General features: G+C 40.1%; 5 protein-coding genes, 1 long non-coding RNA gene and 1 other non-coding gene across 13 annotated transcripts; 4 read left to right on the forward strand and 3 right to left on the reverse strand.

Moving 5' to 3' along the window:
- Positions 1–45,663: 45,663 nt before the first annotated feature.
- chordc1a (cysteine and histidine-rich domain (CHORD) containing 1a) lies at positions 45,664–62,811 on the forward strand. Of its 3 annotated transcripts, XM_042334454.1 has the most exons (11): positions 45,664–45,762; positions 50,595–50,644; positions 51,676–51,732; positions 52,355–52,515; positions 53,015–53,118; positions 53,454–53,512; positions 54,515–54,585; positions 57,324–57,429; positions 59,537–59,656; positions 61,362–61,424; positions 62,209–62,811. In XM_042334454.1, exons 1-11 carry the CDS (start codon positions 45,699–45,701, stop codon positions 62,374–62,376), a joined length of 1,023 nt encoding a protein of 340 aa, XP_042190388.1. In that variant the 5' UTR covers positions 45,664–45,698; the 3' UTR covers positions 62,377–62,811. The 3 variants fall into 3 exon arrangements, with proteins under 3 accessions (XP_042190388.1, XP_042190389.1, XP_042190390.1); XM_042334455.1 differs by lacking the exon at positions 62,209–62,811 and having other exon boundaries at positions 59,822–61,385; XM_042334456.1 differs by lacking the exons at positions 61,362–61,424; positions 62,209–62,811 and adding an exon at positions 58,630–58,699 and having other exon boundaries at positions 59,537–59,638.
- A 2,770-nt stretch (positions 62,812–65,581) lies between these two features.
- On the reverse strand, positions 65,582–96,837 carry naalad2 (N-acetylated alpha-linked acidic dipeptidase 2). Its single transcript, XM_007902240.2, has 19 exons — positions 96,628–96,837; positions 95,791–95,893; positions 94,755–94,941; positions 92,857–92,958; positions 92,450–92,575; positions 90,515–90,701; positions 89,391–89,478; positions 88,324–88,419; positions 87,772–87,857; positions 87,395–87,514; positions 85,796–85,878; positions 84,309–84,372; positions 82,600–82,667; positions 82,382–82,473; positions 77,786–77,876; positions 74,663–74,927; positions 69,275–69,356; positions 68,870–68,962; positions 65,582–66,026 (listed from the first exon to the last, which is right to left on the reverse strand). Exons 1-19 carry the CDS (start codon positions 96,707–96,709, stop codon positions 65,837–65,839), a joined length of 2,205 nt encoding a protein of 734 aa, XP_007900431.1. The 5' UTR covers positions 96,710–96,837; the 3' UTR covers positions 65,582–65,836.
- Positions 96,838–97,217: 380 nt separating this feature from the next.
- Positions 97,218–116,611, forward strand: LOC103184315. Of its 3 annotated transcripts, XR_488508.2 has the most exons (5): positions 105,351–105,433; positions 105,516–105,590; positions 106,404–106,497; positions 106,709–106,767; positions 113,052–113,466. It is a non-coding gene; the product is annotated as an uncharacterized LOC103184315 (long non-coding RNA). The 3 variants fall into 3 exon arrangements; XR_006085063.1 differs by lacking the exons at positions 105,351–105,433; positions 106,404–106,497; positions 106,709–106,767; positions 113,052–113,466 and adding an exon at positions 97,218–97,299 and having other exon boundaries at positions 105,516–105,572; XR_006085062.1 differs by lacking the exons at positions 105,351–105,433; positions 105,516–105,590; positions 106,709–106,767; positions 113,052–113,466 and adding an exon at positions 116,541–116,611 and having other exon boundaries at positions 106,417–106,497.
- Positions 116,612–120,691: 4,080 nt separating this feature from the next.
- Positions 120,692–139,141, reverse strand: LOC103184325 (beta-1,4-galactosyltransferase 3-like). 2 transcript variants are annotated; one of them, XM_042334325.1, is made up of 6 exons: positions 139,089–139,141; positions 129,077–129,312; positions 126,825–127,015; positions 125,593–125,715; positions 123,703–123,807; positions 120,692–123,194 (listed from the first exon to the last, which is right to left on the reverse strand). In XM_042334325.1, the coding sequence occupies exons 2-6, from the start codon at positions 129,272–129,274 to the stop codon at positions 123,032–123,034; spliced, it is 780 nt and encodes a 259-aa protein (XP_042190259.1). In that variant the 5' UTR covers positions 129,275–129,312; positions 139,089–139,141; the 3' UTR covers positions 120,692–123,031. The 2 variants fall into 2 exon arrangements, with proteins under 2 accessions (XP_042190259.1, XP_007900455.1); XM_007902264.2 differs by lacking the exon at positions 139,089–139,141 and adding an exon at positions 138,370–138,901.
- Positions 139,142–150,321: 11,180 nt separating this feature from the next.
- On the forward strand, positions 150,322–219,726 carry LOC103184334 (NADPH oxidase 4). Of its 2 annotated transcripts, XM_007902276.2 has the most exons (18): positions 150,322–150,414; positions 150,646–150,741; positions 162,092–162,202; positions 165,039–165,123; positions 165,958–166,055; positions 170,940–170,967; positions 171,536–171,608; positions 171,730–171,810; positions 177,837–178,041; positions 179,860–180,024; positions 181,714–181,776; positions 196,404–196,464; positions 199,449–199,530; positions 209,166–209,285; positions 212,434–212,542; positions 215,474–215,542; positions 218,745–218,845; positions 219,306–219,726. In XM_007902276.2, the coding sequence occupies exons 1-18, from the start codon at positions 150,358–150,360 to the stop codon at positions 219,424–219,426; spliced, it is 1,725 nt and encodes a 574-aa protein (XP_007900467.1). In that variant the 5' UTR covers positions 150,322–150,357; the 3' UTR covers positions 219,427–219,726. The 2 variants fall into 2 exon arrangements, with proteins under 2 accessions (XP_007900467.1, XP_007900474.1); XM_007902283.2 differs by lacking the exon at positions 209,166–209,285.
- Positions 216,187–216,258, forward strand: trnae-cuc. Its single transcript has one exon. It is a non-coding gene; the product is annotated as a tRNA-Glu (tRNA).
- A 10,241-nt stretch (positions 219,727–229,967) lies between the features above and the next one.
- On the reverse strand, positions 229,968–240,520 carry tyr (tyrosinase). The gene is made up of 5 exons (XM_007903579.1): positions 239,705–240,520; positions 234,810–235,026; positions 233,859–234,006; positions 231,272–231,453; positions 229,968–230,185 (listed from the first exon to the last, which is right to left on the reverse strand). Exons 1-5 carry the CDS (start codon positions 240,518–240,520, stop codon positions 229,968–229,970), a joined length of 1,581 nt encoding a protein of 526 aa, XP_007901770.1.
- Between the last annotated feature and the right edge of the window lie 25,179 nt (positions 240,521–265,699).

Raw genomic sequence — 265,699 nt, forward strand, 5'->3', positions numbered from 1 at the left:
ATTGTTCCATTAACTTTAGCAACCAAGCAGAGATCTTATTACACAATCTTATTTTGATCTTATTACATAATAATAAAAAAAAACTTCCACTTGATATAGTACCTTTCATATCAGGAAGGTGCCTCAAAGTACTTCACAAGATATAATGTTCAGTGTAATGTTTGTGTATTTTGTAGGTGAATGTGTCAGCTAATTTGCTCACAGCAAATCACACAAACAGCCATGAAGTGAATGATCAATTTTATTTGGAGAATTGTTGGCCAGCCCACCATAAGAAACTCTCTTCTCTTTTTGACTTGTGCCATGGGATCTTTAACGTGCACCTGAACAGGCACATAGAATCTTGATTTAACATTAAAGATATATATAATGTGATCTAAATGTGATTATGTGAGATTCACATTAATATTTTAACAATTTAGAGTTGCATCTGTATCTATATCTGAATGAGAGAACTTGCTGTTGAAGGTGGACACCAAAAATGGGAAAGTATTGTATTTCTCTACCTTGATAAATAAAGTAATGAAAAAAAGTAGTAGAAAAATAAACGGAGGAAGTCAGAATAAATATAAAGAGCAATGTCTTTACATTTTGTTCTTTTGATTACAAACTAGCCCAAAATAGTACAGGACTGCCTCCAGGGACTGATTGTGGTAATCACAATACTCAAGTGCTCTGTACAGCTTGAATGTAACATGCTGAGCTTTGGTTGTCAGTCAGCTCATCGAATTCGATTTGATTTGGGTCTGTTGCAGTAGAAGACAGCTATCCTCTGTGGGATCTTCTTGTCTGTCTTTTCTTGGCTCATCGCCCAGTCTTTTCCCTCTTTAGGCTGAGCGTTATAATATTCAAAGTGCTCATATACTATGTTTGTCATTGCTGATAGCCTTGGATGATAAATAAAGTGCAGGAGTCCTATATGACTAATGATGACTTTAAATAGGGTATTGTGAAAATCTACTTAGAATTCTCAATAATTGTAAAGGACAACCTGAGGAAATGGGAATAGCTGCTTCAATAGGATTTTACCCTTAATGAATTAAGGAAAATTCATGTGTATTGCCACCCATAACTTGCCTCCATATTCAGTGTTCCAAGTTAAATATTGGTACGATTAGAAACAGTTAAAGAGAAGATAACTATTTCTAGGGATCATGTCATAGTCTCCTGTCTGATATTCATTTTGATAACCAAGCTCTAAGCCATGTTGCTTTTGTGTCTTGCTAGATACACAAGATCAGAAACTAGCGTTAGAAATTACAATTGTACTGTTGACGCCATTCTAGATATGACATCTCCCACTCACCCCCACTCTAGAGGTGAAGGCTCTCTGCCTTTTCAAAAGCACTGTTACCCACTTTTGAACCGAATAAAAATCCTGAATTACAGAGCCTTGCTTCCCTTTGTCTATTAGGAGAATTAATGACAAATTTTACAAGTGGAAATTGCCAGAGCAATTAATGGAGCAAATGGAGCCACTGTCAGTGCTTGCTGATAATTGGAAAAGGTTTATACAATTTTCTCAAGGATTGAAAGTTATAAAAGCAGATGAGAAATCTCTTTCAAAAATTTAAAAAGCTACACAAGTTTTTAAAAAGGCCAGTGGTTTCATAGAACTATTGTGCTCACTGGCTCTTTTGGGAATTCACCAATTTGGAATGTGTGATTCACGATTTACAAATCTTGCCACAGATCTCCCAATCTGACATCCTTAAACCAGAAGTCAAAATTAACAACTCGGTTTCAGTTTGTTACTTTGGATTTTAGATCCCATTGTATCATAAGTGACGTGTTGAACCAGCTGCTGAATTATGTTTTGTAAAGATTGCAATGGCTTCTCTGAGAAAAGGGAATGATGTTCATGCATCTGTTTTTTTTTAATCAAAGTTTGTGTTACACCAGCAAATAAAAATGTCCAATAATACATTGGATTCTAAATAACTACTTGAAGACAAAGTTCCCCTGGCAACAGACTTCCTGGACTGGACTGTCTGCAGTGGGGAAAGAAATTGTATTGAGAACTACAAAAGACAAAGAAACCCCCAAAGATTACATTATTTTTTATTATACAGAGATTCAGGCTTTATACTGCCATGGATAATATAAAAAATGTCTTCAGTGCACATTTCAAAGTTTAATTTCTGTATTTATCTAAAGGACGCTCAATACAAGCTTAGAAAGAAAAGCTTCCCTAAAGGTACAACATTTATTCAGGGTATCAATTGAATTAAATAATTGTTTGCAGAGTTTGTTAATAATTTGGGTCTTTGTCATCTTAACATTGAGAATACATTTTCTCAAAGATTGTATATGTTTGCTGAAATGCATTTCAAAGAATCATTTCAGAGAAGCAATGTTGTATTATTCTATGTATGATTTAGTCATCCTTGAAACAAACATTCATTCTTATAACTTGGACAAATTGCTATTAGTTCTTATTGCATTTTGTCCTTTATTCCATGTGGTCCCTTTTGTAAGTTAAATACATTTTCCCCAGTTGTTTCCTTCCCTGGAGCTAACCCATATTGCTGGCAGCTTTTGTGACAAACAAGATTTAGATTTTATATTATCATACCATTACTGAATCAGCTAAAATTACATCATATTTGTAGACTTCAGGCTGTGAGGTCTAATTTATCGGTTGGGTTAACAATTTATGTCTAAAATTTGGGGGATTGTGCTAACTATATTTTAATCCTTGTATACGAGGGAATTATAAATGTCCTTAATTATGTAATTAACCACCAATGAAAAGATTTACGGGTCACCCTATAATTCCTTACATTGGTTGTTAAATGCATAATTAAGGATGCATGTATGCATTTGCACATGTTTAACCCAACGTGCAAATGGAACGATCTGCCTGTGACCATGACTGTTAGTTAATAAGCACTCTGAGATGCTATCCCGCATGAGGGGCGCTATATAAATGCAAGCTGTTTTGTAATAATCGTCTGTGCATTTGATATGGCTCTGTATCACATTGTCGAAACATCTCGATGCGCTTCACAGAATTTTACTGTAAAGTGCAGTGACTGTGTATTTGTATGCAAACACAGTAGCCAGCAATGAGTAAAACATGAATTGAGGAATCTTTTGAATTATCACTGCCAGTATAAGCTCATGACTACAGTAAGGTAAGTTTATATCATAAATTATATACCTTGCAGACCTTCTTAACATTTTTTTGCTTCATATCTTTTGGAGTTGATCTGCAGAGAAGGGACACAAGATCTATCTTTTTATGACACCCAGAATGTGTCCCTGTCAATCTCTTTCAGATGTGATTGTTTCCACATACTGTGTATTTCCTGAGTTGAATTTCAAAGTTCCAACAGAATATTTGTGTTGTGTCTAAATCTACTTCTCTTTTGGTTTCATCCCTTCACAAATCTAATTTCTCTATTTTTTACATACTGTATTAATTTTCTTTGATCACATTTACATCCTGATCTACCCATGTGGGAAATTACTTTTTAACTCAAAGCAAAAAAATGAGCAAAGTAACATTACAAATATGGTGATCCTTGGCTGGTGTGCTGCAATAAATAATGCTTTGAATATTAATAATTATCTTTGCATACACTATAGCACCTTTCACATTAGGAGGATATATCAAACGCTTCACAGGATTTGCTATAAAGTGTAGTGATTGTGAATTTTTTTTGTGGGCAAATGTGGCAGCCAATATGCGACAGCAATGTCCTACAAACAATAATGATAATAATAACAATAATAATCCTTGCAATTGATATAGAGCCTTATCACATCTTCAAGATGTCTCAAAGCACTTCACAGAAAAAGGCATCATACTGTAAAGTGAATTGACTGTATATTTTGTGGGCGAAACGAGACAGGCAATTATGCACAGCAGTATCCCATAAACAGTCACGGATTGAGTGATTGAATTATTAACCCTGTTATTATAGCCATGACCAAGTGATTGTTGGTCAGAATACAATATTTTCTTTTGGAATAGTGCCATGGGATTTTTAACGTGCACCTGAACAGACAGATGGGACCTAATTTTAATGCCTCATTCGATCGACAGCATCTCTGACAATGTAGCATACCCCAACACTGTACTGAAGTGTTATCCTAGACTGAGTTCAAAGTCTCAAAAGTGGGGGTTGAACCCACAGCCTTGTAAATCAAAGGCTGAGTTCCACGGTTGAGCCAGGCTGATATCTAATGATCCATTTGCTAAATGCACTGTCCCTTTGTTGAGTGGAACTGAACATTTGGAGCAGAAGTTTCGATAACAACAAGTTACACTTATATAGCACCTTTCACATAATATCTCAAAGCGTTTCACATGGCAGGATGGGAAATGGGTGGGGTGGGGGTTGGTGGGGGGCAAAGAAGGAGGTGACTGAAGGCGCAACAAAGCAATAAGTTTTTGGAAGGGTTTAAAAAATGGAAAAGAAGGGTGGAACGCAGAGAGATTCTGGAGAGCAGAGGAAAAAAGGCTGTCGGTCTGCCAATTGATGGGGGATGTGAAGCAGGCATGAGTTAGCAGAGTGGAGTGGAGGCAAGGGCACAGGACCACAGAAGATCACAGAGGCGAAGTGGAGCAACGGAGGCACTTGAAAGCCAGACCATGGAAAAAAGGTAAATTTCTGAATAAACACCAGGAAGTATTTCATCACTCACAGGATGAATTCCCCATTAGAATGGGTTACCAGGAAATGTAGTAGATGCCAGGACTCTGGATTAATTTAAGAAACAATTTGGTGCAGTTTCAATCCTCAGTTTGTGCTAAAGTAGATAATCCTAACTAAGTGGTAGGGTATACTAGATATTGCTTCAATTACTCCAGGTAACAGTGGGGGGAAGGGGGGGGAATCTGCAATAGTATTTAGATGAAGATAGGGTTAGATAAATCCCAAATGCTACTGCCTTGTTTGAAAAAATACCTCAGCAGTTACAAATAAAGGTTACTTCACAAGATCACCCTATTTGTTTTTTTCTGACACGTAATTCACTCGCTGTGTGAATTAATATATAATAATACATTAATATACAAATCACTTTATGCTCTTGGACCTACCTATGTCTCCAACTTGATCACATTCCACTCCTCTACTCGTCCCCTTCAATTGACTGATTTAGTCCTTCTCCACATCCTCCAACCCCTCCACTCCTCCATTGGCAGGAGTGCCTTCAGCTATGATGGCTTGACCCTCTGCCTCAATCCCTCTGCCTCGCCCCCTCTTTACCCGCCTTTAAATCACACCTGATGACTTTTCTCTTGGACCTTGCTTACAGCCACTTCCCCTTTCTGCCTGACTGGGCGTGAAACTCCATCACTGTTCAGCACTCCAAAACACAACCTGTGTAAAGGGTGTTATATAAATGCAAATTGTCAATGTTGTGTGAAGAAATATTTTCTGGTGTCTGTTCAGAGATTGCTCTTTATAACCCTGTGCCCTCTTGTTCTGCAGATTGGTGTATTTGAAATATTGACTTTCGCATCCCCATTTAGCCTCTTATGATGAAATTAATAATAATCGTTGCATTTGATATAGCGCCTTTCTCATCAGGAGGATGTCTCTAAGTGCTTCCCAGGATTCAATGTAAAGTTCATTGACTGTGTATTTTAGTAGGAAAGCATAAATTAAACAAGCGGGTATTTCCAATAACAAATATAAAAAGAATCAAAATTAAATTGACTTTGCAATTCATATTTTACACTGTAGTTCTGTTTATTTGTCTTTTGTATCATTTCAAATAATATTATTATATCTGTTAAGAAATACTGTGACTTTATATAATATGAATAATAATAATCCTTGCATTTGATATAGCTAGCACCTTATCATGTCTTCGAGACATCTCAAAGTGCTTCACAGAATATACTGTAAAGTAAATTGACTGTGTATTTTGTGGCTGAAATATAAAGTATCAAGTACAGAGGAGAGAAATAAGTTGTAACTCAAAGTCAAAGTTTCTTGTAGAATGTACCTCCACTTCATTCTCACCATTTGTAACATTGTCAAAGTCTGTGTCCCTTCTGCCCCTCTCCCGAGATTACAGCCTGTCAACACCCATCAAGATACCTATTATTCTTTACTTGCTTTGTGTTCTGTGTCTGCCTTCAATTGAACAGTATCTAATTTTTACAATTGTATTATTGGGAATCATGAAGAAATAGAATGACTGTCAAATTATCCTTCATAAGCAAAAGGAAAGATTTTCCTACATTTCACTCTCATATAATGAGAACATTAGTGCTTTTTACTCCTGGGAAGTAGAATCAAATTATGCGTTTTTGTTCATTTTGAAAGTACTTGGTACCACTATCCAATTATTTTCTGCTTTAATGGCCCTGTTGCATTAGGGATTTCCTGCCTGTGAAATTCTGCGTTAAGAGAACTTCATCAGAATCATTGTAGTCACTATATCTTAATGATGAAGTGATACCTTAGTCAATTGTTTATTTCTTTTGAATGTGAGTTGCAGGAAAACAACATTCATAATAGAATAACACCCTCTAGTGTTATGAACGAGAGACAAAAATTCTCATTATTTTGGATAGAAATGCTATTCCAAATATTTTACATGCAAGATAAATGTATGGATAAAGTACATCTATTGTTTTTAAATATTGCATTTACAACTTTGACTGATACTTCAATAAAATATTGGGGGCCTTGTCAGAGTTGTTTGCTTTCGGATGAGACTCTAAACCAAGATTTCACCTGGCTGTTTAGATGGACATTAAAGATTCCATGGTGCTACTCTAGAAGGTAAGGGAGTTTCTCCTGTTGGTTTTTGTTTGACATTGCTGTACGTAAATTGACTGCTGCTTTTGCCTCCAAATACACAGTCACTATGTTACAGTAAAGTTGTGAAATTCCTGAGATTTTCAGTAAAATTGTGAGATATTATTTCATTTACTGATGAGTCAAATGTTCATTTGTTAACACATGACAGTTGAAGCGTTTACCATGGTTGGTCTGATATATCTTCTGACCACAGTTGTGGAAGCCTCACTAATGTTAACAAATGAACATTTGATTTTTCAGTGAATGAAATGTTACAGAAAGTTTATGGTGAATAAAATATTAATTTTCATAATGGGTTATTTATTTGTTGATAATGCTAACAGGCGTCAAGGCAAGTTCATCAATATGATAAAATGATCACTTTTTCACGAAATCCCTGACTCCTGATTTCGGTGATTTCAAGAATTTCAAGAATTTCATGAAATCCCCGGTTTCACAACTTTACTGTGAACAGCTACACTTTACAGAATCACTGTGACGTTCTCGACATTATAGGCACTATATCAAATGCAAGGATAATTATCATTATTATTCAATACTTCTATACACATTAAGTTTGAACAATTAATTTTGAAAATGGCATTACTGACATCAAATGCTCAACCAAACATTGCTGTAAACTCTTGTGGAGTCCTGTACCTTAGTGTTTAGAGCACTTGCCCCACAAGCAAGAGGACCTGGGTTTGATTCTCGGCAGGGCAAAATGTTGGGCAAGTTTCCTTGCTCCGCATGCCCCTGTTTACCTAGCAGTTATTAGGAACCCGGTTGTTAGTCGATTGACGGATCGCTTTTCCGGGGGTAATAATCCCTTCAAAAAAATGCATAGTAATTTGGTCATTCAATCTACGACTGTTTGTGAGACACTGCTGTGTGCAATTGGCTGCAAAATTTCACTCTCAAAAATATACAGTCAATCCACTTTATAGTATATTCTGTGAAGCGCTTTGAGACATCTCGAAGACAGGATAAGGTGTTATATCAAATGCAAGGATTATTATTATTATAACACAAATTTAAAACAAGAAAGGGATAGAAAAACACCATATTCAAGCCATAACTCTTACATGACCAGGTAAAAGCACGCAAGCTGACTGTATATTACCTATAGGGTACCATGTAGATGTGAAATCAGGTTTGTTATATTTTTCTTTATTGACTTCGGTATTGGGAACATCAGATTGTTAAATGTGCTGTTGGTGATTCCTAAATCGGCAAATGTGTCAAAATGCCAGCCGTTTACCTTGAGTTCTATCATATCTGTGGAGTAGATGTACCTTGTATTTACTTTCAGTATTCTGCACCAAGCATTTACCTGCGTTTCATTTTGTTCATTGCACACTGCCTGAGCCTCTGATCACACTGCACGTCTGGCACTGAATTTCTGCCAAAATCATTTTGATTCACCATCAAACAGGCCGTCTAAACATAATATCAATTGTGCTTTCTGCTTCACATCCTTACACTGCCAGAAACAAAATGGTTTTGCTTCTAGCAGTACAAATGCAGCAAAAAGATAATTCATTTGCAATATTCTACCATTTGCAGGTGATTATCTACAGTGAAATCAGTCCTATTTATAGATTCATAGATTCATAGAATGTTACAGCACAGAAGGAGGCCATTCGGCCCATCGAGTCTGCGCCGGCTCTTTGACAGAGCAAGTCACTTTCACTAACCCCAATCACCAGCTTTCTCCCCATAACCCTGCAAACCCGTCTTCCCCAGATACCTAACCAGTTCTCTCTTAAAAGCTGTTATCAAATCGGACTTCACTACCCTTTCAGGCAGATCATTCCAAATTCGAACAACTCGCTGAGTGAAAAAATTTCTTCTAACCTCCCCTCTACTTCTTTTGGTAGATATCTTAAGACTGTGACCACGAGTCACAGACACACCTACCAGCGGAAACAGCTTTTCCTTATCTAGCCTGTCGAAAACTTTCATGATCTTGAAGACCTCTATCAGGTCCCTGTGTAACCTGCTCTGCTCTAATGGGAAAAGTCCTAACTTCTCCAGCCTGTCCTCATAGCTAAGGTTCCCCATTCCTGGTATCATTCTCGTGAATCTCCTCTGCACCCTTTCCAGTGCCTTAATGTCCTTCCAGAAGTAAGATGCCCAGAACTGGACGCAGTACCCCAGCTGAAGCCTAACCAGTGTTTTGTATAAATTAACCATAACCTCCCTACTCTTATACTCTATGCCCCTACTAATAAAGCTCAGTACACCAAATGCCTTTTTTACTGCCTTATCTACCTGCCCCGCTACCTTTAATGATTCACTTACTTGGACACCCAGATCTCTCTGTACGTTCACCCCCTTAAGATTGAGCTACCAAGTCTATATTGCCTCCTATCATTTTTCCTACCTAAGTGTATCACCTCACACTTATCCACATTGAAATCCATCTGCCACATGTCAGCCCATTCCACCATTCTGTGTATGTCTGCTTGCAGTTGGTTACAGTCCTCCTCACTATTTACTACCCTACCTAACTTTGTATCATCTGCAAACTTGGAAATAGTGCTCTCTATGCCCAAGTCCAGATCATTAATATATATTAGAAAGAGCAGTGGTCCCAATACCGATCCTTGGGGGACACCCCTGCACACCCCCTTCCATTTCGAGAAACACCCATTAACCACCACCTTCTGCTTTCTGTCACTCAGCCAGTTCTTAATCCAAACTGCCACTGTCCCCTTAATACCGTGGGCCTCTAATTTTTTTATTAATCTCTTATGCAGTACTGTGTCAAAAGCGTTTTTGAAATCCATGTAAATAACGGCGACCACATTTCCCTCATCAACCCTCGCAGTCACCTCTTCAAAAGATTCTATTAGATTTGTTAGGCAAGATTTGCCTTTAACAAATCCATGTTGGCTGTCTCTAATTAACTCATGTTCCTCTAAGTAGAGATTTATTCTGTCCCGGATTATGGTCTCCAGTAGTTTTCCTATTACCGAAGTTAGGCTGACTGGCCTGTAATTTCCGGGTTTGTCTTTCTGCCCCTTTTTGTAGAGGGGGTAACATTAGCCACTCTCCAGTCTCTTGGCACCACTCCTGTGTCCAATGAAGATTGAAATATAATGGCCAAAGCCTCCGCTATTTGAACCCGTATCTCCCACAGCAACCTTGGGTGAAACCCATCTGGTCCTGGTCACTTATCAATTTTGAGCCCAGTCAATCTTTTCAGAACTTCCTCTCTGTCTATAGTAATCTGATCTATTTCCTCTAACCTCTCATCCAATACTGCGGCATTTGGGGCATCCATTTCCGTTGTGAAGACAGATGCAAAGTATTCGTTCAGTACATCAGCCTCCACAACAAGATTGCCGTCATTGTTTTTGATTGGCCCCACCCTACCTTTAACTAACCTTTTTTCCTTTATGTGCTTGTAAAATATTTTAGGATTCCCCTTTATGTTACCCGCTAACCTCTTCTCATGTGATCTTTTTGCCTGTCTTATCACTCTTTTAAGATCACTCCTGCATTCTTTATAATGTGCTTTGCTATCCTCAGTATCTTGCGTCTTCCAATTGTCGTACGCCATCTTCTTCTTTTCCATCCTAGACAGAATATCCCTGGTCATCCAGGCTGGCTTGGTTGTCGCACATTTCCCTTTTGTGGGAATATATCTATTTAGACCTTGAGCTATCATATCTTTGAAGATCTCCCATTGCTCATGAGTTGTTTTACCTGCTAGTCTTACTTGCCAGTCCACCAACTCTAGGTCCCTTTTTAGCCCATCAAAATTAGCCCTTTTCCAGTCAAGCATTTTCACCCTTGACTGTACTTTGTCCCTGTTCATGAGTAATCTAAATCTAATAATATTATGGTCACTGTTACCTAGATGCTCCCCTACCGAAACCTGTTCAACCTGACCTATTTCATTCCCCAGGACTAGATCCAGCAATGCTTCCTTCCTCGTAGGACTGGAGACATACTGCAAAAGAAAAATTTTCTGTACACAGTTTATGAATCTTTCTCCTGCCTTGCCTTTAGCACTGCTATTTTGCCAGTCTATATTGGGATAATTGAAATCCCCCATTACACACCAGGCTGCACAGTCCTGTTAGAGCTGAATTTCCTCTGTAGCTTGCATTGCGGCAACGTAATTTCTCACCTCTAAAAAATCACCACAGATATTGTATAAAGGAAAAGTTATTGCAGCTAGACCAATTACAACATCTCATAATCGCTTGTATTCCCAAAGGCACTAATTATGCCATATATTTATGTTCTGCCGAAATCTTAGTGCAAGCTTTGATTGAAAGCGCAGCGCAGCTGGTTGTGAAAATCTTTTGTTCAGTAATATTTTCCAAAAATTTAATTGTTTAACTGGGTTAATGTCCCAACTTTCTTCGTGCCCAAAATAATAACAAAAATAATTTCTAACAAGCTATAGAACTCAAATCATCAAACAATCTTGAGCATTTACTACTAAATTATATGGAAGAGATTTGCAGCAGTTGGAACTTTCGAGTACATGTTGAGTCCCTAGAGACATTTTGTGGGTGGTATTCAGTACTGATTATTACCAAGCTTATCAAAGGAGACAGCAATAGTATCAGATGAAAGTACTTTTTTCTTTGTTCGAACAATAGAAATCAACACAATCTTATTGAAGTGGAAATATGAAACACTGGTCTTCCAATCAATATTAAGTTGAACTATTAACATTGTGGGCCAGCAAGAAACACTGAAAGTTGTAAAAGATGCATTCGCCTCTCTTTCTCTCAGTCTAATTTGATCAGCCTTTAATTGTCCAGTAACTCAAATTGAGAACGTCAGTAATGCCAAAAGCAAACCCAGTGCAAATATTCCAACCTTCCAAAATCATCTGAGCCGTTAGTCCAGTTTTTTAATGCTCTTTGTACTTCATCAGGGATCTGTTAATCATTAAGTAACACACCATTTGAAATGCACTAGATCAATGCCATGGTTTATTGGCTGTGCCCCTCCCCCAACTCTATCACAAATCGAACTGGTCATGGTGTGCAGTGATAGTTAGTAAAATGTGGCATTACATGCTGGTTACTTGGGTATAGCTAAACTCAACAAAAGACAAAGTGAAGCCAAGAACTTGCTAACTGGCACTCCAATGATGCATCAATGATATTAATTGCAAATCCCATTAAAACTGCCAAACTAAACACTCACTGTATGTGAACAATGCATGTTGCATTCAATGTTTCCCAGTACGCATGGAAATCAACCATGTTACATTTGTTAACGTTAGCAGACACTGAACTGAAATTATAGTGGAATTTTCCATAAAGGCATAGATCAAGGTTTGACAGATTTAGTAAAAAGCCATGTTGAAGTTAACTCACCCGCTCAAAAAATAGCAACCTAAATCAAATATTAGAACACAAGTGAAACCTTGCACCATATTTGCTCATGTTAAACCTCAGTGCAGTCTGTCCTGTATGTAATAGTTGCACAGTTTACCAGTATTATCCACTTCAAATTTTGCAAGGCAACAGCATTATCCACATGGATTTGTCTCATTGTTGGCATGACTCTTCCATAATGAGTGCAACTGTCACGTGGAAAAGAAATTTAGAATAGCAGAGATTTTAGACTATAAAACTATTACATACAAATATTGTTAACGAAAATGAAGGAGCACATAGTCCACAGTATTTGGGCTGCGTCCTGCTCTTTATCTCTTGGGTCTTTAGGAAATTGGCTGGAAAATGGCATTCCTAAATTTTGATGTTCAATGCATTTTCGATAACCTGGGGCCATTCTTTATCTATGATAGCAGTAATAATAATAATCCTTGCATTTGACATAGCGCCCTATCAGGTCATTAAGACATCTGGGTGTTTGGTGGGTGAAATGCGGCAGACAATTGCCCACATTAGTGTCCCACAAACAGTCGTAGATAGAGTGACCAAATGTGTTTATTTTTCAGGGATAATTAGCCCCTGGAAAGTGAACCGCCAATCGACTAACAACCAGGTTCCTACTTACTACTAGGTAAACAGAGGCATGTGGAGCAAGGAAACCTGCTTAAAGTTTTGCCTTGCCCTGGAATCAAACCCGAGTCCTCTCACTTGTGAAGAGGGAGCACTAACCCTAGAGGACTCCACATGGCGTGATGGTATATTTGGTTGTAAAATTCAAAGCTTGCCACAAGGTTTCGCAAACCCAAGCAGGAAACATCTGAAAAACCCACCAACAAACAAAATGGTCAGCTATTTTACTCCCGGCTTTTTTTCTTAACTTTGCTGGTTTGGGAATTATGATTTGTGAATTTTGCAAGTGAGTACAATAGAACACTGAAATACCTCATCCCAACTATCACTGCATCTTATCTCCAGGGTTCCAATCTGGATGCAAAGTCGGGTTCCCGTAGTAGCAAAAAAACTTCAAATTTTTCAAACTGAGGTACAAGGTGGAGAGAGAGGCAGCTGCACACATATAAAGTTAGAGAGAAAGGCATACATAGACTTACACATTAATTGCATGCTAAAATGTGCATTTATGACTCAGGGAATGATCCAAGGATTTAGATTATAGCTGTTATGGAAAAAAGGATATCAATAGTAAACACAACAGTCAAATGCAGTACACTGGGACCTCAGGAGAATTCACCTGCTGGACACATCTTTAATTTCAAAACATCTTAAGGGACAGGAGCCTGAGAAATTGTAATGCATATCTGCGATGATAAGGCAGAATTGTATACTGCCAGCATAACTCATTGAATAAAAGCTGTTCCTATTTCTGGGAAAGACTTTACTGAGTGAAAATGATTGTAAAGGTATGTTATTACAGTCAGTGGTTTCTGGAGCATTGGGGATTTCATTGATGGCAAAGAACTTCTATTTTGTATTCAAATGCTTCTGTTAGGCAAAATTTTTGATTCTTGAAAGATAGTGGTAATTTGAAAAATGTACCATGACATCTACTAACTAATCAGGACACATACTGATTCCTGTGGGATCTGAAAGGTTTCTGTAGCACTGAACTTGATTGCTGTGGTTACTATCATTGACACCTGGTGCATCACACATTAAAATTCTTTTAAATCATCACACAGTTGATAGAGCACTTATTTGTTGAATGTGAATGTACTGCAATAGTATGGAGACCCACAGGCAGGAATACACATCTCATTACTCCATGTCTATAATTCTTACTTTTGATTAAGTATCTTATCACATTAGGCAGCCGACTCAAAGCACTTTACAGGATTTACCGTAAAATGACTGCGTATTTGTAGGCAAACGTGGCAGCCATTTTCTGCAAGGTGTCGTGCAGTTGCAGTTTGTGATGTAATGTTGGATTGTTATTTGGAGTTGGGACTATTATACAGATTCGGATGTCACCACAAAAAAACATATACTATCCATATTTTGACATTAACTCCACAAATGTTAATTTCAGGCCCTAAAACTGTGCCGCCAATGTTACATTAGACATTGTCATAACAAGAATACCAGATTCCATAATTATCACTCATATACAATCACTTCTGAGAGCAATTGCTGAAACAGTATCAATTTGTGTTGAACCTGAAGGCAGTATTATTCCATAGGCCAGAGTTTGCTGACCATTGAATTGAAGTTTCAATCCGAGTGCTACAAGATGGTACCCTATGTGAAGTTGTTGCAATTTAAATGCATTTTGTTGTTGCTGTGGTTGAGGTTCCCTAAACTCAATTCATCTCCAACCCTTAGCAACAGTTATTCTTGAATTTATTTCAAATGATCCTGACACACAATGGTTTCTGGAGGAACAGGAGCGAAGAAACTTACAGTTGCATAAATCATTATTCTTTTTGCTGTTATCATCTTGAAAACATTAAATATTTGCAGAACTGCTCAGAGGGAGAGGAGCGTGAGTCAGACTCAAGGGAGGTTTCATGTAATGCATTCCAGATAAATTTGACATTTATTTAAAATTTATAACCAGCTGAAAGTCACCTAAATGAAATAATTCACACACTAAAGGGCCCTGAGTGCGAGATAACAACTCAATACCAACATAATACAATACAGAACAATAATACAACAATAAATAATTAAAAACAGACCAAAACCGAGTCAACTAGGAAGGAGATGAACTATAGATGATCACAAACCCATGTACAATCAGAAATCAGATGCAGATCAAATGAAGCCTGATAAAAACATCACCTTTAAATATTCCAACAAAAGATTTAATCTCGGCAAATAAATGAAGCTAGAGGCTAGGCTTACACATGAGGTGAGTAATAATTCATAAATGATAGCAACTAGTTTCTGCAGAAACAATCGCCAAATTGTATGTTTTTTATGCATGAGAAATAATTGCCATACATCCCAGGACTATTAAGAGCAAGTCCACTGTTCACAACAATTTAGTTGTATAAAACATTTCACTTTGGGAGAATGTTTCCAAGTGACTGACCGAAAGATTGACTGAGAGCTAAAGAATGGAAAATATATGGGGTGGGTGGTCACTGCAAATGGAGTCAGAAGCAGGGTTTGAAAGCAGAGGGAAGGAAGGCGCAAGGCGGAGAGATTTCGGGAGAAAGTTCCAGAGGGATGGGTCATTGTAATAATGTAAGAACCCATGCATTTAATATACAACAACAACAGCAACAAGATTACATTTGTATAGTGCCTTTCATGTCGGGAGGACGTCCCAAGGCGCTGGACAGTGTACAGCAATTCAGACCCGAGCTAGGTCAGGGAGGAAGAAGGGAGGGGAGGGGAAAGGGCGTGACTGATGGCATGGTCGAAGAGGAGGGTTTTGAGGTGGTACTTGAAGGAGGCTAAGGAGGGGGCGAGGCGGAGTGATTGGGGGCAGAGTGGCTGTTGGCTCTCCCACCAATGATGGGGTGGGTGGGTCGGGGGACGTGGAGCAGGCCGGAGCCGGCTGAGCGGAGGGAACGGGCGGGTTGGTAGGGGATTAGGAAGTCGCAGAGATAGGGTGGGGCGAGGCCATGAAGGGCTTTGTAGGTGAGGACCAGGATCTTGAACTGGATCCTCTGAAGGATAGGGAGCAAATGGAGTCTTCGAGACGTCTCAAATCGCTTCACAGAATATAATGTACAGTGAATTGACTATATTTTGTGGGCGAAGCGCGGCAGCCAATTGTGCAAGCAGCGTCCCACAAACAGTCATGGATTGAAGTGAACAATTTATTATTATTTTTTGAAGCAATTATTACCCCCGAAAAAAGGATCCGCCAATCGACTAACAACCGGGTTGCTACTTACTGCTAGCTACACGGAGGCGTGTGGAGTAAGAAAACTTGCCAACATTTCGCCCTGCCGGGAATCAAACCCAGATCTTTTGTTTGCGAGGCGAGTGCTACACTGAGCTACAGGACTCCACAATGTGGCAGATTATGCGCAGATTACGTGAACATATTTATGAACATTTTGATGAATAGCATGTTGTTATCAGGTCAAGAATGAAATTTAACAAATAGATAGTTTGTGCATGATTTTTCTTTGATTTGGTCCATTATATCATATCTGCCAATCATCATCATTCTGTTTATTTTAACCCTTAATAATACACCTTTACATCATATTGACATGATGCTTGTGATAAACATATATCAGTTACATTCAGATTTATTGAAACATATTGCAACATCCAGGGTCACTTAAAATGATTAATGTACCAAGAAAGATTTGAAAGCATTCCAGTTAATATAGTCTTGAAAGTTCTGCTGTAATGTCTCTTCAGCAGGAAAAGGTTGCACCTAAGGTACAAAAAAAGTAAATAAACAGTGGAAGCTGAAATTGTGGATGACAGATAACACTAACAGTTAACAATGAATGCAAAGCAGCTCTCAGAGCAACACACCAAGCAGATCAATTCAGCTATGGCAGAGATCAGCAAATCAAAAAATAACATTAAATCTGACATTTTCTTAGTTTTAGGAAACAGATCCAAACAATATTGACCTAACGACAATAAAGTGCCATCCTGAAGCCAATCTGGTTTGCTTAAAGGAGAATTTACTTAACAGATTTACCAAACTTTCTCATGTTTCTCAGCTCTTGAACGGTCAGTAGTTATCCACTCAGTTGCTGTTAACCTTGCAAGCCAAAGCCCTAACAGGTAGGGTGGCCTTAGCTGGACAAGCAGTGGGAAAGCTTGTCAGACAGCAATATCAGGCAAGCAAGCTCTGTGGTTTTAGCTGGTTAGACTCCAGACAGGCAAGCTATCTGGTTTTAGTTGATTAGACTCCAGCAGTACCCCAATGCACACTCTGGGGTCCCCAAGCCTTGGCTCTTGTCAACCTGCATCTAATAGTTTCCAGAATTAGGTAAGTAGGACGTGTCTCTCCGGGAAGAGAGTGCGCATTCCATTCCAACAATCTATCTCTGGGATTTTCATGTGTAGGTGGGATGCATAGTTTGGATACTTTTAAGCATGCTGGTGGGTTTCTGCATGCGTCAGACACCGGGCTGACTCCAAAAATATTGTTAGCCCTTGTGTCGGGGAGGGCATCTAGGTCAATGATATCTGCTGAATGCTTTTACTCACTGGAATAATTGTGACTGCTGATAAAATCACATGCTATATTTTCCTCCTCATTGATTCACTAAAATATTTACTTATGGCATGCCAGTGATTATTGAACAACATTACCTCAGAAGCAAACAGTTCATGGATTCTGGTTGTGAAATTAATGTGGATGGAACACTGGTACATGTTCAGCTCCAGGTCGTATTTGCTCCCTGCAGCTTCCTTAATACCAGGATTTAAGTTTGCTCATTGACAAACAGTTAAATCTACCAGTTCCATACCCAACAAGTTTTAATAGTTCTCAGCTAGACTGCTGTGGAAAATGTCTTCTGTGACAATACAAAGATTAAGCCCACAGCTTAATGGGGCAGCCTTTTAGTAGCAGTGAGAGAGAATACCAACTCTTTGAAATGTATAATTCAGTGCTTATCTTTTAAGGAATGAAACGTGTTCCATTTAAAAAAAATGTTTTAAAATGGGAAAGAAAAGTTTACAATTCTATTTACAGTTCTAGATATGTAATAAAAATAACACTTTTATAATGACTATATTGCCTTTTTCCTTTCTCTCAGTAAGCAGATGCAGGTTCAATGTAGTTATTGATCTATAATCATGTTACATTGTTGCAGAATGTGATACCACTAGATATGTCAAGAAACCTGATGGAAATTAAATTGATATAACACAATCTCTCTACTGTAACAATTGTGAACTTATTTTTTAATAAGAACAAATTGTGCTCCAATAATGTGAATTAAAGAGATGTACGTTAATTCCTTGGTTGGAGTGAAAACTGCACTGTGGCAATTTTCAACCCACATTTGCAAATATCATGAATTCTTACATGTGGAAGATAACTAGCAGCATCCTCAATCCAGAAAGAGAAAACTTGTGTCTCACTATTTAATATAGAATATAGCCAAAATGAAGCTTAGGGGAAAATAGGTTTTCACCTATTTGCCATTCATCATGCTCCAAAGATGGAACTGTCAGAAGCTGCCAAATATTTTCTTGCTCACCAAGAAGTTTTCTCTGGAATATTGACAGCATTTGTTTGACGTCCTCATTATTTTTGATTTATTTATTAAAACAAAACCTGCAATTTGATACTGTCTTATCATGTTAAAACATCTTAAAGTAAATCACTGCCAAGGTAGTGATTATTTTTGTAGGCACAGAGAAAAGTTATTGGCACAATACAATTCTTAAAAAAAAATGAAATTAATCTGAAAGGTTGTTAGCCAGGAAACCGGAAGAAATGTCTTCTTTACCATTCACTTCAAAAGCAGACAGGACTTCAGCTGAAAAACTCTTGCAATGCAGCACACTACACACTGTATATCTGACAGACATCAAGTCCGAGATGAGAGCTAACTTTCTACAGTTGAATGTCAACAAGAACGAGGCTCTCCTGAGTGACTCAGGCACTTCCATAGATGCACATTCCACCTCGCAGAGCCAGTCCAGAATCTTGACGTCTTGTTTGACCCTCAACTGGCCTTTCTATCCCACATCTGTGCCGTGACCCCCTCTGCCTTCACAACATCGCACAATCAGCGGTCGGGCCTTCAGCCTCTCTGCCCCCACCCTTTGGAACTCCATACCACATTTCCTTCACCTCACGGCGCATCTCAAGACCCTCCTCTTCCACAGCACCTTTGGCCACCCTCCTACCATCCCCGCACTTAACCCCTCCTGACACCAACACCCCTCCCCCACTGCTTGCACTTTGGGACGTCCTCCCAACATGAAAGGCTCCATAGAAATGTTATTTTGTATACGAGTATCACCTTAGGTTATGAATTTAAATCCAAATTGTAGGTCCCAAATTGCACCTCATCTTAACCAGTAAGATAATTTTGCCTTAACATTTAAAACTGCAGAATAGTGAAACATTCTTCAATTCAGTCTCAATTTGAAAGCCACTAATTTTTAACAACTTCAGAACCTTATCTTCAGATTTAAATTTATTTTTCAGATTTATTTTTATTCCTTTTGAGCTTTTACTGGCATTCGGTTGCCCACCCTTAGTAAATTACCCAAGTGGGTGTTACTTGTCTGTTTATCTTGAAAATAAGCATTACCAGACCATGTGGACAATAGAGTATCACTGCCTAAGTCTGATCCTGTGCTTACTCAATACTCACGCCTACTTATCCTCGAGAATGTTACTGGATAAAAAACAGAAAGGAAATTCTGACTGCTTTCACCTCCCGAACCACAGGGGAAGCTAAGGCTAATTGAAGTGTCCCAATGCCATGCCAGCTGAGATCAGTGAATTCAGCACAAAGATAGGATAAAATAAAGTTGAATTTTTACCTTATCTTCATGAAATGCAATTGACCTGCTGTAGATTTACAGCATTTGTGTTTTATTGTAGGACAAATGTATTTCTCAATGTACATAAAGTATCTAGGGATAGGATTTTAAGTTGACTATCTGTAAATTATTTCTTTATAAATTTGCAGTACGATACTACAATTGTAAATCCTCTCAGAATGCATCAATAGCATACAGCATTGTAACAGCTGATGTCAGCAGTGAAAGATGCAAGAAATACAAAAGGGCACAAATCTGAATAAAATCCCATATAAAATTAAACAGTATGCATTCAAATAATGCAATAAGAAAGCTATTCAAGGCATTTGAATTCCAAAGATAAGTTGAGGTTTGCTTTTGTGTTTTATTAGATACGATTTGTTACATTTCTTCTTCGAGATCACAATCAGATAAATACACTATCTTCTATACCAAACTCTCCCCTTTTCCTCTCTTAAAGATTTTGGGTACATTTCTACAGCTGATAGCCATTATCCAAGCTGCCATTTTTCATGTGTAAATCCAGACAGACTGACAGCAGGGTATTTGACTATGGAGAGTATCACAGTCCAATAGAATTAAATTTACATAGATATTGCACCTGTAACACCGGCAAATGTCTCAAAACACTTTACACAACCAAGCCTGATCTTGTCCTCACCTAATGTTCACACGTTCATACTTTCAACATGGACTACTAGATACCAATCAGAAATGAAAACCCTGGCTGATTATTCCAACCCTAGCATAGAGTTGCTGTTGAAATGCCCATATAACTGCTCAGCTCATAATATAACAGGGATTGAACCTGTGACCCTTTTGGTCATCCTGGGTTAGTGCAGTAAACCTCACATAAGTTGTATCAGTTGGGACCATGCATTTAATATGACTTGTGCAAAGTATGATTTATGTCAAACTTGCATAGAAAATAAACTCTGGAATGGGACTTGGGCAAATGTTCAACTTAGTTGACTATACAATTTATACAGATCAGACTTATTCAAGTCTTATTGTATTACTCAGTTTCATACTGCGCCATGACTTTACTAACTAAGTTATAATAATAATTATCCTTGCATTTGATATAGCGGCTTATCATGTCTTCGAGACGTCTCAAAGCGCTTCACAGCATATACTGTACATGAATTGACTGTATATTTTGTGGGCAAGGTTATGAGGGGATTCGTGAAGACAAACATCTTTACTTAGAAAAATAGATGTTGACAAAACTCAGTTGCAAGCCTAACTAATTGAATAACTAATAGTGAAATATGAAGAATCATTTAAACATAACTACTCTATGTGGTTAATTCTCTGTCCTTAGCCTTCTAGATGCAGTAAACCTCAGTGAATAAACACTTAGCGGGAAAAGGAGGATGCATTATCAAACAAATACTATATATCCTAGCTGATAAAGTATGCTTCATGCTAAAAGCTTCACTCCAGTACACACGGTGATGCTAAATAAAAATATCTCCGAAAAAGTCTGCATCAAAGATGGATTTCATTTGGCCAGCATGGTGTCTCACACATCAGGAAGCCCATCACTGTCTTTAAGAATATCCAAACCTGACAGAGCTTCACATGGAAATATCCATGTTTGGGATGGACTATGCACTCTCTGCCTGGAGGGACACACCCTGCATACATAATTCTGGAGAAGATTTGGTGCAAGTTGGCTTGAGGACCCTGGAGTATGCGTTGAGGTACTGCTGCAGTTTAATCAACTAAATCCACATACCCTACTATTGAGAGCACTGTCTGGCAAACTTCCTACAGTTTGTCCAGCTAGGGTTACCTACTCTAAACATCAGGACAATTCTACTTCCCTAAGTCCTGCCAATGAGCCAGGCTAGCTGGTCTGTCACAAGCAGTACCTTGAAATACTACCGCCAGATTGTTTTCATTTCCAGTTGAAAGCAACACAGTAAGTCTATCTTTCCCATGGTAATAGCTGAGAAAGCAATAGATATACGTAAAATGCACATTTTGTGAAAATGTGGTAGCAACAGGGTTAACAGCAGTGAAGAAAGATGTGCATTTGTAGCAGTAAATACTTCCATATTTATTAAGACCTGTAATTGTCTTTGGTATTTTCTTTACTCAGAGTAGATAAATGACACAGGGCTTCACTATTGGTGATTCATGGGAATTCTATCCTGACTGCAAATCTAGGAAATTAATTTAAAAAGAGGTTTTACTGGGTACTGCTAAGTGGTAATCTTCAACAACAACAACAAGATTCCATTTATTGAGCGCCTTTCAAGTCGGGAGGACGTCCCAAGGCGCTGTACAGTTGGGGATTTGCTTCAACTTTATAATGAAAAGTTCAGCCATTCCAATTGCAATTTCCTTTTTCACCCACAAAATACATAGCCTATTGAGTTTTCAGTATATTCTGTGAAGCACTTTGAGATTCCTCAACAACATTTTAGAGTGCTATGTCAAATGCAAGGATTATTATTATTTTAAAGTACTTAATAGTCATTATTTAAACTACTGCTAATTATCAAAGATTTAGCCATAGAAGCTTAACAACTGTGCATTGAGAACCAGAGTTAAACTTGTTGGAAGGTTTGTAAGAAGGGTTTCATGAACACAAGATTGGTTCTATAAAGAAAAATTCCATTCTTGGTGAAGTTGTGTGAGGTGCCTGTTGCTGGAAGAGAGAAAGTTACCACTTTGATTCCCAACAGCCATTATTTCAATGAATCCATGATAATAATGGTACAACTGATAAAATCAGAATAAATATTCTCAGAGTTCAATACTGTAGATACCTTTCTAGAATGGCACTACAGCAGCATGTCTCTGAATCCCTGTAGGTCAAGTCATACATGTTACCTGTTTGCCTGCAGTGTGACCCAAGCCGAGAAGACCTATATGCTTTTAACTGAGGCAGCTATTAGACAAAGAGAATAAAGTAAATTGCTATTGAGTACAATTTCTGAGTGCATTGAAACTAATTACCTATACGATAAAAAAAACTTGAAAATTGGAAACAGCAATTTAAGTGCAATTTTACATTTCACAAAATGCTTGAGAAACACCAAAATACGGTAAATTGCATCACCTTTGAAGTCTATTCAACTTACTGCTCTTTTTGCTCAATTTTTAAAAATGTTTTGTTCTTAAATTTTTTTAAAGTGTTCTCCTCTATGCATGCATGAAGGAATTTCCGCACAAGCTTTTGAGTATGGCTTTTGTGATTCATGAGAATGTTTACAGGATCACAGAAGCCAACAAAGGTGTCACATAACTAGCTCTTCCTTGCAGAGGCACTTATACAGCTTTCCATTATTTCTTCAAGTTTCCAATGTAAACAAAGTTCTCCTGTGACAACATTAAAACTGCATAAACGTCAGGAAGTATGTGTGATGTACAAAAAGTTGAGATTAACATGGCCAAGTCCTAGAAACCAGGTGCCAGAGCATTCCAAGCTCCATACTGGGTAATCCATATAATTTGGAAGACCTCATTTTTATTTTCAAAGTAAAATACTACAAAAAAATCTGTTTTCTATTGCATTGATGAAGACATATTAGGGTATAATTTGTGATATCTGCAAACCTGATTTGCCCAATCAATTGCAACTTTAAATTTTTAATATTTGCTTCTGAATTTGAAGCTCGCAAATCCCAAATCGGTAGCCTGGAGAAAAAAAACATGCAAGAAATGTGGCCAATGAAGAAAATTTTCATAGCTTATGACTATGGTCTATCAGGCTACGAGACATACAGTACATAATTGTTTATTCTTTAGCCTAATCGTGTATCCTGCTATTGCTTTTAACCTCAAAATGATTGCTGCTAGAAATAAATAGTTCAACACCATTAATTGGCAATGCTACAATCAGTAATGTAATAAACATTATACTGTAATTATAAGTCCCTTTCTCTTTTTGCAAGAATATGTTCTGGAATATTACACAGTATATATCATTAAACTTATTTTGTTCTTTACCTTCTTACTGCATGGTATGCACACAGATCTATATATGAACAATTAAATGTTTGTGAGGTTGAAAACATTATAATTTCTTTTTTGTTGCTATAACTGTTATAACTGTAAAGAACTTGTGATTGTTTAAACTGCCAAAAGCCAATTGTTGTGGGCCAGGTTGACATCGCACAGTTTATAGAATCATAGAATATTACAAGCCAGAAACACTTAATTCTGCCCTTCAAGTCTGTACGGTGTTTTTCTCCATATGATCCAACAAATCTAGTCTCAATTTCCTGCTCACTCCTCAGACTCTTCAATGTTATTATTGCAAGGATGTACCCCATTCACTTTCACAATAATTTATGGACTCTGCTTTAACAGTGGTTCATGTCAGTGAATTTCATATCACAAACACTCTCTCTGTAAAGACTTAATATAGTCATGAATTCTTTATTTTTGGCATTATATTTAACTTTTTTTCTCATTACTGCCTGAACAGTGAACAGAATATTTTTTATTCTATCATAACCCTTCATATCTATATCAGATCATATCTTAACCTTCTCAACTCAAACAAAAAAAGTTCCAATCTCTCATGATAATTGATCATCTCTGGAATTTACATTCCACATTTTCCTTTACTTTATATGCTTCCTATATACACAGGTGATCAAAACTGTGGCTGATAACCCCATTGTGGATTAATCAATGTTAACAAGCTCAACATTCTTAAACTTTAAATCTTACAACTGAACGTGTATTTCCATTCCTTACTTTTACTTCCAAAATGTACCAGTTCACACTTTTTTATATTGAACTGGATCTTCTACCTATCTGCTCATCCTGTTAGTCTATGTCCTCCTACAATTTTATGCGACAGCCTGGCTCAGTTGGTAGCACTGTCTCTGAATCAGAAGGTTGTGGGTTCAATTTCCCACGTCAAGACTTTGAATTCGAATAGTCTAGGCTGACACTCAAATGCAGTGTTTTTGGTGCATTGCATTGTTGGAAGTGGCATTTGGGTGGCAAATGATGGAAGTTGGGTGAACCACTCTAAGCAAAACAGCATTCTATGAATGGCGCTATAACAGCATTCCTCTGTATTATGAGAAAGAGATAGAATCCTACACAGTGCCAAAGGAATACAGGGTATATTTCTACATTAAGGCTACAAAGCTAAGAAAGAAAACAATAATGATAGTACCATTCTATAAACTTTTGATATATAGCAGAGGAATAATGGCACATTGTGGAATGTGAAAGCCAAGCCATAATAATAATAATAATCCTTGCATTTGATATAGTGATTTTCACATCTTCTAGACATTTCAAAGCGCTTCACAAAATAGACTGTAAAGTGAATTCACTGTATATTTGTGAGCGAAATGCAGCAGCCAATTGCACACATCAGTGTCCCACAAACAGTCGTGGATTGAGTGACCAAATTGTTATTGCTTTTTTTCTTGAAGGATTATTATCAGGCGTGTAGAGTAAGGAAACTTGCCCAAGGTTTCATCCTGCTGGGAATCGAACTCAGGTCTCTCACTTGCAAAGCGAGTGCTCTAACCACTGAGCTACAGGACTCCACATTACACGTGTTAAACCGAGATTCTGCAAGTGAGAAAGGTGATCCACAGTTTCACATACCAAATAATATAACATGAATTCAGCAGGTCAGCATTTCAAGCGTTTGTGTCTTTTAAATCCACCTAAACTTAGAAGGTCTTATTGTCACAAAATGAATTAAAGTCCACATGAGATGTAAGGCAGAGCTGGGGGTTATTTGAGGTAGCTTGAAATGTGGTTTTGATTACTTAAAGAGAGGATTGGTGGAATGCCTTCAAAGCTATATATTTTGGTATTTGCATTCTTCATCTGAGAATGCAGCTACATATGCCCTTGCTTCCAATGTGCTTGGTGATTTTCCAAAATGCTTGATAGTATCCTCATTGTGAGAGAATGGTAAGTGGGATAGTCTGGATACTGAGCTCGATCCAAGATACTGTGCTTGGCAATGGAATGATGGAACCACATCTCCTTTCTGTGGCAGTCTTGGTAATTCAATTCCTGAATCAGCTGGTTCGCAGGTACTCCTAATGACGGACCAGCCAGCCTGGGAAGGGCAGACCGGTAGGTTATTGGAGTCCCTGAAAGCTGTATAATTCTCTGAATTAGCACTTTCTTCAGCCAGGAGATGTTGGGTTGCATTGAAAAGAATGTCACAATTAGAACAAAAAGCCAGAATTGGAATACAAAACAGAACAGCAACATATCCAAAGGATGCCAAAATATCACAGATCTCTTGAAGATATTGCACTAGTGTCTCTTCTTATCTAAGTCGTTTTGAACAGTTTCAGTCAATTCTGATCCTTAAAGAGTAACTTTGATGTTTCCTCTCCAAACATTTTGAATCCTGCTGCAGCTCTAAAGTTATTTTCAAAAATGTCATAATTATTGCACTTTTCCCAAACGTAGAGGAATTAACGTAACCTTTGTTCCTCTTTAAAATGCATTTTTTGTTCTATCATACTCCCAATTATTAGTTCTTTAACAGTATACAGTTCTGGAGGAGAGTTTATATGCCTAATATGTAATTACACGCAAATTTGTCCATGGTGGAGTGGGGGTAGGGCTTGGCTGTACTCTCCTTTTCAAGGACAATTCTTCTGGTGCTTATCAACTCTCTCAGGCATGAGATAAGGTTGCAGCATACCAGCCTAATAATGTTATTTCAAGAGTTGTTCTTTCGAAAAGATGTTTTACTTCTCAGATTATACATCAATTTGACAGACTTGAGCAGCTGAAAGCTCTTGCTATTTTCAGGTCTATGCAGCACAATAGAATTCAGACTCAACTTTTGCTTCCTCTTACCTAACCCATTAATGAGGTCCAATTAGGTGTTGAATGGCACAGGCATATTTCTTTTGTCCTTATTAATAAAAACACAGTGGAATTTCACAACCATTTTACTATGGCCAGTGAAAAAATACTCTCCAAATTCCATCAACTATGTTGCACTGTTATGCCAAAATTTTGGCAGCATGGATTCCTACTAACAGCTTTCTCTGATTGTCCTGATTGTTGCTAGGTAATGTACACTAGATTCACATATTATGCACTTAAAATCTGCATCAGCCCTCTCTCACACAGTGAAAATTTTCTTGTTTCCTGATAAATTAGCAATGTGCGAGTTTTATTCAGCAACAACTTAAAATAGTGCCCTTCACGCAGGACAGCATCTTATAGTGCAAGATGCTACTATTCGGTAAAACTGTTTTGTATTTGAAGCAAAGCTTTCTTCTCGCAGCATCATAACTTACACAATGTAGGCAGTCGAAATTATCCGATCCACAATGCTACAAAATCAATGACAATTCTAGCTTGAATGTAGCATTACACCCACCGTTCTGAATGACTTGTGATGATATAAGACGTCAATGTGTTTAGCAAAGAATTCCTTTGAAATCAGAATGCACTTAGTTCCATCTGAGGTTAGTATCATATTGATTGTGTCTTCAAAGACTAAGTAAACCAGTCCCTATGAGAGAAAATAACAAGAATTTAGGTATTTAAGGATAACCCCTTCAGAAATGCAGATGTCTGGGTCCGATATCTCAGGCCTTGCATTATATATAAAAATAAGAAAAACAATAAAAAGGTACAAGAAGCACCACTGACATCACTTCCTTTGCAAAGTGCCTTCAGTGACACTTCCTGCATAGCATGCTGGTGCAAGGTACATTAAGTTACATTATCGTCAACCTGACGACATCAAAGTCAGCTATTTTCTCGCGATTATGGAATTTCATTGACACGATTTTAATTTTCCAATAAGAAAATTGCATTACAAGCAAACCCATAGTAGATGCTTTATAATCTATTTATTTCAAAATCTCCCTATTAACCTCTCATAATCTTCTTATAGATAAAACAGCATTTATTCTGTTTCATAAGTGCTGCAGCATGAGGCTTTGAATATCTATGCCTGAGATTGACTGTTAAATACAAATCTGTAGTTATATCACACCTCTAAAAGAAAAAAAGCTACTACTCACAAATACATCCCCAGCTTTGAGTGTCTGGATGTGAATGTATATCTTCTTGGACACATCTTCATTATATTTGACTTCAGCATTTTTATCTCTCTCAGTCTTTACATTCTTGCTTACAGATGATACTGCCTGTTGTTTGTGTCTTGTATATTTCATTTCTGAATTCAGAATTGGTAAAAGGTATCCCACATCATAAGAAACCTGTCTTGAAGGAAGACCACTTTTGCTTTCAAATTCTAACTGTGGAATAACTGTTGGACAACATGCATAAAAGGAATGCATTATTTTCTCTGTGTCAACACTATTGTATCACTGTTGCATGTTGCTCCTAATGCAAAAACAGGGAAACATGGATAATCTAATGCATTGTTTTGGAAATCCCACAAATAGCTCCATTGCTTTGCAGCTTCACATCAGGAGAATCAATTTATCCAATACCTCTTATATCCTTTCACAATCAATAGTTTATGTTCATGGAAAGTTTGAACAATATGGCTTTACAAATTAGTTGCATTATTGTATATCAAAATGGGTTATCAAGTCTGCTTTTCGAATTCAGATGCACTTGTCTATAGTTACAGAACATCACATAATAATAAATAATAATCCTTGCATTTAATATAGCGCCTTATCACACCATGGGAAAGTCTCAAAGTGCTTCACAGGATTCACTGTGAAGTGCAGTGACTGTGTGTTTCATTGACAACTCGGCAGCCAATTTGCACACAGCAAAATCCCTGCAAACGACAGTGAGGTGAATGAACAATTTTATCTGGGGGATAATATAAGGCAAAAATTATATGGGTGTAAAAATACCAGAGCTACAAACATTGTGCCATAGTGGAAATGTTTCTTTGTGCCTGCGTTTTTGTGGAGTTTCAAAGCTCTTTCTCACTTCATTCCAAATTAACATCAGTAATTCTAAGGCTTCTCTTCTCGGTTCTTGACTTTTCACTGATTAATTTACAATGAATTGAAATAAACTACAGAGGAGCATGTACCCTGGGGGGACTTTAAAGTATTTCTTGAATTGATATGCATCCCAATTAAACTGAAAACATTCCAGCTGAACCTGACAGCCCATTTCCCACTTAACATACTTTCTCAAGTCAGGGAGTTTAGAGGCTAGATAGAGTCTCTAGGAATTCTTGAAACGTATAAGAAGTGGAGTTGGACAGGAGAAACATGTAATATGGCAAATGTTAAAAAAAAACAATTGAAGCCAGAAGGGGTTTTTTTTAAATGAAAAAAGATTTTGTAGTGTGGAAGAAAATAAATCAGTGTATTTAATATTATCATATACCAAATGCAATAATGCAGAACACATATTTATGAATAAATCACTGTTTTGGATCTGAACATCAGAGAATCAGATTTTTATAGCAAATTTAATTGCTGCAACATATCCTTTTCTGAGCAGATCTGTTTAACAAATTACACAGAACAGAAAATGGTTGCTCAGGGAAATAAAAACAGATGCAATTGTGGAGCTCTCTCATCTTTGACTTAATTTATTCAAAACAAGTCTGGTGTTGCATTGTGTTGGTAAGGCCTAACAATTCTGTAGCTGTATTGCTGATTCAATTAAACTGCTGGAAGTACCAACTGCTTGCATAATATGTGTAGTCCTTTAGAAACAGATTGATCTTATACTAATACATTCAAGTAGGATAGACAACTTTCAAACCATTCAAAAAATGAACGAAGCATGGAGATCACAAACAAATATATGTGCTCATTATAAAACAAAGACAAGAACAAAATATACAATATAAAATAAAACCAGAAGTCACTGGGAATACTCAGCAGGTCAGGCAGCATCTATGGAGAGATCCAGATCGATGACCTTTTTTCAGAACTGATGAAGCAGAATATTAAAAAATATATAATATTCTGCTATTCCTTGAGGTCTCAGAACCACTTCTGTCTGCTGCTAATCCCCTAGCTCTGGAAAAAGGGTCCTCAGACCCAAGACTAGTGACCCAAGGGATGGCTGATATTTTTTTGTCGTTCTCTAATTGTTTTACTGAGATTATGCCAATTGTAGGCCTGCATTCTCAGGGCAGTATGTAGAAATTACTAAAGTGACTATGGATAGATGTTGAGAGTTACATAAAAATTGCTAGATGAAAGAAGATCAAGTTCCATCCAGTTCGCCTTCCACTATCCTGCAGTCGCTTGCACATGATATGTCCCAAACTATATACTTTATAAGAACGTAGGAATTGCATTATCTGACACTTTTGCAATGTAAAATAAAACAATATTTTAATAGATCACAATTGAAAAACGTTTGAAGTTTGTGGCTCATTTCAGTAATAGTGCAATTTAAAGAAGAAGGTAATCCAAGTAACTACTTTGTTGTTGTAGAAGGAAGAGCATATATCACATTACAAAAGTTTAGGGCAAGCCACACTCAATTGCAGATACTGACGAGTACTAAAAATGTGCTCATCCACCAAGGCCAACAATTTATATAAAATATATCTATAATCCTTGCCTTGATATAGTGCTTTTCATATCTTCTAGATGTCTCAAATTAACAACAAAGAGAGAATTGATGCCTTGATGTAGTTAGTTGGGGAAAGAACATAGAAGTCCATGACTGACTTAGAAAAAGATCAAACATGCTGAGACCAATGATGAAACATGGGCATTAGTCAGATGGATGTTGAAGATCCTATAGCCCTACACTTTTCGCAGTGTCCTGGCCAACAATCCCCCAAATAAAATTGGTCATTAACTTCATGGCTGTTTGCGGGACACTGTTGTATGCACATTGGCTACTTGGTCACTCACAAAACACACAATCGCATAATTTTACAGTATATCCTGTGAAGCTCTTTGACACAGCCTGTTGATCTGAAATGTGCTATACCAAATGCAAGGATTATTATTCTTATATTATGTTGATGATTATTAAATTATTCTTGTATTATGAGTTGCTCAGCTAATGTAAATCATCATGCTAAAAGGATCATCATCATGCAAAATGTAGCTTATGCTGAGAAAGTGTATGAAACACTTCAAATGGATGAGAGGTGGGAGGTAGAAGCGTGGGCACAAAATGGAATTTATCACATTCAAACAGAAAGGGTAGGCGTACATTATAACAAAACAATTCATTAAATGATTTCTCTGTGCGAAGGCAAGCGCCCAGAAAAAAACAACTATTAAACTGAATGGTGTGATTTTCAGCAAGTTCCAACCTTGTTATTAATCTCAAGATAAATAATAGATGCACTTAAGAAATAGCTCAGTGAAAGGATTCAGTCTTTCTTGGTGTTGACCTACTTTACTTTGAAGTTCACCAGCTCTCTTCTGTTCAATTCCAAGATGCCATTTGAAAGCTGTTTTCAAAGTAACACAGACTATAATAATATTTGGTTAGTACTTAGCATTTTTGGTTAACTGGAGCACAAATAAACATCTAACAAATTAAATTAACACAAAATGATTACTATATCATTTGAAAGTTATCATCTTCATTCAAGATATTCTATTTAAGATTTGTAAGTTAAGTGCACTATGTAGCCTTTTTAGACTGATGGCTAATGGGAACTTTGTTCAATTTTCAGAAATGCAGGGCAAAGAAACAGAAAATAAATTAAGGACAACTGATGTCTGTAAATACTATCAATGCACTTTTAAAAAAATATGACACAGCTGCTCCTTTCGGCCAGTGAGCACCGGCCTGCTTCATGTCCCCCACACGACCTGCCCCACCTATGGCAAGTGGGCTTTCAGCCACTTTGCGTCCGCCCTCTGGAATTCCATTCTGGAGTCTCTCCGACTCGCTCCCTTGGTCCCCTCTTTCAAGATACATTCAAAATGTACCTCTTTGACCATGTTTTTGGTCATCTTTCCACTCCCCACCCCTCCGCCTTCAGCCCTTAGCTCCTCCCAACCCCATCCCCAGCTCAGGTACCCATCCAGCTCTGTGAAGTGCTTTAAGACATTCTCCTGATATAAAAATTGCTATATAAATGTAAATTGCAATAATAATAATAATCCTTGCATTTGATATAGTGCCTTATCACGTCTTCGAGACGTCTCAAAGCTCTTCACAGAATATACTGTGTGTTTTGTGGGCAAAACGCAGCAGCCAATTACACACAGCAATCGTGGATTGAGTGACCAAATTATTATTATTTTTTTGAAGGGATTATTACATCTGGAATGCGATCTGCCAATTGACTAACATCCTGGGTTCCTACTTACTGCTAGGTAAACAGAGGGGCATGTGTGTGCGTGTGTGAGTGAGTGAGAGAGAGAGAGAGAGAGAGAGAGATTGTGTGTGTGTGTAAGGAAACTTGCCTGTAGTGTATACTGTATGTAGGTTGCACAGAGTTATCGAGTTCATCCTAAAGATATCTATTTAGTACTCAGACGATAAATCTGTTTGAATTATTCAGGACCTATATAGCTAAATTGTATACAATAACGATGTGTACAATAGGATTTATTGGACGCCCACCATGACAAAACAACATGAAACACCAATGAATAAGGCTCAATATCACTCAATCAGATATCGCTATATGGCTAAATCAGATGAACGAACAAGCCTAATTTTAAACTGCTCTTGTCTTACAATTGATGATTGTACAAATTGGAAAAGTATTTAATTGGGAAATCAATTTTCTGCAAAAATAAACAAAAGAAATTGAGAAGTTGTTTAAAAAAAATCTCCACAATCTTGCGTTTAAGGCATTGGTTTTAAAAGAGCATTGTTTAGCTAAGACCATCTATGTTACTCTTCATCTCTTGAAAGCTGAAGGTCTTCACATCCAGCTTCATAGCTTCTCTTTAGAGGCATTTTTCAGCACAACTCTGCTGATACCTCGCAGTTCAAAAACCTCCAGAAAACATAAGGATGCAAGAACTAATTGTACATTTTTATTGTGCTGTAAATAAATGTTCAATATTGCATAAAACATAAAGCCTCTTAGACATTGAGAAACAAACAGTAACTTAATTATTTACTCCTTTGGGATATAGGGTAAATAAGCATTGTTTGATGGTGAGACCATATCTAGTGACTGTGTAAGTACTTTGTACCGAACGTAATTGTTACTAAATGTTGGGGTACATACATGATTTTTCTAGCTTGAAAAATGTGTTATTACTCACAAGGTTTAGATGTTTTCCTTCTCGGACAGGGTTTTGTGGGCAATAGTCCTTTCCGCAGTCGAACAGTTCCCTTGGAACACATGAAATGTATGAGATTCTAGTAGTTTTTTTTGAAAGAGAACATTGCCATCTAGTGGTTGTAATTCTTATTGTTGCTTTTTAGTTTCTTGAGATTACTAAATAATAATAATCCTTGCATTTGATATAGCGCTTTTCACGTCTTCTAGATGTCTCAAAGCTCTTCACAGAATATGATATAACTATTTTGTCTTTTATGTTCAGGACCAGTTGGTTTGCGGATATAAGATGGGGAGGGGGTGCGGGGGGAAAAGTAATAATCATTAAATCTCTCATCGCATTCTCATGCTCATTGCATTTCTAATTTCTACAGACATGCTGGTAGTACATAAAGGAAACCACCAGCCAAAAAATGATCAAAATGAATTGGGTGTCCATCATTGATATGCTCTTTTCCTTGAGTCTTGCTATCAGTAAAGTGAGCCCGATCACTATCTCTGCAAGCCTGATACTTGCAGAGGTGGTGGATATAAATGATAATATCCCTTGCAGTGGATAATAATAATCCTTGCATTTGATAAAGCGCTTTATCACGTCTTCAAGACATAGGGCTTCATGGAATATGCTGTGAAGTGGATTGCACGTGTATTCTGTGGGCAGTATCATCCAAACATGCTTCACAGAGTTCTCTGACAAGTGGCTGTTTGTAGATGAATACTGTGGCATCCAGCAATGTCCCACAATCAGCCATGAAGTGAATTACCAATTTTATCTGGAGGATTGTTGGTCTGGACACCCTTTTCTTTTCAAATATTGTTATGGAACCTTTAACATCCACATGAATGGACAGGCAGCATCTTGGTTTAACTTCCCATTTGAAGAATGGTATCTAACAATGCAACACATACCCTCCTCCCCCCAACCCCCACCCACACACAGTACTGCATTGGAGGTTCATAAAACAATGTTGTTATTCCTTAGTCAAATGCAATACTTGTTAGACATGAGCATGGTATTTTATATGCAAAAAGTACCGATATAACTAGCCTCTATATATTGGCCAGTGATCTATACAGCCTCTGTAATACATAAAAACAACAATCCCAAAAGCCTAATTAATAATGGTTTATTTGATTTTTTTTAAAAAAGCCCAGATTTTTACAAAGAGATATTAAAAAGGATACCCAAAAAGGGTAGGAAAATGGCATTCAAGTAGTCGCAAAGGGGAGCTAACACAAGAGAGCCCCCACTGATCAAATAGCTCCCTTCTTATAATATAATCCTTGCATTTGATATAGCGCTTTTCACGTCTTCTCAACATCTCAAACGCTTCACAGAATATGCTGTAAAGTGAATTGACCCTATATTTGTGGGTGAAACACGGCAGCCAAATGCGCAGAGTAGTGTCCCACAGACAGTCGTGGATTGAAAATGACCAATTTATTATCGTTTTGTTTTGGAGGGATTATTATTAGGCGTGTGGAGTAAGGAAACTTGCCCAAGGTTTCGCCCTGCCTGGAGTTGAACCCGGTGTCTTGCTTGCAAGGCGAGTGCTCTAACCACTGAGCTACAGGTCTCCACTTCTTTGCTGGCATTTCCATGATTCTGTGGCACAGCTTGACATCTTGGTAGTTAGTATTTACTTTAAGCATCTGTAATGATGATCTTAACTTATGTGCTTAAAAGCACTCATGACAAACCTGTCTTGAAACTGCAAGGAGGGATACACTACGGTGGCAGTTCTTCTCACTCCAGTCATTATGGCAACATCCCACAGTATATAGACAGTATACAATTAATTATCCTGGATGTAAACCATAAACAATTAAATCAGTAACTAGATTCATAATTTTCTTAATTTCTTAACAGTGCTCTGAGACACGAACCCATGTAAAGGGGGTTACATAAATGCAGACTGTTGTTCTTGTTTATTTTCAGAATACTATGTAAGTTAGTAGAAAATGACTCACGGGAAATTGAAATAAGAAGGTAATTTCTTCTGGTGTCCTGGCCAATAATCTCCCAAATAAAATTATTCATTCTCTTCATGGTTGTGCATGGGACATTGCTGTGCCCAAAATGGCTGCCATGTTCACCCGCAAAATAGAGTCCCTAACTTCTTGAAATGCTTTGAAAGTCCCCCAGAAGTGAACAGTGCTATACCAAACGCAAAAGCAAGGAGTATTATTATATAATAATAATATTATTATATAATAATTATTATAATAATATACTAATAATAACAATCCTTTCATTTGATATAGCACCTTATCATGGCTTCGAAATGTGTCAAAGCACTTCACAGAATATTGGCAGCCAATTGTATACAGCAGTGTCCCAGAAACAGCTGTGGATTGGGTGACTGCATTTTTAAAATTATGATTATCATGTAGTCCTTTCTCTTTTAAATATACTGTATTGTTGCTATATTATTGTTATACTACTCTCCTCCCTTTTAAAAATCGGTTTAATGTCTCATATGAAAGACAAAAACGTAGTGCTCCCCCAGCTCTGATCTGGTGTGTCAGCCTAGTCTCTGATTTTAAAACTGTGAACTTAGAGAAACTACTAGCCCAACACTGCTCAGGTTTACAAAACCCTGTTTTACAACTTGCAGTGTCTAGGTGGAAAGCAGGCAAATCAAAGCAGGAGAGATGAAAGTCAGACCTTGATAACTACAACCTACCTCTAGTCCTATAATCTGGAATATTATTTTAATTTAGTTTCTCCACTGTGGGTCCTGTCAAAAGTTGTGCAACCCACAGAGTGTGAAAAGGTGTTGCAGTACCTCAGTCACAACAATCTGCCAATCTAATTAATAACAATAATAAATAATTCTTGCATTTGATATAGCACCTTATCATATTGCCAAAACATCTCAATGGACTTCACAGGGTTTACTGTAAAGTAAATTGGAGTCCTGTAGCTCAGTGGTTAGAGCACTCGCTTTGCAAGTGAGAGACCTGAGTTCAATTCCAGGCAGGGCGAAACCTTGGGCAAGTTTCCTTACTCCACACGCCTAATAATAATCCCTCCAAAAACCCAAAACAATAATAAATTGGTCATTTTCAATCTACGACTGTTTGTGGGACATTGCTGTGCGCAATTGGCTGCCGCGTTCGCCCACAAATATACAGTCAATTCACCTTACAGTGTGTTCTGTGAAGCGCTTTGGGACGTCCTCCCGATGTGAAAAGCGCTATATCAAATGCAATGATTATTATTATTATTATTATTAAAGTGTAGTGACTGTGTATTTTGTAGGTGAAATTGATATTTCTAAAGCCTTTGTTAGGCATCTTTATCTTACTGCGAACAGGAATATTTCGATCTACATAATTGGCTGTTGAGTTGGAAAGAGTACCTTCTGAGAGGATCCAAACTTATGGTCATAATGAATGACCACTTATTCATTCATCACCATGCCTAGACATGCATCCCTCAGGGGAGCAGATTTGTTCCCAACTGCGCTCCTTACCTTCAAAATATACATTCACCACACTTTATAATAAATCTTGTTGCACACTTTGAGATATCCTCTCAACGATGTGATAAGGTGCTATATCAAATAGATTATTACAAATGACATCTGTCCTTGTTAAAGTAGAACATACCCCTTCTCTATAAATAGAATTTTTTTTACTAATTTACTAATTCAATATATATTTCTCCCTTCCTTTATCAAGTATCCCCCAAGTCAAATACCATCTTTAGGCCTCTATCTATGTTAATGGTAACCAGTTGTTAGGAAATATAAACGTGCCCTGATAATGACACTGCGTTCATCATCCCCACCTTCCAGACTCTCCTTGTAGGGTATGGCTTCTTATTGAGACATCCTCTCAACATGAAAAGAGCTATATGAAGTGCAAGGATTATTAAAGATTATTATTAGGCCCTCCACACACTAGCAACTTGGTACAGTGAAGACAGATGACAAATGGCCAGAATCCAATGTGATGCCACATGCTGTATTTCCACTTGTTAGAATTTACACTTTTTGTATAATGTTAGAATCATAATAGATGTTGCGAACGGGTTAACTTTTAAGTTAAGTGTGTTGTGGGCAGCTGGACTGAAACTCCCTACACGTGTCTCAAGGACAGTGTGTTTGTGTGCTGAGGCACGTACACCCCATGAGATGTTCACGTGAACCCAGCATGATTTTGGGCAGGTGACCTAATGTCCGCACCATGATTGGATGGACACAAGCTTAAGACACCGTGCCAGACCAAGATCGGCGCGCGCCCAGGACAGTACCTACCTTGGATGGAAGACTGACACCTAGAAGACAGAAGTAGACGACCACGAAGAGGAATTACGCGGCAGTATTGTTCTGTTAGTAAATTGATTGATTGTGCTTACTTGCCCACGCCCATCGGGAACTTGGACGGATCCTGGAGTTTAATAAATACTACTCTGGTTGCAAACAGTGGTTGTGTTTGATTGGAACTCGAAAAGAAGATTTTATTTTCCAACACACTGCACTGTGTAAATCTCTAATTATAAATGTAAAAAAGTGAAAATAGACAGAAATAATTTTTTGGTCGGTTGCTTTGACAACAGCATTAATCTGCAGACAGTGTAGAATTTATATTAAAAAGTGCAGTGACGATAACCCGCAATGATGGTTTTATTTTGGTGTGCAGGATATTACAGTTGTTTAGTAACGACTATTTCTTCCTTTGCTTTAATAAATAACATTTGACCAAATAAGGGGGAAATATATATAAATTAAATTGGCAATATCAATTCTTTGGCTTTTATTTTTATCAATATTGATTAATTCTGATCAGTACAGCAATACCTAAAAATACAATTTTGCTTTAAAGGTTACTACATATGTTGAACAAGTATAGCGTTCCAGTGTTACAGGGACAGTTATCTAGAAAAAGAATAATTTATCAAAGCTATTGGGTAAAAGGAAAAAAAATCACTATTGTGAGTACACCCAACTAACAAATAACCACTCATATTTTTGTGAAATCCCTAATTCATGTGGGAGAGACAGAGCTGCTAGAGTGTACAATTGTGATTTCAGGCTTTCCGCTTTTCAACTGACTAAGGAGGAGAATGGCCCCAATGGGAAAAAATTAGATTTACATAAGAAAAACCTTCTAAATAAATTAAATCTCATCAAAGGAATCAGTAAATATTCCTTTGGGTCATTTACATAGATTTACATAGATTGTAGAGCGCAAAAGCAGGCTATTCAGCCCAACTGGTCTTTGGTTGTGTTTATACTCTACATGAATCTCCATACCCTACTACCTCTCATACCCTTCTTCCTCATGTGTATATTTAGCTTCTTCTTAAATGTATCTATACTATCCAATTCAACCACCACTTCAAGCAGCGAGTTCCACAATCTCACAACCCACAATGCCTGAACTAGGTTCTCCTAAATTTTCTTTTAGATCCTTAGTCGCTATTTTATACTTGTGTCCCCTGGTTATAGACTCCCAAACAGCTAATTTATGCTAACCTTATCAAACAGTTTTAAAATTTTAAACACTTCTATTGGGTCCCCTCTTAAACATCTCTTCTCTAGTGATAAAAACTACCCAGTCTATCCTGATAGTAGTAAACTTCCAGCCCTGGTATCATCCGAGTAAACGACAACAACTTACACTTATTTAGCGCCCTCCACTCCTGCTCAGGAACCTGACTACCAAGACTACCACAGAGATTGATTTAATTCCAATATTCCATGGACAGACATGTCACTTTGGAGTTAGCTCAATCCCAAAGAAACATTGTTTAACTCCCACCCACCGCCCCAGAAAATAGTTATTAATGGATGAAAGTACATTTTCAAAACACATCTACAGAAGAACCTCTTAATAATCTGATATTTGAGGTCTATAAACCTGCTGATGTCATTTCCCCCAAAAATGCTACTGCAGAAGTCACTTCCTGCATTTGCACGTATGCGCCATCTTATCATGCTAAACATGTTTCATTCCAGGTCAGCAAGTCACTACAATGTCATTTTCTGAATGCTGTGCATGCATTCTAAACACAAGTGCTTCCGGCATACATCAAAGATGTACAATGAGCAGGAGTGGACATTGGCAGTAACCCAACAACCCAGAAATTGACCACTTTTAACATATGAAAAGCCAGCCAGTTCATGTAACAAAACCAAATATGGGTCCACAGGATATCCATATTATATGTTGTCAGATGTGTCAGCACTGCAATAGTTAATGACAGTAAGGTACAGAAAGAAGACCATGCCAATTACTGACCAGCTGCAATATGCAATCTTGGACATCCACGTGCAAGACTGTATGCTATTTAGTAACAGTAAAGGCGAAGATAACATTGATGGATAGTCCAAATGCTCATTAATAATAATAATAATAATCCTTGCATTTGATATAACACTTTTCACGTCTTCTAAACGTCTCAAAGCGCTTCACAGAATATGCTGTAAAATGAATTGACCGTATATTTGTGGACAAAACGCGGCAGCCAATTGCGCACAGCAATGTCCCACAAACAGTCGTGGTTTGAAAATCACCAATTTATTATTGTTTTGTTTTGAAGGGGTTATTAGTAGGTGTGCAGAGTAAGGAAACTTGCCCAAGGTTTCGCCCTGCCTGGAATTGAACCTAGGTGTCTCGCTTGCAAGGCGAGTGCTCTAACCACTGCACTCTAACCACTCCACTCCCTTGGTTGGTATCTTGGTACCAATGACTTTAGAGGGAGGACATCTAGATTAGGGATGAGATCATTTTGTTCTCAGAATTCTGCAATGGCCAAAAATAGTATATAACATGGGAGTGGGCTCTTACGACGTCTTGAGCTCATAGCACTCCAGTGCAGGACTGGTTAAGTGCTGCATTGTGGAAGTGTTCTTTTCTGGTTAAGTTCAAGATCCTGTCTATCTATTCAGGTGGACATTAAAAATCCAATGGTGTTATTTAAAAATAATGCCATCCCTCAATTCTCCAGATTAATTGATCATTCACTCCAAAGTGTCTTATGGGACATTGTGGCATAAATGACTTGCCTGCAAAAAAATTTGTTGCACTTGATAGATGTTTTGACAAGTTCTTTCTTTCTATCTGTTAAGCACCTCCATTCTACGCATGTGATCTTGGACACAGTGTCTCTTTTACAGACATTCATGGTAAAAGCTAATGTAAGCTTATGACATGTACTAAACTAGACTGGAGTTCATAAATAGAACCTACATAATTAAGAACACACTAATTACAGTACTCCTAATCACACACTTATAAAACTAGCTCTCCCCCCAACCCTCAAAGCTATGCTTCCATCCAAATGTCTGAACAAAGGCACTATCAAAAGAATACAGAGAAATCATAAAATCATAAAAGATACAGCATAGGAGAAGGCCAATTAGCTTATTAAGCCCTAACGCGGTGCTAATTCATCTACAGAATCTAACTACTTTAATACCGTATATTTTCCCTATATCCTTCTATATTCTTTCTCTTCAGATGTTTATCCAATTCCCTTTTGAATGATGTTAAGTTCTCAACCTAAATAGCCACTTATGGTAAAGTATTCCGTTTTCTAATAAATAATACATCAAGTGCAAGGATTATTATTCTAATAAGCCCCTATTCCTATTTCTCTTCCCCTTAAATATCCTGAGTTCATACCACCTTGTTATCCGTATACCAAACAACCAGATTAATCTTCCAATATCCATGATGTCAGCCTTTATGTGCATGTTTGACATTGACTATAGCACCCAGTTAGCATGTTGCCACCAACAGCAAAAGCTAAACTGATTGTTTAACATAGTGGTAAGGATGTGTGAGATTCTCTCACCCACCTCCATGGATCCACACTATCCTCATACCAATCCTACTTATCCCATTGCCTCCATTCTATCTTCTCAAATAGTTTCTGCTCCCATCCTCACACAGTCACCTGAGAAGTACCTAGTCACTTTGTTTACTTTGCAACACTGTTGTCAATGACAGCTCTTAAAATTCTCCCTGCAGTTGAACATAGACACATTTAGTTTTGCCAAGACATCCTAAGGCGCTGAAATTTATAAGAAAAGCACACATCCAAATTCCTCCCTTATTGTGCTTAGAAAAGTCAATGTTGTGAATCAAATCAGTTTGAAACGTTCCACAGAAACACTGTCAAACATACAGAATAATCAGACCTTCAAGTGCTGCTCAACATTCAAGTCCAAAATTTTTGCTTAATATTTTACAGCAGGAACAAAAACATACTTGCTTTCTTCAAACGTTCCTGTAATATAGAGTCCTTCCATTGCTCCTAGCAGGCTTAAAGTGCTCAGTTAATTATGCTTTGGAAAGTAAATGAGACTTTACACAAGACAAAAAAAAGAGAACTACTGCATCTTCGGGCAATTGCCGACTGTGTCCTCAAATAGCCTGGCAACAGCATGCAAATTTAAAACCACCCAAACAAAGTATTGATTCAAACAAGTCAAATAGTGGGAAAGATGCATTACAATGCAACATGCAATAATTCGCTAGTCACTTATCCGTCACAAATTACTGTTGCTATGTTTCAATTGTGTTTGTTTGATTTATACTATACCTATTTACCATCACATTTCACTGAATTTTGGAAACTTCAATCAACATTCGCTGACATATAATAATAATAATAATAATCCTTGCATTTGATATAGCGCTTTTCACGTCGGGAGGACGTCCCAAAGCGCTTCACAGAATAGACTGTAAAGTGAATTGACTGTATATTTGTGGGCGAACGCGGCAGCCAATTGCGCACAGCAATGTCCCACAAACAGTCGTAGATTGAAAATGACCAATTTATTATTGTTTTTTGTTTTGGAGGGATTATTATTAGGCGTGTGGAGTAAGGAAACTTGCCCAAGGTTTCGCCCTGCCTGGAATTGAACTCAGGTCTCTCACTCGCAAAGCGAGTGCTCTAACCACTGAGCTACAGGACTCCATATAAATAGGCTTGTGCACAATTAACAATGATCACTTTGATCCAAGCAAGGATGTTTGAAGAGTTGGGCACTTGAATTCTTAAACTTTAATCTTCTATTGTTTGTGCTTTCCCTTGGGGATCTAAAAGTACTTGTGACATTTTTTTGGCTTGAAGATCCTACTGTCATGGAAATATATTGTTGCCACCAAGGGTTAAGCAGGAGAAGGTAATTTCTCTCAGTATCCTGGCCAACAAATCTCCCGAATATAAGTTGGTTTCTCACTCCATGGCTGTTTGTGGGACATTGCTGTGTGAAAAGTGTTCATTCAAAAATAAAATTTATGTCCAAAAGAAGCAGGAAGATTGGATTCACAAAACAGGATTCATTGGTGGTGCAGGGCGTAACCAGCCAGTCCATAATACTGTATTTATCACTGGCATCAATCGCTTAACCCACCAACCAAGAAAGCCCAGAGAGAAGTTACATAATGATTTCATGCAGTCTTCAAGAATAAAATAATTCAGTAAGACATTAGAAAACAAATTAATGGTGAGAACAAATGTATCAGTAAGATGGGCAACCACTGAGCCAGGAAAGCAGCTGAGAGACTTCTTTGAAATTGGGAGAAGGGTATCACAACTCTTCAGTTTGGCATGTTGGGGGAAACTGCTGTGCATAAATTGTACTGCGGTGTTTGCCTACAAATAGTCCCTTTACTTTACAGTAAACCCTGTGAAGTGTTTTGAAATGTAAACTGTTTCATAAATTGTATTGTATTTTGATGATGTGATATGACACTATATCATATGCAAGGATTATGATTGTTATTAAATTTAACTGGGCTATCTCAGCCCAAATTACAAAACGTTGTTCTATTATTCTAAGATAAAAAAGAAATTTCAGACACTTATTGAAACGTCACCATTTTATACGAAAAGCCAAAGCACTGTCTGCAATTCTGCAAGATTATAAATGTGTGCCACAAACTATATCATCTCTAGTACAACCATTAAGGGATATGGAAAATGGATTCAATAAAAAAAGCATGACATAAAAACATAGCTGGCAGTACTACAAACACAATGGGGATAATGGTTTCCTTCTGTGATGAAAATGTTTCCTGTTCCACAAATATATGTATTGTTAGTGTTCTGCTCTGCCACTGTCTCACCCCGCAGGCTGCCAAAACCCTCATACACAATTTCATTACATCAAGGCTTGACTATACAAACTCCTTGCTTGTCAGCCTCCCCAACTCTTCCCTCCACAGGCTCCATGAACCTATCACCCCCACCCTCGCCCGATTCCACGAGCTCCCCATCACACAAAGGATACAGTTCAAGATCTTGGTCCTCGCCTTCAAAGCCCTCCATGGCCTTGCTCCCCACTACCTCTGTGAACTCCTAACCCCATACCATCCCATTCGCTCTCTCACTCATCAGGCTCTGGACTACTTCACGTTCCCCGCCTCGCTCGACCCACCATTGGGATTTGGGAGGGTAGAGGGCAGGAATGGAAGAAGCAGGATGATCGAAAGCAAGGTCGAAGAGGAGGGTCTTGAGATGCGTCTTAAAGGAGGCAAGGAAGGGGGCGAGGTGGAGGGACTGTGGAATGGAGTTCCAGTGGGTGGGGGCTGAGTGGCAGAAGGCTCACCTGCCAATGGTGGGGCTGGTGTGGCGGGGGACGTGAAGCAGGCCAGAGCCTGCCGAGCATGGGCAGGATGGTAATGGGTTCGGAGGTCGCAGAGGTAGAGGGGAGCAAGGCCATAGAGGACTTTGAAGGTGAGGACCAGGATGTTGAACAGTATTCTCTTATGATGGGAAGCCAGTGGAGTCGGGCGAGGATGGGAGTAATAGGGACACGGAGCCTGGTGTGGGAGAGGACATGGGCTTCAAAGTTCCGGATGATCTGCAGCCTATGGAGGGAGGTGTTGGAGAGGCCGACAAGCAGGGAGTTTGCATAGTCATAATAATAATAAATAATCCTTGCATTTAATATAGCGCTTTTCACATCTTCTAGACGTCTCAAAGCGCTTCACAGAATAGACTGTAAAGTGAATTGACTGTGCATTTGTGTGTCAAGCCTCGACATTATGAATACATGTATAAGGGTTTCGATGGCCTGGGGTGTGAGACAGTAACGGAGCCGGGCGATGTTGCGGAGGTGGGGGAAGGCAGAGCGGGTCATGGATGTGGGATAGAAAGGATAGGTGACGCCATGGATCCGGACTGGCTTAGTAAGGTGGATTGTGCATCCATGGATGGTGATGCTGTCAGCGCCTGAGGTGAGGAGGCGCCGACAGGAGCCAATCAGGAGGGTCTCGGTCTTGTTGATGTTCAACTGAAGAAAGTTTGCTCTCATCCAGGACTTGATGTCCGACAGACATTCTGCCACGACAGCAGTGATCCTGGAGTCAAGGGTGGAGGCAGAGAGGTAGAGTTGGGTGTCATCCACATACATGTGGAAGTTGACCCCATGTCTGCAGATGATGTCACCAAGAGGGAGCATATAGATATTGAAGAGGAGAGGACCAAGAACAGAGCCCTGAGGAACATCACACGAGACGGTGCGGGGGCTAGAGGAGAAGCCATTTTTTGGAGATGTATTGGAGGCGGTGTGAGAGGTAGGATCTGAACCATTCAAGGACAGAGCCATGAAGGTTGAGATGAGAGGTGGATGAGGATAGAGTGGTCAATGATGTCGAAGGCAGCACAGAGGTCAAGGAGGACAAGGAGGCAGAGGGAGCCCTGGTCGCAGATGGACAGAATGTCATTTGTCACTTTGACCAGGGCTGTTCCTGTGCTGTGGATGGCACGGAAACCCGATTGGAGGGGCTTGTGAAGGGAGTGGCAGGAGAGGAAGGAGCGAAGCTGGGAAGCAACAACTCGTTCCAGGACCTTGGAGAGGAGAGGGAGGTTGGAGATGTTGTGGTAGTTTGAAAGCAGGAATGGGTCCAGGGAGGGTTTTTTTAAGGATAGGAGTGATGGCGGACGTTTTTAAAGGAGTAGGAACGGTGCGGGTGGGCAGGGAGAGGTTTATGATGTCTGTGAGTAGAGGGGCAAGGAGGTGGAGCTGGGAGGTAAGGAGAGGGTTAGGGATGGGGTCGAGGCAGCAGGTGGTTGGTTTCACTGTGGGTTACAACGGTCCACCAATCGACTAACAAACGGGTTCCTACTTACTGTTAGGTAAACAGAGGTGTGGGAAAAAGGAAACTTGCCTAAGGTGAGGACCCGCCCGGGAATCGAACCCGGGTCCTTTCGCTTGCGAGGCGAGCGCCGTAACCACTACGGTACGGGACTCAAATAGCAAGAACGTTCCCCCGAGCGTGTTCAACAGTGCCCTCACACAGGTTTCCCTACACAGAGACTAAAGTACATCAGTCGCCAGCAAACAGCAACCCAAAAGGAGCCCAATATTATGCAGTGTCTCCTATGGGTAGCAGAGTGGCCAATTTAGGTTAGTGCTTTTGAAATTGTGTAAGGTCATCAAAGGGACACACACACACACACACGCTTTGCAGGTTTAACATTTTTTTAAAAAAATTAGTCGTTCCCCCCCCCTCGACAGTGTAACAACAAAAACACGCCTGATTGGGCGTGAAACCCGCCCAACTGGGCGTGAAACCCGCCCAAATGGGCGTGAAACTCGCCCAACTGGGCGTGAAACCCGCCCAACTGGGCGTGAAACCCGCCCAAATGGGCGTGAAACTCGCCCAACTGGGCGTGAAACCCGCCCAACCCCCCCCCCCCCCCCCCCCCTCAGACCGAGCAGGCGCAAACGGGCGGATGGGAGCGAAAGTTCGCGAAGGTTCTGGCAGTCGCCTCCCCCCTCCCCTCCCCTCCCCCCCCACCGTGTGCACTCTGCTCCCTGACGCGCCGCCACTTCTCTTTCCAACCCCATCTTGTGCGGGTTTTTAAACATTTATTGTTGTGTCTTGATCTGTATCTGTACCAGTTTGTGATTCTCAGCCTCTGTACCCCCCCCCCCCTCCACACCCCCCTCACCCCCCACACACCCCCCTCCTCCTCCTCTCCCAACCGCAATGTCTCTACTGTGTTATAACAAAGGTTGCGGACAGCGCTTCGATGCGGATGCAAACAGCGATGGTAAGTGAAGGAAGGAGGGGGGTAGAGAGAGAGAGGGAAGGAGGGGGGGAGAGAGAGAGAGAGAAGGAAGGAGGGGAGGAGAGAGAGAGAGGGAGGAGAGAAGCCTCGGTTGCTCCGGGTTGTGTTTGGACGCGAGGCGGGAGGGGCCGCCCAGAGCTCCCGGGCCGGTACCCCATGTCCCGCCGGTTGGACTCGAAACCTTCACCGCCAGAGGCAGCTGAGCCGGACGTGATTCCAGAAAGGTCACAGCCGCCCCCCCCCCCCCCCCCCCCGCACTATCCCCCATCCCCGCCCCGCACTATCCCCCATCCCCCCCCCACACTATCCCCCCATCCCCCCCCCCCCGCACTATCCCCCCATCCCCGCCCCCGCACTATCCCCCCCACTATCCCCCCCATCCCCGCCCCCCACAATCCCCTCCCACTATTCCCCGCCCCCGCACTATCCCCCATCCCCGCCCCCGCACTATCCCCCCCCACTATCCCCCCATCCCCGCCCCCGCACTATCCCCCCATCTCCCCCACACTATCCCCTGCCCTCCGCACTATCCCCGCCCCCCGCACTATCCCCCCCATCCCCGCCCTCCCACTATCCCCCCCACTATCCCCACTGCCCCCGGACTATCCCCGCCCCCCACTATCCCCCCCCCACTATCCCCTGCCCCCCCACTATTCCCCCCATCCCCGCCCCCCCACTATCCCCCACCCCCCACTATACCCCCATCCCCGCCCCCCACTATCCCCCCATCCCCGCCCCCCCACTATCCCCCCCCATCCCGCCCCCCCACTATCCCCCCATCCCCGCCCCCCTACTATCCCCTCCCATCCCCGCATCTGGAGTCCTTAAAGCTGCCAGTGAAGTGACTGCAGTTCTAATGTTAATGTTTGTGGCTGTGTATGTGTTGTTGTGTGACCGCTCGCGGGTGGTAGCGCTCTCGCCTTTGAGTCAGATAGTTGTGGGCTTAAGACCCGGATCATTTGTGAGCACACATTCGTACATCCAGCGCCTGGAATCCACCTCGATTGGTCTACGACCTACAGAGAGGCGAGCAACTGCTGCTTTAACTTCACACCTCGCATAGGTGGAACCGTCGCTCAATGGGAAGGGACGTGTGGCCGAGCTGCAGACAGGAAGATGGTGTCAATGCTCTCGCCCATTTCATGCTTAGCTGCGGTCCACCGGGATCCTCGCAGGGAGGTCTTGTTACCTACTATCCACCTAGTGAGGCTTAAACACGCGCTTGTCGGATGTTGAACTCGTGACTTGTCACCTTGGAACTAAACTGTTTTGCCCACAAAATATACAGTCAATTCACTTTATAGTATATTCTGTGAAGCGCTTTGAGACGTCTAGAAGACGTGAAAAGCAGTATATCAAATGCAAGGATTATTATTATTAAACTGCCTCCAAGGTGATGTACTTGGCAACGGAATGTCGGAATTGAGCGAGTCCACAATATTCCAGGGAATTGCTGATGACAGCGCAGCCAGCCTGGCTCATTGGCAGGACTTGGAAGGGCAGCCTGATCACTGGGGACAGGAAATCATCCCACTCAGCTCCTGTTAAACCTGCAAGCCAACGCCTGAACAGGCAGGGTGGTCATTGCTGGACAAGCAGCAGGAAAGCTTGCCAGACAGCGATAGCAATGGCAAGCTATGTGGGTTTAGCTGGTCAGATTCCAGCAGTACCCCAACACACACTCTGGGATCCCCAACTCTTGGCTCTTGCCAACCTGTGCCTAATATTTTCTGGAATTAGGTAAACAGGATGCATCCCTCCAGGGAGAGAGTGCAGATTCCATTCCAACAATCTATCTGGAATTTCATGTGTAGGTGGATGCATGGAATTCTAAGTTGGTTTGTATACTCTTAACCATGGTGATCGGTTTCCGCATGTGTCAGACACCCAGCTGACCAAAAAAAAGCCCGACATTGGGACTTGGAATCGCATAGTCTGACATTCGAGTGCAGTGCTTAGGGGGAGAGGGGTTTGCATTGTTGGAGGTGCCGACCTTCAGATGAGAAGTTAAACCAAGGTTCTGTTTGTTTGTTCAGGTGGGTGTAGGATATCCCATTGCATTATTTGAAAAGAGAAGGGCATTTCTACCAGTGTCCTGATAAACAATCCCTCAAATAAAAATAGTCACTCAATTCATAGGACGTTATTGTATAATAATAATCCTTGCATTTGATATAGCGCTTTTCACGTCAGGAGGACGTCCCAAAGCGCTTCACAGAATACACTGTAAAGTGAATTGACTGTATATTTGTGGGCGAACGCGGCAGCCAATTGCACACAGCAATGTCCCACAAACAGTCGTAGATTGAAAATGACCAATTTATTATTGTTTTTGGTTTTGGAGGGATTATTATTGGACGTGTGGAGTGAGGAAACTTGCCCAAGGTTTCGCCCTGCCTGGAATTGAACTCAGGTCGCTCACTTGCAAAGCGAGTGCTCTAACCACTGAGCTACAGGACTCCACAAATGCAAACTGGCTGCCTAGTTTCACCCACAAATACACAGTTAATCCACTTTATCGGATACCCTGTAAAGTGGATTGAGATGGCTTGCTGATGTGATAAGGCGTTATATTAAATGTAGGTATTTTTATTATAGTCTAGCCTCAAATTGAACAAAAGTCTCACTTACAGCCTGCCTTCCCCCAAAAATTTCCAAGATGTTCTAAACATAAAGAATCTGTCAAGGCCTAGAAACCTTGAGCCATCTCTAGCAGATGCCCAATGTCAGTAGTTAATGTGTGTGTTTTAAGTGACCTGCTTAAATCTGCCTTGTTTTAATACGATTACTGAACACACCACACCAAGTCTAAATGGTTATACAGTTTCTTGATTTGTTTATTGGTTACAAATGCCACTCCCAGTATTCACCTTGCATGTTGGAGCAGTTATCAGTAATATCTTCAAGTGATATTTGAGAATTACTTGTATGAGTGATTCACTGTATAATAAATGAGAGAATGCAGCCTAAAGGCAAGTTGAATACTGAAAGTAAAAAAATTCTACATTTTCTAATTAACCAACACTGACATAGTAACCTCAAAACTGATTGTGTCAGAATTATTAGTTTCAGGAATTCTGTCTTGTTACATACCAGTGGTATGGGTAACATCTGTCAATATTGGGAATAGTATTTGTGGTTGGTGAGGCACATATAAATCACAAATTTATTTAAATAATGAGCTGTATTAATATTTAAAGATCATGTACCTTAAAATAAAACATATTCATTTTTAAATGAAAAGTTATTTTCATTTCTAATGGTATTATAAACTTATACATTATGAACCTTACCTTTAAAATTTGTGAAGCCAAACTAGATTTATATTATATTAGATGATATGATCTGGCTGTAGTCATCTCAACTGTAACTAAACTTTTTTTGTACCATAGAAATGTGTAATTAAAATATAAAACTAGCAGGTCCTATTTATCTGTAACGTTCACTTTTACTCTTATTTTTCTTCTCATGGCGAAGGATTTGCTTTTATTTTCCAGTGAACTATTTGACATTTTTTTATTTTTTGCTCTCCCAGTGCCTCTGACTCTTGCTCCATTATATTCACATGAATTGAGGCAGGTTAAATTATATTTTGCGTTGAGACCATTGGGTGAAGCAAAAATTGCACATTTTTGTTTGTATTAAAATAAATGAATAGAAGGGATTTTAACTGGGAGAATTATGCTTCTTATGCATAATTGTAATTATTTTGTTAAATGTATGTATATTTGCTTTTTAAATACATGATCACGAAGAGTTTTTTTTTAGGCTGAGCAGATATTTCAGTTATGAGCTTGTTTTCAGAACAACTTGCATTACAGTGCTCTTCATCCAGGGTAGCGTCCCAGAGTGCTTGACAGTGGCGGAGCCTGACAACGAGCCAGTGGGTGGGGGTGGGGGGGAGAGGTGACCGGTGCACGATCAAAAAGGAAGGTCTTGAGGTGGGATTTGAAGCTGCGGAGGGAGGGGGCAAGGTGGAGGGTTTGAAGGAGAGAGTTCCAGAGTTTCAGGGTGTAATAGCTGAAGGCACGGCCATCGATGGTGGAATGGAGGGCATGAGGGACAAATAGGAGGCTGGAGGCAGTGGGTGGTGGAGTGGGGAGTAAGCAGGTCGATAGGTAGGGAGGTGCAAGGGAATGTAGTGATTTGAAAATGAACATTGAGGGAAGAAATTGCATCTGGTGTAGATTTGCTCTAAAGCGTTTTAAAGCATGCAAAATTTGGCAAATTGATTAATTCAGTTTGAAATTTGAAGTTGTTTGTCTGTAATTTGTAAAAAGACTTCAAAATTCAAAAGGCTGCTGCCCCTTAAGAGTATTATAATTGTTTTCCCCTTCTGTATGTGAGTCCCACATATTAGAATCAGCATTGGCCAATTTGTGAACTGGGGTCTTGAAGTTGTTGATAGTAGAGTTGTTTGCTATAGAGCAAAATGAAATCCAAAAGTGAAACGTGTATATATAAGATAAATGTTTCTTTTTCGACGGTGCTCACAGTCACCTCCTCTCCCCCGACTCGGAGTGTTAGGCTTTGCCACTATTAAGCGCTCTGAGACACTACCCTGGGTGAGGGTGCTGTATAAGTGCAAGTTGTTGTTGTAGTGTTACTAGCTAGCTGAAAGGACTTTTACTTGTACTTTTTTGTCCTCTCTAAACATTTAAATGAGAAGAACAAATTCTATAACTGCTGAGCCTGGAAATTATCTGTTGTGTCAGCATTTTATTAAAATCATAATCCTAGTGGTCTATCCTATTCCTTGCAATGTAAAACTTAGTTTAGAGATCAGCAATTAACATTTTCCTCTTTTTTACAAGATGCTTGCACATACCATCCTGGTGTACCTGTGTTTCATGATGCGTTGAAGGTAGGCTCATTGTTTTCTTAAAATAGAAATCACAAATAGAAAACTATTTCCCAAATGCACTTAGATCAAACTTCTTCCAAGGGAACTGAAATCACTAATATAACAGAAATCCATACTTGGATAATTGGTTATCCTGTAGAGGGGAAGGGTATACACAGCTCTAGTTTAACCTGAGTGTAACCTGCAGAAACATTGGTCTGGCAAGCAGGAGTGCTTCATCTAACTTAATTTCGTGAATATTCATTTATATTTGACAATTTTTTGATGGTAACAACAACAAATAACAAATTGCAATTATAAAGCGCCTTTCACATTGGAAAGACATCCCAAAGCGCTGGAACATTACACAGTTTGCCAAATAATATATAGAACTCTTAATTATGAGATCTAATTACAACAACAACAAATTACATTCGTATAGCGCCTTTCACATCAGGAGTATATCCCAATGCTCTGATTTTTTGAAACGAGTGAAATACCAATAAACAAACCTCTAAGCATGTTGACCAGCTTCCAGATAGTTTATTTTACAACATTCAGGACCATAGTTATATGATTACATTTTATGTGTTCTTTAAAATCTTTTCTACTTTATAAGTAAAATTATTTTCAGTCTGAGACATCAGAAACAGCATGTTTGTGTACCATATCCATTATTTCTTTGTTTTGTTTCCAAGTCAAATCAATATTTTGCACATATTTTTAAATCTGGATGATATTAATCTTATAGTCAGAGGAATTTGTGGTACAAAAGCAATTTTGCTATGTCAGAAGTAGAATTGTGAAAAAAATAAATTTTAATTGGTGACCAAGTCATTTCACCCAAGAGGTATTTGTTTTATGGGACAGTAAAGTTGTGAGCCTTTCTCCCCACTTTTCCATACATTGACTATGAATTTTGGAGTTAAATGTAATTAAGTTTCAATAATAAATCTAAACTTAATATAATATAATTTTCTGATCTAAGTGAAAATAGATAGTTTTAAGAGATCAAATGCTGTTGCCTAAATACTGTTTGTTATCTACCATAGGGATGGTCTTGTTGTAAGAGACGAACTACGGATTTTTCAGATTTCTTAAATATTGCGGTAAGGTTCTTCCTGTGTTCTCTGTATTTGAATTGCTCCTTTGATGGGTAAAACATTGTTTTCTAATGTTATCAGAAATTTCAAGTTGGTCAATTTAATAGTATTTTAATAATTTCATGCAGAAGTACACAATCAGGACATCTAGTCTACTCAATATCCCACAACATGTTTGAAGATATGTACTGTATCTCTAAATCTAATAATCCTGAATACTTTTAGCTAACAGGAACTTGTCCAGTTCCTTCTTGGACAACTTTGTAGTTTCTTGTTCCCATCCTAGCAAGTAGTTTATTCCAGCAGATCATTTTACAAGGGTTTCCCTGCATTCCCTATTCTCATCTGTTGTCCTTATTTTGAAGATATGACCTCTTGTTCTTCAATTTTGCACATGTAATCCATTTTTATGGGTAAAACATCCCGGGATCCGTTACTGTAAAGCGCTCTGAGATGCCGTCCTATATAAGTCCAAGTTGTTGGTGTTGTTGTTTTACAGTATTGTTTGTTCACCTAAAGATTGATTGTGGAACCTGTCACTAAGTTACAGAATTAATCGAGTATCTTGCATTATATTAAATTGTGTTTAGAGCCTAAAATGTTAACTTGAAACTCCCACTTTTTTCAGGGTTGCACTAAAGGCCAGCACAGCAATGAAAAGCCTCCAGAGCCAGTCAAACCTGAAGTGAAGACTTCATCGGAAAAGGAGATAGAACTAGAACTAAAACCAAAATGTAATGAGTATGTTATCCAAGGACCAAAGCCAATTGAAGCTATTGTGAGGCCAAGGTAAGAGAGAGGGAAATGGTGATGCTGCAGTGCAGTTACTTGCATATCATTTCTGTTAGATAGGAATAGGATGTTCATTTTTTTAAATTCTTACATTTGATATAGCACTTTTGTTGTCAGGAGGACAACTCAAAGCCCTCCACAAAATATGAAAGTAACAGGCATATGAAAGAGAAGGGCTTGAAGGGGTATGTGGATAAGGCAGGGGAGTGGAATTGAATTGATTTTCTTGCTCTGAGCCAATGCAGACTCAAATCGGCTGAATGGCCTCCTTCTCTGTAGATTTCTGTGTTTCTATGTACTGTAAAGTGTAGTGCCTGTGTGAATGATCAGTTTTCTGATTAATTTTTGTTTGGGGGTGGGGGAGAGTTTGTTGGTTAGGACACCGGGCGAAACTCCTTCCTTTTTAATTCCCTAAAACACTATACCAAGTCTTTGAACATACACAAAACATACATCTGCAAAAGAAACCAATATTATACACATTTTGTTTTTTTAGTCAAGATGAACCTTTGGTAAAATTGGAACAAAAGGTCTCTCCTTCATTGAGACGGACACTGGAAAAACTGAAATTATCTACTGAGAATGGACCAGAACGCAAAGGTAAGTTATATAGTACTACATTACTTTTTTTGTGGCCAGATCCATGTACTGAATTATCTGGGTGGACATTCTTTCTAACATTCTGTGGTTCAGTCGTATGTCAAAAAGAATGAAGGGCTAAATGGATCCATTAGTATTCAGTCCCAAGTCTAATCCTCAACAGACAAGCTAGTCAGTGTGTTGCAGAATATTGAAGCAGCTCAGGATGTAAAATTATAAAAATGTAATATGTTCTTTTCTCCCCCCAAAAAACATACACTCATAATGTATGTACATACACACACATATGCACAAATAATGAAATAAAAACTTTCTGTATTTTTTTTTATTTACAGAAGAAGAGGGAGATGAAGTAAAGATTGGGGTCCTATGTAAAAATACAGGTTGCAACAAGGTAAGTTGAATAAAACAAAAATAATGTTTCAGAACTGCTCCTTTTGTAAAATTAATAGGTGGGTCTGTTAACTTTTTTTTACAGTGGAGCCTCTTTATAACGTGGTGGTTGAGATCCACTAGGAGCAAAATCCAGGCTCACTGCATGTGCACACGGCCAACCAACTTGTTCCCTCCACACCAGCTGACTCTTGCACCCAAAATAGGCAAACTTCGGGTCATGAGGTCGCTACTGATATCACTTCCTTTTTGATATGTGAAGCAGGAAGTGACATTGGCAGTGATCTGATGGACCCAGAAGTTTTCCATTTTCACGTAAAAGCCAGTTAGAGCACGGAGTGCAAGCAGGTTACATGCACAATGAATGCGAATCCACCCTTCAACAAATTTATAACGATCTCCACTATAAAGAAATGTTTTGTATCGGGCTGCACTGTATGAATGTTTTTTCTGTTGCTGGGTACTCTTGATCAGACCCATCAGCAACCTTCATGAAGCTAAGTAATATTTTAAGCAGTCCAACTTCCTTTCACCAACCTATAACTTATATTGGAATCTAAGATAGTTTACTGTTAACTAAACAAAGAGATTGGGATGATTACTTCACTGTCTAGTTTTCGATCTTGAAGTTCAAGAAAACAGAATGAATCTAATCATTTGAATACAATATGCATAATCTCATGTAGTTATCTAATCTATGTGGAAAACTTTGACACAAGGACTACTAGAAATCTGTAAAATAATCCACGGGTTTAAAACCGCATGGCATTACACAGCCATCAATTTGTATTAATTATATAATTGCAGTTCTATTGTTAAAGTTTTTCATGTTTCTATGTGATTACATTATCAATTTACCATACATTCACAATAAGGACATTTAGATTGCATTTAAAAGGGCAGATGAAATTTGGAGGAAAAAATGCTAAGGTCAGAAGAATTTTGAATTTACTAATTCAGTGCAAAGCCAAATTCAATTATACTCTTTATCCATCCTTTCCAGCCTTTTGAAGGTCCAGACAGCAATCAAGAGGTATGTGATAGTCACTCAGGAGTACCTATTTTCCATGAAGGGTAAGTATTGTTTTTGTGTTAGGATCTAGAATGGTTCATTTGAAATTGTTAGGTCAGGCATACAGTTACCTATCCTGAAAGGCCCCAGGGAAACACTTGTTTTTGTTTTAGAAGATGAGCTCAATATGTAGAGGAGGAAAGAATTGCAAAGCATTGATCTAATCAAGAAATTTGATTTTTCAAACTATAATAATATAGTTCGATCTATTTATTCATTTCATCTCTTTCCCCTCGTACGGATGGCTTGCATCCCAGGGTTTTAAAAAAAGGTAGCTTATGAGTTAGTGGAGGCCTTATGTCTCATCTTCCAAAATTCCTTGGATTCTGGAATAGTCCCCATGGATTGGAAGATCGCAAATGTCACACCACTGTTTAAAAAAGATGGAAAGGAAAAAATGGGGAACTATAGGCCAGTTAGTCTCACATCAGCGATAGGAAAAATTTTAGAATCGTTGATTAAGGATGTGGCAGTGCGGTATTTAGAGGAGCACAATATAATTAGGCCAAGTCAACTTGGCTTTACAAAAGGGAAGTCATGTTTGACAAATCTCATAGAGTTTTTTGAGGACATTTCCAGTAAACGAGATAAGGGTGAATCAGTGGATATGGTCTATTTGGGCTTCCAGAAGGCATTCGATAAGGTGCCGCATAAAAGGTTAGTCCAAACGATAAGGGCCCATGGAATTGTAGATCTCAGCCAGTATATGTAGATCTGGTGTCAGCCAAGCAAAGCAACACGTTTTAACCTCTGTAAGAGTTGATTGGTATATGTGAAGCTGCCCGAGCACTTGTTGGGAGCTGAAACAATTGTTATTCAGACCATTGTTGCTCGAGCTCAAAAAAAAACTTCCACAGAGCTCCATTCTGGCCTACCTGCTTATACTGTGGAGTCCTGTAGCTCAGTGGTTAGAGCACTCGCTTTGCAAGTGAGAGACCTGAGTTCAATTCCAGGCAGAGGGTGAAACCTCGTACAAGTTTCCTTACTCCACACAGAGCCTAATAATAATCCCTCCAAAACCAAAAACAATAATAAATTGGTCATTTTCAATCCATGACTGTTTGTGGGACATTGCTGTGCGCAATTGGCTGCCGCGTTCGCCCACAAATATACAGTCAATTCACTTTACAGTGTGTTCTGTGAAGCGCTTTGGGACGTCCTCCCGACGTGAAAAGCGCTATATCAAATGCAAAGATTATTATTATAATTGGGGGGAGCATATTAACGTGGAATGGGGAATAGTTAACGGGTAGGAACCGAGGAGTAGGGATAAACGGGTCCTTTTCGGATTGGCGGGATGTGACTAGTGGAGTGCCATAAGGATCAGTCCTTGGACCTCAGCTATTTACCATGTACATCAACGATCTAGATGAGGACACCGAAGTTAATATATCTAAATTCGCGGATGACACAAAACTAGGAGAAAGTGTCAACACAGGGGACGATATTAAAAAAATGTAGCGAGACATAGATAGGTTAGGTGATTGGGCAGGTAGGTGGCAGATGAAGTATAATGTAGGGAAGTGCGAAGTCATCCACCTAGGTAGCAAAAACAGTAGAGCAGGTTATTTTTTAGAAGGGGAGAGATTAGAATGTGTTAGTGTCCAGAGGGACTTGGGAGTCCTTGTACACCAATGACAGAAAGTTAGTCTGCAGGTGCAGCAGCAATTAGGAAGGCAAACGGTGTGTTAGCATTCATTATGAAAGGATTAGAGTATAAGAGTAGGGAAGTCTTGCTGCAACTGTATAGGGCCCTGGTGAGACCACACCTGGAATACTGTGTGCAGTTTTGGTCTCCTTATTTAATAAGGAAGGACGTACTTGCCTTGGAGGAGGTGCAGCGTGGATTTACTAGGTTAGTGCCAGGGATGAAGGGGATGAGTTACGAGGATAGGCTGACCAATTTGGGCCTATATTCTCTAGAATATAGAAGAATTAGAGGGGATCTTATAGAAACCTATAAGATCATCAAAGGGCATGGTAGAGTAGATAGTGGGAGATTGTTTCCCCTGGTTGGAGAAACTAAAACCAGGGGTCACAACCTTAAAATCAGAGGCCAGCCCTTTCGCACTGAGTTGAGGAAGAACTTCTTCACTCAAAGGGTGGTGAATGTATGGAACTCACTACCCCAAAGGGCTGTTGACGTTCTGTCCTTGAACATATTCGAGACTGAGATAGATAGATTTCTTATTGCAAAAGGATTAAGGGATATGGGGATAAGGCAGGGTCAGGTTATTAGCTGGAGTTAGATTAGAAGATCAACCATGATTGAATGACGGGGCAGGCTCGAAGGGCCGAATGGCCTATTCCTGCTCCTACATGTTATGTTATAATAATCCATACATTTGATATTAAAATAATCATCATCCTTGCATTTGATATAGCACCTTATTTAATCAAAACTTCAAATTTATAGCAAATGTGTCAACTGATCTATGCACAGCACTATTCCACTGTCAGAAAGAGAATTCCCAATTCAACTGGATCTTAGAGAGAGGTATAGATATGAACACTAAGAATTTGAATATGGCCTCTTTACTGTTCTTTCTATGAATATTTGTAGAAAAGTTTACATTTGAGTTCAAGATGCCACCTTGACAATGATAGTTTTTTACATAGAATGACATGCAGTGGAAGTAGACCATTTAGTCTTAACTAATGTATAGTTTTTGCTTCAGTATTTTCTTCCATTTTTTGTGAACCATTATTTAAAGTATCTGCAATTATTATTGTCTTTCAGAATGAAATACTGGAGTTGTTGCAAACGAAAAACCTCTGACTTCAATTCTTTCCTGTCTCAAGTGGGCTGCATAAAGGGCAAGCACATGTGGATCAAAACAGACACAGTAAGTCTGCCTGTGTTTTTCATTTGTAACTGATTTTACATGTAAGCCAATACAGTAAATCTTAGTGATCTAATTTACATAGTAAAGATATGGTAGCCATGCAGCTTGACTTCATAAAGTGCAGTTTTTCATTTTAAGCTCTTTGTAGAAAAAGCGTGAAGCGTACACAGGGATTGGCTTCAAGGAAAAAATAGTTAATGAAACCGAACTGAGCCAACAATTGCATACTTTAGTGCTTTGTAGTAGAAACTTCATTTTCCATGAGGATTCTCAAGTGTATTATTCATACCTGGGATGCTATCCTTTTGGTCCATCGATTTATGTGTGACATGTAAATTTATAGCAACAACAACAACAAAATTACATTTATAGAGCGCCTTTCACGTTGGGAGGACATCCCAAAGCGCTGAACAGTCAGGTGTCGGTGCCCAAGCATGGGGGAGGGAAGGCAGAGAGGTGGGGGGGAGACCAAAGGCATAGGAAGGAAGTTTTAAGTGGTACAGTATGTTACAACAATTGCATGGCGATATGGGATAGAGTTTGCATTCAAGAGTCTCAATTCATTGAACTTCTAATCTTAGCTTGCTGTGCAGCTATAGAGAATCCTGGGTTGTTCCTACTTCTTGATATTCTGCTTCACAACAACAATTTTAGAAGCTTGGGAGGAGGCTATGAATTTCAGTTAGGGAAGCTATGATGGGATAGGGTTTGTATTCACAAGTCTCAGGACATTAAACTTTCAATGTCACATCATGTGCAGATGCACACTTCATTATAGCATGAACTCACAATGAATGGAATTACATTGTGGATCCCATCCATTGCAAATGCACGCCGCCTGCCTGCTGGCTTCCTGGGCCCCCATCGGCTATTTGCACAAAAGATTAACTTTTGACAGCTGTTGACATCACTTTCCTTATATGCATGTGCAAAGCAGAAAGTTGACATAAATGAAAATTTCGTTATCTGAAAGTCTACCATTGTTAGTTTCCTTGCTTAAAAAAAGTCACTTTGGGGTCTCATCATGGTACAGACAACGTCCAGGAGCACTAGCAGAGAATAGGAAGTGATGGAAGTGGGCATCTGCCCACGTCAAGCTGCATCAGAGTAGCAATCATAGAGTTTAGCTGAAATTAATAAATGGCTCAAACTATATTATTACAGTTTGAAATATCAGTCCCAAATCTCTGCCTTCTACAGCAGTGGTGGGAAACCCGTGGCCCGAGTGGCCATCAAGAAGGGACCTGCCAAACATTCGCAATAGTCTTAAGTGAGTCTGTTTTAAATTAATGTTTTGTTTCCATTTTTTTTCTTTGTTGAATATTTCTTGATTTTGTGGCATAAATCAATAAATATTCAATCAAGAAAATGTATTTTGTTGGTCACCGCTGTGTTACAGTATAGCATGAACAACGTCAGCTTCCTCTCCTCCTCACCCCTCCCCTCACTTCCCAGATAGGTCAGTTGGTCATGTGTAAGTGAGGACGCATCTTATTGGTGGAAGAGAGCGTTTCCAGTTGGAGGTCATGCAGCTCAAGCTCCGGGGAATATTTATCCAGTTATATGAATAGTTTGGTTAATTGAATAATATTCACTATCAAATTGAGTACAGTAAAGCCCTGGGTTACTGGATTGTGGGTATCCAGAATTCATATTAGCCAGACCCAAAACAGATTTTTTTAAAAAAACTTCTGCAGGTCCCTCCATTACACTCTGTCAGCCACTCCCTTGTCGTGTGCCCCAGCTTCCTGGACCTTGCTGGCCTTCAGTGGCCAGGGATATCGATTTTGCTCAGTTTGAATCAGATAGCTTACCTTCTGTTCACATGTTTCAAACAATGCCGGTACCGGCTCACCAGACCGGATCTTCCTGGCCCCACCGCACCCTGGCTAGCCAGGGTTCAAATGTATTCAGTCAACAGCATTTCACTGTATGATGATTGTCTATTTGTTTCATGTTGTGAATATAGAGCTCTAGATCTACGCTAAATACAATTTACATGAAATATTGTACACATCGTTTACAAAAACGTTAAAAGAAAACCATTAACATTGAGTTATATAAACTTGTTTTGATTTTTTAAAGTTTTTCATGAATATTTTTGCAGGGCAAGGAAGTTATTCCATGCAGACATGATTGGCACCAAACTGGAGGACAAGTTATTATTACTATTTATGCCAAGAACTCGATCCCAGAGCTTTCTTTTGTTGAAGCTAACAGCACAGTGGTATGTGTTGTTCTATATATTTTTGTAAGATCTTATTTAGGTAAAAAAAAGGCTATTTAAAAATTAAAGCTATTGCCTTTAATATATTCACAATACTTTTATTTAGGAAAACAGTAATTTCTTCTATACTGTTGTCAAATTCTTTGAGATGTTGTCATCACACAGAGGATGGACCTATCTTACCCAATTCTGAAGAGTATTAGGCACAGACTGGGAAGACCCAAGGCTTGGGAACCCAAGTATGTGATTTGGAGTTTTGCTGGATTTAACCACATTAAACTGCAAAGCTTGCCATTGAGAGCACTGCCTGACCAGCTTACCACTGCTTATCCAGCAAGACATTATGGTTTTGGCTTGCAGGATTAATCAGTTGAGCAGGAATAATCTGCTCCCAGAGACCAGTGCTGCCAATGAGCCGAGATGACTGATCTGTCATCAGCAGTACCCTGGAGTAAGTGGACATGCCAAATTTAGGAACCGGATTACCGAGACCGCTACAGAGGGTTAACTTGATTCCAACATTCTGTTTCCAAACACATCATCTTGGAGCCAGCTCAACTCCAAGGAGACACTACTTCCCTTCCCCCCCCCACCACAGGACCTGTTAATACTGTGCCAGAATAATACATACCTGTGAGACCTTCCTCGTCCTATTTCATTGTGTTTTTAAAAGTTCACCACTTAGAAGAAGTAATGTGAAGCTGCTGGAAACCACTAATGCACGATCTTAGAAACATTTCTATTTGGTTTCTTTATACACTCTTTTTAGTGTGCTATCCTAATGAAAGCTTTGCTCTTAAGTGTTTCATCTTTCACTAATTAATTTGGCAACCTGCTTGTAAGATTTGATTCCAAAAGGGTGAAGTGAGGGTTTACTCCCCAGTTCACTGCCAATGTTGACGTCAAAGAGGCAGTAATTATTTTATTTTCCTAGCCCCTTTGGGTAAATGTGTCATTAGCCAAAGTAAACACTTTCCTGGTAAGTTATCTCAAAACAACTTAATTTAAGTATATGTAGTTACAACCGAGCTTGAGCTAAGCATGAGACAGCCAAGTCTGTCAGTGATTATGGTTTTGCTGTCACTTTCCTCCTATTTCAGAAATGAGAATCCCTTGTTTCAAATATTAACCGCAGAAAGGCTAAAGCACAAATTGTCACTTTTTTGAAAAAATTGATGTGAACCTGATCTTATTTTGCTCCAAGATGCTACCCTGCATGAGGGGCTCTATGTAAATGCAAGTTGTTGTTGAGATATCTCAAATTTTATTCGTGATATTTCAAGCCTCGTACTGTTTTCAAATCTTTGTGTGAACTGTTGAAAATCAGATAGCTTCTCATTGCAAAATACTCTTCAGTTTGGAAATTTTCAAATAAAGAATTTTGAAACTTCAAACTCTTCATAAGAAATGCAAATTACTTCCATTGTACATGGATACTTTTCTTAACCTCAAAGTGCCGTAGTTAAATAATATTTTCCAGGCGCACTATATCCAACTTCTCATGTTTAGTGATCGGACACTACAAAAAATATCTATCTAGCAGTCCTTCTGACAGATTTCTATAATCGAGTAATGACTTGAATAATAATTATTTGATGAATCAAACTGGCTTCTGAAATTTGCAATTTTTTTGCATCATATGCATATTCTATTGCAGAAATAGTTAAATGAATGAATGCAACTCATTATATTTTTATTGTCCCAGCTCAATATCCACATTGTGTTTGAAGGAAAAAAGGAGTTCCAGCACAAAGTGAACTTGTGGGGTGTAAGTATAGCAGCTTCTCCAGTTAGAAATGTCTGATTTCTGAAATCCACTTTGATTGAAACTTTAAACCAAGGTCACCATTTGCCTCCTTAAGATGGGTATTAAAGTTCTCATGGTACCAATTGAAAAGAGAAGGGAATTTCTTCTGATATTCTGGCAAACAATATTTCAAATGGAATTGGTCATTTGATGCAATCTAAACATTGTGTGCAGCCTGGTAGCACTTTCGCCTCTGAGTTAAGGTTGTGAGTACAAGACCCACGATGGGACTTGGAATCACACAGTCCAAGCAGACACTCCAATGCAGTGCTGTATGGTACTGCATTATTGGAGGTGTCTTTTGTATGATACGTAAAACAAAGTTCCCATCTGCCTATACAGGTGGGTGTTTAAAGGTCCCATGCCACTATTCAAAAAGAGAAGGGAGTTTCTCCCAGTGTCCCTGCCAACAGTCACCCAAATAAAATAGGTCACTTGTCTGCTGTTTGTGGGACACTAGTGGTTGCTGCGTTTTGCCTACAAAGACAGTCAATCCACTTTTAAGTATATTCTGTGAAGCACTTTGAGACGTCTCAATGATGCGATAAAGCGCTATATCAAATTCAAGGATTCTAATTATTATTATTAAACATAGCCGGTAACCTGAAAATTCAGTCTTTATGCCATGAAGTATCCAAATTTCCAAAATGTCTGTTAACTTGTTCAGAAATTAATTCATGTTTTTAATTATTAAAAACATGAAAATAATGTATTCTGTTTTTCTTTTCTTTCTCCACTGTCAAAGGTCATTGATGTTACTAAGAGTCATATGAATATGATGCCTACTAAGGTTGAGGTCACTATGAGGAAAGCAGAGCCAATGTTGTGGGCTAGACTTGAACTACCTCCACTGCAGCCTCAGAAAATAGCACAAGAACAAGACTTGAATGATGATGACGACAATCAAAGTTGAAAAAAAATAGGGCCAGTTTAGGAGGGGCTTTGTGGGGAAGGGGAGAAAACATTTACTGTTAAACAGTAAATCTTCCTTACTGCTGATGAATCTGAATTCCATGATGTCATTTTGAAAATATTTTGTTTCTATTTTGCAGAATTCCTTTATATCTTGTATTTTGGTGCATAGCATGAGAAGATACTTGGAAGCAAAGTGGATTTTAGCTTTCAGCTATACAGTTGCTCTATGTGTAACCTGTATAACTTCATTATCTAAAACATCTATAATATGTAAAAAACTACTGTATGAAAACATTTTTTCAACCTATTTGAAATTAAATAAAACTGCACCTTCTTCAATGTCTGAAATGCTGCTGCCGACTATATTCTTCATGCTCTTAAAAGCACATTTTTATGGAACTTTGGAAAACAAGCAAATGAGTTTCCCTATTCTGACGAAGGGTCGTGGACCCGAAACGTCGACTCATTTTCCTTTCTCCATAGATGCTGCCTGACCTGCTGAGTGTTCCCAGCGACTTCTGTTTTTGTTTTGAGTTTTCCTATTGATCACTTTCATAATTGGGCTAACTAAATTTATTTCAGTAGGAAATTTTAATTTCCATTCAAGTTAGAGGAGGAAAATTATGTAACATAATTCGAATACCTGTTAGTACCGTGCCTCTCTTACTTAGTTCTGCTATTATGAAATTAAAAGTAAATGCTTATAAAATAATTTAGTCTAATTTATTCTTTGTTGTATTTTGAAAAATCATCTTAACCACTTCCAAAACAGCAATGTTCGCATAATAATATTTGAATTTGATATAGCACCAACCTGGCAGCCAAATTGCCCACAGAAATGTCCCCCACACACACCTATGATGTTGCTTACTGGTTAGAGCACTTGCCTTGCAAGACCTGGGTTTGATTCCCAGCAGGGCGAAATGTTGGGCAAGTTTCCTTACTCCACATGCCTCTGTTTACTTAGCAATAAGTAGGAATCCGGTTGTCAGTTGATTGGTGGACTGCTTTTCCAGGGATAATAATCCCTTCAAAACAATACAAAAGTTTTTTTTTAAATAATAATAATTTGGTCACTCAATTCACAGCTGTCTATGAGACTCATGCTGTTGTGCGCAATTGGCTGCCATGTTTCTTCCACAAAATATTGTCAATTCACTTTACAGCATATTCTGTGAAGTGCTTTGAGACATCTCAAAGATGTGATCAGGGGCTATGTCAAATCCAAGAATTATTACTTATGAATGATCAATTTTTATCTGGAGTATTGCTGGCCGGTTTAGCTAGAAGAAAGTTCTCTATTCAAATAGTGCAACGGGCTCTTTAATATCCACCTGAACAGGTAACCAAAGCAGCTGAAACCGTCGTCCACGCCTTCATCACTTCTTGGCTGTAGTATTCCAATGTCCTCTTTGCTGGTCTCCCTAGCTCCACCACACATGATTAAATTAATCCAAAACTCCGTCACCTGGATACTCACCCACACAAAACTCTGTACCCCCATCACACCAGTCCTTGCCACGCTCCACTGAAGCATGAGACATTTAAAAAAAACACCAGCATGGACTGATTGGGATTTAAGACTTGTTGGTGCAGCATTTTAAGAACTGCTTTGTGTTGAAATAAAGTAATAATCTTTGCATTTGACATATTGCCTCTGCACATTGTTGAGATGGCTCAAAGCACTTCACAGGCTTTTACTGTATTGGTCTATTTGTGGAATCAGAGGAGCTGCTGTTCTCTCAATCTGGCGATTCTTAAAAAGGCTTCTTTGGAAGTTTTTGAGTAAAATATAGATGGAAGAGTAACAACAGTGCCCTCCACCCTAAAATATCAGGTAAATGTAAACCAGCTTGAGTGTGTTGTAAATTTGATTTTTTTTTTGGAAATCAGGAGGGCAATGTATTGCTACTAATAACAACTCCATGTGCACAAAGGTTTCTCAAGGCCATGATTGGGAGGTAGACAGTCTCAAAGATAAGAAGCTGCACTTCATTGCAGTCTACATCAATGACTTAGAGCTTAATAGAGCAGACGATACAAAACTAGGTGAGAAAGTAAGCTGTGAGGAGGACACAAGGGGTTATAGACAGGTTAAGTGAGTGGGCAAGAAGGTGGCAGATGAACTATAATGCGGGGAAGTGTGAAGTTATTCACCTAGGTAGAAAATATAGAAAATCAGATTATTTTCTAGAGGGGGAGAGACTAGGCAGTGTTAGTATTCAGAGGGATTTAGATGTCCTTGTACACCAATCACAGAAAGTCAGTATGCAGGTACAGCAAGCAATTAGGAAGGCTAATAGCATGTTAGCATTTATTACAAAGGGGTTAGAGTACAAGAGTAGGGAAGTCTTGTTGCAATTGTATAGGGCCTCGATGAGCACCTAGAATATTGTGTGCAGTTTTGGACTCCTTATCTAAGAAAGGACAAAGTTGCCTTAGAGGGGGTGCAACCTAGGTTCACTAGGTTGGTTCCTGGGATGAGGGGGTTGACCTACGAGGAGAGGTTGAGTAGACTAGGCCTATATTCTCTAGAATATAGAAGAATTAGAGGTGATCTTATAGAAACCTGTAAGATTCTTAAGGGAATGACCGGATAGATATTGTGAGACTGTTTCCCCTGGTTGGAGAATCCAAAACTGGGGGTCATAGTCTCAGGATTAAAGGTCAGCCTTTTAGAACTGAGATGAGAAAACATTTCTTCACTCAGAAGGTAGTGAATTTATGGAATTCTCTACCCCAGAAGGCTGTGGATGCTCAATCATTGAACATATTGAAGACTCAGATCGATAGATTTTTAAAAACTAAAGGGATTAAGGGATATGGGAATAGGGCGGGTAAATGGAATTAGGTTAGAATATCAATCATGATCTTATTAAATGGTGGGGCCGAATGGCCTACTCCTGCTCCTATTTCTTATTTCTTATGTTCATTGCACATAAAACTAACTTTTGTCTAAGGAACAGATTATGGCTGATGGTTACAAATAGCAAAGAAAAGTAAAGTTTCCCTTGAAGGAACATGTACTCGATTTATCTGCTGTCCAATCCATCAACTGTAAACAGCACTGGTCTTAAAGCAGACTAAAACAGAAATAGCAAATCGAAGAGTGGTTTGAACCCCACATGTTAATGAGGTCAATTTTAGCTTTTACGGTGATTATGTCAAACACCACAAAAACACCAATAGAATTTCACTAGGATTTAAGACTAGGTACTTTATTTTACTCTAAAATTCTATCATTCATGCTACTAACGTTATGACAGAATTTCAGGTGCTAAATGATAACTGCTATTAATCTACTAATCAACAGATGACGACTGTCACATAATAAGATTATATCACATATAAAGATCTTGAGTACTTTATACTGGCAGAACTTTGCTGAAAGTTACATTGGCTTCTGGCTTCCACTACTCATTAAAACTTATTATTGAAAACCTTAAAAGGGAATAAAACTATGCCACTTCTTCTAATGTTCCTGCAGCAGCCTGTACTGTAAAGGATGCAACAGCAATCTGCCTCTTCACTTCCTGCCAGGCTTTGTCCTGATCTTGAACATTGGCTATGTCGAACAGGGCATCATAGATTCCTGGAAAAGATTCGCCTGCATACTTGTTATGAGAGCTGGGAGCAAAAATGATGTGTCTAGAGGAGTGGATAAAACAAGAAAATTAAAAACATCCAAAGCTCACAATGGACATGTGTACATTTAATATCCACCACACACCAGTGGGTTAACATCTTGCAAGACTAGAACACAACCTGAATCAGCAAAGCTTTTTTTCTTAGTGCAATGCTGTAATTTTACCGCAATGCGTTTACAAGTACAGATATTAGCTTTGTTATGGAGTTGAAGTATAACATGCAATACATCTAAATGATAAGGTGAGCAATATAATATGTAAGTTGGAATTATAACAACGATAACAACAAATGACATTTTTACAGCACCTTTCACATTCGGAGGAGGTTCATAGGCACTCGACAGTCAAGGATTTGCACTCGAAATGGGAATTGGGATCAAGAGGGTTGGCGGGCAGGGAGGGTGAGGATCAGAGGATGACTGAAGAGGAGAGGAGATTGAAGAGGAGGGCCTTGAAGGAGGCAAGGGAGAGGGTGAGGCAAAACGACTATGGGATGCAGTTCCAAAGGGTGGGGACAAAAAGCCTTGGTTTAATGTCTCATCCAAACCAGGGCACCTCCAACAATGCAACATGCCCCATCGCATATTGCACTTGAGAGTCCTAGACTATATGAGTTGAAAGTCCCAACGGCTTGAACCCGCGACCCAAGCAAAAGTGCTACCAGGCTGACACATGACAGATTAAAATCAAGAGGACAAACACTATTGAGAATATCAGGAATTTTCAGTAAACATAAGCAACCTCCCTTAGAAATTCCATAAATATTTCTGTCTGAATTTTTCACAATCTGAACATTCTGGGGTGAGGTATTTGTACTGGATTATTAGCAACTTGCTACATCAACAACTTCAAATTATTGTTTCCTGCTACAAGCTAATAAAGTTGAATATATTTTCTGTGTCAGATAAACTTTCCACAACCTGAAGAAAGAATGCGTTTAACTGTTTGTCTGGAAACTACAGAAGCAAACATTCAACTAATAAAGAATTTTCAGTTTTATAGCACCTTAACATTTCAAAGTACTTCATAGAATACTCCTGTTGAGTGCAGTGTCCATTTTGGTAGGCAAATATGACAGGGAAGGGAGGGAGCGAGGAGGGGGTAGAGAGTCGAGAGGGGAGCTGAAGGCTCGGTCAAAGAGAAAGGTTTTGAGACCGGCCTTGAAGGAGGAGAGGGAGGAAGCAAGGCGAAGGCACTGGGGGATAGAGTTCCAGAGCTTAGGGGCTGAGAGGCTGAAGGCCCGGCCACCGATGGTAGGGCGGTTGGGGCGGGGGATGTGGAGCAGACCGGAAGTTCTACTGACGTAAAAGATGCTATATTAAATTCAAGGATTACATCACATAAACATGAGGTGAATGACCAATTAATTTGGAGGAAAATCCCTTCTCTTTATAAATATTTGTAACCTCCATCTGAATGTGAAAATGGTACCTTTGGCTTAGTGTTTCATCCGAAGGATAGCACCTTTGACAAGGCATTGTATCTGTACTATTATATTGGCTTGTCAGTCTAGACCAGGGATGGTCAATTTGACTATTGAACACAAGAACAACTTGTACTTATATAGCACACTGATTATAGCGGAGCCTGACTCCGAGCCGAGGGGAGGTGGGAAGTGACCGTAAGCATAGTTGAAAAGGAAAGTTTTCAGGCGGGACTTGAAAAACGGGGAGAGAGGGGGCAAGGTGGAGGGATTGAGGAAGAGTGTTCCACAGTTTTGGGGTGTAGTAGCTAAAAGTGCAACTTTCAATGGTGGAGCAGAGGATGCAAGGGATAAGTAGGAGGCTGGTGCCAGTCGAGCAGAGGTGCCGGGTGGTGGATTGGGGAGTGAGGAGGATGGAGAAGTAGGGAGGTGCCAGGGAGTGAATGGATTTGAACACGAGTGTGAGGATCATGAAGTTGATCGGTTCGGTAATGGGGAGCCAGTGGAGCCTGGCTAGAACTGGTGAAATGTGGGTAAGAAGGTTGGTCCAGGTAAGTATGCGGGCAGCAGAGTTGTGAATGAGCTGGATTTTTGGAATAATGGAACTGGGTAGACCGGCGAGGAGTGCATTTGAGTAATCCAGACAGGAGATGCCAAACACATGAATGAGGGTTTCAGCTGAATTTGGGGTAAGGTATGATCGGAGGTGGGCAATGTATCGGAGGTGGAAGAAGGCAGTCCTGGTCAGGGACCGGATGTGGGGGAGGAAGGACAGCTGGGGGTCTGCAGATGACATCGCCCAGAGGTAGCATATAGATAAGGCAACGAAGAGCGCCAAGGATGAAGCCCTGGGGAACCCGGCAGCTGACCGGGTGGGGGCGGGAGGAAATTAAGTTTGCCAAAATTAAATGGAGGTACTTGGTTAAATAGGACTCGCACTTTGCGAGTGTGGTTCCCCTAAGGTGGATGAGGGAGGAGAGGTGGTGGAGGAGGGTGGCATGGTTGACTGTTTTGAACGTGGGAGAGATTCAGGAGGACAAGGAGGCAGAAGTAGCCCTGGTCACAGATAGAGAGGATGTCATTCGTGACTTAGACAAACGTTGTCGCTGTGCTGTGGGCAGGGCGAAAACCAGACTGCAGAGGCTCGAGGAGGAAGTGGAGGGAGAGGTGTGACCGAAGTTGACCTGCAACAATGCCTTCCAGGACTTTAGCAAGGAAGGGTAGCTTCCTTGCTACCCATGTGTAATGCAACCCGCATGAGGCCTGAGGCCATCCTTGGTCTAGATCATGAGCTCAAGATTTGACATGGGGCTTGAAAGCACAACCTTCTGACCCAGAGGTGAGAATGCTACCAACTAAGCCAAACTTGTCACCCTAGTTATAACACCTAGACAGTGTTACAAATCTAGATGAGTGCCTACCGGTAAAATGGTCTCCCAGGCAGTCCCAGGGGATCAATGAAAGATCTTTCCAGCAGCATTATCTGATCATTCATTATTCGCACAGTTAGTGGACTGAAAAAAATCATGACAATATTTTTAAAGTTACATTTGGGGAGGAAGAACATTGGACTAAACATTTGACATTTACTACAAGTGAAAATTGAAACTTGAGAAGTGATCCACTCCTCCTCCCATAGTTGAATAGTACCAATACACATAGCCATAGGTTACAAGACCAGTTGGTGAAGTACAGACAGACTAACATGTGGAAACCTACCCTAGCAAGAGTCGCACATAGAATTCTCTGTCTTTGAAACAGGGCTATTGCTGCTACTATCAACTAACTAAAATTGATATTCCCAGTCCAAAAGATTTCAAGCTTACTTTGTGATGTCAATTGTTTCTAGGCGTTTATGGAAATCTTTGGCAACACGTGTGAAGTTCTCGACAGCAGAGAATAGAGAGGCTGAAACAGAAGAGTGAATGTCAGTCAGACAGACCCTCAATTTTCAATAAAATTGAACCACAATACTGTTTTTTTTTGTTGTTTAAAAAAATTGGGTTTCTCCCCTGGTATGAATTTAGTCCACAAGAAAAAAATCTCCTAGCAGAACGTACAACATCTTAACCCAACTCCCCAAAGTATATCAAATACACTCAAGTCCATAAACAAATTATAAACCTCACAAAACTGCCAAAATAGGCACCTGTTCTGATCTTAATGATGTTATGACCATCTCTATATGATCAGGCACCTGTTCTGATCTTAATGATGTTATGACCATCTCTATATGATCAGAAGACACTGGTTTTCACATGTATTACGAAGACACTGGTTTTCACATGTATTACTAAGTGCAGTTAAAATGCCAAAGGACCACAGTACTGTAAGTGATTACTTTAGTGATTCACCTACCAATAGTTAATAGATAATATGTTTAAGTTGGCTTCCAAGTATAAATGCTCCTCAGACACCCACCTCAGTCTAAAGAGGTTTAAAGAATTAGGGGGATAGGGCAGAGAAATGGAATTGAAAGTATAGCTTGCTCTGAGAGCCGGTGCGGACTAGATTGGTCAAATGGCTTCCTTCTGTGCTGTAAATTTCTATGATTCTATAAAAGATTAACCGACATATTGCATTGTATAACCAGTATTTTTCATATCTTTGTAGTCCATCTCCCTGATATTCTGATTATCTTTGTACTCCAATATTTTGACACAAAAAATCTAAATGACATGAAGTGAATTTTGTTTCAAAAACTTGAGAACTGGCATAATGTTATTAAAATAGGCAGGTCAAGCATAATTCTTAAAAGGTCACCTCAAATAATACAATTCATAAATGTTAATCAGAATCAAAAGAAAAACATCAATTGATATGCAACAATTGGAAGCAGGCTAAAGTCCCAACATTTACATATTTACAAACTGCATTTACAATCCTGCTCAATTTATTAACTTGGTCAGTTCCCCAATGAATTCCAGCAACCTCAAATGACCCAGTTTTTAAATCTACATTGCATTTTACGTTATTGAAAATGTTAAGTATCCACAAAGCATGCAGTGGAGTCAATATGCCTGCTCTCATATCTACTTTGATACTTTCCAACCCACTTTCCAGCTAGATTTGAGACTTAAACCTTTTTTGCAAGTCATCTGGATGCCTGAAACATGTGGAAACCCATCACTATGCTTAAGAGTATCCAAACCAGACAGTTCCACATATGTATTATAATAAAAATAATCCTTGCATTTTATATAGTGCCTTATCACTTCTTTGAGTCGTCTCAAAGCGCTTCTCGGAATATACTGTAAAAATGAGGGTGAAATGCAGCAGCCAATTATACACAGCAATGTATAATAGTCGTGGATTGAAGTGACCAATTCATTATTTCTATTTTTTTAAGGAATTATTGCCCCCAGAAAAGCAATCCGTCAATCACTAACAACCAGGTTCCTACTTACTGCTAAGGTAAACATGAATGTGTGTGTAATAACGCAATTTACTGGGAATCGAACCCAGGTCTCTCGCTTGCAAGGCGAGTGGTCTAACCACTGAGCTACTGGGCTTCTATGCCACTTATGTTTGCAAATTTCTCTGCTTTCAGGAATGGAATGTCTTCCTTGCATTTACCTTATACCTTGAACCTTGTCAGTGTAATAGGCATTGAAAGCTGCATTCAACTCTATCTTGAATTGCTTACCCAAGCACTACACTTTATAGTGAAATGCTCCGAGATGTTTTGTCGAAGTGATAAGGCAATGTATGAAATGCAAGGATTATTACTTTATTGTTGTTGATTTTGAGGTCGAGAGGTTGCAATTGGTCAGTACAGGACCAAGGATAGAAACCATTTATATGTTATTGTTTCAATTTATGTATCAGTTATGGCACACAATGGCCTGCAAAAATATCAAAAACATACAATACGGTTTGTTTCACATGTATCAGTGCCTTCTCCTTTGCTAATCTGCCACATTCTGTTTCCACATAGGGAACAATAGACTTTGTCAACGTAGCACACCATGTTTTTTGTATTGCACCAAAATGGTTATCTGTCTGTGTGATACACATCCCAATCTGGGAGATGTTGGAGATTATGGTGTAGCATTGCTTTATTCGAAGTGGAACCCAAGCAATGTTGTAATCTCATGTTTATCGTCAAGGGCAATAATATCAATTTTCTCAACACCATTTATAGCCAAAATCCAGTTTCCATGGGGAGAATTTTTTTACTTCCTGCAATTTATTACTTATTAGCGTTTCCGATATTTGTTTGGCTTCGTTGCATCTCGAACAATTTCTATAAACTTTTTCAAAATCTTCCCATGTTTTCCTTGCTGCTTGTGTATCTTTTTGTTTGGTATAAACTATTTCATTTAGTGGTAAAACAAATTCATTTAGGATAAATTGTTGTTGTAGAGCCAATTCTGCATACAAATAATTCTATTCATTTCTTATCAACAGTGAACAAATTGCATTAATATAATGCCTTTCGCATGGGGTAGCATCTTGGAGTGCTGAAAAATGTATTTATATTAATATTAATGGCTGCACCATATTCTGCTAGTAGAGGCACAAGGGGTCATCAATTGCTTTGGCTGTAGCACAGATGACAGAAATGTTTATGATCCCTCCAACTCAATACATGAGCATAGTCATACATGTCAAGTTAAGCTAACCCAGCAGTAGCAGATGGATTCTTCGCTTAGATTGCATCATTTCAAAAATTGTTTTGGTCAGCAGGTGTCTGAGACATACTGAACCCATACTGCTGACTGTTGCATTAGCAGTATCAGTCTTATAAGCTTCAATATCATTGGAACAGATTCATATCTGGCAGTGAAGACTGCAAGTTTCTCATTTCCTGTGCATTCAGCCACTTGTACATTTTGAGCTCACCAGGTACGAACTTTCTGTCTCTAATAATAATCTTTGCATTTGGTATAGTGTCTTACCACATCGGAAGAATGTTTCAAACTGTTTTGCAGCATTTTCTACTGTGTACTACCAGAAAGAGCAAAAGAGTGAAATGGTTGTTACCAGATTTCTGTCATGAGACCCTCGTGGGTACTAAACATCTCTCAGTCACCTAATTATTCAACAAAGAGGTTGGTCATTGCGCTTACAAATGCTGGCCCAAAATTAGGTCTGCACAACATAATCCACAAGCTCTCCAGTCCTAGTCTAATACTTTTCTACAGCAGAAAACCCAGTCAATGACAGCATCACAACGCACACTTTGAGGTCCCCAAGCCTTGACACTTGCCAACCTGTGCCAAATACTCTCCGGAATTAGGTAAGCAGGGTGTGTCCCTTCAGGGAGATACTGTGTATTCCAGTCCAGTTAGGATACTCTTAAGCACGGTGATGGGATTTTAAATATGTCTAACCCGCAAAAAATCCTCCGGAGACTTCATTAGGGTGAAATTTTTAACCTGTTAATTATTGATTGTTGTTGAGAAGTCTGGTCAATGAATATAGTCAATAACAGGACTGGCATCAAATGGCATTACTTTCCCCTCCCCAATTCTCTCAGTACTCACTCCTAGCACAGTACCAGCCAGCACTGTTAAACAATTTGGGATATCCTTCTGTTATGAAACGTGCTGTATAAATGTAAATTTGTATTGTATTGTCCTTCATAGAATGCTTTCCTTGACATAAGATTTCTGAGGTTGGGACAGATAAGGAGCCATTAAGTTCCACACAGCACCTGCTAATCTTCTCGTCTGTACTTATCCTTATAATTCTGTTCTTAAGCAGTGAATTATACAGCTCATTTTAAGAGAATTAATATGTACAAGATTAAATGCTTCAGGTAAGAGTTTATTCAATTTATATGTAATGCCAGGGAGAAAAAAGTCTTGCTCAAGTCTTATCTGAGCCTTGACTCATATAAGACTTGAGAATTTACATTTATATAGCGCCTTTCAGGTTGGGAGGATGTCCCAAAGTGTAGACGCTCAAGGATTTACACACAATATCCACCAATTTCTAGCATCTACCTGGTTTAATTGTTAGCACTTTCACTGCTGGGTTAAAAGATTATGTCTTTAGCCCCACACTGGGATATGAGCTCAGTTCACATTTCTTTTGGTCTGGCACATACAGAGTCCCATCACCATATTTAACAGTATCAAAAACCAATCTGAGATTTCTATGCATCCCACGTGTATATTGAAATTCCAGAGATGTTTATTGGAATAGAATGTGCTTTGCTCCCTGGACGGTCATCTTGCTAAGCTAATTCCTGTGGAGTATTAGGTGCAGGCTGGCAAGAGCCAAGGCTTGGGAACTCCAGAGTGTGCATTAGGGTACTGTTGGGGTCGAACCAGCTAAAACTGTACAGTTTGCCATTGGATGCACTGAGTGGCAAGCTTTCTCTCCGTTTGCCCAGCTAGTTTGCCCACCCTACCCGTTAGCAGTGTTAACAGGAACTGAGTGGAAAGTCCCTGAACCCAGTTTTCTTTTTTTGCTGACATTCCGTTACAATATATGGGGGAGAAGGGAGTTTCTTCTGGTGTCCTGGCCAATAATCCCTCAGTTTAATTGGTCATTAACCCCATGCCTGTTTGTGGAATCTCTCTTGTTTCATGTTTATCTGGATAAACTTGCTAGCCTTGATAGTAATTACCTGTGACAATTTGAAGTGATTCAAAGTGATAAAATGCTATAAAAATTCAAAGTTCTTTCTCTTCTTATTCTGCTTTTCTACAATAAAAATAAATACAGTTGTATGAACCCTTCATAATTCGAAGCCACAATTTATAGATAGAGCTTTGTGAATTGTCTCCAAGACATGAATAGTCTCCAGGTGGTCAGATACTGAGAATTGCATGCAATTGGGTGAAAAATTGCAGTAATTTTCAGGGACAATCATAATAACAGACAATCTACAAGTATTGCAATTTTGCGAAGTCCAATTAAATCTAAAGCTCAGGACACTGGAAGAAACTTTCTCTCTATTCAAACAGGATCTTTAGCATCCATCTGAAGAACAGTCACCCTGGACCTCAATTAAGCATCTTACGCAAAAGACGGTACCTTCAATTTTGTAGAAATGAATGAGTTACACTGGTTCAGTGGGTTAAGTTTCTAAGATAGTATTTCAAAGCTTGGAGGAAGTTTTACCCTCTAACCAGTACATCTTACCCTGCCTTTGGTAGTGCTGGATGCAAAAGTTGGATGGTCTTTTTCATTCACTGGCCCAAATTTTATCAAATAAAAAAGAATGACTCACTCATCCATAGTAATAGAATGATACTTACCAAAAGATACCTGATGTTTATCAAGATGTAGTTGATATTTCTGTGCTTGGTCATAAATAACGTCTGCATAGTGTTTCAAAGCTTTAGCATAGTCTCTGCAATCGAAAGGTATTATTGTAGAATCCGCAATCTCGTAAACCAAGCCTCCTCGTATCTGAGCCACGGTGAGCAGTTTCCTAAAGGAAGGGTCATAGAACCGTTCAACCAGTTCAAACGTCTCATAAATGCTGTGATACACTGGATAACTACTGTATGTGGCAGTATTCTGAAAAATATAAACAAATTGCAGATTGTTAGACAATACCACGTAATTTTCCTCCTCTAGTATCAACTCCAGATCCGCCGATATTCTATTATCTTGTCTGGCAGACATCAGGGCCTGGATGAGTGTAAACTTCCTGCAGCTGAATATGAACAAGACGGAAACCATACTCCTTGGCTCCCATCAATGTCTTCACTCCTACAGATCTGAACTCCTCAACCTCCCTGGACTCTCCCTCAGACTCACCGAACCAGTACACAATCTAGGCATTCGATTCAACCCCCAGCTGTCTTCCTCCCCCACATCTGGTTCCTGACCAGGGCCGCCTTCTTCCACCTCTGCTATATTGCCCGTCTCCAACCGTACCTTACCCCAAATGCAGCCAAAACTCTTGTGCATGCGTTTGTCACCTCCCGACTGGATTCCTCAAATGCACTCCTCGCCGGTAACCCCAGCTCCACCATTCAAAAGATCCAACTCATTTAGAACTCTGCCGCCCACATACTGACCCGAACCAAACTCCGTATCCACATCTCACCAGTTCTGGCCAGGCTCCACTGGCTCCCCATCACCGAACAGATCGACTTCAAGATCCTCACACTCGTGTTCAAATCCCTTCACTCTCTGGCACCTCTCTACCTCTCCGACCTCCTCACTCCCGAATCCACCATCCAGCCCCTCCGCTCGACTGGCACTGGCCTCCTACTCGTCCCTCGCACTCTCTGTCCCACCATCGGTCACGCTTTCGTCCACTGTGCCACAAAACTCTGGAAAGCTCTCCCTCAATCCCTCCACCTGGCCTCTCTCTATTCTTTTTCAAGTCCCGCCTGAAAACCTTCCTATTCAACGTGCTTATGGCCACCTCCCACAACCAGGCTCGGAGTCAGCCTCTACCAATGTTAAGCGCTCTAAAACACTACCCTGCTTGGAGGGTACTATAGAAGTGCAAGTTGTTGTTGTTGTAATACAGTGTTGATCAATTGCACAGTTCATCAGGGAGCCCTATTCCATCAATTCACACTTGTGTCACCTGAAGCATCTCACCTCTTGAGTGCTGAAAAGGCTTCTTGGTTTTCAAGCGCACACTTAACATTGTAAACAGATTCTCAGTATAACTACAAATGATGACAATTCATCTGTGGAACTAAGGAATCTATCAGAATTACATAGAGTAATACAGCATGAAATTAGGCTATCTGGCCCAACTGATCCATGCTGGAATCAGAAAAGTGTTACAAAAATACTGTACACAGGGAGTTGTAAATGTATGACATGAACTATTCAGGGATTCAGTGAAGGCAGATTATGTCAGGAAATTCAAAAAGGAATTAGAAAGCTGTTTGGCAAACAATTTATTATTTATAAAAATAATAATTCTTTCATTTTATATAGCACTTTATCACATCTCAATGTCTCAAACTACTTCAGTTTTTCTTTTGGTGGAGGTAAACAGGATCTCATTGGAGTTGAACTGGCTCCAAGGTGACATGCCTGGCAACAGAATGTCGGAATTGAGCCAGCCCTCTGTGGTGATCTTGGTAGTCCAGTTCCTGAGCCAGGCAGGTCCGCATTATTCCAGGGCACTGCTGATGACTGCACAGCTAGCCTGACTCATCGTCAGGACCTGGACGGGCAGACTAGAAACTGGGGGCAGGGAGTCATCCCACTCAGCTCCTGTTAACCCTGCAAGCCAAAACCCTAATGGGTAGGGTGGTCCTGGCTGGACAAGCAGAAGGAAAGCTTGCCAAACAGCAATATCAATGGCAAGTGATGTGGTTTTAGCTGGTTAGACTCCAGCAGTACCCCAAAGCACACTCTGGGGACCCGAAGTCTTGGCTTTTGCCAATCTGCGCCTAATACTTTCCAGAATTAGGTAAGCGGGATGCATCCCTCCAGGCCGAGAGTGTACATTCCATTCCAAAAAAAAATCTCTGGGATTTCCATGTGTAAGTGGGATGCATGGAAATATCAGCTTAGTTTGGATACTCTTAAGCATAGTGATGGATTTCTGCATGTGTCAGACACCCGGCTGAACAAAATAACTAAATAAACAATTTCTGTTAAGTGTAGTGATTACTTGTAGGCAAATATGGCCCCTAATTTGCACACAATGTCCCACAAACTGTCATTAAGGTACTAACCATTTTGTTTAAATCTGGGGTATTGTTGGACAAGGCACTGGGAGAAATTCCCTTCTATTTTTGAATAGTGCTATGGGTTCTTTAACATCTAAATGAACAGACCAATAAGATCTTGGTTTAACATCTCATCTGAAGGAGATCTCGTTGTGGAGCTTGAACACAAATCTTCTGACTCAGAGTCGAAAGTGCTACCAACTAAGCCAGGCTGATCTCCTCTTGTGTCTAACACCATTTGGATTGATAGTGCCATTGTTCATTTTCCTTCCAATTTCATTAGTCTGCAAGTACACCACTTTCACCACTCTCACTGGGTGAACAGCTTATTTCTTGTCTCACCCCCTCAAAATAATTTCTTCTCATTTGTGTGGATCACATTGCAAGACATATAATTATACTAATCTAGATAGTCACACATAGATTGAGAATGACAGAACCTCAGTGTGGTCCATATTCAATGTATTTTCCTTGAGCATAATACATTCATTCTATGCTTTCACTAGCAGTGGGAATATAACAGATTCTGTTTTTCTTTCCTATTAATAGTAAGTTAATCAATTTACCATGGAGCTGATCCACATATCAGTAAATTTTATATTTTTCATTAAAAACTATTTTAGATTTAATTTTTTTGAAGAATATTTGTAATATCCTGAAATATAAATAACTCGGCATATAAAAGAAGGAATGTAATCTGCTGAACTCCAGTTTTGATACACATACCTTATTTTTTGTGTATCGTACACGGCCTGAGGCAATGCCAAGTCGCTGAAAGTAAGCTTCAAAGTCACTGCCAGATCCCAGTTTTCTTATCCTAAGCAAATTAATAAACAATATTAGGTTACATTAAAAACATTATTTGAAAGTATTTTTATATTTGCAATATTTTAAACATCCAGTTGAAACATAAACCAACATCTAAAAGTAATAATAATATTAATAAAGTATCTCCTTTGAATTTGACATAGTATAATAATAACCCTTGCATTTGATACAATACTTTATCATGTCTTTGATATGTCTCAAAGCATGTCCCAGGATTTACTGTGCAGGGTAGTGACTGTGTATTTGTAGGCGAACATGGCAGCTATTAGGTGAAAGACCAATTATTATCTGGGGGATTGTTGGCCAGGACACTGGAAGAAACTTCTCTTTTCAAATAGTACCATGGGATCTTTAATTTTTACCTGAACAGACAGACAGAACCTTGATTTAGCATCTCATCCAAAGGCCAGCATCTCTGACAATACAACTCTCATTAACAACGACAACAAAATTACATTTATAGAGCGCCTTTCACAACAGGAGGACGTCCCAAGGCACTGGAGAATCAAGGGTCAGGACCTGAGCATTGGGGAGGGCTGGGTCAGGGGTGAGGGAAGACAGAGAGGTGGGAGGGCGTGATCGAAGAGGACTGTCTTGAGACCGGCCTTGAAGGAGGCAAGGGAGGAAGGGAGGCGGAGGGACTGTGGGATGGAGTTCTAGAGTGTGGGGGCAGAGAGGCTGAAAGCCCGGTCACCGATGGTAGGGCGGGTCGGGCAGGAGACACGGAGCAGGCCGGAGCCCGCTGAACGGAGGGAGCGGGCAGGTTGGTAGGGAGTCAGCAGGTCAGAGAGGTAGGAGGTGGCAAGGCCATGGATGGCCTTGAAACTGAGGATGAGGATCCTGAATTCGATTCTCTGAGCAATGGGGAGCCAGTAGAGTCGGGCGAGGGTGGAAGTGATGGGGTCACGGAGCCTGGTGCGTGAGAGTACACGAGCTGCAGAGTTTTGGATGATCTGCAGCTTGTGAATGGAAGAGTTGGGAAGGCCGATGAGGAGGGAGTTTCCATAATCGAGCCTTGATGTGACGAATGCGAGGGTGAGGGTTTCGGCAGCCTGAGTGGTGAGGCAGTGGCGGAGTCTGGCAATGTTGCGGAGGTGTTGGTAGGCAGTGCCGGTCACGGCGCAGATGTGGGGGAGAAAGAACAGTTCAGGGTTAAACAAGATACCCAGGTTCCTGACTGGCATAGGGTGGTTGAATGTGCAGCCATGGAGGCTGATGCTGCCAGCGCCAGAGGTGCGGAGTCGCTGGTGCGAGCCAATCAAGAGGGCCTCGGTCTTGCTGACGTTCAGTTGGAGAAAGTTGTCCCTCGTCCAGGACTTGAAGTTGGACAGGCAGTCGACAGTAGTCCTGGAGTTGAGCGTGGAGTCAGAGAGATAGAGTTGGGTGTCATCCGCATACATGTGGAAATTTACCCCATGTCTGCGGATGATGTCACCAAGGGGGAGCATGTAGAGGGTGAAGAGGAGGGGACTGAGGACAGAGCCCTGAGGAACACTGCACAAGATGTTGCGGGGGCTGGAGGAGAAACCGTTTGTCGCGACGAAGTGGAGGCAATGTGAAAGGTAGGACCTGAACTAGTCAAGGACAGAACCTTGAAGGTTGAGGTTGGAGGATAGGCGGTGGAGAAGAATTGAGTGGTCCACAGTACCAAAGGTGGCGGAGAGGTTGAGGAGGACGAGGAGGCAGAAGGAGCCCTGGTCAAACATGGTCAAGATGTCATTTGTGACCTTGACCAGAGCAGTTTCCACGCTGTGGGCAGCACGAAAACCCGATTGGAGGGGCTCATAGAGGGAGTGGGAGGATAGGAAAGAGCAAAGCTGGGAGGCAACAGCTCTCTCAAGGACCTTAGACAGATAAAGGAGGTGGGAGATGGGCCGGTAGCTGGATAGCTGTGATGGGTCAAGGGAAGGTTTCTTCAAGGTGGGATGATAGTCGCTGCTTTGAGGGGGTTAGGAACAGTGCCAGATGACAGGGAGAGGTTGATGATGTTGGCAAGTAGTGGGGCAGTAGCAGGTGGAGTTGAGATTTAAGGAGAGCGGTGGGGATGGGGTCCAGGGAGCAGATGGTGAGCTTCATGGTAGTAATGAGAGGAGGGGATGATAGATTCAATGGTGTGGAAGGAGGGATGGGTAGTGGTCGGAATGTGGTGGGGGGATAGAGAGAGGGTGGTAGTTGGGAGGGCAGTGGCAGCTGAGCAGATTCCCTTGATTTTGGACTCAAGGCAATCCATCATTTCCTCGCAGTGGTTGTCAGAGGAAAGAATCTATGAGCATGGCGGGGAGGGCGGAGGAACCGGTTGGTGGTGGAAAGCACGAGCCTGGGGTTGCCTTTCGCCTCCAGGATTAACCTGAAGTAGAAGGACGATTTGGCCGAGACGAGAGCAGAGCGGTAGGTTTTGATGTGGTCCAGCAAGATGTGGCGATGGACTGTTAGGCCGGATTTGAGCCAAGTGCACTCGGCAGCCCGCACCTGATCCTTGAGCGAGTGGAGGATCAGGAATAGGAGGCAGTTCGGGAGGTGAGAGGGGCAAGGGCGTTGAGTGTGGTGAAGAGGGTGCTGTGGAGGAGAGTAAATGTAGAGGATGGGTGGGTGCAGGAGATGGGCCAGAGGGGGAGGAATTCAGAGGACTTCAGGGCAGCGGAGAGGGATTGCGGGGAGATCTTCTTCCACGGGCAGTAGAAGATGGTGGTAGGTTTGGAGGCAGTGGGGAGAGGGATATAGGAGTTGAGGGAGATGAAATGGTGGTCAGAGATGGCCTTGTCGGTGATGGTGACATCTGAGATGCTGAGGCCCTGGGTGATCACCAGGTCGAGGGCATGACCGTGAACGTGGGTAGCAGAGTGGATGTGGAGGGAGTGGTTGAGAGAGGAGGGGAGAGAGGAGGAGTCTGAGGAGGTGGAGCAAGAGAGGGTGAAGTGGAGGTTGAAGTCGACTAGAATGATGAGGCGGTCGGAGCAGAGGCAGATGGAAGCTAGAAGGATAGAGATGTCAGAGATGAAGGTGGGGGAGGATTGTGGGGAGCGTAAATTAAGAAATTTTTTTAGTGAGAGATGGGAGGGATGGCAGAAGGTAAGATTTTCAAAGAGGGGAATGAGCCAGCGGAGTAAGGGGATAAGTAGAGTCCTGTAGCTCAGTGGTTAGAGCACTCGCCTTGCAAGCGAGACACCTGGGGTCAATTCCAGGCAGGGCGAAACCTTGGGTAAGTTTCCTTGCTCCACACGCCTAATAATAATCCCTCAAAAAAAAAATAAGTTGGTCATTTTCAATCCATGACTGTTTGTGGGACATTGCTGTGCGCAATTGGCTGTTGCGATTCGCCCACAAATATACGGTCAACTCACTTTACAGTGTATTCTGTGAAGTGCTTTGAGACGTCTAAAAAACGTGTAAAGCCCTTTATCAAATGCAAGGATTATTATTATTGTTATTTATATTATTATTATAAGACAAGTGACGCCCTGGAGATGAGGGCCACACCACTGTGTTGGGGCATGGGGCATAGTGGTAGGTATAGCTGAGTGGTGCGACCTCAGTGAAGGGGAAGGTGTCACTTGGGGTGATCCAGGTTTCCATGAGGGCCATCCTATACTCTTGAGTTCAAAGTCCTGACATGGGACTGGAACCTATAATCTTCTCACTTAGATAGCAACTGAGGTGAGAGTGTCACCAACTGAGCCAGGCTAACATTGAAGGAATCATTTCTATAGGCACGAGAAGTAAACCAGAGCTTAAATATTACGTTATTTCAGGCTCAAATAAATTTTAAAGGGGAGCTCTGCCATTGCAAAACGTTTTTTCCATTTAACAGCACAAGGCAGGTCACCTATTGGTGGCGTATGTTTCACTAAAAAAAACATACAGCTTCTTTTATGATTATTTTCCCCAATGCAGTAATTCTCCTCCCTTAATATGGAGGCATGGCACTTCTCCAAAGGAAGGGAGTCATTTGTGTTACACCCCAAATGTGTCATTCAGCATTGAAAACTATAACTCAACCCTTCATAAGGTTAAATTCTTTTTTTGGCCAGGTCCCAGTTCTTCATCTGCTCCACTCCATGTAAACACACTTCTTATCAATTCAATCAAGGAGCAGAATTCAGAGCAAGTTCACCTGCTTGCACAGCTTAGGAAAGACATAAAGATAAGTGATCATGGATTGACTAGCTTTCTTTCATTTTGTAATATTTCAACATTAAGTGCCAACTTCTCAAATATACTGCAGGTTGAGGATAGCACCAAATCGTCTAAATAATCGCCCCTCCCAAAATAAATGATTAAATTGAACCCACAATTTTCTGAGTCAGAGGTGGGAGTGCAAGCAACTGAGCCATGCTGACACTTTGTCTGACACTAGACTTTGTTCCAATAGCTGTTGGTTCTAAACTCACCAACAACTGAAGCTTTAATAGTTGCTCTTACAGAATATGTCTGATAAATCTGTGAAATGTTACCATTACTCTGAAGGTAAATAAAACAATTAATTACTGGCCATACCTGGGAGCATCGCTGTGTACTAGCCAGGGATCTTTTTCATACCAGCTCTGGTACAGAGATTTTTTTTCATAACCATCATCGGGGCTTGGGATCTAAAATGGTGAAAGTAGGAAACACAGAGGTGATAAGGAGTTTACTTCACTAATCTGCTAAATAAATAACCAGTGTTGATAGCACTGTTTGGACAACCATTGCAGGATACTTATCTGCTTACTTACCTCTTTGGTTATGTTATAAACCAACTGGTAGAGCAAAGGGGTGCAGTCAACCCTCAGTGTGTAGTTACCTGGAGAGAAAGAGAGAACAAATCAGCGTTGAGTGATTTGACCTATGAACAAAGATTGGAGGAACTGGGCATATATACGTTGGAACAGAAAAGTTTGAGGGGAGATATAATAGATTAGCCTGGGAGAAATTATTTCCACTGCTCAAAGAACAGTGACATGAACACATCACTTTAATATCAATAGCAAAGGACCAATTCACAGAGGTGTGGAGAAAAACAACCAGATTACATTTGTATAGCACCTTTTTTTAAAAAAAGCAGGTAATTGGAACTGACTGAATTGTTCTTTCAAAGAGCCAGAAAAGACATGCTGGGCCACATGATCTTCTTCTGTGCTGTAAATTTCTTTGGGCTTTATAGCATAATGTGAGGTTTCATAATATTTGTGATATCTGTTATATAATACTTAGCACTGTAAAAATCATGAACAGCAGAAGACAAAAGTGAATGTGGTTGCAATAGGTATCCTAAATAGTGAACTAAGCAATTTGTCTTGTTACTTAAAAACAAAACCTGAATTAGACTGCAACAAGTTCTAAACACCAGACCAATGACTCACTAATTCATAAATGAGTAATTCTTAAAGAGGAACTATCTGTACTCTTCCCCCCTTCTTATAGTGTTTTATAGAATTCACTGTATAATGTGAAATTGTGCAGTTGTTCTCTAGTGATATGTGAGTGTCCAGGAAGCTATTTATTGCTCTCTGTTACCATAGCAGAAGTTTCATGTTGCTTCAGAGAGTTCAAAAGAAAAAATGTGCCACATGGTGCCTAACTGTTCTAAAGCAAAATACATTAACAGAATGCATGGAAACAATATGGGTAAGTGAGTAACGCAAACCAAATTCTGGGTTGCATTGAAAGGACAATATTGAGCTAAAAGGACTGGACTATGAGGAGTGATTAAGTAAACTGAGCATGTTCAGGCTGGAAAAGAGAAGGTTGAGAGGTGATATGACTGTAGTTTTTAAGATTCTAAAGAGACTGGATAATGTAGACCTGTTTCATCTTGTCCAGAACAGTAGGCCTGTGATTGAAGGGGGCAAATTCAAAACAAATCTGCAGAAACACTCTTTCAGTGAGTGCAGAGTAAATGTATGAAACAGGTTCGCTGGGGAGACGGTGGAAGCACAAAGTGTTGATTCTTTCAAAAACAAATTAGATAGATTTATTTTAGGAAATAATATCTTGCGATACAGTATATAGTTTGAAATATGACATGTGCATGCGGTTGCCAGGATAGTGAAAGGTGAACTGGATGGCCTTGATCTTCTTTCGTCTAGCAATTCTTATGTTCTTATGTATAAGTGTACAGATGTACCTCCTATTATATATTTAATTGTAACAAATTGTAGCAACTGTCACAGTGTAGCACTGTGAAATGTTGAAATGTAGCACCTTTGCCAGAAAAAATGCATTGTCACATGAAATGTTCCTCCTCTATGGAACCCTATGTGTGACATGTTACACCCAAGAACATTCACTTACGAGATTTTCCAAGGTGTCAGCCTGGCTCAGTTGAAAACACTCTCGCCTCTTGAATTAGAAGGTTGTAAGTTCAAGCCCACATCAGGCCATTTTTAAACCCAAAAAGTGAGAAGTCAAAATGTAAAAACAAAAGTCCAGTTGATCAAGTTACCTTCTATAGCTGAATCTGCATTGATGTATGCCACACCACGTTCTTGAAGTAGTTTAACGTTGTCCTTAATATAAAAAAGATAAAATGTTACATGTAATCTCTATTATTTATTCATTTATGTGATAAATATACATTAAATCCTCATCCTCACCCTCACCTACAAGGCCATTCACGGCCTTCCTCCCTCCTACCTCTCCGACCTACTATCCCCCTACTTACCTGCCCGTACCCTCCGTTCCTCTGGCTCCGGTCTGCTCCACATCCCCCGCCCTAACCGCCCTACCATCGGTGGCCGGGCTTTCAGCCTCTCAGCCCCTAGGCTCTGGAACTCCATCCCCCAGTGCCTTCACCGCCTCCTCCCTTTCCTCCTTCAAGGCCGGTCTCAAGACCTTTCTGTTTGACCGTGCCTTCAGCTCCCCTCTCTACTCTCTACCCCCTCCTCGCTCCCTCCCTTCCCTCCCCTCACCCTGACCATTTCCCCCCTGCTCAGGTCCTGACCCAACTGTCCAGCGCCTTGGGAGTTTCTCCCGACGTGAAAGGCGCTCTATAAATGAAAACTTATTGTTGTTGTTGTAAATGTACATGTTCCTGGGACCTGCTGTTCACCCAGTGAGACCTCACACCTGCACTTGTCAGATGGCAATTACCAATAGAGACTCCTCGGGAGGAGGGGCAGGTGGTGGGATCTCTTTGGGCTGAAGAGGCTCCAAAATGACGTGTCTGGCAATGGAATATCAGCATCGAGTTAATCCGCTGTGGCATCTTGGTAGTCCAGTTCCTTAGCCCAATGGGATCTCCGTACTCGCAGCATTGGTGATAACAGAGCAGCCAGCCTATCTTGTGAGAAGGACTTGGAGGGACAGACCAGTCACTGAGGCAGAGATTCTTTCCATTCAGTTTCTGTTAACCCGACAGACCAAAGACCTAATAGATATTTGCAGTCCTTGCTGTACAAGCTATGGGAAGCTTGTAAGACCGTATTTGAAAATTACATGGCTTTATCTGGTTAAACTCCAGCAGTACTCCAATGGAGAGACTGGGGTTCCCAAGCCTTGAATCTTGCCAAGCAGAACCTAATACTTTCTGAGATGAGGTAAGCAAAGTGCAACCACGCCAGGAGAAAGTGTGCATTCCATCAGATGAGAAAAATTTACATGTGTAGGTGACATACACGTGTGGGACTCTTAGTCTAGTTTGGATACTCTTAAGCATGGTGATGGGTTTCCACAAATCTATGAAACCCGGCCAAGCAAAATAATGGCTATAACTTTGAAGTGAAGCTATCAAAGATTTCCCAGCTATTGGTTAGAATTGGGAGAGGTATCAAGAAATTGGTTCTCAAGAAATGGGAAAGAAAATAATCTCATTGCCCCTTCAAATAACATGAAGAACACAAAAGTGCAGTCTATGCAAGATAAAGGAGATCAATGAATCTATTTGGAATCTACAACTTTGTATGATATTTATGTGGATTTGAAACAACTCACCTCTGCCCATTCAGTGGAGCCCAACAAACCATACTCCTCTGCATCCCAGCTGGCAAACACCATTGTTCTTCTCGGCCTCCAACCTATATGGAATCACATAAGAGGAAAAATATTAAAGCTACAGGGAAAGAGCAGAGCAATAATAATTATAATAATCCTTGCATTTGATATAGTGCCTTATCATGTCATTGAGACGTCTCAAAGCGCTTCTCGGAATATATTGTAAAGTGAATTGACTGTGTATTTTGTGGACGAAAAGTAGTGTAAGATGTTGTGACCTTGTATTTTTTAGACAAACACGGGAATAAATTTGACACTAATATTTTATAAACAGCCATGAAGTGAGTGACCATTTCCATCTGGAGGATCGTTGGCCAGAATACCAGGAGAAATTCCCTAGAGGCGGTGCAGAGGTGAGCAATCAGCATGATTCCCAGGTTTAGTGGAATCAGCTATGGGTAGGGCTTCTGATTTTCGGAACCCAGACGCACTTGCGCACACGGAGGGAAGAGAAGCTCCCGCACACAAGCTTAGTTCCTCCCTCCATTCACAACTCATCTTCAGGCGTGCCTGAACACATGGAGAGAAGACAGGTGCTCTCACGCATGTACAGTGCATGCTTGAAGCATTTCTCTCCCCTCCTTATGTGCAGGCATGTCTGAATCTTCCATTAAAAATAAATGAAAAACACTGAAATCTCCCAATTTGTAGAACTCAAAAAATGCTAATATTAAACTAAAAGTAAAGCCTGAAAAATTATTTTTGAAACCCCCAAAACACAGAATCCCTAACTATGGGCAACAACTAGACAATATAGGGCTCTTTAGTCTTTAGAGAAGATGACTCAGAGGGGATCTCATAGACGTTTACAAAATTTTAAATGGGATTTGAAAAGTAAACCTAGATCAATACTTTAGAATGTATCCTGATAATAGAACCAAAAGAACATAGGTTTAAAGTTGTAAAGGGCAATTTCAGAACAGATATCAGGAAGATTTTCTTGACTCAGAGGCTAATCAGTGACTAGAACAGGTTGACAGGAATGTTGGTAGAGACCAGGACACTGGAGTTATTTAAAAAGCAGCTTGATGCAATGATGGGAGTTAGGTGTTCTGGAGGGATGAGATCTGATAGGCTGAAGTTTTGTCATCTAGAATAATCTTATGATCATGTGAACATCTCATCTGCATGATCACACCTCTGACAATACAACACTCCTCCACTGCAAGTTTAAAGTCACAAAGCAGGGCTTGAATTCCACCTCTCTGACTCGGAAGTGAGGATGCTACCAACTGAGCCAGGTTGACACCTGAATGATTTGAATCACCTCATTCTGAGTTGTAAGCATTCTGCAATTCAGGGTTTTGTGAAATTCTTGAACAAATAGTCTCAATACAGTTAGCACCAATTATTACTCTGGTTGTGCTCTATCAACAATAGCTGTCAGCCGAATAAGTGAAAGAGGAGGCATTATACAGATGTAGGTATAGAGTAAGTACTTTGGTCTATTTTAACCAAATGGGGGTAAAAATTCTTTTAAAATCAATCATGTGCTTAGCTTCATTTGAAACACTACTGTGTTCACTGAGAAATTCGTACCTTCCTTCATGAGCTTTCCTGCACTTCTCACCACCTCGTGCACCCCAGCTGCTCCAGTCATTGGGTCAATCCCACCAAACACCCATGAATCACGATGTCCTCCTAGTATGACGTACCGATCTGTCACAGAAACCAGAATCCTTATTCATTTTGTTAGTAATTTAAAACGCTGATTTGAGTAACCTCTTCATTGCCATAATACGCATCATTGACTTGAATAGTTTGGCAGGAAGGGTGGTAAAAGTTACGACTCGTTTGTTTAAAAACAGATTGGGGATAGGGGTTAGGTGCCCTGGAGGGAGGAGGTTGGATGGGCCAAAGAGCTTTCTTCATCCAGGCCAATCTTGTGATATTATCATACTCAGAAACCATCTCACCTGGTTCTACTGCTCCTCGAATTTTTCCAATGACATTGTAAATTCTTTTCACCTCATTTCTGGTGTGAATATTCATTCTCACTTTCCTGCACAAAAATGAATCCAATTTCAAGTAAACCTTTTTAGAATAAATGCAAAGTTTACTCTTCTTTCACCCATAACAATACAAATTACGGATGCTTTCAATTAACCTATTGGTACAAAACCATGCCATAAAATTTCCGAACTAAAGGATTTAAAAAAGAAGATGGGTATGCTGAATGTTAAGCATTAAACTGTTTTTACTAGTACAAAGCTGAGTCTTCCAGGTGCTTTTCCTAACAGTGCACTTAGCAATGTACATTTTATATAATGCACAGCAATGACCATTTTAGATTGCACATGTGCCTGAAGGGCATTCCATCAACACTAATGGAGCAGTGTAAAAGCAACATGATGATGGAAAATGGCATTGTACAAGCATTGGGTGGCTTGCAGAAATATAGATTTAAGAAGTGGTTTAGTACAGTAGAGCACTTTATAATGAGTTTCATTACAGTATTGGTAACTTACTGGGAGGAATGAATACCTCTGAAGCCAGGTCCAATGTTGTAGGAAACATTTAGCTGTCCTTTCCACTGAATTGGAGCCAGAATTCCTCCCATGTGCCTATTTGAAAAAGCAGAATGTTAATACTACTAACGAGATCTAAAATTAATTTTGGGCTAATATGTTTGCGCAAGACCTAACCACGTTGAAATTATATAGTTGTTCTGAATTATGTAATTAACTATCAGATGATTAAAGGTGATTCTATAATCCTTTTTATTAGTTAATTGCACGATAAAAGACATTAGGATGCATTTGAACATAGCAAGTTAATGGGCTATTTACCCATTTAGCCCAATCTGTGTTTTTGATGTCAATCAGTAGTCTTTTAAGAACTGCAGAAAACAACCGACTGAATTTAAGAATCTCCGAAAATTATGCACTATCTCAAATTAAAAAAAAATATCAAGTATAGGATATCCCTGACATGATGAGGAGTGGAAAGCAGAGCTACAGAAGAGAAAGAAACAGCAGAACAGAGCCCAAAGTGGAAGATTTGGATGCAGATAAAGACAAAACAATAACCAATGGAAACAGAGAGAAGTGTTTAGGAAAAGATGGAAGATTTAAAACATTTTTGAAAAGGAGATCGCCATAGAAAAAAGATATGTATGGCTGGATTGTTGTGAGCAGAAAATAAAAGAATTACTTATTACACAATTGTTCTTGTTGGAGAATCATTACATTAAGAATAAGACTATGAAAAATATCAGATTTCAGATTTTTCTTCCTTCATTCCATTTGATTTAAGTTTGCGCTCAGAAGTTGCAATTCTTTCTGAGCAGAAAGGAAGCTGTTGGAAGTACACAGCGCCCAGAACTTAGGGGATATAAGAAACCATTAGCCCTGTGTATTCAGTGCATTATAAAGTAAGTTTACAGCAATGACTTGAATTGTAGAATACTTGCTCCTCAAAGGCAGTAAATCGTTGCAATTTTATTCTCATCAAAACAATGTTAGTCAGGTGGGTCCTGAGTGAGTCAAACCACTGGACGAATTATTTGCAAAAATTTACATAATATACAACTTACCGTAGCAACCTTTCTGCATCACGATAACTGATGGGGTGAACAGGAATTTTTGGAAGACCAACGCCTTCATCTAACCTGAAAGCATATTCTGGCAAAAGAACAGCAGGAGATAAACTGAATATCTCAGAAGCCCCTGCCCCATTCCCTGAGTTTTAAGGATAATACTTGCCAATGGGTAATTGAAAAGGACTGGATGTACTAATTTACTTGCTCACCATGTTATTCACCATGTCCAAAAGGTGTAAGATAGGAATAGAGGGACAAGCTAAATGATATGTTACTTTGACAAATCAGTTAAGTTCAACCTTCCAAAGGTCAGTCACTATATTATGGTATCTCATTGGGTTCTTACCTGGAATACTGTGTACAGTCTGATTACCAATTACCAATGACAACAACAAAACATTCCTTAGTGGCAATATAGAGAAGCACAACAAAGTTTAGAGAGATGAACTTTGAAGAAAGACTGAAAAGGTTAAGGTTCAGCTTCGAAAATAGACACCCCAAGGGGTCTTTATAAAAGTACATAAATGTTGAATGGGATGGAGGAAATAAATTCAGAATAATATTTTAGAAACACTAAGGAATCACATATTTAAGATTATGATGGGGAATTTTAGGATAGACACCATGAACTATGCATTATCCAGAGAATAAGCAATAGCTGGAACAATTGCCCAGAAACTGCAGTAGAGATCTGGACAATGGAGTCATTGAAGAAACAACTCGAAGATGCAATGAAAGTTAGTGTTAATATTATGGATGGATGAAACACATGGACCAAAGGGCCTTTTTCATCTAAACCTCTCTTGTAATCTTGTCCATGACCATAAATGCGATCTGAGCCCAAAAATCATGTAAAGCATCATATCAATCCTTAGTGTCTGATTTTGATATTCCAGGTGTTTTACAGTAAGTAGAGCGCTTTTGGAAATTATGCCTTGAGATACTCAATTTAATCTTTGTGTTGGAAATGCTGAAAGCTCCTGTAAATAAACAGTAATTTAAACTGAATGAAATGCAATCTGGAACAAGTCAACAAGACACAGTCCAAATATTGTATCAACAAACCTTGCTTTGTGGAGGACTGAGAAACGGTGTCTTTAGCTTCTACAGAAACCTACCATTAGCAGGGTATCCTGGGGTTAGAGGATCTCCAGCTCCATTTAGGTTCAATACATTCCCACGCTGAACACCATCTTCAGGTAGGTTCCAGCCATTTGGGTAAGAGCGCACTCCAGGTGCACAGTAATCCATAGGGTCTGAGAAAAGGATTATTCCTTTAGCACCAGCCTTCATAGAATTCAAAACCTGGAAGATAAACCAAATTAAAAGAAACAACCACAATTTGAACTTATAAGTTCCCTTTCACGTAGGGAGAACATCTCAAAGTACTTCACACAGACAGAGTGGGAGCTGAAGGTGCAGTCAAAGAGATAGGTCTTTTATATGGGTCTTGAAAGCAGAGAGAGAGAGGATGCAAGGTGGAGCGATGTCACGAGAGAGTTCCAGAGAGATGGAATAAAGTGTCTCAAAGCTCATCCATCGAAGATAGGGACATGAAGCAGACCGCAGTGGGTGAGAAACTGGGAACAACTGGGGCCTTAGGTAGCAGGATATCACAGAGGTATTATGGGGAAAGGCCTTTGAAGGTAACAATAAGAATCTTAAAGTCAATCCAGTGGGGGCATAGGAAATGAGTGGAGCTGGGTGAGGATGAAGGTGATGGAATTCCAGAGACTGGTGCAGGAGAGGGCCTGAGAGTTCTGGATGGTATGGAGTTTGTGAGAGTTGAAAGGCCAGCAAGTAGAGCTTGAAGAAGTTAAGTCTGAAGGTGATTCAGACATGGATGAAGGTATTGGTTGCATTGGGAGTGAGGTAGTGAAGTTTGGGTAATGTGTCTATTGAAGAATGTGTATTGTTGGCAGTCATTTGCTACTAAAGATGCAGTACAAATAGGTCGCTAACAATATGAACATTGAAAGAATCCTGCTCCTGACATCACCTGGAGGAGATGCATTGGGGTTCTAAGGATTTTCACGCAACCAAGTTTGTAGCCGTCCTTGAAGTTTTCCCTGCAGTAGCATTTCTGTACTACCGCATCAACTTGCATTCATATATCGTCTTTCACATAAAGGAATGACTCAAAGTCCTTGAAAAATAACGTGGTGGACACTGAGCAAGGAAATAAGAGATTCAGAAAGCTGGACTGAAGGCAAAATGAAAGAGGAACTACCTACAGAGGACTTGAAATTCCGTTAGACATACAACAGTTGAGTAAAGCTGCCTGGACGGTGGTCGCATGTTTTTTGTCAGGAAAGTTGTATCATTTAAGTATCAATCTTGAGCAGAGTCAAGAACTGATGGCATGATGTAGCTAATCAGAAACTGTTTCAGGAGCAAAGCTCTAACACTGGTTGAACAAGCAGAATGAGATCATAATTGCTGGCTGGATATGGTGCCTGAATTTAAATGTCACTTTCAACAAGCAATGGAAGTGCAAACTTCATGACAAGCAGAAGAGTATGGTGAGGCTAGAGGAGGAGCTACCTGAGTTCCAGGGGTCAACTTGCCCTTGCCCATTCCTTCATGAGCTACAAAAGGATTCTTTTTGTTGCCATTGACAATCTTGCCTGGTGCAGATAAAGGAGGGATGGATAGAAGTTAATAGTCAAAGGAATTATGTCAGCGCTTCCAGTCTCACATGGGTACGAATGCAGATGGCATAACAGGATCTGAAGGCTAGTGTGAAGGTAAGAGACATACAAACCTGATGCTGGACTGTGTATCCATTTGCAACATGTCTACATGTTGCATGTGTCCTCACTAATAGGGGCCAACATAATGGAGACCTTTCTTCCCATTGGAGATTCTGAGATGGATTCAAAAGCCATAGGAGGAAGCATGTGAAGTTTTAGAGACATAGTGAAATTGCTAGGGAGTTATTTTCTCCAGGAGTAGAAAGAAAAGGCAGTGAGGTTTGAGACGGGCAAAAAGATATGAATGGTGAAGGAGATGAAGAGTGATTGAAAACAGCCTTTTCTGAATGAAATCTGTACCTTGTTTCCTCTGAAGATTTTTCCATATCTGGCAATCACAATTTTTCCTGTACAGTTTATGTCCAGTTCTCTTTCCAGCTGGAAGAAATCCTGAGTTCGAGCATAGTTAACGTAGACCAAGTCCCCCTGAATATGAATACACAGCGCCAAAATAATAGTAATAAAAATAATAATTCTTACATTGAACTAAATCTTGTCTTCTCCCTTGCAGTTTTCTGCCTTAAGATACATTTTACACTTCCTTGCTTTCCATTGTGAACAGTACAAGGAATAATAAAATAATTTTAAAATGGGAAGGGGCAAGCATTTTGGCATTTCATTTTTTAAATATCCTCTTCTTGAAACATTTTCTTACCACTTCGACCTTTTATAATCCCTTAAATTATTATAATATTAGTGTTCCTTACCATAGGGGTTCCTTGTGGAGAATAGGCATTGAATGGTGCTACCAGCCCTTTTATATTTTCATATCCAGGGGGCACTGGCTCAGCTAGAGATGTGTTGAAAATCTGCAAATAATGTAACAAGTCTATTAATCACATATATTCAATGCTAAGCAGCAAAAAAATCAACAACATGTAGACATAGACATTGTGGGACAGATGTTTTAAAATCATAAAAGTTATTTTCACGCCTTCATCGCATCCAGGCTTGATTACTGGACTGCCCAGATCCTCCCAAAACAAGCTGAGACAATCCAGAGCTCTACAATCTGTGTCCTCTCCCGCAGCTGGCTCCGTGAGCCCATCATCCCTATTCTCGTTCGTGCATGTTACATTGGAGCCAGTGCAGTTCCATGGAGAACCACGTCCCAAACCCTGGGTTTTGGCAACAACATTTACAGTTGTATATTGTACAGTTCACTTTACAATATATTCTGTGAAGTGCTTTGAAACGTCTCAAAGTTGTGGTAAAGCGCTATATCAAATAAAGGATTATTATTATTATTTTCCAGCAATGTACAGGGTGACCAAAGAATCGTGATAACTACCCTATTATCTACATTAAAAAAATCTAATTTCTTTAAGACTTATTAGACATTGTAACGGTATCACGACTTTTGGTCACCTTGTGCATCTTTTTACGATGACTCATTTACAAATGGCCTCCTGCTGCCAAAAAAAATAATATTATGAAGAAGGTAGATACATTGGAGCAATTTCCAGGCTGTTACTTGCTCTCAAGGGTAAAAATAACTATTACAAGAATAAACTGACTTTAATTGCATGCTTATTTCCTGAAATAACCTAATACCTCAGTGAAAGCTCCCACATAATCACATGACCTAGTTTCAGCCAGTACAATCTAGACCAAAGTTCACAGAGTACAGCAAACCTACATATGTCATATCAGTTGGGACCATACATGACTTATGCAAAGTATGATTCATATCAAACTTACATAGAATATAAAATCTTGAACAAGACTTGGTCAGATGTGTGACTTAGGCGATTATACGATTTATACAGATTAGACTTGGGCGAGTTTTATTCTACTCTTAGAACTTTTATTACCAATTTCTCTTGCCATATTTACTTAGATCTAAGGCTCACTTTATTTCATTTAAATGTTCAATGGAACTGGTATAAATCCATAAAATTCAAACTCATGTTTAAAATAATAATAATAAACATAATAATATTCATTTGGCATGGTGTCTTTCTTGTCGGGAGGACATCCTTCACGGAATTTAATGTGAAGTGCAGTGACTGTGTATTTGTAGGAAAAATCTTATAGTGAGAGGGCATAGCGGGTTTGACTCCAAATGCGGACAGCTGGTCAGCCCACTCCATATGTATCAACCAGTTCCTGCATTAAAGAAAAAATCAGGATGTGACATTAGAAGTGACCTGATGACCTAGGTTTTGGCCTTTTTTTAGTGCAGAAAACTAAAATGGCCGATGTCCAGGTCAATAGATAATCGGTTGCATCACATCCTGTTTTGCTCATGTACAGCAAAGCATGAAGTGACGTTGATAGCAACATAATGACCTGGAGGTGTGAAAAGCTGGCTGACTTGCGGGAAGTGAGCAGGCTGACTGCCTGCATGAGCATGGAATGGGGTCCTCAATTGTGTTATAAGCAAAAGTGAAATGCGTTATAATAGAGTTGATCCTCCGAAATTAGTGTGCGCCTTCGAATCAATGACAACTTAGAATTGTAGGAAAGTTCCCTTTTTTCTCTAAATCTTCTCAAATCTGCCTGTGCCTTAGATTCGGGGATGCCTTAGGTTTGAGGCACTTCAGATTAACAAATGTAGAGATGGAATTAAATATATAGATGTAATGAAAGGGTAACACTTCACCTCATTCTCATGTTCATCCATAATAGAGATGTAATTAGGACTGCTTTCATTGGGATAAGACAGCAGAACATCATAGTGGACCAGTTCAACTGAATCCAGTCCCCAATTCTTCCATTGGCTGTGAATCTGTTGGGCTAACTGGAGATTCATTTCAGTCCCCGCCAAATGAGGATGCAGAGTCCAGTTTCTGGATGAAACAAAACAAGAATTAACTGAATAATGTTAATAATCCTTGCCTTTGATATCGTGCCTTATCACATCTTTGAGACGTCTCAAAATGCTTGACAGAATATACTGTAAAGTGAATTGACTTTATTTTTGTGGGTGAAATACAATGCATCATCAAAATAGGAATTAGATTTGTATGTAGAATAACCATTGACAAAGAGTCAACATTATTTAATTTCTTATGTGGTCCAGCTGGACTGTCACATAATAAATTGGAAAACATAAAAGTGGTGAGATTGTTCACAAGGTCACGAGATCCGGCTGGATGAAGAAGGCCCATCTGATATCCAGAACACCCACCCCACTATACCTCCATCACAGCATCAAGCTGTTTTTTTAAATGAGTCCAGTGCCCTGGCCTCGACCACTTTTCCTGGTAAAAATCGCTGATTACCCTCTGCATAAAGAAAAATTTCCTGGTAACTGTCCTTAACAACTCTAAATCTATGTTCTCTACCATCAGGATACAATTTGAAGTATTGTATTGATCTGCGTTTACTTTTTCAATTCCATTCAAAATGTTGTGCTCCTCTATGTGTTCCCCTCTGAGTTGTCTTCTCCCAAGATTTCAGAGCCCTAGCTTGTCTAATCATTGATATTAATTTATATTAATTGTTGATATTAATTCAGCAACAATTTAGGTTTACATAGCATTTGTACAGCCAGACACACATCCCTAGAGTTTCAGTAACAGCTGTTTATCTCTATTTCTGCATACCAATCAAGGTACATTCAAGCCCTAGATTTATGAACAACTTAACCATAATTTGCTGTTCAGACTTTAGAGGAAAAATATATTGCTTCTTACTGTAGATATGTTCTGATATTTCCAGCTTTCATTTCATTGAGCAGTTTCATCCTCACATTTTGTAGGTTTGCAGAAGAGTGGGAGGAGGGTCGTCCAAACCAACCTAAAAGAGAAGATTTTGAGTTGCAGTGTGGAACAACAGAAGTAATTGAAACACTTTTATTGAAAAGAAAGCAGTAACTACTCTTACTAAATACTCTGAAATGCCACCTTACATGAAGGGCATTATATAAATGCACAGTCACTACATTTTACAGTAAATCATATGAAGGGTTTTGAGACACCCTCTTGAAGTGAAAGGCACGATAATAACTTATTATTATTACTAGTTTTAACCATATGGTTATCCATCTGTATGGGTTCTTAAATACCTGTATTACTTCAAATTTGACCACATTGTGATTTAGACACTGATAATAGCAGAATTCCCCAAGACAGAAAGAATCCCTTTGCCCCATCGAGTCCCGCACTGGCTCACAGAGCAAGAAGGTCAATTTAATCACACCGTACCCGCCCAATTCCTGCCCCCCTTCAAGCCCTTCTCTTTCATATCCTGATACCCATTCATCAAGAGCTTGTCCAATGCAACTCAACAGCCAGAACTTGCATTTATATGGCAGCCCTCATGCAGGGTAGTGTGCCAAGGTACAATCAGTCAGGAGGTCGCTAGTTGCGCAATCTAAAAACTCAATCCAAATTAAATCCAAAATCTAATTTCAAATTCATTTGAAATCTGTTTTATGCTCGTCAAAAAGCCTAGCCTCTGAAGACGAGAGCGATAGCTACAAAAAGCTGTCCTTTCACTTCATTTCACAAAGTGAAATGCTACATACTTACCGATGATAAAACCAAGGAAGAACACTCCAGTTAGTATAAGCAAGATGCACAACCATCTGTAAGAACTGTTGCCCGATCTCATATTTTCACTACTTTTTGTGGTTTACAGTAATCCTGATTTATCCCTTCCTTGTTGTTATTATATTCTTTCTCTCTCTCTCTGTTACTGATGCTGATCTCACTTGCTCTGTTTTTCTCTTTGCTACCAAAGTATAAATAACAAATTGCAACCTTGGAGATTTGCATCTCATTGCCAAATTTGTGCAGGAATGTGAACATTTTTCCTGGAGTGTAAAACATTAACCCATTCACACATTGTGTGTCAGCCTGGTTCAGTTGGTAGCACTTTTGCTTCTGAATCAGAAGGTTATGGGTCCAACAATAACAACAAATTACATTTGTAACAACTTGGATTTATATAGCGCCCTCCATGCCGGACGGTGTCTCAGAGCGCTTCACAGTAACGGATCCCTGGCCCGAGCCAGGGGGAGGGGGAGGAAGGTGACCAAAGGTGCAGTCGAAAAGAAAGGTCTTCAGCCGAGACCTGAAAATAGGAAGAGAGGGGACGAGGCGAAAGGAGTGCGGAAGGGAATTCCAGAGCCTCGGGGCGTAGTGGCTGAAGGCACGGCCGCCGTTGGTGGAGCCGAGGATTCAGGAGACAAGGAGTAGCTGGTGAGGGATCGGATGTGGGGGAAGAATAATAATTGGGGGTCGAACCTGACGCCTAGGTTGCGTACGGGTTCGCAGAGTTTTAGTGGGAGGTCGGGTAGGTGGAGGAGGTGAAAACCATGTGATTTTAGATGTTGACAGGAGCTAAAGAGTATTCAATCTTGTCAAAATACAGCTGAAGGAAATTTGAGTTCATCCAGCTCCTGAGATCTGACAGAGCATCAGGGGACTAGGGTGTCGCAATGTGAGGTGGAAAAATAGAGCTGGGTGTCATCTGCATACATGTGGAAGTGTACCCCATGTCTGCGTATGACATCCCCAGGATGGAACATGTCGATCAGAAAGAGGAGGGGGCCAAGGATGGATCTTTGGGGTACCCTGCAGGTAACTGGGTGTACAGCGCCTTTCGCATTGGGAGGACGTCCCAAGAGGCTGGATAGTCAGAGATTTGTACCTGAGCAGAGGGTTGGGATCAGGCAGGGTGGAGAGCAGTGAGGGTCGGGGTAGGAGGTTGGAACCCAAATGCGCGGTCGAAGAGGATGTTGAGTCCAAGCCCAAAGTTGAGACTCGGAACCCATATACTCTATCAGTTGGGACCATACATTTAATATGACTTATATAACGTATGAGTTAAGTGAAACTTATAAATAATAGGAAATTCAACAGGATTTGGGCAGATGTACGACTTACTCGAGTTTTACTGTTGCTGTAGTGATTCTAATATTTCAATCCTTTTGACATTCTGTTAATTGGATTATTATGCTCTTTTTGTATGTATTTTGTGCATAGTAGATTTTGACTAATTTATACTGTTTTTCCTTTCTAAATGTTAGTCTGCTAAAACTATCTGAAAACCTTTGAGATAAAACAGAGTCTCTCGTTGGATCTTGCTGTGCCTAGGATTGATAATTTTAGGTCATTATTGAAGAAAGTTGGGTCCCCTTATTTCAACTTCTTATTTCTACAGATGCGCTCAAGCAAAGAAGAATGTTTTAATGAGATGTTCTACGTTACGTGAACAGAAGGGGAGTTTGGCATATTGTGATGTGATTGGAAAGTAATGATTGACTGGAAAGAGGAAGAGTAAGAACTAGATCAAGGAAAAAATGTTGTATAAGTATTGGTACTGAATAACTGAAAGTTGAAACAGTCTCCATAAGAAATAAAGGCAAGTGTTTCCCGGTTTGGTAAATAAACCTTTCCGTACGTGCACTGGCTATATAAAGGTCTTTTTAATAAAATCGGTTGTTGAAGGGGCATCTGTATCTGTGAGCTTGATTATCTTGGTGTTTGAAATCTTAAATTATGAATAGTTAAACTTCAAGGAATTTATCTGTAGTAGATATAATATACGATTGACCCACCTGCAGTCAACAGAGAGGATAGGTTGGTATGGAGTTAACAGGTCACAGAGATAGGGAGGAGCAAGGCAGTGGAGGGTTTTGAAAGCAAGGATGAAGACTTTGAACTCTATCCTCTGGGGGATGAGAGCCAGTGGAGCTGGACGAGGGTGGGAGAGATGGGGTCATGGAGCTTGCTGCGGGAGAAGACACAAGCTGTAGAGTTCTGAATAATCTGCAGCTTGTGGAGGGCAGCATTGGGAAGTCCATCAAGCAGGGAGCATGATAGAGCCTGGATGTGATGAATGCATGGATGAGGGTCTCAGAGGCCTGAGGAGAGTGGCAGTTGTGAAGCTAGGCGATGTTGTGGAAGTAGAAGAAGGCAGAATGGATCATGGCATGTGTGTGGAGATTAAAGACAGTTGAGGGTCAAACAAGATGCCAAGTTTCCGTCCCAAAATTCACAACATTTTCAGAAATTGGTTGATAAAAACAACTGTCAAATCTCACACTAATGTGTTATTTTACTTTTATACTGCTAATACATGCTTTTGTTCGAGTTTTGAGTAACCTAAGCATCAGGACAGGTGTCCTTCCTACCCCATATCCAGTCCATGACCAGAATCGCTTTCCTCCATCTCCGTTACATTGCCCTCCTCCGACTATACCTACATCTAACGCAGTCAAATCCCTTATTCATGCTTTCATCACCTCTCGCCTCAATTATTCTGATGCCCTCCTCGCCAATCTCCTAATTCCACTAGCCACAAAATCTAATTAATTCAAAACTCAGTCGCTCATATACTCACCTGCTCTAAACTCTGTACCCCCATCACACCAGTCCTTGCCAGGCTCCATTGGCTCCCTATCATGGAATGGATCAACTTCAAGATCCTCACACTTGTCTATAAATCCCTTCACGCCCTGGCACCTCCCTATCTCTCTGACCTGCTTTCTCCCCACTCCATGACCCTCTGTCTCTGCTTGGCAACCTCTGGTCTCCTGCTTGTCCCTCATGCCCTCTGCTCTACCGTCCGCAACCATGCTTTCAGCCACTGTGCCCCAAAACTTTGGAACTCTGTCGCGCAGTCTTCCCACCTTGTCACCTCCTTACCCATTTTCCGATCATTTCTAAAACCTTCCTCTTCGACAGTGCTTATCAGCCCCCTCTCCCTGGCTTGTTGTTGTTTTGCTGCTGTCTGTGTGGCATTCTTGGTGTTCACTTTGTTGCAAAAGAGAATGACATGCTTATAAATAAATATATTGGTGCACATTTTTTTATGATTTGTTTCATTTTTCAACTGGTTTGGCTCAGACTGTTGTTCATTTGCCACACTTGTGGCTCAGTACAAATCTGTTTTTGACAACACTGTACTGGGTCAAGTGTTTTACATCTAATAATTCATACTGGAAGCACTGACATACCTTACTTAAAATCTGTACTCAGCTGCCCTCAGCCTTCTGATCATCTGGCAGGTTGCCAGTGGAAATAAACATGGGAAACTTAATTTCTAACATAGTCAGTTTCCTGAAGTAAGGCGTTGCAACTCCAAATAAAACATTTTAACTCAGAGATCCCCTCACTTGAGGTAAAATTCCTTACCTGGACTTACCTCTGAATTGCAAAGGAACCGCTTGGGGAAAGGTAAACAGGGGTTAAGCAAGCTCACAGATGATGTGTTTGACAGCAGACTGTTGGAATTAAATCTGTGGTGGTCTTGGAAGACTGGTTTCCAAGCCAGTAGGATCCACAGTACTCCAGGACACTCCTGATGCCATCTCCCCTCTACTTTTCTTAAATTCCTACCATAAAGCCTATCCAACCACACCTAAGGTTACTTCCCCCTCCCATTTCTCCCTTGCTCAGCATCTTATCCCATCACTATGAAGCATTCCAAAATATTATCCTCTGTGAAGGACGTTATATAAATGCAAGTTGTTATTGATGATGGTATACCAGCCAGACTTACTCATCAACAGGACTTGGACAGGTAGAACAGTCACTAAAAGCAAGGATTCTTCCTATTCAACCCCACTAATACTATAAGGCAAAGCACTAATTGGTAGGTTAATCCTACCTGGACAAACAGCAGGAAGCTGCCAGATAGTGCTCTCAACAACAACAACAAGATTGCATTTATAGAGCGTTTTTCACATCGGGAGGATGTCTCAAGGTGCTGGACAGTTGGGTCGGGACCCGAGCAGGGGGAAATGGTCAGGGTGAGGGGAGGGAAAGGAGGGAGTGAGGAGGGGGTAGAGAGTCGAGAGGGGAGGTGAAGGCACGGTTGAAGAGAAAGGTCTTGAGACCGGCCTTGAAGGAGGAAAGGGAGGAAGCAAGGCGAAGGCACTGGGGGATGGAGTTCCAGAGCCTAGGGGCTGAGAGACTGATGGTAGGGCGGTTAGGGCAGGGGATGACCGGAGCCAGAGGAATGGAGGGTACGGGCAGGTAAGTAGGGGGATAGTAGGTCGGAGAGGTAGGAGGGAGCAAGGCCGTGAATGGCCTTGTAGGTGAGGATGAGTATGAGGTTCTTGAATTCGAGCTCAATGGCAAGCTATGCTTGCAGTATCCCAACATATCCTCTAGGGCTCTTAGGTAAGCAGGATGCATCCCTTCAGGAAAAGAGTGTGTAATCCATTCCAGATAAAGCAAAATTTCCATGTGTTGGCGGAATACGTACGTGGAACACTTAAGTATGATGATGAGTTTTGGCATGTATCAGGCACCCAGCTGAGCCCCCCAAAATTCTAATTGAACTACATTTTCCCAGCGCCCAGAATAACAATCTTCCAGAAAGATTGAACATTAATTTCATGTCTGTTTGTGTGCAAATTGGCTTTTGTGTTTTCTGACAGATACACAATCACTACACTTGACAGAAATTACAGGTTAAGTTCTTTAAGATGTTGTGACATAGTTAGAGTTATATCAAATAGTGTTAATTTTAATGTGCCAGATTCAAAAAATGGCCTGTGAATTAAGTTGAGGATGTTGTGTGAATTCCCTCACTGTTTTATGAATCACAAAATGGATGGATCAAGTTTCAACTTTCTGCATAATTTCTATGTTGAGTACTACATCATAGAAGTGATTGGAATTCATCCTTTGCAGGCATGTACGTTCTTATAGGCCTTATGGGGCGAAGAGGCCCCTATTGCTCTTCGCCATTATTACCGCACTCACTTTTTTCCCCAGCTAGGCCTCATAAACTGTAAGACCTATTCTGCCCCCTGCAGTACTTTTCTCTGTGAGCTTTGAAGCTTGGGCTCTGTTATTATGTGTTGCATAAATAATAGTAACAATAATCCTTGCATTTGATATAGAGCCTTATCACCATCGTTGAGACGTCTCAAGGCGCTTCACAGAATATACTGTAAAGTAAATTGACTGTCTATTTTGTGGACAAAATGTGGCAGCCAATTGTGCTCAGGTGTGTCCCACAAACAAATGTGAACACATTTTTTATTTACACTGGTTATGTTCACTAAGGAGTTGTTAGACTTAAGAGTTAAAGGGAAGAGAATGTGAGGGAATGAAAGGGAAGCAATGTACCTTAGCCCTGATCTCAAACTATTCATAATCAAATTTCATGGATTGTGCTTAAATATTATTGTGCAGTACAGCTTATTTGAGTATATGTTGGGGGGACCTTGTTCAGACATCGTATTTTTTTAAATCTTATCTCACAGTCCTCTTTTAAATAGACAATATACCAAATACCAAAGGATTATTAACCTTATGACTATTGGTTACGAGTGATCTCGGGACTTTATTTTTCCAATTTGTAATCACTGATACAATTGTGGCAGACTTGTTGAATACCCAAATATTCAATTGTTCCTTTGTACTTAAATGTAAAGCTGCCTTTTTTTAAAAAAAGTACAAAACTCAGCAACTTTGGGGTCCAGGTTTGACTTTTTTTTATTTGAAACTGGTTGAGTGTATGTACACTGGAGAACACCTGGAACTGAGGGCTTAGCTCACAGCTGCTTGGAAGACAAGCAGTGCATTAACCTGATGTTTAGCTTGTCTGTTCCCGTTTTCAAGCAGATTCAAGTTTTTCTTTTCCATGAGAAAATCTGATTCCTGTAGTTTTTTTCAAAAAGAAACTAAACATTTTGAGAAACAAGAAAAAAGACTCTGGTTTTAAACCTACGTTTCTCAAGCCTTTTGAGGTACACAGAATAGGCAAACAGAGTGGTTAGAGTTACTGAAGCACGTCCATAAGTACCTGCTATTATCTCTTGAATCAGGCTCTGCACATCTCCTATCTTCCCATCTTTTCCCCTATCTTCAAAACCTCTATTATGCATCACAGTCCTGTAGCTCAGTGGTTAGAGCACTCGCCTCGCAAGCGAGAAACCTGAGTTCGATTCTTGGCAGTTGAAACCTTGGGAATGTTTCCTTACTCCACACGCCTGATAATAATCCCTCAAGAAAAAAAATAAATTGGTCACTTCAATCCACAACTGTTTTTGGGACACTGCTGTGCGCAAATGGCTGCACATGTCGCCCACAAATATACAGTCAATTCACTTTACAGTCTATTGTGTGTGAAGCGCTTTGAGACGTCTAGAAGACATAAAAAGCGCTATATGAAATGCAAGGATTATTAGTATTATATTATGTCTGTACATGTGTCACTGGCTCAGTCACTCTCGCCTCTGAGTCAGAAGGTTTAAGCTCCACATCAGGAGTAAAAATTACAGTCTGAGTTGAAACTCCAATGCAGTGCTGGTGGTGTGCTGCATTGTTGGAGGTACTGTCCTTTGGATGAGATGTTAACCTGAGGTTTGTCTGCCTGATCAGGTGGATGGTAAAGATCCCATGGCACTACTCAAAAAGAGAAGGGAGTTTCTCCTGGTATCCTAGCTAACAATCCCTCAAACAGAAATGGTCACTCACTTCATGGTTATTTGTGGGATATTACTGTGTACAAATTGGCTATCATGTTCGCCGCTAGACTTCTCAGTAAAACCAAATGAAAAGATTATTTTTATCATCTGTGGTATCATTCTCTTAAATCTCTACTGCAATATTATGCAACCCCATCAACACTGGAATAACAAGAGGTATTGAAGGAGTGGTATGATTTCCAGAGTGGATGAACGTAAGCCACTATCGATATGTAAATAGTCCTTTAGCTGTGTGGTTCACATAGAACCATGGTTTAAAACTTTTCCGAAAGCTATGGTTCAACAAATGGCAGTTACTTATTTGCCAATTTCTTAGGACTGGTCCACATTAATGTATATGGTTTTGTTGAATGTTACACATGAAATGCTGGAGACATCACCTGTAGTTGCACGTGTTAATGGGCAATGAAGCAAGCACCACCTGAGGTGCTACATTTACATAGCATGCAGCTGACTAGCAGTTGAAATAGTTACACTCCAAAAAGATTTATGTTTAAAAACTGTTATGGAGCTGAGAAATTGTCTACTGTGTTTGCCTATAAAATACACTAAACAGTAAATCCTGTAAAGTGTTTTGAGCTGTCCTCCCTACATGAAAGACGCTATATCAAATGCAATAATTAATAGGTTTATTATTATTAAAGGTTCAGGGTTGTGAAGAGCATTTTGTGGACAGACACCAGGATGTCTACCTTTACACAAAGGGTAATCAACAGCTTGAACCGATTAGATTATGTTCACAGAATTGTTTGGAATGAGTACATCTGAATGGGTGACTATAAATGTTTGTTCAAACATTTTGTTCTTTGAGTCCTGAAAGCCAATCCAGAAATGTTGGATGTTGTAATACTGTAAAAGATTAACTTGTTGGGATAATCAAATAAATTGTTTCCCATTATTACCCAATTCCACTAATTGTATTTGGTTATGAAGAACAACATATTTTTCTCTTTGAGTTAGCTGCAAATATATGAAAAGGGAGTTGATTATTGTACGGCTCCTACTAATAATAATCGTTGCATTTGATACAGCGCCTTTCACATTGGGAAGATGTTTCAAAAAGCATTTCATAGGATTTACTGTCAAGTGACTATGTATTTCATAGGTGAATTTCACAGTCAATTTGCACACTGCAATGTCCCACAAACACCTGCAAAGTGAAATGACCAATTTTATTTGGGGATTATTGACCAATTGCTGTGCGCAATTGGCTGCTGCGTTTCGCCCACACAATATACAGTCAATTCATTTTATAGTATATTTTGTGAAGCGCTCTGAGGTGTCTTGAAGACGTAATAAAGCACTATATCAAATGCAAGGTTATTATTATTAACTCCTTTCTTTTTTCAAATAGTATCATGGGATCTTTAATGTCCACCTGAACATAGAGATAGAGAACATAGAGAACATAGAGATGGGGCCTTGGTTTAATGTCTTATCTGATTGATGGCACCTCCAACGATGTAGCACCCCTCAGCACTCTATTGGAGTGTCAGTCGAGACTGTGAGTATAAAGACCTGACATTAGATTATAAACTCAAGTCGTGGTGTGGGGCTCAACCCTCAAGCTTCTCAACCAAAAGGCCAAAGTTTAACCAACTGAGTCAAATTCATACTTCCTCATTTGAACAGTTTTCCAAAAGAATCCTTCTTTGGGCTAATTTTGTACTTTCATGAAATCAAATCATTCCTGTACCAGAAAGATATAATCCAATGGGAGTACATCTCCTCCCTCTTCAGATCTCCGCCTCTTCTCCATACTTATAACTTGACAAGAAGGACATCATAGCTTTCCTGAATGTGAGGGTGAATACAGAGAGATTGAGAGAAGTGTGGTTGAAAAGCTGAATAATTGGTGCTTCAGAATGTTTTGTGTGGTGAAGGTACATTTGCAAATCCTGTTAATTTTGAATTTTCTTGAACAGATTTAATAAATCTTGCATAATGCTTTTCTTTTCTTATTAGGGAATTTTTCTGACTTTCATCCTTTTCCAGTACAGCAATGAAGATAAGAACTCAGTTGTTGACAAATGCTTGAAGGTAAGTGTTTCTGTCAAGCCCCCTCTAGATTTGAAGAATCATAGAATTTAAAATATACAAGGACGCCATTTAGCCCATTGTGTACATAAAGTAGCTACTCATTCAGTCTTTAGCTTTCTCTTTCTCCATAACCTTTAACATTTTTCTTTTGCTGTTTGTATATTTCTGTTTTTCTTCTTCTTTCTTCTTTATCTCTGATTCTCTTGGTCTCTTTCCATTCCTCAATCTGTCACAGACACAAATGAGACTGTGTTTGTCTCATTTTTTTCTCTACCGTCTGCCTATTTGTCCGTCTCTCTTTCTCTCTACCTCTATCTTACTCTATCACTTTCTCTCTGTGCCTCCATACATATCTCTCTCATTCTATGTCTTCTCTCTTTGTTTATGTACCTCTCTCACTGGAGTCATGAATGAAGCATTCCAAGACATTATCCTATGTGAAGGTAGCATAAATCCACGTTGTTGTTGTATAGCAAGAGGGATAAAACATAATTCCCAAGAAGCAATAAAGGGTTTGTATGTATCCAACTCCATGTGTGCTATCTTGGTGCTCATTGTACAGTATACTACAGTAGAGATATCTTGCTTTGGTGAGGATGCAAAGAAGGGCAATTCAGTTGATGCATGGATTCAGTCATCTGAAACTAGGAATGTTTATACTTATACTATATAAAAAAAGTTTATACTTGAAAACCAAAAAAAGGGAACTTGTCTTTTCTGTACCTTCTTATGTTATTTGGTCATTCATGGCATGTACTCAGTGTTTAATTGATTATGAAACTGATACTTAGCATATTATCTGAAATCTTTTAGGGAATCTCGATGGCCCCATGGATACAGTATACAACACGTCTGTTGAGTGATATAGAAAACATTGTTACATCATTAGAACACGACATGGAATCCTGTAAGTGTATTCAGATTCAATGATAATACTAAAATTCTGTAAAATTTATTGGTACAAAATGAAGTCTTAAAGTTTGCGGCATTTCATAACAATTTTCTTGTGTTAAGTAACCTGTTAAGAAATGTTGCTACTTTCTTACTATGTTTTAACTAAGGATCAGCTGCCATCATTGACTCACCTGCTTTAACACTTTGTCTCATCTCAATCCCAGCTGCCAATTTCGATGCCGTGACCCTACTTAAATCTGTCGGCCAGGAGGCAGGAGTAAAGGTTAATGACTCAATTCAGTTTCCTCTTTCAGAGAATTGAAATGCCCACTTTATCTGAGTTTTTCTACAGATGTTAGCAAATAGCTCATGATTGCTAGTAAGTGATAAAGAAAAACAGGGGGAGGCAGAGTTGGCTCTTTGCCAAAGTCCCCAACATGAAGATCTGAATTAAACGATTGGTGCTGAGTACACCTGGTATACAGCAAGCTCTCAAGTTCTGCACCTCCAAATGGTGGAACCATCGCTCAATGGGTAGGGATGTGTATTCAAGCAGAGGGAAGGATGATGATAATCCCACACATTTCATGCTGTTGACCAGGAATCTCACTGGCAGTTCCTGGCACCAGTTATCCCCGACTGAAGGTTCAAACCTGGGTTTGTCAGATGTCAAATGACCAACTATCCTTCTTGCGGGGATTGGTAGGAAGGATCTCCTTGGAGCTGATGTGCTTGGCAACTAAATGCTGGAATTGACTCAAACTGCTGTGGCAGTCTCTGCAGTCCAGTTCACTGCAGGCATTCTTCCCATTCAGCTCTTGTTCACCCTGCAAGGTAAACTCTAATGGGCAGGGTGGTCCTAGCTGGACAAATCAATGGGAAGCTTGCCAGGCAGTGCTTTCAATTGTAAGATATGTAGTTGTTGTTGTAGCTGGTTAAAACCCCATCAATACCCCAATGCCCATTCTGCCCCACTCTCTGGAACTCCATTCCGCAGTCCCTCTGCCTCGCCCCCTCCCTTGTCTTCTTCAAAACCTTCGGTCACCCTTCTTCCCTCCTGTTCTCCACGCTTCCTGATACCGACCACCAGCTTGGGTCCGAAACACTGAATGGCCAGTGCCTTGGAACATTCTCCCGATGTGAAAGGCGCTATATAAATATAATTTTGTTGTTGTTATTTTGTTCCCTCCACTTGATTACGTGCGTGCTCTGTTATGCAGGATGCCACAGCACCACAGTCAGCTGGCGCGGGTACCAGGTGTAACTGCAGTGCATGGTACATACGTATGTGCTCTGTGACGCACAATGCCACAGTGCCACTTTGCCACTTCGGCGTAAACCAGGTGTAACTGCACCGAAAACCGCAAAACTGAAAATAAATATCGATAGGAGATACCCGAAAACAAATATGTGCATATCACTCCCAGGTGCAAGAACTTTTCAGATGAGGTATAAATCATATCTCTATGTCAATCGGTTATTGAGATCCTTCTTGAACCCCAAGACAGACATTGTTGTTTTATTAGTATACATAACAACAAAATTACTTTATAGAGCGCCTTTCGCGTTGGGAGGATGTCCCAAAGCGCTGAACAGTCAGATGTCGGGGTCCGAGCATGGGGGAGAGATGGTGTAGGGGTGAGTGAAGGCAGAGAGGTGGGAGGGAGACCAAAGTTGGTCGAAGAGAAGGGTCTTGAGACTGGTCTTGAAGGATGTGAGGGAGGAAACGAGGTGAAGGCACTGTGGGACTAAGTTCCAGAGTGTGGGGGAAGAGAAGCTGAAGGCCCCTCCACTGATGGTAGGGCGGGAGACATGGAGCAGGCCGGAGCCTGATGAACCGGAAGGAGCAGGCAGGTTGGTAGGGAATCAGCAGTCAGAGAGATAGGAGGGGGCAAGGCCATGGATGGTACTAAAGGTGAGGACGAGGATCTTGAATTTGATCCGCTGGGAGATGGAGAGCCAGTGGAGTCAGGCGAAGGTGGGAGTGATGGGGTCACGGAGCCTGGTGCAAGAGAGTACATGAGCTGCAGAGTTTTGGATGATCTGCAGCTTGTGAAGGGAAGAGTTGGGAAGGCCGATGAGGAGGGAGTTCCTGTAATGAAGCCTTGAGGTGACGAATGCATGAGTGAGGGTTTCGGCAGCTTGAGGGGTGAGGAAGTGGCGGAGTCTGGCAATGTTGCGGAGGTGTTGGTAGGCAGTGCCAATCATGGCGCGGATGTGGGGGAGAAAGGACAATTCAGGGTCAAACAAGATACCCAGGTTCCTGACTGGCTTAGGGAGGTTGAATGTGCAGCCATGGAGGCTGATGCTGCCAGCGACTGAGGTGCAGAGGCGCTGGCACGAGCAAATCAGGAGGGCCTCGGTCTTATTGACGTTGAGTTGGAGAAAGTTGTCCCTCGTCCAGGACTTGATGTTGGACAGGCAGTCAGTCAGGACGCCAGTAGTCCTGGAGTTCAAGGTGGAGGCAGAGAGATAGAGTTGGGTGTCATCTGCATACATGTGGAAATTTACCTCATGTCTGCGGATGACATCACCAATGGGGAGCATGTAGAGGGTGAAGAGGAGGGGACCGAGGACAGAGCCCTGAGGAATACTGCACGAGACAGTGCGGGGGCTGGAGGAGAAACCGTTTGCTGCGACGAAGTGGTGGCGGTGTGAAAAGTAGGACTGAACCAGTCAAGGATGGAACCTTGAAGGTTGAGGTGCAAGGAGAGGCGGTGGAGGAGGATTGAGTGATCCACGGTGTCAAAGGTAGCGGAGAGGTCGAGAAGGACGAGGAGGCAGAGGGAGCCCTGGTCACACATGGTCAGGATGTCGTTTGTGACCTTGACCAGAGCAGTTTCCACACTGTGGGTAGTACGGAAACCCGATTGGAGGGGCTCGCGGAGGGAGTGGGAGGAGAGGAAAAAGCGAAGCTGGGAGGCAACAGCTCTCTCAAGGACCTTGGATAGGAAGGGGAGATTTGAGATGGGCCAGTAGCTAGATAGCTGCGATGGGTCGAGGGAAGGTGGGGGTGATAATGGCTGTTTTGAGGACAACAACAATATAACAACAACTTGTATTTACATAGCGCCCTTCATGTGGGGTAGCGTCACAGAGCACTTTCAGGTTGGGAGGACATTTCAAAGCACTTCACAGGATTTACTGTAAATTGTGATGACTGTATTTTTGGTGGCAAATCTGGCAGCCAATTTGCACAGTAATGTCCCACAAGTGGCATCAAGTGAATGACCAATTTTACACAGGGAATTGTTGGCCACAATACCAGGAGAACCTTCCTTCTATTTTCAAATAATGCTATGGATCTTTAACGTTGAACTGAGCAGGCAGCGCTTCCAACAATGCAGCACACCCCCAGCACTGTACTGGAGTGTCAGCCTGGATTGTGAGTTCAAAGTCCTGACATGGGGCTTGAACCCATAATCTTCTGAGTCAGAGGTGAGAATGCTACCACCTGACCCAGGCTGTCAGCAGGCTGATACTTCAGTGGCACGATTACAATCTCATTAGTAATTTTTAAGATTAGAGATTTAATATAGTTACTTTACAAGATTTAATACAGAAAGGAAAGTCTGGTTCTATGTGAAGAAAAGATTATGGAAAGAGAAGTGAGAAGGGCTGACTGTGTGGGGGAAATAAAAAGAACCAGTATTTTACATGGAAACAGGCAAGAGTGGCACTGTGTAAGGGAAAAACAGAAAGAAAAGGTTAGCACTGGATTGATGTTTGGGCCATTGCTCTGTTAAATAATATGGAAGAAGGAAAGACTGTGAGGAGCAGCTGAGCTCTGCCCCCTCCTCCACCCAAACCCCCATGACTCAGATAGTAAATTGAATCCCGAATGTACAATCCTTGGTTTATGCTGAGTTTGTGGTCCCATCTAAATCTCTGCTCCACTCCACAGCTTTGTCCTGCTTTCACTCTTATCTATTTCAGTATCTTCACTTCTTCTCATCTAAGTCACTTGAGCAGTGTTCCTCAGACCTCTATCCTCTTATTTTCACCATTTATATATTCACCTTCCATATGTGACTTCATCCATAGACATGGGGTCCATTTCAACATGTAAGTGGATGGCATGCAACTCTATCTCTGCCTCCGACCTCGATTATGCAAATACGGGTTCATTGCCTGTCAGACATCAAGTCCTCGATGAGTTCTAAGTTTCTCTACTAAACATTAGCAAGACCAAGGCTTTCCTGCTTGGCTCCTGTCATCACCTTTTCACCTCAGGTGCTGACCACATTGATTTACACGGATGCACATTCTACTTGATGGGAGTCAGTGTACAACCTCAGTGTCTTGTTTGACCTCCAACTGTCCTTTAAGGCATACATCCAGGCTTTGCCTCGCTCAGCCTTCCTCACCTCCACAAAATCACCTGTCTCCACCACTACCTCTCCCAATGTGCTTCTGAGACACTAATTCACACCTTCATCACATCTAGGCGAGACTGCAAGAACAACTTGCACTTATATAGTGCCTTCCATGCAGGGTAGTGTCTCGGAGCGCTTAACAGTGGTGGAGCTTGATTCCGAGCCTGGGGGAGGGGGGGAAGTGGCCGTAAGAAGAGGAAGGTTTTCAGGCAGGAGGGAAGAGAGGGGGCAAGGCAGAGGGATTGAGAGAGAGCTTTCCAGAGTTTTGGAGCATAGTGGCTGAAAGCACGACCTCTGATGATGGAGCAGCGGGTGCGAGGGACAAGTAGGCGGTCGGTGCCAGTTGAGCGGAGACACTGGGTGGTGGATTGGTGAGTGAGGAGGTCGGAGAGGTAGGGAGGTTCCAAGGAGTCAATGGATTTGAACACAAGTGTGAGACTACTTTTCAGACTCACCAGCTCCTCCCTACACAAGCTGCAGGTCATCCAGTACTCTGCAGGCCCCAGGGTCCATCACCCAGTGAATTGAATTCAAAATCTTAGTCCTCACATTCAAATCCCTACATGACCTCTTCCCCATGATAATGTGTGATTTCTTGCAACCTTTCTGGCTGTTCCTTTGGCTAAGTATCTCCTTGAGTTAAATTAAATATAGGTATGTTTAGATAAACAAATATTTTATGGGACATAATGATTTATGTTTGATATTGGAAGTGGGAGAGTATGGGTTCAACAACAACAGCAACAACAAATTACATTTTTATAGCGCCTTTCATGTCAGGATCTCCCAATGTTGTCTCTAGTTTGTCCACAAATACACAGTCACTACACATGACAACACATACCTGTCAACAGTTTTGATGCATTTTGATATTACAATATAATAATAAAACAAAATTACATTTGGAGAGTGCCATTCACATCGGGAGGAAGTCCCAAAGCACTGGCCTGAGCTGGGGGTTGGGGTCGGGGAAGGTGGAGGGCAGGGAGGAAGCAGTGAGATCAAAAGCACAGTTGAAGAGGAAGGTCTTGAGATGGGTCTTGAAGGTGGCAAGGGAGGGGGCGAGGCAGAGGGACTGCGGGATGGAGTTCCAGAGGGTGGGGGCAGGGTGGCAGAAGGCCTGCCCGCCAATAGTGGGGCGAGCGAGGCGGGGGACGTGAAGCAGACCGGAGCCCGCTGAGCGGAGGGAACGAGCAGGATGGTAGGGGGTTAGGAGGTCACAGAGGTAGGGGGGAGCAAGACCACGGAGGGCTTTGAAGGTGAGGACCAGGATCTTGAACTGTATCCTCTGTGTGATGGGAAGCCAGTGGAGTTGGGCGAAGATGGGGGTGATAGGGTTGCGGAGCCTGGTGAGGGAGAGGACGCAGGCTGCAGAGTTCGGGATGATCTACAGCATATGGAGGGAGGAGTTGGGGAGGCCGACACGCAATGAGTTTGCATAATCAAGCCTCGATGTAATAAAAGCGTGTATGAGGGTTTCGTCAGCTTGCGGTGTGAAACAATGGCGGAGCCGGGCGATGTTGCAAATGTGGCGGAAGGCAGAGTGGGTCATGACGCAGATGTGGACTAGAAAGGACAGATGATAGTTAATAATCCATGTGTTTGATATCGTGCTTTATTATGTCATCGAGATGTCTCAAAGCACTTCACAGGATATATTGTAAAGTGGATTGACTGTGTATTTTGGGGATAACATATCAAGGGCAAATATTATTATGATTATCATTATAGAAGGTATAAGGGCAAGATTGAAAGTGTAGATGTTGAAACAGATGACTGTTTTGCTTGATCTCTTTTAGGACATAGCAGCTTGTTCGGCAGAATGCTCCCCTGACAGAAGATAACATAACATCAATCCAATAATAATCCTTGTCCTTCATATATCACCTATAATGTCAAAATGCCTCAAATCAGTTCGGTGTGAATACTTGTGCTCTCAAGTGTAGTGACCGTGTACTTGTAGACAAACAAGAGACAATATTGAACCCTTTGCTTCCCAGCTCCAGAAGCAAATAAAAATCATTATGCAACATAAAATATTTGTTTATCTCAATCTGCACCCATCTTTATATAATTTATCTTGGTTCAGATGAAGTCTCCGATAAAGCAGATTTGGCTTGGCCTGTGAAGGGAGCAGATTTCTTGGATTGAATGATCTTTAGTTACTAAAACCTGTTTCTATTGTTAACAGTGAGGTTTCCAGTGATCTTCCAGATCAGGATGAAAAATTCAGATACAGTAGAACCAGCAGATCCCATGAAATTTAACATTATTATTTTAAATGTCAATGATGGTTACAATGTAGACACTGGTATCTTCACAGCCCCCCTTGAGGGTTTCTATTTCATCTGCCTATCTGTGCTCCCAGTAAACGGAAAAGTGCAAATGTTCTTCAGAAAGAACGGGATAAAGTTTTCTGAACTATATTGTGATAATGATTTGTATACATCAACCATTGTAATATCTGAGATCATATACCTTTTCAAAGGAGACCAAGTATGGATTCATTTTGTAGAAGGAAACTTTCAAAACAAACCACATGCGCTAAAATTTATGGGATACAAGTTCTGATATTAAGTGTTTATAAAATGGAAGTTTGCCTTGTGAGTTACAGTTCCATGTCTTTTTTAGTTGCCTTCTAAATAATTATACAAAATCAGATTGGATTATTAGAACACATAGCGGATTAAAATTTGCAGCATTCCTGTTTTGGTCAGAGACAGATGAACGCTGGAATATAAATATTTGAAACAAAAATAACTTAGGACCCAATGTAGGCCCTAAAATTACAAAACTAAAATTAGCTTTTTTTTTAATAAATAAAATGGAGAGGGGCTTGTACCTGAAAAGGAAGAAACCACCTATCGGGAAAGATGGGTTTCCACCTGGCCACTGATAATTTACACCAAGGTGGTCCAACCTTTTGGCTGCCATGGGCCGGATTCCCTATTAGAGAAAGCTCCGCGGGCCGCATAAGCAATATTTTGTGTTTCGCTTCCAGAAACATAACACGATTTACACAGCACCTTTTTCATATTGAAAGGACATTTCAAAGTGCTCGACACTGCCAGCTGGGCACCTGAGCTGGGGGTGGGGGCTGAGGAAGGTGGAATGGGGAGAGGAAAAGATGACCAAAAACTTGGTCAAAGAGTTAGGTCTTGACACGCCTTGAAAGAAGGGAGGGAGAGAGTGAGTCGGAGGGCCTCCAGGAATAGAGAGCAGGGGCAAAATGATGATAGTGGGGCAGATGGAGTGGGGAGACATGAAGCAAGCTGTTTGGTCTACAAAGGAAATGGCCAGGTTGGGAGGTCGCAGAGGTAGGGTGAGGGCGGGATGAAGAATGTAGAGAAGTTTTTCATTGGGGAAAGAAGAAGCTTTCTGTGGTAAATCTGTACAGTGCCTGTCCTCGGTTCCCTCTCATACTTTCTCTCAATCCCTCTCTCTGCACTTCCTCTCTCAATCTATTTCTCTCCTCCTCTGTGAATCACCCCCTACCACACTCCCACCCTACTCTCTCTCAATCATTCTCTCTACCCCTCACACACAATCTCTCTCTCACTCCCCCTTTCCCTCTCATACACCCTCTCTCCCCCTTCTCTCAACCCCTCTCTCAATCCCTCTCTCCCACTCAGCTGTGCGGTTCACAATCTGGCGTTTACTATAGACGCGGTGGATAAGGAGACGTGCTTGCCTGTCAGAAAGCCCCCCCACCCCCACTCATCTTGGGTACAGAGTGCAGAAACAGACAGCATTATTTCCACTCTCGGTGCTGCGTCCTCCCAACCCCCGGCACCTGCCGCTGCCATAGGAGGACTTTCGCCAGTAAGGGAGGGAGTGGAAGTTGGAATACTGGAAAAGGTCTTGGCTCACAGGCCACACTGATTTACATTAATGCTAAATAAGAAATGGCATAAATTTTACCCCATAATCTTCATATACAGTTTTATAGCTGGGTTGAAAACTGCGGATGATTTGGTCGTTATACAGTAATTTAACAAAAGCAAAAAAACTTATGATTATTCTTCAATAATTTCATGTACAGATAGTTTGTGGTGTTCCATCTAACAATAAAGGAAATTGTTGAGCATTGATTGTTGTTTATTATTCTTAGCATTACTAGGGTGAAAAAGGCTCTAGGAAAATAATAACATTCCTGATGCATCACTACCAGAAAGAAAAGAAAAATTATATCACCTTGTAATAGGGATTAAGGAATAGGTGAAGACTCATGTGGAGGAAAACACCTCCACAAACTGGTTGAGCTGAGTGGCCAGTTTCCATGGTGTACATTCTTTGTATCTTTGATATAAACTATATTTTCTGCAGAGAATCCTTTGTTAATCACATTGACCCATAATAATAATAATAATCCTTGCATTTGATATAGCGCTTTTCACGTCAGGAGGACGTCCCAAAGCGTTTCACAGAACACACTGTAAAGTGAATTGACTGTATATTTGTGGGCGAACGCGGCAGCCAATTGCGCACAGCAATGTCCCACAAACAGTCGTAGATTGAAAATGACCAATTTATTATTGTTTTTTGTTTTGGAGGGATTATTATTAGGCGTGTGGAGTAAGGAAACTTGCCCAAGGTTTCGCCCTGCCTGGAATTGAACCCAGGTCTCTCGCTTGCAAAGCGAGTGCTCTAACCACTGAGCTACAGGACTCCACAATAAAACCATAAAACCACAGCTCTGAGACAAAAGGCCAAGGTCCATTACATAGGTTACACCAAGTTTGGAATGACAAGGACTGAAAACTGAGATTATTAAAGAAGTATTGGTTTGGTGACTTTACTTTATTTTGAATCTTGCCACGAGAATGAAGAGCCATCCCTATCAAATTTGCCTTTTCCTTTCATTTGGAAGTAGTTTGGGGATAAGGGAAAATAAAAGCTGAATATTAGACATCATGTAAATCCAAAAAGAATGTTTTAATGAAATAAACCACAGAAATATGTATACTCATCCTTGTGCAGGAATGCCTTTTGAAAGCCTGAAACTGACACCACTTATTCGCAATTCACCTCTTAAATTGCATTAATAATCTACTGTGAGACAAGGATAAATTTCTACTTTGCCAGTACGGATAAATTCCTACTAGGCGGTGTGTAAAATTCTGTATGCACAGTGAGATGTCCTTCCGATGTGAAAGGTGCTATATAAATGTAAATTGTACTGTACCCTACATTTTTGTTGATCGTCTGTCTGTAACGTTTCACGGTGGCTGGATTCGTTTTTTTTGTTCCGTTATTCATGAATAAGTACGAGTCGATTGGTTACCCTTAAGAGCAAACCTTTTGCCCCTCTACGGTGGCCACTGTGACCTGAAATTTTACCTGCTCTCCCCCTGTGTATGAGACAATTTTGTCTTTGGTCACTTAATCCACAACTGTTTGTAAAATACTGTTGTACGCAACTGGTTGCTGCGTTTCACCCACAAATTATACAGTCAATTCACTTTATAGTATATTCTGTGAAGCACTTTGAGACGTCTAGAAGACGTGAGAAGGCACTACATCAAATGCAACGATTCTTCTTATTATAATAATGTGGAAATCCTAAACTACGGATTAGGTTTAGGTGAGATTGCAAACAGCAGTGAGAATCTTGACTAATACTTCTTTAAGCACAGTGGGTTGAAAGTACTTTACTAAAAATTGTCTCTGTTCTTTACAGTGGAGAAGCCTATGGTCTTCAATCTCAGGACTACCAGAGCAGACAGAGTGACATCAGGAAATCCCCATAAATTTGACAGCATTAAATTAAATATACACTCAACTTATATTCAAAGTACAGGTGTCGTCACTATCCCTCGAGCTAGTTTCTATTTCATCAGCCTTTCTGTCTATCCAGAGACTGGTAAAAGTGTTGACATGTACATTAAAAAGAATGGGGAAAGGATAATTCGCCTATTAAATATCAACCCCAGATATAGTTCGACTATAACAGTCAGTGAGATTTTGTATTTTGTGAAAAACGACCGTCTAAGTGTTGAAATAGTAGGAGGAACATTTAAAAACTCCAATGATGCGATAAAATGGCTAGGATTCTGTTTGAAATAATAAATGTTTAGAAAAGGAAACTCACTTTGTGAGCTACAGTTCCATGTTCCTTTTTAGTTTCTTTCTGAATGATTATACACAAATCAAACTGGATTATCAGAACATATTTCACCCACAACATATAGTCAATTCACTTTACAGTATATTCCGTGAAGCGCTTTGAAAAGTCTTGACGTAATAAGACGCGATATCAAATATTATTATTACTGCATATAGGGGTAAAATTTGCAGCATTCCTATTTGGTTGAAGGGCAGATGAACGATGGAATATAAATATTTAAAACAAAAATAATTTAAGAGCCCATTACTGGGGCCTAAAATTACAAACAAAATTATCTACTTCAATCTATCTAGGTTCCAAAAAATGATCGGCGATTGGACCTGAAAAGGAAAATCGGGAAATGGTCGTTTCCACCCGGGGGTGATAATTTATACTGATTGTAAAGAATGCCACAAATTTTACCGGATAATCTTCATATGTAGTTTTAAAGCTGGGTTAAAAGAAGCAAAGGATTTGATGGTAATACATTAATTTAACAAAAGCAAAACATTTTGCTTTATTACTCAATATTTCTCATCTTTTCATTGCCAGTTTGTGGTATTACATCTATACTAATAAAGACAAAATGTCTGTATCTGTGTATCCGACAATCACGCAATAGCCGATTGATGTAGAGACATGATTTATACCTCATCGGAAAGGTCTTGCATCTGGCAGTTTTAGGGCCATTTTTTTTGGGGGTGGGGGGATCTCCTATCGTTTGATGAGCTATAATAAAAAATGCTTTAATTAAGCCCCAAAATGAGGTATGCATTGTATTCTGCAACTACGTAGCGACAGAGGAAAGCACACACCATTCAGAGAGATACATCTATAGTCTACAATAAATGTACTTTTTTCTAGTTGCCAAGGGAGGCAGAGTCGTCCCATGTGGAACAGACAGAGAGAGGCTGAGAGAGAGAGACTGGATAGTGAGAGAGACAAATACACGACTGTGAGAGAGAATATATTATAAAGGTTAGTGACTGTGTGTTTTGTGGGAGAAAGGAAGACTGGGAGAGAGACTTAGAGACAACACTGAGAGACAGAGACAGAGGGAGACCATGAGAGGAAATATATTATAAGAGTCCTCCCAGCTGAGTATAAAGACAAAATGTCTGTCTGTGTCAATCTACATTCCATATTGGATCATTTGGTTGCAAACAAAGCTGCAATGGGTTTGATATAAACTCCTTTCATGTTTGGAGGATGTGTCAATGAGCTACAAACAGTAAAGATTAGTGACAATGTATTTTGCACACACACCAGTGATGCACAGTAATCTAGTTATGCCTGCAAGCTTTCATCTCGAGAGGGTGCCCCTCCACGTTACTGAAGGGAACTATTGCAAGTTAGTGTGCTTGTCATACATGCCTGGCTCCTTGTCATTTGGGAGGTCAATGAGCCTGAGCTATTGCTCTCATCCTGATATTTGATACAAGATTACATTTATATTGCGCTTTTCACATCAGTAGGACGTCCCAAAGCGCAGTGTGCAGCATTTCAGACCCGAGCTGGGGTCAGAGAGGGAGAAGGGAGGGGAATGGGATGACCAAATGCATAGTTGCAGAGGAGGGTTTTGAGGCGGGATTTGAAGGAGGCTAAGGAGGGGGCGAGGCGAAGTGATTGGGGGATGGAATTCCAGAGGTTGGGGACAGTGGCTGAAAGCTCTCCCGCCAATGGTGGGTTGGGGACGTGGAGCAGGCTGGAGCTGGCTGAGCGGAGGGAACAGGCGAGTTGGTAGGGGGTTAGGAGGTCGAAGAGGGAGGGTGGAACGAGCCATGGAAGGCTTTGTAGGTGAGGACCAGGATCTTGAACTGGATCCCCTGAAGAATAGGGAGCCAATGGAGTTGGGCGAGAATGGGGGAGATGGGGTAACGGAGTTTGGTGCGGGAGAGGATACGGGCTGCAGAGTTCTGGATTATCTGCAGCCTGTGGAGGGAGGAGTTGGGAAGGCCGACAAACAGGGTGTTTGCATAGTCCAGCTGGATGTGATGAAGACATGAACAAGAGTTTCAGAGGCCTGAGGGGTGAGGTAGTGGCGGAGTCGGGCGATGTTACAGAGGTGAGGAAAGGCAGAGCGGGTCATGGCTTGAATGTGGGGGAGAAAAGACAGTTGAGGGTCAAACAAGACACCTAGGTTCCTGACTGGGTTGGTGAGTTGAAGTGTGCAACCATGGAGGTTGATGCTGCCAGAGCCTGAGGTGCTGAGGCGCTGGCGTGAGCCAATCAGGAGGACCTCAGTCTTGTTCACATTCAACTGTAGGAAATTTGCCCACATCCAGGACTTGATGTCCGACAGGCAGTCTGTCAGTGCTTTATCATGTTATTGAGGCATCTGACTGCTTCACAGGTTATCTTTTAAAATGGCGACTATTTTGTGGGTGAATTCAGCAGCCAATTGTGCACAGTAATATCCCATGAACAGCCATAGAGTGAATGACTAATTTTATTGGGGGGGAGGGATTGTTGGTCAAGACCCTGAGAGAAACTCCCTTCACTTTTCAAACAATGTCATGGAATCTATAATGCCCACCTGGACAGGAAGATGGGACCTTGGTTTCTGTCAACTCCGACAACTAAGCATACCCTCAGCACTGCATTGGAGTGCCAGCATAGACTATGTGAGTTCCAAATATCGATGAGGGGCTTGAACCCACAAAGTTCTGACTCAGAGACAAAAGTACTACCGGCTGTCCCAGGCTGACACATATAAGATGGAGGCGAGAGAAACTCTGAACTAATTCTATCTGCTTTTCAGATTTAAGGATCAACATGAAACCACAGGAGAGAAACTGAGTGACTGACAAACAAAAGAGATGCTCAGACTTGAGATTGAAAAATCTAATTTTATGTTATGAATAGCAAGTTGCATTTATATAATCTGTATTTACATAAAATATCTTGAAGAATTTAACAATGTGATATAGACAAAGAAACAGTCAATGAATTTAGAAATAACCAAAGGCACCGTCAAAGAGATAGGTCTTTAGGAGGTTTTTTTTTTAAGTAAGAACATTCATTAGGTAAGATCAGAACAGAATTGATTAAATAAAGACAAGAAAGGTTGTGAGCGAGAAAGGTTGAAGGCTACAGGTGAGAGATGGCTTTCTAGATCAATCAGCAGTGCAGAACAGTTAGATAGAAATGTGCTCTGTTAATGTATTACATCGTGTCCACAAATTCCAGGTGCCTGGTTTTGGTTTCAGTGCTTCAAGGAGATTCCTGTGGAATTGTGTGCTTTTTTGTTTTGTAAGACAGTTCATAACATTCCTATGCAAATCACATGACCATAACAAGTTGTTGGGTCCATAATCTTAAAATTAGAGCTAAAATGAGTAGAGGTGAGACCAGAAAACATTTCTTCACAGAGGGTTGTGAAAATTTTCAATGCACTTCCCAAAAGGCAGTAGAGGCAGAATCAATTGAGCTTAAAAGAGATTGATAAATACTTGAACGGGTAATACTGCTTTAGAGAAAAGCAAGGGTATGGAGAAAAGGCAGGGAAATAATATTAAAAATATAAAACAGGCCTCCTCTTGTTTCCATGTACTCATTTCTAATTCTTTGTAACTTATTTTGTTGAGTTCCATCCTCTCACGTTCCAGATTACTGCTCGTCAGATACAGGCAAACAAAGTGAGAATGTGGATGACAACCCAACTGAACCATCTTAATTCCTTGAAGTCACAATGTTCACGTATCTAGAGAATCAAAGACTAAAAGTAAAAACTATTCAAAACTTTATTTTCAAATATATAGGCAAAAGGAGTTAAGTATATACACCAGTTGCAGACTTATTTATAACAATTAACCAGCACAAGTACAAAAATTAAGTTTATGTGGAACAGTGTTAGACTGTCTAGGGCAAATATGGTTGGAAAGTGAAGCCATTTTAAAGATTGTCAATAACAATGTGAATGACTGGCAATATGGCTCAATATCCATTTTCCAACTAGCACTTGTGAAAAATACATTAGTGTTGAGAAAATGTAAAGAAATCAACACTGACAAATTTATCAACAATTGATTCACACCTACAACTAGGAAAGAAACTAGCAATGGCCACAATAAACAATCAGTAAAGACAACATGTTGCAAATGGTAGATTTCTTGCATTTACAGTTTGGGAATATTCATACTAAATACTAAATGTGGTTATGAAGGCTGCAGATGTCAAACTGGTACAAACTTCTTGGGAATATTAGAAACAGCCGTATGTATGTTATCCAATTAGAATCTTAAAATCAAGCCTAGCTCCATTGTAATCCATCTCTTTTCCACTTCATACTAAAGTAAGATGAGCACTTGTGATTCTATTTAAAATCAAGAATTAGCTTCATATATCCCAGCACTAAATTATGCCTAATCTTTAGAAATGTACACTATCACACCATATGAAATAAGACAATTATATGCATTCCGAAAACTGTCAGCAATTTGAAACCAAATATTTAGCTACAGAATTCTATTAGACCTAACCCAGCTTTTGACTAGATTTTAAAAAAAAAATGCTAGTGTGCCCAATTTTTTCTAATTTTATTCCCAGTAGTACATTGCTTGTGATCCGGCCTCTTCTCGCTGTGGTTCAATTCTATGGGTGCTGGCAGCAAGTATTATCCGGCCCCTCAGCAGCAGACAACATTACAGCTGAGGATGTGGCTTGCTGCCACATGCACACAAAGTAGGAATCTCGAGCAAGGCCGGAGTCATTTCGCCTTCCCATGCAACCACAGCTGAGACCAGCCCATTCAGCACAGAATGGGATTGAATGGAACTTGTGATTCAAGCCAACAAGTCGCTTGTCTGAAAGCTGTAGCTCGATCTACAGCACCATTAGTCTCTATTTTGACGAGATTGATCAAGGAAAGAGGTAGAAAAGTGAACTTCACCAAAATGAGCTATTAATGTCAAAAGTGCATATTTGCTATATTCTACTGAACATGTTCTACATCTCCACTAAAAGCAATTTGCAATTGTCTGAAGGTGTGATTTATAACAGACCAATTTATAGTTACCTTCTGAACTGCCAGTACCATTGTGTTGAGGCTTATTTACAATACCTTGGAAGTTACCCCTCACAACTTAAGCCTAATTGAATGGGACATGGCTCCTTTTTCAAAATAATTTATAATATTTCTTAAATTGTAAATTTAAGGGAAAGACAGTAGGAGGCACTTATCTAGGTCTAACTTTCAAAACCTGAAACAAAAGAACATTTCATACAGAATAAGTTAAATAACTTAATTGTTATAATTTTCAAAAAAATAACTTGAATACAATTCCAATCACCTGCATTGGATGCCAGCTTATGCAGAATCAAACACACAAGGTCTTTTACATGAAGAGCTCATGCATAGATTCCAGGCAGAATTTATAGTAAAATACTTTCTGATCTAGGATTTTTTTCAAATTGTTGCATTATTTACATAGATTTCTTACAGTAATTGTTGTTCCAACTGAATTGACAACATCCTTCAAATCACACAAAACAAGGATCTAGACAAGTCCAGTCACTTGCCATACAGAATTCTGAATGTGATCCTTCTGTAGACTTGTGGCCTACCATTAAAATTTAGGGCTTTTTATTATTAGGTACATCCATTGTAGTCTTTTTGGAAATGTCAGTGTTGGTACAAACAAGAGATCTCAAAAAAGGTCATAGGGGACAAAAATTACAGTACTAACACATTCCTTGTGTTCATTCCTTGTGTTAATAAATAGCCGAGTCAATGAATACCCTCAAGTGTCAATTCCTTAATCAAATTCCAGTCTTCAGCACTTACCTTTATTTAGCACCCTGCTGAGTGGGAGATCCAGCTATGGTGTCAACACACAGCACATTGAGAATACCATTTAGAGCAGTTTTATGCTGAGTCCATTCCCAAACCGTTTCATTTACTTACAAATGTTCATTACTTATTTTCACTTAAAATCTAGCCATTCATGGCTAGATTTGAATCAGAAGCGGAAGGCCAGAATGCTAATCAATTAGCATGGGTAGACTGGGTTTCCTCGTCTACAGTTGTGTTGAGAACAGCTTGAGAAACAATCTACTTAGGTGGTTTATTTTTTGGGGTGCAGTTTCATTCGCAAACGTGGGTCAATCCCTATGTCTGCTGTAATATTGGTGTACAATGGAAACTCTTCCTTCTTAAGTATTTTGTATTCTACAGAGTTCATCCCATCGAATTTCCATGATCTGGACACTTTTACCAGCAGGTCAAATCTGTCAAACCAAACATAAATGAGAGATGGACAGTTTCAACTCCATGTACAAACTAAACAAAATTGCTGTTTTATAATACAATGCAAATTTACATTTATATAGCATCTTTGATATTGTATTAACTTAACAACTAAATATTTTCCTTCTTCACCTGCTGCCTATTATACCACTCATACCTGCGATATTTCAAGATATTCTGTGGTTAAATTTGGAACAGCTAAACAGAATTCCACCCCCCTCCCCCCATACAAATCAGCAAAGCAAAAATAACCAGGTATTTCCCACAGTAGCGGCAGAGGTGTCGAGCAAACATCCGGCAGCGGTGTGCAGAGGGTTGGGACACCCACCAAACTTCATTTGACTGGTTTTCGGGGCGGGTGCTGGTTTTCGGGGCAGGCTGAAGTATGGATATTAAATTCAGTATGCAAGTATAGATTTGACCTGCTGAAAACTCAATTTACTGAACAAAGCATGAATGGTTTATAAACTAAATCAGTTCTTTATGTACCTTTTCTCATTCTTTTCATTCCCCTTGTCCATATCATGCATGATCATTTTGTAATGTCCAAGAGAAATAGGAGTTCGAATTATCTTCATTCCTGATAAATAAATCCTTAAAAAAGGAAAAATAGTTGGAAATTTTAGGAAGCTTCTTTAATTCACAATCTTAACACATCTTGAAAGAACTCTATTTTGTGATGGTCTTTCAGTCAGTTTCCTGTTGCAATGCATGGAAATGTACAATAATAATAATATCTTGCATTGTGTTGCAACGCACAAATATTTAACTAAACTTCATTTGCATATTTTGATTGCTGTGCTTTGGTTTTGTCCAAGTACATGAAGCTCATGGAAAATATACAAAACATTCTGACCTTTATAATGTTTCACCTGGCTGCTTCAATATCCATAAATGGTTGTACTTTATAACTCAATTTGTTCAGAGAAGTTATTGCTTTAAAGCAGGAGCATGGGATGACTCATCTGATTTTTTCAAATGTAACTGAATAATATGCAACATGTTATCTAGTACAGTAATGGATACCTTATTTTAATGCAACATTTAACTGGTTACATTTCTGTCTTAAAAGCTTGAAATATATAATGAAAAAATCTGCAGAGGGCGTGCAGTCACATAACCACTCTAGCTCATTCCATAATGCATTTGATGAAGTTGCAATAGATTTTTTTTTAAAAAAAGGGATTATTACCCCCGGAAAAGTGATCCACCAATTGACAAACAATTGGGTTCCTACTTCCTGCGAGGTGAACAGAGGTGCATGGAGAAAGGAAACTTGCCCAACGTTTCGCCCTGCCCAGGAATTGAACCCAGGGCTCTCGCTTGCGAGGCGAGTTCTCTAACCACTAAGCTACAGGACTCCACATGGAGTGTGGAGAAGGGCAGTAATACAAATTTGGAGCCCAGAAATAAACATCTTTAGGATAGGAGGACAAAAAAAACTGGGTGGGCAGAAAAAGAAAGTCCTGACGACATTAAAAACATGGATGAATATGCTAATTTAACAAAGACACAACAAATACAGAAACTCCAAAGAAGTGGAACTAATTACAACAATTAACTTTAGCTCAAAGTAGAAAGTGGCAATTGGAATGGTTGACAATTAAGCTAACTTGGGGAAAAGCAACTAGTTAACAAAATAAAAAGGCTTTCTCATTTCTTGTGTAGTCTCTCAATAGACAACAGGATAGGCTGGAGGCCACCTCCTAGCCTCCACAGCTCTCCACTACTTCAATGTAAGGGTGTCTGTGTACAGACTCTTTCCAGGTTTGAAGAAACAATCATATTGTACATTCAGGGACGAACCTGTGTCCTACTACTAATAAATTCAACCTTTTTTTGATGTAAAAAAGGACTACACAACTTGATAACTCCATTGAGCTGCATGGTCATGATCTAAGGAGGTGGATAGATCATACAGATTAATAAACATTTAGCCTATGACTGTAAAGAGTACAAGAACACAACTAGCACTTATATAGCACCCTCCACACAGGTTGCATCTCAGAACGCTCAACAGTGGCGGAGCCTGACTCCGAGCCAGTGGGGAGGGAGATGGTCGAAGACGAAGCTTTTCAGGCAGGACTTGAAAAAAGGAGAGAGGGGACAATAATAATAATAATCCTTGCATTTGATATAGTGCTTTTCACGTCTTCTAGAGTCTCAAAGCGCTTCACAGAATATACTGTAAAGTGAATTGACTGTATATTTGTGGGCAAAATGCAAATATAATATTATATAAATTTATATAATAAATAAATAAAAATGCAAGGCAAAAGAATTGAGGTAGAGTGTTCCAGAGTAATAATAATCCTTGCATTTGATATAGCGCTTTTCACGTCTTCTCGACATCAAAACGCTTCACAGAATAGTTCCTACCTGGCAGAAATATCATCATCTTCTCCACCCCAGCCCCAGTAAGTGTTTGGAAAGCCATTCATTTTTAAGTATTGCTCAGGAGTCAAAGCTGAAACACCACCAAAGTACATCCTGTATGGTAGCCTAAACACACAAGGACACAGAATGAAAACATCAGAATGGAAATGAAGAAAATAATTAGGTTGAAATAGCATGCTCATTTTGGAGAATGTCTTGGGTGAGAGTTAGGAAACAGATTTCTATTACCCATGAAATATGGCATTCACCTTAAACAAGCAGTATTCTATTGATATGACAAGTTTATGATTTACAGCACATTTAAAAAAAAGTAATTAAGAGTGCACTTTTGATTGGGCACACAGAAAAGTAGTTCTCGCAAGATAGTTTTCTTAGGTATTTCAAGAAAACTGCGAGAAGCTTTATCTGTCCAGCCTTCACAAAATATGACCATATTCACGGCGAAAAAATATTTTTCTCTACACTTCAACAGTAAACCAGAAAAAACATACTTGCTTCCATCAGTAACTTGCATTTATATGGCACCCTTCACCGTCTGAACGCTGCACTAACGCAGGGTTAGACACGGAGCAGGAGAGAAGGGGTAAGTGACCAAAGGCAAGGTTGAAGAGGTCTGAAGGTTGGATTTAAAAATACATAAAGAGGGTGAGACATAGGGATTGAGGTAGAGTGACATCATTCAGACTACCAAATACTTCAATATGTTTTACAATCCAAGTTAAATAAAACAACCTTGATTATGCTAACTGCTTGCTTGTCGGTCTTCCCAACACTTCCCTTCACAAGATGAAGATTATTCAGAACTCTGTAGCTCGTGTCCTCTACTGCACCAAGCTCCATGAGCCTATCACCCCCATCCTTGCCCGGCTCCACTGGCTCCCCGTCCCCCAGAGGACAGCTTAAAATCCTTCTCCTCGCTTTCAAAACTCTCCAGGGCCTTGCTCCTCTCTACCTCTGTGACCTGCTAACAACATACAGACCTGTCAGCTCCCTCTCCCACACGTACACATACTGATGAAATGTACCCAACTTGGGATGTGAGGGAATTGGGTATTTTTGCATGGAAAGTTTGTATGAAATGTTACGTCTGGAATTCACTTAGTGCTTATCAGATGCTGATCAGAAGACTTAATTCTGAGTACTAAAGCAGTTGTAGATAAACCAATAAATAAATAGAATGCACTACATCTGAAAAATAATGCAGTTTCATGTACCTGTATTTAAATTTGTTCATAGCACTGGACACATGCTTGGGATATTGATCATTGCAGACATACAGATTGTTGTCATTCTCAGGAATAAGGTCAACATCATGTAGAAACAGACAGTCCCAGTCCTCATCCTTCAGTGCTTCCCTCACTCCAACATTTAAGAGTTTTGCCCTGTTAAAGGTGCCATTTCCAGTCTAGAAAAACAATTCATTTAAATGAAAATGTCATTAAACTGCCATTTCATTAAAATATGGATGCTTAAAAGTATTTTAAAATGTACTGCTCAACTCTGCAATTTGTACCTGCTTGGTTGAAAATGACTAACCAATGAAGATATAAAATAATGCAAGAGAGCAAGACAATTCAAACCATTTAAATATATCAAAACTAGCTATCTTAAGAATTGAAATTTACACTAATGCCTTCAACACTTTATAATTATTATTCTTGCATTTGATATAGCGCCTTACCACGTCTTCGAGATACCTCAAAACACTTCACAGAATAAACTGTAAAGTGAATTGACTGTGTTTTGTGGGCGAAATGGGGCACTCAATTGCGCACAGCAGTGTCTCACAAAGAGTTGTGGATTGAGTGACCAATTTATTATTATATTTTTTGAAGGAATTATTATCCCGGAAAAACAATCCACCAATCAACTAACAATTCCTACTTACTGCTGGGTAAATAGAGGCGTGTGGAGTAAGAAAACAATGATTCACCTTGCCGGCAATCGAACTCAGGTCTCTCGCTTGTGAGGCGAGTGCTCTAAACACTGAGATACAAGACTCCACAATGTATACCAAATTGAAAAGTATCCCATTCCCAATAGAGTTCCTGCACTTTAACAAGCAAAAACTGTTGGATTCTCTTCCAAACCTGCCAAAATCATTTCCAAACCCGTGTCCTCGTTCTGCTTCTTTGACCAAGGTTTCATGTTCACATGCTATTATGAAATATACATAGAGATGGTTGAAGGACAGAAAGCAGAGAATAGGGTTACTGGGAGACGTTTTTGGTTTGGCGTAATACAATCAACGGTGTACCTTAGGAGGTATGTGTTTGCGTCTTTTCCCCTCCCATTTGCATCTAAATGATCTGGACACAAGTCTTAGGGGTCATAGAACTTAAATTTACCCATACCCCTTCAGATCACCTGACCAACAGGAGAATCAATTGGTGACCAGAATGGCAAGTAGTTTGAATGTAGAAATTCAATATTGTATTTTGGGAAGAAAAAAGGAAATGTATGCTAAATAGCAGTATTCTTAATGGAATGGAGTAGAGACAAAGGAATATACAGTACAGCCAATGTGGCAGTTGGGGGGGTCCATAAAATCCCATGAGGTGTGATCGCTGATCAACACTTGTGTGTGGTGAAGTCGTCAAGCACATGACTGATGACACAATTGCACATGGAAGCAGAAAAAAGATTATTACCATCACTTCTTGCATGCTGCATATTCCTAGAAAGCTGCCAACATCACAATACACAACCAAACATTCTTTTGCTAGTAGCTTTGATTACTGATCGTGACAAAGCACAACTCAACCTGCTTATAGTTGTCAGTAGATTGTGCTTTGTTGCAATAGCATAAGCCAACCTACTAGCACAAGGAGGTAGGTTGTGCATTGAGCATTTTGTTATGCAATGCATAACCAAACCTACTCGTACAAATCCATGCACAGCGCAAGTACCTGGCCCTGGAATCACAAGGCACTTGTCTTATAAGTGAACCAGCATTATAACCTAGTATGTTATAACACGGCTGCATTATACCTGGGTCTAAAAAGGCAAATATGTAAACAAATAATATTTAACATTTTCTATATATAGGAACACTAAATGTAAGAACAGGGAGGTTGTGTCTGTAATATACTGATTAGACTGTATTTAGCGTATTCCATCAGTTGTAGGAACCATTTATAAAAAGGACAACACAAGCTTCGGGGATACAACTAAGAGAGTACCAGAGATGAGAGGCTGTAGTGTGGCTTGGTTGAATCTGGAATGCTTTATCGCAAATTGGTGTTGGTTGTTGAAACTAACCCAGTAACAGAATTTAAAAAGAAACTTGAAGAAACATATTGAAGGGAATGGGAAAGAACAAGGAATAGGATTACAATAGATGGTGATCAATAAAATTGGCACCAACACATGTAGCCTATTTATCTTCTATAAAGAGGCATGATCAAAACCTTTTCATTACAAAAGAACTTTAATACTGAAGTAAAATTTGAACCGAGTCAGCTACCTGATGAATAACATATATTGCATACTGAAGTTGTTGACGCTGCAAGAATGGATGAAGGTAATACAGCAGATGACGTAGATGTGGCTCTCTGTTCCGATGAGGAATAAGAATGGCAGTCTTATACTGAGCTTGACAGTGTGGTGGAGTGTACCGTCCACCAGCTCCAACATACGGATTTTTTCTTGCAATCTTGTTCATGTTTGGAATTTTCTGAAAGCTGATAGTCAGTGGTCCAACTATGGAAAAATAATGAAATAGAATCAGTCTAATGTACTTCAAAATTAGACTCGAACCACACTGGCACTTACTAGTTATAGCTATAGGCAAATAACTATAGGATATTGGATAGGCAAAGGGAAGAGGTACGAGATAAAAAGTGAATGGGAGAAAGGCAGAAAGACTCAGACAAATAGAAGACAAAGAATCCTTCACAACCAAAATAGTTATTCCAGCTCCCAGTAGCTCCCTCCAAGAGAACTTAATTCTCAGGTCAGCCTTCCTCCCCATTGCTCATCACCCAATGGGCCACTTTACTAGTTATTTAATAAAGGCTAAATAAGAACACTAACATTACAATATATAAATTGAGATTGTAGTGGAGTTACAGTATATGTAATTTTTATTTATTAGAGTTAATATTCAAAAATGAGACTAAGCTGTTATTCTACTGCAAAGTGCACCAAATCGTCTAATACATGTTCATAATCCAGATTGAAAGTTCGGGTAGAATAATCCCTTGACTTTAAACGCCAGGTGTGGCAAATAGATAGGTTGACATTACAATTGTGAATTAAAACTGAATTGATACAGTATAAATTACTACAGAAAACATCATGTATTAAAGTAAACAGCAATGCTACTTCTATACTAATAAAGACGAAATGTCTGCCAAGAACGCAATAACTGATTAACATAGAGACATGATTTATAACTCATCGGAAACATCTTGCCTTGAGGAGTGTCATGGGCATATTTAAGACCTGTGTCTTAAGGGAACAAAGGTGGCTGGTGTACCAGGGTGACTTCTGTGAGGAGATGGTTCAGAAAGTGACCAAAGCAAGGGCATTGAGAGTAATGGAGAGGGAGTTGTTGAGGAGAGTGACCGTGGAGGATAGGTCATCGTAGGAGGAAGCCCAGATGAGGAGGAATTCAGATGACTCCAAGGCAGCGGAGAGGGAGAGGGGTGGAGATTTTTTTTCAGGAGGGGTAGGAGATGGGCTGGATGGAGAGGGATTGAGGAGTTAAGGGAGATGAATTAATGGTCTGAGCTGGCATTGTCGGTGATTGTGAGGTCTGAGATGCTGAGACCCCAGGTAATCACCAGGTCAAGCGGGTGGCCATGGACGTGGGTGGCAGAGTGGATGTGGTGGCAGAGGTTGAGGGAGGAGAGGAGAGAGGAGAAGTCAGCAGAGGTAGAACAGGAGGGGGTGAAGTGCAGGTTGAAGATTTTGAGGGAAAGGTTGGAGGGATGGTAGAGGGGGTAAGGTGCTCAAAGGAGGGGAAGGTTCCAGAGGAGTAAGGGGATAGGCCGAGTACAAGTTATTATACAAAACAGCGCAATTTAAATTCACACTTGTGCTGGGAAGATATTCCAAGGCGCTTAACAGTAACAATAATGTCAGGGAAATAACACGGGCTGCAGAGTTTTGGATAGTCTGCTGCTTGCGTAGGGAAGCACTTTATTAATAATTTCCGATATGGATTAAGAAGTCCTGTAGCTTAATGGTTAGAGCACTCGACTCAAGAGACCTGGGTTTGATACCCGGTATTGTGAAACCTTAGGCAAGGTTCCTTACTCCATACGCCTTTGTTTCCCGAGCAGTAAGTAGGAATCTGTTGCTAGTCGATTGGCGGATTGCTTTTCCAGGGGTAATAATTCTTTCAAAATATACAGTCAATTCACTTTACAGTATATTCTGTGAAGCATTTTGAGACGTCTCGAAGACATAAGATGCAATATCAAATGCAAGGATTATTATTATACGAGGAGTGTATTTGAGATATCAAGGCGGTACGTGGTGAAAGTATGGGTGAGATTTTCAAGACAAACGAGTGTGAGTGTGTGGTAGAAGGAATAAGGAAGTCACATACATCCTGGAAAATAAAAACCTAAATGGGGTAGAGAAGCAAAGGGATTTAGGGGTACACATACACAGTTCACTAAAAGTAGCAACACAGGTTAATAAGGCCTTTAAAAAGCAAACCAGGCATTGAGGTTCATTTCTAGAGGGACAGAAATGAGAAGCAGGGAAGTTATGGTAAACTGCTATAGAACTTTGGTTAGACCACACTTAGAATACTGTGTGCAGCTCTGATCCCCACATTATAGAAGGGATGTAGAGACACTGGAGAGGCTGCAAAGGAGATTCACAAGGATGATCTCAGAACTGAGAGGTTATACCCATCAGGAAAGGCTGAACATACTTGGGACTCTTTTGTCTTGAAAAGAGGGTAAGGGGTGACCTGATAGAGGTCTTTAAAATGATGAAAGGTTTTGATAGGGTAGACATAGGGAAGATGTTTCTACTTGTGGGGGAGACCAAAACCAGGAACCATCAATATAAAATAGTCACAAATAGATCAAATAGGGAAGTTAGAAGAAATTTATTTACACAGGGAGTAGTGAGAATGTGGAACATGCTACCACAAGGAGTTGTTGAGGCAAACAGCATTGATGTATTTAAGGAAAAGCTAGATAGGTACGTGAGGGAGAAAGGAATAGAAGGTTATGTTTGAAGGCTTAATTGAGGAAGGGCAGGAGGAGGCTCATGTAGAGCGTAAGCACCGCCATTGACCAGCTGGGCCAAATGGCCTGTTTCTGTGCTGTACATTCATGATGTACTCTAAAAGATGTATTCTAGCAACATTGGAAGCGGGCAATGTGGCAAAAAGTGGCCCTGGTTAGGGACAAGATGTGGGATAGGAAGGACAATGAGGGATCGAACAGATGCCTAGGTTGTGCAGGGGTCCCATTCTCCAATACAGTACAAACAGTAAGAAGTAATATTAATATATGCCAGCAAAAGGGGAAACTAAGAGATCAGATCAAAGCGAGGCTAAGACCATCGCTCATAGTAAGCAAGCTTTTTAAAACAACATGCAATTATATAGTACTCCCACACAGGATAACATCTGAGCACGTCACAAAGACTGGCTTGGAAATCGGGCAAAGTTGGAGGCAATCGTAGGTAGAATCAAAGAAGTAGGTTTCTAGCCAAGATTTAACAGATAGAGGGGTAGCCGGAGGGAATTCAATAAATTTAGCCTATAGTTGCTGAAGGCTCAGGCACAGATGGTAGTGTGAATATAACAGAGAAATTATTTACTTATAGATGAGGGTGTTTAAGAAGTTGAGTCAAGTTGAGAGGTAGCAAAGGTGCATATGAGAGTATCAGCAAAATTTGATGCGAGATTGAGGGGGAAGGGAAAGAAAGAAGGCAGGCAATGTGCTGAAGGTGAAGGAAAGCTGTCTTGATCAAGGATTGAAAATGAGGAAGAAAGATGAGATGCAGATCAAATTGAAAGCCAAGGTTTATCATTGGCTTAGTGAGTTGGAAAGCCGGAGAAGGTCAGAGCCAGAAGTGAGGAAATGTTGGCACGAGCAAAAGCTTCTATCTTGTTCATGTTAAGCTGCATGAAATTGCGGGTCATCCAGGCTTTAATATTTGACAGGCAAGCAGACAGAACATCAATGGACCTGGAATCAAGAGTAGAAGTGGAGAAATAGATTAAAAGTAACAAAGTTGATTAAATGTAGAAGTAAAAGAGTCATAGTCATCCTGAGTGGACTGCTTCTTTGAAAATATTCAAGAACTGAGCATCTACAGCCTTCTGGGGTAGAGAATTCCATACATTCACTACCCTCTGAGTGAAGAAATGTTGCCTCAGCTCTGTTCAAAAGGGCTGACCCTTAATCTTAAGACTGTGACCCCTGGTTATAGATTCTCCTACCAGGAGAAACAGTCTCACACTGTTTACTCTGTCAAGCCCCACAAGAATCTTATATGTTTCTATAAGATCACCCCTAATTCTTCTATATTCTACAGAATATAGGCCGAGTTTACTTAACCTATCCTCATAGGTCAAACCCCTCATACCAGGAACTAACCTAGTGAATCTACGCTGCACCTCCTCTAAGGCGAGTGTGTCCCTTCTTAAATAAGGAGACCAAAACTGCACAGAATATTCCAAAACCCTATACAGTTGCAGTAAGATTTCCCTACTCTTGTATTCTAACTCTTTTGCAATAAACGCCAACATGCCATTAGCCTTTCTTGTTGCTTGTGGCACTAAAGGCAGGGAAAACCACAAAACAGTGGAGCGACGATCATGATGTTTGCTCTCTGGGGAAATACTTGTATTTGATATAATGTATTAAAAGCAAGAATTATTCACTTCGCCCACAAAATGTACAGTCAATTCACTTATACTTTATTCTGTGAAGCGCTTTGAAACGCCTGAACGATAAAAGGCGCTATTTCAAATGAAAGGATTTTTATTATTAATGTCTTTCATATTGGAAGAAAGTCTCAAATCTCTTCACTTTATTTAGCTGGAACATGTGTGTAGAAGTTTAATGGCACCCTGAACAAAATGCTGTGAGCTTTTGCTGAACAAGCTCCCCAGTTTAAATAATGAGCAACCTAACAATGCTAGGTCTGTTGCAACTTTCCCTCTGGCAAATTTGAGTACTGTAACACCTAGTTACATTTCCTATTATGTAATTTTGCTAAACATTTTAGCTTCCCGTTCAAAAGTTACATCTAAACAGTAAGTCGTGTATCAGCCTGGCTCAATGGTAGCACTCTCGCTTCAGAGTAGGAAGTTTGTGGGTTCAAGCCCCACATCGGACTTGGCATTCTTAGTCTAATGTGAGATTCCAATGTAGTACCGGGGGAGGTGAGGTCCCATCGGCCTGTTCAGATGGATGTTCAAGATCCCATGGCACTATTCGAAAAGAGAAGAGTTTCTCCCGGTGTCCTGGCCAACAATCACCCAAATGAAAAAAATTGGACACTCACTCTATGGCTGTTTGTGAGAGATTGCTGTGGACAACTGCCCACAAAATGTAGGCAATCCATTTTACAGTATAACCTGAGAGGCGCTTTAAGACATCTGAACAATGTGATAAGACGCTATATCAAATGTAAAGTTTATTATTATAAACTGAACCCAGAAATGCTTGAAATTCCACCTAATTTTAGCCTCAAATGTTTTTTGTTAAATTTAAGTGTCTGCAGAATTGTGAGAAGATTTTATTTCAGTGTAAAATTGGTAGCCAATTTTAAGAAATGGACAAAAACAATTGAATATTGTTTTCACAATCCTACGTGGTTAAATTTGAAATTTGTTAACTTCACTGTGTGTCAGCCTGACTTATTTGGTAGGACTCTCACCTCTGTATCAAAAGATTGTGGGTTCACGCCCTTTGTCTGGATTTGGAATATACATAGTTTTAGCTGACACTCCAGCTTTGCTGAGCACGTGCTACACTGTTGGAGGTGCCGTCCTTTGGAAGAGACATTAAATCATGGTTCTATTTGCCTGTTCAGATGAGTGTTAAAAGATCCCATGACACTATTTGAAAAGAGAAGGGAGTTTCTCCCGCTGTCCTGGCCAACAATCACCCAAATAAAATTTGTCATTCATTTCTTGGCTGTTTGTGGGACACTTCTGTGCCCAAAATTGGCTGCCAGATTCGCCAAGAAAGTACACAGTCACTACACTTTCCAGTATATTCTGTGAACCGCTTTGTGATGTCCCCCTGATGTGAAAGGTGCTACATCAAATGTATGGATTAATTATTATTTATTAGTATTATTATAGCAGGGCAACACTAGGTTGAACTGTAGGCCTCTATCTTAATTGTATTAGGATTCTATAATAGAGCGGCTTGGACAGAGTTGAGAGTAAATCTCCATCCTGGAGATTTTACAGACTTGCTGCTTTAAGAAGAAAATTCAGTGACTATACTCAACAGGTTTGGGGAATAATGCACAAAGGAGGAATGAAAGGAGTTCTTTCATTCTGTCAAGTTCTCCTGATGGTTTAATTGAACCTTGGTATATATACTGCAAGCCTACACATAAGCCAGGCTTACCATGGGCCTTCAGTATACCAAAAGTGTGCCTGGCTGAGTTGGTAACACTCTCATCTCTGAGTCTGGGTTCAAATACCATATCTGAACTTTAAGCCAGGTATCAGGACAGTCTAGACTTACAATGTAGCACTGGCTGCATTGTCAGAGGTGCCATTCTTCAGATGAGACATTTAACCAAAATCCTTTCTGCCTTATCAGCTGGATGTTAAACATGCCATGACAAAGTTAACAACAAAATAAGTGCAATAAACATCAGGCTTCCGGCACTGACTGGTGGTTTACTACACATGGCACATAGCGCGGCCAGACAGTTGTACTATAACTCAACATAAACTTAGCGTTTTGTTTTACGGACCCAATCTACTGCAATATTAAGTCATGGCAGATCGTTCAATCCACTTCTACATCTTCCCATATATCCTTATTTTAAGTATTCATGACAGAATCGCCCTTTTAAATGCCCGAATTGATTCTGCATCAACAATCTTCTGGGCATTACATCCTCACCTTAACATTCCTGGCACAAAGAATCTTTTCTCATTTTAGTTCTAGCTATTTTGATCTCCCTACTTTTTTTAAAAAAGAGGATTTATTACACCAGAAAAAGCAATCCAACAATCGACTACCAACTGGATTCCTACTTACTGATAAGACAAACAGGTGTGTGGAGTAAGGAAACTTGCCCAACGTTTCGCCCTGCCGGGAATCGAACCCAGATCCTCTCGCTTGCGAGACAAGTGCTCTAACAACAAAGCCAGAGGACTCCAAAAATTTGGAGGGCAATAATTGAAGGACAATAAATGAAGCGATAAACCGCTTACATGCCATCAAATTCAAAATACTGCCAACATTCATTTCCTGATATGGAAGTTCATACCTGGAAGCAGGTTACCTTCTGACCATAGCTATAAGCATTTGCTTTGGAACAACCTGGAATAACTCCAAATTTCCTTTTCATCTTGGTACAGAACCTATCTGTCATTCAGCCCCTCATCACAACATGACTAGGATTACAAAATCACCTTTAAAAGAGAAACCCAAGAGGAACCCATGTTCTACCATACAATTATCGCATTCTATAGATAAAAATGTATTTTCCATATGTTGTATGCTTCATATTATGCGATATGCGATCTCCTTAACATCGTACGACTCCTCCACTACCTCACCACTCAGGCCGCTGAAACTCTTGTTCATGCCTTCATCACCTCCAGACTCAACTATGCAAACACCCTGCTTGTCAGTCTTCCCAACTCCTCCTTCCACAGGCTGCAGATAATCCAGAACTCTGCAGCCCGTGTCCTCTCCCGCACCAAACTCCGTGACCCCATCTCTCCCACTCTCACCCAACTCCATTGGCTCCGTATCCTTTAGAGGATCCAGTTCAAGATTCTGGTCCTCACCTACAAAGCTCTCCATTGCCTCGCCCCACCCTTCCTCTGTGACCTCCTGACCGCCCGCTCCCTCCCTCCGTTCAGCCGGCTCCAGCCTGCTCCACGTCCCCCGACCCCTCCACCCCACCATTGGCGGGAGAGCCTTCAGCCACTCTGCCCCCAACCTCTGGAATTCCACCCCCCAGTCACTCCACCTGGCCCCCTCCTTAAAGTCCCACCTCAAGACCCTCCTCTTCGAGCATGCCATCGGCCACCCCCCTTCAACCCCCCTCCCTTCTTCCCCCTGACCCCAGCTCGGGTCTGAAATGTTGTACACTGTACTGTGCCTTTGGATATCCTCCCGACGTGAAAGGCGCTATACAAATGTAATCTTGTTGTATTGTTACTACTCAGCAGGTTTCCAAATGTACACCATTATCAACAACACGATTCCATTTATTGAGCGCCTTTCACGTCGGGAGGACGTCCCAAGGCCCTGTACAGTTGGGTCAGGACCCGAGCAGGGGGGAAATGGTCAGGGTGAGGGGAGGGAAGGGAGGGAGCGAGGAGGGGGTAGAGAATCGAGAGTGTGGAAAGTGAACCTTCGCCTTATTTAAATTTATAATTGTAGTACAGGACTAATCAGGGTAACGACCCACGAGTTTCTCGCTAACAATCTGTCTTCACATGGACAATAATCCTGAAATCCATCTGTGTGTTCAGGTGAGCTTTAAAATATCCTATGGCAATACTCAAAAAGAGAAGGGTGTTTTTCCTTGCATCCTTCAATCTTCCAGAAAAAAAATTATCATGGCTAACAGTGGGGCATTTACCTACAAAACAATCACTACATTCTACACTGAATCCTGTGAAACACTTTAATGTCCTCCTGAGGTGAAAGGCACTATATCAAATGCAAGTTGTTTTTACTATTTTATGGATAAATTTAGCAGTTACTTTCCCATCCATAATGCAGGTTTATATAGTTAAGTTCAACCACTGAAAGCATGTGAAATCAATAGTGATTTAAAATACATTTAACAGCAGCTTAGTTTAAATACAGGATCCTCGATAGCAAATTACAAACTAAGTGTTCCCCTCTCCAGCTCGCTAATTCCCCTTACGGTTTTAAATATCACAGACCAAAGTGAATGTGTATGTGAAAACGGTATTTTAAGGCACATTAGCAACAGAATGGTTCAAATAAAGGGTCATAGATGACTATCAGCAAATTAAAAAGCTAAGCCATTCCCCCCCATCGAGCTTGCCAATTCCCTCGTTACTGTAACTGTCACAGGACAAAGTGCGTATGCCAAGATTAAATTTATAATAATCAATCAATTGATTGAAACTGGCTCCGGATGAAAAAATACTTTTAAAAGGGCTAAATCTGAAGAGTTTTTTTAAAAAATATATAGAAGCGCTCTTTAGTTTAGCTCCTCCCAAAGCCGACAGTAGCAAATGAAAACGGATCAACGCAAGGGGTGAAGCCGCCCACTGCCCAAAAATATGAGTGAGCAATAATGCCTTGAAGTACATAAAACTCCATTAGAGACCCGCAAAACTGAGGATTGTGCAAGTGAGTTGAAAGCGGATTGCGTGTTGCAAAAACTATAGCAACATCTCGGTGTTAGGAAGAGAAACGAAAGTGAAACCGGCCACGTCCTTGAAACTTCAGCCAGGCTGCAAGGTCAGCTCTGCGACTGACCACCACCGGGGAGCTTCTTGGACCGTACCCGAACTGGCTCCCTAATAACACCTTGTGCTCCGGGTACAAGCCGCCGTTTAATTTAAGCAGCAAGTGACGCTCACTCCCTTACCGAGCAACGGCGACACGGCCGCACAGAAAGGTAAACGTTTCCGATTCGGGTTCGGGGTGAAGAAGCTGAGGTTAGTGTACACGTCCCGAGTCCTGCTGTAATCCCACTTGCTGGCGTCGGGCTGGTAACCCTCGGTCAACCCGTCGCCGAAGACCCGTCGGTACATGAACAAGACGAAAGCGAACTGTACGAGCGCCAGCAGGACCAGGGTGCAGGGCCGGTCCAGGGTCCACAGGCGGCTCATCATCCGCACTCGAACCGCCCTCCAGCAAACGTTAACGAGGGACGAGAAACTCCAAAGGGCGCCGGATATCTTGTGCCCCTCCCGGGAGGGGCGGCCCGCGCGTCTTCTCGTGACGAGAAACGGTCGAGAGGACGGGGCCGCATTTACCGCTCAGCTCGGCGGGCTGCTCGCTTCCTCGCCGCCGCGGCATGAATCGCTCCCGCGGAAGGAATGTTCTTCAACCGCCACGTTTTTTTAAAGCCCGTGGCTCCCGCCGCCGACCACCACGACGACCACCACGACGCCGCCGCCGCCGTTCTCGCCGTCGGTGGCGGCGTGGGGTCGAATGGCTGCACGGACCATTTTCTTTTTCGGGAGAAGAGAGAGAAAAAAAAGAGAACAAGGGGGGGGGGGGGAAAATCTAATGAATTAATTTGAAGAAAAATAAAAGAGCTCCACCCCCCACCCCCGCGCGCGCGAACAAAAAGTCGCTCACGAGCGGCGGGAAGAAACGGGCGCAGCTCTCGCGTCTGCTCGGGAGCCACCGGGCGCCGCGCCTTCCCGAGACCGATGGCTCGCGCGCCTGCGCACAACCATTCCTGCGAGGCAGGTGACGGTTGGTGCTGTTTGAAAGCGCGTGCACCGCCCCCCTCCCCCCCCCCCCCCCACCTGCAGGGGGATCGCCCTGTAAACGTCAGAGCCCCTCCCCCCCCCCCCACCCACTCCCCCACCATAGTACAGTATTGCCGACATTATTTTTTTTTGGGGGGGGGCGGTGGGGGGGGGGGGGTCAGAGTTGGGGAGGACAGGTTTCCGGGGGCTTTATGGGGAGAGAGCCGGGGAGTGGGATCGAGTCGGGTGACCGAACGGCCTCCTTCTGTGCTGTGTGGTTCCATGATTCGATGCTTCGAGAGTTTCCGAACGAACCCACTCTGGGAAATCCATCCGCCACACGGAAATCCCGGCGATGGATCGTTGGAATGGGGATGCGCCCCTCTCCCCGGAGGGACGCCTCCTGTTTACCTAATTCCGGAAAACGTTAGGTGGAGATTTGTCGAGCGCTGATGCTTGGGGACCCCCCAGCGTGTTCGTTAGACTCTTAACTGGCGACAACCATGCAGCCGGCCATTGAAGCTGTGTGGTTTTATCTTTATTGTTGTTGTTGTCTATTCTTGTAATGAGAATCGTTATTTATAATTACTATATTGTTGTTGTTGTAACCTATTGTTATGACGTTCAAAAATACCTTGACAAAATACCAGGTTGAACAACATATCAGCATCCTGCAAAACGTTGCTCTTTTGGAAAGCTCAAAACATACCCGGAAAAGTTACATCCATTGAGACGTAAAGCGGCAGTGTTGTTGTTGTGGCTGACCCAGCACGAAAAAAAACATTTAGCAATTACCTCTACAGAGTGATTGCCATTATTATTGTTATTAGTATTATTGCATCTTCTATTCCAGACAAACTTTAGAGGAATATGTACCGTATGTGGAGGCTGAAAGTTCGGTTTGAATTTTTTAATAGCTTTCTTGTTTGGTCAGCCAGGCGCTTGGCCCTGCAGAAACCCATCGCCAGGCGCCTAAGTGACCAAACAAAAAAGCTGTTTTAAAAAAAGTCTCCATTTCTGGTTGGCAGTTTGCCGTTCACATCCATCTCATCGGCATCTCAGAATTTGTCCGTGGAGTCCTGTAGCTCAGTGGCTGGATCGCTCGCCTCGCAAGCACGAGACCTGGGTTCAATTCCTGGCAGGGTGAAACGCTGGGTAAGTTTCCTTACCCACACGTAAGTTTCCTTACGTTTCTGTTTATCTAGCAGTAAGTAGGAACTGGTTGTTAGTCAATTGGTGGATCATTTTTCCGGGGCTAATAATCCCTTCAAAAAAAAATTGGTCAGTCAATCCATGACTGTGGGACACTGCTGTGCACAATTGGCTGCCACGTTTCACCCATAAAATACACAGTCAATTCAATTTTTGGCAGATGAAAGATTATAACTAAGGTCCAATCTACCTGCTAAGTGGACATTTCGCCCACAAAATTTACAGTCAACTTACTTTACAGTATATTCTGTGAAACGCTTTGAGACTTCTCGAAGATGTGATGAGGTGCTATATCAAATGCAAGGATTATTCACCTCTGAATAATGGTCACCTCCTTCCTCGCTCGGTATCCATCTTTGCATCCATCCAGCGCCTTGGGAGGTCCTCCCGACGTGAAAGGCACTATACAAATGTAATTTTGTTGTTGTTGTTGTTGCAACAGTGAAGTGCTCCGAGACATTATCCTAAATAAAGGACCCTATATAAATGCAAGTTGTCGTTATGTATTTCTCAAGTTATTCAGGCAATAGCACCGGAAGACTGGCTGACTGTAATGGATCTGAAGCGTCGCCATCGAACCTTGACACAAAATATCTCTGACGTTCCATTTTCAAGGTTGAAGCTAACGCTGTTCCCCTTCTGTCCCTTGTCACAATGTGTTAAAATACCAATATTTCCATTTTTAAAGGAAAAAATTATGGTGCTGGAGTTTCAAGCAGTCGATGGAAGATATATGGAGTCAGTGAATGAAAAGATCTTATAAAATAGCTAATTCCTCTTATTCAAATTGTTGACAAACCTGCTTTGCATTTCTAGCATTTTCTGGTTTAATTTGTGAAAATACCTGCACTAAAAAAAATCCAGTTTTCTGTTTAGGCTTAAACTCTGAGGCAAAACTTGAGCTTGCACAAATTCTTTGAAATGGGAAAATATTGTTCCTTTTTGTGAATGTTGGCATCCAAATAAATGATCTACTGACAGCCTTTTCTTGTGCATCTCAGCTTACAGACTCCAGAGGGCTCTCTGTAAATAATTTTAAATGATACCTGCAAAATGAGCAGTATGAAATATTTCCAAGTTCTCTGGGTCTATTTTGCAGGCAATATTAATTACTACCATATTTCAGGCAGTAAAATTACTACCGGTTAATTATTGGTTGACTTCCTCCCAATGTGAAAGGCGCTATACAAATGTAATTTTGTTGTTGTTGATAATCTTTTCCAGTATAACCATATTTTTTATTTCATACTTGTTAAAATATTTTTTTCAATAAAGAAAATTGTCATAACTTTGATTACTGTCAAAGTAATTGACAAATTTTGGCACTTTGGAAAATGTAATGAGAAATACTAAGACCAATTTGCTGGGGCGAGTTTGAATTCTTTAGCAGTTTGACACAATTTGGTTCCTTATCACAAGAAAATAAGAGCATTTTGGATAAAGAAGATCCTTCAGCCTGTTTTATCTTATTCTTTCAAAATATCCATTACCCTACTGTCCATATCATTATTTTAGAATCAATATTGTAAAATATTAATATTAAAGGAAGATTGCATTACCACTTTATATTTCTGTTTTTTTTCTAGGAAAACAGTGGCATAACTGTGCACAGGAGAATGATCCCATTTGAAAATAGCACTTCAATTAATTATTACTGTCTGTTTACAGACACTTGAAATATATACAGCTATATGCTCCCTCTTGGTGACATCATCCACAGACATGGGGTTAACTTCCACATGTATGCAGATGACACTGAATTCTACCTCTCTGCCTCCACACTTGACTCCTGGGCTACTGCTGTCCTGACAGAATGTCTGTCAGACATCAAGTCCTGGATGAGAGCAAACTTTCTACAGTTGAATGTCAACAAGACCGAGGCTCTCCTGATTGGCTCCGGTCAGTGCCTCCTCACCTCAGGCGCTGAGAGCATCACCATCCATGGTTACACACTCCACCTTACTAAGCCAGTCCGGAACCTTGGGGTCTTGTTTGACCCTCAACTATCCTTTCTACCCCACATCTGCGCCATGACCTGCTCTGCCTTCCCCCACCTCCGCAACATTGCCCAGCTCTGCCACTATCTCACACCGCAGGTTGCCCAAACCCTCATACATGTTTTCATTACATTGAGGTTTGCCTATGCAAACACCTTGCTTGTCGGCCTCCCCAACTCCTCCAGATCATCCAGAACGATCATCCAGCTCTGCAGCCTCTGTCCTCTCCCACACTAGGCTCCGTGACCCTATCACCCCCATCCTCGCCCGACTCCACTGGCTTCCCAACACGCAGATGATACAGTTCAAGATCCTGGTCCTCACCTTCAAAGCCCTCCACTGTCTTGCTCCCGCCTTCTTCTGTGACCTCCTAACCCCCTACTATCCTGCTCGATCCCTCCATTCAGTGGGCTCCGGCCTGCTTCATGTCCCCCGCCTCGCTTGCCCCACTATTGGCAGACAGGCCTTCTACCACTCTGCCCATACCCTCTGGATCTCTATCCCACAGTTCCTCTGCCACGCACCCTCCCTTGTCTCCTTCAAGACCCGTCTCAAGACCCTCTTCAACCGTGCTTTCGATCACCCTGCTTCCTCCTTGCCCTCCACCCTCCTCAATCCCGACCCCCAGCTCAGGTCCATAACTCTGTCTATCCAGCACCTTGGGATGTCCTCCCAATGTGAACGACACTATACAAATGTAATTTTGTTGTTTTTGTTACTCAAATGGGCAGTGTGATTTTCTTCAATGCTGTAAAGTTTTACAGTTCTAAATGCAGTTGTCTGACTAATATGACTGAATATTGTTAATATGCATTTTCGTCCAGAGAGTGATCATCATGAATGATTATAAAGGTCAACCGATCATAATCCTCTGGTATCATTTATCCAATGGCCTTGAGGCTATTCACCCCACTGTAATCTCACAGTTGGTACGAAGAAAATAGTTTTCGATTATCACTCAAATCCCTCTTCCTCTAGGTGGCGATACATATAAGTAAATGGCTTATGCAAAACAGTTCTACAGTAGTGTATTTCATCTTTACCTGACACAGATAGTATGCAAAGTAATTTTAGTTTCAGACTAGTGTTTTCTGCAACAATGTTTGGGATGATCAATTAACTAAAGTTGTTTGCAAATACAAACCAGTCCGTCTGCAAAATGTGGCTGGAACAATAAATAATAAAGTACAGCAGGCAGCTTGCCGCATTACATAATGCAATTGCAAACACTGGTTAATACACAGCAGTTCTTAATTATTGCTTTGAGCATTAAAACTATATTCAGCAATAGATTTTTTTATGCACATGGGCTATATTTTAGAATAAATCTTCAGTCATATATTCAAATACTGAATCCACATATTCCCATTGAAAAACAGAACATTACAGTCTGCAAAAATAGATTAACTGTTCAAGGCAAAATACCATTTTACAAGTACAAGGAGCAAGTATCCCATAGTTTCCAGCAGATGTCAGGACCAGCTGTAAGAAAGTTTTTTTTTGCCACCAGATAATCACCACAAACCATTATAAAATAGCAAGCAGCCCAAGCATCTGTCATTAGTGAGCTTTTCTTTCTGTTTCTTTCTCTCTGCATCTGTAATTCCATACTTTAGCTTTTGCTATTTTATTTAATTGCAGGATATTTTAGAATGAGTTCAAACAGAACTGGTTCTGAAGAAACCTGAGATCTTCCAGAATTTAGCATCAGTAAAAGAATCTGTGTTACAATATAATAATAATAATCCTTGCATTTGATATAACACTTTATCATATCATTGAAATATCTCAAAGAACCTCACTAATTTAGTATGAAGTGTAGTGACTGTGTATTCGTAAGCGGACATAGCAGTCAATTTGTACACAAACAGCCATGAACTGTATGACCAATTTTATCTGGGTCTGGACAAAACTCACTTTTAGAATCATGGCATGGAATCCTTAATATTCACCTGTCCAGGCAGACAGACCTTAATTATTGTCTCATTCAAAATCCTGCATTTCCAATAATGAAGCAACAACAACAACAAGATTGCATTTGTATAGCGCCTTTCACGTCGGGAGGACATCCCAAGGCACTGGACAGTGTACAGCATTTCAGACGCGAGCTGGGGTCAGGGGGAAGAAGGGAGGGGGGGTGAAGGGGGGTGGCCGATGGCATGGTCGAAGAGGAAGGTCTTGAGGTGGGACTTGAAGGATGCTAAGGAGGGGGTGAGGTGGAGTGACTGGGGGATGGAATTCCAGAGGTTGGGGGCAGAGTGGCTGAAGGCTCTCCTGCCAATGCAAGCACTCTCCTACCTGCATTCGAGTGTCAACCTAGAATGGGGCACGAACCCACAACCTTCTGACTCAGGTGAGAGTGCTACCAACATTTATGAACAGTTGTTTCCAAGTCATGAGTCTAAACTTGTTTCATGAGTTGCAGAATCTTAGCAGAAGCTCCATATAGTTTGTTTGTGTCATAGGCCATTAACTCAGGCTGCCCAGCAAACATGATGGTCAGCACACTAAGTGGAAATAATATGCACTGTTACTTTCTTGAGTGGTATTTTTAGGGAGAGATATCAAGACCATCTTGGGACACCATGATAAGTACCAACCTGAACTTCATTCATATTACAGGGCAGCAGTGCTAGAAAAATAGACAGGGAGGGTACTAATCACAATGTCTCTTCAAGATTATCAGATTATAGTAAAGAAAAATGTATTAATTTACATGCTGGAACTATAGACCCAATTACAGTATGAGCAAGTAGTGAAAACAATTGTTGAAGTTACTATTAAAGCAGGAACAGGATGGACAAACAGGTTTAGAGCAGTTCAGCAAGTCTAAATACACCAGTTTAAATAGCATCTGCAGTGACAAAGCTCACCCGTGACAGCTGCTCAGTCAGTTTATTTGTAAACTTTGTGCAGACAATTTGGGGGCATAGTTTCTTACAGCTGGTACTGGCATCTGCTGGACAACAAAAACCATTCCTTCCATTTGCAATGTAAACAAAAAAATATAAATTTTGAAATATAGAAAGTTGTTAGAAACCATCTGTCAGACTGTAAAGCGCTCCAGGACGCTACCCTGCATGATGGGCGCTATATAAATACAAGTTGTTGTTGTACTTGATACGCTTTATAGACTTACCTACATCTGTAAGGTCTGTCACATTCAGAACGTGCTAGAAGTAAGTAGAGTGGGGCATCTTCCTGATGTGAAAGCCAGAGCCTTCTAAATGGCGGGAGCAGAGAGGGAGCAAACAGGTCGATGTGGGGTTCGCAGTTCACAGAGATAGGGAGGAGCAGGGCTCTGGAGGGGGAGTTAAGCTATCATCTGGGGGACGGGGAGCCAGTGGAGCCAGGCGAGGATGGAGGTTTGGGGGCTATAGATTCATAGAGCCTGGTGGAAGAGAGAGGAAACATTGGGGTGGGGGATGACATGGTGGGGGAGAAATACAGGTGGGTGGAAGAACACGGGTGGAAGGGGTGAGAATTATCTGTAATTTAAAATTCTTTATTGTGTTCCTAAAAGTGGTTGGTTTGTGGCCAGAAACAGCACAACTGATCAACCATCTGGGTTAGGAGGTTGGGCTTAAGCCATATATTGAGCTCATAGTTGAGGCTGACACTCCAATGGAATGCTGGGTGAGTGCGACATGTCAGAGATATTATCCTTTGGATGAGACATTTGCCTATAAAGATGGTAAACATCCTGTGATACAATCGGTAAAGAGAAGGGAGATTTCTCTGGTGCCTTGGCCAATAATCATCTGGATAAATCATCATTTATAATAATGTAGGACTTTGCTGTGAGCAAATTGGCTGCCAAGTTTGTATAAAAACCTACACTAAACTTAAAACAATTACTTTACTGGAAGCATGTCAAGTAAAGAACTTTGAGATTATTCAATTTTATACGTATCAAATATTATTTCCTTACTCGCACCCAACAATGTTCACATTTGCACTTATGTTACTATGGTTTTGAAACCAACTATACACTTGACATTATTGGCCAATTAACATTGTGAAATGTTTGCCAACTTGCACAATTAAAATTTGGAAATGTTTTACTTTTGTTATGATGTAAATTTCTGAATCGTTTCTGCCACCAGAACAATTTTTTGACACTACTAAGACATTACAATTTTACCAGTCTATTAAGTAAAATCCATCTCTCTCTCTCCTGAATTAAGTTAACTTTCTAATGTTGCCTAATTTTCATTTATTATAGTTTGAGTGTTTTTGTCTAAGAGATAGGATATGAATGTTTCATCAAAGTGATTTTTCCCTTATATCCTGTATCATGATACAACTAGGATACAATTCATCCAACACCATTCCTTCTCTTATTATCTCCTTGCAGTACTCATTTTGTTTTTTTTGTAAGCTGCGTGCCTGACACATTTAGAAACTCGCTTTAGAGTGAGCTCTATGTATCCCACCTAAAAATGGAAATTCTAGAGATGTTTATTGGAATGTGCACTTTCTCTCTGGAGGGATGCATCCTGATTACCTAATTCTAGAGAGTATTAAATGTAGGTTGGTAAGAACCAAAACTTGGGGACCCCAGAGTGTGCATTGGGTACTGCTGGAGTCTAACCAGTTAAACCGTTGAAAGCACTGTCTGGCAAACTTTTTCACTGCTTGTCTAGCGAGGACCACCCTACCTGTTTGGGCTTTGGTTTGCAGGAGTAGCAGAGCTGAGTGGGAAGAGTACCTTCCCAGAGTGACCTGCCACATTTCAAGTCGTGTTAACGAACCAGACTGACTTGGCTGTCATTGGGATACTGCGGACCCACCTGGCTCATAAACTTATTTTGTTGTTGACATCTGAAATTCTTACGGTCTCAGCCTTAATGTTAAGAAGATTTTTTTAATTTCAAAGCAGTTCTTATAAAATTAAAACATTTTTAACACTAGCATTTTTCGAAACTTTGTTTTTCCATCCATTCCATGTTTTATAAGGAGAACAATATCCAAACTTCAAAATTACTTGGTGAGTAATTCGTAAATGTATTACTCTTTTGCCATAGTTCAGTCAAATTTCCTACATTCAATTCTAACATATTACAGTAAGTTCCTTATAACAAGACCCTGACTTAACTTAAGTAACCATACTGTCAATACCCCAGCGCCTTCTCATACAAAATATTAATACAACAACAAGATTACATTTGTATAGCGCTTTTCACGTCGGGAGGACGTCCCAAGGCTCTGACAAAATATTAATAATAATTCTTGCATTTGATATAGTTCCTTATCACATCTTCTAGATGTCTCAAAGCGCTTCACAAAACATACTGTAAAGTGAATTGACTGCCTATATTTTGTGGGCCAAATGCGGCAGCCAATTGCACACAGCAGTGTCCGACAAACAGTCGTGGATTGAGTGACCAAATTATTATTCTTTTTATTCATTTTTGAAGGAATTATTATCCCTGAAAAAGCAATCCGCCAATCAACTAACAATCAGGTTCCTACTTACTGCTAGGTAAACAGAGGTTTGTGGAGTAAGGAAACTTGCCCAACGTTTCACCCTGCCGGGGAATCAAATCCAGGTTCGCTTGCGAAGCGAGTGCTCTAACCACTAAGCTGCAGGACTCCATATTAATAAGGGACTCCACATTATTTGTCACTCTGTTTTATATGTAATTAGTCGCATTCTAGAAATGCTTGTAAGTACTTAATTTGGATAACTCATCCTGTAAGATGACGTCTTGCAACGGAGAGGCCCGCTGCCCTATCCTGTGATTGGTGTGGGTGGAGTTTAGGCAGGCATGCTCAGATGCATCGCAGAGGCCTCTGGTCTATTCGATGGTTGTGGTGTGGCCTTTTGCCTTGCCTCCAATCCTATTCTGTGGCAGGATAGGGCAGGAGTCCAGGACACGGCCCTCGAACACACAAGAAGCCTCTGAACAGGATAGTGTGGGAAGTCTCGGCGCAGACCTCTAATCGACCAGAGGCCTCTGCGATGCATTTGAAATGGATTCTGATGAGTGCCCGATCAATCACTGTGACTCCTTGTGGACTGAGAGGACCTATGCCTATCTCGCCCACTCTGGATAACTAGTCACCGAGCCTATTTCCCTTGGAGTGACGAGTTACCAGGAGTTGACTATATTTCCTTTACAACAACAACAACAAGATTTCATTTATAGAGGGCCTTTCACGTCGGGAGGACGTCCCAAGGTGCTGTACAGTTGGATCGGGACCCAAGCAGGGGGCAAATAGTCAGGGTGAGGGGAGGGAAGGGAGGGAGCGAGGAGGGGATAGAGAGTCAAGAGGGGAGCTGAAGGCACGGTCGAAGAGGTCTTGAGACCGACCTTGAAGGAGGAAAGGAAGGAAGCAAGACGAAGGCACTGGGGGATGGAGTTCCAGAGCCTAGGGGCTGAGAGGCTGAAGGCCCGGCCACCAATGGTAGGGCAGTTGGGGCGGGGGATGTGGAGCAGGCCAGAGCCAGAGGAACGGAGGGTACGGGCAGGTAAGTAGGGGGATAGTAGGTCGGAGAGGTAGGAAGGAGCAAGGCCATGCAGGGTGGGGAAACGGGTTTGAAGGTGTTTAGGGGAGGATGGGTAGGAGTCACGAGTGTGGGAGGGAAGGGGTGGGGGGTGGGTGGAAGTTGGAGGGGAAGTGACCGCGTAGCGGATTCCCTTGATTTTTGATTCAAGAAAGTCCAGCATCTCCTCGCAGTGAAGGTTGGAGGAGATGACCTGCGCGGGGTGGCGGGGGGGATGGAGGAGTCGGGATGTGGTAGAAAACAGAAGCCTGGGGTTGTTCTTCGCCTCCAGGATTATCCTGGAGTAGAAGAACGATTTGGCCGAGGCTAGAGTGGAGCGGTAGATTTTGAGGAGGTCCAGCCAGATTTGTCGGTGGACATTTGGCCAGATTTGAGGCAGATGCGTTCAGCGGCCCGCACCTGGCTCTTCAGTGAGCGGAGGTCGGTAGTGAACCAGGGGGAGAAGCGAGAGTAGGAGACAGTACGGGAGGTGAGGGGGGCAACAGTGTTGAGTGTGGAGGAGAGGGTGTTGTGGAGGAGGGTGAGAGCAGAAGAGGGGTCAGCGAGTGATGAAGGCCAGAGGGAGAGGAGTTCACAAGATTTTTTTCTGCTTCTATAATCTCTGTGCCACAACAGTTACTGCAGTATAAAGTAACTCACTCATGTGAAGATATTTGGAGGTGATAAGGCACAATATTAAATGCATGGACTGTTGTTCTCTGGGACACTGTCCTGCGTGAGGGGCACTGTGCAATTAAATACAAGTTGTTGCATTCATTTGACACCACTTGGTGCTGCTGCAAAGCCCCGTTTGCTTCCCTTTGCTTTGGAAAGAACTACTCCTTTGCATCGATTTCTCCTTCGCTAATTCGTTGGGTTTTTTTTTTGCGTTTTTTTTTAAAAAAAATCAGCCCCGTTCTGCCTTTTTTTCTCCTTCTTCACAGCACCGCTCTGCGTGACCAGAACCGACCCTCTGCGGCTTTCCTCCCCCACCACCCCCGCACCCCCGACCCCACCCCCGCACCCCCACGGGATTGTTTCATTCTGTTGCTCTCTGGTTTTGTCGGATGTCCCCCTCTGTGGCTGATCCCCATTCTTTAAACGCTTCTCTGTTGCACATCGCAGAGGCTGAAGCGAATCGCAGGATCGCCTCTAATCATCAGATGCTGCGGGATCTCAGCAGTCAGCCGCAAACTTAAGGGTTGCACTGGCAATTCAGCCAATTGCATGCGACTGGGGGGGTGGTGGGGGGGTGTTAAGGGGGGAGGGGGGGGGTGTGTGTGGGGGAAATGTAGGAAATGCAAAATAAGTGAGATCAAAGGGAACCGCAGAGCGGAAGAGCGCCATTGCAGCTCACAGTCCGGGAAGGTATTTAACGCTGTGGTTTGTTGTTGGGGGGGAAACACAAACCTTACAAGAGCCGCAGGAGAAGTCCAGACCCCCACCGGCACAGCATGTCTTTGTCCTGGAAAAGTTGGCTCTCCAACGAGGGTGGAAAACATCTGGTTTTGGTAGGACTTTTGCTGTTTTACCCAAACCGGTCTCCTTCACAATTCGATCCGCAACGAATTCGTAAAAACTTTTTTTTTTTTTTTGGGGGTTAAACTGAGTTACTTAACTGGTGTTCTCGCACACGACGTGCACTTTTAGAAGCAGTTCTTGGTAACTGTGTGTTTTTTTTATTCCTCCCCTCCCTCCCTCCCCCCCCTCTCTCTCTCTCTCTCTCTCTCATCTGTTTGCAGCTTTTCTGGTTGGCGATCAACGTACTGCTCTTTTGGAAAACATTTACTCTTTATTACTACGGTCCGCAGTATTATTACTTACATCGGATGCTTGGGGTAAGTGCAACAACAGATCAGTGTTCGATGAATGAATGAGTGAGAAAGTTTGCGAGAAGCGATGCAGATTTTTGCTGCAGTGAAATTGACGAGATGTGCATTTGTCAGTAAAGATGACTCGACTCCAGGAATCCGAGAGGGTTATTCTTGGCAGAGAGTTGAGGGTAACATGTTGTCTGGGAGCACACTATTTCCACTCCCTGACTTGAATCGTTGCACGTATTCGTGATTGTTTTCGTGTTAAGCAAAAGATATTCGGGACAAGTCATAATGGGACATCCTCTGATTTTTGCTTTGTGGAAAAAGTTTCCCCCAACAGAAAGAATTGTCAATTTGGATTAACACGACTCCTTTGTTTGGAGCTGCAAAAAAAAAAGGGCTCTCTGTGGTCAATCGTTTCATGTCACTGGGAATGAATTGACCTGAACGATTTGCTGACGTCGTGGGTTTAAATGCACTTGGGAACACAAAGGAAGTACTAAGTAAAAAGCACTGCAAAGGCATTCGGAGTAAATTAAATGTTCCTGTCAATACAATGAACGTTTTTGGCAGAGTCTGGACTGCCAGCAGAGGTCCAACACAGGGCTGCACACAGTGTGGGTAGCGATGTGAGAAGCACAAAGCATGGCTGCAAAAATCAAACGTGCCAAATATCACACAGTGGTGGTTATCCTGGAAACAAGTCGGGGTTAATTCACTGCAAATGTGATCCAAGTATGGTTTTCTGGGGGTGCCACTCCAAATGATAAGAGAAACCTTTCGCCACCTTACTAACATGTTTTGGTGCTTTTTAACTTGTTGAGCAGAAAGAACGTGACTGTTAAATAGAAAGGGACAACTTTGCACATCTCTTACTTAGTAAGAAATCCGACTTTAGTTTTCTGCAATTTTCTGAAGACGAGGGACAAACATTATATAGAGAGTTGGATAGGTTTAAGATGGCACTTTTTGACATGTGTAATTGTGAGGAATTTTATTTTCTCTGAAAATAAAGCATAAGAGTAACCCCCCCCTTAAGTTTGTTTCTCCATGTCATTATTTGCCTCTATTTTCTCCTAATGCAAGTTTTCTGCAGTCGCCAACAGCCCCAACAGCAGTCAAGAGTTAAAAATGATGCATAGAAACAACAAATCTCAGACTTCTTTCTGAGTCTTACAATAAATGTAGGATATAGGAAGGTAATATAGGAGGGTTTCACATATAATTATCAGTAACTGTAACCAACTGGCAATAGGTTTCGGGTTCAAATACTTGAAGAAAGTGTTTTTTTTATTTGCCTTTCATATTAGAAATGCCAGAGCCACTGTTACTGAGAAATCACTGGAGCTCGGGAATTTGGCCCTTTACACAGCAGAGCAGATTCCTCAGCAGAGATCAAATAACTATGCTTAATCAGTGGCCTACATGTCATAAATGATGACTTTTATTTTTTGGTTCAGGATCTTCTTCATTGTAATCTTATGGAATATCTATAGAGACCAACAGTGTGAAAACTGCATTGTGGACCAGTATGAATATGGCTGGAACCCAGCACGCCTGCAGTAAGAAAAATGGCAGCAGGTGCTGGGGGCAGCATACATTTCTACTATTTGTTTCCACTGGTACTGCTACTTTTGGAAAAACCTGAAACCTAGATTGATCTTAGCTCTTCTAAGAACAGCAGTGCTGCGTTCTTTACTCTATTGCGCTGTTAAAGCACTGTTGCGCTGTAGAATATCATTGAAAGAGAAAGGTTTTTTAAAAAAAGTGTGTTGTTGGGGGTTGGGGGGAATTGTGCATGTTTAATGCAAGTTAAGGGAAAAATGATCAGTCGCAGTACTAGTTTCAAGACCTGTGGAGCTATTATGTCGAGTGGAAGTAAATTATTGAATGAACTTGCATTTTTATAGCGACTATAATGTCAAATGTTGCAAAGTACTGAACAGTAATTACTGTCTTGTGAAATAACTATTTTTTGTGAGAAAATGTGGAAGCCATTTTGTTGATTCCAAAGTCCAATAAGCAGCCATTAAGTGAATGACCAATTCAGTTGGAGGATTGGGGGCCAGAACATCAGGATGAACTCCATTGCTTTTTGAATGGTGGAATCTTTTACATCCACCTGAAAAACAGGCAAGCAGTTTCTTCATTTTCCATCTCATCTGGAAGATGGCACCTCTGACTGTGCTCTCCCAATACTGCACTGGAGTGTCAACCCAGTGTGAGCTCAAGTGTGATCTCCGGGCCCAACATGGAGGCTTGAACCCACAACCTTCTGACACATATAGCAAGAGTGCTACGAATTGAACAAAGCTGAAGCCTATGAAAAGGGAGAGAAATTCCTTTTCTTTTCAAATAGTACCACCTGAACAGGCAGATGGGGACTTGGCTTCTTGTCTCATCTGATGGATGGCACCTCCAACAATGCAGCACACTGCATAGAAGTGTCAGCAGAGAATTGAACTTGATGCTTAGGTTGTGCTCGGGTTCAATTGAGGGACAGCTTAGTTAAGGAGGTCAGAGCTGTTGGTCGATGGGAGCCAAAAAGTTCGCCTTCTGTCTTTGTCTTCTATTGATATTATTGTTGTCCACATTCAGCTACAACCACAACAACTTGCACTTATATAGCACCCTCCACCCAGAGTAGTGCCTCAGAGCACTTAACAGTGGTGGAGCCTGACTCCGAGTCGGGGGGAGGTGGCTGTAAGCACAGTCAAAGAGGAAAGTTTTCAGGCGGGACTTGAAAGAGGGGAGAGAGGGGGCAAGGCGGAAGGATTGAGGCAGAGTGTTTCAGCGTTTTGGGGCAAAGTGGCTGAAAGCATGACCTCTGATGGTGGAACAGAGGGTGCAAAGGATGAGCAGGAGACCAGTGCCAGTCGAGCGGAGGTGCCGGGTGGTGGATTGGGGAGTGAGGAGGTCGGAGAGGTAGGGAGGTGCCAGGAAGTGAATGGATTTGAACGAGAGTGAGGATCTTGAAGTCGATCATTCGGTGATGGGGAGCCAATGGAGACTGACCAAAACTGGTGAGATGTGGGTATGGAGTTTGGTCTGGGTCATATGCAAGCGGCAGAGTTCTGGATGAGCTGGATCTTTTGAATGGTAGAGCTGGGGAGACCGGCGAGGAGTGTATTTGAGTAATCCAGGCGGAAGGTGACAAAATGCATGCCCTTTAGCTGCATTTGGGGTAAGGTACGGTCGGAGGTGAGCAATGTGGCGGAGGTGGAAGAAGGCGGTTCTGGTCAGGGACTGGATGTGGGGGAGGAAGGGCAGCTCATCGTTAAACAAGACGCCAAGGTTGCACACTGGTTTGGTGAGTCTGAGGGAAGAAGTTACAGAAAGTTGTTGCTCATCCAGGCCTTGATGTCTGACAAGTAAGTGGGCAGAACGTCAGTCAACTTGAGGTCACGTCTAGAGGAAGGAAAGTAGATTTACATCTACATGTATATGGAAGTTGACCCTGTGTCTGTGGGTGGCATTACTGCGAGGGAGCATGTAAATGAGGAAAGGAAGGGCCAATGATAGAGGCTTTTGACTCTGACACAACTTTTTGACTTGGGCGAGAGTGCTACAAACAGACCCAGGGTAATACACTAATGGATGGGGTGCCACAATTAGTTTCAGCGCTCCTGGGATAACGGGGGAATATCAGTCAGAATTGTTGCGCCTTATTGTTATGTAAGATTCCTACTGGAAAGTGTGCATGAGTGGGTGTTGGATGAAGACAAGATTGGGCTTGGCTGTGCTGCCTCCACACATGCAAATTGGCGGCTCCTTTCACCTACAATTCTCCTTTCTCTAGCTGTTCCCACACTGTCATTATGTGTGACAACAAAGTAGTTCCCTGATCAGACAAGATTTTGCTTACAAAGTACACTTTACAATAAATCCTGTGAAGCATTTTGTGACATCCTCCCTATGTGAAAGGCACTGTATCAAATGCAAGGATTATTATAAGAAACTTAGTTTGGTAACAAAAAAAGTTGTGAATCACTGCAGTACCAAGATTGAAAACAATAGCATAGAAAATTCAGAACTTCACAGCCCATATCATTTCCTGCATTGGGTTCCATGAGTCAATCTCTCCTTTGCTCGCTCCAATGGCTCCCTATTTCCCATTTGATCAACTTTAAAATCCTCAAATGCTTCCATGGCTTTGCCCCATTTTACCTCTGCAACTTCTGTGATTGTATTACCCTGGGCTCTCCCTTTGCTCTTCCATGCCAACTGTCCACTCTGTTCCACCATCAGTGGATGACTTTTCAGCCACTTTCTCCCCCCCCACCCCTCTCCTCTGGAACTATCTTCCAAAATCTCTCTCCCTCTCTGCTTTTGAAACCAATCTAACAACTATTTATTTAACTGTGGCTTTAATCTCCCCCCTACCCATCCCATCCGCACACACACTCCTGCTATCTTCCTTCCACGTCAGGCTCCCACCCAGGTTTGTAAGGAACTTTGAGACTTCCTGGCTGTGTGAAAGGTTCTGTATACGTTGTTGAGAATGAAATCAGTCAAGAATTAGTAGGTGATAACAAACTTACTCTTGAGAAGCCTGCAGATTATAGGACAAAGGGACTAGTAACAGTACAAAACGTGTGATGCATTTTGACGACAGTGTTGGGTAGGACAAAGTTTGAGTGTATTTCTTGTGTTTGTGTGTATTTCGTCATTTCTTTCTCTTGATTGTTCACAAAATTACTATTGATTGTTGCACCTTATCTGCTAGGGTCTAACACATTTTGAAGTATTTGTAACAAATTCAGTCTTTAAGAATAAAGCCAAGCTCTCTTAAAAGTACACATCTCCTAGTGTTGTATTCCGTTACAGAATGTTTCCCTTGGGACACATGTGTTTACTGTTTTTATGAAAGGGACACACGCACTGTGTATCAGCCTGTCTCAGTTGGCAGCCCTTCCTCCGCCCCACCGTGAGTAGGAAGATTGTGGATTCAAGCCTATGCTGACACTTCAATGCACTGTTGTCAGTCTGCTACATTGTCGGAGTGCCATCCTTCAGATGAAACGTTAAATCGAGATCCCATCTGCCTGTCCAGGTGGGCATTAAAGATCGCATGGCAATATTCAAAAAAAGAAAGGAGTTTCTCTTGATATCCTAACCAACAGTCTGCTAAATAAAATGGTCATTCACTCCATGGATGTTTGTGGGACATTGCTGTGTGCAATTTGGGTGCCACTTTTGCCCACAATATATTCTCCGTCAAACCACATCACAGTATATCCTGGGAACCACTTTTAGACATTGTGATGATGTGATAAGGCACTATATGAAATACAAGAATCATTTTTTTCGTCCAACTTTTCAATGCAATTTTAATTTGGACACAATAAACACCCATATTTAAAGTAATGCTGCACTGAGTTTTGTTTTTAATAGACCTGGTTTCTGCAAGTAGGGTTGATAAATTTCAGGCACTTTTTGTCACATGCCCTTATTTAATTTAACATTAGGATGAAGCATAACTCAATTTACCTTTAACTAGAAGTGGTATTTAATCTTTCTATGGACTTCATATCCACTGTCTAATGTATCTGAGTTAGAGTTGCTCGTATTTATTATTAAGAATGAGCATACGGGCAGCAGCCCAATGTTCTGATGTCATTATTTGTTGAATGTCTGAATTAACCTATTTTGATGAAGCTTTAAAGAGTATCAATATTTTAAAAAGACATTCTGGAAGTAGATGGTGCTCTTAATTGTCTTTATACTTTGGAATTCTAGCATATCAAAACATTTAATGAATGAATATTGTATTGTTATAGAGAATGTTTGTAAACACAAAGGATAAACTGCTTGGTTAAAATGTCAAGGGTTTTTTTAAAAAAAATCTGGGATAGTCTGTAATGCTGATGACTCATTGTGTTATTTTGGGCAGGGTATAAGACTAGGAATTTTACAGCGAATTCTTTGTCAAAAGCAATAGTGACTATAACTCCCGGCTGCGTCCACAAGGTTTTCTAATTAAAGCCCATTGTCAATTAATTTTTTTAAAAAACATTGGAAACTTATCAAAACTTTCTGTTTATTAAAGTGGATAGCTATCTTAATATATGATAATAGTAATAATAATCCTTGCATTTGATATAGCGCTTTTCACGTCTGCTAGCCGTCTCAAAGTGCTTCACAGAATAGACTGTAAAGTGAATTGACTGTATATTTGTGGGCGAAACGGAACAGCCAATTGTGCACAACAGTGTCCCATGAACAGTTGTGGATTCAGTGACCAAATTATTATTGTTTTTTTCTTGAGTGATTATTATCCTCGGAAAAGTGACCCACCAATCAACTAACAACTGGGTTCCTACTTAATGCTAGGTAAACAGAGGCATGTGGAGTAAGGAAACTTGTCCAACTTTCCGCCCTGCTGGAAATCAAACCCGGGTCTCTTGTTTGTGAGACGAGTGCTCTAACCACTGAGACACAGACTCCACAACGATGAAAATAAAATATGATTAAAACCAGTTCAGAAAATACTTTCTGCATTGTTCATAACATATAAATCTGCTATCATTTATTAAAAGACTAATACTCTGTTTTTATTTTCTTTGCCTTTTGACCTTTTCTTTTTGAAGAGATGTTATTTTACAGAAATTTAAAAGCTAAGCAATAACAAAGCAAGGGAATTGCAAACCAGCAGGTCTGCTTTAGTTTTTATGAAAGTACAGGCAATGTTCAGTATTGTTTTGTCAGGCCTTGAGGTGTTTCGGTGCATCTATCTGCCTTGGGAATTATTTACCATCAGTGCTCACTCCAGAGCCATATATGTATTGTGAGGCTGAAAAACAGTAATAAAGCTCATGAGATAGGAATTGGCATAATTTGTGCTATTAATACAGTCTACACTTTAACACACTAAATTAAAGGCTTAAAACTATTGCCTTTTGCTTAATTATTTATTATCGATTTTCACTTTTATTTTTCATTGTTTCTTACTCCTTTCTAAATATATCTGTTTTTCTGAGTGCCATAATAATAATAATTTGATATCAATCCTTCCGCCTGCCCCCTCTTTCCTGTTTTCAGATTGCACCTGAAGAATCTTCCTCTTCAGCGATGCCTATGATCACTTTCCCTTTCTGCCCACCTCGCTGTCAAACTCTGCCATTTATTAAGCACTCTGAAGTGCTACCTCATGTGAAGGGTGCTTTATAAATGCAAGTTGTAGTACCTTTCACATCAGGAGCATGTCTCAAACCAATATGGAATGTATTGACGTGATTTTGTAGAAGTCTGTAAATCCCACAGCTCTAAATTCTGTCCCCTGATTAGCTCCAAAGAACGTTTTTCTAGGGGATTGGAAAACAGAACATGAAAGTTTGATCTCGATGTTTAATGAAGTCAGTGGAGTCCTGTAGCTCAGTGGTTAGAGCGCTCGCTTTGCAAGCGAGAGACCTGGGTTCGATTCCCGGTAGGGTGAAACCTTGGGCAAGTTTACTTACTCCACACGCCTAATAATAATCCCTCNAAAAAACACAATAATAAACTGATCATTTGAATCCATGGTTGTTTGTGGGACGCTGCTGTGCGCAATTGGCTGCCGCATTTCGCCCACAAATATACAGTCAATTCACTTTACAGTTTATTCTGTGAAGCGCTTTGAGACGTCTAGAAGACATGAAAAGCGCTGTATCAAATGCAAGGATTATTATTATTATTAATTGGGCAAATCCTGAAGCAAACCTATTGCGTTCATTAAGGGTGGAAGTTTTGCATTCAGAGCTACCTCAAACGCAGCATAGGGTATTGCTGCATAGTCACTAGTATTAGTATGTAATAAAGTACTCTGTTAAATGCAAGAATTATTTTTTACTATCCTTTCCCAAGGTTAGCTGGCTCTGAATTGTTTCCCAAGCCTGTTTAAAGTTCCCAGCCTTGTTAAGTTTAATGGAGGTGCTCCACAATGTGTCTGAGTTGTCGCTGGAACAACCTCGGACAGGAGCTGGGAGATTTTACTTATGGTATAAAAGCAAAGGTTTCTCACTGTAGAGAAATTATATGTTGCTAACAATGCACAGTATGTGGAGGGAATATATTAAAGTGAAAGTATGCACTTGATTCTACATTTCCCCTTTAATGGTTAGGATTTCCTCTATTAGTATTAGTCGTTTTGGGACATCTCCTGTATCCTTAAGTGAGCATTTGATGTCCATTTGTCCTCACCATGACGTCCCACATCTATGTTTTCAGCTGCTGCTGCTGTGTTCTTCCTAGCTACATTTTGCTTTGAAGGTTCTATTCAAAACAATTGTAATTTATCTCCCATCCAACGTGCGTACTTTTGATCGGGTTTGTAGTTATAGTACTTTGTTTTACAATGTTGCAGTTTATTTTGCAGCTTTTCAGGGTACACATTGGAGGAACATTTTCTTAGTGTCCTCTTACCTATCTTGGTTCACCATTTGTCCTTCACATGTAGATACAAATACAACAACAAGACGAAGATTACATTTGTATAGCGCCTTTCACCTCGGGAGGACGTCCCAAGGCGTTGGACAGTGTACAGCATTTCAGACCCGAGCGGGATCAGGAAGAGAGAGGAGGGGAAGGGGGGTGACAGATGGCATGGTTGAAGAGGAGGGTTTTGAGGTGGGACTTGAAGCAGGCTAAGGAGGGGGTGAGGCGGAGTGATTTGGGGAAGGAATTCCAGAGTTCGGGGGCAGAGTGGCTGAAGGCTCTCCCGCCAATGGTGGGGAGGGTGGGTCGGGGGACACGGAGCAGGCCGGAGCCGACTGAGTGGAGGGAGCGGGCGGGTTGGTAGGGGGTTAGGAGGTCACAGAGGAAGGGTGGGGTGAGGTCATGGAAGGTTTTGTATGTGAGGAACAGGATCTTGAACTGGATCCTCTGAAGGATAGGGAGCCAATGGAGTCGGGCGAGAGGGGGGAGATGGTGTCACGGAGTTTGATGCGGGAGAGGACATGGGCTGCAGAGCTCTGGATTATCTGTAGCCTGTGGAGGGAGGGGTTGGGAAGGCCGACAAGCAGGGGGTTTGCATAGTCGAGCCTGGAGGTGATGAAGGCGTGAACAAGAGTTTCAGTGGCCTGAGGGGTGAGGTAGTGGCGGAGTCGGGCGATGTTATGGAGGTGAGGGAAGGCAGAGCGGGTCATGGATTGGATGTGGGGAAGAAAAGACAGTTGAGGGTTGAGCAAGACACCAGGTTCCTGACTGGCTTGGTGAATTGTAGTGTGCAACCATGGAGGTTGATGCTGTCAGAGCCTGAGGTGCTGAGGTGCTGGCGTGAGCCAATCAGGAGGGCCTCAGTCTTATTCACATTCAACTGTAGGAAATTTGCCCTCATCCAGGACTTGATGTCCGACAGGCAGTCTGTCAGGACAGCAGTGGTCCTGGAGTTCCAGGTGGAGGCAGAAAGGTTTGGATGTCATCCGCATACATATGGAATATATAGTGTACAATTTACATACACCTATTATGTCATGACTTTCAATTATAATTCAAATTGGTGTGCTTGAAATTGTGTGTCTGGCGATCTGACATTTCACAACCTGCAAGATCATTTTGTATAATAATAATAATCCTTGCATTTGGTAGAGCACCTCATCATTTCGAGATGTCTCTGTGCTTAACAAAATACTGTATACTGTAAAGTGAATTGTAATTGATTACAATTTAAGAATTTTTCACAATTTTGTGCATCTTTTAAGGGAAAGTGGTCTTTATACTGTATTTCTATACACATTAGAATCACAAATGGAATCTTTAAAAAAGCTACCGACATATAAGTAACATGTCTGATAACAAATTCAAGATGTTAACTCTAAGCCTAAAGATTCACTTTTTTACAATGACATTACTTTATGTCTGAAATGGGAAAATAAATAGACATTAAGAAAGGGAAAACTCATTTTGAATATTATTTTGAGTGTAGTAGTATATTGAAACAATTCTTAATTTTCATGGATGCCAGAATATTCATTCTGTTTATCTTAATGATCAGCGATGACATTTGACACAAGTTTCAATTTGGAGAAATTTCATAAAAACAAATTCTTTAAGAAAAATTATCCTGAGTTTCTGAATTACATAAGTGACCAGATATTACAATTTCTGCTTTAGGCATAGAGTCATAAACTTAAACATCCAATTTTAGCATAGCAAAGTCCACACCATAATAATCCTTGCATTTGAATTTTAAAGTGAATGATCAAATTATCCATGGGATAGTTGGCTTGAATATCAAGAGAAACTGCCATTCATATTGAATATTGGCAGGGGTTCTTTAACGTCCACTTGAGGAGTCCTGTAGCTCAGTGGTTAGAGCACTCGCTTTGCAAGCGAGAGACCTGAGTTCAATTCCAGGCAGGGCGAAACCTTGGGCAAGTTTCCTTACTCCACACGCCTAATAATAATCCCTCCAAAACCAAAAAAAACCCAATAATAAATTGGTCATTTTCAATCTACGACTGTTTGTGGGACATTGCTGCCGCGTTCTCCCACAGATATACAGTCAATTCACTTTACAGTGTGTTCTGTGAAGTGCTTTATAATCCTTGCATTTGATATAGCGCTTTTCACGTCGGGAGGACGTCCCAAAGCGCTTCACAGAACACACTGTAAAGTGAATTGACTGTATATTTGTGGGCGAACGCGGCAGCCAATTGCGCACAGCAATGTCCCACAAACAGTCATATGGATTGAAAATGACCAATTTATTATTGTTTTTGTTTTTTTGGAGGGATTATTATTAGGCGTGTGGAGTAAGGAAACTTGCCCAAGGTTTCGCCCTGCCTGGAATTGAACTCAGGTCTCTCACTTGCAAAGCGAGTGCTCTAACCACTGAGCCACAGGACTCCACGCTTTGGGACGTCCTCCCGACGTGAAAAGCGCTATATCAAATGCAAGGATTATATTATTATTATTATTATATTATTATTAATATGCAGACAGGGCCTCGGTTTAATATCTCGTTTGAAAGATAGCACCTCTTACAGTCTAGCTCTTACTCAGCAATGCAGCAGTTAGTTAAACTAGGTTGTGAGCTCAAGCTCCCATGTTGGTCTTGACCCCCACACCTTCACACAGAGATGAGAGTGCTACCAACTGAACCATGCCATGTACAATTGACTGCCGCATTTTGCCCACAAAATACAGTCAATCCACTTTATAATATATTATGTGAAGTGCTTTGAGACATCTCAACGATGTGATAAAGCACAATATCAAATACAAGCATTGTTTTTATTATTATTATTGAATATATTATACATTTGAATATATAAATCTGGACAGGATTGTAGTATATGTGTTTTTTTTCTCCCCCAACAACCCACTCCACTCCTCTACATGCTTCTGCTGTTTGGTGGTATTTTTTTTTCTGATCATTGTCTTATTTGTTCAGCTAGGATTGTGCATTAGCAGAGCTTCTGCTTCAGTCCTGAATATGAATTGCAGTCTCATCCTACTGCCGATGTGTCGCACCGTGCTGGCATTCCTGAGAGGATCACAGAAGGTAAACAAATGGGTCTTGGACTAACTCCCTAAATTCTACTAATTGTACATTTTTTCCTATTCCTAAGAATATTTTGCAAGTATGATTATGTCAATGAAGCATATAAAATCACCATACGTACAAATCATTGTTGTAGTGTATATCTTCATAGCAACAATAATGCTGTGCTCTGAATACAGAAATAATTTGGATTTTTCTGAACCATTTGGTGGGTTCTTAACTTTTCCGAGGTCATCTCCAGTAATGGGCGATGTTTAGTCAATTTGGTGGCAGACAGATCTTCACTCCCTCCCAGCAAAAAGATCCTCTTGCTGCTTCAAGAACCCTTCCACAATGCTTTTAGGCACTATGTACCCAGTATGTAGTTGTCGTTGTTGTTCATGGTGCTTCTGGGAACAAAATGCTTCTTGATACTCTATCTCATAGCAAAGACTCACACTTTACACTTAACATCATTGAATCTATTCAAACACAGAATCCATTGGTTAAGATGTCTCCATATTATTATAAAAGGTTTATTGCTTCTGCCTGATTATTGATTCCCAGTTCACTGTAAACTCCTTCTGGGAATGTAGAGGCTTGGCTACTGATACAATGTCATAAAAATTATTGTACACAAGATAAAACATGCTTTAGGGGGGGGTTTATTTTTATCACTCAGAGGAATATTATCACCATAGTTGTCTATAATTATACAGCATTGGATAATATAGATCATTTGTCACAGAGTTTGGGAAATGTAAATGGAAGTCATCATTGAAACTTGGAACAAGAAGGAATCTTCTAAGACAGGAGTCTCCAACCATTTGAGCAGAAAGCCTAGCAGAGAGAGCTGAGAATGGAGTGAGGTGGGAACAGTGTAAGGACTTCTAGAACAGGAATCAGCACTTTGGGATGTCCTTCTGAAGTGAAAGACGCTATATAAATATAATTTGTTGTTATTGATCACTGCTACCTGGCGCTCTCAGACATGATCAATACAATCAAGAAAAAGGAGCAATATAACTGTGTAGTTTAGTCCAATTGAAAACAAAGATGGTATTTCATCCAGCAGCGATTGACCAGTTGAAGACCCCTGTTCTAAGACATAGTCAACTATTCTGCATTTCCTCCTGACCTGGATGAGTGTGTTGGATTTTTATGGCTCTACCTTGGAACCACAAAAACAGTTCAGATGATGTCTGAGTGTTGATACTGACATTTGATAAAGATTAACTATTGCAAGGGAATGTGTGTGTGTGTATATATATTATATATACAGCGGGTAATGAAGTGGTAATCGTTTAATTACAGGGGAATTTAAGGACCATTCCATGACACTATGTATTACAATCTCTCTTAATCCCACTTCCATGTCTTCTAGCCTATCTCTTCTACTTTTCTTCAATCCCTCAATCAATTTCTCATCTATGTCTTTCTAGGGGAGTGCATTCCAAACTATGTTACTCAGACAGAAAAAAAAGAATCGTTGTCTCAGTTTCAATCCCTTTTTCCAAACATGTTAAGGTCTATGTTCTCTAGTAATTGTCATAAACATCGGGGAAAATATCCCTTATTGTTTTTTGTTGAATCTCCTTCATTATCCTCAATCAAACCACCCCTCAATTTTCTCAACTCCTCACTGCACCAGGATAATATTTATGGACTAGACATCCATCTTATGTGCAGAATGCCTAAAAGGACCAATATTGGTTCAGGGTAAGTTAATTGCACTAGTATGTGATTTAGTAATAAAAAGCATCAGGTGGCAGTAGAGTCAAGCTTACAAGACCTACAATTTATAAAGACACAGTTTTCCAAAAGAGGGAAAAGTACTTTTGCCTAAAGCGGTACATTAAAATTTGCATAAATCTTTTTTTATAAATTATATATTTGCCTAAGTCGTACATTCACCCGAGTCCCATTCAGTTTCCTATCAAAACCACATATATTTCTTTACACAACTCATATTAATCACCTCTCAACTATTACTCCCCCACCTACTGGCTGCCCTGATTCGCAGAAAAATGACGCCCTGACCCGTCGATGCATGAGGCCAAGTCGGTTGCACTGAACTGTGGGAAACATTCTTTATCCATCGACGCATGCGCAGAACAACTTAATTTCCTGCGATTCAATGCGATTCCGACGCCTGGCAGTAAGTGCGTATTCGGCGATGGGTAAGACGCATTGAATCGTGGGAAATCATGCATGAGCACTTACCAGTGACGAACTAACACATGCGCACTTACTGCCTGCTTTGCTTTACATACGCCCAATGTGGATTATTGATTGAAATGGATTTTCTATGACTTATGCAAGTTGCCTGCAACTCGGACTTCGCGTAAGTCATATTAAATGTTATGGTCCAAACTGATACCACTTATATGAATTTTACAATATACTGTAATTAACATAATGCGAGTGAGTTAATGTTCAGTTGACGTTGATAATCACTTGCACTAAGTGGTTTTAAATGTTCCCTGGACTTTGCTTGATTTTGGCAATAATATATGGCAAATAAGTGGTTTCAGCTTAATGCGGTCTTGCAGGTGAACCCTGCAGACTTGGTGGATTGTATGCAGGGATTTAGCTGCTCTCTGATGGAAAAAGTTGGACCTCAATCTTGGGATCAGATGCAAATAGCGTTACACCCATTTTTCAGTGTAAATATAATCCATTCAGGATAATTAAACCTCAATTTGTCTAAACGCAGAATTCATGACAGTATAGATGCTGTAGGATTCACATTCACATTTGTGGTGGTAAATGAAAATGGGTCACTTGGAATTTAGTTAACTCCAGAACTAAATTTATTCTTATTGGAATATTTGACACCTAAAATTTTTTTTCACAGATCATGTGCAGAAAAGCACGAAGATTGCTGGATAAGAGTAAAACTTTTCATGTGACGTGTGGCTTTGCCATATGTGTGTTTTCAGGTAAGAAACCCCTGTATTGCGTAAATATACTGGTAATATATAACCGTGAAATATTAAATTAGTAGATTAAAAATGATGCTAGTAGGAAATGTAAAATCTGGGAGAAAACATTTTCCAGAAGTCAGATGGATGTTCAGCTCCAATTAAATAAGGGAAGCAAAAGATCACAAAATCTATCCTTATGGTAATTATGGATGTTTCTCCCAGCATCCTGGCCAACAATCCACAAAATAAAATTGGTCATTCACTTCATAGTTGTTGGTGGGACATTGCTAGGTGCAAATTGGCTGTCGTGTTTGCCCACAAAATACATAGTCAAACCACTTTACAGTATATCATTTGAGATATTGCGACTATGTGATAAGGTGCCAAATCTACTACAAGGATTATTATTATTTATTACTATTGTGGAGGGTATCAGATCAGATGTGAGCTACACTAGTTAGCCATGAACACACACTTTTCAGCAGGGTTCAATGAATGGTAATCAGAACTGGGAGGAATGTTTCAATTGTTGTTGTAGTTTCCCTCTCCAGCTCAAGTTGCTGAAGCCAATTGTGGCACCCCTACTGCTTAAGGTTTGTTCTGAGGAAAGTTATATAGCCACACAAAGTAGATCAATTTATGCATATTTTTGTTCAGTTTGGAGGGTAAATATTCAAATGCTTAAAGCTTTACTGGATTTAAAAAAAAATAAAAATCAGGTCCTCGAGGAAAAAAGATTGATAGTTGCTGCTTCAGCTGTGCTTTTGTGTTTTCTTCTTGTACAAAATGTGTGCCTCTTGGAGCGGAACAATTCCTAAGTCGTAATATCCTTTGTTCTCTTAATTGCAGTAGTCCATGTTGCAGCTCACATGGTCAATGCTTTCAACTTCTCTCTGCACTACAGCGAAGACTTTCCAGCCCTCAATGTTGCTCACTATCGGGATGAGGTCAGTCGCCTGCTGTGTTTATTATCCATTGCTTTACAGTGTGATTGATTCAGAGTCAGCTGGCGAATCTCATTACAGTAACTAGCTCAGTACAATGATTAAATGCTTAGCTCCTTGTGGGAGGACATCTCTATTTCTGCAATTCATTTAGTCTTCTAGCTGGGGAAGATAGACCTCTGTCACAGTGGATTTAGTGTTATTTGGAATAGCTGAATAGCATATACCCATGTTTGTTGAAATATTAATTTGTATTTTGAAAAAGAAGCTAAGTGGAAATGAGGGAAAGGTCTTGGTTTGGTGCGCATCAATGTTTCAGAGGAATTTAGTCCTGTGAGTTTGTTGCGCGTGTGCTTTTATGCTGCAGAAATTTCTACGTATGATTTTAAGTAGGAACAGTATGCTTAACAAACTAATATCCTCTTTGTTAGTTTTCTTTGGAAAATAGACCATGAGGTTCAAGTATGAGGGTATGGGAAAATTTACTCTTTTCAACCTGGGAGACCTTTTGAATGACATTTGTGTACATTAACAAAACAATGTGAAAGAGAGAGAAAACTGTCACATTCATTCAGTAGTACTTTATAATAATAAACTTTGGTTACGTACACCAAATTCCTTGGTGCAGCTTGTATCATGTAACATCCAATGGCCGTCTATTGCGAGACCTATATCTACAGATTCTGTTTACTTTGCCTCTGACTGGCTCTCGGTGTCTGGCTATCTCTCTTCTTGTTAGTTTCTACCTCTAGCTTTCCATGTCATTCAGCTCTGTCTTCCTGCATTGATGGACCATATCTGTGCCAACCAAAAGTCTGAAGCCCCAAATTCTACATAACCTACGTTTTTAAGTCTATTTTGTCTTTAAATTTAAGGTTTTACAGAATTCTGGAAAATTCTTTTATGCTTGGAAAATACTGTGATTCTGCACAAAATATTGAAAGTTATCGAGCTAATTTCTAATTATGTAAGAATGTAATTTGAATGAGCTGAAATGAGGGGATATGGGAAAAGACAGATGTTAGCTAAGTTACTTTCAGCCCCGATGTAAACATTGAGACACTAGAACATGTTTTCTAGGAATGGTTTATTAAAATCCAATAATCTGATTTAAGGATTTTTTGTAGTGTTGGGTAATGTCTATGTACCTCATAATGGTAAATCCTGTTCATGGAGTCCTGCAGCTCAGTGGTTGGAGCACTCACCTCTCAAGCGAGAGACCTAGGTTCTATTCCTGGCAGGGTGAACTGTTGGCCAAGTTTCCTTCCTCCACACACCTCTGTTTACCTAGTAGTAAGTAGGAACGCAGTTGTTAGTTCACTGGCAGATTGCTTTTTCGGGGATACTAATCCCTCNAAAAAAATAATCTTAGTCACTCAATCTATGACTGTTTGTGGGACACTGCTGTGCGCAATTGGCTGCCACTTTTTGCACACAAATATACAGTCAATTCACTTTACAGTATATTCTGTGAAGTGCTTTGAGACGTCTAGAAGATGTGAAGAGCACTATATCAAATGCAAGGATTATTATTATTATTTAACTTACTTTCTGCCTAAAATAGTTTGTTTTGCACACAGCTGAACTTGGTTAGCTGCATAACTGAACAACAATAAGAACAAAGTTGTATAGCACCTTTCACATCAGGAGAACGTCCCAAGGCGTTGGATAATCAGGCATCAGGAGGGTTGGAGAGCGGGGAAGGTAGGAGGGTGACCGAATGCATAGTCGAAGAGGAGGGACTTGAGCCAGGTCTTGAAGGAGGTGAGGGAGGGGGCGAGGCCAAGGGACTGCGGGATGGAGTTCCAGAAAGTGACGGCAGAGAGGCTGAAGGCCCGTCCGCCAATAAATCCAGGTGTAACATGTCAGTGTTTCTTTCTCATTCAGTTAGCCTGAATATACTGTATGTCTGATTTTTCAGGAATGACAGGTTTATTTTTAGATTATCCCAAGTTTGGAAAAGCAGAAGTGCTTAAGGAAGAGGCTGAGTTACTTAAAACACATCGATAAAAATTTGTAAACATCTGGTCATTGAATAATTGAAAGTATACTGTACAGTGGATCCTGGAAAAATACTTCTGTGCATATTAGATAAACATTCATCATATTTCAGCTACAGGAAAGTTTTTCTCTTTTGAAAGGTTAATAATTCAAGAAAAATGTTTCCGGGTGGGTCATAATATGTTTGGTTAGATTCTGTGGGAAGTAGCAAGTGGTTAGCTCTCTGAATTTATTTTCATTACAAGGGGTGATTTTTTTTTTGACACACATGGGACCCGCATACCAAACTATTACATTTTTACGAATGTACAATTTTTGTTTGTCTGATCGGAGTGTGCTCTGTCTCTCGAGAGGGATTTACTCTGTTTACCTAATCCTGGAGGGCACCAGAATGTGTCCAGCTAAAACCTTACCTGTTAGGGCTTTAGCATTAATTCAGAAGAATGCCAGTCCTCAGTGCCTAATTTTCTAATTCATGCCAATGAGCCAGGGTTTCTGGTCCATCATAAAGAGTGCCATAGTGTACTTCAAACCTGCATACCTAAACTAAACCAAGACTGCTATCCCTGTAATTTCTGCTAGTTTATGGTCTGATTTTATGGATTGGTAATTTCTGCTAGTTTTATGGTTAAATCTGATTTAACGGTCCGATGGCAGATCTGGCTGGACCGCATCAAAATGTACCGATCTGCTCTCGCCTCCGCTAAATCGTCCTTTTACTCCAAGATAATCTTGGAGGCGAAGGAGGAACCCCAGGCTCCTTTTCTTCACCAGCAACCAGCTCCTCCATCCACCCTCCCACTCCTCGCCCAGTCTCTCCTCGAGCTCTGACTGTGAGAAGGTGCTGGATTTCCTCGAATCCAAATTCGAGGGAATCCGTTCAGCTGCCTCCGCCCTTGCAGCCGTCACTCCCTCCCCATCTCCCCCCCACACTCTGACCCCTACCCATCCCTCCCTCCGCATTTTCGAACCTATCTCCCCTTCCTCCGTCATCACCACCATATCCAGCATGAAAAACACCACCTGCTCCCTTGACCCCATCCCCACCCCCCTACTTACCTCCCAGTTCCACTTCCTCGCCCCTTTACTCTCCGACACCATCAATCTCTCCCTATCATCTGGCACTATTCCCATCCCTCTAAAAACAGCTATAATCACCTCCATCCTAAAAAACCTTCCCTGGACCCATCCCTGCTTGCTAACCACTGGCCCATCTCCAACCTTCCTTTTCTTTCCAAGCTCTTTGAAAGAGATGTTGCTTCCCAGCTTTGCTCCTTCCTCTCCTGCCACTCCCTTCACAAACTCCTCCAATCAGGTTTCCTTGTTGCCCAGAAACAGCTTTGGTCAAAGTGACAAATGATATTTTATCCATCTACGATCAGGGCTCTCTCTGCCTCCTCGTACTCCTTAACCTCTCTTCTGCCTTTGATACCGTTGACCACTTTATCCTCATCCACTGTCTCTTCTCTCACCTCAACCTTCAAGATTCTCTCTTTGAATAATGCAGGTCTTATCTCTCACACCATCTCCAATTTGTCTCCGCCAATGGTTTCTCTTTCAGCCCCCGCACAGTCTTGTGCAGTGTTCCTCAGGGCTCTGTCCTCAGTCCCCTTCTCTTCAACCGCTACACTCTTCCCCCTTGGTGACATCATCCGCAGACATGGGGTCAACTTAACACATGTATGTAGATGATGCCCAACTCTTATCTCTCTGGACAAATGTTTCTGGATGGGTCATAATTCCAGGACAACTAATGTCTTGGACAGATTGTCTGACAGACATCAAGTCTTGGATGAGAGCCAACTTCTACAGCTGAATGTCAGCAAGACTGAGGCCCTCCTGATTGGCTTATGGCAGTGCCTCCGCACCTCAGCCACTGGCAGCAACAGCATCCACGGATGCACCCTCCACTTCACCAAACCAGTCAGGAACCGGGGCATCTTGTTTGACCTTCAACTGTCCTTTCTCCCCCATATCTATGCCATGGCCCGCTATGCATTCCCCTACCTCCATAACATTGCCCGACTCCACCACTGCCTCACCCCTCAGGCCGCCGAAACCCTCATACATGAATTTGTCACCTCAAGGCTCAACTACGGAAACTTCCTCCTTGTCAACCTCTCCAACTCTTTCCCCCCCCCCCCCCACAATCTGCAGATCATCTAGAACCCTGCAGCTTGTGTCCTCTCCTACCCTACCTCTATTACCCCCACCCGGCTCCACTGCTCCCCATCCCCCAGGGGATAGAATTCAAAATCCTCGTCCTCACTTTCAAGGCCCTTCGCGGCCTTGCCCCCCTCCTACCTCTCTGACCTGCTAACCCCCCGTCAACCTGTCCGCTCCCTCCGTTCAGCAGGCTCCATGTTTCCTGCTCGACTCACCCTACCATCGGTAGCCGGGCTTTCAGCATTTCTGCCCCTGCCCTTTGGAACTCTATCCCACAATCCCTTTGCCTTGCTCCCTCCCTTGCCTCCTTCAAGGCATGATTCAAAACACTCCTTTTCAATCGTCCCTTCATCCGCCCGCCTATCCCCTCTGCCCTCCCTAATTCCAACCCTGCCCCCCCACCCACGCTTGGGTCCTGATCCTTGACTGTTCAGCGCCTTGGAACGTCCTCCCAATGTGAAAGGCGCTTCACAAATGTAATTTTGTTGTTGATTTTTTCTGTAATTCCTGATTCTAGCAATATTTTGCAAGCAACATTGATCAAAAACAATGAAGGTTATTTTCTAAATTTCCTTCTGATTGCTTAAGCACATTTTTAAATTAATATAGATTTTCTCTTCAAAATGATGTAGCAAGGAGGGAGAATATAATTTGTTAAAAAGGAAATAAAAGTACAATTCAATTGCAACATTTTAAAAATGTGACTCATTGCTATCTTAGGATCCCAGGAAAATGCTCTTCACAACACGTAAGTACTCTTTTTTTTCAAAGAATTTCTTATTATTAAAAAAATGTTGACCTAATGTATGGGATAAAGGAGTAACTTGCTCTCGTGAGGTAACTTTGGCATGTGCTGTTACTTTGTTGTTCATAGCAACTGAATAAAACCCTGAAATAACAGGAATGTAAAAATTACATTAATTTGTTATTTATCCTTAAAAGGGCTAAAATCAAAGTCCAAATATGGAATCAATATTTAATAGTTTGTGTTGTTTATTGTTGACCTATTTTATTCATTTAAAGTCAAAACATTCAAGTCTTTCTTAATGTGATATGTGTAAAACATAATGATTTATGTCTTTAAGGTTTCTTTCCTCATACTTTCAGTACTTTTGTAATGTTTGATATTAATCCTTCTACTGAGGGGATTTGCACAGTGTTGCTCACATCATTTAGTAGTACAAGGCTAGTACAGCATCAACAGTGGTGTCAGCTTTGTTGCATTATCATTCAACATATTTCTTTAATTTCTTGACTTTAGTTTATAGGTAACTATTGTTCTACAGCATTTTAAACTTCTGATACCTCTTATTTAGTTCCAGGAGTAACTGGCTTCTTCATGGTTCTGGTGCTTTTCCTTATGTGTACATCTTCTTCATATTCTTTACGGTAAGAAAGAGGACATAGCCCATATGACCTCTGAAGCATGAGAGAAGACATTTTTAAATTGATTTTCTGTTTTTGTACAGTTCAGGAATATTAATATTGTTGTTCTTTTCTGCTTTTGTAGGTTTTCAAATTATGATATCTTCTGGTATACACACAATCTCTTTATAATCTTCTACATATTACTTTTCCTTCATGTGACTGGGTAAGCATTTTAAAATAACCTTTTCGGAGTGCATTACTCAGTAAATACAAAATGTGCTAATACAAAAATCTGTAACTGGTGACCATCCTAGGTTCACTTAAAACCTAGGATAACTAAAAGTGCAGCACTGAACACTGTAAATACATAATGTCTAATGTCCTTATAGTAAAATAGATGGTTGAGATGTGTTTTAATTACTCATATTCTAAATCATCCTCAAATTTAAGATGCTGGCAGATTTTAGAAGGTTTAGCGTGGGGGCGGGGCAGGGGTGGTAGAAGGAACTTTACTGCAATTCTAAGGTGCGTTCTTTTTAATTCACAGATTTATGTATTTTAGTCAAGCAAAAAATTTTGACTTTGCAATTTCTTTCTCTTCCTGCCTGTCTGGTGGGCTGCCCGTGTATCTGTTTGTGTATCTATCAGTGTCGTCTGTCTTTCTTTTTGTGTATGTCTCTCTGCTTTTCTCATGTGAACATGAAGTAAAAATAAGCCTTCAAATGTAAAGCACTATTTATTCTGAAGTGAACCCTCATTTTGGATTTTGTTTCATACATACATTGGCACATACAAAAGCACATACATTGGAATTGAATAAATATGGTTAAAGTGACATGGATTTTGTTTCATGTTGGTACAATTCATTGGTGAAACTTGTTGAACCTCTAACAAGCCATGTGCTGGTTTCTTCTTCAGGTGGTGGATTCACATGATAAATTGGATGAAATACTCTTAATTTTGAATACCCAGTATTTTTGCCTTTAATAACTGGCTTTGTAGATTATTCCAAAGACCTATTATTTTCCAACTCAATATCTGTTTTAGATTTACTTATTTCTACTTATCTATCCAATTGCACTGTCCTATACCACTTAAACATGTTATACATTAGGGGATAACAATTCTGTTCAGCATTATGTATGTTGCCTTTGGTGATGATAGCCACTAAAGGGATTTACTATTATAGTCAACATCACCAAAGGCACTATGTGTAATCTTGAATGGAATGTTTACCCATAGATAAGGTTGATGGACCCCACCCCCAACTGCTTTCTTTCCAAGCAGAAGCCTGAAACATGTATAAATAGATGTGTGAAAGAATGTTTTAGTAATACTTATCCTTGAAATCAACTTTCTGTATTTCATAACAAACTATTTTGTTTTAAATCTAAATATTGATCCTATAATATAGGAGTTGTCCCTGGTCACCTTAAGAAATATTCAACATTTATTTTCATGTGTTTAAACAATATGCCAATATTTTGTTTTCCTGTCAAATTACGGACTGATACAGAAAAATATTCATAGAAATAATTAGAAAAACCTATTGTATTATGGAATCGTTCTTTATGAAGAAAATTGCTTTGTGATCCAATAGTTGCTGCTATGTCAAAAGGTAACAAAATCAATTATGACTCTTTCAGTAATGCTCCCTATTCTCACAAGGTTCAGTTGTTTGCTCCCTCCATCTCTCCTACTTCCTCTTATTTTGTGCAGTGTCTAGTTGAGTGGTGATAAATCATCTTGGTCGTCCAACAAAATAAATTTTCTTGATTGAATATTTCTGGCATAATTTGGGCCAGCACTGCTCTAGTTGTATTCTCTAAATCCCTTTTGAAGAGTTTTTTCCAAAATGCTTTTAATTTCCCTGGAGTATAATTTCCTTTTTGTGTGAACAGATTTATATAGGAAGAGGTTGGGGACATTTTGTGAGCACTGAGCATTTGTAATTTTGTTTTTACATACAGAGGAATTCAGTTATATAACACATTTTGTTATAACCTGAATTTGCTTACATCTTAGATTGGGTTGTGGATCCTCACATTTACTTTCCCCCAAAGAATCCAAATTATGCACGCCAGTTCTATTGGTGCTTCAAAATGCCAGTTGGTGTGTGAGAAGCCAAAATAGCTGCAGTCATTAGGTCACATGGATGTAACTTCATGTACAATGCACAAAAAATCTTTGACAAATGTAGAGAATTCTTAATATAAAATTCGGAGCCAGAAGCAATAACTGAAAGCCAATTTAAATATGTATCTATATACATGAGTGTGTATATGTGCGTGTGTATATATATTTATATGTGTGTGTGCAGCCTCATTAAAACACATCTTTATAGTGCAAATTTGGTTATAACATGGCTGCAGGAGCTGGCCTGTTCTCTTCCTCTCTTCGCTGCACACGCTCAAAGCAGAAAGGGGTGTCGGAAGCAATCTAAAGACCTAGATATCAGCTGTATTAGTTTCTGCATACTAAACAAAAGACCAACTTCCTGATCATCAGAGTGCTATTGATGTTAGTTATTACTTTAATATGTGCAGCAAACAGGATGTGACACCATTTCTTTTAGCGTGGGAACTTGTCAATGCACAGGGAGTGAGCCATCTGGCTGTGTGCACGTATTGTGAAATCAGCTATCATGCTTTGTGGACTTTACGAATCCCAACCACTGATTAGAGCAAGGCATTATTCTATATATACTTAAAAGCATAATCCACCCAGTGATTCGAGGGAGTGAGCAACTCCATTCTCCTGAATATGCAAAGAATAATGATTAGAAAATGAACTGGCTTCAAAACAAGTGTTTGTCATTGTAAAAGGGATTTTCCTTCATTTAATAATTTCAAAATGTTGTTTGGAGAGGTCGAGGGTTCACAGTGCATTTTGTAAGACCACCGGCTTAACATTTAAGATTGTGCAGAATATGGGGAATTTAAGCATTGCAAAATCAGTCTATATTTGGAGATCGATTTTTTTTGGAGTATTGAAAAAGAACTATAGAAAATAACTAAAAAATTAAGGCTGATTTTAAGGCTATTTTCCAGAATTCTACACAATTGTAAATTTTAAGTCATAAAATTGAGAACATGAGGAATTTCAGGCACCAGGTGGTTCCTGAAAAGAGAGACCCCTTGTCAGACAGGGTATTTTCACACCTGCAGTGTTAACTGTCAAACAGTTAAGTAGTTTGAACAAACTTGTTATAACCTGCACATTGCTGACCACTTAGAAATTGAACACAACGTTAACTCTTTCCGAGTTGTGCTCATTCCTTTTTACCAGGAAAGTTTTGAAAGGTGTCACCATTTTAATAATAATATCAATGTTCTAATTTTTAAACTCTGGACAGACCTCTTATCCAGAAGACTTAAATCAGAACTCTGATTGCCATTTATGCCATTTGTACTGCATTTTTATAATAATATATAGCAATTAATTGCTGTATTAACAGGATAAATCAGTTTGAGTTGCCAGTTGCTAATTGTTGCTGTTGTTTCATCCCCTTTTCAGAGAGCAGGGGAAAAAAAGAATGTTATTGCCATTCTTGGATAGTGCACTGTCCAAGAATCACATCATATTTATAGGAGTTGACTCATTTACACAAGATATCAACATTCCAATCATAGTATTTTACTACATCAACAACTTGCACTTATATAGTGTTTAATATAGGATAATATCTAAAAGTGCTTTATTCTCATCAGACTGGAGTGGATGTTTCTGTTCTGAAGTGGAATGCTTGCATACGCCTGCTTAGAATAGTTCAAATAACACATTATGTAACTCATCTAAACAACCACACATGGTCTCTTAGAACACACATCAGTTAGTTTTTTTTGCTTGTATTATTTAAAAATCCAACCAGGACTTTGGTTTCAAAACTGTGGTTATCTGAGGGAACCATATTTCCTCAGTACTGAAAGAGCTGGAGGCCTCTTTTCAATGTGTATATTCTGGGAAGTAACGGAAGGAAAATAATCACTCTTTGAAACAGGAGCCAGCTTGCTCTCTCTAACTTTAATAATATTCCATTGAGTATAGGCTATATTCATATTGAATACTCCAGCTCCTGTGGAGTTTGTTCGGAGAAAGCTATAAAGTTATTGGGTATTTTTCCTACAAAAAAAAATGTTCTTTTAGGGATGTGTATTCCCACACTTCCTTGGCTGAAGCATTTGGACAGTGTTTTTTTAACAGAAGTGATGACATGTTTGAAGTGACTACTTACTGTACCTTTTGCTGAATGGAAGCTATGTCTTTACAAATGGCTGGAAGGCAGAGCCCTCCCTATGTGTTGCATTTAGCCAGTGTACATTCATATGAAACTATTGTGCAAAAACTCAAACAGTAACTGGCAACATCTTTAACTGATTAACATTATTGATACAAGACCAAACAACGGAAAACTCACAACTTTGTGCAACCAAAACTTCTTGTGTAGGAATACGGTACAAGGTGGCAGTGAGGCTCCTCAAAGGAATAAAAGAACATTTAAAACTTTGCCATTTAGAAATTAAATAATAAAATGTGAATACAATTTAGCATTTATGACTAGTTTAGATTTTATGAAAATCAAAATGTGCAAAATATTGATTTGGGGGACTATAGTGGCAAAACATTCCAGTTATTCCAGCACAGTTACTGGATTCACATTCAAACAATCAATTTTACCAAATACAATGAGATTAGAGTTGGATCAAGTGCTGCAACGTTAAAATAGGTAAAATAGAATCCACCCCTTCCCATTCAATTATTATTAATAAGAGAAAATCAGTTATACTAATCGTGCATTTCAAATCACATCTTATGTTGAAACATCTCAAAGCACTTCACTGAGTTTTCTTTAGAAGGTATTGGCTATATTTGTGGGTTGCTGGGCATTTTAAAGAAGCAGGATAGTGTATAAGGTAAGTGGTTTCAGTATAATATACTGCTTCCACACCAATGTGTATAATTTCAAAAACAAACATAGATATATTTTGATCCAAAGAAACTACTTGGATCAAAATAAGGAGTCCTGTAGCTCAGTGGTAGAGCACTCGCCTCGCAAATGAAAGACCTGGGTTCGATTCCTGGCAGGGCAAAGCCTTGGGCAAGTTTCCTTACTCCACACGCAATGATAATAAAAACAATAATAACTGTTTGTGGGACCCTGCTATGCGCAATTGCCTGCTGTGTTTTGCCCACAAATTTACACTATATTCTGTGAAGCGCTTTAAGATGTCTACAAGATGTGAAAAGCGCTATATCACATGCAATGATTATTATTTATTATTACTTTAAGTGCACATGAGGGAGATAAGATTTCAGGCAGGACTAGACCATTGCTCCATTCAACTTTCCCATCCCAACTTCCCACAAAGACTGGAAAGTGTCTTAAATACTAATCTAGAGATATCCAAGTCAGGAGGAGTCATATTAGTTGGCAAAAATAAATAAAATTAGTTTTGGATGAAGGCCTTACCTAAAGTATTTATACAGTGTCTTTCTCTTTCAAATATTCATTGATTTAATGTGGATTTCCAGGACTTCTGATTTCATTTCAGATCATCTAGATACTATGCACACCTAACACAAACTAAGACATCTTCTGAGCATTATGTAGATAGCACTAAAAGTACAGAAAATAACAATACTAAATTACTTTTGGCCCTACTACTACTAATAATCCTTGCATTTGATATAGTGCTTTAATGACTAGTTGATACATATTCAATGTGGCTTAAAACCTAAATGTTTTAAAAATGTGGTCCTCAGACTTACAGATCAGGAGGGTCCCTGGTTTATTCCTTGTTTTGCCCAAACAGAAGGGAGAAACCAGCCTGTGTTTTTGCATGCAATAGCTGTCCAGGGACTGTGTTCAAAAATGTATGTGTGTGGATGGAATAAAGACAGGAATGTACTTGGCTGTGATGCCTTCTTGTAATTGAATTGCCTTCTGGCACTTAGTGTCAATATTCATATCATAAGATTGGCCTTTTCAGTGAGGAATTGGGAAACTGCTGGCACCAGTGGAACCATAGCCCAACATCAGTCACCAGCTACAGGGGAGAAAATTAGGGCGGGGGGGAAACATTATTAAATAGATTGTTTACACATAAAGGTAAGAGACACTTAAGTTTGGAAGGTCAAGAACATTTTGATAAAATGCAATTCAAAGCAGCTTATTTCCCACTGTACATTTATGTTTTGCTGGAAAGCATTTTATGCATTCTGAATGCATTTTTATTTCTCATCTTGCAGAGGTGTATTGAAATATCAGGTAAATATAAATGATCACCCTCCTGGATGTATTGGTGCAAACAAAACTTTAGTTGATGATTTCCCTGTGCCGGTGTATCCACCCAAGCAATTTGCAGAGGGCTACACCAAACCAGAACATGGGATAGAAAATAACTTGGAAAGAGTCTGCTCTGAAGCCCCAAGGTTTCGATCTAATGTACAAGAGGTATGTAAAGTTTCACTATTCAGGTTGATGTTATGTATGTAGCATTCCTTGGTTTTCTTTTTGCTTCAAGGTATTTGTTAGATTGCAATAACATGTGGATAGATCACAGATTGGGGTTGCAAATGTAGTGTAAATTCAGAGACTCCTTAAGTATCAAAAATGAATTACCTGGATAAAGGTGCTAAAGGTGGAGCACCCCTGTCTTCCAACAGTATTCTCAACGTAGATGCTCTAAAGACAGTTTTGCATTAATGCTTCAGATTGTACCTTAAGACTGCCAGTTAGCTGGCTAACGACTTTACTCTGAAATCCTGCTAAGGGTCAGTCAAAAGACTAATTGTTAAAGATTAATATACAATTATTAAAGATTAATATACAACTTGGTTTTGGAACATTAACATTCAGAACAGAGGGAAGAGGGAATATATCTCCAGTACCTTTAGTAATTCATATTTGATACAATAAGTACATAAATAATGCTGATTTTTAATGAATGTTTGGGAGGACATTTGTTTATACAAGTCTATATACAAGTGAAGGAGACTCATCTGCCTGAATCTGTTTTGATTGGCTTCAATCCCAACTCCCCACTTCACCTTCCAGCAGGTACTTAAGAGTGGACTTTGGATGAATTTCTTGTTTATGTCCATCCCAGGAAGAATAGAGGTCATTGGAGCTCCTGCAATTTTCTTACGCGTTACTTCATTTTGGAGTCTTATTTTGAATCTTGTAAGAGTCAGCACGGCCACCAGAGAGTGTGGAGCTTAACATTAAGCGATGTAAACTCCTAGTGTTGCCTGAAATTCCAGTGCAGTACGGTGATATGCTGCCATCAAAACCGACTTTAAGACCTATCTTTTTGAACAAACGTTTGGCCACTTTCCTACCCCTGCACCTCCCCCAAATAAGGCTCCCACTCAGCTGTGTGAAGTGCTTTCAGATGTCCTCCCGATGTGAAAGGCACCATGTAAATCATAATTGTAATTACACCAAGATGATTTAGGAGAAACTGTCAAATCGTAGAAAACAGTTTAATATTACAATGAGAACTTGACACATGGCATTATTTTGTTCCTTATAAAGCTACCTCCTTGCTTTTTTGTGACTCATTATGATGTTATTATGTAATAACTTTCCATTAAGGAATCTTCGAATACATGATACATTTTGCAGACAGACTCTTCCTGTTCAGCTCAATCCCGGCAAGTCCAAAGGGGCTAATTCCTTAGAACTGATGTTTCTGTCCGTATATGTATTACTCATTCATGAATGACCTAACAATTCCATCCAAGTCAGCTGTTGAAAAGGAAAATAGTATATTTTAAAACCAAGACAAATATTGCATGAGCACTGAAAATGGCAATGAAACACAGTCATTCTTTTACAGGGCTGCATTAAGGAATCCGGGGGCCCAAAGTCAGATGACGTTTGGGGCGGCCATTCATGGAAAAAGGGGGTCACCGAATTGTGGAGGACGCCAGCACTAAAAATTATTTTAAAAAAACTCACAAAGGCACGGCCACATCCTCCCATATCAGTATTATCCAAACACTGGGGGGTGGTTCCTTATAGTTCAGGGATCAGATTATCTTCTATTCAGAACAATATAATAAAATTACCAGGATATGAGCAGAAATACCTATGTGACTGAAACAGTCACAAAGTGTATTTTTATATACTTTGTGTTCATTTAAGTTGAAATGTGTATGCCATTTTTGACAGGCGAACAAATTCTTTGCAAAACAACACAATTTATTTTGTAAAAATGTATTGTATTTGTTCTAAATCTTAGTGGGCTTTGTTTTGTTTGTTTTTAAGACATGGCTATGGGTGTCTGGGCCTCTCTGTCTTTACTGTGTAGAAAAGCTGTATAGAATCATTTGGAGCAATAAACCAGCCACGATCATCTCTGTGAACAGCCATCCCTCGGATGTCATAGAGATACGAATGGTAAAAGACAACTTCAGAGCAAGGCCTGGCCAGGTTAGTTTCAATAAAAAGTTAAACTCCCAGTAGCAATCTTGTCAGTCAAAATGTCGTTTGATGCCCTCTTGTCCAATATCAACCATTTTACATTGGCAGGCTCACATTAATAATTAAACTTAAACATTGAATTTAAACAATAGACGTGAAAATCACAGGGAACAAATGGCCTCTGCTTTCCCAGGCTCTAATCTCCAGGCCCCACTCTCTCGTTCTCAGGGGCTCTGTTCTTTCCTCTCTCCTACTTTCAAAATTCTTCTCTGGGTCCTGTTCTCTGGGCCATGCTTTCTGACTCCTCTGGCCCCGATCTCCACTCTGTGTTCTTAGGGCTAGACTCTTGTCAAGGTCACAGTCTCTGATCTCCCTGGCTTCTGCACCTCATGAAAACACCCGACCCGTCTAACTGTCTCACAATCCTTATTGGCTCCATCCTTGCCAATGCCACCCTCCTTTTGTCTAAGATTCATCGAGAAAGTCAGACGCACATAGAGTGATGAGCACAAGGATGGAGTAGGACACGCAAACACAGTAAACCCACAGGGAGATCAGATAAGCATAGAGAGGGGAGCGGTGATGGGAAATGAGAGATAGAAAGGCAGAGACACACACAGATAAACAGAAAACAAAGATCCATTCACAAGGAAGATATATCAACAGATGTCTAATACAGACCTTTGTTCCCAGCTAAGCTCCCTCCCTGTTGCCCATTCTGGGATGGAACACTATTAATGAAGTAAACATGCAAGAAAGTGATGCATACAGTATGGTTCTTCTGCCACCTGTCTCATTTTCATTTGGTTGAGGCCCTTTTTACGCCTTGTTTTTTCAAGTTATCATGAAGAACATGTGTAAAGTTTAGACTTGTTAGGAGGTCACTCTAAAATAAACACCAAGTAACATAAGCAAAACTCATGCCTCTTTGAAATTCATCAAGGGTGCACTACGCAACAGTTTCCATGGGTAGAAATAATTCAGTATGGAAGAAACATGTGTCAGCATCGTACGTACTGAAAAACAATTCCAGTTTGTTGTCCTAAGTGGTATTCTGAAGAAAATTCAGACCAGAATTTTACTTCAGGTTGAAATTAAGCTAACGTCTTTTTAATAAACTTCATTATAATCTCTGAAGTTAAATACTTCAAAGAATACTGTTTCTAGAGGGGGAAAAAAAACTGGCCTGATTAGACTTAACAGCTACGAATTGAATTAAAATACATAAATCGTTGCAAATTTTCCTTTATCATAAAACATGTTAAACGCTGCCACTATATAACAAAACTAGAAATGAAAGCAGCTGTGGGGAGATGTAAATTGCCAAATGCTAATATTTATCACTGGAAGATTATCATCTTCAAGGCTGAGACTGATAGATTTTTTAAAAATGGAGGGATTAGGGGATATGGGGATAGGGCAGGTAATTAGAGTTAGGTCTGAATATCAGCCATGATCTTATCGAATGGCGGGGCAGGCTCGAGGGGCCGAATGGCCTACTCCTGCTCCTAATTCTTATGTTCTTATGTTCTTATTCAAATGCAGCTTGGTTTCTATGTTTCAGGTTAAGTGCGAGGGTTGAATGAGGCATAGACAAAGGAATGGACAGTTGTTTGGCCTTTTGTAGTCAAGCAATAAATGAGAAATAACTATTTTTGAATTCACTAATTTTTCTCCTTTGTTTCCGTTTGCATTTAGTACATTGTTCTGCACTGTCCGAGCGTGTCAACATTTGAGAGCCACCCCTTTACTCTCACAACGGTAAGTTCCAATCATTCTTCACGCTACAGTTAAGTGCTTTGAGACAGCCTCCTGACATGAAAGGAGGTATTTAAAATTTAAATTGTATGTTTGTTAAAAGTGGACACAAATGTCACATTGTTAATAAGCCAGCAAACGCATAACATTCAGACTACAGAAGCTATATTTTGGAGATATTTAAGAACTAAATTATTTTGGTTACAAATTTGACATCAAAAGTAAATCTTGGCATATCTCGTGGAGTGCAGCTTGGCAACAGTCAGCCATGGTAACAGTTTTCATGATTTTCTAAAGTACATCAGCTCATCGCTGCCTGAGCGAACAAGAATGTTCTCTGATTACTGGGTCCAAAATTAAATGTAATGAGATATCTGAAATGCAAAGCACTTTTTGCGAGTCTTCAACCAAATTGCACTTATTTCTTGTAAAACAAGTGTATGTTTTCAAATCATTCTCTCGGGCGTTTATATAGTAATTTCAGTTTACAAGCTTTGTAGGAAGAGGGAAAAGAAATGGATGATAAAATGTAGCTCTGTTTCAGTGATCTAATATCTTATTTAAAGATCAGCATAATACAGTACAACATCTTATCTTTATAAAGTGTATAATCTTCTAAGTCATAGATGTACCTAAATCCCATTCAGTTTCCTTTCAAAACCGCTTAGATTTCTTTGTACTCGTATTTTATCACCTTCTCACTCGAACGTCGTTCCCTTACCCTCCATTACTCCCTCACTAACCGGCTGCATTGAATCGCGGGAAACATGGGCTTGATGGGTCACCACATTTCACTTCCTGGCTGCAGTGATGGACTGTTTACTGCATGCACACTTCTTGGCTACATTGAATTATGCATGCGCAGAGTAGATTATTGATTACGTCAGATTTTATACGACTTGCACAGTTTGCATGTGAATATCCTCCACTCCCTGACATCGTAAAAGGTTCCGTAGCTGTTGAGTCAGCCCACAATACCTTTGAACTTGTCATGCATCACAACATTTTAGACATCAAAAGCAGACATTGTTAGTTCTGTTAACCTGGTGTTTTGCGTACTGGTTCAGAAAATTTTACGATCGATGGAACAATGTGTTCAAAGGTTCGTTCTGAATTTTTAACCCAGATGTTCATCTTTCTTTTTTTATAATGGAGTTAATTGACATATTTAATAATAACTATCTGTCTTAAAGGATCTAGCCTCACTCGAGGTAAAATGAGATTTTCTCAATAATTGTTCTAAGTGTCAGTTAGTCCTGCAATCATGGTTTAAGATAAATCACCCACTTAAGCCCACAGTATCTATGCCTTTCAGCCCTCTAACATGTTTCTTTCCATCTATTCTTCGATGAAAAAAACCCTAAATTTTTGGCAACCTATTTCAAGGATTTACGGATCTGCTGCCCTTGAACAACCTCTGCTGCTTCCCTATAATGCAAAGCTGTTCTACCATATTATAAATGATATTCTGACATTCATAGCGGACCACTCTTCACTCTGGTAGAGGGAACCAAAACAAAGGGAAATAATCTTTAAAAGTTAGAGCTGTGTCAATTAGAAGTGAGATCAGGAAATATTTCTTCACTGAATATGGTATATGCATTGCTCGGGCACCCATAAAAGGAAAATCAGCTGGAATGTTTAAAAGTGAGATAGGTGGATACTTTGAAAGTAACTGTGTTAAGAGGCATGGAGAAAAGAGTTGCAAATAGGATTAAGAGATCTGCTATGAACTGATAAATTTGTGGAAAAGCCTCAGTGGGCTGAATGGCCTACTTTTGATTTCTGTTTCTATTTCTCATTAGTTTTGATGCACAAAGATATAGAGGGAAAATGGCGATTATTGCAAACCAGATTCCTTAATTTGCTTAATTCACACTGGGGATAATTAAGGAATGTTTTATTCACAAAACAGAAATTGTGGAAATCCTGTCTGCGGTCGTGTCTTCAGCCTTTCTGCCCCCATCCTCTGGAACTATCCTGGAGCCCCTTGGCCTCATCCCCTCCCTTGCTTTCCTTTGTCTCAAGATCTTCCTTTTCGACTGTGTCTTCAGTCATCTTCCCTCCTCCACCCCTGTTGCCCTCCACCCCTCTTCCAACTCACAGGTTGCCAATTTATGCACAGCAATGACCCACAAAGTATGGATTCTGGGCTCTAGGTAGACCAGGAATGATGATGTGTGATTTCTCAGTCCCTAGCCAAATGCTTTGCACTGCGTTTTACTGTTGATGCTGTTGCAGTGTTAATCAATAGAGTACTTGTTGGCCATTGAAATTGTTGTTACATTTATGATATTGGTTCATTCCTCTTGGCTCTAAATCAATAATATGGTTAGTTATGTTGAGCATTTCCACCATAAAGGGAGATTGTAAGAGCAACATAAATGTTCATAAACCTTAGTTTGTTGCTTTCCGAAAAAATGCTTTTTGTATCAAATCTGTATTGTTGCATGAAACTTGCCCACAAAAGGTTCATTGGGATGACAGACGAGCTAAACATTTTAGGAGGACAAACTACGATTTTGTCATTTGGGTGAAAAGGACCGAATTGTAAAACATATTGTTTGTGCCACTTAGAGAATATAACTTCATAAAATACTCCATGAAATGTTGTCCTATTGGCAAAAGAATGGTAATTGACTTGTAAACCGAAGCAAATAATGCAATCTCCATCGTATAAAATCAAAAGCAGCTTCAACTTATTTTTTGAAAACATAATAATTTAACCTTTGGAAACTTGCCATGTGTTTTAATCAGAAACTGTTGCCAGCCAAGCATAACACCGTCTCCATGCAAGTCACTGCATCCTGGATGCAGTGCATTGGATGGAATGTTTCATTGTGAGACAAGTTTTTTGTGTGTCTTACTTCCAAGCATCTTACTAAAATGGATAAAATTAGAATTACCTTTTTAATTTTTTAAATACTATTCTTTGTTTAATTGTTCAAAAAGAAAACTGGATCAAAATTCAGAAATTTCTTTAAGGTGCTTCTTGTCTTAATTAACACAAACAATGTTTTAAGGAAACCTACAAATGAGTTTGTTTTTTTTAATTAGCACAGACTTTATATTGCAAACCTGCCTGGCTCAGGTGGCAGCACTCTTGCCTCTCAGTCAGATGGTTGGAGGTTCGAGCCCCAAGTCAGGAACTTTGAACTAACAGTCTAGACTGACATTACAGTCTGTATTGGGGAAGTGTTGTATTTGGGGATTTTTGATGACTAAAAAATAGACCAGGAATATGGTTTTAAATCAGGAAAATCTTTGAATTAAAGTATGTGGACTTAAATCCATGATCCTGGCTTATACACCAGTAAACTGACCATACAAGTATGGTCATACATACATACATGCTCAGCAGAACAAGGGTAGTGCTAATTTGCAGGATTCCTTAAAGTGGATCGTGTGCTAATTAAGGCAGAGAACTGCTTAAAGAATACTGAAATCATTAACCCTTTTTCCTTTCCCACTTCTTGCATATCCAACATACAACTACTACATCATCTAATATGTGGCGGAAATCTCAGTCATTATTGATATTCCTGACCTCACTACCTTCTTAAGTAGAATTTTCTTTCATACTTCCTTCACTGCCAAAGCAGCCACCAAGAGGCTTAGTTTCCTCTCTCGTGTCAAACACTGTACTATCTTCCCCTCAACTCATAACTCTCTGTAAAGCTATCTATAACGACTTGAATATCGATCTTATCTCTTGGAAGCCCTAGAAATGTTCTCACATTCCTGGGTAGCTTACAAAAAACACTTGTTCTTTCATAAGGGATCCTGCTCTCACTTTTTACCTCCAACATTTCTTATTCACTTGAAGAACATTGCATGTCTGAACTGTTCTGTTGTCTTCCCAAGCTGCACATAAATGATATCCTGCATGCTTTTCATCCTCACAGATGTGAAGTGAAACTCAACACAACTTCTGTTGTAACCCATTCTTTTGCAACATCTTAAAGCTTCAAACTGCCTACCTCATTCAGTCTTCTTTTCCTCCCACATTATATAGATGTTTAAAATGTTCTTACTCTTTTCAACCCCTGTTAGTATTCTGGTGTATAAACCTTGACATGTCACCTGAATTAAAATTTGTAAAAGGCAGTTTACCTCGCTATAATTAATAATAGTTGAAGTAAACTGAAATTACATAGAATTAGACTGTTACAACATAGAAACAGGCCATTTGGTCCAATTAGTCCTTACCAATGATTATGCTTCACATGAGCCTCCACCCTTTTATTCCCTTCTCCCACATCCCTCGATTCCCTTCTTCCTCATGTATGCACCAAGTTTCTTCTTAAATACATTGATGTTTATTGCTTCAATCACAGCTTCTGCCAGTGTGTTCCACATTCACACTATCCTCTGCATAAAGAAGTTTCTCCTGAACGCTTTTTTAGATCTGCTTGCGGCTACCATATATTTATGCTCTTCTATATTTTTACTTACCGACAAGTGGAAACAAAATCAAATTGTACTACTGATACTAGTGAGCCATAAGTATGGCTCAGTGCCAGTGAGCACTATGATGTAAGGAAAGCTGGAAATGGCCCAAAAGAAGGTTTTTAGGTGTTTGTTTAGAGTTATCATGACTGGAGGCAAGAAGAACTAAGCTTAAGTGGTTAAGAATTAAAGAGGAATTGATAGATGGGAAGATAATCTATATATAGAATCAACAATGGAAAAGCTCTCACTAGGTGAGTGCTAGGCAAGTACTCTGTACAAATACAATACATTAAACACATTGCAGCAGAAATAAAAAAAATTGCAAGATATGTGGTTTATTGCAGAGGTTATCCTCGCTGCTAATAATTCTACACAGAGAAAAGGAAACGCTAGAAGAAACTTTGATTAAAATGCCACCCAGCAACCATAATCTTTGTAGTAATATTGCATTTATGTCTTGCCATAAATAACATATGACAGAAACCAATAAAAAGCGGACTATAAATGTTTCTTAAGAATTCAATAAATCTCGACTTCTAACACTGGCAAGGTATCTTCTCCAGGTTCGACAAGTATGATTTACTCTACAGTGAAGCTAAAACTCACAAGGCTGATGCTCAGAGCACTAGGATCACACAAATCCTAACTGTTTTGAATTTCAACTTCTAAGTACAGTCTCATTTTATCTCAGATTAAACTGACTGATCTTGTGTTTTTTTTAATGTTTCTGACATTTTCACAAGCATAAACTGAACATGGAGTCTAGTAGGAAAGATGTTATACTTCTCTTATACCAAGATGATAGATAATGCTGGTAAAGATATTTTTATATGCTTCAGGAACACTCCAGTACCCTCTTCATCTAGCTCCACTTTTGGTCCAGTTAGCATGCTCAGCTCACCTTTGACTACGAGTCCTCTTTTTCGAATAGTGAAACTCCTTTCTTTTTTCGAATAGTGCCATTGGATCTTTAGCATCCACAGACAGACGGGACATCGATTTAATGGCTCATCCGAATGACGGCACCTCCAACAATGCAAACCCCCTCCCCTCAGTACTGCATTGGAGTGTCAATTTAGACTATGTGATTTCAAGCCCTGACATGCGCCGGGAACCCACAACCTTCTGATTTAGAGGCGAGAACCCTACCACTGAGCTGGGCAGACCCATAAAGTACAAGTGGAGCAAGTGCAAAATGTAGACAAAGTTAGGATGTGTGGCATCAGGAATTAAAATTCTGGGAAGTCGTTTACTAGATTTAAGCAAATGATGGCAAGATTTATCTTAAGTGCCATAAAAATTTGTGTAAACGTAAATACACCTATGTACGTTGAGGTAATGATGTGCTACCATGTCTAACAGTGGTTTTCTCCCAACCCCCATAGTGGTTGATCACAGGCCTTCTCCTATTTCTACATAGGATAATGTTAAACACAATAGTCTAATCAACAAGTACTGGAGAGTATATCATCTGAGTCAAATACCAACACTCGTGAAAAAAAATTATATTCTACAATTTATAGTGTAATCATCTATTTATATTCAGGGGGCTTTTTTTAGAAAAATAAACATGCATTTTAATAGTAAAGTTTTTGTTGATTTAAAGTCTTTTTTTTCCTTTTGTAGTGTTCTATGACATGCCCTGGAGAGTTTAGCTGTCATCGTTGGGGGTAATGGTGTTTAGTAATACAAGGGACTGGAGTGAAAAATAGTGTGTTTGATAACTGTTTTTTACAGTGGGTTTGGGAAATTTATGGAATTTTTTGTCTCAATGACAAAATAAGGGGTTCCTCCAATGTCTTGGTGAGATTATTCCGTGAGTTGCTGAGTGATACAGGAAACTAAGTTTGATTAGCAGTCCTTGTTGAGTTACTAAAACTGAAGTGGAGAGGAAGAAGAGTAGAGAAGAGACATTAAAATTAGCCTCAGCGCCTCGGGTTAGGGAGGAGAAAATTAGACAAAGTGCCCTTTCTGTTTACTATCCGGCAATCAGTATGCCTTTTGGCTACGATCAGGTGTAGTATCTGTGCTTATCGGTTACTTCTTGGGATATGCATTTGCCAGAAAGATCTCTTGATGAGATTCGCTTGTGTCCACGACTGAATCACCCAATTATGCATTGTGGGAGGATGAGCTCCTGACAGGAGCTATGTGTTAGGTCTGATGTTGGCAGGGGTCAGTATTGCAATACTGCCCTCACAAAGAGGAAGTGGAGATACTGGGATATAGAACTAGCTTGAGCATTTGGTCACCAGGCTCGGGCCTGGCTTACCAGGCTGGCGAGGTGATCCAGTCACCTGATTTGCTTGGGTGGTCATGAACACCAATATCATGTCCACATCGTCCTTTGACTATTTGTGACCTAGAGTGTGTGTAGGGAAAAGGGTTGTCTGTGGGGACAATCCTCATTCCCATTTGAAGAATTGTTTTGGTTTATTTTGGGGCCTAATTTTGTTCACCAAGTAGAAATTCTGGTTTGTAGACACGGAGATGAGAGTATAGTCCTCTTCCCCACCATCAGCCTGATTAACACTATCTGCTCCAGATTGGGCCCATGAAAGTCAAACAACAATTCACTCTAATAATATTCTTGAAAAGGTCTATGGCAGTGGTGGCCAACCTTTTTGGTCAGTCAATAAAATAAATGTTCTTGATTGAATATTTCTTGATTCATGCCATAAATGAGGAAATATTCAATCTAAAAACATTGAAACAAAGCATTGATTTGAAACAGACTCACCTGGACTAGTGTGAATGTTCGGCGAGCTCCTTCTTGTTGGCTCGCCTAGGCCATTTCGGGCCTGTGGGCCGTGGGTTGGCCACCACTGGTCAATGGAAAATTCCTGATCCATCAATTCGACATTGAAGACATTTCAAAAGATCAAGGTGGAGAATGCCTAGAGTGAATTCACATCCGCTGAGTTATATAGTAAACAGGTGTGAAATGCATTGCTCCTGATTTGTGATAGCTCAGATAAGTTTTAGACTACAAACATGATAGTGAATGATGGCCACAATTGCAGTAATTTGCTACTAAATGCGGAGTACAAATGCTGACACTAATGCCATAAAATGCCTAATGGCTTTTCTAGCCCTGAATTCCTTTGCTAACAGCTGTTGCTTTCTGCACTTAGAACATTTCCAAAACCTTATGCCCCTCACTCACTGTTGGGTCACAGCAAAGCAGTCGGGTTACAAATTCACAGATGTGCAATAAATTGCACATTGTACAAAAGTAACAATTTGTTTTATGACATGGCCATATACATTTTCTGTATGCTTTTCTTGCCCCATTTGAGTTCTTTCTTCTGGTATAGTTCATTTTTATCAATACAATATGCAGCCTCTCTAAGTGGGATTGCAGCAGACAAATGACTAAAAGATTTGTGCGTTACTTTTTGTACTGATTCAGCACAGTACAAATATTTCATATTAAGCACAATTATTATATTTCAAAAATGACAGGTAAAGAAGGATAATATAAATTTTGACTGAACAATTGTTCATTGTTAAGCTTGTTAGCACAGAGCACAGACTAAATCAGCCGAATAGCTGGTTTCCGTGTTGAAATATATACAGTGGAGTCTCGTTAAACATGGTTTTGGGATCCATTCAAATCACAACCCACTATAACGAGGTGTGATATCTGGTTTTATGACCCACGCACACATTTAGTCAGTTCCCTCCTATGTGTAAGTCAGTTCCTGTGCTAAAAGAAAAAATGACCGACTTCCAATTCATCGGGACACTGTCTAACATCACTTCCTGTTTGCTGCACACATGAAGGAAGTGAGCTGGCTGTGCACATAGAATTAAATAGATTATTGCAACATGGACCAGATCATTCGGTGCCTGTGTTTATCCGCCACATGAGCCTCTCCAGCCCCATAATTCTCTTTCCCATATTCTATTCTCCCTCACATTTGCATCGAGTCAGGCTCCACCACTGTTAAGAGCTCCGAGATGCTACCCTAAATGGAGGGTGCTATATACGTTGCAAGTTGTTGTTGTGCAGTCAATTCACTTAGCAGTATATTCCGCGAAGCGCTTTGAGACGTCTCGAAGACGTGATAAGGTGCTATATCAAATACAAGGATTATTATTCTAAGTTTGTTGATGCTTTCTGCTTCATCCACAACCTCCAGCAGTGAGTTCCATTATCTCTGCATCAAGATGCACCTCCTAAACTTTGTTTTGCTAATGGCATATTTATACCTCTTTGTTTTGGACTCAACAACGTGGAAACAGCCTATTAATGTCCAATCAAATCATTTCATAATTTGAAATACCTCTATCAGATCCCCTCTCAATTATTTCTTTACAACTGTATCATCTCATCCCTAGTAACTATCTAGTGAATCTCCATGGAACTCTCTCCATTGCTACAATATCCTTTCTGTAGTATGGCAACCAGAACTGCACTCCAAATATGCGATCACAAATATTTTATGTGAATTTAACATTAAATCCCTAATTTTATACTCTGTTCCTCTAGACATAAAGACAAGAACACCATTTCTATTTTTTATGGTAATGTCCGCCTCTACTGATACTTTTAGTCTTGTGAATCTGAATCCCTGGATCTCTTTGTTTCTCTACCCCTCATAGGTTGTAGCCATATATTCTTCATATACTAAAGAGAATCACTTAATATTTCTCTTTCACTGCATGCACAGTCAATGAGGTCCACAGTCCAACTGTGTTAGAACTCAATTTGCACAATAATGAAGCACATTATGGTGGGACTACATTGTCTGTGAATAAACAATGAAAGGCAATAATACTTAGCTGGACGATACCAAAAATCAGTTTTTCGTGCAACTCAAAAAACTTAGTTGACATTTCAGTGTAAAGCAACATGGCACCTTCAGTACAACTTATCAATGTACTCAAAGATATGACTAGAGAGAGACCAAATGTGCTGCTGTTATTAGTATAGGCATATGACCAATTCCACAGGTATAAATGTCCAGTGTATGGGTAAGAGGTAGAGAAGTATTTGTCTATTCCAATGATATAGAGCATGTACAGGCGAGTATGAAAGTGTTCTTTGTCATTCAAAGGCAAAGTACAGCAGAGGGTCACTGCCAAGATTGATTGATTGTTTTCTTCATGTATGCACCGCAATCTTTTCAAAACTTATCTGAACATTGCCATATTGATTTTGTAACTGTCACGTGGAGGATAAATACAGTTACAAAATGAGACCGTGTTATAAAAGACTTGTAGCTCTTATTAGCCCTGTGAAATACTACCCCATGTGAATGGTGCTATATAACAATAATAAAATTATATTTGTATAGTGCCTTTCACTTCGGGCGGACGGCCCAAAGCACTGGGACAGTAGTTATTGTTGAATTCCATTATAGGTTCCATTGGGCTTGGAGAAAACGCATCTCCTGGCACCTTCTGCTCTCTTATCACTTGCTCTGAATGATGCCAACATGATTGGCACCATTGGAATAGGGCAATCATTAGTGCTCGTACATGGAGTTATGCTTGCAGAGTTGGACAAAATAAAGTGGCTGCTTGGGGAAAAGGAAGTGGGATACCTTCAAGCTCACTTTGTTATGTCATAGGTTCTGTTACATCCTGTGTAAATCCATTACATCGGGGAGTCTTGTAGCTCAGTACTTAGAGACCCGCCTCATAAGGGAGAGGACTCGGGTTCGATTCCCGGTAGAGCGAACCATTGGGCAAGTTTCCTTACTCCACACATCTCTGTTTAGCTAGAGGTAAATAGGAATCCAGTTGTTAGTCGATTGGCGGATGGCATTTTGCAGTATTTTGTAGGCAAGCAGAGCAGCTAATTTTCACACAGTAATTTCCCATAAACAGCCATGAAGTAAATGAGCAATTTTATCTGGGAGATTAATGGCCAGGACACCAGGAAAAACTCTTTTTTTTTTTGGAATTGTGCCATAGGATCTTTAAAAATCACTTGAATAGGCAGACGGGACCTCAGTTTAACATCTGATCTGAAGAACGTCACCTCTGACAATGCAGCACTCCCCCATCACTGTCTAGACTGTGAATTCAAAGTCCTGATGTGGGACTTTGTATCCGAGTAATATGAGTATTGCATACAGATAATATTTACTCATTATCTGTACATAAAGGTCTCGGTTTTTCAAATTAAGAAATAGTTGTCTGTTTTGAGATTTTGTTAATATAACAATAGATCCTAATTAAGGTTTTTTTTAAAAAAACTCAGCCAGTGGTTGCATTTCATTTCTATGTATAGTATTAGAATTCATTGTCAAATTTGGTCTTTGAGTCAGATTTGCAATTTATTTTTATATGAAAGGCATCATATGAATGAAAGTTATCATTACAGTGAAGTCTTCTTGTGAAATGGTGGTTGAATCCATAAAATTCAAAGGTTTGCTACATCAAGGTGTGCTAACCAGTTGCAATGTACATGCGCCCAACCTGCCAGTTTAGTGTGGAAGATGTTTGGTGTGCAGTGAGTTAACGGGCCAGCTGTATTCATGCACAGCAACAACAACAAGAAGATTCCATTTATAAAGCGCCTTTCACGTCAGGAGGACGTCCCAAAGCGCTGCACAGTTGGGTCATGACCCGAGCAGGGGGGAAATGGTCAGGGTGAGGGGAGGGAAGGGAGGGAGCGAGGAGTGGGGAAATGGTCAGGGTGAGGGGAGGGAAGGGAGGGAGCGAGGAGGGTGGTAATGGTCAGGGTGGGGGGAGGGAAGGGAGGGAGCGAGGAGGGGGAAGAGAGTCGAGAGGGGAGCTGAAGGCTCGGTCAAAGAGAAAGGTTTTGAGACCGGCCTTGAAGGAGGAGAGAGGAGGAGAGAGCAACAATGGGTCAACATAGCAAATGGGTTATAACTAAATTTATGCTATAAAGAAGCGTGTTATATCAAATCTGCAATATCATCCCCAATAATTTATTGTTGTGGTCCATCTGTTTTAATTTGACCTTTATGGCAATTTTTGTGGAAAAAGGGCTGTCTTTAGGCTTTTGTATACCTTGAATAAACAAACTTTAAGCTTTTAGTTGCTTCAGTTGTTAGTTGTGTGATGTGAGAAATCTACTGATGTTCTGTAAATAAAGTTAAAGACTTTAGAATATGCAGCAATATATTGAATACAGCTGGTGCATCTTCTAAAAGTGTGTAACATTAAAAGGTAGCAAATAAAGAGCTAGGAATATTCCAATGTAGACATGTTTTACCATTGAACAGAAGCAATAGATTGCTTGAAGAGACTCTGCAAGTCTGTTTCAGTAGGGGAGAGGATGTTTTGGGTCTTAAGCAGATGCAGACTAAATTGTTCTATGACTTATATGTCTTGATTTATTTGAATGTGGTAAAGCACAGCTTGAAAGGAAATGGGGGAAGAGAAACAACATAGACAGAGAACAATGTTTTGATGTGGCAAGCTTGTCTGAATTTAGGAGAATATGTAATTTTTCTTCTCTGGAATAATAGCATCTCACAGAAACGAGAGCCACATGTGGAGAATAGGAGACATGGTCTTTGGCTAACCAGCATGTCAGGATACACCTCCAAGCTGAAATTGGGATTCTATCCAATTTCTGTCAACTCTTGTTGCAATCTCTCAGGATGCATTCTTGATACAGACTCCAATGGGGCCTCTGCTTCTCCTACCTGGTTTTGAGTCGAGACAGTGCCTTTCTGCATCTTAAATATCAAAAGACATGAGGCTGGTGCTGTATCCTTAACAGTTTCAACAAAATGAGCGTGACCACCGTATTTTTTTTTGGTCTGACACATGAGAAAACCAATTATTGTGCTTAAGACAGAACTATTGTTCATTTGTTGAATTGATTTGAGGGTAAAGAAAACTACAGAGATCCCTCGTGTTTGTGCAACTGAGAGCTTGTAATTGAAATTACTGGCTCGGGTTATCATCATTCTCCAGCTGTCTCTTTTTATTTGAGATCCAGAATGAAATGGTGTAGAGCTTTGATGTCCCACAGTTAATGAATGATTGATAAGTGACAATGAGGTACTCATTGTATACTTGGGCTCAGGCAAGCCAGCATTACCTGAGCTCAATATTACCCCCCTCAACATTTAAATTATATGTAAACTGGTTGAATCAACCTGAGCCTTAAATTAGTATAACAAACCACAGCTGTGTAATGGCTTCAGGGGAAAAGAATTGACATCTGTGTCGTGGATTTTCAATGAACAGAACATTTAAGGAAATGCACATATTTCCAGATTTCCTCTTGGCACACTAACTGTGCTGCCCTTGAGAGTCCAGGGTCTTTTTCTGTCTCCCAGGATATAGCTCTCTGTTTTTTTTCCCCTGTTAAATGTTTGCAGATGACTTTAACAATTATGTCTTATACAAAAAGCATTGTGAAACACACCCTTTCGAGAATTTTCATAATCAACATTAATCAATTGTGATCATTTCAACGACCATGCAGCTAGGAAACTATGTTTTTATAGCATTACAAAGCATTTCCTTTCCATTCTTATGATTTTTCAATTAAGATTGCTCAACATTGTTCCTTTATTTTTTCCTTGAATGACTAAAGTTAGTCTGACCTTGCACACTTCTGCAGTGACCTGACATTTTTACAGCGAAGACTTTCATCCATTTAACATGTGTTTGAAATGCCAGAAACATAATCCAAACCTTTTGGTCTGACTGTGATGCATGTAAGTTCTGCGGAGTGTTCCAGTAACCAGCAGTTGATAAACTGCAAAATGTCACAGTGATTTTATTGCGTAGCACTATCTGATATGAGGGCCTAAATTATGGTCTATCTGAATATATGTGTTATCTCTGTGTGCTCTCCAACAGTGTTTTTGATATAAACAGATTATTTTCAATGGAAACTCCATTNAAAAAATAGAGTTGGGAGAACTTGACTCAAATTGAATTCCTCTTCTGTAGGGAGATCTTGTGACCGAGTGCTAATCAAACATTACTTTGGAGAAACCACTGTTTACTTCAGAGGCCTTTTTGTTGGCATCCCCTCAGTGGTGGTGCAGTTTGAAAGCTTTTTAGGCCCCAGGATTGTAAAAATGTAAGATACTTTGAAACACTTAGATATCTAAAAGGAGCAGAGGAAGGCTGACTAGTCTGAAATCCTTAATAAAACAAATGTACACATTCAAAACTCCTCCAGAACTCTATGACTACTGGAGTTTAAAGGTGCGGGAACACCTGCTCTGATTTGCAGAACAAACACAGAACAGTTAACGGAATTGAGAAAATATAGACTAATCCCCTATCATCTCTATTGAAAATAGCTTGTTGCACTTCCCATCATTTCAAAAATTGCTTACCTTGAATTCCTGGCATTTTTGACTTGGGGCTTTTCTAGCTATGTCCATGAACCAACTCTGCACTTATCGTTCTCAAGTAATGAGTGTGTGAGGTGTATCACTCACTAAGTCATTTCATCTTAATAATTTTAATTAAGATTGCATTTGATAGTGTTTTTTTATGTTGGGAGGCTGTCTCATAAGATGCTTCGCATAATTTACTGTAAAATGTGGGATTGCGTGAATGTGGTCCATTTCTTTTTGTACTAAACATTAGAACCTGGTAACAAGTAGACAACAATGAAAAATTAGATGCTAAATTAATTGTCTGTAGGCTAAATGTTTCCAGGAATTTTGAATTTTATTTATTGCCAATATTTTGCCCACAAAATATACAGTCAATTCAGTTGACAGTATACTCTGTGAATCGCTTTGAGACTTCTTGAAGACTTGATAAGGTGGTATATCAAATGCAAGCATTAGTATTAATGTTATTTATGATATATTTTGTGATGACTTTATTAAAATTAGATATTTATTTTCTGTGAAAGCCACTATTATTCCAGTTTCTCCCACTCTCAGCACTATGACTCATGCTAAAGTACAGTTTCATGCACATTTATTGCTCTTTGGATCATTTCACCAAATATCCATTTTTTATGTTTGAGTGTTGACAAGTTATTTAAGTATTTGGGCATCAGAGCCAAACCAGATTGAATCTTCAGCAACAATCCCACATGCACACTTTCCAAGAAGGGACAAGGGATAGTGATCAGCAACATATCTTTTAATATTTGAGATCACACCCTGATCCTCTGATTATCAAAAATTGTTTTCCAAAAGTTATTCAATGAGTGTTATAGCGTTATTAAAATATTTTGTTTACCCTTTATTGCTTCATTTCTCTAGAATCCTACAGAAAACAGAGGAACATTTGGTGTCCATCTGAGGGTGCTAGGAGACTGGACAGGTTAGTAAAAACTTTTATCAATATGTAAGTAGTTTGGCTTCCCTTAAGCTTACCACCAGCAAGAAGAATCCTAATTTTAGATTCTTGCCAGATTTATTCCAGAAGGCAATAGTCTGTGATCAAGATTTAGTCAATAAAGAACCTGATAGGTTTGTGCTATGCATCTGAGTTCACATTCTCGGAAGTTCAGAATTCTGGTGTCTACTCAGCGTTATTTCCTAATGGAATCTGAATGGGGACTCCTTCGAGTAACCCAATGTATGTCATACCAGAATTACTCCCAATGCAGTTCACTTCCAGATCCTGTCGATAGGCATTCGAATGATCTAAAAGCCTCTTCTAATTACTGCAGGTTAGATCCCTATTTAAAATATACATAAGCACTGCAAGGAAGTTGGATGCACTAAGTTGCCAGTATCATCACCAAACCCTAAATCACTCTTCACTCATTTAGACTCTCACCACACAACCACACCATGCCAACCCTGTGATCATTTAGAAGTCAGATGCACACCCACCAGTAGAGTCCTACACAAATGTCCATTTTGTTTCAATATTCGTAATTTAATTACTAATGGATCAAAGTTGGAGAGTTTTTGCTTTCCACCTCGCATTTAACCTCTAATTCGCAACAGTTAGTATGATTTTAAAACTTGCATTTAGCTGCTCATCCAGTTTGCTAAATGTTTGTTAAGATGGTGCAAATATTTGTATGAGAAGATAAAAATTCAAATTATGCCAGACTTCCCTGAAACGTGTCTTATGGGCATTTATAAAGAAGCTTTTCCAGTTAAATACATATCCCACTATACCATCACGATTTAGTATCTTTGTCTGACTTCAGCTTTATCAAATGTTCTCCGCAACCTATTTATTTCCTAAAGTGACAACAAATTCCAGCTGCACTCAGTATCACTCGTCTTGAGCCTGTTGTGTCATGCACTAGTAGGTATAGTTGACAAGCCCAGATTGGCCCGTAATGGACGATACGAAAATTGGGATTTTATTTCTTGGCCTGATTTAAGAGGCAAAAATAACAGTAATCTTATCAATTTTGCTTTCTTATTAAGCAATGATCAACTAAAGAAGCACAGAATTTTAAAAAATAAGAAAAATAAAGTAACAGAAGTAAATACATAAGTTGCCAGTTTCAAACGTTGGTTTTAACAGAAAATTCTAATTAGAAGTCAATAGTTTGGTCTGTTGCTTTCTGAAGACCAACTGTTCTGTGTTCTCTCACACTTCTCTCTTTTACAGATAAGTGTTTACCGAGATATTTTGCACCTTACAAAGTTTACACCTGTTCTTTGAACTTTAGCAAACCATTAAAAGATGGTAGCCCTTTGGTCATTGAATTTCAAGTTGATGAATTTCAAAGAGCTATTCAATTTGTGGAGGAAGAACAGATGAACATCAACACTAATATTATGTTTTGTTTACAGCGGAGTCTCTGTGACAAGACTCGTCTTGTTTACAATTGGTGTAAATGGAATTTATAGAACCAGTGAAATAATGGTCTTCAACAAGCTGCTAGCCTTTGTCCTTCCAGTATTCTTTTATGTAGGAATATAGTGGCTAATATATATTTTTAAAATTGTTACTGTATAGTCTGGTTTGTATACAGAAAATAAGCTTTCTATTTCATGTTGCCTATAATGCTGAAATATCTCAAAGTGCTTCACAGATAATTGGTGTCAAGTGTAGTGACTGAATATTTTAGTCAAATACTAGACCTTGCATTTATCCAAAGCTTATTTTAAATGTTTTGTAACAGTTCTATTTTGTATGTCAACTTTTTAAAATGATTCTTAAAGATGATATAAACCTTTAAAGTAGCTGCACAATTAAATATTTACATACAGAGCAATATATATTTGGTTTAGTTGTATTTTTCCATGTATAGTATTAGGTAGAACAAGTATAATCATTACTGGAACAGGTTACCAGGAGGTGTGGTTAGGACCAGGTTGCTAGACTCAGCTTTCTTGTAAGTTAGCTGAGTGTGACATGCAGAAACCCATCACCTTGCTGAAGGGTATCCAAACCTGAGTGAGAGATCCACCTATGCGTGTAAATTACCCTGTGTCTGGAATGGAATGTGAACTTTGATAAGGCAGGAAGGAATGAAGATCACAAGATTTGTTTGGATGAAGAAGACTCTATGGCCCATCTGATCTTATCCCTTCAAAATACCATCCCACTGTATTTTTCTGGCCTCAACCACCCTTCCTGTATTCTCTTCCAGTTGTTAAATTACCCTCTGGGTAAATATAGCCATTTAGGATTTGAGTAACCAAAGTGTTTATGGTATTCTAGGTATACTTCTGAAAGATGCAGAGGGAGAATTAATAAAACGCATTGCCTTTCTTGAAAGGGACTAATAGTGTTTGCCTTATTGGAGGCTTGTGTGGTGAATAAACACCAGCACGGATTAGTTACGACAAATGGTCTGTTTCCATGCCATATCATTTGATGTATGTCTTTACAGACACTCTGTGAAATTGTGACAATGGATCAGTATTTGGGTTGAAATAACAATGGTGTTCAACAGTATTCACTAGTGATAATAAAAAATAATAATAATCCTTGTATTTGATATAATGCTTTTCACGTCTTCTAGACACCTCAAAGTGCTTCACAGAATATATTGTAAAGTGAATTGACTGTATATTTGTGGGCGAAACACTATGAGTGATGATTCATAGTTACTGATAGGGAATCCTGCTGGTACTTGGCAGTAATCATGGCTGACTCACTGGATTCCACTCTGAAGCCACAAAGTAGATAACTGGAGTCAGTTATGATATACTACCAATTGCCAGCAGGACTTTGCAGTAACAACTCTTAATAGCTGTTGTTTTTCAACCCATTATTATGCATTGTGTTGCATAGAATTTTACTTAATTTAAAGATAACTATTTTCATTGTATCTTGATGTAGTAAATAATTTCTGTACATTGATTTTAATCTTCATGTTCTTGCAGAGAGATTCAGGGAGCTGCTACTATCTGAACCACACCAGAATGCAGAAATTCTGCCCATATTACAGCAGAGAAAATACCCAAAGTAAGGCTGAGCATTATACTACTGCTGTTAATTATACCACAACATATTTTTTCTGCGTAAGTTTCTTTTTCTTAAAAGCTAAAAGGTTAATATTATGATATTTACACCCTGATACTATGATCACTTGTTCCATATATTTGGCTCCTATAATGGATAGGAGGGGCTTAAAAAAAATTCTGACTAAATACATAGAGTGATAAGGCATGGAAGCAGGACATTGCCCCAAAACATCTGTGCCAGTGTTTATACACTACTCGAGCCCCCACCCTTCCTATTCTCCTTTTTGAGGCTCCATAAACAAATATGACGAGTTGCCACTGAAAAGTACCTTGCTTGTCTATTTGATATTTATCTTTCTCTCACATTTTATGAACTATATATGCATATATGACTATCCGTTTGAAGAAGCCATATTGTCTAATGAGATTTTCATTTTCTGTTATTATTCTTGGAAGAGATAACTAGTTTCTTGATATCCATAACTAAATTTACCATTTTACCAAAGTTTCAAAATGTATGTCAATGCTAAAATTTGGATGAAGGAGCTTTTTCATATTTCAGTATAGAATTTGCAAAGATTATTTTCCAAGTCATTTTCAGTATTGACCAATGTTACCATTTTTTTAAATATCTGTTTAAATGGATTCTTCCCAAAGACCGACACACATAAACTTGTGTTGATGTCTGCTGATTTCCAGAAGCAGTGTGCTTGTTCCTAGTTCTTTCAAGGAACAAATGTTCTCATTTAATTTGCTTGTCATAAAATTCTTCAGGCAAGAGTTCAAAGTTCTTCAAACTTCCACACAGAATCCTCAGTGTTTGCTTTCTTCTATAAGGCATACCTCCAGGTACAAGAATAAAAAGAGAATTGTAGTTATCCTCATTGTCTTTGATAAAGGAAAGTTAGATTCCTTAACTTTCTTACTCTGAACATCATTTACTGTTTCCAGATTCAACTGACAGAATATACAGTGCTATAGTACAGAGTGAGGTTTGGAGCAGTATTTCCCAAACACACAAGTACAAAGGGCTTTGAGATGTCTCGAAGGCGTGATAAGGCACTATATCAAATGCAAGGATTATTATGAAAATTATTAATGACTTGATTCTCGAGGACTCACCCAAATCAAACATTCTCGCTTCAATGCAAATATTATTGTCCCCAAAGATTTCCACTCTTAATACCTATAACTTTTAACTAGAAAAGATTTGTTAATTTGTGTCAAAATCATGATTACAACATATTGGGTGTTTTACATTAATTATATCCTTTGCTTATTCAAACATTGTCCCTGGTTCATAGAATTCATGTCATCATGTGGCAGCTTCTCATTTGTTTCTGGAAGGAAACTCATCTGCTGAACACCCAATCCCTATGTTTATGAAGGGGGTCTGGAAAATCAAGTCAAATCCTCCCTGGCATTTGAATCTTGTTCTGAGAAAGCTTATGCCTGGCTCATGATTTTCTGTAAATTTAAATTTCTTACATTATACTGTAGTTGCTGTGATTTCAGTTCTTAGGTTTGGTAGGTGTCATCGTTTTAGCGCTCCATCTTAGCTTGTTTGCATTTTGGATAAGAGAATCAAAAATCCACCTCATTATTTTGATTAAAATTTTATCAAACTTTCAATATTCTGATGAAATAATTTATCCCGTTGCTACAAGCTTCTCTGTCAAACGGAAGTGTTGGTTTGTTGGCGTCCACAGAATTTTAACATTCTGTAAAGACAGAATAAATTTTGTAAGTTTCAATAATTATCTCATTCATTTATAGCAATGAAATGTTAGATGAGCCTATCTCCAAGCAAAGGTTAATGAATGAAGTTGAATGTTTTTCCTCATACAGCAGTATTCTCTGTTGGTCATAATCTAGAAATAAAGGTAATGCTCCTTCTACTTCTGATTTGGCACATTATGAGTTGCAGAGAATTATGCAAAGTTTTTTTTCCAACATGTTGTCTGAAGAGAAGATCTTTGGGTCAACATACATGCTTTCGTGAAGCATTAATGGGATTCAAGACATTTATTGAATGGGTTAACCCAATGAAAAAGTGCCCACAATATAAACTGATTTTTTTTTTGCAGGGAGCCCCATATACATCATCCTGACTGTCTCTAACCCAAGATCTCCTCAGAGTTGAAGTATTGTGATGTTTCAGGGTTCCCTTGGGTAACTGCAGTTTCCATTGTGTGTGTATTTTTCAAGTAGTTACTTGATTGAGCGATTTTTCAACCTGATAGTCTTAATCTCAAAGAATTCCAGAAAGCCAAATTTCAATTTAAGATTGAATTAAGAATGTTCCAAAATTGTGCAGAATCTTAAATTCTATGACAATGCACTTGTAGCTAAGACCATGAAAAATTAGAAATTCCAGGTCTCAGGATCTCATCTCTCCTTGAATCTTTCCTTTAAAAAAAAGCATCATAATTTATTTATAATAATAATCCGTGCACATATAGTTCATTTCACATTGGGAGGACTGTTTGTGGGACACTGCTGTGCACAAATGGCTGCCGCGCTTCGCCCACAAAACATACAGTCACTTCACTTTATGGTATATTCTGTGAAGCGCTTTGAGAAATCTCGAAAACATGAAAAGCGCTATATCGAATGCAAGGATTTTTTTTATTGTATTCTGTAAAGCGCTTTGAGAGGCTTGAAGACATGATAAATGCTACATCAAATGCAAGGATTATTATTACTAGTTGTATGGCTATGCATACATAATGTACCGTAGTTGCCATAAATTAGTCTGTTTATAGTTTCTTAACCAAACCTCAAACTGCACTGTTTATGGGAGAACTTTATAAAGTTCGAGTACAATAACAACTTGGATTTATATAGCGCCCTCCACATCGGACAGTGTCTCAGAGCGCTGCACAGTAACGGATCCCAGGCCTGAGCCAGGGAGAGGGGGAGGAAGGTGACCAAAGGCGCGGTTGAAAAAAAAGGTCTTCAGCCGAGACCTGAAAATAGGAAGAGAGGGGGCGAGGCGAAGGGAGTGAGGAAGGGAGTTCCAGAGCCTCGGGGCAGAGTGGCTGAAGGCACGGTCGCCGAGCGTGGAGCGGGGGACTCGGGGACGAGGAGGAAGCCAGACCCGGTGGAACGAAGGCAACGGGCACTATTTTGAGGAGAGAGGAGGTCAGAGAGGTAGGGGGGTGCAGAGGAGTGAAGGGATTTGAAGACAAGGGTGAGGATCTTGAAGTCGATCCTCTCTGGGACAGGCAGCCAGTGCAGTCTGGCAAGGACTGGGGTGATCGGGGAGTGAAGTTTGGTGCGGTTAAGAATGTGGGCGGCAGAGTTTTGTATGACCTGGATTTTACCTGGATGGTAGTGGAGGGCAGACCGGCGAGGAAGGCATTTGAATAGTCCAGCCGAGAGGTGACAAAGGCATTGACCAGGGTTTCAACGGTTTTTGGAGTGAGATATTGAGGTACCAGTGAAGTACAGTACTGCAGCTTTAATTGTTGGTTCTTAAACCTGCCATGCTCTTCATTAGCACTGCAAACCTACTAATGTCAGAATTTTGTTTCTATTTCTGTGTACTACATTCTTTCACTGTCTTTTTACTTGTAGTAATTAACATGATCTGACAGCTACCCTCTCTATAATGCATGACTTGCCTTTGAGGGCACAATGGAAAATGTTCACAGTTCAATCCTAAGTGGACATAGAGAAATATCTAGTAGTTTTCCTGTCAGCATTTTTCCTGTCTCTCCAGTCTGTTTGCCCTGAAGCACAGCTTCCGAAACAATTAGCACCTTATCCAGTGCTCACTAATCATTAAATGAGGACGAATGATTTCCGACAAAGTGATGGGAGACTGACAAGAGAGGGATTGATCATTGAAATGTGTATTATTAAATTGTCAGTTGCTTTTAGGAACAAGTTAAATTTTCCAACAACAAAACTAGTACTTAAGAGGGTCATTATCATGCTACTAGAAAGGCCAGGGAGGTGAATGATTACATTAATAGTCTAAGCAGCTTGAACAGTTATCAGTCATGACAGCACTCTGCAGCATGCTATTGGAGTGTAGGCCAGATATAAACATTTCAATAACTATTTCTGAAGAGTTCAATCAGTATGATCTTTATATACATTACTTCTAAGTTTGGACTGTACAAAAATGGCACTGGGATTACAGGAGACCAACATGTTCAGAATTGCTGAATTGGCAGTTGAATTATTTAAGCAATTTCAGTGGCTGACAATCTATTCTTGATGATGGTACTTCTTCCATTGAACTCTTATGTGGATTTTATTTCTGTACTGTCACTGTTTGGTTTAAACATTGATGAAAGAGCATTAAAGTAAAGTAAGAACACAGGAAAGTATGAATGGAGAAAAGGTCATTTGCTCCACACAGGTTATCCCTTCCTTCCAAAGCACTGTAGAATAAATCTTGTAAATTGTTCCATTAAACACATATTTAGATACTGTATTGTGGAAAACCTGGAATATGCTGGGATAGAAATTTAATATATTCTGTGTATATTTTGATATTGAGCTTGTGTTACATTGATTGTTCATACGTTTTTTAATTTAGATTTCACTGACTAATCAAATCTTTTGAAACCATTTGAAATCAAGGGTTTCAGCTAGGCTTGTGCCTTGCTAAAATTAACAATCTTAATCATTCTTTTCAATCATTCTTAGTTATTGCTTTTGTGATGTTTGCAATAATATTAGTGTTTTTACCCCATGTCTATGTTTACTTTTTAAATATTCACTAAATCATCACTACAACTATTATTTACAAGTATGTGGTAAGAGTTACTTTTTTTTATTAATACATACCATGTCCTAATTTGCCAAATTTGTACTTCACCTCCAAATACATAGTCAATACACTTTACAGTAAATCATATTAATCACTGAGACATTTTGTCAACAAAATCAGACACTATCAAATGCAACGATTCTTAATATTATCAAAATTAATTGGTGCAAGGAATACAATATGGAATATCTGCAACTTGGTTTCTTAATTAATCATCTTCCTCACCTTCCTCAGTACACTGTCCCAGCCTTTGATTCACACTGCCACTCCTCCAGATTAGCGATTGGCATTCCGGTATAAGAAAATAACTATAAAGTTGGTTAACGTATCGAGAATCTAACTCCGTACAGGAATTCCAATATTTATCTTCCTCATAAATGATTTTATAGTCTGTTTACTGTGTGTTGTTTCACATTGCACTGCCAGCAACTGTTTTGGAAGAGCAGCTGACTGGTTCAGAGGCAGTAGATTCATTTCTGAGGTAAGTAAGCAAACTTTACACCAACACTAATAAAGGAACAAATGTGTGGATATTCCTTAATGTATTCCTTCTACTAATTGAAACAAAAAATCCATAACACTGTAAATTTTCCTCCTTTAACTCTTGAAAGTGTACACTGGGCACTCCATTGGACCAGTTGGTTAGTGCAAACCCCAGTACAGAAACACAGACCAAGAAGATTGTAGATTCATTCCTAGTCTGTTCTATGTTAGCTGAAAACGGCAACATATTTGTAAGTGTGATACAACTGACTGGGTGTGGTTGGGGGAGAGGAGGGAAGAAGGAAAAATCAGTCAGGTCTTGTACTCCTTTTGTGAATTTTGCAAACAAGAAAGGGAGAGACAGTGAGATTCCTATTAAAGTATCATCACCTCCCACCTCGACTATTTAAATGCCCTCTTTGCTGCTCTGCTATTCACAAAATTCAACTAACTCAAAGCTCCGCTGCTCGGATTCTCGCTAAACTCTACCTCCATTACCCCAGACCTTGTCAAACTCCATTGGCTCTCTGTCACAGAGCGGATTGATTCCAATCTCCTCACTCTTGTATTCAAATTCCTTCATACCCTGGCAACCCCCTATCTCTCCAACCTGCTCTCTCCCTAAACTACTACCCGCTGTCTCTGCTCAACTGGCTCTGACCTCCTCCTTGTCCCCAGATCCTCTGCCCCACCATTGGTGGTCGTGCTTTCAGCCCCAAGCTGTGGAACTTCCTCTTCTCTTTGCCCCCTCTCTCCCCATTTTCAGGTGACGTTTGAAGACCTTCCTCTTCAGCCATGGCTAAGGTCACCTTCCCCCTCCCACTGGCTTGGCATCAGGCTCCGCCACTGTTAAGTGCTCCAAGACGCCATCCGGCGTGAAGGGCGCTATATAAATGCAAGTTTGTGTTGTTGGTTCAAGTTTAATGGCCAGACTGTTCCCTAGGCCTCTGCCAGTGCTGATCTGAAACATTTCACTGGAGAGTGAGAAAGAACAGCTTGGGATAATTGATGTTCTCTCCATTTAAGGTACATGAACAGTTGATAGGTCACAGAGTAGTTGTGAAGGGAGATTTTAATTGCAATATAGATTGGGAAAGAAATAGCAGTACAAATAGAAAAAAAAATGCATTCTAATCTGTTTGTTCCTACATTCATCTGTTGTATCATCACATAAGAACATAAGAAATGCTAGACGAAAAAGACCAAGGTCCATCTCGTTTGCCTTCAACCTTCCTGTCTAATCTAATTTGTGTTTGAAAGAATCAACACTTCCTGCTTCTGAATCCTGAATCTTAAAGACAGCAATCACGGTCAGGAGATCTATATAAAACACGCTACCAATGTTTTACATGCCGTCCTATCTATACTTCTACCCACAATGATTCTATCTGCTGATTACATCAAATATATCTCTCCTTTCAACAGTGTGTGACTTTTATTAATAATGCTACTCTTCTTCCTGTTTTCCCTTTACTTTCTTCAGATTGTATAACCTGTTTTATTTATATGTAACCAAGTCTCTATAATTGTTATCACATTGAGCCTCTTATGCGTACATCTAATTCTCCCACGTTATTTGTAATACTATCATAAGTAATAAGCTTCTCTACCTGCTTTCATTCTCTTTTTTCTTGCACCTCTCTTAGTTATGTTGTTGAATTTTATCATTGCTAAATTCCTTTCTCCATTTTCCTCAATGCTTACTTCCCTCTCTGTTTATTTTTCTTGTTTCTTCTCTCTCCTGTCATGTTACTATAAAATATCTTCCACACCACTAGTTACTCAACCAGTGAAGACATTCATCCTAGCCCTGTTCAGTTGAAGCCTGTCCATCCCGTATAGGTCACTGATCCTCAGAACAATGAGCCAGAAATGTGAAACCTTCCTTTCAACACCATCTCTGCAGTCATGCATTTACTTACTTTATAGTACTAATTCTTATGCTGAATAGCCACTACTTTTATGCTGACTATTCCTGAAATTACTACCTTTCAGCTCTAGTTCCCTTGAGGTATAACTATTATTGCAGAGATCTTGATGGATCTTGTCAGGTTTGTGCTTGGTAATTTCCAAATGACAGCTAAATGTTAGGTGCCATATCCTGAACTGAGGCTGAAAAGAATCTTCATAATGAACAGACTGTCTCTGATATTTTGTCACTTAGACAAGTCTCCCCTGGTGTTTTTCTTGTTAGGAACCTAATCTAATCTCAGTCTTCTGCTCACCTTTCTTGCCGTTCAAACAAATATGTCTTTCTACGAAGTAAGAAACCAAAAGAATAATTGACTAAATTCTTTTGTGAAAATTTAGTGCATTGTTTTAATCTTACAGAATGCATTACCAATCGTATGGGCATAGATTTAATTTTTTGTCTTTTGAAATATGCAGCAGTAACATATTAATGATCAATAATAATCCAAACTTACATGTATATTGCAGAGGTCTATTGTTTCAGGTCTCAGATAACTAATCTAATTTTGGCCATGCTTTCAGCCCTATACCCTGAAACTATGAACTCTTTGGCTCAGACCCTATGCCTTGTCTCCTTCCTCATCTTCAGATCACACTTGAAGACATTCTCTTTGACTGTGCCTATGGTTATCTCCCTCTTCTCCCCAGCACAGGAGTGTAGAGGGAGCATAAAGGTCGCTATATAAATGCAATTTATTGTAATTTGTGATTCCGTCGTCTCTATTTTCAGCTTGCATTTAAAGCTGTGACTTCAGAGGAATGAAGAAAATGTGCACCACTGCATGTGTAGACACACATGGTACTGGATCTGTAGCTACTCAATGACTTGGAACTGTCAGGAAGAAATCTCTGTGTCTTCACTTTTACTCTTAAATGTTACCTACAATATCTTTTATATTGATGAATCCTATGGTCTGCTACCAAGTAGCTATTAATACAGAATATATCCAATCGGACATGCAATGTAATCTATTCTTCAAAGGATTCAATTTCTTAAAAGTAAAAAGTGCACAGATATACTAGAGGGTGCTCATCAGAAGATAAGAGTGTGTTGAGGCATGTTGCTTACTCTGCACCTGCTTGCTGTACAACAACAACAAGATTACATTTGTATAGCGCCTTTCACATCGGGAGGACGTCCCATATAGGTAACCTGAACGGTTTAATGCCAACCGTGGATGCAAAATAATGGAAGAGTATTAAACACTCAAAACAATTCAACAATCACACCGTATATATATATATTAGATATATTACATATATAAAAGAAGTTTAATCTTTTATAGCATAATATAATGTTGTGCAGAGCTTGATATTTGTCAGGCATCCTGTCAGAACAGCAATGGCCCTAGAATCAAGGGTAGAGGCAGAAATATAGAGTTGGTTGTCATCCACATAAAGATGGAAGTGGACCCCACAGTTGCAGATGATATCACGAAGGCGGAGTATATAAATGAGGAAAAGGAGAGGGCCAAGGATAGAGTCCTTAGGAAAACGACACCTGATTACTCAGGAGCAAAAGGATAAGCTGTTAGATGAGAAATAGTAAAGACGTTGGGATAAGTAGGGTTGAAGCCAATATTGTGTAGATGTAATCCATGGAGATGCACCATGTAGCAAAATGGTGGAGGAGGATGGAGTGGTCAATGGTGTCAAAAGTGTCAGAAAGATCAAAGAGATTCAGAGAAACCTGGTTGCAAATTGAGGAAGTTGTTTGTAACTTTGACTAGGGCTGTCTCGGTGCTCTAAATGAGCTGGAAACCAGATTAGAGGGACAAGGAATGGTGGGAGAGGAAGGGGAAAACTTAGGAGCTAATGACACATGAGTCTTAGTACCAATATCCCATATAGAAGCCAGCACTAAAGTTTCAGATTTGTTCTGGCAATATAATATAAAGTACATCAATCTGGAGTATGTTCACATTAATTTAATTTTATATAATACCAATGTAATCACAGTGTCCAATATATTAAACCTAATACCTGTACCAATCTCAATTTCAGACGAGTACATTTGGGTACAATGCTAGAATTGAGCTTTACGTTTCATAGATGAGCTCATGCCTCTATTTAGTTGACAACTCGAAGAGCAAGTATTTTAAAACCTCTGTGGGTGTTTATGGATGGTGTAGCTTTGAAGACAGAACTATGCTTAATGCTGGAAAAGTGTTTCCTCGTGGGAATAAATTATTATCATGCATATTGCCGGTCATTTTCTAGTTTGTTTAATTACCATGCCAGCGACTTCCAGATCGTTTTTGTAAATTTTACTAATAGCTGTAGTAAAATAAATTGTAGTGTTCTCTTGTTTTGCAGTAATACCTCCTCAAAAAAAATCTTCATATCTTTATTATTGCTGATTGCGGGAAAATGTTAACATTGTGTTTTTTTAACAGGTTGTATATTGATGGTCCATTTGGAAGTCCCTCAGAGGAAATCTTCAACTATGAGGTTAGCCTTTGTGTGGCCGGTGGTATTGGAGTGACCCCTTTTGCTTCAGTACTAAACACACTATTGTACGTGTATTTCCTTTTTGTCTGATAGTTTTATTGATTGTTAACCTATATTCATTAGTAAAGAAAAGTTTTGTTGGTTCTAACCTAGTTATGAGGTAATTCAAAGGAACTAAGTTTGAACTGTCGACCCTAAGCTATCTGTTTAGAATACAAACTGTCATTTAATTCATTTATCCTCTTTACACAAATTGATAACACTTTCTTTATAATTGCTATAAAAATGTCGCGATAGTTACACCACATGTCACAATAGTAAAGCTCCCTCTCCTGGTTAGTATACATATAATTGTGGAGATGAGCCCCTGATCATCTCTTGGTACTGGCCAGTTTAGGCTCTTTATTGTGAAGTTAATTAAGGGAAATCTCCATAACTGTTAATCTAGGATTTCCCATCAAGAACTCTTGAGTTGCTATCAGGGAATCCCATTACAAATGGCCACTTTTTAGACCCCGTTGCCTCAGTATTGCTTTTCTTGACATACTTAATTCCTCGAAGAGCCAGGAATAGTTCATTGGGAACTACTGTACGTTACAGCATATCAAGTGCAGTTGAGTGCATCCTGAAATATAAGCGAGATATGATGTAGTGCATATATTTATAATTATTTTTAATTATGATTATAAAATTTGCTAAACTAAAATGTGGAACACAATGGCACAATTACATCACTAAATTGTGTTGTCATTCATAGCTTAGTTTCCAAAACTGGTAAAGTATCCAGCAAAGCAGCTTACCAGGTGTAGGTACTCTTTGCTATAACATTCTCTCCTGCCCCGCTCATAGACTTGGAGTTACAGTTCTTTTCATCTGTGGAACCCAGTGCGAAATCCAGCTCAGATTAATGGCCTAAAAGTTGCCTCCTTGCTGCCCGCTATGAGGGTTGCATATCGATTTAGATTTAAATTGTCTCAATTCAGCTCAGAGTGGTATGGACATGAGGGGCTGAATGGCCTCCTTCTGTGCTGTATAATTCTATGATATCTTCTGTGTAGTTTGCCATTAATTTAGCAATAATTGAGCCATCTTGATCAGAAGGGCAATAATGGTGGTTAATGGGGAAAATAGAAATTTCATACTGATGCAGTCGGGAATAAGTTTCTAGAATGAAGTTCAGAGAAACACACATTTATTTAACACCTGGAAAGTCTTTCATATGAAAGAATAATATTACAGATTTTTTGCAAAGGAGAATTAAAGATTGTTTATTGATCAATCATAAATTAAGCAATTTAAAAAAATAATGTTTGGTTCTGAATATTTATAATTTATTTGAAATGAGTGTACGTTTATTGTCTGTAATGAGCATCTGCTGTCATAAACAAATATTAATGCATTCTGATTTTTGAAAATTATATTTGAGTAGGCTCCACTATCGGTACAATGTATTGCTCATTGTTGGCAAAGGGTGGTCAAATAACCAATTATATCCTACTTAAACTCTTCCAATGCATTCCTCGCTGATTTTTCTAGCTCTGTATCCTCATCTGCACCAAGCCCCACACACCCATCTCCCTTGGTTCTCTGCCTCTCAGCAAATTGATTTCAAAGACCTCCCCATCACTAATCCATCCACTCACTGGCACATCCTTATCTCTTCAATTTTCTCTTACCTACTCCTCCGCTTGAGCCCCTCCACTCGGCTAATTTGGGCTTGCTGAGCAGGCTCCACCCTCTCTGTGCCATGATAGGTGTCTGAGCTCCCAATTTCTACGCCCTTAACTTCTGGAACTCCCTCTCTCCACTGCATCTCTTCCTGTTTTCAATCCCACCTCAAAGCCTATCTCTCCGAGCGTGTCTTTGGAGACCCCCATCAAACCTGGCCTTATAAAGTGCTCTGAGACTTATGCGAAGGCTGCTGTGTTACTACAAGTTGTTGTTGCTTATATAATGACTAAATAAGCCCACAGCACCTTGGCACCTGCGTGTTACTACATTGCACATAAAAATAAATGTCTTCAATTGTTATAAGTGGAGCTTAATTAGGATTAGAAGAGACATGCCTTTTATTAATCTTGGGCACTTTAGTTTAAGTTCTTTATGTAAATTTACCTTCCACATGTTCTTGAACTCAATAATTCCATTCAACAATGCATTGGATTGATTTCAAGGTTGTAACCTTGCCTCTGGAATTAAATAACAGTTAGAAATAAGTTGATTGTTGCTCACTTTGCTGATAATATCATTTGATCGCCTCAATAAGATTATTACCTTCTGGCCATTCCTGGGAACTTTGCTTACAGGAATAAATGCTACATCTGATATAACATTTAAAAACAAAAGACCTATTCCTTAATTAATTATGTGAGTGTAGCCATCGTAAAACAGTTACTTTTTTGCACTTTAGAATAACAGTAAACTGCTGACAAATAGTTAATCCAAGTTTCAGTTTAAATTCAAAACTGATGTCAGACTTTTAAGTGGATTAGAGTTAAAGTTGGATGGTGCCGTACTTTAGGATAACAGCATGCTTCAGTGTCAAAGTAATAGAACATGGGTGGCAACTTCAATTGTTTGCTCGGTGAGCAACCAGTCTAAGCAAGGTGTGAACGTAACTACTGAGTGGAGTTATCCAGTCACACCTACTGGAAAGTTGAAAGGATTCGGACTAGATCAGTGATATTCCCACTACTGCAGTCTGCTTAAATTCACTGATGAAAAATGGCCATTTGTGAGAGGTACATAAAAACAGTTGGCATCTTTGGAACCATATATCTGTGTGAATCAAGAGAGGGGAGAATTTGAGTTAGGTGAGGTAGGATTTCACACCCATGTTCAATCAATCTTGACTAGCAACTAGGGCATATTCACTTGAGTGACAATTTGGCCTATAAATTGCACAGTCCCTAGACTTTACACTAAATCCCGTGAAGTGTTTTGAGATGTCTTCCCAAGGTGGAAGACCTGTATCAAGTGCAATGATTATTAACGCAAAAAAAGTGTTTTCTAACAGCAGTGTGCTGAGATCAAAAGGAGCTTTACAATGCCACAACTGAAAGCATTTACAGGTAGTTACATTTTATTTTACTGAGCTAATAAAGGCGTTGACACTAATTTAGCTGCTTCAATGGGCTCTGAAAGTATTTGACCTAAATTTGAAATGTGAAGTTGGTGATGCTTTAGCTATTTCGTTGCTTTTTTTTCTTTTAGATATGACTGGAAACAATATAAACTCAGAAGACTTTATTTTATCTGGGTGTGCAGGGAAATCCAGTCTTTCCACTGGTTTGCGGATTTGCTGTGTACATTACATAACAAGGTAAGAGCCACAGTGAATATCAAAAAGAAATCAACCTCCAATGCTAATGCTGAAACAAAAGCAGAAGTCGTCGCTGGGAACACTCGGCAGGTCAGGCAGCATCTATGGAGAAAGGAAAGTGAGTCAATATTTCGGGTCCATGACCATTCTGACGAAGGGTGTGGACCCAAAATGTTGACTCACTTTCCTTTCTCCATAGATGCTGCCCGACCTGCTGAGTGTTCCCAGCGACTTCTGTTTTTTGTTTTAGATTTCCAGCATCTGCAGCATTTTGCGATTTGTCTAATGCTAATGCTTCCTGTTATAAAGGGTTTAAAGCCACCATCAACAGTCAACAAAGGGACTGGATTTGTTTTCAGGGTCACTTCAGCAATTTCATTTCAATCTAGATTAGAGATAAGTAAACAGTTTGGATTCTGATTGGACCTTGGCCTGTTCTAACTGGTATTTTCACTATGCTTATTTCATGTTCAATATCTGAATTAAATGCCAGAATATTTCTTGTTGTACTTGTACTGTAGCTCAGCGGTTAGAGCGCCTGCCTTGCAAGCGAGACACCTGGGTTCAATTCCAGGCAGAGTGAAACCTTGGGGAAGTTTCCTTACTCAACAAGCCTAATAATAATCCCTCCAAAACAAAAAAACAATAATAAATTGGTCAATCTCAATCCACGACTGTTTGTGGGACACTGCTGTGCGCAATTGGCTGCCGCATTTCGCCCACAAATATACAATCAATTCACTTTACAGCATATTCTGTGAAGCGCTTTGAGACGTCGAGAAGACGTGAAAAGCGCTATATCAAATGCAAGGATTATTATTATTATTAAAGTAGTCCTCATTTAAATTATGATTTAAAACTGATGGAATGGCCCAAATAAAAATATGACTGTTGAAGGGATATGCAGATCTAAACTATCTAGTCATATTGACTCCAGATAACTCATTTAAGAGTTAAATGTGAAGGTTATTATTCAAGTAAGTATTTTAAGTATAAATTGCGTATTTTTAAATTACTATTGTCATTTCAGGGAAGAAATGTATGTTAAATAATAATCTAAGGACGTCTCGGTTGAGTTTTGTTCATTTATACATTTGGGGGTTTGGGAGAGAGCATGACACAGACCAGATTTGTTGGAGTAGGGAGAGTGGCTGGGTGAATAGGACTATAGGAGATCACAGCGATAATCCTTCTCCTCCTTCGGAGAAGTAAGCAGGTTCTTCGTGGATCTGAGTTGACTCTAATATGACTTGCCTGGCAATGGAATATCAGAATCAATTATCTGTGGTGGTCTCAATTTCTATTCCAGGTGAGGCTGCAGTACACTAAAGCATTGTTGATCCTACATCTCTGACCTACTTACTCCCAACCAACTACCCATTGCCTCTATTTGACTGGCTCCGGCCTCCTGCACATACTTTGTGCCCTCTGTTCCACCATCGGTGGTCGTGCTTCTCAGCCACTACGCCCTGAAACTCTGGAACATTCTTCCACTATGCCACCATGTTTCTCCTTCCTTCCCCATCTTCAGATGATGTCTGAAGACCTTCCTTTTTGAGCGTACCTACGGTCACCGCCCCCCGGCTCGGCGTCATGCTCCGCCACTGTTAAGAGCTCTGGGATGCTACTCAATGTGAAGGGTGCTATATAAATGCAAGTTGTTGTTAATGGCAGACCAGTCAGCTTGGATTGTCAACAGGGCTTGGATTGGCAGAATGATCACTGTCTTCCGATTAGGGTCTTCCTTGCTAGATAAGCAGCTGAAAACTTGCCACACGGTACTCACAGTGACAAGCTATGCCGTTTTAGCTGGTTAAACTCGAGCAGTACCCTCAACACGCGTACTGGGGTCAAGTTAGTTAGAACCAAGCCTTGGTTCTCACAAACTTGTGCCTAATTTGGGTACTCTCAGATGTGGTCATGGGTTCCTGCATATATCACATCTGGCTAACCAAAAAAAAGTCATTTGTAAAGTTGTAAGAGGCTTAGAAGATACAATGTATTTTCACTCTGGAAAATAGTTGTACACATGCGATACAAATGCATATCGTATGCATATGCGTATGTTGTCTTGCATCCTGAGTGTGTTCTTTCGACCATGGCTTCTTCTCATTGACATTTGAACTTTCCACTCAGATTTACCAGAATGGTACAAGCAATGAGTGACTTAAATTAAGTGGAGAGATTAGGGAAGATAGGATTGTTCTGTTTGGGGCAGAGAAGGTTAAGGGAAGATTTAATGGTGGTGTTCAAAATTATGAGGAGATTTAATAGAGTGAACAGGGAGAACCTATTTCCACTGGTGGGTAGTTCGGTGACGAGAAGACACAAGTTTAAGATAAAAGAACCAGAGGGGAGATGAGGAGAAATGTTTTCACACAGCGAGTTGTTCGGATCTGGAATGCACTGCCTGAAAGAGTGGTGGAAGCAGATTCAATAAAGTTTCAAGAGAGAAAGTGGATAGATATTTGGGGAGGGCAAATTTGCAAGGCTATGGGGAGAGAGCGGGTGAGTGAGACTAATTTGGATAGCTCTTTCACGACGGGCCAAATGACCTCCTTCTGTGCTGAATAATTCTATGATTCTATATAACATCCATATGATGCTATGCTCAAGTAATACATAAAGTCAAAGTTTTATTTACTGTAATAGTCATTCTTCAATATACCATAATACCCATGGACTTTATAATAATAATAATAATCCTTGCATTTGATATAGCGCTTTTCTCAACATCTCAAAGCGCTTCACAGAATATGCTGTAAAGTGAATTGACCGTATATTTGTAATAATAATAATAAATAATAATAATAATAATAATGGACTTTAGTACTTATCCAGTGAAAGCTTATCAGCTGAAGCTGGGCATATTAATGGCCTTACAAGTTATGCTGTTCTAATTGATTTTGACAGAACATTTTTCATTTCCAGCTTTGGCAGGAGAATCGGCCAGATTACTTGAACATTCAGCTGTATCTCAGTCGAACAGATGGGATACAGGTAATTTAATACTACTTGCTTTCCTCGTTGGTCCCCAGCTACCCTCATTCTATTGTCCCAACCATTCCCAATTAATTTAGTACTGGTACACATCATGTTTGCACAGTATCAATTTTCTTTCTGTGATGAAGTCTATCAAAGTCACCCTTTTCAGTACATTGTGATATATTCAAATGTAATCACTGGAGGTAGGCTCTTTAATCAAATTGAAAATTATGCATCTTGTTGTTCTGTTCATTATGGTTTATTAGAATCCATTATTTGGACATTATTTCAAAATTGCAAAAACATGATAATAAATGCACAATACTGGTTTCAAAAGATAATTAATTTATGCAGTGATGAATAGAATTTATTAATTGTTATGTGCTTTCCGAAGTATTGACATTAGAAAGTACAAAAACCCTGACCAATTTCTATTTAATTAAGTAGAAATTTCACCTTGTCTAGATTTACTCTATTAACGTAGCATTTCAGAATGTGCAGAATATTACCAAATCGTTAAACTTAATTTTACATTTGAAGCCCATTTTCTGTAATTCTTAAAATATTTCACAGAAAACACAGTTCAATAATAATCTTGTATTTAAGATTGTTAAGTTCTGTTTGCTCTGAGATGTTGGTTGATAGAATAATCAATCAGTAGTCCTGTAGCTCAGAGGTTAGAGCACTCGCCTCTCAAGCGAGAGACCTGGGTTCGATTCCCGGCAGGGCAAAACCTTGGCCAAGTTTCCTTATTCACACGTCTGATAATAATCCCTCAAGAAAAAAACACAATAATAAAATTGGTCACTTCAATCCACAACTGTTGTGGGACAGCTGTGCGCAATTGGCAATTGGCTGCCGCGTTTCGTCCAAAAGTATACAGTCAATTCACTTAACAGTATAATCTGTGAAGCACTTTGAGATGTTTCGAAGACATGAAAAGCGCTATATCAAATGCAAGGATTATTATTATTATTATTAACAAGACGGAAGCCATACTCCTTGACTCCGGTCAGCGTCTTCACTCCTGCGGCTCTAAACTACTGAACCTCCCTGGGCTCTCTCTCAGACTCACCGAACCAGTGCGCAATCTAGGCTTCCGGTTCAACCTCCAGCTGTCCTTGCTCCCCCACATCTGGTCCCTGACCAGACCGCCTTCTTCCACCTCCACCACATTGCCCGCCTCCGACCTTATCTTACCCCAAATTCAGCTGAAACCTTTATGCATTTGTTGCTTCCCACTTGGATTACTCCAACACACTCCTCGCTGGTATTCCCAGCTCCACTATTCAAAAGATCCAGCTCATTCAGAATTCTGCCACCCACATACTGACTTGAACCAAACTCCGTACCCACATCTCACCAGTTCTGGCCAGGCTCCACTGGCTCCCCATCACCGAACCGATCAAGTTCCTCACACTCGTGTTCAATCTATTCACTTCCTGGCACCTCCCTACCTCTCTAACCTCCTCACTCCCCAAACCACCACCCGGTGCCTCCGCTCGACTGGCACCAGTCTCCTGCTCTTCCTTCGCACCCTCTGCCCCACCATCAGAGGTCGCGCTTTCAGCCACTATGCCACGAAACTCTGGAACACTCTTCCTCAATCCTTCTACCTTTCTACCTCCCTCCCCCTTTTCAAGTCCCACCTGAAAACCTTCCTCTTCGATAGTGCTTCTTTATATTTTTCTGAGAAAAAAGTGAACCGATTTGTAAAGAGACTGAAGGAAATTGCTGAACATAAATGACCCTACCCTCAGACCAAGCCACCATTATTTCCTTTTTGGGATTCCTGTAAAAAAAATGTCCTGGCCTAAGGCAGATCTCAAAGAAAATATTATGCATTCATGTGTATGAATACGATAGCAAGAACATGTGTGTCTATAAAAATACTGCATTATTTTTGTTGTATTTTGAAGTGGTTTACTGTCGTGAAATAGTTTCTGAAAACTGTTAGGACATGTTACATTGAAAATAATTAAAATTCCTTTAGAATGCAGTAACGATGAGCTATTATTCCAAACTTAATTGTGCAGTTTTGGTTAAGTTAAGTCACTTGTTTGGAATGCTAGCTGTAACTCTGCTATTTCAAATTGTTTCCAGATTATTTGAAATTGATGAATTTGACTCATGTTTATTTTTAGAGTTTAAAGTTTTTTGTGATACTTTCATTTATAAAATGGTCTGAGGGGAACTAGGTGGGGCAAGAGATTAGATCATTTTACTTTTATCCCAGTCACGAGTTTGAATGTAGCCTGGGCTAACAGGATGAATTAAATAATATTAATAATAATAATCCTTGTATTTGATATAGAGCCTTATCACATCATCGATGTCTCAAAGCACTTCACAGGCTATATTGTAAAGTGGTGTGAATGCGTGTACACTAAAACCCCAGCTGGCCAGACCAATCAGGGATGTGATCTAGCCTGGTGAGCTAGAAATTTCCGTTAAGTGTAATTACAATACATTTGTTAATTACAATAATTACAAAACCAACTTTTTTGCACCAGATTTTTTCAGTGCCTAAAAATGCTGGTAAACGCTATTACCGGTATTGTAACTGTTTGAACCCCGCGAGCATAAGAAAGTGAACAAGCTATCTTCTACTTGCAGGATTCAAACAGTCAAAGCAGATGTCCCTGGCCATTGAGCAAGGATGGTGAGGCAAGGGCGAGCTATGAGAGTGGGCTTGCAGGAGTTTACATAGCAGGCCTGGGGAATTTTTGTTTATATATATATATATACACATATATATATATATTCCGATTCGAGTCGGTTCAAATTGCATATACCTGGAGATTTACTGTATTTTGTGAGCAAATGTGGCAGGTAATTTTCTCACAGAAATGTCCCACAAGCAGCACAATATAAATGAAAAGCTGATTGTAAATAAAATGCTGCAACAAATTGTGTGGGAGCAAATTATGTGAACATAATGTGTGCCGTGAAACATGGAGCAAATTAATTTCTCATGACTTACAAGAAATGAGAACTGTCTCTGAAATATTCTGTAATGTAAGTAACAAGCGTTCAAAATTATGGAAGTAAATTAAAACCAGTTATTGTAATAAGCTCAGGCTTGTGCAAATAGTGGACATAAATCTTTTTTTAGATTTTTGTGGATCTTTGCAAAGCTACATTTGCTTGTTTTTCTGAAGACACTATTTTTGTATAATCTAGTTTTTTTCAAAACAATTTTACTTATTTTCTGTAGAACTTACTTGGAGAAAAATATCAAGCACTGAATTCCAGACTTATTATAGGAAAACCTCGTTTGAAACTTCTATTTGAAGAAATAGCCAAGTGCAATAAAAAGTGAGTAAGATTTAGTTTTCTACATGTTGCATATATGTAAACAAAAATCATATTTGGCTGTCTGCCAGTTATTTCGATGTATGCCTTATTATAGACTACTACTTTAGCATGGAAAGGCATATCCAGAGTTGATATCTTACAATTGTAGGAGGTGGTGGCTTGGACAGTTATAGGCTGGTATCTCGTGAAGCGCCACTGAATCATTTCCCTCTGCAGATGACAGCAAAACATTGTGCCAAAGTTGAGGGAGGTGTGTGGGGGGAAGAGTGTGAACACCCAAACCAGTCAATAATTAAATACTGCTTGGGCATGCAATTTTTGATGATGTAATAAAACAGGATAACCCCATTATAACACAGTGCTTTGAGCCTACAAAATGAAACACCGTATTACAATGGGTCCACAGAAATAAAAATGGCAGTATCTGAATAACATTTTTGCTTTCTACCCTTTCTGACAGAAAATGTGTCGGAGTGTTTTGCTGTGGGCCAAGTGAACTGTCCAAGGAACTTCACAAGCTCAGCAACCAAAACAGTTCACATGGAACCAAATTTGAATACAACAAAGAGTCCTTCTGCTGAACATCACCACTTTAAAGGCTTCAGGCTTCACCACTCAAACATGAAGTGCAATTATTTGGTGCTCAGTGGGACCCTTGCCTTAGCCAATTCCCAGCAACCAAAGAGGGAGCCATATTGTGTCAGTGCTTATTCAATAGCAGTGGCACAGTTACAGATTTATATTCTTGGGGTTGTGAAGTAAGTTTACCAACCAAAGCTTTGCTTCCCCATGTTCACGGGGTGAAGGTTGGATATTCTGTTTATATGTAGAGAATTTTACCAAAGATTGGGAATCTATTCAGATATTAGCAATAATCTTTAGGAGGCAATTAAATGAGTAGTTGTGGAATGTTACTCAATGACATCAGAGATGTTAAATTTCACTAGTCTTGACCTCTTAAAAAAATTGTTTTGAAATGTAAGGTTATGCAGAATTGTGAAAATTTCTTACATTTTGCCTCACTTTAGAAGCTGGTTTTCCACATTTCTAATTAAGACTGAATTTAAGAATTCGGCACAATCTTGAGAACCAGTGTGATTTTGAGACAAACTGGTTTTGCGGGATATCAACGGATGGAATTTCAGGTCCCTGGTGAGATATTTCAGTGCTTATAGTTAAAAGTCCGCAAATTGAAAGCAGTCCCAGTTTTTGGTGCGTTTGATAGGACCTTTAAGTTAATATGATATGCAGAAGTTTATTGAGGGAAAAGTTGGTTGTGACTACAGTTTATTTACACACTTCAGTATTGGACATTCACACACTTTCACTATATTAATAGGAAAGATAGAAAGCACTGCATGTTGATTTTCCACAACTGGTAACCTGATGGTACAATATACTTGGTGGCATGGTTGCTGGTGTTTTATATGATTGGATGAGATAGCCTAACTGTCTGGGTTTTGAGATGCCGGTTGCTCAGTCTGTTCTTGATAGATAAGAATGCACAGTTACCTGTGGCCCATAAAGGAAGTGGATAAACATTGTGAACAACTTCTACAGAACAAGGTAAACACCTAAACAAAATTGGTATCAGTAGAAACAGTTGGGGAAAAAACTATTGAGTGTGAGCGTGTGTGTGTGTGTGTGGGGGGGGGGGGGGGTGGTGCTGGGTGTGGGGGTGGGCTGGGGGGGGATTAATCTGGTGGCAGATAATATTGGATAGTACACATGAAGTATCAAGGTTTGTGTATCCAACTGCTGTTGGATGGACTAGGTGGACTGTTGGGTGTAGGTTGAGGAAATGGTGAAATTCATATCCCAGTTCAAACCAAACTGCTTCCATGCACACCCTGGAGTCTCACCACTAACATTAACAGAAAGCTGGGAGCAGGTTGTCCACCATACTCTTGACTGGGGAATAGTTAACAGGATTTAACTTGAAAAAACAAAGAAAAAGTAGACTTGGAAGAATCAATGCAATATTTAATCTTTAAAAATGACTGTGTCCTAAGCATTATTAAATCTGTAATTGTCCCACTTTAGAAAGGAGAGGCCTCAATTTCTTTTATAACAGGAGAAAATAATTTAATGAACACATTCAGAATTCAACATGTTGCAACCAAAGTTGGAACCTGAGATTACTTCATTCCACATCCATAAAAAAACAGGAGTGCTTGATATACATTGATACTGTGACTGCACACAGCACTGAAGCTGGTGCCTTTCCTTCATCGTCCTTTTCGGCACAATAATGAAATGGTGTTGGAATTAATCACTTGAAAATGTATTAAACTGAATTTTTATTCTACTTGCCTTTTCTCCTCAAAGGTACTAACTTTAACAATATACTGACAAACAGATCTTCTACCAGGGGTTTAACTGCTGAAGGTTGTGTTGATGGAGAAATCCAGCTTGTAATGTAGCATTATTTCACCACCAGCTACACACCATTTCTTTGCCATTATGCATTACATTCTAACAATGAAGTCCCATGACCAGATTTGCTTTGCAGCTGTAATAACGTGTTTCTCTTTGAGAAAACATGTAATTTCCTAGACTGTAACATCTAGGATCTATGATATGGACTGAAGTCCAATTTAGCAACAATTATGTTTCCCTTTCCATTAGTATATTGTATAAAAAAGGATTAACATTTTAGCACGACATATACAAGTTTAGTCATCCGGACATGATATTCTCTTGGGTGGCGTGGAGGGGTCATTGACCCTAATGCAAAGTATAATTGTTTGATGGTAGGTTTTTGCTCTTTAAATAAAGGACAGAGTGAATGTGAGAAAATAAAATAGGAGTGATAAAGGGATGACAGGAGAGGGAGTTTTAAAATATTAACGTTTAATGCATTTCTTATTTTTACTCTTTTAGGATTGAAATTATAATATAAAGCTATTTTTTGACATTTGAGTAGCTTTTATTATTTTTAGTACATCAATGTGTGAGCTGAAAAAAATAAGACAGACTTAGCCCAAGGAAACCCAGTGAAGCTCTCCTGAACCTGCAGATATTTTGAGGTGGGGAAAAACACAATGTTACAAGTTGGATTTCTGCACCACTGTCAATTCAGCGTACTCAGCAGAGAATTTTCAATACTGTACCTGTAGTTTGGTCCTTTTTTTAAATAGGGATTATTTTCCTGCAAACTGCCAAATGTAAAATAAGTATCAAAATGATAACAAATCACTAAGATTTTCAGTTTTAAAGCAACAATGTGCTTGTTCAACCCAATGTCTTACTACCCTTCTGCTTTCATGCTACTGCATTTCATTTTTTTAATTTATCTTAAATTACTTACAGAATATCTACTTTAAGGCATGTGTGTTGCTTCCACTGGTCAAGGTTTTCCCTTAGAGTCAATGATGTTGCCTAAGCAATCCAGACTTTCAGGTACCTCTTATCTAGAGCAAATAGTATCCCATGCAATGCTGATGGCAATCTTCACACACGAGAAGCATTTTGTTTATATAGAGACTATATAAACCAGTTGCAGCTACGTTTGCAACTAATTTAATATAATCGGCCTTCTCTCTTTCATCTGGCATTTTTATTTGTCCTTGCCGGGCTTGATCTTCCTTTTTAGGCATCTTTATCCCTTAAGATTAAGAAAATGCGCTATTGAACTGGTTAACATCTCTTGTTCACATATTTGCACACATATCCTTGGAGAGGCTTCCTGTGGGAGGACTCCTGTAGGGAGGACTTGTGTTGGGAGGACTCCTTGTTGGAGTCCACACATGTGTGATTCGCTTGTTTAGGTCACGATAGAAGATTCCCCCAAAAAATATATGGCCATGACACTTCTACATGCAAGACCTTTCTGATGAGGTATAAATCATGTCTCTATGTCAATCACTTATTGCATTCTTGACGGACAGACACACACACAGACAAACATTTTGTCTTTATTAGTATAGATAATCAGGAGCTTTTCAGTTGAATGACTCCTTTAAAGCACTGGTGGAGAACCTGCCCTAGTAGTATGCATTTATACTTAAAAAACTGGGAAGATTCTGTAAAGCAAACAATTTAGCATTTATTTACCAAATATGGAGGTTTTCGAAGGGACTGAAAACAAACCGAATTTAATGCCTCTCCACTCAGCAAACGGCCAGGCAATTGGCCCCTTATGAGCCTACAAATGAATCATCTTAAAAAGAAGGCACAGGCTTGAAAAACGCTGCTAGGTCAATTTGCAACATGCATGTGAAAATACTATTTTTAGTACTTGCCCTTAGTGTAACATTAAGAACATCAGTAAAAGTATAATTTGGAGGATAAACATACTTCACTTCTGTGCTCCAATGTCCTTTGCAGGTTTTTGAACTCAATGTACGTCTATCAGGCAGTAAAATCATTATTTAAATTCTCAGGGACAAATACGCTACAGGATGGATTATAGCTTTCTTATTCACGTGATTGTCTTATCGAATGAATCAATATTTTTGCCCCCTGCAGCATTTCTAAATGTGTTTATATTATATATATATAAAATGTTATTTCTATGCTTGATTAAAGTATAAAAACTAGTGAATTTGTGTATTATATTTAATGAAGGTCTTATTTTGACTTTTTACACTAAATTCAGGATGTTTTGCCAAAGTATTTGTGAATACTCTGTTGTGAGATACAATCATTACTGAAATATTCCATTTGGGTAAGAGGGACATTGTCATCCAAACACTGTATTAAAAAGACGTTTCATTACATCACCACCTGGCGGCATTTTGGCTACATTACATTGAAAAAAAAGTGTAATTTACAAAAAAGTATAATATACTTTTATTTTTGAATATTGATATTTCATTCAGAGAATATTATGGAGCAATAATAATGTTACAATGTTCTCAACCTTTCCCCTCAAATAAAACAATAATACATTACTTGGAAAGGTAATATCTTAACTTTCCTTGAATGTTAAAGTTTTTGTCTTATTTATTTTATGTAGTTTTTACATTTATTTTCATAGACTCATGCTGTACCACTATAAAGCTTTAGGAATACCATTAATTGGAAGCAATTTATTGCAATACAATTTTAAAAAAACTCCCAAGTAAAGATTTTGGCGAAATAGATTCTTAAATTAGTCACAGTATTAAATGGAGTGGAGTCCTGTGGCTCAGTGGTTAGAGCACTCGCTTTGCAAGCGAGAGACCTGAGTTCAATTCCAGGCAGGGCGAAACCTTGGGCAAGTTTCCTTACTCCACACGCCTAATAATAATCCCTCCAAAAACCAAAAACAATAATAAAATTGGTCATTTTCAATCTACGACTGTTTGTGGGTCATTGCTGTGCGCAATTGGCTGCCGCGTTTGCCCACAAATATACAGTCAATTCACTTTAAAGTGTGTTCTGTGAAGCGCTTTGGGACGTCCTCCTGACGTGAAAAGCGCTATATCAAATGCAAGGATTATTATTAAAGGATTATTATTAAATATAATACTCAAGGTATTATACCTTTCTTCAGCCCTTTGCATTCAATGCTTTGCAACTTTAAAGAAAAGAGTGGTTTATATTGCAAGGATTGTCCAGTGCTTGCCAGTTGCATATCTACAGTTATGTTAAGAGATTGAAATTTTACTGGCAAATGTCTTTTTTTGGTCAACCAGGTGTCTGAAACCCATCATCATGCTTAAGATTATTCACATAAAACTAAGAGCTGTATGCATTCCACCTATACATGGAAATTTCTGAGATATTGATTGGAATGGAATGCACATTCTTGCTGGAGCGATGCATCCTGCTTACCTAATTCCGAAGACTATTAGTGCAGGTTGGCAAGATCCTACAGAGTGCGTTGAGATACTGCTGGAGTCCAACTAGTCCAATGCTGTCTGGCAAGCTTTCCTGCTGCTTATCCAGCTAGGGCCACCATTAGGGCTTTGGCGTGCAGGGTTAACATGAGATGAGTAGGAGGATTCCTTGCCTCCAATCACTGGTCTGTCCTTCCAAGTCCTGCCAATAAGCCAGGCTGGCTGAGTTGTCATCAGCAGTGCCTTGCAATACTGTGGACCCGCCTGGCTGAGGAACAGGAGTACTGAGACCACCACAGAGGGCTCGCTCAATTCCAACATTCCGTACCCAAGCATGTCAACCTCCAAGGAAACTTTGCCTACCATTTCCACCATCCTATCCATCCCCCTGGGACAATAGTCACTAGCTGGTCTGACATCTGACAAGCATAGGTTTGAGCCCTCACTAAGCAAATAGCAGGTACCAGGGACTCCCTGCGAGCTTTCCGGTGCGCAAACAGCTCAGCATGAAATGTATGAAACCATTGCCACCGTCTTCTTGCCCACAGCTCGGACACACATCCAAGATGTCACATTCAGCAAATGTCCAATACACAAAAATGATACAGTACTTTTAGAAATGTTAAATTAATGTTAGTTGGTAGCACACTTGTCTCCAGGTCAGAAGATTATAAGTTCAGTCCCACAAAGAGAGTTGATCTTAAACTCTAGACTGGCATTTCAGTGCGGTACTGGTGCAGTCCTTTAGATGAGTTCCCATCTATCTATTTCTTAAGTAAAATGTGCAGAATCACATGACAACATTTGAGAAGAGAGCAGAGCTTCTCTTGAGAAACATTCCAACAGATTAATTGGTTGTTCACACTGATAATAATAAAAATAATAATACTCCTTGCGTTTGATACAGCGCCTTATGTCTTCGAGACGTCCCAAAGTGCTTCACAGAGTATGCTGCAAAGTGAATTGATTGCATATTCTGTAGGCGAAATGCGGCAGTGAATTGTGCACTGCGGTGTCCCACAAACAATCATGGATTTGAGTGATCAATTATTTTTTTTTGAAGGAATTATTATCTCCAGAAAAGCGATCAGCCAATTGACCAACAACCGGGTTCCTACTTATTGCTAGGTAAACAGAGGCATATGGAGTAAGGGAACTTGGCAATAATTAATTCACCTGCCCTGTAATTGGTCTTAGAGTTAAATAAATGGGGTGAATTGCTGCCATTCTGCCATGACCTATTGCTAAAATAGGATGGATTCCAACTGGTATGTCTACACTCGGTTTGGATCAACTGGAATGGAACTATATTGGTCTGGGATCATTCGCTCACAAACTCACCCAAACGCCTAGGCTTCTTGGATCCAAGCTTAGGGATGGAAATCCGGAACAGAGCTGCCCCCTACTGTACTGTACTCAGCAACCCATGTCTTCACAATCTTTACATTCGACAAGAAACCAATAACGTTACCCAATATAACCACTTTACTGGCATACAATCAAATCAATAGGACTATCTACAAATACAACATAATGGCTGTTTGTAGGATTTTGCTGTGTGCAAGAATATAAGTAGAGATACTGTCTTACAAAAATAGTTACTACAGTGACTGCGATTGTGAAAGCTTTGAGATGTTTTGATGTGATAAAATGCTATGTTACAGGTGCTATAATAATCCTTGTATTTAATATAACAATTAAAACGTCAAGGAGTCACGCCTGCAATTGCTGTCACGTGTTATGTATTTGTAGCCAGGTCCCATAAACAGCTGAGAACTGAATGATCAATTTATTTGGAATAGTGTCAAGTAGACAGGCAGGCATGATCTTGGTTTAGTATCTAATCGAAATGACAGTACCTCAAAATGCAATTTTCCCCCAGTGCTCACTGGGAAGTTAGCCTACTCTGTACACTTAAAGTCTGACATTGGGTGTGAATCAATAACCTTCTGACCCAGAGATGTGAATGCTATCAATTGAGCCAAGCTGACCCCTACAAAAATCAAAACAGTTTTTTGGTAGTATGAAATTGTCTTGCTTTTATTGTTGATAGGAATAATAATCCTTATGTTTGATATGCATCTCTCACATTGGGAGAACATCTCAAAGTGCTTCACAGGATGTATTATAAAGTGGAGTGACTATTATATGAAAATATAGCAATATGATTTTGTTTTGAAACCTAGTTGAACGATGAGCATTTTTATACAATAAAAGCACTACATGTACACCATTGCTGCACTTTATGGCAAATCCTGTGAAGTGTTTTTAAATGTTCAACAATGTGCTAAGGTGCTATATCAAACGCAAAGATTATTAATGCTGGATACCACAAGAGATTATAACTTGTACATTAAGTAGAATAAAAGATGGGTTTATTAAATTGCACAGTGAGTCCTGAAAATAAAAACTACATTAGCATGCAACAGGATTACACTGCATGTGAGGTGAGAGGTTACAATTTAGTCTTCAAAAGAAAAAGTAGATTTGTGCACAAGGTAATGTGTTTGTTTACATCCATTTCAATAAAATACATCTAGAGATTTGCATGTGGTCCAAAACATGCTGGAATTCGCCGTGCAGCCTAATACTCAAAGCTAACCTAAATCTACAATAAAAAATGTGTTTAGGCAGATTGAGAAACTTGACAAATGGGTGTTTTTGAGGTCTCAAATTAATGAGATCTGCTTATAACTCCAAGGCACATACTGGCCTGATTATATATAACCACTTACAACATACAAAGTTCAGTTTTTACTGTAAATCTATAAATGCTAAGTATCTATATGGTATATGGAATCTGGTAGTTACCAGTCATTGCAATGCATAGGATCAATATGATTAAATTGGGGATATAAAATGAACAGTTTAAGCTCAAGAGACCCAGAATGTCACATGGTCTTAATATGAAAGATTCCCACAGTTAACTCTCTTTCAAATTCAGGAATCCCAAGAATTTTCCAAAATTCTGCACAATGTTAAATGTTAAGATAATGGTTTTAAGGCTAACACTATTTACTCAAAAGATTGGCAAAATGAATAGCAGCACAGCAGCATAATGGTCGACATAGTTTCATCAGACTACGTAAGGCTAACACCTTGAGAAATTTTGGCCTTCAGGCTAATTCAATCTTGGCTGCACAAATGTATCTAGGTTTGATTGGCTCTGGAATTGACTCTAGGTTGACTTTGATACTGTAACATACATTAACAGACATTGAGGGTGCCAAATTGGAACCAATTAAGTAAAACCCCCACAAAACAGAGAGCTGGGAAACTGTTTTTGTTTCAGATTCCAGCATCTGCAGTATTTTGTGTTTTATTCATGTTTGACTCACTGCCACTTTTCTTCTAGGAATGCCTACCTGAAGAAGTTCTGCTCTTCTCTTCGATGTGACTTTCGTTCCTTCCTTTTACCCTGCTCCCCCTCCTTGGAGTCCTGTAGCTCAGTGGTTAGAGCACTCGCTTTGCAAGTGAGAGACCTGAGTTCAATTCCAGGCAGAACGAAACCTTGGGCAAGTTTCCTTACTCCACACGCCTAATAATAATCCCTCCAAAAACCCAAAACAATAATAAATTGGTCACTTTCAATCCATGACTGTTTGTGGGACACTGCTGTGCGCAATTGGCTGCCACGTTCGCCCAATTCACTTTACAGTATACTCTGTGAAGCACTTTGGGACGTCTAGAAGACGTGAAAAGCGCTGTATCAAATGCAAGGATTATTATTATTACTATCTGTTTCATGTTCTGACGAAGGGTCGTGGACCTGAAACGTTGACTCACTATCCTTTTCCATAGATGCTGCCTGACCTGCTGAGTTTTCCCAGCTCTCTGTTTTTGTTTTAAGTAAAACCCCCCTCGGTTTCAGGCTGTTCTTGACTTAAACTGATTTCAATATGATCTGGAGGAACCTTGATTGCCAAATAAACCTGTTTGTCTTATTGACAATGTAACAAAAAGTTAACTATTGCAATTCATAACATTTCTAGCACCATTAATCTTGAGAGAATACTATTCCCAGATTTAAAGCTTGAGCCTTTCTGAATGTAAAGCATCCCAGTATCACACTTTTGTTATGCAAGAGATTAATGTCCTGCTTGAGGAAAATACCCTGATGTGTATGAATTCTGGATTTCCAAATAACAGAGAGAAGTCCGTATCACTAGTGTTACAAAACTGGTCATGTCAAAGTTATATCAGTCAGACAGCTGATACTGGTTTTGCTGCAGCATTCACATTGCCTGCTCTAATTCCAGATACCTGCATTTAGTTGGGTGACTCGATGACCAGTATCACTCACCCCAAAGAACTGGAGCGAGTCCAATGCTCCCAGAAAGACATTTGAATATACAGTACATCGAAATTTGACACATCTTATTGGGATGGGTGCATCAATTGATTGATGTCTGCTAATGAGTAAATTGAATTTGTGAGCACCTGGTTGAAACAAGTCATATACACTGGCCTTAAGTTTTCCCCATATCTCAGAGCTCCAGTGTGCCTTCTCCTGCATTCTGTATCATTAATGTGTAACAATATTCCCAATTCAGAGAAAACTGGAGTTCCACTGTCTGCAAAACAGGACTGTCTAGCTGCATCAAATGAGATTTTAACTTTTAATGCATTTCACTTATGCAGGAGGTGTAATTCTGACATGAGTTTGGCTGCAAACAAAAGATATACCTGAAGCCGTAACTACTCTGCTCAGAAACAGTCCCAGTTTCTCACAAAAAGAATAAAGATTAAGAAAGGAGCAGTGTAGAAAAGACATATAAAATTTACCTTATAATCTAAAGCAAATTGGATTTGTTGGGGAGAGTGGAAATAAAAACAGCATATTGCTGTAAGCAGGACTTTAGGGCCTTTGAATACCCATTACTGAAAAGTCCCAATGCTGGAGATGGATTTGCAAAACATCAATGGAATTACTCCATCAAGATAGGATAGATTGAATGTATGCACCTGGGTGAAACAGACCACACACACTTCAAAATTTAAAATATCATATTCAGGCTCCCTTCAGGCCCCAATGAGTAAAGGCAGCACTCAGGATAACAATGTCACAGGTTGGAATTTGCCAGAATTAGCTCATCACAACCAGACCAGTGATTTGGTTTTGGTATAAATAGTCACAGCTAGGCTAGGAAAATGAGGGGAAAATTATTCTAAACTCATTACAACTAATGCTGATCCTGTCCCCAATGCTAGTTCCAGTAAGAATCATTGGGATAGTGATCAGAAATGGGAATCTTAATTGATTTTTCCCTTGCTGAAGCCAATTGTAGCATCCAACTGCTGCACCAGCTTTGATCAGGTAACTCAGCACAGAATAATATTGGAGCACTGTTAATTCTTCACATAGTGGTCTGATATTCATTAGTATTCTTAAGCAGAGGTTGTTGCTCCTCAGTGGTGCCATTTTGTTTCTTTTTCTTGGTGCGGGCCATTGCAATGATAAGACTGAATATTGCGTTCACGAGAGCCCCAATTACTGCTGCGCTTAGAAGCCAGGGCCAGATCCGCCGGGCTTCCTCCAGATAAGGGGCCAGAAAATTCTGAACAGAACGTGGAGCTGGAACATACAAGAAAACATTGTTAGTAATAATAATCGCATTTTTGATTTCGTGCCTTATCACGTCTTTGAGATGTCTCAAAGTGCATCACAGAATATACTGTAAAATGAATTACCTGTATAATTTCTGGGCGAAATGTGGCAGCCAATTGTGGACAGCAGTGTCTCACAAACAGTTGTGGATTGAGTGATCAAATTATTCTTTTTTTTTATTTTGAAGGCATTATCGCCCCCGGAAAAGTGATCTGCCAATCGACAAACCACCAGGTTCCTTCTTACTGCTGGATGAACAGAGGCATGTGGAATAAGGAAACTTGGCCAATGTTTCACCCTGCCTGGGAATCGAACCCAGGTCCTCTCGCTTGCGAGGCGAGTGCTCTAACCATTAAGCTGCAGGACTCCACAAGATATCCATGGGCCCATATACACACAGGTAGAAAGCAGCTATGATTTTTCACATGTCTCCAGGTTTGCAGAATTCAATATTTTTAGAAAGATGCAAGGGGAAGAATTGAAAAGAGAGGCCATTTATTCTCAATTTTGCTCTGATGGTTTGTCATCTAGTTCCTGATTATACTCACAACCTTGTAGATATTTCTTTGCCATTGGTTATTCGGGAAGGGAGAAAGAAGAAACCTCTGGACAGGCTACACCTAGAGTATTGATATACAGAGTGCTCTGAGACGCTATCCTGCATAACACAAAATGGTAGCTCAGGTCTTAGAGGCAGCGCAAAGGAAAGCAATGAGGATGATCTCCATTCTTAGAGGAATGTGCTATGAATAATGATTAGAAGAGGTAGGGTCCTTCAGTTTTGAGAGAAGACATTGCAGAAGGGACCTTATAGAGGTGCATAAAAATTTAAATGGGATTGACAAAGTAAACGCAGACCAATATTTTAGGATGCACCAACAGTACAAGAAGCAATTAGTTTGATGGCTAATTGCCCTCCTTCTGATCCTATGTCCAAAAGTTTAAGCTTGAAGTTAAAGAACACAATGTTTTGAAAAACGTATATGCTGAATATTAATTGAACTCAAGTTAAATGTGCACTCACATTTTTTAGTTGAAGCAGATGCATCTTACCTGGTTCAGTCAGGTAATCATAATCATATCCAAGCTCTTGTGATGAGAGGAAGAATTCAATGTTTCTGTAGATTGGAATAAAAGGCACCATATAATAGTCACGATTATGACCTATTGGTGTATTCATTGCTGGATAAATGTCTTGAAGAGGCCTGTGTCTCCTGAGCCATTGCTCAAATATACTGCAGTAGGAAAAGCAAACACTTTAACAGTTCTGTTAGTTACACAGTTCATCTCAAACAAGAGTTATAGAGCGCACTTATAGCTTATCATTTTAATAATGTATTCTTCATTGAAAAGCATCATTTTGTGTTTTTAAAAGCACATCTGTGTTGAAGCAATGGTCCATATTAATCGCACAGTCCCTGGTCTATTTAAAGTGCTAAAGATACATCATCAATTTGAAGTGGAATTCAACTTTATTTAGTTATTTTTACTTCTGAACAGCTTACCGATAAACACAATCCTCTGTTATTTGCAATGGAGTCCTGTAGATTACTGGTTAGAGCACTCGCCTCGCAAGCGAGAGGGCCTGGGTTTGATTCCTGGCAGGGCGAAACGTTGGACAAGTTTCCTTACTCCTAAACACCTCTGTTTGCATGGCAGTAAGTAGGAATCCGTTTATTAGTCGATTGGTGGATCACTTTTCCGGGTGTAACAATCCCTTAAAAAAAAGTGATCATTCAATTCACGACTAATTGTGGGACACTGTTGTGCGCAAATGGCTGCCGTGTTTCACCCACAAAATATACAGTCAAATCACTTTACAGTATATTCTGTGAAAGGCTTTGAGATGTTATAAGGCGCTTTATCAAATGCAATGATTATTATAATTGTAATAATAATAATATAATAATTATGTTATATCATTACTGCATCTAGTGCACCTGGCTTGTGCTCTTAGGGTGTAAAAGGTGATTATTCTTTATAGATTTGATCACACATTCAATAACACATCAAATCTGTTAAGAAACATTTTATTTTCCATCACTTTATCTTTTACAGTTGTGCATAGTCTTCAATGTTAGGACTTGAAGTATTAATCATATACAGATGGTCCATTTACATTGTTACTCCCCAATCAAAATGCAAGGCTCCTTTGCCACATTATCACTGAAACCTTTGTTAAGTATGTCCTTGTGACCTGCTGAGCAAAAAGCACAAGATATCACAAGGCTCAACTAGCTATCACAAAAAAGGTTCAGAGGAAAAAGGCTCTTTAGCCCATTTGATATATTTTCCAATCATTTACTATGCGTTAAGAAATAATTCTTGATGCCTGTCCTGAAACTACACTGCACTGAATCTGCGCCTCCTTGTCAATAATAGTAATCCTTGCATTTGATATAGAGCTTTCCATGTCTTTGAGACGTCTCAAAGTGCTTCACAGATTATACTGTAAAGTGAATTGACTGTATATTTGTGGTCGAAACACAGAGCCAATTGCTCTCAGTAGTGTCCCACAAACAGTCGTGGATTGATTGACCAAATAAGTATTGCTTTTTTTCTTCAAGGATCATTATCAGGCACTGGAATAAGGAAATTTGCCCAAGGTTTCTCCCTGCTGGGAATCAAACCCAGGTCTCTCACTTGCGAGGTGAGTACTCTAACCACTGAGCTACAGGACTCCACAATTAGGGTTCTGTAGCAGTCCCCAATTGTTCTGCTGACCTGGTACATATAAAAGTCTTGTTTTGGGCCTACTTGCTCAATCCCATTTAAAATCTTATATGCCTCTAAAAGGTCCCTTCTGAGACATTTTTTTCAAGGTTTAAGAGCCCTAGATATATAATTCTTTCTCTTTTGTCATTTCTCTAACATTAAGGATGATCATCATTGCTCTCCTCTAATGTTGCTGTGGACCAGAGTCATATAAAATATGTCAGTAATGGCCTAACCAGTACCTTGTATGTAAAACATTTCAATACATTACACTCATTAATACAACACAACAACAACAAAATTACATTTATAGAGCGCCTTTCACGTCCGGAGGACGTCCCAAAGCACTGAACAGTCAGGTGTCGGGGCCCGAGCATGGGGGAGGGGTGGTGTAGGGGTGAGGGAAGGCAGAGAGGTGGGAGGGAGACCAAAGGCATGGTCGAAGAGAAGGGTCTTGAGACCGATCTTGAAGGAGGCAAGGGACCGTGGGATGGAGTTTCAGAGTGTGGTGTGAGAGAGGCTGAAAGCCCGCATCGATGGTAGGGCGGGTCGGGCGGGAGACATGGAGCAGGCCAGAGCCCGATGAACGGAGGGAGTGGGCAAGCTCGTAGGGAGTCAGCAGGTCAGAGAGGTAGGAGGGGGCAATTGGATGGCCTTAAAGGTGAGGACGAAGATCTTGAACTCGATCCTCTGGGGGATGGGAGTCGGGCGAGGGTGGGAGTGATGGGGTCATGGAGCCTGGTGCGTGAGAGTACACGAGCTGCAGAGTTTTGGATGATCTGCAGCTTATGAAAGGAAGAGTTGGGAAGGCCGATGAGGAGGGAGTTCCCGTAATTAATCAATACCATTGGTACCCATTGGATTGACATTTGGGACAGGGTAAAAGAAAAGTTCTATTCTACTGAGAGGTTCGTCTCACACTCACCTGTCAACAAACACATGATGAAGTAAAAAGATTGGATCATTTGCTGATCCAGACACTTGGGACATTGAGCCATTCATGTAAATGTGTAAGGCATTATGTAAACTACTTTGTGATGTGTTAGATATACCAGTATTTGGATTGGCAAAACCTGTTTGAAAAGAAATTAAAATGTTTATTATGTCAATGAATCAGTTAATTGTCTAGATTTTTCTTTTGTCAGCCAAGTGTCTGACTCATGCAGAAATCCATCACCATACTTAAGACTATACAAAACAGACTGAGAGTTCCTTATATGTATGCCACGAATACATGGATATTTCCCTGCGTCTGGAATGGAATGTATACTTCTTCCCGGAGGTACTTATTTTACATACCTAATTCCAGAGTGTATTAGGCCCCGAGAGTACTAACCCTGCCTCCTTCATATGACAACATCAAGCATCATTGTCCTGGCCTCAACGACCCTTCCTCTTAACCTATTTCAGTGGATGATGTTTACAGCATGGCATGCACTGGAGTATTGGCATTATTAATTTTCTGGGGCATTATCAAACCAGCATCTGGATGGGGGAGGGGAGGGAAATTGCAATGCATTTATTTATAAATTATCACTGGCAATAACTAACACATCCTAGTAAATTCGAACCCATCATCATCTTAATTCATTGATGGGCTTCACTTAAAACCTCCTCTCCCCTTTGTGACTCAGTCACACAGTTGGCCCCCAAAACTACCTGTAGCAACCACTGGTGTTCCTACCCAGGCGATTTGGAGTGCTGGTTCACAGGATGCCATTTGCATCCTGATTTTCCCCACTAACCGGAATTCCAATGCTAGGATTTCAGACAAGTATAAATGACATAACAAATATCGCAAACTTTACCCCAACAATAATACTGCATGCTTTTATTCAGGGTATGCTATCTGTTGAAGGAGTCAAAAGAATCTTACCTTCCAAGGTGTTTCGGAAACTAAAATTTGCAAATTTATCAAACGGTGCAGTTTCATACTCTGTCAGGCTCAACGAGAATTCCACATCTGCTGAGGTTGGAAGATTCGGTGTCTTGGTTCGGTCGTGGTGCCCTGGATTACGTAGAATGGGTCCCTCAGGGGTGCCGTCACACAAAAAATTGCCATTATTGTAATCCTCTGATCTGGTACAAATCACCTGCTCCACCCCCCCAAAAAAATCATATATGTAATAGTATATGTAATCTTTGCCCTGAAGTTACAAAATATAGTGAGACAGAATTTTAAAATAGTTTGCCACTCATTTACTAATTATTTATAAATGGAATGTTTTAAAAGACTGAATATGTAATAATAATCTGTGCATTGATTTTGTGCTTTATCACATCAAAACACCTCAATGTGCTTCACAGCGTTTTCTGTAGAGCGTAGTGACTGTGTTTGAAAACTTCAGTCACCAATGCAATGCTACAACAGAGTAACTGTGATTTACTTTGATCTACAAGATATTTACATTTTGAAAGAACTGAAATCTTTCATCCCAAAGATTATTAAGACTCCTTTGGTTTTCTTAGTATTTAGTTCTTTGTGCTCCCGGTATTGTTTTGGCTATTTGTTTAATTGTCCTGTTCTGTAACTCAATTCATTCTAGTGTCATTGGTTAAAAGTTGAGTCAATTTGAAATATTTCTGTCTCGTGTTGCAAATTGGGAGAATTACAGAGATTATAGCTAATGGTTATATAAAAAAAATCTTGTTGTCCTGAGAGTGTATGTTTCTAAAAAGTTATGGGTGCAAATCACAGTGGCCAGATGTCCACAAATGTGAACTCCTTGCAAGCCTTAATATGAGAGAAAGGGTTGGCAGACCTTTTGAATTGTTACATTTCTTATCTCGAACCAGTCTCTTCCTCAGTTGAACATTATGAACTGCAGTTAGCAAAGGCCAGGTATCGTAGATTTTCTCCGAGCCAAATGTTGGACCCAACTCAGTATTAACTGGGCAGATTCAGGAAAATCTTAAATGGCTACTTCTCATAGTTGACTGATTATCCAATGTACAGTATCTCGAAAGTACATCATACTTGAATTGATCTGGGAAAGAAGTTTTTAAATGTCTTTGATTTGTTTTCATTCAAAATGCTTGCATTAGTCTTTAAGACATTTACAGTGGCTCTTATATGAAAGCAAAAACTGAATTGTATGTATTAACTGCATGGATACATAAACTCCAAGCAAGCTGATAACACCATGTATAGCAAAAATGACCAAAAAACTGTTGTACAAGATCCAAACAAGGTCACAGGACAGGAAACACTGCGTGGGTGGATAGAGTTGGCGGTCGGAGCACGACAGGATATTACAATACACAAGCGCCTGAGACAAATCCTGTTTTGGGGCTTTCTAAAAATTCCTGAATTGTTGAGTGATTTGAAGACTGAATAAAATGACATATTATCAGAGGCAGGCAGGCATGTATGTAAGTAAGTAACATGGAAACACCATCTTAAAAGTGCAAAAACCTGACTAGTTACGAGATATTCAGGATGACTAGTTAACAGAGGATCATAATTAACATTTATTGTGGGAAATAGCTGGAATATTGAATGAGTGATAAGTGATGTGAGATTGACTATTTATCATGGAGCGAGTTATCACAGCTTCACTGTAATCATCCCAGGTGGGCACCTTCTATACAATTGTCATCCCAATGCTTTGACAGACTTCTCTGTCCACCACCCACCACCCCTAACCATTTTATTTGTAATTTTCAATTCTACATTTGAGAATGTCAGATATGAAAAATGCATTATGTCATTTCAACTGGTTACCATGGAGCATCTTGCATGATTGTCATCAAACCCTTATAGATATGTCTACAATACCTTTCATTGATAGGTTTATGAATGAAGCTTTCAAGGCCACTCAAAGAAAACTGAATAAACCCAAAGAGCCTGTCACTGCTCCTTGCTTTGAAAATGAATTCAGACTGCACTGCATCCCTGTGACTCATTACAGTGATATTGATGTATAAATTGGGAGTTGTTCACATTAAATTATCACAAAAGGTTGTAGAATTTGACACAAACACAGAATGCTTTATTATTGAGCTTGATTTGATATTGTTGGATCACGCTAAAAGCAGGCTGAGAGGAGAAAAAAGAATCACAAGCTTCATACTCCAATCTTAATCATAAGATCACAAGAGAGGTTCAGATGAAGAAAACCCTTTGGCCCATTTGATTTCATCCTTCCAGAACAACTACCCTACCATCCTCCTATAAAAGCTGGGCAGCCCACTTCTGTCTTGGTTATCAGAACTGTACGTAATAATATATATGCCTGGCTCAGTTGATTCACTGTTGCTTCTGTTTCAGAAGGTTGTGTATTCAAGCTCCACTATAGGATTTTTAATTGATTTAGTCTATGCTGTCACTCCTATGCAATGCTGAGGGTGTGCTACATTGTTGGAGGTGCTGTCCTTCAGGCAAGACATTAAACTGATGTCCTGCCTCCATGACAGCTTTGCCAACAATCCCTCTGATAAAATTGAGCATTCACTTCATAGTTGTTTGAATGTAAATTGGCTGCCATGTTAGCCTACAAATACACAGTCACTTCACGTTACACTGCAGTATATTCTGTGAAGCATTTTGAGGCAACCTCCTGATGTGAAAGGCGATATATCAAATATAAGAATTATTTATTTATTGGTAAGTGTGGAGGGTGCTTTTGCACTTCACTGCTTCATATGAAATAAGTTGTCACCTCTTCAGAAAATAGAATAAGCCTAAAATGCTTATAAACTTGGGTTATAATTAGAAATTAGAAATCCAGTGAAGCCCAACCACCTTCTATTTCAATAATTTGTCAGATTTCCAGTCCACTTCCCTTTGGCAGCTTGCAATAATGTTTTATTGGTTGTGGTATTTATTATTAGCCTCTTTAACGGAATAAACATTTTTCTTTCCATGACTTCCTAAACCACTGATTTAAAAAAATGCTCCTTATGGTAAAAATGATTGAATGCTACAAATTTAAAATATCACAACCAAGACAGAGAAGGAAGGAGCTATGCAGAGGAATTCCAGGAAGATGAGAGCGGGTCAGATTGGCTGAAGACTCACCCAGAGATGTTGGAGCTGGCCAGGGCTTTGAAAAATGAAAGTCCCTGCCATTGAATGTTTTACAGCATTTTCATTTACTCTAATTATAATCCTGATACACCTATTACATCAAAACTCTTCACATGCAATTACTGTCAAGTATTTACAGATACAAATGTAAGTTGTTGTACAGGCCAACACAGTAGCCACTTTACACATAGCAAGGTCTCTCACAGACAGTCATGCAGCGAATGGCTAATTTTGTATATGGTGCATTATTGGCCAAAATATCAGGAGAAATTCCCTTGTGTTTTTGAATAGTATATGGAACCTGAGCAGACAGGTGGGACTTCAGTTCAGTGTCTCATCTGAAAGACAGTACGTCCGACAATCCAGCTCTACCTCAGTCCTGTGCTGGAGTGTCAACCTAGACGATGAGCTAAAAGTCCTGATGTGTGCTTCAACCCATATCCTTTAGTCCCAGGGGCCAGAATGCTTCCAACTGAACCAAGCTGACATTGTATTTGTTTGTAAACCCATTAACTTGCTGCAGGTTGACCCAGGCAGATCATTGGACCATATTCTCCATGATTTTACTGAGGTGGGAGGGAGGTGAAGTGATTCAAAATAATAAATCAAATGGTAAGTTTCAACGAGACCACTCACCACATGGTCGCAACCTCGAAATCTCAGACAGCCTAACCTTATAACATGGGAACTAATTGCAATAATTGAGAATTATACAATATAAATGCATTGTATTGCTGATAATCTTTAGAAAAGAATGTTTTCAATTATGAATATTTGGCAGTATCTTTTAAAATGATGTACTTGGGTATTTTGAATGAAAACTTTTTTTCTGTGAGTTACTGGAACAGAAGAATAAAAATGATAATCATTTTGGAAAGTGCGAACATGAATCAATTTAGAAAACCTGGGTTGTGTTGTACATAAAATAATTATTGGAGCGCAAGACAGGCAAAATGACAATATCTTCAAATTCTTAAAATTCATGCAATTTAACCTTCAGAGTAAGATTTCCCATAATCAGCCATGCAATTTTTTGTTTGAAAAGTCTTTACTGAATGATCTTAAGTTACAACCCTGCAATATTTGGAAATAAACACAAAATGCACCCGTGTTCTTTTAGACTTGAATTTTGCTGATTTTAAGGTTGAAATTGTACCATTGTGCAGGCTAGATCAGAGTTACCGCCTTTCATTTTATTTCCAATTTTGCAATGCAATAAACTGCCTCTGATGCCATCCATGTATGAATTTTACACTACATATGATATTAACCCATGGTAACGGTCAGACTTCAGCAGGTGGTCAGGCTTACAGGCCTCTCTGTCCCCACTTTCTGGAGCTCCATCCCAGAGTCCCTTTGCCCTTCCCCTCGCCTCCTTCAAGTTCTACCTCAAGACCTTCCTCTTTGACTGCGCTTTTGGCCATTTCCCCCACTCACCCCTCCATTTTGGGTGTAAACTCTGGACCATTCAATGCCTTGGGACATTGTCCTAAGGTGAAAGGCACTAAATAAATACAAATTCCTATTGTATCTGTATTATAAGCTACAAATTTCTATAGCACCCTTCACGAAAATGATAATAATATCCTCAGCAAGAAAAAAACGCTAAGACGTTCAATGTATAGATACATACGTGTAGAAAATGTGCAGGAAAAAATCTATGAAGTTAGGTGCAGCAAATTTATGAAGCACTTCAACTTTCCATGAGAAAGCCACGCAGTAGGTGTGCTCTTGTACTGTACCTGCCAATAGGAGAAGAAAGACGCTGGGCTGAGAAGGTTGGGGATGGTGGAGTGGCGACCTCCCAAGTATTCATCAGTGCAAACCTCGCAGCTTTCCAAGTCTCTCCAGTCCCAGTATGGGATTGTGAAATTCTCATCGCCTGCAGTCTTTCTTATCTCGTTTTCCCAGAGCAGCAGGAAAGCCCTGTGCCAGGGCAGGAAGGCTGGGGCTTCGTGGGCAAAATCAATGTCCTTCCAAACCCTGGATGCACCCAATAGGGTGTCCCTCGAGACGTAGTAATGCATCCACACAAATAGGTCGTAAACACTAATGTCTCTGAACATGGGGTTAGAGCCATTGCTCATCTGGGTGTATGTTCCTACAGCTATCTGATAATCCTGACTGATAGTACTTTTTGCCAGGTTGAGGTAGGCAAGAAACTTGTCCTTCTCTGCACCGGATAATTCAAGTATATTTTTCCTGATGGATGTGCGTCTCGCTGTGCAGTTAATGCCGAAACGACCAAACCTGCAGTCCGCGCAATTGAAGCCCATGAAGTTCTCAGCGCAGTGACAGGTCCTGGTGTAGAAGACAGACGGCCAACCCTCTCGATCATCCACACCCGACAGGGGGAACTGAGGTCCATTTGGAGCATCCGAAACTGAAACGTCCTGACAGGATCCTCTTCCCGAGAGCTCCCCGCAGGGAGACCCGTCTCCACTCCAAGCTGGGCAACACTCCTTTCTCATCAGATTGTCGGCAGGGGTGCAAGCTCGAGGAAACTGCTGAGAGGAAGGTTTGAGGAGACTCAGAAAGCAGAGCAGCAGAAATCCCATACTTTCTGGTCAGCTCCTCTGGTCCCAATTCTGCACAGAGAGTAGAGTGAGGAGCTGCACCTAACCTTCCTCCTGCACCATGTGGCTTGGATTAAGGAGAGGATTCTTTCATTCCTGACATTGCAAATCACTGTGAAATCTCAAAGCTCACCCCTCCCCCAGTCCATCCACCCCCATTACACCCCCTTCCTTCCTTTCTTTTTCTTTCTTTCTCTTTCTTTCTCTTTCTTTCTTTCTCTTTCTTTCTCTTTCTTTTTCTTTCTTTCTTTTTCTTTCTTTTTCTTTCTTTTCAAGTTGCACATTTGTCTTTGTCCAGAGAATTATTAACATTCTACTTTCAGCAAATCTTTCCAATGAGATAATTAAATCGCCCTCAAGCTGTGCAGTTTCAGGAATGGTTTCCTAATTGTTCATTTTTTTTTCCCCATTAAAGATCAAGCAGTCTGTTCAATGAACAGGGCTAACGGTGTCCAATTGATAAAGTACGCTTATTAAAATAAGTGGGGGAAGTATAGACTTTGCAGAAGCCGCCTGGTGATAACATTAATTGCTGCTTAAACAGTAAAGTTTGTCACTGGCATTAATGATAACAGTTCCCCAGATCGACGTTTCCTAGAGCAGACATGAACAATAATAAGATGAGACATGTATCGACTGATGTGTATGTGTTTTGCATCGCACAGAAGTAGCAGTCTTTAATGAACACATTTTCTAAACAAATACTATCACCATTTAGGGTAGTTTGCATTTTCACTGTTGGCTTGTTTTAACACACCAACTCTACTTTATAGGGAGTTTAAAATATACTGTATGCTGCTCGTCAAGTTTATTCCATTTATGAAGAAAAAGAACAAGATGCCATTTCATTCCTTGTGAGCATTACGAAAGGGGATCACACAATAAGAAGGTATTTATTTCTAAGTCATGAGTCAGCTGGCAATGCCTGAGGTTGTGGGACAGATGCTCATGGGACTGCAGCCAGCATCACGGTTAATTCATGAGCCCACATCATATGATTCCACAGAAAGCACGAGATGCTTTAATCCGCCTTGAGGAACATTTAGCTTAAAGAAACATCAAACCAGAACTACAACAAACTGCAGGGAAAACTTGTACTGCCTTGCTAATTTTGAAGAAAGTCATCAAGTTTGTGGAAAGTTATGCAGTTTGCAATGCCTCTTATCATTCATGTTTCACACTCTTAAAACGATTATTACTCAGAGTTCAATAATTTAACATTTGAACATTTGCAAACCAGACACAGTTCTTCTCCAAGTTTAGACTTTTAAATCCGTTTTAACTTTGAAATATGCATACAGCATGTCTTTTTCAGGAGCGAGAGGGAAAGCTCTCTGTGATAATCTAGTACCAAAGCAGGTTAAGCTTGTGATGTATAAAAGGTATTGCCAAACAGTTCTTCTTTATAGTTCCCATCTCCTGGGTATGCAATGGAAATATTTCTTTTGGGAAGTCTATGACCAAGTAATGAGGTGGATTTCCGATAAAATGTGGGCGCAAATACAGAAGCCTCTGACCTACACTGACCTGCCGCTCAGTACGCTGGAGGTGGAGATGGTTTCACAGATGGCAGTGTCTTCTCTTTGCTATGGCCTCTTACATGAGGACTAGGAATAAAACAGTTGGTGTTGAGTAAGTCTGGTAGACCCGGCATTGCCCTTAGAATTCTATAATATCAAGGAGGCTAGCACTCCACATATTGTCTTGTATAGGTCCTCCCCTTCGGTCACTGTCCTTCCACGGATCAGAATGTAATTTTGTTGTTCTTGTTAAATGCTGTCAAATAGCTGATGGGGAGACTCTGATATCTGCTAGAGTCAAGGCCTGGGCCAACAGAAAAGTGTGGAAATATTTACCAAAAATTGCGGGGAGGTTTGCAAAGTTTGTAGAAAACTGCGGGGGGATTTTTGACACATTTTCCAGAAAATGGCGGGGAGATGATTGGTGCTAATTAGGTAAATTGTCCGCCAACCTACATTTTTTCACTTCATCGATAAAAACTAAACACGAAGAAATAACACATATTAGATTGTTTCCAAAAAAAAATTACTTCTTTATCAAAAACTGGGTGGCCTTTTTTTTTGGAGATGGGGACACCAGTGAGGCTACACGAGCTCTCAGGGCCCAGCACCGCAAGCAGACCCAGAGAGAGAGACATACACAAACATACACACTCAGAGACATAGAGAGAGACACACATACCTAGACACACAGAGAGAGACACAAACTCACAGACAGAGACACACACACTCAGAGACACAGCGAGAGACACACAACAACAACAACAACAACAACTTGCATTGATATAACATCCTCCACGATGGGCGGCGTCTCAGAGCGCTTAACAATGGTGGAGCTCGAGGCCGAGCCAGGGGGAGTGGGAAGGTGACTGTAGGGCGTGGTCAAAGAGGAAGGTCTTCAGGCGCGACCTGAAGATGGGGAAGGAAGGGGCAAAGCGAACGAGTTGAGGGAAGGAGTTCCAAAAGATTCGGGGCATAGTGGCTCAAGTCATGGCCGCCGATGGTGGAGCAGAGGATTCAGGGGATACGGAGGAGGCTGGACCCGGAGGCAGCTGATACTGCTGTGAGGAGAGAGAGGTTAGAGAGATAGGGAGGTGCCAAGGAATGTAGGGATTTAAACACGAGAGTGAAGATCTTGAATTCGATCCGCTCTGTGACAGGGAGCCAGTGGAGTTTGGCAAGGACTGGAGTAATCGGGATATGAAGTTGGTGCAGGTGAGAATGCAGGCGGTGGAGTTTTGAATGAGCTGAATTTTGTGAATAGTGGCGGATGAGAGACCGGTGAGGAGATCACTAGAATAGTCCAGCTAAGAGGTGACAAAGGTATGGACAAGAGTTTCGGCACTTTTGAGGTGAGGTATTGTCGGAGATGGGCAACGAGGCAGAGGTGGAAGTAAGTGGTGCTGGTCAGGGACTGGATTGGGAGAGGAAGGAAAACTGAGGATCGAACCTGACGCCTAGGTTGAGCACAGGTTCAGAGAGTTTTAAGGACATGTCGGGTAGGTTGAGGAGGTCAGAACTGTGGAATAGAAGACGTCGACAGGAGCGAAAGAGTAAGGCTTCCGTCTTGTTGACATTTAACTGCAGAAAATTTGCACTCATCCAGTTCCTGATGTCCGACAGAAAAGCTGACAGAACATCAGGGGACTGGGGGTCGCAGCTGGAAGTGGAAAAGTAGAGTTGAGTGTCATCCACATACATGTGGAAGTTAACCTCGTGTCTGCGGATGACATCACCAAGAGGGAGCATATAGATGAGGAAGAGAAGGGGCCAAGGATGGATTCTTGAGGTACCCCACAGGTGACCGGGTGGAAGCGCGAAGAAAAGCCATTTGCAGAAATGTAGTGCTGGCGGTTTGTAAGGTAGGACTCGAACCAAGAGAGTGCAGTCCCACTGAGGTGGATGATGGAGCACAGGCAGTGGAGGAGGATGGCATGATAGACTGTGTCGAATGTGGTGGAGAGGTCCAGGAGGACGAGGAGGCAGAGGGAGCCCTGATCACAGATAGACAGGATATTGTTTGTGACTTTCACGAGCGCAGTCTCTGTACTGTGGGCAGGTCAGAAACTGGACTGGAGGAGTTCGAATAGGATGTCTAGGGAGAGTTGTGCACGAAGTTGGTTGGCGACAAAGCATTCCAGAGATTTGGCAAGGAAGGGCAGGTTTGAGAAAGGACGGTAGTGGCCGAGGTTGGAGGCATCGAGAGTAGCTTTTTTTAAGGAGGAGGGTGATGACTGCGGTTTTGGAGGGGGAGTGGTACTGATCCTGAGGAGAGAAACCGGTTAATAGTGTACACATACTCACAGACACAGAGAGACACACATTCTCAGAGAGAGATGCACACTCACATAGAGACACTCACAAACAAAAAGAGAGACACACACAAGCGCACCCACAAACACACAGAGGAGAGGGAGATAGAGACATACTCACACCAACACTTACAAACAGAGAGGCACACACAGAGACACAGACAGACACTCACTCATGTATATAGAGAGACATACACACAGACAATCTTACACACTCAAACACAGAGACAATCACAACAGCGGGGCCTCTGAGTGAAGCCAATTTGTCGCTTGCGCTGCTGCGTGCATGCGCATACACAGCAGCCCCACCCACAATGGGGTCAGGTAAACAGGCCTGTGGGCCAGAAACTACATTCATAGCGGGTGTGTAGTGCAGCAGATTGTTTGTGGCGGATTCCTTGGAAAAAGTGTGGCCCGACTTTTCTATTGGCCCAGGTCAAGGCTCCTGAACAAATACTCACATTTCTATGGCTTGGTATCTACCCTGATTGGTATGCAGAGAGGTAACCAGCTGCTGCTGAAGCTCTACATTGCCAATTACCATTGCCACCATTCAATAATAATAATAATCCTTGCATTTGATATAGCTCATTTCACGTCTTCTAGACGTCTCAAAGATCTTCACAGAATATGCTGTAAAGTGAATTGACTGTATATTTTGTGGGCGAAATAGGCGGTGATGTGTGTCTAAACTGTGGGCAAGATGATGTCAATGCTCTCATGCATTTCATGCTGAGTTGTACTCATTAAGAGACTCACAAGGAGTTCCTGGTACCTGTTATCCACCAGTGAGGACTTAATCCTTCACTGTCAGATGGTTAATGACCAATTATTCACTATTCTTTTGAGGGAGATGAACAGTTTCCTTAGGGTTGAACTGTCTGCAAGGTGATGTGCCTGGCCATGAAATATCAGATTTTAAATGATCTTCTGTGGTGCTCTTGGTTGTCCAGTTACTGAGCCACGCGGATCTGCAATACTCCAATACATTGTTGATGATAGATCAGCCAGTCTAGCTCATTGGCTGGAAATTTGGAGGAACAGACCAGTCACAAGGGGTAGAAATTCTTCCCTTTTGCTCCTGCATCCTGAAGTTCTGATGAGTACAGTTGTCCTCGCTGGTAGTAAATTTGCCAGACAGTGATCACAATAGAATGGCAAGCCAATCAATTTTAGTTGGTTAAACACCAGCTGCACTTCAGCACAATACCTTCGGATTGCCAAATCTTGTCAGGTGCCAACCTGCACCTACTAGTTTCCGGGAATTAGGTAAACAGATTGCATCCCTTCAGGGAGAGAGTTTGTACAACATTCCAGAGGAAGGAAATTTTCATCCATAGTGTCAGAAGCAAAATGGCGGCATTCATATGTGGAACTCTCAGTCTGGGTTTTGTACTCTTAAACATGGTGAGGGTTTTTTCCATGTATATCAGATAACCAGTTGACCAAAAACAACCTACCAAACTATGACAATAACAAAATGCCATTGTTATTAACTCTGTGAACTACTGACCCAATGCTCTATGCTCATCTCCCCATATTCCTAGCAACGGCAATACATTGTTGAAACTGACTACGCACCTGAATACTCATCTGAATTAAAGATGAATGGTCACCATTTATATTTTTTCTCATTCAATTAATTCCAAACAAAAGGCTACTTGGAAAGGTCATAAGCAGTACAGCAACACATTTCAGCGTTTGGACACTGGGATTTCGTTCATTGGAGATTGATAAGATAACATTATCAGATCAATATTACTGTGCCATTTCACCTGCTTCATAGTTCTTATCCTCTCTGATTCATTTTGTTTCTGACATTATTCACTTTTTGTCCAATTTTCTCCATTCCTTTCCTTTTGACTGTGATGTCTACATGATGTCCCTGATTTATCTCATGCTCCTGATCCCTCCCACGACCTTTATCTCTGATATTTCTGTATGTCTTACTCTAGTGCGCCATACACTATTGAGGAATGCATTGACCTTATAACAATGGCACTATGCAACTTTCTGGAAACAATCTTACGAACCATGAACGTAGCTGTTAAATATCAATTCATGCCATCGGGTGGCAGGAGTTAAAGTATTTTTTGAATGAGTAAACTGATCTCAATGATTTATACTGGAGGTGTTAGTTTCAAAACAATAATAACAATAATCCTTGCATTTGATATAGCGCCTTATCACGTCGTTGAGAAGTCTCAAAGCCCTTCACAGGATACACTGTAAAGTGAATTGACTGTATATTCTGTGGGCAAAATGTGGCAGCCAATTGTGCACAGCAGTGTCTCACAAACAGGCGTGGATTAAGTGACCCAATTTTTTAATGGGATTATTATCCCCAGAAAGCCAATCATGCGGGGGGGGGGGGGGTGGGGGGGGGCAGAGAAGAGAAAGGTGGGTGGAGGAGTCGCAGGTTTAAAAATTGTCTAGTTCTTGTATGTTAGGCTTTGTCAGAGATTGGGGTGGGGTGAGGGGTAGGTTCTGCATCCATCTTACATTGAAGGTGTTTGAGGGAGGATTTATGACACTGGAGTCTGAAAAATGCTCAAATTGCTCAAATCATTATTATACCATTGCACATGCCTCTGTGACAGATTACATTTGATCCCTATTTATTATTTCAGAAGTGAATAAATTCACTGAAGAAGGATTCATCAGTAAGATATTTGAAGAGGCCAATATTTCAACAGTAAAACAATATTTTAAAATTCTACAATTAGTAGTTCGGAAATCACTCAACTTCACAAAGCAGGAAACGGAAACTTTACATAACAAAAGAAATTTACATAGATTACAAAACTAATCTTGACTCTAAAAATGCAGGAACATTACTGAGAAATAACAGTTTAGGTTATAAGCAAAAAATATTTAAATACCATACTTTCAAACTTGACAAGGACTGGTGTGATGGGTTATGGAGTTTTGTACGGGTGAGTATTCGGGCGATGATTTGGATTAATTGAATTTGTGTATGGTGTTGCTGGGGAGACCAGCGAGGAGGGCTTTGGAATGATCTAGCTGGGAAGTGATGAAGGCGCGGATTAGGGTTTTGGCTGTCTTGGTTGTGAGGTACGGATGGAGGTGCGCAATATGACGGAGGTGGAAAAAAGCTGTCCCGGTCAGGGATCAGATGTGGGGTGTAAAGGAAAGCTATGGATCGAACCTGATGCCTAAGTTGCGTACGGGTTTGGTGAGTCTGACGGAGGGCCCGGCGTGTTTGAGGAATTCAGACCCGCAGGAGAGAAAATGTTGACAGGAGCCAAAGAGTATGGATCCATCTTACCGATATTCAGCTGCAGGAAATTTGCACTCATCCAGGCCTTGATGTTCGTGAAACAAGCTGACAGGACATCAATGGATTGGGAGTCACAGCTGGAGGAGGAGAAGTAGATTTGGCTGTCATCCGCATATTTGTGGAAGTTGACCCCATGTCTGCGGATGACATTGCGAATGACATCGCCGAGAGGGAGCATGTAGATAAGGTAAAGAAGGGGTCAAGGATGGAGCATTGGGGTCCCCACAGGTGACGAGGCGGGGCTGGGAGGAAAAAACATTTGCCAACATGTATTGTTGGCGGTTTGTTAAATAGGACTTGAACCATGTGAGTTAGTTCCCACTAAGGTGGATGAGGGAGAAGAGGCAGTGGAGGAAGATGGTGTGATCGTGTGCGTTGAACACGGCAGAGAGGTCCAGGGGAAGGAGGAGGCCGAGGGAGCCCTGGTCACAGACAGAGAGGATGTTGTTTGTTACTTTGTCAAGCACTGTCTCTGCTGTGGGCAGGGTAAAAAACAGGCTGGAGGGGTTCAAGTAGGGAGTGGAAGGAGAGGTGTGAGTGAAGTTGATCTAGATCCACTTGTTCCAAAACTTTGGCGATGAAGGCCAGGTTTGAAATGGTTCTGACATCTGTGAGGTTGGAGGGATCGAGGATGTTTTTTTAAGGAGGAGTGATCACATGGTTTTGAAAGGGAGTGGGACAGAACCTGAGGAGAGGGACTGGTTGATTGTGTCAGCCAGCAGTGGGCAGAGGTGGGAGAATTGAGTCACCAGAAGATGGATGGGGAGGGATTCAAGACAACAAGTGGTGGGCTTTATTTGGGTGATGATGGGGGAAAGGGAGGAGGTAGAGATGGGGGCAAAGGAGAGTAGGGTGGGAGTCATGGTAGGAGTCGTGGTAGGAGGAGAGGATGATGAAGGAGTCATGGTGGGGGGAGAGGCATGCAACATGGGGTGGGGGTGAGGGGGAAGAGGAGGAGGAACAGGAGGCAGCCAGTTTGTTATCTATTTTAGCGATAAAGAAGTCCAAGACCTCTTCGCACTTGGCATCAGAGCTGAAGGTCAATGATGCTTGAGAGGGTTTCTGGAGGAGGTGATGATAGTGGAGAACAGGATTTGGGGGTTCTTATTGGCCTTGAGAATGACCTATAAGTAGAAAACAGATTGGACTTTAGAGAGGGAGCAGCGTTAGGTATGAAGATATGAAGATACTCGAGCCACAGTTAGTGGTGAACCGTGAGGCCAGTTTTATACCATCTGCGCTCGAGAAATCGTGTGAGCAAACGTGTTTACGCCTGCTCCTCAGCCTTCTCCTTCACTCAGCCGGCTCTAACCTTCTGCATGTCCCTCGACTCCTCTGCTCTACCATCAGCAGCTGTGCTTTCAGCCACTATGTCCCGAACTTCTAGAACTCTGCATGAATCAAGGCCCCCTTTTGCCCATCTTTAGATTGCACCTGAAGCTTTCCTCTTGACCATGCCTTTGGTCACCTTTCCACCTTCCTTGGCATCAAACTATGCCATTGTCAATTCTTAATAATAATAATAATCCTTGCATTTGATATAGCGCTTTTCACGTCTTCTAGACATCTCAAAGCGCTTCACAGAATATGCTGCAAAGCGAATTGACTGTATATCTGTGGGCGAAACGCGGCAGCCAATTGCACACAGCAGTGTCCCACAAACAGTCGTGGATCGAAAATGACCAATTTTTTATTGTTTTGTTTTGGAGGGATTATTATTAGGCGTGTGGAGTAATGAAACTTGCCCAAGGTTTCGCCCTGCCTGGAATTGAACCCAGGTGTCTCGCTTGCAAGGCGAGTGCTCTAACCATTGAGCTACAGGACTCCACTTCCTAATGCTTCCAAAAAGAACCTTCTGTAAAGATTTTCTTTGTGTTTCCCCACATCCTTAACAGTCCAGTGATTTTAAATGCTGCATTTTATTAAATGTTATTGGGCTGTGGTTGTAGATTTTTACGTTCATGGGACAGCTCCACATACTCCTGGAAGCTAGTCTGCATTTCAGTAGAGATTGGACTTTTTGGATCTTTGAACAAAAATCTAGCCCATGAGTCTGCCTTCAAAGCAAATCTACCAAATAGTATTACGCATTCAAACTCCCTATCTCCCTCCAACCCTTCAATCCAATCCATCTCTCAGCTGTAAACCAAGAACGAAACTAAAAGCTGCGCAGATTAAATATGATTCAATGCTTTGGACATCATTATTGTACCTTGGCAAATAAACTACCGTACTAAAAGAGAAAATGTTGAATATGATAGAGGTATGATAGTGCTGGGAAATGAAATATGTTACAGTTTTCGATATTTCCGCTTCAGTCTCCCTTTGCCCCATCTCTTGAATCCAACCCCCAGCTCGGGTTGACTATTCAGCCTTTTGGAACATCCTCCTGACGTGAAAGGTGGTGTATAAATGCAATTGTTGATATTGCTGTTGATGTTTATATAATGAAGTAGAGAACTCTTACTTAACCAAAGAATAATGAAGGGCAACTACCTTCCTTTATCGTATTTCATTTATACAACACAAAGCTATTATATGATTATACCATTATTTATTTTTATTTTATAACTGTTTTATTTTCATCCAATATGGGGGTTAACTGATAAAGGCACATTTGGAAATGTTATTTGCAATACTGATACCCAAACCTTTGAAAGGCATTGATGCATTGCAGAGAGCCAGAGAAGTAGCATGTTGGTTGACACAATGCTAGATAGATTATGAAGACCGAGGGGCCAGTCTGAGGGTACTTGAATGTTACATTACATCAGCTTGTACATACTCTGTCATAACAGTTAAATCATTGCAATAACGAGGGATGAGTTGCTATGGTAACAAATGGTACTAACCAACTGTGAGTCTGTTGAATTGAACAAAACATACATAGAGAGACTTATGGTTGCCAGTTTAAGAAAATAAAGAATAGGCAGAGATGCTCAGGAGAGCAGTTAATACAGTTTCTTCTTTATTAGTATACATGGATTATTATTAACAATGTAAAGTACTGTATAACTTCTGCATACTTTGACGTGTAGAACAGTTATGATTGCACGCCGGTGAATGCAATTTATTTTTATGTAACATATCTATATAAAAATAGATAGCATTTGCAATGCCTCAATACATTGTTGGAACATGTCAAAATGCTTTATAAGGATTTTACTGTTAAGCGTGGTGACTGTATATTAGTAGGCGAATGCGGCAGCCAATTCGTGCACAGCAATGTCCCACAAACGGACATGAAGTGAATGACCAATTTTATCTGGAGGATTGTGGGTCAGCACACAGGGAGAAATGTCCTTCTCTTTTCCAGTAGTGCTGTGGGATCTTTAACATCCGCCTGAATTGTCAGGTGGAACCTTGGTTTAACAGCTCATTCAAAGGATGGCATCTTCAACAGTGTGGTGCTCCTTCCCCAGGACTGCTTTGGAGTGTCAAACAAGGGCATATGGAAGCAGTACTACAAGAGATCACAAAGATAGATTGGGATAAGACTGTGCAGAATTTGCAATTATTTGCTTATGATGGAAACTTTCCTTTCACTTTGTATATTACTGCGCCACACTATTTGAATAAAGTGATTAGTGAGTCAATGAATACCCTTTTGTCTCTTTTAACTGTCTGCTTGCAGAGTCCTTTCCTATTCATGGAGTTCATATGTCTCTTATTTTAACTCCCATTTTAATGAACAGGAGGGGGATCTCTGAAGCACCCCACTCAACACTTGTCCCATTTCAACGTGGCTCTCCTTTTGAGTACATTTTGCTTTCTCCCAGAGGTTAGAGTGTTTTAATCTGAGGGAGCTTGTGAGCCTGGCTCAGTTGCTAGCATTCTTATCTCTGGGTCACAAGGTTGCGGATGCAAGCCATAAATTAAGACTTAGTGCTCACAGTCTAGGTCAGCGATGGCCAACAAAATACATTTTCTTGATTGAATATTTCTTGATTCGTGCCATAAATGAAGAAATATTCAATCAAGAAGAAAACTGGAAACACACTATTGATTGAAAACAGACTTACCTAGACTAGTGAGAATGTTTAGTGAGACACTTCTTGATGGCCCTACGAGCCAATTCCTGCCCAAGGGCTATGGGTTGGGCACCAGTGATCCAGTTGACACTCCATTGCAGTGTGAGAGAACTGAAAGAGCACTGCATTGTTGGAGATTCTGTCCATTATATGAGATATTAAGAACAAGGTCCTGCCTATTTGTTCAGATGAATTGAATGATTTTTTAATACTAGTTGAAAAAAGAAGGGTGTTTCTCCTGAAATATTGAAATACAAAACCTTTAGCCTTTCTTAAAATAAAGCGTTTTAGTCTTGAAAAAGTTGATAAAAGTCATATTTGGAATGCTATGTGCTTCAAAAGGATATTATTTGACTGGATAGGTTCATTATGGAGCAACAAGGATATATCTAGGACTTGAGGCTGTAACCTTTATGCATGGCCTATATGCTGTAGTGATTTGTTACTGGCTTGAGCAGTGGAACAATTTGGAGCCAGAAACATAATTTATATTTGAACTAAATCTGAACTAAACTCATATGGTTGTTCTTGCTGTTGTTGTAAGCTCAACTAGGAAGCTCAACTGTCACCAAACGATGGCCAGTGATTTTTTCTAAATGTTGTGAAAGAGCTTTAATGATTTCTAACCTTAAGCAAGTTTCCTTATTCCACATGCCTCTGTTTACCTTGCAGTAAGTAGGAATCTGTTAGTCGATTGACGGATTGCTTTCTGGGTATAATAATCCCTCCACATAACTTACTAATTAACTAAATGGATGAATGGATAATTTGGTCACTCAATCCATGACTGTTTATGGGATATTGCTGTGCGCAATTGGTTTCGCTCACAAAATACAGTCAATCCATTTTACAATATATTGCGTAAAGCACTTTGATAAGCTGCTATATCAAATACAAATATTATTATTATTTCGTTATTTCTTCCATGGCACATTAGCAGTAAAAACTGTCAGAAAAAAGTGCTTTCTTTGCAGAATAGAAGATTAATAGATGCTGATTCAGACCTTTCAGATGATCGAAGAAGACATGGATATTACACGTGACAGCAGGCTGGTTAAACCTAGATTGTGATTGAAGGTCTGAAGCAGGGGTCACCAAGCAATTGATTGCCACTAGCTGGCACTCTTGCCCATGATCCCCCCCAAAAAGGACAGAGTGCTAGACCTGTAAAGTTATTTAGTCCAATTGAAAATGAAACCAGATGCGCAAAGTATTTCATTCATCTCAAAATAAAAATATAAACTTGATTGTTTAAACTGCAGTAAATATTGCACCTTCCTCTGTTTTTTATTGAGTATGTGCGACAGGAACCCTAGCAGCAATAGACTGGTCTGGAGGACAAAATTTAAATTCTCAAACAAGAATAAGAAATTTAAAATGAAGATCTCTGATGTTTTACGGGTAGTTAGGTGGCTCAGAGGTTAATTCAACTAATTCTATGTTGATTGTCTTTACAAATAGCTGGAAGGATATCTAGTGAACCATGAAATTGAAGGTTGGAACACGAAGGAAAGACATAGATGATCAAAAATATCTACAAAACATGATAGTTCTTGTGATATTGAGATGATGGCTGAATCACCTGTGGAATAGAGGAGGATGTAAATTTGGATTAATATTCTGGAGATGTGCTTGATCATCTTCAAGGGGCAGAAAGATATTTAAGAATGCTTTATCTTCTCAGGTTTAATCTGCATCTGATTATCTACCTAAAGAGAATATCCATGATAGAACAAATTGTTCATATCCAGTGAGATAAGGAGGAGATAATGAGCCAAATACTTATTCTCCTTTTGGACAAAGGTCCTTTTTCACCACACAAAATAATATAGTAAATAAAATATTATGCAATGTTCAAAGAAGTAATAGACATATTTTAATCTAGTTAGTCAGTTCAATTACAGTAATCTAGTAATTTAATTCTGTTTCTGAAAATATAATTCTGGATGCATATTTCTGAGCAAGCAAATCTTCCCCTTCTAAACAAATATGTCTTCTGATGTTAGTGATTTGCAGTTTATACTACGGACTGAGAAGACACCTGAACAATAGAGTTTTACCCATAGCGAAATAAAGACAAAAATGTGGAGCTGAAAAGCTCAAAAAGAAGCAATTCACAAGGAGGTCCAATGTAATACAGACACTACACACTATCCCCAGATCCACACACAGAATTTCTATACACTTCAAGTGAAGCATCACAAATGTAAAGGTTTATAAATAATTGTATTAACTGATTGATTCTATGCAAAGTACCATCAACATATGAACTGCAAAACATGCATTGACCATATAAAAATTGATTTATATTGATACCCAATAGCTTATTAAAAAATGAACATGAACTAACGCCACTGTCTTTCTTCCCTGGTACATCTCCTTGGCTCTGCAAAATCGCCACAACCTTACTCTTTGTCCCTACCTCTTGTCATCTCTTGCAATCCTATTCCTCTAACTCTATGAATGAGTCAATTCTTGTTTGAAAGGCAAAGTTATTTAACAACCAACTAGTGAAAAAATAATAAAAATAGTGCAACAGATTGTCATAGTTTAGAAGTAATTGTACTTCATACTTATTGTAATTTCATTAACGTTTTAACCAAAATCTTTTTGGTGGGTGTCAGTAGGTGGCACTGTGTGCCTTTAACACAATTTGTTGTGGGTGCAAATCGTTTCAAAAGGCAATGTTCTTCTCTGTTATGTAACTTTGCTGAAATCGTTTGGAAATTTACAATGATGAATCTTGTTTACAAATTTAGCAAAATAAGGAACTGAGTGCTGTATACGGTCTTAACATTGAGTGGATTAATGGCATCTCCTCCCAACCCAAAATGCGGTGTTCCTCAGGACTGTATCCTATGTCCTCTCCTTTTCACCATTTATATGCTTTCATTTGGTGACATCATCTGCAAACATAGAGTTGACTTCTACATGTACACAGATGACACCCTACTCTATCTCTCTGCCTCTACCCTCGATTCCAGGTAAAAACAACTGTTTGTGGGATACTGCTGTGTGCAATTGGCTGCTGCATTTTGCCCTCAAAAATATACAGTCAATCCACTTTACGATATATTGTGTGAAGCTCTTTGAGATGTCTCAACGACGTGATAAGGTACTGTATCAAATGCCAGGATTTTTTTTATTATTATCACTGCTGTTCTGGCCAATTTACTGTCAGATCCAGGTCCTGGATGAGCTCTAACTTTCTTGAGTTGCCGTGATGGCTGGTGATCTTTTTGACAGATAAGGTAATCTATGAGTTTGCCTAACCAAACTATCTTGTTAGCATGGCAGTTTGCGCATGTGCAATATTTTGGCCTCTCTCCCTCTGGCCTTGCTCCGATGGAACTCTCACTTAGTTTGCTCAGCTCCTGATCGCTGACCTCGTAATACTCGCTGTGAACATGGAAATTCTAGGTGGGTGAGTGCCTCACTTGCTTTACTGGTGAGTTGAATGTCAACAAGATTGAGGCTTTTCTGCCTAGCTCCCATCAGCATCGTCTCACGTTAGGCACTGACACCATTGATCTACATGAATGCTCATTCTACCTCATGAAGCCAATGTAGAATCTCAGTGTCTTGTTCAAACTCCAATAATTCTTCAACCCCTACATCCAAGCTCTCTCTCACTACATTTTCTCTCACTTTAGCCTTTTATTTTGATAATCCCATTGGGTAGGACCTTACACAATGATTTCTTCACACTGCTCCTCTTCATACCTAGTCCAGTGCATCTCGGCAATATCTCCCTGACTCTACCACTACCTTTCCCCTTGAGCCGTTGACACCCTCACTTAGGCCTTCAGCATGTTCATACTGAATTATTCCATTGTCCTGCTTGCTAGAGTCCGCAGCATCTCCCTACACAGGCAGCAGATCATCCATAACTCTACAACTTGCATCCTCTGCAATACCAGGTTCTACAATCCCATCGTCTTTCAGTACCACTGGTCGACCACCACCCAGTGGATTAAATTCAAGATTCTCGTCCTCACGTTCAATTCCCACAACTACCTCACCACATCCTAACTCTGCAACTTCCTGTGACCCCTGCTCAGCAAGTATCAGTCTGCTTCATGTCCCCTGCCCATTCCAACCCAGCATTGGTGGGCGAACTTTCAGCCATTCTTCCCCACTCTTTAAAATTTAATCTCATTTACCTTCCTTCCTCCCTCCCCCAGCTTGGGCTCCCAGTGAGCTGTACGAAGTACTCTGAGAAATCCTCCCTTCATGAAATGTAAAATGTAAATTGTTGTTGTTACACATTGTAACACAGCACCACCCAGTGCCCTAGCGGGTTAACACATTATTGTTTCATCTTGGGAACAATGTTTTGAATTCTACATTTACTGAACAAAGTGTCTCCTCCCTGGTGGCTATAATTACTTTGAAATCAAATGAGTTTGGAGCAAAAGAGTTCCAAGTGGGTATCAGCTCAAAGGATAAGCCTATCCATATATTAGCGATCTAATTAATGGCTAGCATGAGAAATGGAAATATTGCACTGATGTAGTAAAGGGTGAATTTTAAGGTTTGGGACGAGACATTTGTTCATGGAATCATATAATTATACAGCACAGAAGGAGGCCATTTGGCCCATCGTGTCTGTGCTGGCTCTTTGAAAAGAGCTATCCAAGTCAATCAATCCCCCATTCTCTCCCCTGTAAACTTGTCCTCTCCAAATGATTATCTACTTCTCTCTTAAAAGTTGTTATTGAATCGGCTACCCCCACCCTTCACGCAAAGATTCCAGATCCGAATAACTCGTTGTGTGAAAAAAATGTCTCTTCACCTCCCCTCTGTTTCTTTTAACAACTATTTTAAATCGGTGCCTTCGGGTTACCGACCCACCCGCCAGTGGAATAGTTTCTCCTTGTTCACCCTATCAAATCCGCTCATAATTTTGAAAAGTTCTATTAAGTCTCTTCTTACCATCTCTGCTCCAAGGAGAATAATCCTAGCTTCTCCAGCCTCTCCTGATAACTGAAGTCCATCATTCCTGTTACCATCCTGGTAAATATCCTTTGCACCCTCTCCAATGTCTTGACATCCATCCTGAAGTGTGGTGTCCAGAACTGAATACAGTACTCCAACTGAATCCTAACCAGTGTTTTATAAAGGTTTATCATAACTTCCTGACTTTTGTACTCTATGCCCCTATTTATAAAGCCTAGTATCCCATATGTTATTTTAACAGTTTTATCTACCTGTCCTGCCACCTTCAAAGATTTACTTATATGACCCCCATGTCTCTCTGTTCCTTCACCCCCTTTAAGATTGTACCATCAGCTTATATTGCCTCTCCTCATTCTTCCTCCAAAAATGCATCACTTCGCATTTATCTTCATCTGCCACACGTCTGCCCATTTTACCAGTCTGTCTATGTCCTCGTGCAGTGCTACTACCCTCTTCACTGTTTACTACTTTTCCTAGCTTAGTATCATCTGCAAACTTAGAAATTGTTCTCCCTATACCCAAGTCCAGGTCATTTATATAGATCAAAAACAGCAGTGGTTCCAATACCGACCCTTGGGGGACACCACTGCACACTTCCCTCCAGTCAAAAAAACAACCGTTGGCAAGAAAAGCAAGAGCTGAACTTTACATTCAGCCTAATCTACATCCAAGAGTGTTTGGTGCTCACAGCAAGTGTAACTTGTCTATTCTGACATGCCTCACTTTAATGAGCACAATAATTTGTGCTATAATAAAATCATAAGAGGAAATTTGGAAAACCGCATGATATTTATTGTTGCATGATTTTTTGAAAAATTAAAAAAGTAATTTCATTATTGAGCTCTGAAAGGATCCTCCAGCAAGTTCTCTTCTCTGTTTATTGTACCTTTTATTGCATCACATCTTACTGTAAATCCTTTTACCAAGGTGCTCAGCATTTCTCCTTCAGTCTTCTTTTTCTCCTCCTACAATCTGTAAGTTTTATCATTTAAGCTATAATTACTATTTTATGGCCCACATAAAATGAATATGTCGTATGGAGTAAATCTATCCTTCTGCTCTTTCCAACCTCATCAAAATCCTGCACTCTGGGATTTGGTCCTTCGCCAGGAAGTTCATTTGTCTACCCTTTGCAATAAAAAGAAAACAAACAAGAGACTTTGGAAGCCATTTTGTGAGACAGTCAAAAAACATTCACTGTTGATACAGATGATACCTTGAGGAAATTGGGATTACACTAAGGGTACAATTGATAATCATTGCATTGAATGGGCTAGAGGTACACTCCAATACTGTTTTCAATGGCAAGCCCACCGAAGCCAGGCCCATTTTGACTGCTGGCTAGGAGAACCTTTTTGTTATTCTCTAAATAGTTATTCTTCCACTAATCAACTTCTTTGACTTCATCATTGAGTAGCAAATCAGGATCCACCTCCAGCCCATTGCATGTAATAACAGTACAGGGCAGCAAATCTGATCCCAAGAAATGATGACGATGCCAAGAGCATTGTATGCTATGTAACTACACACAAGTAGCCTATTTGTTCTTAACCCACCTTCTCTACAACTCCCATAAAGATTTTGTTGATCTGCATACATACACAAAAAACAACCTAGAGAAAGATTGTTGCAATGGAATACACAGTATCTACCTGGAGAGATACATCCTGCTTACTTTAGTCCGAAAAGTATTAGGCGCAGGTTGGCAAGAGCCAAGACTTGGCATTCCCAGAGTGTGCATTGGGGTACTGTTGGAGTCTAACCAGCTTAAACCACATAGCTTGCCATTGATGTTGCTGCCTGGCAAGATTTCCTGCTGCTTGTCCATTAAGGAATTGATTTGCAGGGTTAATAGGAGCTGAGTGGAATGACTCCCTTCCCCCAGTGACTGGTCTGCCCTTCCAAGTCCTGCCAATGAGCCAGGCTGGCTGCACTGTCATCAGCAGTGCCCCGGAATGCTGTGGACCCACCTGGCTCAGGAACATGACTACCAAGACCACAGAGGGCTGACTCGATTCCAACATTCTGTTGCCAGGCATGTCATCGTGGAGCCATTTCCACTCCAAGGAGATCCCACTAATCTCCTACTACCTCCCCAACCCCATCACCCAAGGAGGATAGTCACTAGTAGGCTGTTCAACATCCAACAAGCACGAGTTTGAGCCCTGACTTGATGGATGGTAGGTACAAGGAACTCCCTGCGAGCTTCCTCAGAGTTTCCTCATCAGCTATCTGGTTGAAATCTGCTTTCAATGTGGTGGAAGGACCTTCACAGGACAGCTTGTAATGTGGCTAGCTATCTTGATGTTCTCGATGTCCAAGTCCAATGCTGCGTACCAGGCTTACTCAGGGCCAGCTGCTTAATCCAGTCCTCACGTGAGGGGCCTTGACAAATAGACATGCTTGCTGTGAAGCCAACTCCACCTCCATGGCATTAAGCGACAGGCCGGAGTCCTCCCTCACTGCATTTTCTTCCCGTGTTTAGCACAAAATCCATCCCATTGCTTGATCCTGGACTTTGCAGATGGGTCGGAGGAAGCTTCTCCACTGCATCCCCAGGAGCTCAGACCCATAAATGAGGACTGTTTGGCAGACAAGTCGTGTGGGCCGCAAGCTTGTCCTGCATTGGGAGCTTGCTGTCCTTGAAGAGGGATGAGCATGATCAGAATGCCCTTCACCCCTTCTCAGCGTGGTCCTTTAGGCCAGTATCCAGGCTGAAGTTGGCATCCACCATGACCCCGGCTTTCATAAGAACGTAAGAATTTGCTAGGCAAAAGAAGATCAAAGTCCATCCAATTTGCCTTCCACCATTCTGGCAGTCGCTTGACATGTTGTATCCCAACATTTCATATTTAGTTGCCAGTTACTGGCCTAAAATCATTATTAAAAATAAATATTTTAATATTAAAAAGCTATTCTAACAGCTATGAATTAACAAATTGGGGCTCTCACTAAATTAAAAACAAAGATAACAACATAGGAAATGTAAAAAGCCTGGTGGGAGAAATTACTCTACCAAACTCAAAGATGTTGCCTTCTAAACGCACAGTTAAAGACAGTTCTCAAATGCACCTTTGTAACCTCAATTTCTGCACTGATTATTAGTGTCAGTAATAATTAAAGAATTGCTGACAATAATTGCTGGATAGAAATTATAACTGGGTGTAGATTTGCTCCATTAATAATGAAAATATTTGTTGCATTTGATAGAGTGCCATATTACTTTGTTGAGACGTCTCAAAGTGCTTCACAAGATATACTGCAATGTGTAGTAACGGTGTATTTTGTGGGCAAACCCAGCAATCAACTTATTTGAAAATAAAAGTCTGCATTTAAGGATTTGATAAATTTGCACACAATGTTCCACATATAGCCATGAATGACCAATTTTATTTGGAGGATTGTTGGCTAGAACATCAGGAGAAACTTCCTTCTCCTTTTAAATAGTGCCGTATGACCTTTAATGTCCATTTAAGCAGGTGGACAGGAGATTTGTTTATCATCTCATCATAAGGTCAACACCTCAAACAATGCAGCACACCTTCGGCCCTGAATTGGAGTGTCAGCCTAAACTGTGTGTAGTATTTCAGAATGTGCAGAATTTGGCAAATTGTTGAATTCAGTTTTAACTTTGAAACTTGGTTTTTGCAGTTCTTAAAATGATTTACAGAAAACTGACTTAGAATTATAGAGTCATAGAATTATACAGCACAGAGCTATCCAAATCAATCCCACTCCCCCGCTCTCTCCCTATAGCCCTGCAAACTTGTCCTCCCCAAATAATTATCTACTATTCTCTTAAAAGCTGTTATCGAATCCGCTTTACCACCCTTTCAGACTTGAAAATAAAAGTCTGTATTCAAGGATTTGACAAATTCCGAACACTCTAACGTATCATGTTAAAAGAGTAAATTCCACTCAGGTGCAATTTCCACCCACAAATGCTTTTAGAACACTTTAATTTTGACCACATAGTTGTCAAGAGCTCTATTCGATAATATAGCATTGGAAAATAAATTTATTTGGAAGTTGCCAGTGGCAGAATGTGTAATGGAGGATGGACTGTTAAGTAACAAGGTCCCTCCTCCATTGCCCAATAAGTGGGTGGGGCGTGGGGGGCACGATGATGGGGAGACAAGGCGCTTATGTTCATATCTAATCGTTCCCTCTCTAATCATTAGAATTTGCTTTTTGAACTTGATACTTCTGCTATATGACAAACTTGGCTTTTCTCTTTCACTTTGAGAGCCATGAACACACAGTGAACTTCAATTACAATGACTTGTGGCTCACTGGAGCACCAATGCACCAAATTGCCAGTTACCCTTCTTCCAGACAACATAGAGAGCATCACACAAAGATAATGAAATATAAAAGCAACTCCCTTTTATTGTTTAATGAATGAAGACAACAGGCTGTGCTTTTATCAACATCATACTGATCAGGATGGAAGTAATTTAAAGAATATGAAGCTGCCTCTGATGTTTATCAGTTAGGTGGATGGATCCCTCAATGATTTATTTTACATTTATCTCACTACTTCCCAGCATGTATAGCATCTCTAAAAGATGCACTTAATAAATGACTCAGGCATTCTGAATCTTTCTGATGGTAAATTCCCCCATTATAATTCATACAAGTGAATGGGAGACAGGATTGTCATAGTCAAGGAAATGACACTGCCATAAAAGTGAAATTGCTATTAATTTACAAAGCAAATTGTGCACTAATCTTCCATTGTTTGGGCCAGAGGGAGCATCTGCAGTACTGGCCTTGGATTACATTAGAGATGCTCCTTGAATGTCAAGATAACAATATTTCAAGATGAGTTGACTTTTTATTGTAACTAAACTTGAACTTGCTGCTTTCCACATTTTATCAAACTGTCAGTTTGTGCTGCTTCATCGAACGAGGGTTACTTAATACTCTTTATGAAAGGGGCTTCTCTCTTTTAAGGTTGATAAATTTACCAGTGATTGGTGAATCACCTGCATTGTGCTGCTAACAACAGGTTTGCAATACCAGACTATGTAGTTTCATGAATATCGTTTGATAGACCTGCTATTAATTTGCAGAACTGTAGTGTACTGTTGGTAGTCATGTATTGTTATGTCAAACCCCTAGTGAAATATACAGACTAGCGTTAAAACTATTAATGGCCCTTACTATCTCAAGAGCAATTCTTAGCCTGGCTATATCTAGGCAATAACATTAGTCTAATATATCTGACCTTGAGATCATCCTGATGGTGGATTTAAGATCAGTGGTTTCTAAAATGTTCCATGGTATATTGGCCTAGCTAAAATAATTTCTTCAAAATCACTATAAATCTTTATAAGAACAAATCTTTGGGCAAAGAGATTGGATTTGAACTGATATTTGATCTTCATCCTTGAAATAATTCACCCACAATATACACAGCCAATTCACTTTACAGTATTTTCTGTAAAGCGCTTTGGGACGTTCCAAAGACATGCTAAGCCACCATATCAAATGCAAGAATTATTATTATTAAATACCAGGAATATTCCCAGCATTTAAAGAATATTTCCCAAGGAATTAATTTCATGAAGGTTGATCACAAGTGACTATGCAGTCAAATTAATGAAGAGTGCAGTATAACAGCAAGCCTTCTGTGGAACAATGTATTTTTAAAGATGCAAGCTGCTTTACTTTAAACCACGGTAATCACAGTATAAATGCATCTGGAACCGTTTATTATAATAGGGTCTAATTTGTGGTATTTCTTAACAAGATTCCTTATTATAGAATTTGGGTCACAGAAGGGGATTGCTTCCACTAACTAGAAGTAAAATATTCTGAGCTCAGAGAACTTCGCTGATGAGATCTTCTCTGGAGTGCCATTGCCTTGGTTAGATAGGAATTTTAACAGGATTAATCCTGTTAAGAAATACAACGGATTGCACCCCATTGAAATTTATCCTCTAAACTCCACAGAGGGGAGCAGCCACATATTCTAGAGGTGTCCACAGCTATGGGAATTTTGGGCGAAGGTATGTCACAGATCATAAGAGATGTTTGGATGAAGAAGGGCCTTCGACCTATTTGACCTTATTTGGTCTTCCCATCACAGCATCTTTTTTTAAAAAATGATTCCAGTGTCCTGGCCTCTACCACCCTTCCTGGTATTCTATTCCAGTCATTGATTATTCTCTGGGTAAAGAAATATTTCCTGGTATCTGTCCTGAAATTACCATACTACTGTGCTTTGAAGGAATGAAACTCCCTGGAAACTGGAACTCCCATTAGACTTTCATTTGTTTCTTTTTCAAATGTTTAACATTCACCTGAAGACCAAGCTGACAGGACCACCATTTATCATTACATTTTGAAAGATGGCATCTGCGGTAATGCAATGAGAGAATAATGACCACTTGTGACAAGCTAAATCCAAACTGTATCTCCCTTTCTCATTGAGTTGCCTTTGACGCCAGTAGGTTCCCTAATCATAAACTTTTATAACCTACCTTGAATAACCTATTCCCATACATTCCTTAACTGAGCTTCTCACATGATTTTAACAAAGATGATTAATGTGAAGACTATAGCCTCCCCTCAACAGAGTTGATTGCTAACACATTTTTGCAGCATTAGCCTCCAACCAGCAAAGCTCCAAAGTGCACTGGAATCTCTGATTCTCTTTGTGGAACTCTTTATTTTTATCATTCTAACATTATGACATGATAATATTTGAAATTAAAGTTTGTTTTTTTTAAAAAAGGCATTAACAAAAGACAGTAAGGCCCTGAAAGACAGGTTGTTCTCAAGAAAATTATATTTTTTCATATTGAAGCAGAAAAGATTACTGCAATTACATTTCAATAAAAATCACAGCTCCTTCTCAGTGTGGTGCAGCCAAATTTTTCATCTCTTATGAGTCCTGGAGGAAACACATGATTTTGAACATACACACTAGGCAGAATATTTATTATAGAATTGTAAATTCTTTACTAAAAACTTGGTTACAGTTAAAACACAAAAATAAAATCTATGTAGATTTACTATTTACTTGATGAATCTTATAATAAATAGTGCCTTATCACATCATAGCAACTTGTTGCAAGGATCAATTACATTTGTAACCCTGAACTGAAATATCAACTGACACAAATATAATTTTAAAAGGTAAAATTTAATAAAAGATTAGCAAGATTAGACATTTCAAAGTTATATGTTTCATCAAATCAAATTAATGCTGATGACAGGTTAGTAAAGTTCACTGCAATGGGTTGATCAGATCGATACAGTGGCTTTGATGGAGGAATCAACTTGTTAACGTGCGACGATCCGTGTTGATTGTTGTCATATCTCTCTTTCCTCGAGATTGGTTGCACTTGGTTTCTTCATTCCAAAACAGCTCTTTTCAATTTTTCCCCAAAATCTGCGTTCCTTTATATCTCTCGGGTCATGTCTGCTCGTTGTGTGGTTAAAAACAGCAACTACAAACCAAGGACAATTTTATCTTCCAAGATGTTGCAGAAACCCTTTGTTCTGTAAACATTCTTCTCAAGTCTACCATTGTCCTTGGCAGCCTTTCATTTGTGTTTTATAGTCAGCTTTATGAAGTAAACAAGTCTGTGAGGCTTTGTGTTTTTCTTTGGGCAATTTAAGACAAACCAGAATTCTGAGATTGCTTATAGCCTCAAAGCGCTTCACAGAATATATTGTAAAGTAGATTCACTGTGTATTTTGGGGATGAAACACAGCAGTCAATTATGCACAGCAGTGTGGATTGTGGATTGAGTAATCGTGGATTGAGTGACCAATTTTTTGAGAGATTATTACCCCCAGAAAGCGATCTACCCCAATCGACTGACAACTGGGTTCTTACTTACCCCTGGGTAAACAGAGGCATGTGGAATAAGGAAACTTGCTTAAGGTTTCATCCCACCCGGGAATTGAACCCAGGTCCTCTTGCTTGTGAGGTGGACGCGCTAACTAATACACTACGGAACTCCACTACATCATTATGGGACTCCACATCTTATACATTTTAGTTTAGAAATACAAGAATTTAAGAACATTAATTGAGGTCTAATTTGAGATAATTCATAACAAATTTCTTTGTAGAAAATGTGCAATTATCAAATTTCTAATAGACATTCCGTGTCATAGAAATTCAATACTTAGACATTTCCTGCACGTAATCTTTTCGTGAGGTAACCTTGATTTTAAATTTGATCAAGAGGAACAGGCTGAGGTGATCTCATTCATTGGAGCTGTTTCTCTTGTCACACTGAGCTGGCAACCTGCCAAGGGCATTCATTTGTAACAATCTTTGTTTTTGCTATTTGGATTTCCGATACATGAGAATGTAATAAAATTTGTCATTTGTATTGTCTTTCACAGCAATTTCCTGAAAGTTTCTGGAAACTTGCTTAGGGATAGTTATCTCTAACAATGCAGATCATATAGAATATTATATAATACTCTAATTAGGCAGCGTTGCTTGAGATTTCAATTCAGGGTGAAAATGTTCCCCAAGTCCAAAATTGAGATAGTCATTAAGCAACTAAATGTAAATTTCAGTAGTTGAAATGTGAATCACAGCTATTTCTAACATTTAGTACTGCTATTCTATCCATGCTTCATGGAATAGGGTGATCATTTTTACCAGCGATATTTTTTCCTATTGCAAACAATTCTGTTGGGTCCATGTCAGGCTGGAAATGTGACCAACTACCCATTTCAACTGAATCAAAGTAGGCCCTCAGACACCATTGAACTTCTTGCCACAGAGCCTGACATTTGAGTGCTGGTCACAATTTAAATTGGCTTCTGCATTTGCCCATGAAACAACTTTTACTATCATTTCCAATCTTTTAATGCACTTCAAGATGCTTACCATATAATAATATAATAATAATCCTTACATTTGATATAACGCTTTTCACGTCAGGAGGATGTCCCAAAGCGCTTCACAGAACACACTGTAAAGTGAATTGACTGTATATTTGTGGGCGAACGCGGCAGCCAATTGCGAACAGCAATGTCCCACAAACAGTCGTAGATTGAAA

The sequence above is a fragment of the Callorhinchus milii genome, unplaced genomic scaffold, assembly GCF_018977255.1.
Source record: "Callorhinchus milii isolate IMCB2004 unplaced genomic scaffold, IMCB_Cmil_1.0 Scaffold4, whole genome shotgun sequence".
Lineage (NCBI taxonomy): Eukaryota > Metazoa > Chordata > Chondrichthyes > Chimaeriformes > Callorhinchidae > Callorhinchus > Callorhinchus milii.

Coding starts and splice junctions, on each gene's coding strand:
- chordc1a (XM_042334454.1), top strand. CDS start 45,699: ATGTCTCTACTGTGTTATAACAAAGGTTGCGGACAGCGCTTCGATGCG. Junction 51,733..52,354: donor CAGATTTCTTAAATATTGCG/GTAAGGTTCTTC, acceptor CACTTTTTTCAG/GGTTGCACTAAAGGCCAGCA. Junction 57,430..59,536: donor TGTGGATCAAAACAGACACA/GTAAGTCTGCCT, acceptor ATATTTTTGCAG/GGCAAGGAAGTTATTCCATG.
- naalad2 (XM_007902240.2), bottom strand. CDS start 96,709: ATGAGATCGGGCAACAGTTCTTACAGATGGTTGTGCATCTTGCTTATA. Junction 95,894..96,627: donor CTTCCTTGGTTTTATCATCG/GTAAGTATGTAG, acceptor CTTCTCTTTTAG/GTTGGTTTGGACGACCCTCC. Junction 84,373..85,795: donor GCTCCACTGAATGGGCAGAG/GTGAGTTGTTTC, acceptor TTTTATATTAAG/GACAACGTTAAACTACTTCA.
- LOC103184325 (XM_007902264.2), bottom strand. CDS start 138,616: ATGATGAGCCGCCTGTGGACCCTGGACCGGCCCTGCACCCTGGTCCTG. Junction 123,808..125,592: donor GATGATGATATTTCTGCCAG/GTAGGAACTATT, acceptor TCCTTTTTTAAG/GATTTATTTATCAGGAATGA. Junction 123,195..123,702: donor AATGAAAAGAATGAGAAAAG/GTACATAAAGAA, acceptor TTGGTTTGACAG/ATTTGACCTGCTGGTAAAAG.
- LOC103184334 (XM_007902276.2), top strand. CDS start 150,358: ATGTCTTTGTCCTGGAAAAGTTGGCTCTCCAACGAGGGTGGAAAACAT. Junction 162,203..165,038: donor TCCTGAGAGGATCACAGAAG/GTAAACAAATGG, acceptor TTTTTTTCACAG/ATCATGTGCAGAAAAGCACG. Junction 209,286..212,433: donor TCAGTACTAAACACACTATT/GTACGTGTATTT, acceptor TTTTTCTTTTAG/ATATGACTGGAAACAATATA.
- tyr (XM_007903579.1), bottom strand. CDS start 240,520: ATGGGATTTCTGCTGCTCTGCTTTCTGAGTCTCCTCAAACCTTCCTCT. Junction 231,454..233,858: donor CATCATGTGTTTGTTGACAG/GTGAGTGTGAGA, acceptor TTCCTACTGCAG/TATATTTGAGCAATGGCTCA. Junction 230,186..231,271: donor TGATTACCTGACTGAACCAG/GTAAGATGCATC, acceptor TGTATGTTCCAG/CTCCACGTTCTGTTCAGAAT.